Source organism: Nuphar pumila, chromosome 7 (assembly GCF_984573655.1).
Source record: "Nuphar pumila chromosome 7, dmNupPumi1.hap1.1, whole genome shotgun sequence".
Classification (NCBI taxonomy): Eukaryota; Viridiplantae; Streptophyta; class Magnoliopsida; order Nymphaeales; family Nymphaeaceae; genus Nuphar; species Nuphar pumila.
The window spans coordinates 125,405,525-125,675,826 of NC_143255.1; the positions used below are offsets into that span (position 1 = coordinate 125,405,525).

General features: G+C 37.6%; 8 protein-coding genes, 1 long non-coding RNA gene, 4 other non-coding genes and 1 pseudogene across 16 annotated transcripts; 4 read left to right on the forward strand and 10 right to left on the reverse strand.

Annotated features, from left to right (window-relative positions):
• Positions 1 to 415: 415 nt before the first annotated feature.
• On the reverse strand, positions 416 to 1,829 carry LOC149833368 (signal peptidase complex subunit 1-like). The gene is made up of 2 exons (XM_090012816.1): positions 1,760 to 1,829; positions 416 to 850 (listed from the first exon to the last, which is right to left on the reverse strand). Exon 2 carries the CDS (start codon positions 848 to 850, stop codon positions 563 to 565), a length of 288 nt encoding a protein of 95 aa, XP_089868942.1. The 5' UTR covers positions 1,760 to 1,829; the 3' UTR covers positions 416 to 562.
• A 4,573-nt stretch (positions 1,830 to 6,402) lies between these two features.
• LOC149833369 (UPF0235 protein At5g63440-like) lies at positions 6,403 to 31,486 on the forward strand. The gene is made up of 7 exons (XM_090012818.1): positions 6,403 to 6,517; positions 8,722 to 8,842; positions 26,763 to 26,916; positions 27,049 to 27,145; positions 30,962 to 31,050; positions 31,135 to 31,203; positions 31,288 to 31,486. The coding sequence occupies exons 1-7, from the start codon at positions 6,403 to 6,405 to the stop codon at positions 31,345 to 31,347; spliced, it is 705 nt and encodes a 234-aa protein (XP_089868944.1). The 3' UTR covers positions 31,348 to 31,486.
• Positions 31,487 to 35,919: 4,433 nt separating this feature from the next.
• Positions 35,920 to 38,365, forward strand: LOC149833370 (F-box/kelch-repeat protein At3g27150-like). The gene is made up of 2 exons (XM_090012819.1): positions 35,920 to 36,018; positions 36,648 to 38,365. The coding sequence occupies exons 1-2, from the start codon at positions 35,945 to 35,947 to the stop codon at positions 38,017 to 38,019; spliced, it is 1,446 nt and encodes a 481-aa protein (XP_089868945.1). The 5' UTR covers positions 35,920 to 35,944; the 3' UTR covers positions 38,020 to 38,365.
• A 7,119-nt stretch (positions 38,366 to 45,484) lies between these two features.
• LOC149833371 (large ribosomal subunit protein uL22-like) lies at positions 45,485 to 52,766 on the reverse strand. The gene is made up of 6 exons (XM_090015088.1): positions 52,721 to 52,766; positions 52,581 to 52,621; positions 47,762 to 47,992; positions 47,580 to 47,682; positions 47,409 to 47,476; positions 45,485 to 45,832 (listed from the first exon to the last, which is right to left on the reverse strand). The coding sequence occupies exons 1-6, from the start codon at positions 52,764 to 52,766 to the stop codon at positions 45,764 to 45,766; spliced, it is 558 nt and encodes a 185-aa protein (XP_089871214.1). The 3' UTR covers positions 45,485 to 45,763.
• LOC149833372 (small nucleolar RNA snoR86) lies at positions 46,580 to 46,699 on the reverse strand. Its single transcript, XR_016433504.1, has one exon. It is a non-coding gene; the product is annotated as a small nucleolar RNA snoR86 (small nucleolar RNA).
• On the reverse strand, positions 46,878 to 46,999 carry LOC149833373 (small nucleolar RNA snoR86). The gene has a single exon (XR_016433499.1). It is a non-coding gene; the product is annotated as a small nucleolar RNA snoR86 (small nucleolar RNA).
• On the reverse strand, positions 51,578 to 51,710 carry LOC149833374 (small nucleolar RNA snoR74). The gene has a single exon (XR_016433447.1). It is a non-coding gene; the product is annotated as a small nucleolar RNA snoR74 (small nucleolar RNA).
• A 9,640-nt stretch (positions 52,767 to 62,406) lies between the features above and the next one.
• LOC149833375 (F-box/LRR-repeat protein 12 pseudogene) lies at positions 62,407 to 81,772 on the reverse strand (annotated as a pseudogene). The gene is made up of 2 exons (XR_016433160.1): positions 81,643 to 81,772; positions 62,407 to 64,283 (listed from the first exon to the last, which is right to left on the reverse strand). The product of XR_016433160.1 is annotated as an F-box/LRR-repeat protein 12 pseudogene (transcript).
• A 20,584-nt stretch (positions 81,773 to 102,356) lies between these two features.
• On the forward strand, positions 102,357 to 102,430 carry TRNAI-AAU (transfer RNA isoleucine (anticodon AAU)). Its single transcript has one exon. It is a non-coding gene; the product is annotated as a tRNA-Ile (tRNA).
• A 2,323-nt stretch (positions 102,431 to 104,753) lies between these two features.
• On the reverse strand, positions 104,754 to 215,336 carry LOC149833377 (uncharacterized). The gene is made up of 21 exons (XM_090015092.1): positions 215,047 to 215,336; positions 214,838 to 214,923; positions 212,910 to 213,011; positions 209,732 to 209,838; positions 209,529 to 209,629; positions 209,124 to 209,211; positions 205,627 to 205,715; positions 205,339 to 205,478; positions 205,046 to 205,211; positions 197,838 to 197,973; positions 176,242 to 176,338; positions 136,705 to 136,834; positions 135,030 to 135,089; positions 111,993 to 112,111; positions 110,261 to 110,385; positions 109,756 to 109,980; positions 108,254 to 108,414; positions 105,700 to 105,863; positions 105,536 to 105,618; positions 105,366 to 105,451; positions 104,754 to 105,301 (listed from the first exon to the last, which is right to left on the reverse strand). The coding sequence occupies exons 1-21, from the start codon at positions 215,263 to 215,265 to the stop codon at positions 105,158 to 105,160; spliced, it is 2,628 nt and encodes an 875-aa protein (XP_089871218.1). The 5' UTR covers positions 215,266 to 215,336; the 3' UTR covers positions 104,754 to 105,157.
• Positions 215,337 to 217,379: 2,043 nt separating this feature from the next.
• Positions 217,380 to 222,392, reverse strand: LOC149833378 (uncharacterized). Of its 3 annotated transcripts, none has more exons than XR_016433163.1 (4): positions 222,124 to 222,392; positions 220,578 to 220,693; positions 217,650 to 217,684; positions 217,380 to 217,529 (listed from the first exon to the last, which is right to left on the reverse strand). It is a non-coding gene; the product is annotated as an uncharacterized LOC149833378 (long non-coding RNA). The 3 variants fall into 3 exon arrangements; XR_016433162.1 differs by having other exon boundaries at positions 217,627 to 217,684; XR_016433161.1 differs by lacking the exon at positions 220,578 to 220,693 and having other exon boundaries at positions 217,627 to 217,684.
• Positions 222,393 to 239,935: 17,543 nt separating this feature from the next.
• Positions 239,936 to 242,523, forward strand: LOC149833379 (SWI/SNF complex component SNF12 homolog). Its single transcript, XM_090012820.1, has 2 exons — positions 239,936 to 241,982; positions 242,065 to 242,523. Exons 1-2 carry the CDS (start codon positions 240,247 to 240,249, stop codon positions 242,135 to 242,137), a joined length of 1,809 nt encoding a protein of 602 aa, XP_089868946.1. The 5' UTR covers positions 239,936 to 240,246; the 3' UTR covers positions 242,138 to 242,523.
• A 2,124-nt stretch (positions 242,524 to 244,647) lies between these two features.
• On the reverse strand, positions 244,648 to 248,785 carry LOC149833380 (putative glutathione S-transferase). The gene is made up of 4 exons (XM_090013420.1): positions 248,530 to 248,785; positions 247,353 to 247,416; positions 245,907 to 246,000; positions 244,648 to 245,361 (listed from the first exon to the last, which is right to left on the reverse strand). Exons 1-4 carry the CDS (start codon positions 248,783 to 248,785, stop codon positions 245,005 to 245,007), a joined length of 771 nt encoding a protein of 256 aa, XP_089869546.1. The 3' UTR covers positions 244,648 to 245,004.
• Positions 248,786 to 263,028: 14,243 nt separating this feature from the next.
• LOC149833381 (glutathione transferase GST 23-like) lies at positions 263,029 to 264,277 on the reverse strand. The gene is made up of 2 exons (XM_090013421.1): positions 263,966 to 264,277; positions 263,029 to 263,385 (listed from the first exon to the last, which is right to left on the reverse strand). The coding sequence occupies exons 1-2, from the start codon at positions 264,275 to 264,277 to the stop codon at positions 263,029 to 263,031; spliced, it is 669 nt and encodes a 222-aa protein (XP_089869547.1).
• Between the last annotated feature and the right edge of the window lie 6,025 nt (positions 264,278 to 270,302).

Genomic DNA, 270,302 nt, shown 5'->3' on the forward strand with positions numbered 1-270,302 from the left:
ACCAGATACAACAGCCCAATAAAACTTATTACCATGGAGAATCACCAGATACAAATAATAGCACAATAAAACTTCCTAGTTCTTACTATGGAGAATCAAATTAATAGGAATAAAGCTATATGCATAGAACCAGAAGTTTAGCAATTCTATGGATGACTCTTTCTGAGGCCTTGTGATAGGTTTGTACCTCCCTGAAGGTCTTGCAACTCACCAAGTTATCAGTATTCATTACAACACTTGCAATAATTAATCAACAAAGAGCCACTGAACTAGGATTGTCAACATCACATCATGAATTCAAAAATCAGGATCATGGATCTCTTTATAGTTGGAAGCACTAATCTTCACCACAACATCAAAAAGCAGTTAACAAATCTGCAAAAAGATGCATCAAGAGATGAAACACAGAGAATAAGTGAATCATGTCTACTAGCATTTCCATTTCTAGAGTTTTGGCTTCAATTAAAAGAAAAGAAACAGAGAAACGAAATGGCAAACTGTCACCCTGTCCAAAACATGTAAAGTGAAGAAGCCCTACAAAAACTTTAGCCTTCTTAATTTTCTACTTTTGCTGACCCTTGGAAGGTTTCTTTTTGGGGTTTGGAGGTTGAACAGTTGGCCTTTGATTCAATTCAGCAACTGAAGGATCCAACCAATTCAGTGGATGGCGATTGAAGAAAGGCCAGTTGGGAACAGTAACCAGCATGGTCAGGAGAACACCAGCTGCATAGACGATGAGCATGTTCTGGAATGAACTCATCACGTAACCACTGATAAGCGCAACTGTGGCGAAGACCCCTAACATGATCTGCATAAGATATTCTGAAAGCTTCTGCCCTTGCCAATCCATCTAAAATGGTTAAAATAAAAACAACAACAACAATAGCATTACCATACAGCATGGAAGGTCTCGAAAATGAAAATCTACAAATAAAACTAGTCAGACAATGCAGGATAACATATCTAGGTTATGACAAGAAATATTCTGACAGTAATTTACCCCTAAAAGTTGTACCGATAATTACAACCCATGAAAGACGGGCCATGACGGACATAATACCATAGAAAAATCTAAAAACAACACCAAAACCCTAAATTCAGAGCTAGAATGGACGACATTATGAACATGATTTGTGCACCATCAGGATACCCATTCTAGTCTACGAACCCTAGAATCAGCTTGACACCCAAGGCAGATCAAGAACGATACAAACAAACTCTAGTTAAGGATTCAAAATGAAACCCAGACGCAAAACTGGGTGAGTAAATGCGATTATATCCCCGAAGTCAGTAATGCAGAGTAGCATGACGATGACAATGTCAACGATCACGATAAATAATGATCTACTATCAGCAACCACCGCAATAATCCCGTGCCGTGTAGAATGGGTGGTGATTGACGTCATAGTGAGGATTCCCATCGCATAAGCCCTGGAAACACTAAACGGAGAAGAAAAACGGTGCGGTAGAACGTAATAACATCATAAAACTGTGATTGTGCACTCTTAGGGCCAGGATCCAAATCCAGAAACCCTAAAATCATCTTAAACCCAAAATTAGACCAAGATCGGCACATAAACTATGGTTTTTGCCGTAAAAAAACCCTAAATCATGAGAAGAAAAAAAACCAAACGCACGCAGATCACGATATTGCAGAGCTCCTAAATCGAGATCCATCGCGTGCATTCAGCAGGGACACGATCAGAATCGGGATCGATAGTGTATCGCTTAAGGACTGTAAAGGCAGAGGAACTCATACCTTCCCTTCTTCGCCGGAAAATCGCCGGACAGAAACTCGGAATCCGGCGAACTTCGAGGAGTCGAGTGGGGGAGACGAAGATTTCTCCGTCGACCCGTCTTTTATCTCTCCAAAACGAGGGCAGTGCTAGTCAACGACCTTGACCTCGTGTGGACTGAGCCGACCTTGACCTCGTGTGGACTGAACCGAGCTTGGCTCTTCACGAGCGCCGAACTAAGCGAGCCGAGCCTGGCGTGCTTACCGAAAAAAATACATTATTCAATGCACTTAAAATTAGGGCTGGTAAACAAGCCAAGCCGGTCGTGGCTCGGCTGATGTTCAGCTTGTAAATATCTCGTTTAAGCTCGTAAAATAGGCTCGGCAAGATGAATATGAACAATATGTACTTGGCTTGGCTCGGCTCGGCTCGGCTCGGCTTGTATAAGCTGGTTATGTAGTAAGAAATATATTTTACATGTTTCTTTTATGTAATCTTATTTCTTTCAGCTCAAAAACAATGCATTTTTTTCTATAAATAAGCAAGAGCAAACTCTCTTTTTAACTAGGACTGACTATGAGAACAAAATCGGCTTGGCTCACCATACTATGTTTAAAGACTTTAAGTTCATCTGGTTCAGCTCGTTTATCAGCCCTACTTAAAGGGTTAATATTGGCTACTAATGAAGATAAAGAACTAATGAGTAGAAATTACTTTTTTCTTCAAAAAAAATGAAATTTTTTTATCAAATATTACGGATGTGCATGGTTTGTTTAATAAGAAACTTGTTTTGAATCAATGACAATTAGATTTTTAAAGGGGTCCAAAAATCAATGGCCATAATGTGTCAAAATTTCATAACTCAAAAGATTACATTTTTTACACCAAAAAGGCATGATCCAGGACTTGATACTTAGCAAACAAACAATGCTGAACACATTAGATTGTGTAGATATAACTTGCACCTACCACTAAAGTGGTATCCCATGTGGTAAGCGGGGTCACGTGCCAAGCTGATGGCCCAGGTTCCAATCCCACTGCCACATGGGACTTAAGAGATATCTGCTAAGGGTCCGCAGCTTGCCTATATATATATATATATATATATATATATATATATATATATATATATATATATATATATATATATATATATATATATAATTTGCAACTATGATTTCTAGGTCATTAGTTTTGTACCTTAATTAGCAGCCAATATTAACCCCTACTTAAAATAGAAAAAGTATTGAATACTTTGGAGTTATATATATATATATATATATATATATATATATATATATATATATATATATATATATATATATATATATATATATATATATATATATATATATATATATATATATATATATATATATATATAACTTGCAACTATGATTTCTAGGTCATTAGTTTTGTACCTTAATTAGCAGCCAATATTAAACCCTACTTAAAATAGAAAAAGTATTGAATACTTTGGAGTTATCATACCCTTTAATAAAAAACACTTATTACTTCACGTTCTCTCCACTTTTTTTTGTAAATCAAGCCTATGAATGTGATCTATATGACTGGCTTAATCAAAAACATGTTTTACATTATCCCTCGGTGGTGGTGGTATTGATTTTTTAAGGGCTGCAAATTTTAGCCGTTTTCAATTCTTAAGAACTTAAATATCAAAAGATCATATTTTTATATCAACCACAAACATCCTAAATTCACACTTTATTTTCTTGTAAGTGTACTATGCTAACTCGGACTGATTATGAGAACAAAACGGGTTTGGCTCACCATAAGAATGAGCTCAGCTTGAACACTTAAAGTTCATCTGATTCAGCTCATTTATCATCCATACTTAAAGGGTTAATATTGGCTACTAATGAAGGTACGGAACTAATGAGTAGAAATCACTTTTTTCTTCAAAAAATTTTGAACTTTTTTAAATCAAATGTAATCGACATGATTTGTTTTGGTAAGAAACTTGTTTATAATCATATGATTATGATAAAATAATTAGATTTTTAAAGGGGTCCAAAAATTACTTGCACGTACCAAAATTTGATCACATTTTTACATCAAAAAAGCATGATCTAAGGCTTCATCCTTAGCAAACAAACACATCTATGTGGTTAGATTGAGTCATACAACTTGCACATGTGATTTATGGTTCATTAGTAGCCAATATTAACCCCTACTTAAAATAGGAAAAATATTGAATACCTTGGAGTGTATCGTACCCTTTAATAAAAAAACACTCATTCCTTTACATTTTCTCGACTTTTTTGTAAATCAAGCCTATGAATGTGATCTATATGATTTGCTTAATCAAAAACATGTTCTAAATTAACCCTTGGTGGTGGTGTAGGATTTTTTAAGGGATGCAAAATTTAGCAGTTTCCAATTCTTAAGAACTTAAATATCAAAATATCATATTTTTATATCAACCCATTCTCCCCTCCCCACCCCCCCACAAATACTTTATTTTCTTGTAAGTGGTCTATGCAAAATACATTTGTGGGGTCGCATTAGCCAAAAATAAAAAATCACATCTATGAGATTCAACTAGATAGTATACATGAAAGTGTAGCCAATTTTTTTATCTTAAAACGTATAAAAAACATATTTGTTATTACTTAATGTGCCTATACAAAACCAACTTGAGTCTAACACCTATCACTTGTTTGTTCTGCCAAGTTCTTTTTTTTTTATATTTACATGGAGAAACCGCCTCCACCATCAGAGACCTACCCGTGTTAACTCTGCCTACTTAACTTACGATCACTATCCTGCCAGTGTAAAACTCTGTGGGCATACCCCTTACCCCTAGAGAGTCGTCATGCTTCAGCTTGCACAAGGGGCTTGACACCCATGAGATTTGAACCTAACCGCCTGCGTAGCGACCTAATTAAGCCCCATCCCACTGCATCAAACCCTTTTGGGGGGGTGTTCTGCCAAGGTTACTAAAAAGAAAAATGGAAACTAAAAATGTCTTGGAGAATGAAAACAGAAAATGAGGTTTTCCAAATGCAGGTAGAACAACGATAAATGAGAAATGAATCAAGAAACAAACTTAATGAAACCTGGCTTTGAAACGGTGTGTCACCCAAACACACCAAAATCTGGGGTTTGAGGTGAAAACCCTGTTAACAGCCAAAACCCACTTAGTTGAAACCTGGTTTTTGAGTGTCATCCAAGTGGTATCATAGCAGTTTTCAGTAACCCAATTTAGCTTATAAGTTCAAATAAGCACTTTACAAGCAAAGACATGGGCATTTTGACTTATTTCTTAACTTTAAATTAGAGAAAATTATAAAAGCATAGTCAGGTATTTACTGAGTTTTGAGGTTTGAGTTAAATAGAATGTTCGCAAATATGATTTTGCAAACTTCCTGATGCTCAAAAAAAAAAATGTGCTGACCTCCTTTTAAATGGGAGTTTGTGATACTCAACAAGCAGATTGATATATCCTCCAAACTTTGTAAGTTTCTCACATGCAAAGGTTAAAAAGGTCCTAACAAATTTGGTTATTTGAAATTTTAGAAATGAAGCAGATTTCCTAGGGCATTTTGAAAAATATGTCATTTTTGCCTATTATCATTTTTTTGAAAAATAATACTGCAACATTAGGTGTTGTACTGGAAATATAGGCTCCAAAGCTAGGCAAGTACCATGACATGAAAAAACAAATTCTCTAATGTTTTTTACCCTCGAATATGTAAAGCATGCAGAACTGTGTGATCAACTTGACTGGTTCTTTTGGTGCGTCACCTAACGGGTCAGGTTTGTATTGATACCGACCTGAATTTCTGATTATGGACATTAAAAGATCGACCTGAAACATTATTCAGATCAACTCAAACTCAACGTAAACAATATGTGAGTTGGGTTTTAGTTATTTTTTTACCGGATATCTTTTCTTACTCGACCTAATCCCAGTGTTTTATATGCATTTCTAGATGAAAGCATACTCCAGAAATCATACCAATTCTGGTTTGTGATTTCATTTTCTTGTCTCATCAAAGCTTCAATCCAAACCCGAATCCAACAACTTGTTATTTAGGCGGGTGCTGGCTGGTAAACGATCCGGGCAGTTCATGACTCAGCTAGTCATGAACTTGTTAGTGATTGGTTCGTATAGCTGGCCAGCCAACCACGAACAACTTAAACGAGTCAAGCTTGAACATAAGGTGTTCGGTTAGGCTTGGCTGGAAGAGCTCGTATAGATTTAAAAAAAAATTGTATGACATATATTTTAAGTGTAATATATAAAAAGAAAATTACATAAACTATATATAAAAAGAATTAATGAATGAAAAATATAAACATAGAACATGAACTATTAACTGTAATATATATATATATATAAATAACATAGAATGTTTTTATATGAGCCAGCTCGTGTTGAGCTCGTCTCACTTAGAGGACATCAGCTGAGCCACAAGCTCAATCCACTGGTAAGCGAGCCCAGCCCCAAGATGCCCTGTTCAGTTCGTTCGGCTCGTTTAGCAGCCCTTACCGGTCTTGATGGATCGGATACCCGATCAGTTGACAGCCCTAAAGTAAACAACCGAACTGGATCAGAGGGATATCCGATCCGTACAGTGCCGATTCTCACTTTTCTCAGTTAAGCAACGTTCGACAGTATCAGAGAGAGAGAGAGAGAGAGATGCCGAAGAGGACGACTCACACCTACTCGAGCGAGGACGCCAATCCTGACGGCCCCGATTCGGACCTCTTCGTCTACTGCTGCAAGTACTGTGGGTCCCACGTCCTCATCACAGGTTGCCCTTCCTTCCTCTTCGCTAGGGTTTCCCTCTCCACCTCCGTTTGTTTCCTCCCTTTCTTCCTTTCCCCAGGATTTTTGTGCTTAATTCGTGGGAATCGAAATCCCTTTTCCGCGAAAGAACACGATTCCGATCGTGTTTGTTTGTTCGCTTCTTCCGTTCTGAATCGCGTTATTAGAAGTTCGGTTTCCACGGAAAATGAGGACAGTGCTTTACTAGTTGTTGCGCACAAGAACGCTCTTCAAATTTCACGGAAACTGGACGCCAGGACGAGAAATCCTTTCGATTCCGTTAAACAAACACGGTATCTGTTTGTTATTCCAAATAGTGCCCGAGACTCTCGATTCTGTGGAATTCAGCTTGCAATTTCACTAACCAAACAGTTCTCTCTCTCTCTCTCTCTCTCTATATATATATATATATATATATATATATATATATATATATGTGTGTGTGTGTGTGTGTGTGTGTGAACGCTTGCACTTTCAGTGATATATATCGCCAATATTTTGAAAATATCATGATAATATTGAGATACAAAGGAAAATGTTCTAAAAGAGAAAATATCGTGATATGTTGAAAATATCGACAACTTTAATAGACTGTGACGGTATCGCGATATTTTAAAAATAATATTTAGTTGTATTAATTTTCCATAATTTAAACATGAGTTTTATCAATCTCAAAAAGTTTTTGTATCATTTCATTAGACTACTGCTGAAAATATTCTAAAAATCTCTTTTTCCTTTAGCATTATTTTAAATCTGCCTACCTGCTAGCATCTCAATGCCGGCGCGAGATCGATGCCTCTGGACACTCCAGTTCATCTAGTGTTCAATTTCTTTTTTTTTTTACTTCTGTAATTGTACTATTTGGGTTTAAGCATACTTTTTTACGATTAATTTTGTAAATGTTGTCTAAAATTGCAAGCATCTCAAATGCCTTTGAATTGTCCATGTCTTCGATGTTTTATTTGAATAACCAAAGATAGAAAGGCTTATGGGGAAGAAACAATCTATCAGTTTATTGATGTTTAGTATTGTAAATCGATATTCTAGAATTTGACGCTGCCTCTCTTTGTAGTTCAATGTTCAAACATTATTTACCTTCTCTCTTTTGTAGTTTGATGTTAGTGTATGTTTTGCCCCATTTTTTGGATTGAATTGCAAACATGCCGACGTTCATGTATGTGTTCCCACTTTTTTGGTTTCAAATTCAATGTCTTACTTTCTTGCATGCATGTGTGTGTATAACCTGTCCACATATTTTTAAAAACCTTGATGTGTTTGACATTTCTTGCCTCTTCTATCGCTGACATCTTTATTTGTGTGTTCATAAGATAGGGTATCGATGAATACGTCATATTTACTGCACCTGATAAACTATCATTACCGTAACTGCCAAGTTTGGGATGGATTGGTGTTGTTTTGCTTTAAACGCCTATTTAAGGATTAAATTTGCTTGATCTGGATACCATTAACTGTAACATGGTGGATATTTTATAAGATATTTATTAAATTCATATCAATTGATATACACTACAATAGAGTAATGTACTATTTGCAGTACCAAATGACGTCCAACTTACCAGCTGGCAATGTGGGATCTGAATTTGAGATCCCCAGTTACGGTGTCACAAATTTACCTGTTTGATAATTTTGTTGGAGTATTGGGGAAAGAATTACTTGGAAGATGGAACAGAGTGAGGGTTGTCATTAAGTGGAAAGGCTAAATTGGTAAAAAAATCCTGGTCAAGGCCTTCAGAGTAGCCTACCAAGGGCTTCTTTGCTCTTTGTTGAATTAGTGGTTGTAGTGGATTCTATTAGTTGGGGCGAACTTCCCTTTGCATTTGTATCATTGACATGCATTGGTACGTGTAGAAAAGGAAAGGACATTGAATTCTTAAGCTGTGAATCACCAGTACATTGGTTATACTTGTTGCCATGCTTACCTTATTCAATGCCCTTATTAAAAAAAGGGGGAAAAAAAGAGGCAGTTTTACAAGTATCGGAGTATGTAGGGGTTACCATGTATTTTTTCCCTTCCTTTTTGCTACTTGTTAAAACCAACATGCTTCTAATCCATGCAGGATTATCTTTTATGACCCATTTCTATAATGAAATTATTTACTGACTCAAAACTGTTGTTTACTGAAACTAATTTTCTGTTGTGAGTTCTGTCTTACTGAGTTTCTCTTGAAGATACACAGCTGCAGAAAATGCCAAAGCTAAAGACTGACAAATCATATGTTTTGGATAAGATGAATCATCTTGCAAGGCTTAATATTACTGAGGCTGGGAAAGTTCTTCTAAAACGTTGTGTGCGACATTTTTTTGAATCATTATTGAAAATTTTACTTTTCAGTGGTTAATATTTGTAGTTTATTGATTTTATGTCTTTACCATGTTCTCCTTTTTTTCCTGTTATTTATGTATAAAACCACTGTGTGCATTGAAGACTTCACTGTCGGGATTGTTGAAAGACTGATACTGTTCATGCATTCACATGCATTACATAAACTTAGAAATCTCCAATGGTGCCATTTCCATAAAAAAAATCACATGAATTGAGGACCATCACCTCTCCATTGTTTTTAACTTTTTGTTGGTTGGTTTCCATAATTAGCCACCAAGGTGGGGAACTTAAGCATGGCTAGGGGAAGACATTTGTCTCCCTTCGAAAAACCATGTAGATATGAGTTTGAGGGATGACCACGTATGCTTATCAACTTAAGAAATAAGAGTACAGATCAACTGTATATATACAAGCCACCAAATAATATAAATATACCCAAAATTGCAATCTCCTTATGAGACTTGCCTTCATGTTTCCCTATTCATGCCCTTCGTCTCCTGGTTCTTGTTTTATATGATTCAGAAAAACAGAAAAAGCTCATTTCACATTTCCAATTTCCATTTCTCAAGATGTTTCGTGTTTCTATTTATCTTCTTGGCAACCTTGTCCCAAAAAATAAGTTGATATCGGTTATGCACAATTTCATAGGCAATTCATGAAACATTTATTGTGCATAATATAAACTGCCCCATCCGGCAACAAAATTCTTTCAATTTAACCCAATATCACTTGGGGTCGAATGAGATAGCTGGATGAGTATGTTGCACTACCATAACAAGGGGTTGTGTTTGAATCATGCCAGGGTTATCCCCCCAGCTTGCCCATCAAAAAGGAAAAAAACAGAGCAACCCAACATCACTTCAATAATACTATATAAGTAACATATGCAAGTAGCATGGTGTTAAAATATAGTATGCTTATGGATTTGGATCCAGATTGGATCCAGATCCATACGCACGTTAAATGAAACACATTTGCAATATTGTTTCATTAATGGCATTCTTGTAATACTCCCGTAATTAAAAGACTCATTGTATATCTCCTCTTTTTTATAAAGCTTAGGGCTTGGAGGTCGAGTCATAGTGCGTCGCCCCAGCCATTCTGCATCTCCCTCTCTCTCTCTCTCTCTCTCTCTCTCTCTAGTTTCCTGTGCAAGCTGAACCACACACACACATACGGAATCTCATATGGTATCAGAGTTGTGGTTGTGGAATCCTATCAGAGGCGTGTTCAGCGAGATCTGAAGAAACATGTTTTGGTTCATCTTTCACCTTTTTTATTCTCCTCTCCACCCCTTCTATGCAACTCGTTCTTTTTTGCTAGTTCTTTTATCATCATCATTTTTTTTATTGAGACAATCCCATCTTCGTCTCGGTCCTAGAATTAAACAGGTTCGTAAACTTCTCCTACTCATTTTTTCTTTCTTGATTCTTTTAATCTCATCTTCGTCTCGGTCCCAGAACTAAACAGGTTCGTAAACTTCTGCTACTCATTTTTTTCTTTCTTGATTCTCGTTCATCATCTGTCTATCTTCTTTACCTTTAAAACTGCTTCATCATTAACGTCTGTCACTCTTTCCTCGACATCAACGACTGCAGCCACATTGCAGCCATCACTTCTAAGTGTTCTCCTCTCTGATTGCAGTCTGTTTGATTCATCTTTGATTGCAGTCTCCTCTTTGATTGCAAACAATCTCTTTGATTCCAGAAATTTTTCCTTTCCTTTATTGTTGTTTTAGTGTTCCCTGTGCAATGCCTTTAGGCAGATTATAACAGTTTACAATCTCGATTCTGAATCTGCAAAAAAAAAAGGAATTTCCTTTCAAGATATTGGTAGCACAGGTACATGCCTTGAAGTTCTACTGATTAATTAAGTGATCTCAAACCTGTTTGTTTCTTTCCATTCGTTTTGTTTGCTTATTCATTGTCCCATTGATATGGATTACTCCTCGTCATCCGGTCCCTCTGCAAATTTCTTGAGTCAGCTTGTTACAGAAAAACTTACTCATTCTAATTTTTTGACCTAGAAGAGGCAAATCCTTCCTTTTATACGGAGTCAGGATCTCGATGAACATCTAGATGGTTTAGTTTCTATACCACCACGACTTATTTTACAGGAAACCAAGGATGAGAAGGGTGACACAATTACCATTTCCATTAAGAATCCAGAGTATACAACTTGGAGGAAGCGAGATCAATCTTTGGTTGCTTATATTACGTCAACACTCTCTCAAGAAGTGTTGGTTACTCTTTCAGATGATTGCACTGCGGCGGATCTGTGGAGCAAGTTGTCTCAGACATACTCTCAGATATCAGAAGCCCGAGTTATGTACTTAAAAAATGAATTTTAAAGTTTGAAGAAAGGCTCCATGACAGTCATGGAATACATAGGCCGCTTGAAGAGTATTACTGACCAATTGGCGGTTATTGGAAGTGCTATTGCAGATAAAGATAAAGTTCAACAACTTCTCAATGGATTGGGTCCTGATTTTGACATGTTTACCACAACTTTATCATGCCTTCCTCACTTTCCCACCTTTGACGACCTTCAAGCGAAACTTCTTCAACATGAGATGATTATGAAACAAAGGGCAGAAGGAAATGAATCGGCTCGTTCTCATTCAGTTTTGGCCATGGACACTTCTGTAGGTTTGGGACGAGGGAATTGAGGGCATCAAGGAGGCAGAGGCCGCAGACGTTTTGGGCAGGGAGGACGTGGTATCTTGCCTACACCTAATATTTCAGGGGTTTTTAATACAGGAAATCAGAGGAGAGTGCCCACTTGTTTCTTATGTAACAAAAGAGGACATGTGAAAGTTGATTGTTGGTTTAATCTACAAAATAGAGGAAAAGTAAACAAAATTGTAAATAAATCAGCTACTACTATGGACACGAAAGCGCCATCCACAGCTGTGCAACAACTTTTGTTATCAACATTGTCACAGATGACGATCAAGCAAAATGAACAAGGCGAGTGGTATGTTGATTCCGGTGCTGCCACACATGTTACGGGTAATGCGGGTAAGTTATCTCACTTATTGCCTTATTTTGAAAAAGATAGTATAGTTAAGATGGAACTTATCACTCCATTAGTCATACTGGCAGTTCACATATCCCTATGTCAAAGTCCTTACTTCACTTGTCCAATGTCCTTCTTACTCATAATATTAAAAAGAACATTGTTTCTGTAGCTAAACTTGTTGACGATATGAATTCTTTCGTCGAATTTACTTCCTCTTCTGTTTATGTTAAGGATCTACGAATGAAGGAGACGTTCGCTAAGGGGGAGCGACAAGGAAACATGTACATCTTCAAGGAGATTCCTTCAGTGTCTTTGCCTTCAGTCCCAGTCCTCCAGTTGAAGTCGTCCAAGCATTCTTCAGTGTCTTCTCCTTCAGAGTCTTTGTTTTTCCCTTCATTGGAAGTTTTTAATTCATCTCATTATAATAAGCCAGATATTTGGCATAGTCGTTTGGGACATTGTAGTCGGGGTTTCGTTGAAAATCTTATATCTGATGGTCTTCTTCCAGAGTCTAGTTTATGTTCATTTTCTAATAATAATAATAATAAATGTTCTTCATGCGAACTCTGCAAAAGCCATGTTCTTCTGTTTCATATTATTAATAAAAGGGCTTCAAAGCCATTTGAGATTATTTGTTCCGATGTTTGGGGACCCGCACCTATTCCTTTCCTTTCTGACAATTGTTACTATGTTGTCTTTATTGATTCTTATTCCTGTTATACATGGATATATTTCTTGAAACACAAGCATGAAGTTTTTCAAATATTTCGGGAATTCCATTTGATGGTCAAAACAAAGTTTGCTTGTGATATTGTGCATTTACAATGTGATGGTGGAGGAGAGTATTCATTGAACGAGTTTATTGTCTTTCTTCGGGATAAAGGAATAAGTCGACAGGTTTTTTGCCCTCATACTCCTCAACAAAATGGGGTTGCGGAGAGGAAACACAGGCATATTGTCGAGAGTGCGATGAACATGTTATATGATAGTAATGTGCCCGTTAGTCTCTGGACAAAAGTTTTTCACAGATTTGTTCATATCATAAATCGTCTTCCTATGGCACTTCTGGATCGGAAATCTCCCTATTATATTTTATTTGGGCAACATCCCTCTTATGATGAACTACGTGTTTTTTTATTGTGTATGTTATGTACATATTGATTCATCTCTGCGAAATAAGTTTCAGGACAAGGCCGTCAAGTGCAGATTTGTTGGGTATGTGGATGAATACAAAGGTTATCGATGCTATGACCCTACTACAAAACGTATTAGGACCTCCAGAAATGTTGTTTTTGATGAACGAAATTTTCATGTCAATGACTCTGCAGCGTTGCCATCTCGAGAACTAGAGGTATATGATCCATGGATGAGCGCAGATCTTTTTGTTAATACAGGAGAAACATGTCAGACAAATTGTCTTTCCTTCGACTTGAGTAGGGAGTTGAATGACTCACGGATGCATGTTGAATTATCTCCAGTTGAGCCACCCCCAGTAGAACGCTTCTCTGGACAGATATACACTAGACGGGACAAAAATATAGAGCCGAGGAATGTGGAAAGCATCGCCAATGATCCAGCTCAAAGGTCGTCACGCATTAAGCATCTTATTCAACGATGGGTGAGTTATGAGACCTTTCCCCTTGATTTTCAGTTGTTTATGTCTCAGCTCACAAAACACGATGAACCCACTTGTTTTAATCAAGCTCTTCAATCTCGTCATTAGACTGAAGCTATGAATGAAGAAATGGAAGCACTTCATGAATGCCAAACTTGGGAAATAGTACATCGGCCAGAAGGAAAGAATATAGTTGGCTCAAAATGGGTTTATAAAACAAAGTATAAGCCTGAAGGAAGTATTTGTAATGAAAAGAGGCGGAAGCACCAATAGAGCAAAAGCACTCTTTAAGAGTGACCACAAGAGCCAAGAACACAAACACTAAAAGTGTATACACAAAACTCACAAAAGTAGAAAATGACTTAAAGTCATAAGTTGAATATTATTGAAAAAAGAAAGAGGAGGGTGAAAACCCCATTACAATGGAGCAAAAGCTCCTCAAAGAAGTATGAAATACAAGGGGGATACCCCTATTTATAACCCTTTTGAGGAGCCACATAGGGGGCTCCCAAAGGAGTCGTTGGGAGCCCCCAACGGTCACATTTGTGACCGTTGGGGCGGTCACATTTGTGACCGTTGGGGGCTCCCCAACAACTCTTTTGGGGAGCCTCCCTAGGTGGCGCAAACCACAAAAAAGAATAAGAAAAAAATAAAAAATAAAAAGAAATTACAATCATATTCCAAATAGAATATGCGTAAAAAATATAAAATGACTAAACTACCCCTATGGCTAATAATAGAGAAATATATTATATATATATAATTAGATAGATACATATACATATATACCACATATATATATAATATATGATTACACTTGTTAAGGAATATATTTTAACACCCCCCCTTAAACTTTGTGTGGGGAACGAAAAGATTGAAAAATACAAGAGGAAGAATCCCAAGGCTTCCAGAGTCTTCAGTATGAATGCCATGGAAATAGCAAATGTCTTCCTCCAAAAGTCTTTCTTGGTGAGCGCCTTCCATGATCTATCCAAGGTACTCCTTTCTATCTCATCTTCAAGATCCTGTGGAACAAACCAATAAAAGGTCCAAGTAAAAGATATCTTTGAACTTTAATCAGGTGAAATATTTCAAACAAGATGAATTAACCAAAAAACATATCATATGATTCATCCAAAAGTAATGGTGCAAAAAGATATTCTATGCATAGTAAAACACAATTATTTTATTTGAAGCACAGGATTTGATAGAACAAGATAATTACTTATGTATGCAAAATGATTTTAGAAAACCAATTTTCATAATCATATACCATGTTAAAGAGTGAGCGGAAACAAATTACAAGAATGCATACTGCATTCATAAGGTCCAACATTGGACAAACATAACCTCATAATGAGGAATAACATAATGGTCTACTAAGGGACACCACAAGAAGCCTACGAAGAGGCATAAGTTGCACATAATTTATTGAATGAGGGCCTAAAGGCCATAATGAGCATATGCATATAATATCAAGTAATATTACTTGAGCTTACAAGATAGAAAGACAAGTGTTATTGATTTTAGCAATTCTTTTGAAAGCGATTTCAAGAAGGAAATGCTCAAGAGCATAAAAGGAGTGTATAAAACACAAGAGTTCAAAAGGTTTTAAGTCCACTTAAGAGGCAAAATAATGAGTGTTATTTGAGTAGAGAACCTTACACATTTAAGAACATCTCACTCAAATGATTGCAATTACAAAAACTAATTTTGCATACCAAATATAAAAGGTGACCAAAAAATCAATTTGATTTTAAAATATGCATGTTAATGATATGATTCACTTGTATCTTTAAAAGACAAAATATGAATGAAATTTCATAAATTTCAACAATAATTCATCCCCTACAAGCAACTACCTCATTAGTCCTCCAAAAACCCATAAATCAAGTGTATAAGCTACTAGATCAAGAACATAAATATAATGTCATTAAAGGCCAAAGACACACACAAAGGTGTGCAAAAGAACCTTTTGTCTACATGTAATAATACTTGAAATGAGTGCATCAACGACAAGAACAAGAGAATACACGCCAACATGGATCAAAAACATCTCTTGTCTACGTAAAAATACACTCAAGATCAAGTATGTTCAGCTACTAGAACAAGTGTATCAAGCCAACCATGGGCTAAAACACAATACATCTCTTGTCTACATAAAATGGCACTTGAATTGAGTGAAAGAAGTCAACCATGGGCATACATCTCAGCGACTAGAACAAGGACACAAATGCCAACATGGACTAAAAACACACACCATGGTGTGAATCAACGTGCATTGTCTACATATAATAACACTCAAGACAAGTGTGTTCAGCTACTAGACCAAGAGAGCAAAAGCCAACAAAGGGCTACCAACACACAAAGGTGTAATAAAATTCTTGTCTACATATGATGACACTTAGATAAGAGTTATAAAAGGAGAAGACTTTTGAGGCAATAAGACTTGTAATGATAAACATATAAATAAAACCTTGAATAGAACCAATAGAACAATATTCTTGAGAATAAATGTGTGAACATACGCACACCAAGAACACTTGGAACACTTGTGCACAAAAAGCACAAAACACGAAATCACAAATGTGCAAATGCACTCATAAGATTCATAAACAATAAAAGGTTGGGCAATAATCCCAAAAACCTTGATTTTAATATACCTTAAAACATTTAAGGTTTCAAACACCATATATCCATCACAAAATAAGAGCATCCATAAGATCAATGGCCAAAAAAAGAGGAAACGAGTGACACACTCATAATTAGAGATTATATAATAAATCATTTTAGAGTCCCAAGGTGCCCATAACTGACCTCAACAACCATCTTTAATATGGTAAGTGGACAATCTAAAATGACATAACACAAGGTGCCCATAACTCACCTCAACAACCATCTCTAATATAACAATAAGGCTATACAAAAAAGGATTAATGCATCATATAACTTGTGATGGATAAAAATAAATGCCATAAAAAGGCAATGAACACTTAGGGAAATCATTTTCCAAATATGTGATTTTACAAAGAGGGCCGATTCAAAGGTCCAACATAATTAATCAAAACAATATGCCTTATAACAATAACTTTGCATAAACACGAAATTATGTTCAATCATGATTAATTCCTTAAAAGGAAGTCATTATCAAAAGACTTAATAAACACAACATGAAATATTTAAGCAATGTCATGTGTGAGAATGGATTTGGAATAATCCAAGGATCAAATCAAGCCTTTACAACTTGCAATTATATGCATACCAAGATGTAAAATGGCAATAATCTTAAATGAGCAAATTTAGGATGACATGTAACAAGATATTGCGGAAGCACTTACAATGATAAAAGAAACAATCTTACAAGTCCACTAAGGGACAAACACAAGCTCTAAAGAAGGCAATATAAACAACTCTTATTAAAAAGAGAGAGAGAACTCTCAATCATTCATAAAGATGGTGATATTTAAAAAGTCTCATAAAAACCAATATTGTTATTTTAAAAAGAAGCTTATAATAATCATGAAATCTTCTCAAAGAGCATATACTCATAAGAAGATTCACAAGGATAAAAAGGTCTCTCCAAGAGAGATCCAACAAAAACAAATCCCCAAAAGAGGGTACATATGAAAAGAAGAGGGAAAACTTCATTAAAGTGGAGAAAATTTCAAATAAAAAAAAGGAATAATAGGATTGCGTTATAGCAAAAATTCATAATATTATTAAAAACATATGACTTAATAGATTATAACCAACTTCTAATGTAATAAGTATGCAACAAACATTGATGAAGACCATAAATTTTATAATAAAACATATTTTTGAAATTGAATTGAAGAATGTAAAGAAAATAACCATATTTCATGAGATCATTTTAAAACTTAATTCAACCGGTATTATAAAATGCCTTCTTAATCAAATATTGCTTATATGAAAAGAACTCATATAGAACATTTTTAGAAGATAAACACATACCTTTAATATGAACCAACAATTATGATGAGAGTATGTGAACAATGTTACATATCTCACAAACATTTTTCTTTTAAAAGACTTATTTTTCATATAAACGGTATTCTTACAACCAAAATTAGGTATAAATTCAAAAAATCCAATGGTCAAAAATTCAAAAGATTATCGACCCATTAGACCATGTTTTGAGCAATCACACATTTAATTATTCGAAAAACAAGTTCACCGGTTTTAGAATTTATCAATAAAAGACTTTCAAGAAAAGACATACGAAAAAGAATAATTTACGAAAAAAGGTTCAATGAAATGTTAAGAACCCAAAATCATAATGACAAAGAGAACACATATGCAAAACATATCTTTAAGAAAGTTCAATGAAATGTTAAGAATCCAAAAAACATAATGCACAATATTTAAAGAAATATAATGCATACCGAATGATTTTAAGAAACAAAAGAGCGAAATGAGGACTTCACCATTTTTCTTTAAACTTTCTTGAATAGCACGCTTCTTGATGCAACAAAGAGCAACTCGATCCCAACCTTGCTCTGATACCATGTAATGAAAAGAGGCGGAAGCACCAATAGAGCAAAAGCACTCTTTAAGAGTGACCACAAGAGCCAAGAACACAAACACTGAAAGTGTATACACAAAACTCACAAAAGTAGAAAATGACTTAAAGTCATAAGTTGAATATTATTGAAGAAAGAAAGAGGAGGGTGAAAACCCCATTACAATGGAGCAAAAGCTCCTCAAAGAAGTATGAAATACAAGGGGGAGACCCCTATTTATAACCCTTTTGAGGAGCCACATAGGGGGCTCCCAAAGGAGTCGTTGGGAGCCCCCAACGGTCACATTTGTGACCGTTGGGGGCTCCCCAACGACTCTTTTGGGGAGCCTCCCTAGGTGGCGCAAACCACAAGAAAAAATAAGAAAAAAATAAAAAATAAAAAGAAATTACAATCATATTCCAAATGAAATATGCGTAAAAAACATGAAATGACTAAACTACCCCTACGGCTAATAATAGAGAAATATATTATATATATAATTAGGTAAATACATATACATATATACCATATATGTATATGTATCAACCTTTATATATATATAATATATATGATTACACTGGTTAAGGAATATATTTTGACAGTATTGACAGATATAAGGCGCGACTTGTTGCTCGGGGATTCACACAATAATATGGTGAAGACTACGATGAAACTTTTAGTCCGGTAGTCAAAATGGGTACTATTCGTGTCATCATATCCCTAGCAGTCGATCGAGGATGGAGCCTTAGCCAGATGGATGTTAAAAATGCATTCTTGCATGGAATTTTAAAGGAAGAAGTGTATATAAAGCAACCTCCTGGTTATGCCGAGAAGAATCCTACTGCCTGGGTGTGCAAACTAAGGAAATCTCTGTATGGGTTGAAACATGTGTCCCGTTCTTGGTTTGAAAGTTTCTCTATGCAAATTCAAAGTTATGGTTTTAGAAGATGCTCTCTGGATCACTCGCTCTTTATTTACCAAAAGACAGACATTGTTATACTTCTTCTTATATATGTTGATGACATTGTGATCACTGAGAGCTCAGATAATCATGTGCAAGACATGAAGCAGTTTTTAATGAAAACTTTCAAGATGAAAGATTTAGGGGAGTTAAGGTACTTTCTTGGTGTGGAAGTTGATAGACAACAAGACACATTGACACTCATGCAACAAAAATACACTCTTGACCTTCTGGAAAGAACCGAGATGACGAACTGCAAACCAGTCAGCACTCGTAGTGTATTACATCATAGGCTGAGCTCTGAAGATGGTCATCTTTGTGTTAACCCTACAACATATAGAAGCCTCGTGGGGATGTTACAGTACTTGACCTTTATCAGACCAGATATAGTTTATGCTGTCAATCAGGTATCCCAGTTTATGCATTCTCCAACGGAGGGTCATATGGAAGCTGTGAAGCACATTCTACGCTATTTAAAAGGAACTATAGGAGACAAACTTGTTTATCGCAAGAACGATTATTTGCATAGAGGACATGAACTCATCACTTATACAGACACAGATTGGGCAGGGGATCCAGATGAGAGACGATCTGTCTCTGGATATTGTGTATATATTGGACACAATTTAGTGTCTTGGAGCAGCAGAAAACAAAAGGCAGTGGCACGATCGAGTACAGAGGCTGAATACAGGTCGATGGCTACAGGCACGGCAGAAGCTACATGGATTAAACACTTATTGAGTGATCTTGGGGAGACAATTATTCAATCATTTCTTCTATGTGACAATCAAAGCGCAATAAACATTGCATGTAATCCTATCCAGCATAGCAGAACGAAGCACATTGAGATTGATCAACATTTTATACGGCAGAAAGTCGAGATAAAGGAGATAGAACTACTGTGAAAATGTCTACGAAGAGACAATACGCATACAAGCATAAATACTTTATAAAAGAAGTGTACAAAAGCACTCTCACAACACTTGAACAAAATACGCAAAAAACGTATAAATAATAAACATGCAATAATGCATGTATTTCATAAAATGGAAGCAAATGCTTGAGACTCTCAAGCTTATTTTACAACAAGAGGGAACACCCCTATTTATACAAGAGCAATGGGGTGCAAAGGGGGGCTCCCCAAAGGAGTCGTTGGGGAGCCCCCAACGACTCTATTGGGGGGACCCCCAATGCACCTTTTACAAAAAATAAAAATAAAAATTAAAAAGAAAGGATTACAAAAAAATAAGAAAAGAAATACAGCATATTCCAAATGGAATATGCACAAAATGTGAAATGACAGAAATACCCTTTTTGGGTAAAAGAGAAAAAGGGAAAATATATAAATATATATACTTATATAGAGAGATACGTATACATATAATATATGTATATGTATCTCTATGTATATAAGTATATATATTTATACTTACAATAATGTTTTTGAGTATACATTTTAACACCCCCCTCAAACTTACGGTGCGATAACCGCAAGTTTGTCAAGAAGGAAATGAAATCTGGGCGAACAAAGAGCTTTTGTGAAGAAGTCCGCAAGTTGATACTCAGACGTCACGTATGGTAAGTCAATGACCTTCTTCAAGTATTCTTCCCTGACATAATGGCAGTCCATCTCTATATGCTTTGTTCGCTCGTGAAAGGTGTGATTTTTGGCAATATAGATTGCACTTTTATTGTCACAGCATAGCTTTGTTGACTCTCTAATAAGCACACCCATATCTTTCAAAAGGCGTCGAATCCATACAATTTCCATGGTAGTGGATGCCATGGCTCTGTATTCGGCTTCAGTGGATGACAGGGAGACCTTCTGTTGTTTTTTATATCGCCATGAGATAAAGGACTCACCTAAGAAAACACAAAAGTCAGTGGTGGAGTGACAATTACTAGGGTCACCTCCCCAATCTGAGTCAGTATAAGCAAGTAATTTCAATTCAGAAAAAGATGATAGAAATACTCCCTTATTCACAGTTCCCTTCAAATATCTGATGATGCGAAGCACAACACTCATATGAACGGTTGTAGGAGCGTGCTGAAACTAACTGACGATGTGTATAGCATGTGACAAATCAGGTCGAGTAATGCTAAGATACATTAAAGAACCTACCAACTGCCTGTAAGGAGTAGGATCGGTTAAAGGAACACCATCGTCAATCTTCATTTTTGCTCCCATAACTTCAGGAGTTTCGCATACTTTGTCATCAGAAATCTCTGATCTGTCAATAATCTCACAAGCAAGTTTAGACTGGGATAGAAAATAACCACGTTGCGAATAGGCAACCTCAATTCCAAGAAAATATGTCAGAAAACCCAAGTCTGACATCTCAAATTTTGAAGTCAAGACGGATTTAATACCCTTGACTCCTTGGACATCATCACCTGTAATTAACATGTCATCAACATAGAGTAATAATATTACAATCCCTGCATTAGATTTTCTAGTAAATAAAGCAGTGTCAGTATAACATGAGGAGAAACCATTTTCCAGCATTACACTGGTAAATCTGTCATACCAGGCTTTGGGAGCCTGTTTCAAGCCATAGAGGGCCTTTCGAAGACGAAGAACTTTATCTTTAGAAATCTTCATGCCTGGTGGAGCATCCATATACACCTCTTCGTTAAGATCACCATTTAAAAAAGCATTTTTCACATCCATTTGAAAAATGTTCCAATTTTTAATAGATGCAATAGTAATAAGACATTTAACTGTAACCATACGGGCTACAGGAGCAAAAGTTTCTTCATAATCAATCCCATACTCCTGCCCATACCCTTTTGCAACTAAGCGAGCTTTATACCTTTCCAGGGATCCGTCGCTCTTAGTTTTAACCTTGAAAACCCATCGACAACCTATAGTTTTCTTTTCTATGGGTAGAGTTTGGAAATCCCAAGTTTCAGCCCTTTTAAGAGCATTAAGTTCATTTTGCATGGCTACTTGCCATTCTATACATTTTTTAGCTTCTTCAAAATTCCTTGGCTCAAAGTAAGAGTGAATGGCACTAAGACAAGCTCTATACCGGGGTGAAAATGAATCAAAAGAGACAAAACGAGTTGGAGGTCTCCTATTCCTCTCAGATCTTCGGTGATCGAGAGCAGGAACAAGCTCACTATATTGGTCAATGGCACTTCTAAAGGTGTCTTGGTTTCTACGTGAGTAGGTTATGGGGTCACTTGAAATCTGATTTTCTTGTTCATTGAAAGGGTTATGTTCTTCAACATCACCATCATTTTCCTCATCATGGTTTGATGATACATCATCATCACTAGGTATATCATCATTACTAGTCAATAAGTCAAAAAGGAATGAGTAGTCAAAATTTTCTTGTTAAGAAACATTTTTCTCAAATCCACTTTCATTTTCTAAAAACGTTACATTTCTAGAAACATATAACTTATCATCTCGAAGATCATAGCAACGAAACCCTTTTTGAGTTTCGGAATACCCAAGAAAGGCGCAGGGGATAGCTTTGGGAGAGAGCTTGTCATTTTTATCCGTAAGTAAAAAGCACTTGCACCCAAAAACTCGTAACCTATTATAATCCGGTTCAAGCTTATATAAGATCTCAAAGGGGGATATTTTCCCTAATATCCTAGATGGTAAACGATTTATCAGATAAACAGAAGCAAGAGCTGCTTCAGCCCAAAAATTTTTAGGAATGTTTTGGGAAATAAGAAGGGTCCTAGTGGTCTCAATGATGTGTCTGTGTTTTCTTTCGGCCAACCCATTCTGTTGAGGGGTTTTAGGACAAGACCTTTGGTGAATAATTCCGTGATCTTCAAGATATACTTTAAATTGGTTGGAGAGATATTCTCCTCCAGAATCACTTCTAAAAATCTTTATATTACTGTTGAATTGATTCTTGATCATTGAATGAAAGGTTTTAAAACACGTAAAAACTTCATGTTTGAACTTAAGAAAATAAATCCATGAATATCTGGAGAAATCATCCACAAAAATAACATAATAAGAAAAGTCTCCTTTTGAAACAACAGGTGCGGGTCCCCAAACATCGGAATGAACAATTTCGAAGGTTTTAGATGAGAACATAGTTCTTTGCTCAAAAGGTAAACTTTGCATTTTTCCGAGAATACAATCATTACAAGAAAAAGAACTTTTACATAGATCCTTCGCAAAAATGTAAATAAGATAACTTGGTGATATTAGGATGACCAAGTCTCTTGTGCCACATATTTATATCTTTGTTTCGGGCAACATTACAAAAAGATTTTGGAACTTGGAGAGATTCTATATAGTATAGGTCTCCTTTTCTAAAGCCTTCCCCAATCAATTTCCCGGACCGGCGATCCTGTATTAAACATTTATCACATGAAAATTTAATATCGCAACCATGATCCGAGAGTTGAGAAATAGAGAGAAGGTTTAAGTTTAGTTTAGGTATAAACCTAATTTTTGGAATGAAAAAATTTTGAGTTTCAAAATTACCTATTCCTTTAATTTCAAGAGAGGTTTCATCCGCAGTGGAAACAAAGGATGGAGAAACATTTGTTGAGTAATCGGAAAGTGAAAACATGTTTGGGGACATATGAAAAGATGCATCTGAGTCCAAAAGCCAAGAGACTTTACCTGGGATGAAAGAAGTAGACACGGCGGCACCGGATGTAGCTCCCTTGAGAAGAGGTTGAAGGGCTTCCACTATTTGATTTAAAGAGAGTGACCCACTTGATGATGCCTCTTCTTTTTGTGGTACACCGGTGGTAGCCATGGCGAGAAACTTCTTCAATTTGGGACATATGGGCTTGATATGCCCCTGTTCTTTATAAAAATGACAAATAATCTTGCTATAGTCCCTCTTTCCTCTTTGTCCACCATCTCCTCCTTGATTTTGTGATTTGAAATGAGGAGGACGATAGGTCTTTACATTATTTTCGGGTCTTGATACAACATTGACCTCATTGTTTTCTTCATAATTACAAGGAACCGCAAGAACATTTGGTCCTTGTTTACATAAACTCATACGAGTCTCCTCACTACTTAATTTGGTGAGAACATCTTCAAGAGAGGGAGGAGTAAATGATGATAGAAGTGACGACCTTATTTGCTCAAATTCCGGTCTTAACCCATTCAAAAAATTGAAGAACCGATCTTCTTCAAGTTGCTTGTGGCGGAGTTCAATTGCCTCTCCACTCCATTTTGGTTCAAGCATAGAAAGCTCATCCCAAATGGAGGAAAGGTCGGCAAAATATTCCCTAATAGACATTTCACCTTGAGTAAGGGAGAGGGCCTTCTTTTGAAGGTAATACTTATGGGATAGATCTTTTGATGTATACATTTTCTCGAGATAATGCCAAGCTTCCGATGCTTTTTTGAACTTGATAATGTTGGCATTAATCTTTGTTTCGACGGATGCGAAGAACCAAGAAAGAATCTTGAAGTTCTTCATTTTCCATTCGTCGTGCTTCTTGGAGTATTCTTCAAGAGCTTTGATCCTTTCCTCTCCCTCAAGAATCTTGATTTCACTTCCGTTCATCACGGTTATTTTGGGTTCCGGTTCCGGAATTGTACCTTGCACATAACCCCATAATCCTTTACCTTTTATGTGAGCCTCCATGTTCCTGGCCCAAATATGATAGTTGGACCCATTCAACTTGAAGCCAAGAGCGAAGTGAGACTCTTTTTCACCCATTAAGGAGTAAAGAAAAGGAGAAGAGGGCGTACCAACACAATGCTTCAACTTCTAGCTTGCACAAGATCCTTCTAAAATATTTGAGGAGCAAGATCCACCACTTCAACTTCTAAGGATCCGAAGGCACGGTTTTCGAGGCACTCGAAAAAAGGAGAATCCCACGATCCTTAATCACCAACCGTGCTCTGATACCATGTGAAAATGTCTACGAAGAGACAATACGCATACAAGCATAAATACTTTATAAAAGAAGTGTACGAAAGCACTCTCACAACACTTGAACAAAATACGCAAAAAGCGTATAAATAATAAACATGCAATAATGCATGTATTTCATAAAATGAAAGCAAATGCTTGAGACTCTCAAGCTTATTTTACAACAAGGGGGAACACCCCTATTTATACAAGAGCAATGGGGTGCAAAGGGGGGCTCCCCAAAGGAGTCGTTGGGGAGCCCCCAACGACTCTATTGGGGGGACCCCCAATGCACCTTTTACAAAAAAAAAAATTAAAAAGAAAGGATTACAAAAAAATAATAAAAGAAATACAGCATATTCCAAATGGAATATGCGCAAAATGTGAAATGACAAAAATACCCTTTTGTGTAAAAGAAAAAAAGGGAAAAATATATAAATATATATACTTATATATAGAGATACGTATACATATAATATATGTATATGTATCTCTATGTATATAAGTATATATATTTATACTTACAATAATGTTTTTGAGTATACATTTTAACAACTACGTCATGTTCGAGCAGAAGATCAAGTGGCAGACTTGTTTACCAAGGGGTTAACAGGACGTCAATTTTGGCTATTGAAGAGCAAGTTGTACATGCTCCAAAATCACGTACAACTTGAGGGAGGGTGTTAAAATATAGTATGTGTGTGGATCTGGATCCAGATCCATATGCACGTTAAATGAAACACATGTGCAATACTGTTTCATTAATGGAATTCTTGTAATACTCCTGTAATTAAAAGACTCATTGTATATCTGCTCTTTTTTATAAAGCTTAGGGCTTGGAGGTCGAGTCACAGTGCGCCGCCCCAGCCATTCTGCATCTCCCTCTCTCTCTCTCTAGTTTCCTGTGCAAGCTGAACCACACACACACACATACGGAATGTCATACATGGTGGCACCACTGATCAGTGCACTCCCAAGCCAGTGTCTTGTTGTAGGCCTTTCATCAAAAATTTAATATGTACACCATTTTCCTTAGTATTAAACCAATTCAATAGCTAACTGGAAGTTCACTCTATACAAGAATAGAAACTAGAACATGTATGGTGTCCCAATTACCCTAATTCTGTATCTAAATGTTGCAGTTAAGAATACTTGCCACATATAAGCAATTGTGCATTCATCCATATGTCACAGCACTTTCCTATCAATATACACCATCATAAACCACACTAACCCTAGGATTCCTCTCATTATAACTAGACTGGATCTGAACTTGTGATATACAAATCAGATTGCATGATCAACTGGCCCACAGCTGAGTTCTTTCATGCCACTGATAACCCACAAATCTCTCTATGAATTGAGACCCTAGCTCTGATACATATCAAAACTAAAATATGAGGTACAGCTCAAGATATATATGCAAGTCACTAAGTAAGGATATACCTAGACTTCCCCTACAAATAATTTTAAAATCAAGAAAAAAAAAAAAGGAAAACCTTAGCAAATACACATAAAATACATAGATAAGAGACTGCTTTCATAGTCATTTGACGTAGAAGAAGGAAGAAAAGCAAGATTTGGCTGTGAAAAACCTTGTTCAGATGTTAATGTGCACGCAAAAGAACTCATAGGTTTTAATTGAGGAGTTTTTCACTGTCAATTTGTGTTTGTTTATGGAATAACTGGCAACTGACGTTAGATCATGATTTGAGGCCTGAAATATTATGATTATCTTCAATATCAATTAGTTTACCTGATACTGAAAGTATTTTTATCTTCTTCTTTTTCTCTGGAGCATATAAAAATATTGAGTATATGGAAGGGTCCTAAACATTCTATCTGAAGTTTCACTTGCACTTGATAATCTAGATTTTGTTCTGTAGATAAATTGTTTACATTCTTTGTTATCCAGTGGTGAAGGAAAACTGGAAAAGCAATTTCACGTGTCTTGTATGGGATGTGAGCTTTTTGTTTGCTACCATTCAGAAGAAGATTTGGAACATGCCCCTTTCATATATGTTGTGGATGGTGCACTAAGCTCTGTTGCAGCAGAAACTAACCCTCAGGTAGTTTTGCTGCTTTTAGACTTTGCTTTCTTGTATCTTTTTTTCCTTTATGAGCATACTTGGTGTACTTCTCAAATTTATCGAAGATTATGTGTTAGACAATTGGTCTTTGTTTGATCATTGATGATGCAGGATGCTCCTGTACCACCTTGTATTTCACAACTAGAAGGCAGCCTTGTTCAAGTGGCTATAGAAGTAAATGATCGTGCACAGGGTTCAGAAATTACAAGTGCAATATCTATCATGTTCTTGTTCTTTCGAGTGATGGTAGCACACATATATCTTTTGGCACAATTTGGTGCATTTAATTGTTTCCTCTTGAAAACAAATTCATTTAGAGGAAATGTAGGACAAGACTAATGCGTGCATGGTTAATATTGCAAAAAGCGATTTCAGCGTTTGCCATTTAAACCAATTCTGGTGTTGTAATGTGCTTGCTGTCCTTGATAAGCTTATGCATGCATGAATAAGGATGTGTGTGCACATACACATGCATAAACTACAAATTATGAAACTTCTAGGTATCTAAAACATAATAACTCAATTATGTCTGTATCTCATGTTGGGGACCACGATACAAAAATCCTCATAAAGCAGTGATGGTTTTCTGCAGATGCTAGATTACCCAGGCATGTAACCCCCATATTTTAGTTATTAGTATGTACTGCACAAACGTGCATGCAATATGGTGTGGTCAATTTTTCCCTGTTTCTGCCAGGCAGATTTTGTAACATATTACTAGTTACACATGTTATAACCATCTCAATCTAATCCATACAAGTTGACTTTTATGTTGCATCTTATGATCCAATCAGGCTGGATCCAGGGTTTGTGTCTTGTTGATGGTCGTCAAGGCACAGTTTTTTAAACTTACTATAACCTCTCTTGTTCTTGTACTTTGTTGTATTTGAGGTTTGACATGCGACCTTTTGACTAATGGAGCTTCTCTTTTAGAATTTGTTTGAATTATTGCCTTGTTCTATACATGTTCCATTGTGAATATGTGATCAATTATTTCTGTCTTTGTGTATGTATGTGTCTCTGTCTTTGTGTGTGTATCATTGTCACAAATATAGGTGATATTTTGAAATATATGCATATTGTTACAAGAAAATAAAAATGATTAAAAGAAAAAAATACCATAATATTTTCCGATATATTGAAAGTTTTAAAATATTGTGATTTTAACACTATCTGATTTTTTGTAATTTATTTTATTATACTTTATCTTTGCATCTTTAAAACCTTTTAGTTTTTACATAAAAAAGACTAGAACCTATTAATTTTTGTTTTCATATTATTTCTTATTTTTTGAGTTTTTCTGCAAGATTTATCAAAAGACCTATAATATCTAAAGATTTTGCTTGCTGAGAGTCTGAGATATAACAAGACGGAATGTCATTTTTGACAGTTGGTATTAAATTCTTGAAGAAACTGGAAACATGATTTATTAATTGGATCCTCAGCTGTGTTTTCTGGGAGTTGGCATGGTATCTTCTTTAAACTTGCTTCATAAATGTTTTAGGGAAAGGTTTTGGATAAAGGCAAGTGTGACAACTCGGCATAAGTGGAAACTTAAAAGGTACGAGTATTGTATCTAATGAAAGAAAAAGGAAACTTAGTTAATGATAAGATGCTTAACAAAATAATGAGAATCCCACTTGTTGAGGCCCCTCAATAATCTTTTCAAGAGCAGCCCTAATTCAAAGTTGAAAAAAAATATTTCATGCCTTTAACATCTAATTGTGTAAAGTAAATAATCAAACTCTCCTTGAAATTAAAATAGGTATATGTTTTATTTCCAAAAGTGAATAGTTAAAGTCCTAAAACATTAAATCAGTGCAAAGGACAGATAATAAGTCAGCCATAAATGAAAGTTATCAATAACAGCACCATGATTAACCAGTCCAGTAATCTTTTGGGCCTGACCGCCCTACTCCAATATTATTCACTTCTATGACAGATTCATACAGAATTTTTGCTTTAACCAAAGCCTCAACCAAGCTGAAGGTAACTACCAACAGCAATCAAGTTGTTTATTCTAATGAAAGGGCATATGCAGTACAAGAGTTAGGGAACTGACTATAGATGTGAGCCCTACAAGAAATGCCTTTGCACCATAGAAAGTAGAGCCAACTGAACATAAGAAACAAGTACCCAAAAGATTCGAAAAAAGGATAAAGGTAAGATTGTTGATGTTACTAATCATCAAATGAACAGTCGACTTCCTCAGCTTGCCTCGATATAAATGCAAGTTGATACAAATATCAACAATAGTGGTTTTCTGTTCATTTACTAACTTCTTTGCATAATCTAATGGTTGTTATCTGTCTAAAATAAGTTCCATACTCTACCTTTTTTGCATTCAGTAAGTTCTACTAAGGTCATAGAGGTAATAACATCATTAGCAATATAGAGGTTGATGCTGCTGCTTTTGGGCTTTGATGCAATAGAACGGAATTGCCAAGAGCTACATAAATCATGTCATAATGGAAGTCTGAGACTGATCATATATTACCAAGTGGGTGTTCTTTATAAACTTTATTGCTTAGTTCTCTATCTATGAGACCAAAAGGCGCTATAACAGCTGGATATATAATCATCTTTAAAGTTTCATTGTAGCCTAGCCTGCATTGCTGACTGAATCCTTTACTACCTATGCCTCCCTATTGTCTATTGCTCAACTTTATAAATTTTATTTTCAATTAATATGTCCATTCTTTTGATTTTTCAATAACCAAGGGTTATTAACATCTGAGTTGATGAACTTGGTAGCAAGTACTTAGAACCATGGTCACCAATATCGTTCTTGGCAAGTTTTTCCAGAAGTTTTTTTCAAAAAGTTGTTTTTCTAGGAAAATCTCGGGAAAATATTGGAAGTTTTAAAATTTGAAAAATATAAAGAGCAATAAAAAAAGATAAGAAATAATAGGTTTTATAGTATTTTTCTTTCAAAAATATTAAAAACAATTACAAAATTTTATAAATATTGAAGAAACAAAAAAGTTACTTAAAATATACAAAAAATATGTTTTTGAAAATCTCAAGAAAATGTCTCAATGTTTTATGTTCTGGTGATATTTTGAAAATCTCAAAAAAATATCGGCAGACCTTGACATAGATAATATCATGGTTTTATCAAAATATCCACGATATCAGTGACTATGCCTAGAACATAATCAAGTCATTTAAAGAAACGTGAGCAAATATATGGTCATTGGCTTTATGGTTTTGTGTTTTAGTTTGTCAACTTTTGATTGTATTGTATATACAATTTTGGCTGGGAAGTTATTTGCATAGTTTACATGTGATCACAACATTGTAATTGCTAAATCTAACTTTTTTATGAAGGACAGAGAAACCATCCTCGGAATCGGAAACCTAGTCGCGCTGACTTAGCCTGCCGTACTTATGGTTGCTGTCCCGACCTTGTAAACCCGTGGTGAACCTCTTGCCCCCAGGGGGTCACCAAGCTTCGGCTGAGCATTGGCTTATCCCTTGCCCTCATTAATGCAAGCTGCTGATGCTCATGGGAATGGAACCCTGACCACCTATCTAGTGGCCAAGGCCCCTTCCACTGCACCAAACCCCTTTGGGGCTTGCTAAATCTAACTTATTTTTATGACCATGAACTTCTGATCAGTACCATTGTTTTCTGATGTGGATGTCTTTCTGATCCATCATATGATCTGCAATCTTGTGACAAGGTTGCTTTGCAAGCAGTCATTTGATCCAATGAGCAACGATTGTGATCAGCGGGCACCTGCAGGTTCTGACATGTGCTATTCTTTTTATTACAGTGAGGTGCTGACATGTGCTATTCATTTCAATACCGCGACAACTTAGGATTTAAAATTATGGAGAAGTTTATGGCATACATTTATAATTCAATGATGAATTCTTAGTATGCACCTTGAGCCTTTTAATGAAAAATGTTTATATTGAACAGGTCTTATTCACAAATTACTTTCTTCTCTCAAAGATGTCTTCTATTTGCTGAAAATGGAAAATTTATGCTCTTGTTTTTCTTTCCTTCTGGGTTCAGGAGTGAATGCAGATGATGTTCGTGTGACTGTGGCTGCACCTACAGTTCGTGGAGAAGCTAATAATGAGTTAGTGGAATTTATGGGAAAAGCATGGTTCTGTAGATAGTTCCTTTTTGCCCCATTTTCATTTTATTTCACGTCCCTGCATATGAATGGCATACTCCTAATACAGGTACTAGGTTTGAGATTGAGTCAGATGACATTGCAGAGAGGATGGAATAATAAATCGAAGTTGCTTGTGGTGAGTTAGCTTGTTATGGTATGAATATGTCATTGTATGTTGATTCATTGCACATGTGAACGGTATTATCACTTTGTGGATTAGGTGGAGGACTTGTCTGCAAGAAAGGTGTATGAGAAGCTGCTGGAAGTCGTTCAGCCTTGAATTGCATCATGATATTGTGATGTGGATATTTTCTTTTACAGGATAAAATCAACATCTGTTCATATAGTCACCCGAATTCCTGCAGTTAAATTGATCATGAGAAATTGCCAGTTTGCCTTGTGTGATTGTACAATTTTTCATCGCCACAGTGTTGCTGTCTATAATCGTCGATGAATATTTGTTTCCTCAGAATTAGTGACAATTTCCCATTACCTGAAACAGCTATATTTGCATTGAGCAACTAGAAGCCAATATATGCAGAATATTCCTAGGCAGTTTTAAAGTTTTCATATACGGGTAAAATCTTTTGCAAGTGTTGGACAGTGTTGATTAAGCATCAAATATTGCGGGATGACAATACATAGTTCATGGTCCACACTGGAAACCTGACTGTAATATGCATTTGGGAATCATGAAAATGACTACAGCCATCACAAGCAGGAAAATCTTTACATATTTACTCATGTTCTTGTGCGATCATCTGTCATGCTACTGGGAGATTATTTCCAGATAAGAAATTCTGTCCAAAACCTAAACTCATTAATTTTCAGCAAAGAGAATCAAGGATAATTTTTATCCTCAATCATTGTAAGGGGAAATGCCCATTTCACAGAAAGTGGAATTGGAATTAAAGATGGGGATGCCTTCATGTTTAGTAGTTACACCCAGGACTTATAAATGGCTTCAATTATCTCTCATCTGAACCAGAGCACCAAGACTGAATGACCAAGTTCCCCAGTAGCCTCATGGTCCCTAAGAAAACTTGTTATCACTTGGTCCACAACCGGACAAAAGTCTTATCCAAGTTCCAAGCAGTATCTAAGAGCACTTTAAAATTTGATTAGAATAAACTCAGGAATCTAAGAATCACAAAAGCCTGATTCGCTTGATTAATTTTTTCTGCGTGAGAATTAAGGCATCGATCGAGGAGTCCAGGCGCGTAGTGCCTGGCCAAGTGGTCGTGGCATGCACTGAGTGGCATGGTCCAACAGAGTGAAACAATGTGGACTGTGAGTCTTAACTTTTTGTTCTTCACAAGATAATCTTGTTTACTCTCTCAAAGCATTTTATTGGCCTGCTGTCTCTTGGAAGGATGATGAAAGAATTCACTGTAGTTGGAGGAAAAGCTCAGCGTCATACAGTGTACCAACAAGAACAAAAAGACAGTTAGCCACGTGTCAACGACCCATTTGCACCTCGGTAATCATGGTCACACTAATCCAAGTAGCCTTATTTATTAATCTGCATGTTGGAGAGGGAAGCAATTGATATACTCTTAAAAAGCATAAAAGCACAGTGAAAAAACCTTTATTATTCTAATCACATTGATTGGAGTGTATGCATAGAATAAGCATAAGCCCACAGATTAGGACGTGGAGCATATTATGGCACATCTCCTTTGTGGTGATATAGCTCCACTAATCTTTTGCTTAAGAGAATAGAGAAGTGAGTAATGGTGGTGTAAATACTATATTCTCAGCACATTCTTGTAGATATTCCTAGTGTTCTGAAAGAAGTTTATGGTTGATGATATGAAACCCTGTTTTTAATTGTGTGAAAAGGAAAGCCACCATAATCAAAAGTTGGTAGACAACTACCTGAATCTCAAAAAAGTAAAAAAGTATGATCACATGATGCAAAATGGTCACCAAAGTGTCCAACTCTTTAGGTTATCTGTACTTTTAGTGCATATAGCACTATTCTTACTGGTAAAGAAATCAAAATAAACCTCACCATTTTCACTTTACAGGGAAAAGAAAAAGCAATATTGGAATTATAAAAGTAACCTTTCCTTTTCAGGACATCAGCATGCCCCCTCATATGATTGTGAAATGACATGTATCATGTTTCATTAATGGATGTGGTTTACCTAATAAATTTTCTAAAACTAACTGATTTGCTGTATGATTTCTTAGGAGAGATGGGCACCCTTGTTTCAATTGAACAGTCACTGGAATTATGGGATATGGAAGTTGAAAAAATGATAAGGAAATGGGTAATATCATCGGGCTGAGGTATTGGGAATTGGATTGGACAAGAAACTTGAAGTTCTTGGCTGAAAAATAACATTGTAGGGTTGCACCATCTTCACTATCCAGTATAGGATCTGATACCCTACAAAAGCCACCCATCATCTTTGCTAATGATTTTTTATGCTAAATTAGTGATCCGGTGGCTACCAACATCATCTGAAGAACAAGCCATAAACGTGCGTTTGAGAGTTACAAAAGAATGCAAGGATAATTTGAGAAAAGGGTTCTCAAATTTGCACATGTTAATGCCTTATAAGTGGCATGATTTAAAGATTTTACCAAGGGCATATATCTTATGCAACCTTTATTAGAAGTGAATCTATGATTAAATCTAGATCCTAAAAATGCTTGTAAGCATGGACATTTTTGGTATTACAGAAAATATGAAGGAGATTTCAGGAAAATTTTGGTTTATTTTTCCACATTGCTACCAACCTCTTGCATCTTAAACTTTTTTTTATATTTACACCGAGAAACCACCCCAGGATCAAAGACGTAGTTATGTTGGCTTTGCCTGTCGTACTTACAATCACTGTCCTGACAGCATAAAACTTTGTGGGCTTACCCCTTGCGCCTTGTGATATAAATTTTTATTTCTTAGAGAGAGTGTGTGTGGCGAGCTAGCCCACCTGGGGCTTTGGGCTGCATGTAAGTCTGTCAACGGGTTCGGTATCCGACCTATCAGGACACTAGAACTCGAATAATTTGCAAGCAACCAGGTTCATGTCTGAGTTATTTAGAATATCAAATAAAAGTCCAATAGAGTAGATAACTGGTAGTTGGAGTGAGTTTATGCATTTGGAAAGGTGACAGCTGCTAATTCTTGGATTTGGCAGCTATCACCTACAGGAGGTAGTAACCAAATCTAAGATTTGATGCAAACACAAGTGGAATACATTTTCACTTTCTTTTTTAAGTGCATAAATTCTCATTCCATTTAACCAGTTTTCAAACATCCACTACCAAGGGGGTTGACCTGCCCTGAAGGGATTTGGCATAGTGGGATGGGACCTAAGCAGCTAAGCAGGTAGTCTAAGTTCAAATCTCATAAGTGTCACCCCTTGCACAAGCTGAAGCATGGTGACTCTCTAGGGGAAAAGGGTAAGCCCACTAAGTTTTACACTGTCAGGACTGAGTCCGTAAGTACTGCAGGCAAAAACAGCCCAGCTAGGTCTCTAATCTTAGGGTGGTTTCATGTAAATATTAAAAAAATGAGGTTTGACCTTCACCAAATACATAAATTCCCACCCCAGCCATCAGTTCCCATTATATAAAGCATATCTAGCATACATATATATATATATATATATATACTTAAAAATATACAAAATACTCAAATAAGTCGGGGTCAGGTTGGATATCTAGAAAAAATATAACTCAAGCCCGTCTCACATATTACGCAGACAAGATTCAAATGATTTCTAATAATGTTTGAACCAGTATTTTTATGCTCATATGAGTATTCAAATTCAAATCTAGTTAGGTAACGGACACTAACCTGACCCATTGACATCCCTAAGTGCATCATAGGTGTAGGCTCTAAGAGGCAAACTGAGCCACAAGATTCAGCAGATTAGTTTAGTCCTAGTGGGAGATATAGAATTCTAACCCCCTAAACTACTCAAACACCACCAACCGGCCCCTTATGTGAGCCAGCTATTAGGGTTAGACAAAACTGGGATGCAAATGAATCGGATCCAAGATGAAAGTTTTGCAAATTTTTAATGTTTCGCGTCTGATCGGATCTTACTCTCCCATGTATTTAGTTGTTCATGATCCGAACAGTTTAAATTTCTAGTGGTGAGTAGTAGCTCAACGGGTTGAGTACGTGCCCAAATAACAAGGTCTTGGGTTCGTTTTTTATTTTTGTCATGAAAACAAAATCCCAAAACCATATTCATATAATTTTAGAAGATTACTGGAGTGGATACTTTTTATGCTCATACCTAAGAATTCGGGTTTAGATCAAGTTGACTACCTGATACAAATCCAACCCATTGAAGTACTATCTCATGTGGGCAATGTACTTCGCCCAGAGCCTCGATAGGACCAATGTACTTGAAGCACACGCTTGTGTCATAATTGTCTAGATTCTTGACAGTGAGACTCTTGCAGAATTGCCGAGTCTATACGGCAAAACCTGACTCAGTCCCTGTCCAACCCTGTCATTTGATTCCACAAACATCATAGTAGGCTTGGGGGTATTTCTGGATTACACATGGAGGTAAACACCATCAAAACTAAATCCCAGGCTAACAGCTATCAAAATGTCTTTTTTTACTTCCAATTTGTCCACACTCCCACACACCATCATTTTCTTCGAATATTTAAAGGAGACCAACCTGTATATTTTCTCACATTTAATTGCTTATTTGCATGCACCACATTAGTATACGCATAACGGGCAGCCAGAAAAGGAAACCCATTTGGCCTTTTTTTATTATTTAAACACTGCTCTCTGTGTTTGATGGCAATCTCTCTCTCTCTCTCTCTCTCTCTCTCTCTCTCTCTCTCTCACACACACACACACACACACGCTCACACACAAAGATGTGCTTCTAGGCATGCTAGGGGATTTTGGGGTTTCTGTTCAAAATAGTATTGAGGGAGATATCTGGATCACTGTAATTTGCCTCTGGTATTGATCTACTTCCTTGTTTTTGCTCTTCTTGATCATTTTGATGGTGGTTGTTGTTTGTGGATGTGATGAACTTGATTGTTTGTTCTTTTCTCCAAATTTAAGTTGTGGGTTGTTGTTGGTTTTTTAGATGAGCATCTGGTTGGCAATGAAAAAATTGTTTTTTTTTTTTTTTGCGTGGGGTGGGATTTTGATCACTATGCCCTTGATGTGATGACGGCGCTTTTTGTGGTCCTGAGGTCTGTGTTGGTTGAAGCGTTTCATCAAATAGTTGGTGTGTGCATATGTGTAGATAATTTTGCTATTTTCTACCCCAACATCTGACTTTCTTTATTCGCATATCAATTCTGTTGCTTTTAAATCCTCAGCCTCATGAGGAGATTAAGAGAGAGCTTTTTTGCACTGCTTGTTTTTATTTGTATGTATGGACATCCAATAGTAGGTTTTTGATGGTTGCATGTTGTTGTTTGTATGTTTGTGATGTGTGTTTTTTTATTTTGAGTGCTGTTTTAGGTACTTCATAAGAGTTTCTGTAAAATCTTGCCTTCATATTGCGTGCATTTGTTTTTATTGGAATAATTTCTGATGTTTATGTATTCGTTTGTGCCTTGTAAATATGATGGTTTCAGTTTGAACATGGTCATGGTCTTTGTAATTTTTGACAATGTAAAGATGACTGGGAAACCAGAGGAGGAACAGAAGGGGAATCCTACGATGGAATCTGGAATTGATCTCCCTATGCACAGGTACAACATGAGGAGAGACGGTCATCAGGTGTTCATTAACATGGAGTCTGTGAATGGCCCTGAAGGCTCGTGTTCTTCAAGAACCAGACAGAGGCGCGGCATTGTAAACAATGCAGGATCCGATGAAACTGTAGGTCAGCACCTAGTTAGTTCTAACATGGAGGAAAACACTATAGACTCTAGTTTTGAACCTCAGGATGCAGATTACTCCTACTTTCCTTTGCTTAGCAATGAACTCGCGCTTTTGATCCTTGCCAGGGTTCCTAGATTTGAATATCGAAAACTTAGTTGTATAAACAAGCGATATTTAGCTTTGGTGAAAAGTGGGGAATTGTTCCAGATACGAAGAGAGGTCGGGGTTAGTGAAGCTTCAGTTATAATGTTAGCAAGTGGACAGCATCACTGGTGGGAACACTTTCCAAGTTCTGGGCTTTGGAGGCAGCTCCCAGATTTGCCTTGTGAACTATCCTTTAAACTTGGAGACAAGGAATCACTCTGTGTTGGTTATCATCTTCTTATTTCTGGTTGTGAGAATGATGTTATGTCCATATGGAGATATGAGTTGCTCACAAACAGTTGGCATAAGGGTCCATCCATGAGAACTCCACGATGCTTATTTGCGTCTGCAAACTGTGGAGATGTTGCATGTGTTGCTGGTGGGGTTGCAAATAAGATGACCTTGAATTCGGCTGAACAATATGATCCTATAAGCAAATCCTGGCAGCCTCTACCCAGCATGAAAAAGAAGAGGCAACGTTGTTCTGGGTGTTTCATGGACAATAAGTTTTACGTAATTGGTGGTATGAGTGAAGATGACTGTCTCACCTGCGGGGAATTCTATGACAGAGAGAAGAAAACATGGTATTTGATTCCTGAAATGGTCAATGGTATGTCCAATTCTGTTTCTCAGTCTCCCCCACTTGTCGCAGTCGTGGACAATCAGTTGTATGCACTTGAAACCACATCAAACCGGCTGAAAGTTTACTTGAAGGGGAGTAATTCATGGAAAGACCTGGGCATGGTCCCTGTGAGAGCAAATGACAATAGGGGATGGGGAGTCGCCTTCAAATCATGGGGTGATAGACTGCTCATCCTTGGCGCAGCTTGGGATGTTGGAGATAATCACGGTCAAGGCCTATCAATTTTTACTTGCCGGCCTGATCCAAATGCAAGAGTTTGTCAATGGAATTTTCTTGGGAGGACGAATAACTCCATGGGTCCATTTGTATTCAACTGTGCCATTATGGTAGTATAATTTTAGCCACAAGGTATTCAAGCTTCGATGAAGCTGTTTGAATAAAAGCTTAGTATACATGGAAATTGCCTCCAAAGAAGGAAAGAAAACCTATGGCATAAGGATCATATCATCAAGAAGCCTGAAGCATGTCTATCTTCTTGTCCACCCTGTAGTTGAAATTGGTCTTCTGTTCTATTCCCAAAATCTTAGAATCTGTCCTTATTTTATCAGTGTGTCTGTAAAAGCATTTGTTTGTAGCCACCCCTGGTTTGGCCATTGCAATTTATGGTACTAAAGATAAAAGAGAAACAAACGTGCCTGCTATGTTGCAATTTCTCCTGTATGTGAACTTTCTGATTATTTATTGAAATGTATACAATGGCAGGTTTCGCTTTCTTATTATATTCTAGCTATGAAGGACATCCCTTTTATCAACTGATGCCTCTCTCTGAATTCAACAAAGGCAACATGCCTACATAGCTGGAGCCTTTGTCACAAGGGTACTCCAATTTGCTATGGTATCATGCTCTCTTTTATACTATTCTTAGTTTAAATTCACACAGGAACGGTGTGTCTTGTCCATTTTATTGTGTCCTTGTAACATAGGTGGTGCTTACATTCATGCTTGATGTTGTGCATGCCTTATACAGGAAATGATGCAATTATAAAACTGTAAAGAGGAAACCAAGTTTGATTTTTTCTTTGACCAGAAATTGTTTCTCCTCCTGAATTGCATAAGCAGGGTAACTCCTGCTCCACTGTGGAGCGTTGTCAAGAACCCATCTTCTTTTATTCCAACAGTAAAGGATGTTTCTGTTCCTTCACCAAAATAGATGGCCTTAGCGTGGAACTGCCAACATAAACGTTTCAATTCTAATGGATCAAATACATATCCAGAAAAAAATAAAATCAAACAAATAAATTTCTGTCCACTAACTATTACCTTTTGTGTGACTGGGAGATACTAAGCAGCTCAAACTGAATTCATAATATCAATTATGTCGTGAGTTTTAAAGGGAGTAAGCAGGTACAAAGTTGAATTACTTGGAGCTAAATTTGCAGATGAAAACCACTCCTACTGAAGCCTTATTGTGCTAAAGTTCTACCTCTAACTCCGGTCTGACCTGGTCTGCTAATACTTAGATCTACCCCAGTGAGTCTGATTGGGCTTGTTCAGATCAGGTACTCAAGCCTTAGTCAAAGTTTAACCTGAGATCTAACACAATTCAACCTTTTATTACTGTTTTACATGGTTGGGGAAGCAAAATAAAGTCCAACTGACAAAAGCAGACTTGGGTCCACTCAGCCAGACCAAGATTTTCTAGACCCCTGGCCTATATTCCCCGTCTCTCTCAAGATGGGATCAGGGCCTTGACAAACTAGGGTCCAACCCTTATCAGCTAGCCCTAGCTGGGGTAAGGAGACCTTAAAAAGAGCAACCTTCACTCCATCTGCTGGTGTGTACGGTCCCTCAGTCCGCAAAAGGCCCTATACAAATTCCCTGTATGGGGTTGCATAGGATATGGTTAGATGCATGATATCTTCATTCCTAGTGGTGTCAGGACTCAGGATATGGTTAGATCCAAAACCAGTTTTCCCATGCAGAGATCTTGCAGAAGAGAATAGTCCACCAACTCATGATCCACAAGAATACACTTAGGTAGCTCCCCACACCTACCCCTACAATTGTCAAGCTCACACAAATTATTCAATAGTTTGTGAATTTATGATCTGAAAATAATTGATTTTGCCACTCACACACATCTTTTCTGGTACATAATCCATCATGTGTTTATTGTTGACATCTTTTGCAGGATATTTTTGGAGTTTGAGAAAGAAAGCAAACCCTAAAATTTCTACTGTTTTCCTTGCGTTTAATGAATCACAAATGGAGCTTGTAGCTACCAATATTTGCTATTGCATTGGAGTAAAATTTAAGAGTGCTCTGTGGCCAAGTTCATGAAAATTTTGAGGTTCTCTCTGTTGAATTCATACATACATCAGAGATGCCACCTTTTTTTTTTCGTTTATTACTCGAAGAGACCTTACCCTGGTGCGGAGACACAGTCACCGTCCTGGCGGCATAAAACTCCAAGATTAGGACCCTTGCGCCCAGAGCCTATGCTGCACATTGGCTTGCGCAAAGCACCCACAGGAATCGAACCCCAACTGCTAGTGAGACAGCCTTAGCCTGTTCCAACGATGCTAACCCATTTGGGGCCAGAGATGCTAACTTTTGACAAGCTTTTTTTTAAAGCGAAACCAAATCAAGGTCAGATTTGATTGAGTCCCATCTGAAGCCCAACCAGTTGTGGGCACTCTGGGTGAAACAAATTCAGTGAAGCGGAATAGGGACCCAATTCATTGTTGATTGGTCCAGGTCCAAGGTAGGTGTTCTTGAATGGTGGGGCCTAGATGCCTTTGGAAAAACGGTTTCTAACATTCTACCAATACTTTTATCTAGTCTACCAAAGAAAAACTTGCTTCTGCCTCAAAGGGGTTTGGCGTACTGGGATGAGACTTAGGCCACTAGGCAGGTGGTCTAGGTTCAAATCTCATGGGCATCACCCCTTGCGCAAGTCAAAGTGTGGCGACTCTATGAAGGGAATGGATAAGCTCATGGAGTTTTACGCTGCCAGGACGGCAACCGTAAGTATGGCAGGCAAAGTCAGTGCAGCTAGGTCTCTGATCCTGAGAGTTCTCTATGTAAATATTAAAAGAAAAAAAGAAAAACTCGCTCGTACCCAACACCCCCCCCCCCCCCCATTAATACCGTTATCCTTCATGAGTACTTAAAGCACCCTGACTTTGCAAGATAGCAGCCTTTGTTTTTTATATTTGTAGAGGGAAAACCATGGTTTTAGTGGTGGGGTTCAAGAGAAATTGGTGTTATATGACCCATTTCAAGCAGTTAAATACTTAAAAAGTACCGGTGCCCTCTTTGACCATCATAAAGGGCTCGCTGCTTTGACCTTAAACTTTTGGGTTTTCGCTGAAGAGCACGCAACCCCTGCATTTCCATTAGGGCTGTCAATGGTTGGGTTTGAGCCAAACCGGACCCGGACCAAACCCTATAGGGTCAGGGTTAGATGATAAATAAGAAGGTCCAATTAGAATATAGATGGGATCCAAAGGGTCCCATTAATATATGGAGCTGGGTATGGTTCGTGAAATTTCATATCGGACTTAGGCTCGACCAGAGTTCTGATCAAGATCCACAAATTTTCAATGTAAAAAACATTTAAAATATATATATTATTTTACCATGTATGATTCATGTAATGTATGGTTTCTCTTATGACGGGTCCTATTCATCCCAAGTTTGGACCCAGAACCCTCATCTCAAATTAGGTTTGGGTCGGGTTCCACCTGAATTTGAACCAAACTCGACCCGTTGACACCATTAATTTTCATGGGGGCCCACCATCGTGATGAAAACCCAAGAACTCATTTTTAACATCCTACCCGCCCTAAAGGGGTTTGGCATAGTGGGATTAAGGGTCTCAACGGGTTGGGTTTGGTTCGGACCCAGTTGAAACTAGACTTGGACCAAATTTTCAGGTATGGTATCGAATCCAGACCTGAGTCTGATCAGGTCCACTATAAGAAAAATCATACCTGGACCCGATAAGAACTACATGAACCAAACTATACTTGGGTCTTAAGCAAACTCGGGTCGGGTCCAGGTCTAGTATAAAAATTCACAAACTATACCCGGGTTCATGTATTAATCAGACCTTTAGATCAGGACCAGGGTCTTAATCGGGTCTTCTTATTTATCCCTATAGGGTTTGGTTTGGGTCAGGTACAGGTAAACCAGGACAGTTGACACCCTAAGTGGGATGGAACCTAGGCCGCTAGGCAGGTGTTCTTGGTTCAAATCTCATGGGCATCCCCTTGCACAAGCGGAAGGGTGGAGACTTCCTAGGGGTAAGGGTTAAGCCCACGGAGTTCAACACTGTCAAGACAGCCAGGGGCGTAGCTAGGGGGAGGCAGGACTGGGCCCAAACAGTTAATTTTTTTTTTTTTTAAAGCCCAGTCCTAGCCCTGCCCTGATTCCATATGAAATAGATTTTTATCCATTTTTTAGCCCAGCCCTGACTGCAGCAAATAGTTTGATTTGTCCATATGAAATAGATTTTTATTAATAATTGTATTTTTATTTTATCTCAAATTTTTTTTCCAGGGGCGCTGCACCCGAACCCCCGACTATCACACAAATAAATTTTTTTTGCTACACCCCTGTTTGCCCCCCCTCCCCCCTCACATGAATCCTAGCTACGCCCCTGAAGACAGCGATCATAAGTACGGCAGGCAAAGCCACGACAGCTAGGTCTCTGATCCCGAGGGAGGTTTCTCGGTGTAAATATCAAAAAACATCCTACCCCCCTTTTCTTCGGTACTACTTGGTGTGGGTGGGGTGGACTTGTGGTCCACGAAAGGGAGCTCTGGCTGCAAGGCACACAAACGTGCCCTAAAGCAAGGGATGAACACCTCAAGCATCGAATTCTTGATGTCCTTCAACTTGAACGAACTCACCTAGCCTTGTGTGCCAAACCATTGTAGGCAGACACCAGTCACCTTATCATCATCATCATCATCATACGTCCTAATCACAGTTAGCAACAAAGTGAAAGGCAAATGTTGTGAAAGAATGAACGCATGATTAAAAGATGGTTTTACCTTAGAAAGGCAGATGAAAGAAAATGCGTGTGATCAAAGCAAGTTAGGCACCGGCCACCTTACCATCATCATACCTCTAACCACAATAATCATACTGTTTGTTTATTTGCTTCTATCTTGACAGTCGAATTTTGAATTCAGGTGTGTGATCCAGGGCCTCAAGGAGGGTTCACGAAGTGGGGGTGGGCCTTAGCTGCTAGACGGGCAGTCAAGGTTCGATTTTCATAGGTGTTGCCCTTCTATGCAAGTCAACGCGTAGCATAGGCTTCATCGTCAGAAGTCATAGCATTGGAGTTTTATGCTGTCGGCATGATGACTGTAGGTATGGCAGGCTGAGCAAGTGTGAGCAGTGTGTGTGTGTGTGTGTGTGGGGGGGGGGGGGGGGGGCATTTCTCCAGTCCTTCAACCGTTGTCGCCTTCCGTCGTTAGAGGAATGAGAGGATAAAATGAGAGCTCACGCTGCTCGTTAGACTAAAGAGAGGAGAAAATGAGAACTCACACTGTCCGTTAGAAGGAGAGATTTGAGAAAGAGATTTACTTTAGGGTTATATATATATATAAGGGTATAATAATAATTTCTTTAACAAGGGTCAGGGACCCGGAGGGAGCAAGAGTAAGTTCATCCCTGCAATGGTTTTGATTTTAACCTCCATTCCCCGTTTCATGTCCTCCATCCCCAGTCCATTCTTCATTTCATGTCCTCCATCCCTCGTCCAAATAGAGTGAGGCGGGGCGGGGTCTCGTTTCTCCCTGGTCCACTGCCATCCCTCGGCCCAACCGGTCCCGAACATAACCCGTGGCCCATTCTATATGAAAAGCAAAAAATCAACTGCGACCAACCCCATCTAACCTTTTACTCAATATCTATCAAATAGTAGACAATCATAAATGCGCATCAAAGTGGGCATTGGACAGGGATGCAAACGGGTAGGATCCAGAACAGCTACATACATGGAGGAGCTGGATCCGAAATAGCCAAATACATGGAAGAGCTGGATCTCAAACAGCCAAAAATTTCAAAAACTCCATCCTGGATCCGAGCCATTTGCATCCCTTGGGTCAAAATAGTCGAGTCGATGTTATTTGGGACACCTACCCAGAACCTGGCCCAACAAGACAGGGGCCCAACCTGGTCCCCACAATGAACAGGGCAACCTCACGAACCGAGTGGGACCTTTTTGATCGGGTAAACCGTTTCATAAGCAATATTTTATCTTCCATTAATTACACGGGGAAAACACACCCAGGATTGAATGACCTGATTGCACTGGTCTTAATCTTCCATACCTACAATTAAGGTTGTAACAGGTTGGACCCTGCTTAAATGGGTGGATCCAAACCTGGATTCAACTAAATGATGTGGGTATCATATGCAGATTCAGGTCTAATCAGATCTTTCATATAAAAAACATACCTGAATCCGATAAGAATTACATAAACCAGATCTGGTCCAAACTCAGTAAAATAAAAAGAAATTAAAAGTTTTTTATATTGAAAAATTACGGATCTTAATTGAAACTCAAGTAGGACCCAGACTTGCTATAAATTTTCATAAACCATACCCAATCCATTTAATTATCAGACTCATGGGTCCAACCCGAATAGATAATCGGACCGCTTTCTTTATAACCAAACCCTAAGTTCATAGGATCCAGTACGGGTCGGGATTGGGTCATACTTGAAACCCCTAACTACAGTCATTGTCCTAGCGGCATAAAAGCTTGCCCCGCAGAAAAAAGATAAAGGTGCAACCTGATTGCACCCTCTTGGCATGCCGCAGAACTTGATCACCCTCCATCTTGAAGATAAAGTCTGTCAATTGTGGGGCTCAAGAAATGATAGAAGGCAATCGGATGCAGCCAAATGTTTGGTTGCATTTAAAATGTGATTTAAAATCTCATGCAAATGAGAGAATGAATCCCATTGGCAAAACCAACCAAACATGTGATTTGAAATCTTATATTCTCATATATATATATACACAACAAAACAAAATGACTTCAAATCACATTTATATCCAAATCAGATGAGGTAAATCTCATAATCTCATATATACACAGCCGAACATGTGATTTGAAGTCACAAAAATGACTTCAAATCACACTTATATACAAATCAGATGAGGTGCACATTGCACCTGATCCTCCCTCGGCACCACCTAACATAAGAGACTACCAACTCGAGTAAGGATGTACTTTTTATTAAAACAAACCATAATTTGATCCAAGGGGGATGGCGCCAGACTGTTTGACGAGCAGCGTAGGTAGGTTCCAATTCCATGTGCATCATAAGCCAAAGCTTGGCGACCCACTGAGATCAAAGGGTAAGCCCTTCAAATTTTACAGCGACAGGCCAGCGACCACTAGGTTTCTGAGCCTGAAGGAGTTTCTCCCACTGAAAAAAAACCCATAATTTTGAGTAGAAGCCGTTCTTTGTATAGCCTAAAAATCCATTTAATCATACAGATCCTTTTTTTATGACAAAATTTCCCCCAGACGCAGGCAATTTCCGGTGAAGTCACCCACGCCATAACAGAGCGAGAGCACCATCGAAAGTACCAGCATACCAGGTGAGGATAAAAACAGAGACGAATGGGTCGGATCCTCCCCCTAAGACCACTACCACTAGGGAGAAGCGACCCAGGCATGTAGATCTTGACCATCGAGTTGTTTCAACCATCCAAGCCTTTGATTGGACGGCCAAGATGGGATCACAATAGCACCCACCAATTTTCCGCAGAATAACTTGAACTCATTCACATGTTCTATTTCAACTTTTTATGATCGAATAAAACATGCAATTCAACATCAACCTAGAAAAGCATCTGATAAAAAAAAGATAATAAGAAAATTCAAACAAAACGTGAAATATATCAGTACCACCAAAAGAAAACTTGCAACAGGTGTTGTATGATCCCAGTGGTCTCCGGTACACAGAAATGATGTTCCGAGAAAACACAAAACACATCAAAAAGCAAGAAAGAAGGGCAATAACCCAAAAATAAGAACTCATATGGAGAGAATTTCCATAATCCATAATTGATAAAAACTACGGCTCCCCACTACCGCTCATAACCTCTTCAAGAGGAGGCTCCACTACGAATTACTTGGCTTTTCTTGGTCTTCCTAGGTGCAACCTGTGTTTCAGCCTGCAGATAAACCCCGCAAAAAAATGTGTTAGAATGAAAGAAAATTTATGGCTAGTGCTTAAATACAAAAAACAAAGGAAATTCTAGACTCAACATGGTTGAATTATATGGTCAGCGTAACGCATGTTTAACAAGACAAGAAGATGTTCCAAAATCTATACAGATACTTCCACAGTAACCCTATACACAAAAGAAGTTAAAAGCTACATTAGTTTTAGTTTTACATCATCTCGGAGTTCTCCTTAGCATCCGGTTCAATAGAATATAATACTTGTATCAAATTAGATTTCTCAATGAAACTCAGGAGGCACAACAACCGAAATTGCTTGGCAGTAAGAGAAGGTAGTTGCCAAAGAGAGCACGGATTCAGTAAAGAAAAACATTCACCCCTAAACCACAATCAACCAAAGATTTAAAGTAAAATACTGAAACACAACCATAAATTTGCGAAGCTTTCCTAAAAGAGAGAGGATACTAATATATTACAGTACAAACATCAAAACAAAAACAATCAAAGACCCATGAAAGCTAACAATCCCAGCAATTCATCACAGGTTGAACACGAAAAGTTCACATGGGTAGGAGAATTGCACAAAGAGATCCATACTATAGCTACATTCAAGATAAAACTTCATCATTCTTTCCAGATTTGACATGATAAAAGGCAACCTTGACCCAGAATTGCAAAATAAGGTTAATTGCACTCTTCCAAATTGAAATCAAACATAACACACTTTTTTCTAAAAGAATGAAGCAATTTGTTTGGGGCCGACTATGAGGCATCACAGAGGCACGGAGAAATTGCAGATGTATGGTATTGCTAAACTTCAAGACAATCCTCGCCGTTTGTATATGATGATTTTGCTCTGCTAGCTGGCTAGAAGGTTTTGTATGTTGACTACACAGAAAGAGAATCCAACTATTCCAAGCCTTCAAAACAAAACTGTCATTCTTTCCATTTTCAAATATGCTAACCCACAACCATAATTCAGCACTGCAAAAGACTTCAAATTGAAATCAATGCAACTAATTTTTATTCTAAAATAATGTAGCAAATTCTTCGAGGCCGACTATGAAGGATCACAAAGGCACGGAGAAATTGCAGTATGTATATGATTGTCAGCCTTCAAGACAAACCTCCGCCATTTGTCTACAACGGTTTTGCTCTGCTAACTGGCTAAAAGATTTTGTAAAACCAGGACTACAAGGTCAAACAGAAGATGTATAAAAGCTCCAGAAATTAAAAGATAATAACACTAAGTTAATATAATACAAATAAAAAAATAGTAACTTGAGTGGGGCCTAAAAAAGAAGCATCAAAGGAGTGAAGATTCATATAAGAAAAATTACTGCCAGCCTTTGAGACCAAACTTGACCATTTCAATAGCAAAATTCTGCTTATACAGTTGGACCAATTTACTCTGTCCATATGTGCATGTTTCTATAAAGCTCCAGCAAAACGGTTATTCATGTCATTCATGTCGCACGAAATACACATTTGATAAGCACACGCAAAGAACACATGATCCTTACAATGCATGATTTGAATAAGAAAGAAATGCAACTGGAAAATTACCTCTTTCTTAACTGGTGCCTCTTTCTCTGACAAAATCAACTCAATATGACAAGGTGAGGACATGTAAGCTGTGCGAAAATGATATTGTTAACACATCCATCTACACACAGTAATAGTGTAATACCAAATAGACAGGTAAATAATGCCTCGAACAATGAGATACGAACTTACGGTTTATTCGTCCATGCGCACGATACGTCCGTCTTCTCTGCTTTTGGGCCTGGTTAACTTGGATATGAGATATATATAGTGTATCGACATCCAAACCTTTCACCTGAATAAAAACATTCCAAACAATATTGAGGGACACAAATATAAACAAGGATGAAAAGAAATAATGACAGAAAACATACATCTGCATTGCTCTCAGCACTTTTCAGCAAGTTCAAGATAAACTTGGCAGATTTTAGGGGCCAACGTCCTTGCCCATTGGAATGGCGAACCTTTGCTTGAGCTGTTCGCCCAACACCACCGCAATAACGCCTGAATGGAATAGCTTGTTTATGGGCAATAACATCCTCAAGGTACCTCTTGGCCTTGGCCAATGGCAGCTTCCTTATCGCAAAGGCTGTTTCACGGGTATTCTGAGGGGACAAAAGGGTATGTGTGTAATTCAAACAACTTAATATGCTAGAAATAAAAATACAAGCACACAAGAACCACATACTCAAAAGGATAGAACTACAAATTGTGACCTAAACACCATAGAATCACTGATTGTATGTAAACATAAATTGCATAAAAAACTGTTAATATGATAAGATTGCCTCATTACAGGAAACAATCTTGCTGTAAGTATCAAGAAGTTCATAATTCACAATTCATGAGAAAATGCACTAAATGGAACCAGTACTTAAAAAATCCATATAAATATTAAAGACACACAATTTGAAAAATATGCAGTATTCATAACAAAAAACTTATAATGACAGCAGAAATTTTCAAAAATAAAATTTAACATTTCAATTTAGAATACATATAAGACATGAACACATTGCATAGGGTGTGTTTGAATCGAGTATGTGCATGGACAGGAAGCACTGGAATGTCCACGCACATCCACAAACAGGATAGGGACACACTCACTGTCCTGCCCTGTCCACATGCCCCAAAAAATGTTTTTTGTTTTTTTTCGAGTGTCCATTCTCGGCTGTTCCATGGGGGGCACGGAACAGAGGCAGATGTCAAATAACCATCCGCAGAATGCACCAATATTGTGTCCCGAGTTTGCATGAGCGTGCAGACACACATGGCCCCAGTGCATTGGTGCATCCCGCGGAAGGGTGCGGACAGCAATTCAAATGTGGCCATAAATCACAGAACAGAACTCACAGTAGGAAGAAAATAGATGGAATCAGAACAATCAATATCGTCAAGGCTTGAAGCCACATCTGCCCCAAAAGATGGTAAATTTAAAGCTAACCACATCATTGGCCAACTCAAGAAGCAGCAAGTTGTCTCACGCACGAGGCACATGCATGTCAACACAGACATGCACAAAGAAACACAACAAATATTGCTGTACCAAGTGTCAGTTATTCAATTGCTTAGAAGAGTATTAAGCATGAATGGGCAGAGACAGGAACAGCTTCTAGAGAACCAAATAAGATATGTATAGTATCGTAACAAATCGTAAATTTTGAAAAAAAAAATCTAAAAAATCAGAAAAAATAGCAAAAATTCTAAAAATTCATAACACATGAAACAATGATGAAATGCACAAAATGCAACCATAAAATCACATATTACATATCAAAACAATTATGTGCTATGAATGGCATGCATAAGACATAAAACATTAAATAATCAAGATAATATGCTATAAATAACAATCTCACAAGAAAAATGCAAACTATGAAATAATATGCATATTAAATAACAAATCTAAGATAATAAGTCACAAGATTTATAATAATGTGTTTAGATAAAAAAAACATATTTTTAAATGCTTAAAAATTTCACACAGCTAATTTTTTTAAAATTTCAAACAAAAATGAATTAGATAACATCAATCATTGAGTATCATTAACATCATCTTTTTTCTTGGAAAAAAATCTCTCTAGATCACTCACTCTTAAGCTCATTAGGGATGAATATGAACTAGCCCCAAGGGGCCTTATATGTTTTAAAAAAAATTGAAATAAAGTGCATTTAAACTGCATTTATAGTGTATCTTAAGATACGCCCAGTATCATATCCTATGTCACATGGGTGCGGGCGCGGGCGCGGGTGCAGGTGCGGGTGCGGGTGAAGGGATTCGGCACTTCCAAAAAACCCGGGTGCGGGGGTGTGGCAGGGGCAAAAATGTAATATATATATATATATATATATATATACACACACACACACACCGTAGATTCCCCCAGCGTGGGTTGGGGTCCAGGTGTTTGTTTGAAGACTTGTTACCCATGTTCTGCTTGTTGTGTACTTTGGCGCAACGGGACAAAATTGATGAACCGAAAGGATTGGCAATCTGATCGACCCAGCATGCTGCGTTCAGCTGACTGTCATGATTCAATCATGTCTGAAATTCCCTGGTCTTCACGAAAAAAAATATTAGCAAAGGTTTGAATTTTGGTTTTAATTTCCAACGCTGCGAATTAATTGTTTGGAGGCAGGAATAGCATGGGAATCTGGGATGCCAACAAAGCTCATCAGATGTTGTGGACACAAGTGCCCCTTTATAAAACAAGATCTGCAGCAGAAAGCAGCTGTCAGCAGATTTTTTTTTTTTCAAAATTCCGCAGCCCATTTCGTAGGGCAATTTTTTTTAAAAAAAATCCAAAAAAATGGACCGAAATGACCCCGGGTGCGGTCAACGCACCTGGTGCCGCACCCACGTCGAGTCGCGTCGACGCGGGTGCGGCACCCTGCTAGCCGAATCCCTGTGACATAGATCATATCGTAAGATACAGGGGCATGTCGTAAGATACAGGGGCGTATCGTAAGATACAGGGGCGTATCGTAAGATACAGGGGCGTATCGTAAGATACAGGGGCGTATCGTAAGATACAGGGGCGTATCGTAAGATACACACCCATATCTCATATCAGAATACCCCATAGTAATAATACATATTGTACCATATACCGTCCGATATGTACAACATTTGCAATGTTGATGATCAGTGTAGAGCAGCTTTTTAAAATCCTAGTAAGGCTTATGATAGACATTGAATAAATTAACTAAACAATATGGAACCCGTGAAATATCATGACTAATTTAACTGGATGGCATCTACGTTTCTCACGTTGGGTTAAGCATTATAAAATAAATCTTATATGTGAAATCTAACAACATGCACATAACAGTTTCATTAACAGAAGTTCAAAACTTGTAGAATGAGCCCATTCCACTGACAAAAGATGTGGCACTTCCAAGTGCACACCAAACATGTTACTGAGAAAAATCTTAAGAGAACAAATGCACCGTTATAAATGGAACTCAATGCAACTGACATATATACCAAAACTAAATTGCTAGAATCTCAAACAAGACGAAGAAGAAGATGATGATGGTGATAACAAATAACAACTAATGTTAATCCAAGTACTGAATTAACATTAATACATTTTTTCAAAAAACACGAACATATAAAACCCTAAATATGGAACTCAATGCAACTGACATATATACCAAAACTAAATTGCTAGAATCTCAAACAAGACGAGGAAGAATATGATGATGGTGATAACAAATAACAACTAATGTTAATCCAAGTACTGAATTAACATTAATACATTTTTTCAAAAACCACAAACATATAAAACCCTAAATATGGAGGTATGAGTAGCCAAGATCCTAATGTAGAGAACAAACCACATTAAAGATCTCTCAACGGTGCCCTTGTGTAAAGCAATTGAAATATTGATATTCAATTGATCCATAAATATCAACTAATAAAATTACACAAGTCCAATAACATCACAATACAAGGAATGTAATTTTTAATTATTCTTGCATCAAAACATAACACCTACATGTTTTCTCAACCTTGAAAGGACCAGAAACAAAACATGTCTCAGCAATCATACTACAAGTATGAGACATAATAGTACTCATAAGTATTCGATAGATTATAACAATCTAACATCATGAAACACATAAACCGCATGGAGCACTAAGAAACAATAGCACAAGGTTTCATGAGTAACATGAAAAAACATCATCTTTGTTGCATCATTTTTTGAACCTTTTGTCACAGGTAGTACCTACAATCGTTCACCCAATAACAACGCACTCTCTGTCCCTGAAGCTTACGAGAGACCAGTTAACTGAGACACAACAAGCCCCTGCTTTTCTCCTTCAGGTTTGGTACCAATTATCAACAAATTCAACGCAACCAATAAATTAAAAGAAATAGCCATCCAATCCTTACGTATATAGATTCAATAAAAATACTATTTAAATTTTAATTGTGTAAATATTTTCTAGGCATAACATACAATCCATAAATCCAAACAGTATCATTGTGATAATGGATTATACGCAGGCATGCCAAAAAAAAAACAATTAGCAGACGTGTGTGCATCAGGTCAGAGCAGGCTCTAACGGATTACCGTCAGAGCTCACCCTGATGCCGTTCATTTCATCAGCATTCAAAATGCCATGGATGGACACCGTATCTCTTTGATTGGTCCCACATTATTTAGAACTGTTGATGCCTTGGATGAACGGCATCTAGAGTTTGCAAAATGTACAGCTGGAAACATAGGTTCATCTGGATGTCATTGCATCATGGTAATCCATCAGAGCCACTCTGACCCAATACTCACTACCAAGAATAACATTCTCTTCATAAACATGCAATCTACAACTAGAACCAAGAAAACCATAATTCAGACTCGATGAATTTCCGATCATATCAAAAGAGTCGCTCAACCCACATTTAACACAAAAACGAGGCATAAACCAACCCGAGAAAACCCCTTTTTTTCTTCCTAACTCTCAAGCATTTAACCCTACAGTAAAGTCTAGAAATGCCACAACCAACATCAACATCAGAACCAAACCAACAAGACACAAGAACACCCAAAGTCAGGTAATCAACCCCACAAATGCATACATACACGATTTTCTAAATTAAAAAACCAAGTCCAAGACCCAAAAACATCCAGACCTCACATAAACAATGAATGATTCGTAGCCGCAACTATGCCAATTTGACTATACCTTGAAGTGAACCCGAAGATCCGAACCCCTTGCCTTGCATGCTGAAACAAACCCCAAAAAATCCACATCAACATCACGACAAACAAAACATTCAGAGAAAACCCTAGGGCTGTCGACAGAATGAAGGATCGGAAACTCACATTTGGTAGGGTTATCGGGTTCCCTCGAATACTTCACCTGGCACATAAAATCAGCAAAATAAGAGAGAGAGTGTGCGAATCGAGAGAGAGAGAGAGAGAGAGAGAGAGAGTCTCACCATTTTAGTTGCAGATCGAGCGACGCCGTCTCTTGCTCGGTAGAGGAAAAAACCCTAATAGGGTTTCCGCTTTTATAGGGAAAAATTTTCTGCTTATCCCCTCAGAAATTTGGGATATTTTCCCAACGCTCCTTCCTAACTTTTTCTTTTCTGCTTAAGCTGTCAATGGGTCGGGTTTGACCCAGTTGACCCAGACCATACCCGAGCCGTACCAAACCCTATAGGATCAGGATTGATAAACTAGGAGGTCCAATTGAAATCCAGGTATGATATGTTGAAATTTCATACCAGACTTGGGCAGGACCCAAGTTCCTATTAACATCTGCACTTTTTCAAAGTAAACGAGATAAAAAAAATTATTTTAAGGAGTATGGTCTGGTTCTGGTTCACGTGATCCTTATAGGATTCATGTATGGTTTCTCTTATGGTTGGACAGATTGAACCAGGTCTGGACCCATTATCAGCATCTCAAATCAGATCTGGGTTTAGTTTCACCTGGATCTGAACCAGACCTGACCCGTTGTAACATTAACATGTTATATAGAGAGAAGGCGAGAGTAGCAAACGGATCAGATGTGGCCCAGATCATGACTGATCCAAATTTGAACCAAAGTTTTTGTAAACGGGAACCCAATCTGAGCCTGAAATAGGCTCGTTGGAGTAAGTTCGGATTTGAATATGAATTTTATATGGTTCTTGAAAACATGTTGAAATCTTGCATTTTACATGTGAAACATGCAAATGGATTGGATCCGAAGGCCAACTTTAATATGGATTGACAGCTTTACTGATCTGAATCTGAGTTTCAATTCCAAAATAAGCCTAACCATGTAATCCAATCGGAAAAGACATATGAATTATATGTTAAGATCAGTATCCTAAAAAATGTATTGGATTTGAATCAGAGATCCAATCCATTTCCACCCATGGACCCCTGGTTGGACCTAGGTCATGTGAAATGCATCAAGCTTGAGCTGGGTCTGAAGTATCCAGATTGGGTCCCTGCATTGAGGGACTTTAGAAAATCCAGAACCGCTGATCCGGGTTCAAATTGCCCTCATCGCGGTCACTAGCCTAATTGAGTAACTGCTCACCATTTTTTTTGAATTTATAACCTGAAGAAACCTTGTCGCGCTGGCTTGCCATACCTATGGTCGTCGTGCTGGCAGCGTAAAACTCTGAGGCTAGAAACCCTGGTCTTGAGGCCTAGGTTACCCATTGGCTTGTGTAGAGGGGTGACACCCATCATAATGGAACATTGACTGCCCTTTTAGCAACCAAGGCCCCACCCCACTATGCCAACCCCCCCTTGGGGGCATCTGCTCACCATTTGCTCATGATTTGTTATGGTAACCTGGTGGGGACTGGTGCGATTACATTTGGATATCCAGGTTTGGACACCCAAATGGGTCTACATACAAGTGCTTGGTGGGTCCTGTTCAGTGTGATTAAATGAGCTTAATGGACCCGCTGGTCAGGTGACTGCTGGTTTTTAGTCAAGGTTCATTAAGGGTACGTTTGATGCACCGTCCTGCGTATTGTATGGAACAAAAATCACAAAAAGCTTACTTTTTTTTTTAACAAACGTGGGACGCGAGACAAAAGCGCGGAACGCCGTTCGCCCCGTCGATTATCTAGTGTTTTTTTTTGTTCCACATACCCCCTTGTTACAAAAATAACAAGACGGGCAGTGTCACGGGCCTATTTCCTTCAATGGGCCAGCGCGGCGCGACGGTCCTTCCTTACCGCCGCAAGCCTACTCGTCAGCTCGCTTGCCGGTCGCGGAAGCTTATGATCAGAGTGCAAGAGAGCAAGAGAGAATAGAGGGAGAGAAGTTGCAATCACAAGAAGCAATCACAACGAGGGTGAACAAAAGAAAGCTCAACGCATTTGATTCATTCACAATTTTGCCCGCAGGCTATTACAGTTCAAGTATACGGGCTGCCCCTTCGGGGTATTAATTCACCTGAACCGGGCAGCTTACATCAGACTCAACAAAAGCAAAACAGACTCTAAGCGCAACTATACACTGTAAGTCGCAAGGGAACATGCTCCCCCCTTCAAATCATGCGTCGTCCTCGGCGCCATCTGTTTCGTGGTAAGCCCTGACTTCAGCCGGGTAGCGGCTGTTCATTCGAAATGCAGGCTCCCACGTTGGTTCCGCTGTTTCCTCCCACTGCACCAAGTATTTCTTCGCTTGCCCCAAGTAGTTGACCTTGTGGCGAAGGATCTGACTGAGGTGCTTCTCGGCCCGTTGTGCTGCCGGGGCCCTCTGCATGATGGGAGCGCGTTGCGGCACATTGCGTTCCGGGTATCCATCATCTGGATGGAACTGCTTGAGGTTGCACACGTGAAACACGGGGTGCACCTTGAAGTCTGGGGGCAACTCCAGCTTATAGGCTAGCTTGCCCACCTTCTTTGTGATGGTGAAGGGTCCCTCATACTTTCTGAGTAGTCCGCGGTGCCGCCCGCGGAAGATGCCTGTGCAACCAGGATATAACTTCACCAACACTTGGTCCCCAACTTGGAACCCTGCGGGCCGACGGTGTTTGTCCGCCCACTTCTTCATTCTCTTTGCCGCTTTGTGTAGGAATGCCTTCGCCAACTCATTCTGCTCGTGCCAGTCGCGAACAAACTGATAGGCAAAGGATGGCCTTCCCTTTTCTTGTGCGGCAAGCGTGTGCGGGGTCAGTGGCTGCTGCCCCGTGGCTATCTCGAACGGGCTGTGGCCTGAAGACTCGCTCTTCTGCAGATTATAGCAAAACTGTGCCACATCAAGGAGCTTCACCCAATTTTTCTGATTGGCACTAACAAAGTGCCTGAGGTACTGCTCCAAGATCCCGTTGATACGCTCTGTCTGCCCATCAGTCTGCGGATGAAAGCTAGTTGAAAACAGCAACTCAGAGCCAAGTAGCCGAAATACTTCACGCCAGAACTTGCCCGTGAAGCGAGCATCGCGATCACTCACAATGCTCTTTGGTATGCCTCAGTGCTTCACCACATGCTTTACGAACAACTCTGCAGTCTTCTCTGCAGGCACTCCTTAGAAGCTGAAATGAAGGTGGCATACTTTGAGAAACGATCCACCACGACCAAAATAGAACTGAGGCCCTCTACCTTTGGCAGACTAACAATAAAGTCCATGGAGATGCTATCCCAAGGACGTTCTGGAATTGGTAGAGGCTCAAGGAGACCGGCAGCCTTCTGGTTTGTCCCCTTATCTTGCTGGCAGATGAGGCATGTCCGCACATACCCCTCAACATCGTCTCTCATCTGCGGCCAATAGTAGCCGCGCTCAAGGAGTGCTAAGGTCCCCTCCTGACCAGGATGGCCGGCCCATAGTGTATCATGGCACTCCTTGAGTAGCTCTCGGCGGAGGCTTCCCCACCGTGGTACAAAGATGCGCCCCCCTTTTGTTACGAGGAGGCCGTCTTGTAGCCAAAATCGCCGAGTCTTCCCTGCCTGCGCCAGAGAAACAAGGTGTTGTGCGGTCGGATCTTGCTGCGTACCCTCGCGGATGCGGCTCAACAATGCACCCTCCAAATGCACTTCAGAAGACTCCGCACGCACAGCAGCCAGTTCAGCCCTACGGCTCAGGGTATCCGCCACAACATTGGTCTTTCCAACCTTGTACTCCAAGGCAAAGTCGAACTCAGCCCAAAACATCTGCCATCGAGCTTGCTTGGGCGTCAGCTTCTTTTGCGTCTGAAAATAGCTCGTAGCCACATTGTCCGTCTTGACGACGAACTCGGCACCCAAAAGGTAGTGCCGCCAGGTCCTGAGGCAATACACAATGGCGGTCATCTCACGTTCGTGCACTGTGTACCACCTCTCTGCATCCTTCAGCTTACGACTCTCATATGCGATCGGATGCCCGTCTTGCATAATAACTCCGCCAATGGCAAAGTCTGAGGCATCAGTATGGACTTCGAAGGGTCTCGAATGATCAGGCAGTCGCAGCACTGGCTCTCTCACTAAGGCTTTCTTCAAGCCCTCGAAGGCATCTTGGCACGCTCCTGTCCAGAGCCATACCCGATTTTTCTTCAACAAGTCTGTGAGGGGCGCAGCAATGAGGGAATAACCTTCGATGAAACGCCGATAATAATTTGCCAAGCCGAGGAATGACCGCAATTCTAGCACTTTGCTTGGCGGAACCCATTCCTGGATGGCCCTTATCTTCTGCCCATCCATACGCAGCACACCACGCCCCACAACGTGGCCAAGGAAGCTGATCTCCTCCTGCCCGAAGAGACACTTCTCTCGTTTAACACAGAGGTCATTCTCCTTCAGCACCTGAAGCACTGTTCGCAAGTGCCCGACATGTTCCTCCATGTTACTGCTGTAGATCACGATATCATCCAGATAGACTACCACAAACTTGTCTAAGTAAGGGTAGAAAATCTGGTTCATTAGAGTCGTGAATGTGGCTGGAGCATTGGTCAACCCGAATGGCATTACTAGAAATTCGTAAGCACCATAGCGGGTGACACAAGTTGTTTTCGGCTCATCACCTTCGGCAATCCTCACATGCCAGTAACCCGATCGCAGATCTAGCTTGGAAAAGATACGGGCACTGCCTAGCTGATCGAACAAGTCTGCTATCAATGGCAATGGGTACTTGTTCTTCACCGTAACCTTGTTCAAGGCCCGGTAATCCACACATAACCGTTTAGAGCCATCATGTTTCATCTGAAAAAGGACCTGGGCACCAAATGGGGCTTTTGATGGACGAACAATGCCTGCGTCCAACATTTCGTCTAGCTGCCTGCGCAGCTCCTTCAACTCTGCTGGCCCCATACGGTATGGAACCATTGCGGGAGGCTTTGCTCCCGGGGTCAACTCAATCTTGTGGTCGACCTCGCGTCTTGGCGGAAGACGCTTTGGCAATTCCGGAGGCATCACCCCCCGAAACTCCTCCAATAGAGGGGCTAGGGTCGGCGGCACTGCTGCTTCTACCTTCCCTTCATCTGCACGCACTGCAACTAGGAATGTCTGCTCCCCATGCTTGACACCCTTCTTCAGTTGCATTGCTGATAACACTGAAGACTTGCCTTTCTGCGTGAGGCACTGCACTGTGTGGGACAGGTCTGATCCCATGATCGTCAACGTGTTAAACTTTGGCAGCATCATCACATTCTGGCTTCGCAGAAACTCCATACCCAGAATCACCTTGAAATCGTCCAGGGGCACCACAGAGAAGTTGGCTTTGCCGACCCAACTCCTCACTTGAGTAGCCACATCTCTTGCTTCACCAAGAATGGGCTTGGCCTCAGAGTTTACTGTTTTGATAGTCCTCTGCTTTGGCCCAGTTTTCAAGCCCAACCGCTCTGCCTCTTCCCGCGAGACAAAGTTGTGTGTGGCCCCGGAGTCTACCATTGCCGAAGTAGACTTTCCATTCATAATGACTTCTACGTACATAAGTTCCTTACTGACCTGCATGTTCTTAGCTGCGCAACTTCTAGCTGCGTTAATCGATCGCATGGCGCCCATCCTCGGTTGCATGGTCTCAGTGTCACTGCCTTCAGTGTCGCTGCATTCTTCCTATGCAGCATTGGCTTGCCCGTCGTCCTTTACAAGGCGCTTTGGGCATTGCCGGGCGATATGTCTATCACCACAGAACCAACATGTCACAACCGCACCCTTGTTGCTGTTGTTATGCTTTGTGTAGTTCTGTTTCTTTTCGGGTTGATGGCGTGTCGACGCCTCACCTTTATCGTTGCGCTGCTCATCCTTCTTGCCTCCGTGGTCAGGCTTCTTCCCAACTTTGGTTGATGGGGTGAAAGGTTTGCGCTGAGTATCAACTAAGCGCTCCGCCGCCACATATGCATCTTCCAAAATACGGGGGTTGCTCCTTTCCACTTCGGACTGTGCCCATGGTTGAAGTCCCACAATGAACCAGTTGAGCATGTCGTCCTCTGGCATGTTAGGTATCTCCAGCATAAGCTTCTGGAACGTTCGGACATAGTCTTGCAACGAACCAGTATGTTTGAGTTCACGAACCATCCGGTAAGCCTGTCTCTGCGCATTTCTTGGCATAAAGTAGTTGCGCAACTCTACTTTGAAGTCGTCAAAGGTGTCTATCACACATTGACCCCTCTCCATGTCATTGCGCTTCCGCCTCCACCAAGCGATAGCATCCCCATCAAGTAAGGCCGCTGCAGCCTTGATCCTCAGATCTTCAAGGGTCACATTTTGGATATCCAAGTAGTCTTCTACTTGGAACAAGAAGTTCTCAATAGCCTTGCTGTCGCGAGAACCATTGAATTTTGCGGGTCTAGGTACATCAATCCTTGATGGTCTCTCACCATTTCCGCCATTCAGGGTCACCGTCCGCTGCAACGTACGGTTCTTCAACTCAAGATCGGTCACTGTAGTCGTCAACGAAGTGACCTGCCCCATTAGTAAGTTCACCTGCTCTTGCAGGCTCGCCACCACATCATTCAATCCATTGAATGATTCACATGCGCGTGAAATCGCTTCATCATGCGAAGTCACATCTTCCACCAACTTATTAACAGTTGCAGCCAACTCTTCTTGGCCCCGAGGTGAATCCATCTCCTCAGCTTCGGCAACTGCCTTGCCTCTGGTGTTGCGCAAGTGTTGATAAGGCGCCACGATGTCTTGCTCACAAATCGCAGCCTGTCGGCGTGTCTGTCGACACCGACTCCGGAGTCCCTTCCCCAGCACGAGAACGGGCTCTGGTACCACTTGTCACGGGCCTATTTCCTTCAATGGGCCAGCGCGGCGCGACGGTCCTTCCTTACCGCCGCAAGCCTACTCGTCAGCTCGCTTGCCGGTCGCGGAAGCTTATGATCAGAGTGCAAGAGAGCAAGAGAGAATAGAGGGAGAGAAGTTGCAATCACAAGAAGCAATCACAACGAGGGTGAACAAAAGAAAGCTCAACGCATTTGATTCATTCACAATTTTGCCCGCAGGCTATTACAATTCAAGTATACGGGCTGCCCCTTCGGGGTATTAATTCACCTGAACCGGGCAGCTTACATCAGACTCAACAAAAGCAAAACAGACTCTAAGCGCAACTGTACACTGTAAGTCGCAAGGGAACAGGCAGAATGGTAAAAACAAAATGCATCAACGAGCGCGCGCCCGTCGATGCATCTCTCCCAAAAGGGCGACGACAGGTGGGGGTACCTCGAGGGCTTCTTGCCATTGCCCGTCGAAGGAGACAGGGTGGCGGAGGAAGAGCGTCTCTCAGTCTCTGTTGTCCTACCGTGCCCCTTCTCTCACTCTCTGTTCCTCTACTGGACCCTGCAATTCCCGGCGTCTCCCTCTCGTTCGACGGAACAATCTCTTTCTCTGATCCTGGATTCTGATGGAATCTCCGACGCCCAGAGACTTCTCCGATACGACACCTCACTCACGATCCCTCCCTCCTGTTTTCCTTTCCGTTGCTGCTTCGAAGAGGATCATCGAAAAACTTGCTTTCTCTTCTTTGTTTTAAGAACCAAAATCTGTGATCGTCGGGATTTTCTCTAAATTTTCTCATTTTTTTGAGAAACTCCAATGTTTTTGTGCTTTTTGAACTTGGCTTCATGTTCCTTCCGTTTGTGTTCCTTCAATACTTTATTTTAATTAATTTTTGCTATTTTTTTTCTTTTTTCCTCTGAATTGGATTAAATTTCCGTCCACCCCGCTCCAGTGATTCCACGATGTGAATGCGATGATTTTATATTTGGTGAAACCTTTCGTTCTATCCTGTCCAAAATTGGAACGTTACGAAGGACAGATCGATACAGATTATCTCCTTTTGTGTATTCATTTGCTTCATCCTTAATTAGGCTGAGATGATGATGTCAATGTTTTCACTGTTTCATGATTAGGGATTTTGAATAGAACGTAGAGATAGATTGTTTGCTCGCTAGGTGATTTCATTTTGAATAGAACGTAGAGGTAGATTGTCTGCTTTCCCTAGGTGTTTTTCATGATTGGGGATTTTGAATAGAAGTATAGATGTGCTTGTCCATAGCTAGATATCAAGCTTCTTCTGAAAGCATCAAAACAAAGAGTAAGCGTCTTCCATTTCCCTTCTCCAGCCACAAGCGGACGGCGTCCTGAACCTAGGGCACCTATCGTCAACCTCTAGCGGACTGGCAGGATTTCTCCTTGGTAATGGCCACGATGTTCGTCCTCTTCTCATCGAAAATGACGTTCGTCCTCTTTCATCGTCGGGATGTTCGCGTTGGTCGTCAAACTAATTCAACCCATTATCCATGACTGTTCAAGTTGTCCGCACATCGCCATCAAACACTATAGCATCTGAGTATGGTCCAAACAAATGTTGGACTTTGAAACAATTGTTACGGAAGGAATAAAATCAATGTTCTGCTCTGTCTTTTTGGTTCATTTCTTCCAACCCTAGACAAGCCATCAAGGATGCAAGCAATTCGGATCAGAAACAGCTAAATATATTGGGGATTGGGATTTGATTGGATATGAAACAACAAAAAATTACTAAACCTCCATTATGGATCCAACCCATTTGCATCCCTAAGATTCATAAGTAAGTTGGTGAGGAGAGGAGAGACGGGATCAGACATCAGTGTGAAAGCCCAAGAAAAAGGTCCAGCCCAACTGGAGTACACATGCTTTGAACTTTGAAGACTAACCACAACCTAACCAGGTGGACTTCACTTGGTTTGTCTGTGGCAAAAGTTTTTATGGGTTATTAGGAGCGCGGATCTAGTCCAATCCAAGGTACCTTAGTTTGAAAACCATCCGAGGAGCAGTGGGTCCTATCCATCATCAAGATCTACAGGACTGAACATCACCAATTCAAAAGCCCATACTCATTATTTTGGACATGCTGAATCTGTTTATAAGGTCTGATTGAATCAAAACAACCTGCACCATGGTGATCCAGTGGCATTTATACATACAAATGTTTGCACCAAACATATTTCCAAAAACCTTACAAGTGTCCTTCCCAATGTTGTCAGTATCAGAATCAGACCTGTATCGTTTTGGCCAACGATTCAGGTGAATCAGCTGATACTGATTCTCAAGTGAATTGTTCTGAGTTGGCCAAAACCTAATTAAAAAAATATTACATGTCAATCAGAATGTGACACATGTTAAAGCCATTAAAATAATATTTAGCTGAATTAGGTCAGTATCGTATCAATTTTCTGGCAAAACGATTAGTATCGACCGATTCAGTCCCATACACACCGATACTGACAACACTGGTCCTTCCTATGAGATGAATGGCAGCGATGCATAATCATCCCTCTCATGAGATTCTCTCATGCAAATGAGAAAATGCATCTCATTGCACAACTAACCAAATATCAGAAAATGAAAATGAGAAATGGAATGTGATTTGAAATCACATTTGGAGCTAATCTCATGTGATTTCAAATCACAGGTTTGAATATGTGAATTGAAATCGTGTCTTCAAATCACATGAGATGCAACCATGTGATAAGAGGGATTCACCGATTCAGTACTCTATTCTGTTTGCAGTTTGAAAAAAGAAAGAAGATTAGAATCTAGCCAATTGTTTAATGATTATTTAAGGACCTCTTTTCTTGTTCAGTAGAGAAAGTGTAACCGCTGCTTATTACATATCATGTCATCCCCTGTTTTAGATAAAAAACATGTAAAATACTAGTGATGTAAAATACTAGTCATTACACTGAAATTTGATGAAGCAACTTGCGAGTTCAGATCATAAGCAAGATCAGCCATCTTGAAAAGATCAACATCTTTAGCCTTTTGCTAAAGATTATACAACCTGTAATCTGAGCATGATCAGTGCAAGGTTTACTTTTATACTGCAATATAAAGGAATTTTCTTTTAGCCATAAAATTCCCTGCTATCATCAGTCATCCGAAGAAAAGGTCAAATTAATATCTCCATCAGAAGAAAAAGGCAGTGTGTACACATACAGCTCCCACATTCTAGTGCAAACTTCAGAGCTGCAACTTAAATTCCAGTTCAGTACGTATCCCCATTTTCACAAGGCAATGACCAGTAAAGGTTTACTGAACAAGGAACTGCCCCAAGCCTGGACCGACAAACATCAATTCCTCAGCCTTCACTTTTACATCTCCTCGCACACACTTGAATGATTCCAGTGCCACAATTGTGATTTGGCGACAACCATGCATGTATAACACTCTGAGACTGCTGCATCCATCCTGAAGTGCCTGTAGCCCTTGATCACATAGATTGCGGCATCTGCTTACATGAAGTACCTCCAAATTCTTGCAATTGATCCCGATTGCCTCCCAACCGAGAAACTTCACCTCATGGCACAAAGCTAAACTCCATTCCTTCAGCACTGGACACCCTTTTGCAATCGCTTTCACAGACTCATCACCAACAAACCGGCACATGCGCAGGTTCAGAAACCTCAAGCAGGACCCACCAGCACCAATGCAGCCTAGGCCATCACCTCCCATCCAGCATCTTAAACTCGAAATGTTCAAGTACTCGAGACACCCGCTGCTAACGGTTTGCAAGAGGCCATCTGCTGTGAGTAAACAAGAATCAGCTTCCAGATAAGCCAGACTTGAACAATCCTTGAACCCATGTCCTCTTATGCCCCTACAACATGAAACAGTTACGGCCCGAAGCTTGGGGCAACCGGTAGAAAGAGCTGAGATGCCATGATCAGAAACAAGCATGCAGTACGAAAGATTCACATTTTCTAATGCCAAGCAAGAATTACCCAAGAATTCTAATGCAGCATCACTGATATTGCACCGATACAAACTGATGGACAGGAGATTGGGGCACCCAGAGGACACCAAAGAAAACCCATTATCTGTGATGCTAAAACAACAATCAAGAGACAAGGTTTGCAGCTTGAAGCCAGAAACCTGCAAATGGTTCAGTGCTGAATCAACCAACAGGGTGCATCCGGCCAAACTGAGAGAGGAGAGAGAATGGAACCGAGACAGAAGTCTTGAGAGATATCTGGAATACTTTCCCGGAGCATTAAAATCATGACATGACTGAATTTTTAAGTGCACATGAGCTGCATTCTGGATCTGGAGCCAGCGATGGCAGGTCAAGCCAAATGCCTCACGGTCAGTGTAACACTTAAGATGCTGAAATATAGCCACTAGGCAATCATCAGGTAAGTCAGAGATTACAGAAGGTCGGTCCACAAGTAGAGTCATTTATACTGAAAATGCCACAGGCATAAGAGCTGCATAGCTACATATTGTCATGCATTTATAGTGAAATGGCATCATGGCACAAAGCATTGTTGGTCATGCTAAACACCGCAAATAAGGATATGGATTTGAGAAACAGAAGTTTTAGACCCATCAAGATGAAGAACCCAAAAATAATTGATTTTGCTGGTCTGAGATAAAGGAGTTGAAGCAGCTGAAAAGGGGATAATGGCACTTTGTCAGATTTCTGCTACTCAGCATACAATGGAGGCAATCCGTCTGAGGACCCACAATGTGCTGTGCTGCAAGAAGTGAGCAAAACTAGCTTAGGCAGGGAAAGAAGCAAAAATTATAATAAAGGAAATATCAAAAGAAATTTAACATTACATAGTGTCCAGACTATAAAATAATACTCTGTTTCGCAAACTTGAACATAGAAATTCTGCATCTTACCAATACATGTGGATTGTGAAGTAGAAAACACAACCCATATCACGAGGCCTAACCTTGAGTCTTTGATATTTGATGAAGAAAGTGAGAAACCAGCACTTCAGATTAAAACTTATGGGATTCTCAAGGTCAATTGGCTTGATCAATTTCCTACTGTTTGAATTCTGCATTACCTAATGACATGGTTGAGTGTTGTTATTTGTGCATCAACGTGTACTTTATGTTCTAATGCTCAAAATCTTGCATTACATATCACCAGTATGGTTGTGAGGTTGTGAGGCAACATATGCACAACTGTGGAGTTGGTCACCAGTGAATCAAATGGTCCATGATAACTGATCTCATGCAATATATATATATATATATATATATATATATAGAGAGAGAGAGAGAGAGAGAGAGAGAGAGAGAGAGAACAGGGATCCTCCTGCCCTTTTTTCATTAGGTCACTGTTGGATCCTCCCTGATTTTTCGCTCGATCTGAACTGTTAGATATGTTTATCATTGTTTACTCCATAGAAAACATGTATTTGATTAAGCATCTTTATGCTCAGATGTGTATTTTAAAGAGATAAAAAAATCAATGGTTGATATTGTACTAAAATTTGATGATAAAATATTCACATCTTTACATCAAATAAATTTGAAACAAAGCTTGTTTATTAATCAATAAAAAATGATAAACATATCTAATGGTTTATCAAGCATAAAACACTCAAAACTATGATTTTTGGAGGGTCCTAGTGGTGACCTAACAAAAAAGAGGGTAGGAACCTTATATTTAAAGGAGCACGAAAAATAGAATGTAGAACGAACGCAATCACACACTGCACACGATTTTTAATGGGGTTTGGATCTGAATGATCCTACGTCCACGACCCTTCACCTCAACGTTTTCTCTTCGGTGAGGGTTAATCTCTATTAAGTATTAATGTATATATAACATACAGGTGGCCAAGAATCATAGCCTACCAAGAATAACATCCTACAAAAGAACATGCTTTTGGAGTCCCGTTGGGACATTTCCTTATGTGAGAGTTCTTTCTTATGCGAGTCCCATAGTTTCTTCTTTGACACAATTTCGGCCTTGTATGCCATTCTTGGACTCTTTGATAACGAGGACTTCTTTTTGAGTGGTGATCTTCTTGAATCTTCTCAGTGCTGGATATGGACCTGGTTAGTAGATCCGGATATGGTATAGAGACGCCAAGTTCTCCAAAGAGGGCATGAACCCATGAAATTTTGGCATTTGCATTTGCTACTGCTTTGTATTCGGCCTCTGTGTTGGAACAGTTAAACACATGTTTCTTTGAGCTCCACAAGATAATAGTGTATCGAGACGTGGATTTTCTATCATCAAGGGAACCAACCCAATCAACGTCTATAAAGACAGACAGAGAGGCAGAGGTGGACTGTCTTATCAGAAGTCCATAATCAACATTCTCCTTGAAATGTCGCAGAATTCGCTTCATAGCAGTCTAATGTTCAATAGATGGTTGATACATGTATTGACATACTCAATTCACCCTAAAGGCAAGGTCCGGGCGAGTAAGAGTCACATATTGCAGTGCACCAACCACACTGCGGTAGAGAGTGGGTTCATGAAAAGACAGGTTGTTTGATGTTAACTGTGCAGAAAGAACCATGGAGGAGCTGACCGGTTTGGCCCGAAGCATGGACGTCTGGTGTAGGATGTACAAAATATATTTGTGTCGTGAGAGGAGATCATCTGCCGTGTGAACAACTTCAATGCCCAAAAAATAATGTAAAGGCCCAAGGTCCTTTAAGGCGTGTAATTAAGGATCGAACAAAGGTAGGAGAGCTGCTTGTAACGAGAATGTCATCAACATATACAAAGATATAAGCAATTAAATTAGGTTTCCGCAAAATAAAGAGAGAGGCATTTGCCCAAGATTCAACAAAATCGTTGTGCACAAGCGCATTACTCATATGTCAATACCATGCCTAAGGTGCCTGTTTGAAGCCATAGAGTGCTTGATGAAGCTTACACACATGGTGAGAGAAGCGGGAATGCCGAAATCCTGGTGGTTGCTCCATATAGACATCCTCATTAATAGAACCATGAAGAAACACATTGTAAACATTCATTTGGTGAACAAGCCAACGCTGACCGAGAGCCACGGAGAGGACAACACAAATAGTAGGAGGTTTGATGACAGGGCTAAAAGTTTTAAAATAGTTTATGCCCTCTTCTTGATGAAGGCCCTTGGCAATAAGATGAACTTTATATCACTCAACTATGTGCGGATACGGGTGCGGCACTTTAAAAAAACTTGGGTGCTGGGGTGTGAGGAGTGTATATATATATATATATAATTTTTAATAGTTTTAAGTTAACACTAATGAAATAAAAACAATTATCATATCATCAATTCATCATGCAATAGATCAAATTAACAATCTATAATTGCTATTTCACATCAATAAAAAATAACACAACATTGGTGTAGATATACATATGTATGTATACGTGTACGTGTGTGCATTTATGTATTTATAATTTTATACATATAATGTAGATAAAAGTGGACTTGGTTAGGGTTAACTGAATCTACTTTTGGATAAAAATGGACCTCGGTGTGGTTAACTTCACCTGACACAAAGAAAGTCGTGTCCAAGTGTTGCACTGGCATAGGTGCGGGAGCGAAACGGATGAGATGCCCTATTAGAAGAGTTTGTGTTACATAGCGTTCAAGAGAACCATCAGCTTTCCTTTTAATGTGATAGATCCACTTACATCCGATCAAGTTCTGGGATGGATCAGGAGGGACAACAGTCCAAGTCTCATTTTTTAGTATTGCAGAGAATTCGGTCTGCATAGCATCACGCCAATGAGACTGGGCTTGAACATGTTTAAAGGTAGTGAGTTCTATGTTGGTAAACTGTTTAGAGAGGAGGGCAATAGGTAGAAGGTGCTTGGTTACTTGGAAAAACTTAGGCTTAAGTGTGTCATCCTGTGCACAGGTAACCATGTAATGAGTACGAGGAGGAGGAGGAGGAGGGTCAGGTAGGTGTGGGCGAAAGTTAAAACCCAACATTGTTAGAGCTTCAGAGGAACTATCAGAGGTAGAAGATATGGGTGACGTAATAGAAGGATGGGTAGAGTTGGCAGTCTCTTAAAAGAGGTTGGACTGCCCAAGTATGGGTCTTGTGTAATGCATCTAATTGTATTTTCATAGCTTCTACCAATTCTTTTATGTTTTTAGCTTCTTTGTAGTTAGATGGTTCATGATATGAATGAATTGCTAGAAGACATGACCTATAGTTTGGAGAAAAAGATTCATAGGAGACAAACATATCTGGAGGCCTATGTATCCAATCATATCTTCTAACACTAGATTCTTCAACATTTATTGGTGGACTATACCTTTCAAAAGCAAATGGATGCTCTCTGAGTTGGTTCTTTTTCTTCACTTGCTCCATTAATAGACTCAAAATTATCAATATCATTATTATCAATAATTTCATTATTTGATTTAGATAACAAATCAAATAAGGCATACTCGAATTCTTCCTTGGGTTTCTTAAGATCAAATCCAGTTTCATTTTCAAGAAATGTTACATTTTTAGAGACATAAAGTTTATCATTTGTTAGATCATAGCATCGATAGCCTTTTTGATTTTTGGTATATCCAAGAAAAACATATTTTATAGCTTTAGGAGAGAGTTTGTTATATTTTTCAAGAAGCACAAAGTATTTACACCCAAAGACCTTTAGTCTTTTCAAATCGGGAGAGATTTTAAAAAGTTTTTCAATAGGGGATTTGTTTTCCAAAGTTTGAGAAGACATTCTATTTATTAGGTATACCGTAGTAAGTGCGACTTCGGCCCAATTTTTTTTTTGAATTTTTTTTTAAATGAGTAGGGTCCTAGTAGTTTCAATAATATGACGATGCTTTCTTTCAGAAATACCATTTTGTTGGGGTGTCCTAGGATAAGATCTTTGGTGTAAAATACCATGAGTTTTTAGATAGAATTGAAATTCATTTGAAAGAAACTCTCCCCCCTGAGTCAGAGCGAAAGATTTTAATATTTGTTTCAAATTGATTTTTAAACTCCGCCTGTGTATAACTGTTTAGTTATGCACTGTCGGTCCCAAGCCCGAATAAAGGAGGAGGGTTGCGGTAGGCCTGTGACAGCCAGCATAAAAACTTAGTCATACCCTATGAATATGAACCAATATGAGAATTTCGTTGGGGCGTTCCATACTGAGCGACGCGCTGTACTCTATAGGCCTGGAGGCAGTGATAAATGGGCAAGGGTTGCTAGGTCGTCGCCCGAAAGCGACGCGTCACACCGACGCCCGGGTGTGGTGTCAAATAGGCAAGGGTTCCCTCACTTTGTTGGACGGGTGGGGGCAAAGAAGTTAGTCCAAGACCATAAAATTAGATTAGCCACTTTGAACATAGGGTCTTTAACTGGTAAGTTGGTAGAGTTAGTAGATGTTATGTGTAGGAGAAAGATTGATATTTTATGTCTACAAGAGACCAAATGGGTAGGTGAGAAAGCAAAAGTGATAGAACCTTGGGGATATAAGATTTGGTATACAGGAATAAATAGGAATAGAAATGGAGTAGGGATTGTTATGAGTCGTGAGTTTATAGACAATATAGTTGAGGTCCGTAGGAAGGGTGATAGCATTTTACTTATTAAATTAGTATTATGTACGGATATTATTAATATTATTAGTGTTTATGCACCTCAAGTAGGTTTAGATGATTCCATTAAGCGTCAATTTTGGGAAGATTTAGATGGAGTAGTACAAGGGATATCTTATGGAGAAAGGTTTTTCATCGGCGATGACCTTAATGGGCATGTAGGCATTAGTAGGGATGGATTTGAGAGTATCCATGAAGGCTATGGTATAGGAGAAAGAAACGAAAGTGGAGAAAGAATTTTAGATTTTGGTTTGTCCTATGATATGATCTTAGCAAACACTTGGTTTAGAAAGAGGGAGTCTCACCTAATAACATTGAAAAGGGAGAAAGTGTAGCTACACAACATAGAGTCTTAATTTTAGATCTTAGAATTAGACAATGCCACAAAAGGGATAGACATAGGATAGATCCTAGAATTAAGTGGTGGGCACTGAAAGGAGCTAAACAAGGAATGTTTGTAGAGCGGGTAGTTAAGGAAGTTGATTGGTGTTTCGAGGAGGATTCAGAATCAATGTGGAATAAGATAGCGGGTGGCATGAGAAAAGTGACTAAGGAGGTTTTGGGTGAGTCTAAAGGCGGTGCACCGCTAGGTAAGGATACATCGTGGTGGAACAAGGATGTCAAATTAGCTATTAAGGTTAAAAGAGAGTGTTATAGAAATCTAAGTAAGAGTCGTGATAATGAGAATTTAGAGAAGTATATGATAGCAAAGAAGGAAGCAAAAAAAGTAGTTCGGAACGCGATGGATAAGGTATATAAGGAGGTTTATGACAAGTTGGATACCAAAGAGGGCGAGAAGGATATTTATAGGCTTGTAAAGATGAGAGATAGGAAATCGAGGGATCTGGGTATGGTTAGATGTATCAAATATGAAACGCAAAGTGTTTCAGTCAAAGATGAGGAGATTAAGGAGAGATGGAAAGATTATTTTTATAAGCTATTTAATGAAAGTCATGCTCAGGATCTTGGAGACTTCTCCATTCCTTTTCATGAGATGAATCGTGACTTCATGCGCAAGATTCAAAAGAAAGAAACTGTAGAGGCTTTGAAGAAAATGAAATCAAGAAGGGCAGTTGACCCAGTTGGTATTCCTATCGAGGCTTGAAAATGCTTGGGAGAGAAATGTTTAGAATGGTTGACAAATCTTTTTAACAAGATTTGGCGGACAAATAAGATGCCTAATGAGTGAAGGAATAGTACTTTGGTGCCTCTATATAAGAATAAGGGTGATATACAAGATTGCATAAACTATCGTGGTATAAAACTCATGAGTCATACTATGAAACTTTGGGAGAGGGTGATTGAGTCTAGGTTGAGGAAGGTTGTCATGATATCGGAGAATCAATTTGGTTTTATGCCTGGAAGATCAACTATGGAAGATATACATCTTCTTATACAACTTATTGAGAGAAATAGAGAGAGGAACAAAGATTTGCATATGGTTTTTATTGATTTGGAGAAGGCATACGATAGAGTACCTAGGAACGTTCTCTGGTGGACAATGATGAAGAAAGGTGTTTCTCTCAAGTACATTAGTATAATTAAAGATATGTATGAAGGAGTAGTAACCAATGTCCGCGCTTGTGGAGGGGTGACAACCAATTTTCCTATAACGGTTGGGTTACATCAAGGATCTGCTTTAAGCCCTTTCTTATTTGCTATAGTGATGGATGAGCTTACGAGATCAATTCAAGAAAATGTGCCATAGTGTATGTTGTTTGCTGATGATATTGTTTTGATTGATGAGTCTAGAGCTGGGGTTAATGCTAAGTTAGAATTATGGAAACAAACATTAGAAGCAAGAGGTTTTAAGTTGAGTAAGAGTAAGACAGAATACATGGAATGTCGATTTAGTAAGCAACGAAGTAGTGATGGGAGTGTAGTGAAGCTTAGTGAGCAAGAAATACCGGTGGATGATTGTGTCAAATATTTGGGATCTATCATTCAAAAGTATGGAGAAATTGATGGAGATGTAAATCATAGGATAAAGGTTAGGTGGATGAAATTGAAGAGTGCAACTGGAGTGTTGTGCGATCATAGAATGCCATTGCGGTTGAAGGGAAAGTTTTATAGGACGACTATTAGGCCCGCTTTACTATATGGTACGGAATGTTGGGCTGCCAAGAGACATCATATTCAAAAAATGAGTGTAGCTGAGATGCGTATGCTGAGATGGATATGTGGAAATACAATAAAAGATAAGATTAGAAACGAGGAGATACGTAAGAAGGTAGGCGTTGCACCCATTGAAAATAAGATAAGAGAGAATCGTTTACGGTGGTTTGGACATATTCGGAGAAGGCCTAATGATGCTCCAGTTAGAAGGATGGAGAAATGGGAAAATATATTAGTTAAAAGAGGTCGGGATAGGCCTAGGAAGACATGGATGGAGGTGATAGGGAAGGATATGAATGCTTTGAACCTCACCGAGGACATGGCATTGGATAAAAATGATTGGAGGAGAAGGATTCATGTGGAAGACCCAGAATGATTTTCTTTTTTGGTTCATATCGCCGACCCCAATTGTTTTGGGATGAAGGCGTAGTTGTTGTTATTTGTTGTTGTTTCAAATTGATTTTTAACAAGATTATGAAAATTTTTAAAGCATGAAAAAACTTTAGATTTGAGTTTAAGGAAGTAGATCCAAATATATCTACTAAAATCATCTATGAATATAACATAATATGAATAACCACCTTTTGACATAACGGGAACGACACCCCATACATCCGAATGTACTAATTCAAAGATTTTATTAGTTAAGGAAGTTCTAGATCCAAAAGGCATCATTTGCATTTTTTCAAGTATACAATCTTCACATACAAATTCTTTATCATTACAAAATTAAACAGTTGAAAGAGGACACATTAAACCTTAATGAACTATTCTATTCGACAAATTCATACAGAACAAGTAAAAGCAAAATCCTCATTGTGTTGCAAGCAATAGCTCAATGACACTTCATGAACTGCAGATCCTACCATTCTTGCACTTGATTTCATTTAAATCTAATGATTTCCAAGAAAAAAGCAAGAAAAGAAGAAAAATGAACTTATTCCAAAGCTGCATCATGCAGAAATTCTTGCATTGAATATCAAAAGAAGTTTGATCCTTATGTTATATTTGCCAAAACTCTAAGCCTACTTTTTGTTTGCAGCTTGTAACACTAATATTGGATAGGATATCTGTAATGAAATGATGGTCTTCAACAAATGCACAAATAACTCACAAACAAGTGTCTATTGGAGACACTACAAGCATGACCCTTAAAAGGGTATAAAAGGAAGAACACTTGAAAAATAAATAATACTTTATTCATGAACAAAATGCTTAAGAAGCATGGTAATTTACATTGAAGGGGTTCACCCCTATATATACAAAACAATGGGAGAGAGAGGAGAGCTCATTTTGAGCTCTCCAAAAAGAGACGTTGGATTCCAACGTCTCTTAATATAGCTGTTGGACTACAGTCCAACAACATTTATTATTATAGCTGTTGGACTATAGTCCAACAACATTAATTATAGCTGTTGGACTACAGTCCAACTGCTATTTGCACAGTCAAGTTCCTATCAAATATCTAGTTTCTATTGAACTAGATGCTAAAAAGAAAATAAAGAAAAATAGAAAAAGAAAATAATAAAAGAAAATATAATAATATTAAATTATATATATATATATATATATATATATATATTACAGTTTACATTTTAACACTCCCCCTCAAACTTACGGTACAATGAGCGAAAGTTTGTCTAAGAGGAAGTGAAATCTGGGAGCAACGAGAGGCTTGGTGAAGAAGTCTCCTAATTGATATTCTGATATAACATATGGCAGATCAATGGTTCCATGTAAGTATTCCTCTCTGACATAGTGACAGTCCATCTCAATGTGTTTAGTGCTCTCATGGAATGTCCGGTTGCTTGCAATGTAGATCGCACTTTTGTTGTCACAGCACATCTTTGAAGCTTGCGTTGCTTTAGCTCCCATATCCGCTAGCAATCGTCTGAGCCAAACAACCTCCATAGTGGTGGTTGTCATGGCTCTGTATTCAGCTTCGGTGGAGGAAAGAGAGACTTTCTGCTGCTTCTTGCACTCCAAGAAATTAAGGTTTCACCTAGGAACACACAAAAATCAGTAGTTGAGTGTCTATTATTGGGATCACTTCCCCAGTCAGCATCAGTATATGCAATTAAATTTAATGAAGATGAAGCAGACAAAAAGAGTCCTCGTGAAAGAGAGGATTTTAAGTATCTAATAATACGCAAAATCGCTCCCATGTGCACGGAGGTGGGAGCATGCTGAAACTGACTGACTGTATGAACCACATGAGTTATATCTGGCCTAGTAATGGAAAGATAAGAAAGAGCTCCAACAAGTTGTTTATAAGGAGTAGGATCATCAAGAAGTTCTCCATCATCAATTTTCATTTTAACACTGACAACTTCTGGAGTGTCTACTTTCTTATCATCTGTAATTCCAGACCTGAAAACGATATCAAGAGCAAATTTAGATTGAGATATCAAATACCCCCGAGGGGAATAAACAACTTCAATGCCTAAAAAATATCTTAATAAACCTAAGTCAGTCATTTCAAAGTGAGTTTTAAGAAGAGATTTGATATTTGCAACTCCCTGTTTGTCGCCTCCGGTGATAATCATATCGTCCACATAGAGAAGAAGAATAATGATGCCTGCATCAGATTTCTTAACAAACAAAGCAGTGTCAGTTAAACAAGATTGAAAACCAATATCAAGCATAACATGACTAAATCGGTCATACCAGGCTTTTGGAGTCTGTTTAAAACCATAAAGAGCTTTTTCTAAACGAAGAGCTTTACCCTTAGGGATACTAATACCAGGTGGGGCTTCCATGTATACTTCTTCAACGAGATTCCCATTCAGGAAAACATTTTTGACATCTAATTGAAAGATAGGTCATGTTCTAATGGAGGCCAAGGCTATTAAAGTTCTAACAATGGTCATACAGGCCACAGGAGCAAATGTTTCTTCATAATCGATGTCATACTCTTGGGCATATCCTTTTGCTACTAAACGGGCCTTATATCTTTCCAGGGTCCCATCACTTTTGCTTTTGACTTTGTATACCCACCTACAACCTATAGGTTTCTTACCCGGAGGAATATCTTGTATCGTCCAAGTATTGGCCTTTTCTAGTGCATCCAATTCTATTTTCATGGCTTCTATCCATTCTATATGATTTTTTGCTTGAGAATAGGATGATGGTTCAACATATGATTATATTAATGTAATGGCGGCCCTATATGTGGGTGAAAAAGATTCATAAGACACAAATTTTTCTGGAGGTTTAGAGATTCTAGACGTTCTTCTAGGTGAGACTTCAGAGTATTTTTGTAATGCACATGGAAGATTTTGCTCTCTATGTCTTGAATATTATAGACTAACATCCTTATGGATTTGCTCTTCATTATCATCATTTTCAACAACAATAGGACTTTGATCATTGTCAAGGTCACATCCAACATCACATTCATTGGATTTTGAAGTTGGATCAATTAAAAACGAGTATTCAGTGACATCCTTGGATTTTTCAAATTCAAAGAAGCTTTCTTTTTCCAAAAAAGATACATTTCTTGACACATATAATTTGTCATTTTGAAAATCGAAACACCTGTAGCCTTTTTTATTATCAGCATATCTTAAAAAGGCACATGGGATTGCACGAGGAGAGAGTTTGTCATTTCTGTTGGTGAAAACAAAACATTTGCATCCAAAGACTCTTAATCTAGAATAATCTGGAGTTAAATTAACAAGCTTTTCTATTGGAGTTGTATTCTTTAATGAGGAAGATGGCATCCTATTAATGAGGTAGGTGGCAGTTAGGACCGCTTCAGCCCAAAAACTTTTTGGAACTTGATTTGCAATTAGCAATGTCCTAGTAGTTTCCATAATGTGCCGATGTTTGCGTTCGGCTAGGCCATTCTGTTGTGGAGTGTGTGGACATGATCTTTGATGTGTAATACCATGTAAATTGAGATAGTCTTTGAATTCGTTGGACATAAATTCTCCCCCTGAATCAGTGTGAAAAACAAAAATATCATTTTGAAACTTATTTTTAACCATTTTATGAAATATTTGGAAGTTAGCAAAGACATCAGATTTATGTTTAAGAAAATAAATCCAAGTATGTCTAGAAAAGTCATCAACAAAAATGACATAATATGTATAACCACCGTTGGAAATAACTGGTGCGGGACCCCAAACATCTGAATGTATTAACTCAAGTGGTCGTGAGGAAACAAAAGTTCTACTAAGAAATGATAACCTTTTCATTTTGCCAAGAATGCAGTCTTTACAAGAAAAATTTTCAGAATTACAAAAATTTTCCAAACTTGGAAAATATTGAATTTTAGACATATGAGGATGGCCAAGCCTTTTGTGCCATAAATCCAATTTAATTTCTGAATATTATAACAAAATGCATTTTTGGGTAATTCCAAAAAGTCCATGTAATAAAGTCCTCCTTCTCTATGGACTTCCCCAATCAGCTTCCCTGACTGGGGATCCTGTGCCCAACAACCATAAGAAGAGAATGAGATATTACATCCATAATCAAATATTTGCGAGACAAATAAGAGATTCAAATTAAGTTTAGGGATATATCTAACTTCTGGGATAAAAAATCTTTTGGATTTTTGAAGATTTTCAAAACATCCTATTCCTTTTACTTCAAGAGATGTGTCATCGGCTGTAAAAACCTTTGACACACGTGAGTTGTTTTTAAGACATTCGGATAGACTATTAACATTTGGGGTCATATGAAAAGAAGCACCAGAATCTAAAAGCCAAGGAAAGTTACCTAGACCGGAGAAAGATGCAACTGCCGCTCCAGTTGAGGCTTCGGTTGAGGAGGATACCCCTTTGAGAAGAGGTTGAAGGATTTCCATCAGTTGAGCCATAGACACAGGTGCATCTTGATCTTTTGACTCAGATTCAACAAATGCAACTCTTTTTTCTTCTCTTCTTTTTAACTTTGAACATTGAGGCCTATAGTGCCCCGGTTCATGACAATGATGACAAATAACTTTTCTTTTATCAAAGTCGTCGTTTTGCCTTCCAAAATGAGGTGGCTTGTAAGTACGAGTATGATTCCCCGGTCTAGATACAGCTAAAACGGAGTCATCATCAACTTTTGAAGTACTTTTTCTAAGTCTATTTTCCTACATAGTGAGCTCTTCTATAGTATCAACAATAGAAGGAATTTTTCTACGATGTAAAAGGGCCGATTTGGTGGATTCAAACTCCGGCCTTAGACCATTCACAAATTGATAGAAATGTTCCATATCGAGTTGCTTTTGGCAAAGCTCGATGTCTTCGGCACAATGCCATTTGGGCTCAAGAAGAGCCAACTCTTCCCAAAGTTCGAACAACTCATTATAATATTCTCGAATAGTTTTATCTTTTTGAGTCATTGTCCGAACTTTATCTTGTAAATTGCATACATGTGCAATATCTTTAAAGGAATACATGTTTTTGAGGTATTCCCAAGTCTTATCGGCATGCTCAAACTTAGCTAGACTAGAGCATTTTTTAATGTCTATGCTATTGATGAGCCATGACATAATTTTTGCATGTCCTATCCTCCATTCTTTCCATTTCTTTTCATAAGTGGCTAACGCCTTACTCTTCTCTTCTTCCGTTAGAGGAACCTCTTTATCACCCTCTTTCTTGGTAAGAGATAGTTTAGGTTCCAAATCGGAACCATCCACTATACCCCATAAACCTTTTCCCCAAATGTGGTGCTTCATAATCGAAGCCCACATTACATAGTTAGTATCATTTAGCTTCATAGGAATGATGGTGATCTTATCATTGTCATCCATCTTTTACAAGGGTAAGAGAGGAATAAATAGGAGGAGAGAGAAAAAAAATAAAAAGAAAAGAAAAAGAGTAGACAAAGGAATAAGAGAGGATACAAAACCAAATTTTTTTGTAGCACAAGTTCGCCTTTCTTCAAACAAATCTTCTTGAGCCAAGAACAAGGTGATGAAACACCTTTTGTAAATGTGGCACGGAAATCGAAGCGGAAGCACTTCAAGATCTAAGGATTTCGTAGCTCTGATACCATGTAATGAAATGGTGGTCTTCAACAAATGCACAAATAACTCACAAACAAGTGTCTATTGGAGACACTACAAGCATGACCCTTGAAAGGGTATAAAAGGAAGAACACTTGAAAAATAAATAATACTTTATTCATGAACAAAATGCTTAAGAAGCATGGTAATTTACATTGAAGAGGTTCACCCCTATATATACAAAAAAGTGGAAGAGAGAGGAGAGCTCATTTTGAGCTCTCCAAAAGAGATGTTGGATTCCAACATCTCTTAATATAGCTATTGGACTACAATCCAACAACATTTATTATTATAGCTGTTGGACTATAGTCCAACAACATTTATTATAGCTGTTGGACTACAGTCCAACAACTATTTGCACAGTCAAGTTCCAACAGGAACTTGACTGGATCAAATATCTAGTTTCTATTGAACTAGATGCTAAAAAGAAAATAAAGAAAAATAGAAAAAGAAAATAATAAAAGAAAATATAATAATATTAAATAATATATATATATATATATTACAGTTTACATTTTAACAATATCTGCACTATATCACAACATATATGAAACTTTTATATCATAACTTTTGATGAGAGGTAACATATGTGGTTTTGATTGATATAATTGTTCAAGCAAGCATCCTGAATACTTCATACTAGTGTTGTAAGTATCGTAGTGTATCGTATGTTACACTACGATACATATTGTATCTATGGGGTTTTCCATACAATACACACCCGTATCTCGATACGAGTATGTATCTTACGATACACCTCTGCATCTTACGATGCACCCTTGTATCTTACAATATATTCAATATGGAGCACATCTTAAGATACACTATAAATGCAGTTTAAGTGTACTTATTTCAATTTTTTCGAAAATATATAAGGCCTCATATTCATCCTCAAAGAGCTTAAGAGTGATTTAGGGAGATTTTTTGAAAAAAAAAAGATAATAATGATTATAATACTTATGATTGACGTTATCTAATTCACTTTTGTTTGAATTTAAAAAAATTGGTTATGCAAAATTTTTAAGTAGTGAAAAAAACACTTTATGATATTTTTTTGTTTATGTAAATACACATTATTATGAATCTTGTGACTTATTAGCTTAGATTCTTCATTTAATATGCATATTTTTCATAGTTTGCATTTTTCTTATGAGATATGCATGTCATTTATAGCATATTATCTTGATTATTGAATGTTCAATGCCTTATGCATGACATTCATAGCACACAATTGTTCGATGTCTTATAGTTTCGTCTTATGCAATTCATCATTGTTTCTTGTGTTATAAATTTTTTAGATTTTTCCTGATTTTTTTATTTTTTACATTTTTATTTAAAACATACAATTTTTACGATATGTATGTTATTTTGGGCCCAGCTGATATGGGTTACAATACATTTTTTATAACCTTATTTCATACAAGAAGGGTGATATTTAGTTGGTGGAATCTTATAGACCTGCATATATGCTAAAATAAAGGGCACTCCTTTTTTATAATTTGAGAAATAAATATGCACTTGTGGAGGGGTGACAACCAATTTTCCTATAACGGTTGGGTTACATCAAGGATCTGCATTAAGCCCTTTCCTATTTGCTATAGTGATGGATGAGCTTACGAGATCAATTCAAGAAAATGTGCCGTGGTGTATGTTGTTTGCTGATGATATTGTTTTGATTGATAAGTCTAGATCTGGGGTTAATGCTAAGTTAGAATTATGGAGACAAACATTAGAAGCAAGAGGTTTTAAGTTGAGTAAGAGTAAGACAGAATATATGGAATGTCGGTTTAGTAAGCAACGAAGTAGTGATGGGAGTGTAGTGAAGCTTGGTGAGCAAGAAATACCGGTGGATGACTGTTTCAAATATTTGGGATCTATCATTCAAAAGTATGGAGAAATTGATGGAGATGTAAATCATAGGATAAAGGTTGGGTGGATGAAATGGAAAAGTGCAACTGGAGTGTTGTGCGATCGTAGAATGCCATTGCGGTTGAAGGGAAAGTTTTATAGGATGACTATTAGGCCTGCTTTACTATATGGTACGGAATGTTGGGCTGCCAAGAGACATCATATTCAAAAAATGAGTGTAGCTGAGATGCGTATGCTTTGATGGATATGTGGAAATATAATAAAAGATAAGATTCAAAACGAGGAGATACGTAAGAAGGTAGGTGTTGCATCCATTGAAAATAAGATGAGAGAGAATCGTTTACGGTGGTTTGGACATATTCGGCGAAGGCCTAATGATGCTCCAGTTAGAAGGATGGAGAAATGGGAAAATATATTAGTTAAAAGAGGTCGGGGTAGACCTAAGAAGACTTGGATGAAGATGATAGGAAAGAATATGATTGCTTTGAACCTCACCGAGGACATGGCATTTGATAGAAATGATTGGATGAGAAGGATTCATGTGGAAGACCCAAAATGATTTTCTTTTTTGGTTCATATCGCCGACCCCAATTGTTTTGGGATGAAGGCGTAGTTGTTGTTGTTGTTGTTGTTGTTGAGAAATAAATATGCACCATTCTAGAGGCATTTTCATCCATAACTAGAAAATCGAGCAAGCCGACCCTTCAATTAAACTGCTAAATGTGTAAACCACTTTTTTCCAACAACTTAATTAATTTAATTATTTTCTTACCATTTGAATTGTCTGACAGATAGTTTTCATGATATGTATGAGTCACTAATTGAACGCTATCTCGTGTTAGTCACACTATCCTAGTGAAGGGGTCTTGGTTTTGAATCTCTCATCAGGATCTATCCTACACCGTGACCAAAAAGAAAAAAACGAGAAGAAGAAGAAGAGAAAAAAGAAAAAAGGTAAATGCACATGCATCATTGATCACAAAACTCAACAATCCAGGTATACACATATAGTCCAATTTTATTTACAGCCTATCTCTCATCATAGAATAAATACTTGTCACTTGTTCCCAATTATGTACAAGAGACTAAAATTTCATCCTTCTAGGGGTGAGGGTCTGGGGCATCTCATTGATGAATCTAATGAAAATTTAGCATACATTATCTTGCCCGTTCATCATCTACTCTCTGTAGCTTGACTGTTAAATGGATTTGGTCACCAAATATGCCTGTAAAAGAAAATGCATGCCACACAGAACTGGAACTTTGAGTAGTCACACTGGATGGCATGTCCCCTAGTCACACGCCGAAACTTTCTCTTATTTTAGAATAGTCGACTATGATGAGTCAGTGCAACTACCAAATCTGTTTGTACAGTAGGTGGTTGCAGAGGTGAGATTATAAACTTGAAGTGACCAATAAAATGCAATTGGTTACATAGATACAAAGCACAGTTACAGTAAAAACACGCCATGTAGTTTGTGGAGCAAACCCAAGGGAGGGACCAAATGCATAGGAAGTGTCCAGATGGGACATAAAATAAGTCTACATGCAACCAGCACTGGTAGTTGAAAGCCTATCAACTGCCATATATAATTACTTTATTGGTCCAATTGGAGTTGACAACTCCATTACTTCTAATGTGCAATGAAAATATCCTGTCTTTAATTGTACGGTTTCTTTCTTGTTTTCTTCTGAACAATATTATTGATTTTGGTACAGGAAAAGAACAACTGTAGACCAATACATCCAAAAGCATTGACCATAAATAGAACTATCCATCAGTGCGCAGAGGTAAACCACATTTCACCCCACCAAAGAGCTGCCTGAAGAAGCTATAGTTGCAGTAATATAACTGAACTGGTTAGAGTCGTTCTATACTAACCGAGGGGCCTCAATTTGGGGGCTACACTCCATCTTGACTATCAATAAAAAATTAATCTGCTGAATACGTAGAATGTGTTTCTTCACAAAGGCATGAAATATCAATTAGTACTGTTCTTCCTTAGGCCTCCCTTTCTATGTAAGGGTCATCACATTCTACAAAATCAAGATGATGGGCACCCCCAGAATGATTTCAACTCAAAACAAATTGACCTGTATGCCCCAACTCGCAGCCTAGTGCCAATTTAAGCTTAAGAACTAAAAGAATTGCTGCTTCAATTACATACTACCGGTGACCAACCTAATTCATTTGATCAAATCAAATCCATGAAATACATGACAAATTACTCAAAAAATTGTCATCGGTCTGTTGCTTCATCCCTTATCCCATGCACCAATCTGAATCTTCACTCTAAGAAAAACAAAGACCCAACTCATCGTTGGAAGACAACCAAAAGATCGAGCCCATGCTCCTTGATTTCTATGACAATACAAACGGTGCAAAAAGCTAAGGCAGATTCTGTAGATTTCAGAAGAATGGTATCTATGCAAAGTTACCAATCAGAACATTGAGATGAATGTTCAAACTTCATCAATGGGAATCACACCAACAAAAAAACATATGCACTAAAATCTAAACGCAATCAGAGACGGGAATCGCACCTGTATGTGACATCCGCTGTGGACATTCTTGAGAGAGAGAGAGAGAGGTTGGAATTGATAATTGGTGGAGGGAGACCAAGAATTTATGGGAACCCTCTCTTTCTCACAAAAGTTTCAACAAAAAAAAAAACATTGCTTTTAAGATATTGATGACCATAGTGACTAGAAGTCCTCATGATGACGTTAACCACTAACCGTTAATGACGATAAACATGAGATGGTCTTACTATATAATAGCAACGTTTTTTCCCCAACCCTTTGAGTTATATGCTCTCGTACACGTCGCAAGTTTCAGTAATTACAAAACGCCTATTACATTTTTAACCCAACCTTTTGAGCTATTGTCTTAACACCTCTCAAGTTTTGAGTAACTACAAAAGTTGCTTTCTTTCTTTGGTTGTACGCCCCCACTTCAGTCTTTTAAAGACAGGTCCGTGACTAGGGCTGTCAATGGATCCGACCCATACCAAACCCTATAGGGTCAAGGTTTGGTGATAAATAAGAAGGTCAAATTACAATTCCGAAGGGTCCGATTAATATATAGAGCTAGGTATGGCTTGTAAAATTTCATACCGGACTCGAGTCCAACCCTAGTTCCGACTAAGATCTGCAAATTTTCATTGTAAAAAGGATTATTTTATCAGGTATGGTCGGGGTCTTGTTCATGTAATTTTTATAGGATTCAGGTGTGGGTTCTCTTATGATGGATAAGATTGGACCTGGGTCTGGACTTGATACCAGTATCTCAAACCAGGTCTGAGTCTGATTTCACCTGGGTCCGAACCAAACCCAACTCGTTCACACCGTACCCGTGAAGTTTTTTGAGACTCTATTTGGGAGCCATAGTTGAGAGAAGAGATGGACGATTCATTAAATCTCCGTCATCTCCATTGATTGGGAACACTGCTTTGAGAGGAGAGACATCGTTGATAGTGACGTTGGGAGGGGCGTCCACATTAAAAATCAGCAGGTTTCAAGTTCACAATGCCCTTGGAAAGGCGTTGCCAAATCCGCTGATTTGGTCACCCCTCTCATTGCCCCTTCCAACAACCGCTCCCAAACAAACAAAGCCTTAGTGAAATAATAAGTTATGCTCAATCAATTTGCTTTTCAATTAGGTTGTTTTAGTGGAAGATATATTAAGGGGTATTCAGAATTTGGCATGTCCTTAAACCTATGTGGGGTTTTAAAATTTTTGAAAACAAACAAGTGGCAAATGTGAATCTTCCTGGTCATTATGTTCTTCACCCAGGGCCTAGGGCCACTGTGAATCTTCCATATCCCTATCCAATCTTGTAAAGCTCTGAAGAACTTCTCATCTAGGAAAGAAAAAATGTCAAGGCTAGTTTTCACCAATAAGAAAAGACTCATGGGAAAGACATTCCACCATGGGAAGGTCATCCCGTTGTGAAAAAAATTTATACATAAATCCATTCACAGGGGGTAGTGCCAATAAATTTATATATTAAATGCGTGAACAACATGAAAAGAAGCCCTTGTTGACTGTGAGCCCCACAGAAAAACGGAGTTGGTATGTTTGTTTCACGTGCATATGAAAATGGGTGGTTTCAGACTTAAAGTAAAAATGGGTGAAACAAACAAAGTCTTAGTGAGAAAGCCATTCACAAGCTTTGCAAATGTATCCCTAGAACTCATTTGTTTCATAAGGATCCAGCTCATCATTCCCATGATAATTTCATGTGTATTTCACTTAGCTGAGAAAATGAATGCCAGCCTAGCAATTTCTCATGAAAATTGTAGGAAATAAATGGCCCTTTTACTAAATATAGGCAAATGGTAATCAATCAGGTGCTACACCCATATCCCATCTAGGGAGCAACTTAAATACCTGAACCAGTGATGAACCACCTTTTAACTAAAATTGGCCAAGGTTGGGGTCCATAACAGGATCACCTCTCCTAATAAGCAAATTCTTTATTCTTTTTGAACAGAGAAAGGTGGGGTTAGGCAGACCCCATGCCAGTTATACAACCATATACCCAGTGGCGTAGCTAGGATTCATGTGAGGGGGGGGGGGGGGGGGGCGGGGGGGCAAACAGGGTTGTAGCAAAAAGAAAAATTTGGTGTGATAGTTGGGGGTTCGGGGGCGGTTTCCCCGATTTTTTTTTTTAGATAAAATAAAAAATGGCTGCAATTATTAATAAAAATCTATTTCATATGGACAAATCAAACTATTTGCTGCAGTCAGGGCTGGGCTGGGCTAGGACTGGGCTACAAAAAATGGATAAAAATCTATTTCATATGTAATCAGGGCTGTGCTAGGACTGGGCTTTTAATATATATATATATATATATATATATATATATATATATATATATATATATTTTTAACTGTTTCCGGAGGCAGGACTGGGCTACAGCGGGCCAGGGGTGAAGGTGTTGAACCCTTCGTCCCAGGTTGGACTCCCCACTGGGTGTTTGAGTGCCTTAAACTGGTGACCTCCGTAAAGGCTTGGGTGTTGGTGACCCGACCCGAAGATTACCTGCTTCATCAGAAAACTTTGTGAGCAAACAAAAAAAAAGGCCAAATTTACTAAAATAACTCTCTACTTTGTTTTTTTGGAAGGCAAGCTTGGGTTAGGCAGATCCCTACCAGTTATACAACGATACCATTGAGATTTGAACTTGCAACGTCAAAACACAAGGTGACGTGCACTAGTTGCTCCTACCAGACAAGCGGAGCCCCCATTGGTAAATAACCCTCTACTTTTGCTTGAAACAAGCATGCTTATTTTTTTTTGACCAAGAAAGTTGGGGTTAGGTAGACCCCCATCTGTTTATTAACTGGAAACATAAAAGAAAATATTTACATAGGAGATTCATTCCTAGCTAGCTATTTTTTTTTTTTTTTGAAAGGCAAGCTTGGGGTTAGACGGATCCTTACTAGTTAAACAACTATACCATTGGGTTTTAAACCTGCAGCTTCCCAACACAAGGTGATGTGCACTAGCTGCTCCTACCAGACAAGTTAACAATATACAACAACAAACAACTACGCCTTCATCCCAAAACAATTGGGGTCAGTGATATGAACCAAAAAAGAAAATCATTCTGGGTCTTCCACATGAATCCTTCTCCTCCAATCATTTTTATCCAATGTCATGTCCTCGGTGAGATTTAAAGCATTCATAACCTTTCCTATCATCTCCATCCAAGTCTTCTTAGGCCTACCCCAACCTCTTTTAACTAATATATTTTCCCATTTCTCCATCCTTCTAACTGGAGCATCATTAGGCCTTTGCCGAATATGTCCAAACCACCGTAAACGATTCTCTCTCATCTTATTTTCAATAGGGTTATGTATCTCCTCGTTCTGAATCTTATCTTTTATTGTATTTTCACACATCCATCTATGCATACGCATCTCAGCTACACTCATTTTTTGAATATGATGTCTCTTGGCAGCCCAACATTCCGTACCATATAGTAAAGCGGGCCTAATAGTCCTCCTATAAAACTTTTCCTTCAACCGCAATGGCATTCTACGATCGCACAACACTCCAGTTGCACTTTTTCATTTCATTCACCCAACCTTTATCCTATGATTTACATCTCCATCAATTTCTCCATATTTTTGAATGATAGATCCCAAATATTTGAAACAATCATTCACCGGTATTTCTTGCTCACCAAGCTACACTACACTCACATCACTACTTCGTTGCTTACTAAACCGACATTCCATATATTCTGTCTTACTCTTACTCAACTTAAAATCTCTTGCTTCCAATGCATGTCTCCATAATTCTAACTTAGCATTAACCCCAGCTCTAGACTCATCAATCAAAACAATATCATCAGCAAACAACATACATCACAACACATTTTCTTGATTTGATCTCGTAAGCTCATCCATCACTATAGCAAATAAGAAAGGGCTTAAAGCAGATCCTTGATGTAACCCAACCGTTATAGGAAAATTGGTTGTCACCCCTCCACAAGTGCGGGCATTGGTTACTATTCCTTCATACATATCTTTAATTATACTAATGTACTTGAGAGAAACACCTTTTTTCATCATTGTCCATCAGAGAACGTCCCTAGGTACTCTATCGTATGCCTTTTCCAAATCAATAAAAACCATATGCAAATCTGTGTTCCTCTCTCTATATCTCTCAATAAGTTGTTTAAGAAGATGTATAGCTTCCATAGTTGATCTTCCAGTCATAAAACCAAATTGATTCTCCGATATCATGACAACCTTCCTCAACCTAAACTCAATCACCCTCTCCCAAAGTTTCATAGTATGACTAATGAGTTTTATACCACGATAGTTTGTGCAATCTTGTATATCACCCTTATTCTTATATAGAGGCACCAAAGTACTCTTCCTTCACTCATTAGGCATCTTATTTGTCCGCCAAATCTTGTTAAAAAGATTTGTCAACCATTTTAAACCTTTCTCTCCTAAGCATTTCCAAGCCTCGATAGGTATACCATCTGGGTCAACTGCCCTTTTTTATTTCATTTTCTTCAAAGCCTCTGCAATTTCTTTCTTTTGAATCTTGCGCATGAAGTCACGATTCATCTCATGAAAAGGAATGAAGAAGTCTACAAGATCCTGAGCATGACTTCCATTAAATAGCTTATCAAAATAATCTTTTCATCTCTCCTTAATCTCCACATCTTTGACTAAAACCCTTTGCGTTTCATCTTTGATACATCTAACCATACCCAGATCCCTCAATTTTCTATCTCTCATCTTTGCAAGCCTATAAATATCCTTCTTGCCCTCTTTGGTATCCAACTTGTCATAAACCTCCTTATATACCTTATCCCTCGCGTTTCGAACTACTTTTTTAGCTTCCTTCTTTGCTATCATATACTTCTCCAAATTCTCATTATCACGACTCTTACTTAGATTTCTATAACACTCTCTTTTAACCTTAATAGCTAATTTGACATCCTCGTTCTACCATGATCTGCTGACACAACATATATCAATGACGATAATCTGCTGACACAACATATATCGAATCAGCACCCCAATAGGAAAGATAATATCAAGGAATGGATGGATACAACAGAGCACCCCAACAGGAAAGATTGCGGGTTAGTTACAATCAAGGATTCAGCGGATACAACAGTGGCTAAAATCAAGGCATTGGTTCATATTGCAGTTATCAATTCAAACGGAAAAAGAAATGCTAAAGACGTTTCCAAGAACGAAGATAAAAAACAAATGATCACACCCACAACAAAAAATGTGAAGATAGACTTAACAAAAGTCTATATAAGTAACTCGTTTCCTATTGAATAAATGTGTGTGAGAGTAAGATTTCCCATGGATGTAGGATATGACACTACAACAAAGCAGTAGATTAGCGACGACCACATTACGTCGCTAATCCGTCGCTACCCATGTTAGCGACAATGAGGCGACGATATGCTTACGTCGCGAATATTTCGACGCTAACTGGCTACAAAATTATTTCGTCGCCAGGTCCGTCGCTAATTGCGACGGACTAACGAGCGCTATATTCCGTCGCCAATCCGCCGGTACTAAACGGCGACCACGGCTTGGCGACGGATTTACTTCCGTCGCTATGCCATCGCTAGATTAATATGAATAGCGACGGATGGTTCCGTCGCTAATCCGTCGCAAACACGAAAAAAAATTTAAAAAAATTTATTTGAAAATTAAATACCGAGAACTGTACAATTTATATTTTCTGTACAATTTATATTTCCTGTAAATAAAAAATAAACCACACAAAAAATTTCATATAAAAAGAATCTACAACAATTAATCGTTCCACCTTAAAATTAACAAGTTTAATTATTTACAATTCAACAATTACAATTAGGAAACATAAAAAAATAGAACTTCTTCAACACAGTTCTCTAATCATCGCCAAGATTTTGTGCGTCTTCTTGTTCATTGTCTTTATCTGTCCCTTCAGCTCCACTACGCTGATTATCGCTAGCAGCCTACACAAGAAAAGAACAGTCAGTATTGATAAACAAAATATAATGAAATAAATTACACACTATATGTGATTCTATCATGTGCTCATGTGTGATCTAAGGCAATAAAAAAACTCTATATGTGATTCTATCATGCTCATATGTGCTCTAAGGCAGACAAAAAGTTATATATATATGATTCTATCATGCTCATATGTGTGCTAAGGCAGCCAAAAAATTGAATATGTGATTATAGCATGTTCATATGTGTTCTAAGGCATCTAGAAAAACTCTATATGTGATTCTACCATGCTTAGATGTGCTTTAAGGTAGGCAAAAAACTATATATGTGATTCGATCATGCTCGTATGTATGCTAAGGCAGTAAAAAATTGAATATGTGATTATAGCATGCTCATATGTGCTCTAAGGCAGGCAAAGCAAAAAAAATTATATGTGATTCTATCATAAATGATATATGTTCTAAGGCAGTAAAAAAACTTTATATGTGATTTGTGCATGCTCATATGTGTTTTAAGGTAGTCAAAAAACTGAATATGTGATTATAATGCGATTATAACATGCTCATATGTGTTCTTAGGCAGTCAAAAAACTGAATATGTGATTATAGCATGCTTATATGTGCTCTAAGGCAGGCAAAAAAACTTTATATGTGATTATAGCATGCTCATATGTGCTCTAAGGCAATAAAAAAACTCTATATGTTATTATAGCATGCTCTTATAGCATGCCCATATAACTGTCCATCGTCAATCTTCACAGCTCGAGCAATGTTAGAGACATATCCATCTGGAAATCTCAGTTGTCTCAACCATTGACATACATGTTTTATTTGATCAGGTCCGAGCACGTACTTCGCCTTTGGTTTCAGTACTTTGCCATTATACTCTTTGAGTTCCAATTCTGGTCTTTTACATATTAATTTTAAATCCATACGGGCCTTCGGATTATCCTTCGTTTTTCCTTTAATATTCATTACTGTATTGAACATATTATCAAACACATTTTACTCTACATGCATCACATCCAAATTATGTCGTATCAATAGGGTCGGCCAATACAGTAGTTCCCAAAAAATAGATTTTTTCATCCAATTGTGATCCTTCCCAAATCCACGAAAGGGTGTAGGACTGCGGGCATCTGTTAATACATCTGGAAAGTATCACAATCTTCTTAGAATCTCTATGCCGGACAATCTTGAGGATGGACCTTCCGTTTCAGTTGTGCCTACTTTAAATGCATTCTTTTGACGTCGGAACGGATGATCGCTGGGTAGAAATCGACGATGTCACTCAAACCAGCAAGGCTTCCTTCCATGCCTCAATCTAAAAGCTTTGGAATCCTCCATGCAGTACAGACAAGCCAACCTCCCATGTGTGCTCCAACCAGATAACATACCATATGCAGGGAAGTCACTGATTGTCCATAGAACAGCGGCCTTCATGTTGAAATTTTGTTTTTTGTGGGCATCATACGTGGTAACACCGTCATCCCACAGTACTTTTAGTTCATCAATCAATGACCTTAGATATACATCAAGATTTTGGCCAGGTGAGGTCGGACCAGGATCAACATAGACAAGAAAAGATTTGGACGTTTCATACACAAGCTTGGTGGAAGGTTGTATGGAGTTACAAATACTGGCCAGCATGAGTATGGAGTTGATCTACCCCCAAATGGATTAAATTCATCTGTACATAGACCGAGTCTAACATTTCGCACTTCCATTGCGAAGTTCTGATGAGTATGATCAAAGTGCTTCCAAGCTTCAACGTCAACAGGATGCGTGATCTTGTTTTCATCGTGTCGAACTTTATTTGCATGTCATCTCATGTGTTTAGCTATCCTTGAAGACATATACAATCGCTGCAATCTAGGAGTGATAGGAAAGTAGCGGAGTGACTTGTATGAAACTTCCTTTGATCTCGTGCTACCATTGCCTCTTGTCTTTGGCTTGAACCGAGGATGCCCACATGACGAGCATGATATGTTGTTTTCCTGATCCTTGAAATACAACATGCAGTGATTTGGACAAGCATCAATCTTTTTGTAACCCATACCTAGAGCGTTGACCATAACTTTCGCACGATAGAAATTTTGTGGCAATTTCTCATCTTTGGGCAACATACTCTTCACAATCATGCACAAACGGTCAAAACATGATTGACTCAAATTATACTCGGACTTCAAATTCATTAGTTGAAGAACTGCAGACAAGATAGTGTGACTCTCACAACCGTTCCAAAGTGGCTCATCAGCATCTCTAAGTAAATCATAAAATCTACTAGCTGCATCATTTGTTGATTCTTCATCTACGACAGTTCTTACATCACTAGAACTCATAGCAGAACCCAGTTCTGTTCTTGCGGCATCAAATATCAAATCCGTATATGGATTATCGTGCACCACATTCACCCGTGCATCAAAATCGTTTCTAAATTCTTCTCCATGAAACATACAGTTCTGATAATCACTCACAAAACCCTTCCTGTATAGGTGATGTTTAACGCTATGAGGTTCTACAAATCGATTATTCTTACAAATCTTGCAGGGACACCTAATCTGACCTGTAGGATCCACTGTACTGACACTTGCCGTTGCAAATTCAGTAAAACTGTCAACACCGTCCATATATTCATGCGATAACTCATTGTCCACTATCCTACGGTACATTCATTCACGGTTTGCAGTCATTTTGTCGTATGATGTTACGAATAGTATCCTAACAAATTAAAAGAAAACAATCAGAATGCTACGATGAAGAAAATATCAAATTTATCATGCAATATACTATGTCAAACAATAACAAGAATTTTGATGCATGCATTGATAACTTAATATTTTCATGTGAAAACTATTAATGACACGATACAATCATTTGAAGCATGATTTTATTATAAAATTTCACATGGAAGTCAAAATCAAATTGAAAGTAACTACATGCAAGCATGGATACAATTACATCAAACATTGCAATACATCGTAATCATTCATATCAAACAAATAGCAAACATGTACCTGCAGCAAACACACATCAATATCTCACTAACTACTATCATACTTAGCATAGACTCCGTACTCCAAAAATAAGAATACTTCCATATTCATACATTAAAATCATGCTCAGCATGATCTCCGAACTCCAACAAAGCAATCCTAAATATCAACAACTAAGTGAGTGTGTGAACAATAAAGTGTTACATCTAATAAATTAAATAACATGTGATACGCTTGCATCACTTACTCACCATGGGTATTTACCCGATTTACATTGTTTTTGTCACTTACTTACCACAGGTGGCTGAGCACGAGCTAGTTCCGTTGAAAAATCTGCACAAAAAAATGTAGTTTTAAAAAAAAGTCGCCACAAAAAAAGGAAGCTGTTCCGGCAAGGGGTCGACTCCCCTGCTGTTCCGGTAGAGGGTCGACCCTCTTACGGAACATAGGGGGTTAACTGACCCCCAGTCTTTCCGCCAGTGAGTCGACCCCCTGCCGGGGTCGACCTGCCGGAAAGGCAGGGGGGGTCGACCCCCTGCCGGAAATGCAAGGGGTTAACCCCCTGCCTGTTCCTGGAAACGCAGGTGCTTCCGGCAGGGGGTCGACCCCCCTGCCGGAAACGCAAGGGGTCAACCCCTCCTGCCGTAAAGGCAGGGGGTTAAACCCCCTGCCGTAAAGGCAGGGGGTCAGGGGGGGTCGACCCCCTGCCTTTCTGGCAGGGGGTCGACCCCCCATGCCGGAAAGGCAGTGGGTTTAACCCCTGCTGGAAACGCGTAGGGAGGGCGGGCGAACCTGTCTCCGGCGGGGAATGCGTCGGTCGGCGGGGCGACGGCTCGGGCGAAACGCGGGGCGACAGGCGGCGGGGCGGCGGAGGAAGGCGTCAGGCTGCGTAGGGAGGGTGGGAGAGAGGAAACAGGAAAAGAGGGAAAAGAGTTCTGATCAGATTTACGCAAAAATTAGCAACAGATTGGGTGACGGAATAATTCCGTCGCTAAGCCAGCGTAAATATATACAACTCCTTAGCGACGGAATATGTCCGTCGCTAACGGCGTTGCTACGTAGCGACGGAAAAATGTCGTCGCCCAATCCGTCGCTAACCGCAGCGTGTTGTTGCGACAAAAATGGTCTGTCGCAAAGTAGCGACGGCTTAGCATCGAAATATTTTCCATCGCTACATCTGTGAATATCACGAAACTTCGCGACGGATTAGTGACGCTCGCTAAGCCGTTGCTAATTGGCGACGGAAAAATGTCGTCGCTAATTGACATTTTTCTTGTGGTATGAGTTATCTGAACCACGTAAATCATTGTTTTATTTTGTGGTTTGGTCATTTCTTCTCTCTCTACTGTATTTCTTTATGGTATCAGAGCAGTCTTAAAGTGAAGGTGTCAAAAGTTCGATTTTCAGCATTCTAAGGTATGGCCAAGAGACCTCCTTACCCATACCCACTTCAATTGAATGTCCAATTTTGTTTCACTCATATTGAGTCAAATAATTTTTTTGATATAGAAAACACAAATGATGCCATCATTGAGAACCAGGATATCCAAGGGTTTCTGAATGATGAAACACCCATGCCATCACCTACAATTGTAGACCCATCTGATGCTACGAAGGTTATTCAAAATCCAGTTTACGTTGCCTAGCATCAATCTGATCGTCTATTGAAGGGTTGGATCACTAGCACACTTTCTAAAAGTGTGCTAGGATTAGTAATTGGGATTGAGACTTCAAAAGCGATTTGGAAAACTCTTGTAAATGCATTCGCTCAAGAGTCCCAAGAGCGAGCCTTTCATCTTCTACATTTGATGATGCCTCTCAAGAAAATATCTAATCCTCTGGAAAAATATGTTAGAAAATTTAAAATTGTTTGTGATGATTTAGCAGCTATAGGAAAACCAACCTTAGATGAAGAAAAAGCTTTCTGGTTGCTTCGAGGACTCGGTTCTGAATATGAGTTCTTTGTGTCAGCGATGTTGAAACCGCCTATCCCTCCTTATGAAAAAGTGCTGTCTTTACTTCAAGATCATGAAGTTCGAAATAAGCTTTAGGAGCCTAGTGGTCAACATGTTGCTTATTATACTCAGTAAAGTCAATACAATAAAAAGAGACGGTAATCAATACTGTTACAATTCTAGAGGTCATGGTTTTGTCCAAGGTGGTCGAGATCAATGTGAGAACACTCGATCAGACAAGCAAGGTCACGAAGGTTCCGGTAAGAAAGATAAAAATGAGGTTGTGATTTGCCAAAATCTTGAAAAGAAAAATCATTCGGCCTTGAAACGTTTACAACCGTTTCAATCGTGCTTTCCAAGTTGATGATGCTCCTAAAGTTGTAGTTGCTATGATGATGAAAAAAAGTCAGGATGGGGAATTGTTCGCCGACATAGGTGCTTCAGTGCATATGTCAGGTAATGCTCACAAGCTCAAGGATCTTGTCTCATATCATAGAAATGATCGGGTCATGGTAGGAAATGGATAGAAAATAGCCATTACTCATATTGGGGAAGCAGAAATTAAATCAAAATTGTAAGATAATATTTTAAATAATATTTTGTTTGTTCCAAGGTTAAGAAAAGATTTGATTTCTATGAGTCAGTTAACAAATGATTTGCCTTATTCTTTTGAATTCACTTCGCCTGGTTGTATGTTAAAGGACAGGAGATAGGAATGATGATAGCTATAGGGACTAGATGAGGGGTACTCTACACCATTAATGAAGATCATGAAGCCCTCTTTTCAAATCGATTCAAGAAAGTTAGCTAAAATAAATGGCATGCTCGTCTCAGTCATCCTTGAGCTGAAGTAGTTTTTTTTCTTAGATATAAAAATTTTATTGATGATTTTAAGGATCATATTTGTGAAAGCTGTCAAATGGGAAAAGCATGTCATATTCCTTTTCTTATCTCTGATGGCATTGAATACCAACTTCTTGAGAAAATCCACTTGGACATGTGGGGGCTAGATCTTATTCGAGCTCATGAAAATTATAGGCTTTATGTTATTTTTATTGATGACAACACTTGGTTTTCTTGGCTTTACCCAATGAAAAATAAGTCAGATTTTATTTTGATTTTTGTGAGCTTTCAAAAATTCTTTGAAAGACAGTTTGATAGAAAAATAAAAATATTTCAAAGGGATGGTGGAGAAAAATATATGAATGCCAAAATGTTGGGTTATATGAACAACTAGGAATCAAACATAAGTCTCTTATCCTAAGACTCTTGAACAAAATGGAGTGGCAGAGAGAAAACATCATAATGTAACAAAGTTAGGCTTGACCATGATATGATTCAGAAAAGATTTTGGGTTGAAGTTTTTTCTATTAAGGTATTTTTGATCAATTGGTTGCCTTCTTCCAATCTAAACATACCATCCCCTTATTTTAAATTATTTGAAAGACATCCAGATTATTTCAGCTTGCGTGTGTTAGGTTGCCAGTGTTTTTTATATCTTAGGGAATATGCAAGGATAAATTTGATCCAAAGTTGCTGTCATGTATCTTTAATGGATACAGTCCTAAGTATAAGGGGTCCAAGTGTTACCATCATCAAACAAGGTGGATGTATATGCTGAGACATGTGTTTGATGAAGAATTTTTTTCCTTTAAAGATCCATCCTCTCTTTTTAAAATAAAAATATTGGAAATGATTTTTCCAGCTTTCTTAATGGAGAATTTGAGAATGGTGATCACGACATCAACCCAAAAATCGATTATGTCATTCAATGTGAGGGTGACGTCCAAGCTGTCAACCAATCTGATGCTCGAAATCAGTCTTATAAAGACAATAAAAAGTCATTTTTACTTAAATCTGTTGCTACATCACCCGAAAATGCTCCTCAAGAACACGTTCAAAATGATGTTTCTCGAGTTTGATCTCCTACCTAATGTAAATGTTGATGAACATTATGATGCAAATATTGATTAACATTCTGACACAAATGTCGATGAATTCCCTATTCATGAGCCTTTTAATAGGTCAATGACTACACGAGGGATGCTCATAATTTTTAAGCCAAAACCAAAGTATGCCAACCTTTATGTTTTTTATGCGTCAGTTCCAAAAGAACCAAAAAATGTAAAAAATTGCTCTCTCATAACCTGGGTGGAAGAATGTCATGGATGAAAAAATGACAACCTTAGTTGAAAACCGAACTTGGGAGTTAGTTCCATTTAAACCAGACATGAATATAATAAGATCAAAATGGGTCCTTAAGACAAAACTCAAATCTGATAGAACTTTAAATTGACTCAAGGTTAGACTTGTTGCTAGAGGATTTACACAAATTGAAGGAGTTGATTTACAAGAATGTTATCAGACCAGCTAGCATTAGAACTATTCTTATGGTTGCTATAGTAAGGCATTGGGAAATACATTAGCTTGATGTAAAAAATATATTTTTACATGGATCTCTCAATGAAATTGTTTATATGCAACAACCATTGGGGTATGGAGACCCACTTTTTCCAGATCATGTTTGTCGCCTTAAGAAAGCTTTATATGGATTAAAGCAAGCATCTTAATCGTGGTTCGAGAGACTAAATGATTTTTTTTCCAATATGATTTTTAAGGCAATATTTTTTATCCTTTTATGTTAAAATATCATGATGAATACAATTGTCTTATTCTTTTAGTATATGTTGATGACACGGTTCTCATTGAAAAAAAGTCATGTTTTTTTAATACTTTTTAAAGGATTTACAAAAGAAGTTTTTGGTGAAAGATTTGAGACTTTTGCAATTCTTCTTCGAAAGTGAGGTCGTTCACTCATCAGAAGAGCTATTTTTGTGTCAAACAAAATATGCTCATGATATTTTAGAATAAGCTAATATGATGGATTGTAAGCCAATCATCATGCCAATGGCGACCAAGGATAATTCCAAATTGTCGATTGATAAAGATTGTGAAAATCCCACTTTATATCGTTCTTGTCGGTGTCCTCCAGTACTTGACCATCACTCATCTTGAGCTTTCTTTTAGTGTGAATTTTGTCAATCAGTTTATGCATAACCCAATGGACAACCACTTTCAAGCAATTGAACGTATTCTTCGATACGTTAAAGGGACCATTGATTTCGGTCTTCACATTCTGGCACATAGCACACTAGATCTCTATGCTTTCGCATATACAGATTGGGCAAACTGTCTGATCACTAAAAGGTCTACCATCAGTTTCTATATATATCTTGGCACAAATTATATTTCTTGAAGTGCAAAGAAGCAAAGCACGGTAACTTGCTCCAGTGCAGAAGCTGGTATCGATCCATGGCATCAACTACTACTGAGATCACATGGAATTATGGTTGACTATGCTCATGTTCTTCATTGTGACAACATTAGTGCTTTTCATATGACCATTAATCCAAATTTTCACAATCACTTGAAGTATATATAAATCGATTTTCACTATGTTCGAGAAATGGTCGCCTATGGTAACCTCACCACCAAGTATGTAGTTTCAAACAAGCATATAGCAAATATATTCACTAAGTCCCTAGGAAAACAACAATTCTTGAGATTAAGATCCAAACTAAGCCTATGCAGACGGCTTAGTTTGAGGGGGCATGTTAACAATATATATTCTGCTGACACAACAGATATCAAATCAACACCTCAACAGGAAAGATAATATAAAGGAATCGATGGATAACACCTCAACAGAAAAGATTGTAGGTTAGTTACAATCAAGGATTCAACATATACAACAATGGCTAAAATCAAGGCATTGATAGATATCACAATTATCAATTCAAACAGTAAAGGAAATGATAAAGACGTTTCTACGAGAAAATAAAAAAAAAAACATCATACCCACAAGAGAAAATGTAAAGATAGACTTAACAAAAGTCTATATATGTAACTCGTCTCCTATTGAATAAATGTATGTGAGTGAGTGAGATTTCTCATGGATATAGGATCTGAGTTATCCGAACCACATAAATCATTGTTTTCTTCTGTGGTTTGGTCATTTTCTATCTCTACGATATTTCTTTAACAAGCGGAGCCCCCTTGGTCCCAACCCAACCCTCTACTTTTGCTTGAAACAAGTATGCTTAATTTTTTTTTGACGAAGAAATTAAGTTAAGTTTAAACAGACCCCTATCTGTTTATTAACATGGAAACATAAAAAAAAAATATTTACGTGGGGGAATCCAATCAGGATTCATGTCCAACCACTTGATCATTTTAGGTGGTAACCCGTTCATGTCTCTGGAAACAAATTTAACAACTCTTGAAAAACAGAAAAGATGAGACACTAAACAATCCAATTGAGGATTAGATGGACCTCTACTGAAATGTTGGGCAAAACTTTTTCTCCCAAACTGTCCAATCCCTGTCTTTGAGGTTTTAGTGATTTATTATCCATCATGTTTTAATGGTAGGAGCAGGTAGTGCACGTCACCTTGTGTTGGGACTTTGCATGTTCAAAACCCAATGGTATACTTGTATAACTGGTAGGGGTCCTAACCCCAGCTTGCCTATAAAAAAAATGCTTTAATGATCCTACCTTGAGAGTCTCAAATTGTGTATCCTATTTGCCATCGATTTCTATAGATGCTGAAAAGATAGACCTTATTCTAATGAATCAGGAGGGGGATACCAGTTACCTGTAGGGGTGGCAAAATCTGACCCGACCCGCCGACCCGTCAACCCGCTTCTTAGCCGGGTTAGGGTTTGGCTTAAACGGGTTCGTGTCGTAAATGGGTTGACCAGCCTAACCTGTTTATTAAATGGGTCGTGTTCGTGTTAAGGGTATGTCAACCCGCCAACCCGTTTACACGAACCCGTCAACCCGCAAGTTTATATATATATATATATATATATATATATATATATATATATATATATATATATATATATATATATATATATATATATATATATATATTAAGTCCAGCATCATTCCAAAAGAGGAAAAAACAAACAAAGGAAAATGATATTACACGTATTTCTTAGTACTTTTCTGGCGCACAGATAATTACCACCGTAAAAGAGAAAAGGATTAAATTCTCTGCCGCTTCTGGACAGATGGTGAAGATGGGTAAGGTAACACTTATTTAAAGAAAAGAAAGTGATGGTTCGCCAGTACCTCTACAGTGTATGGCTGTTAGGAATGGCTCGTACGTGTTCTTGTTAGTATAGAAGTCTAGATTCTCATTGCATCTTAGATTTTTGTCATTATTATATCGGCTTATGACTGTCACAAAGACACGGACACCTACCATGACTCGACGAGCATGTTTTTTGAAAATTAGGATATGAGGGCGTTTTTGTTAATTTTAATATAAAAATATATTTAGGGCCTAACATTGCATTAGCAACCATACATTCATACCCAACTGATAAATCAAAGCAATTTTTTCATAATTAAATGGTGGAAAAACAAGATAATAGCTAGGGTAACCAATCATAGTTATGAGAACTCTAACAAGATGTATTTATGAGGGAGAGCCTGTAATATTAACACTAGGAAATAGTCATTCAAATAACTTATTTATTTGGTAAGGTAATGCAATATTTAAAATAAGAACACCTACCTATCCTATGGTCCTATCCTTACGAGGCAGTGTTTTCTAATGATGATCGGGGCAATTCTATTATTGAACGTTCTAATTAGCGTGCCTATGCCAAGAGAACACGCCACACAACTAAACTTTAACATTAATTATGGACATAATAATTGCTATACACCAACATGATACATACTGCCTAACTTGCAAGATTTTGGGTAGGTAGGTAGGCACCAAACTACAAAGTAGGGGCAATGGGTCGGGCAGTCGGGCGGGCCAAGCCAACCCGTCTCACTATGGACCAGGTTTGGGTCAAGGTTTTAGGTCCTCACCCATTAGCTACTGGGCTGAACCCCGACCTGTTATACAGATGGGTCACGATCCATGGGCTACCGGGCCAACCCGATGGGCCTGAACTACCTATAGTTGTGTGTTGAAACTAATACAGAATTATACATTTTATGATATTTCATTAAAATATTGCTTTTGAAATTAATTTGTTAAAACTAATTTTCAAAATAACTTACAAATGAGTTTGGGCAGGTAGGAACGGCCTGCTAAGCATTGACCCATTGGGTCAATGGGTCGGGTCATGGATTGCCTTTCAAACCCGAGACCATTAAAAGCCGGGCCAAAACCTGGCCCATTAATAAATGGGACGTGTTATTTTGTCACACTCAAAACCCAATGGGCCAAGCTCCAAATGGGCTTGGGCTGGCCCGATGCCTGCCCCTACTACCAAGCGACGGGCAGAATATATTCTCCAACCAGAAATTTGTGAGAACTAAATTTTTGTTATTTTCACAAAAATGTAAATTGCAGCATTTTAACCAATCTCAAGTTTTCTGTGCCAATATGACCATTTACAGTGTCACAGATATCGGTATTGGATTTTATTGGTAAAGAAAAATCTCATGAAAATCTCAAGAATATTTATAAACTGGAAACCAAATAAATAAATAAAATTTAAAACCTACAAAAATGTGTCAATATTAAGATAGATAGATACACTAAAGATCCCCCAAAAAATTATAATCTTTTAAACAAAAAATGTTCGTTGCCATGTTTTCCGAAATGCTTTACAATTTTCAATATTCTTCTCATATCTAGAATCGTAAATATCTAGATCTAAAAAAACATTTTTACCATGCACACATGCAAACTTCCTTCCAAATATGTGACTATTTTTTGCAAAACTATAATTTTTTGTCAAATCTGCATCTCTCTCTCTCTGATCCAATGTCAAAAACTTTTATTTTTATAGTTATTAAAAAGTTGAGACACAAGACTATAACCTTCATATTTTGAATTAGAACCAAAAACCCCTTTGGGGTTTTCATTTTTGAGTTTAAAAACTGTAATAAAAACATACTCTGCAGACTGAAACAACTGAATAATATATCTTTAGAAGATGTTTTGACTCATAAAATGAAGGATTCTAGAAAAACACAAAAAAAAGGAAACTAAAGAGAAATACCTTCCAACGATAACTGATTTGCTAGAATTGGCATTAAGATACAACATCGACAACATTCCTAAAACAAGAAATGAACATGCATGAATGTGCCTTTTCTGTCTGTTCTATAATATTTTCTAGTCACCTGCATCGAAAATCTAAAAAAACAACCAAAGAAAAAAGATAGATCTAGACATCAGCTTTCCAATGCCACCAAGATCACCTTGATCTTATGAGCGATTGTGGATAAACATTCTCTGAAAGATAAATTATTTAAAATATGTAAAGATGAGGAAGTCAACATAAAATATATGCGATGATAAGTCTGCATAAAATATACATGAAGATGAGGAAGTCTTTATAAAATGAGAAAGTTTGCATGAACTATATGTGTAAAATGAGGAAGTCCGCATAAAATGGGAAAGTCTGCATAAAAATAACTGTGAATATCGTGTTAAACTCAAACCTTTAAACTTCGCAAATATCTAACTAAGTTCACATATAGGTCAAAAGTTTGCATAAAAATATATGCGAACATCTTGTTAAACTTAAAAAATTGCATGTATTTAAGAGAAAATCACATATTTAGGAGAAAAATTGCATATATAGGAGAAACTCCGTATATTTTTAGGAAAAAATTGCATGTATAGGGTGAACTCCACATATATTTAGGAGGAAATCACATATTTAAGAGAAAATCGGGTGTTTACGGGAAACTCTACATATATATAGGAGAAAAGTCATATATATATATAAGAAAAATCACATATATTTATGAGAAAAATTACATATATATTTTCTACAAAGCAATCGATGTTATAAGATCTATATCTCTATGATTCTACATCGAAAACCTATGTTTTTATAGTAGTTGAAAAGCTAAGTTACAAGCCTATAATTTTTCTGTTTTGAATCAGAGTTGAAAAACCTTTTGTTTTTGTTTTTTAGTTCCAAAATTATAATAGAAGCATGTTCTATAAACTAGAATAACCGAACAGTCTATCTTTCAGTAAATGTTTCTCTCTAACCGTTCATCAAATCAAGGTGATCTTAGTGGCATTGAAAAACTAACGTCTTGATCTGTTTCTTTTTTTATATATTTCTTGATTTTTAGCACAAGTGATCGAAAAAATTGCATAGAATAGATAAAAAAGGCATATTCGTGCTTGTTCCAATATATAGAGTATGCTTCTATTCCAGTTTTAGAACTCAGAAATGAGAACCCTAAATTGGTTTTTAGTTCTTACTAGAAACATAAAAGTTACTAGCCTATGTCTAAGCTTTTTGACGACTATAAAAATGTAAATAGATCTAAGAGCAGATATTGTTCTGCATAAAATAATCATATATTTGAGAGAAAATTTGCATATATTTAAGAACTTCACATTTACAAAGGGTAAAAAGAACTTTTAAAATCAAATATTTGAGATTTTGGACATAGCAAGAATAACAAAAATTGTAAGGCATTTCAAAAAACGTATCATTTTTGTCGTATAATACAATCATTTTCTATTTTTTTAAAATGGCTATGATATTTGTGCCCTATTAGTTCTTAACCGAGGATGCTCAAATCTAGATCCACTATTTGAGTTGGTTTTAGGTTGAACCCATGTAGGTTAGATTTTGGAAAATAATGATCCCATACCAAGTATGTCATGGTTGGTATGGTGAGTATGGGTAGTAGGTTAGATGTTCTTACTGATTTTGACAAATGCACATGCCATGTATTCTAGGGTCAGTTTGACTGTCTGGACTAAGTCATTCAATCTGGGACAAGTTTTAAGAGGTGAGTTTGTTGAAGAACCCTTAGGCTTGGTCTGGACCAACTTAGGCAGGGTCAAGTTTGGTTCCTATATAAAATAAAGAAACAAGTTTCTGACTTCCACAACTTGGGAAATTGAATTGGTCCTCGTCCTTGTGATGCATCCACACTATCTTTTGTTGCATAGTCAATGAAGTTGTGTTAGGATGTGGTTCCATGACCCGATCCAGTGATATGACCCAGCACCGGGGGCTGTTGATGGGTCAGGTCTTACCTGACCAAACGCCATACCAATCTGACAGTGTTAGGGTCTGGGCCTACTAAAAGAGGTTGATTAGTTAATCGGGTTGGACCACAAGATTTGTATAGTATATAGGGAGGCCTGACTGCAGTTCTTCCCGAGATAACAATTATATTCTTCCAATTTGACATGTAAAATTTTAAAAAATAGAGGTTTTAGCAGGTGTGTTGGTGTGGTTCTTAGTATTTGGACCTGGATCCAGACCAAATACGCATTGGATTCTACTCGTGATCTTAATCTGAGAAATGTGTTGGATTGGAGGTCTGACCATTTCTGGTCCATTTTCTCTACATCAAATGACGTAGTTGTAGAGGCATGCAAATGATGTCAGATCCGGGTCCACTCAGGATTCCATAAATTTTTTAAAACTTTCTATAATAAGAAAATCCTGAGATGGTTGTGCTTGTACTCGACTTTTTCTGAATAATTTATAGTCAAACTAGAGTATTTCTGCCAATGAGTCAGGTCTTGCGATTAGAACACACAATCTGATATTTGTAGGGGCATGGACCTATTAAGGCATGCCTGATTAGCTAATTGGGTTGGACCCACAATATCATAATAATAATGATAGACCTGGGTCCGACTTTCGAAATTTATAAACCATTCAGAGTCCAATCAGAGATTCGACAAAGATCCAGAATTGTACATATGAAATATTCAACAGTTGGTATTTTAATCGATCGCTCTTCTTTCACAAAAACCATAAATATTTATAATCTGCACTCAGCCATAACGGCCTATTGGCTCAGTTGGTTAAATCGTCGTGCTAATAACGCGAAGGTCGCAGGTTTGAGACCTGCATGGGCCACTATTAGTCCTATTCTACATGATTTTTTAGTTTTTTTTATGACGATGGAACCCTCACCGAGGACCGGGTCACTTAATGGGCCCACCTCCCTGCAAGGTAAAACCCCGAGTCGAGGACACAACCTTACGTGCCCCAACCGTGTTAAAGTAACAGCAGCCATCATGTACTAGTGGGAATCGATCCTGGGTCTTCAGCTTGACACAGGAACCTGCTGACCACATGGGTAACCACCGCGGGATAGGCCATCCTTGAGTAGAATACCCATACATTATGTGTGTTAATGGACACCTTTTTCTCGGATGGGATTCTTAAAATAAGATTCAAATGAACACTTGAGTTGGATACGGGCTTATACATTTCATTTTATCATGTTGGGATGTGTTTGGATGGTTACAAGTCAGGCAGGATTTGAAATGAGTTTTTTTTTTAACCAAAAGCAAATATGGGGAGATGGACCATTGGGGTCTCATATAGGGGTGTCAACGGGTTGGGTTTACCCGGACCCAACCCTATAGGGTCCGGGTATGGTGATAAATTAGAAGACCCGATTAAGACCCAGGTTCGGACCTGAAGGTTTGATTAATACATGGATCTGGATATAGTTTATGAAATTGTATACCAGACCCGGACCCGACCCAAGTTTCAATTAAGACCCGCAAATTTTCAATGTAAAAATGATAATTTTTTTTATTTTACCGGGTCTGGTTCATGTAGTTCTTATCGGGTCCGGGTATGGTGTATCTTATAGTGAACCCGATTATACCCGAGTCTAAACCCGATACCATACCCAAAAGCCTTTTTAGCAGCAGGTTCAACCACTGCTAAAGGTCCCAGCAAAAATGGAACCTTTAGTGGCAGTCCAGAACTGCCGCTAAAGCATTTTGGGTGATTTATTTTACGCTTTTAAGCATATTTTGCAGGAAAATTGCTGAGTCCATCACACGCGATGGACGTTCAGCAAAATCCTGTTCGACTTACACACCTATGGATTGTGCATCTAACCATTATATATATATATATATATATATATATATATATATATATATATATATATCATTTGCACATATGATAGCACCAAAATGCTCGGAGGATGCAAACAGATCAAATAGGTGCCCAGTCCATGGTTGGTTGTTATCTGAATCTGAATTTTAAATAAGTTCATATCCAAACAAGATCCAATAAAAAAAGTTGAATTCAAATTCACATTTTACGTATTGATACTTGGTTAAGGATAAAAAAAGAGAGAGTTGAAAACAAGCACTTTAACCATTTAAAAAAAATATTGGATTGTATCAAAATCTGAACATAACTTGACAAATGACTGTCGCTCAAAATGGTCCGAACAGATGAACCAGAATCTGATCCAAATACAGATGCAGATAGTATTTCAGTAAGCATATCCGAGAAAATTACGTAGGATCTGAATTGCACACCAGATTGAATCCATCTATTTACACCCCTAATATCATGCACATGAACACACACAACAGCATCGCTTGGATATTCCCTATGATGAGCTCACTAGCATTTACCTATGTTGAGCACCCTCCATCCCTCAAAGGTGCACTATAAAACTAGCATTTACTTAACAATTTATGAATCACTTTTCGGCCTATACACCCTTTATCTCAAATTTTGGATCGAACTAATCCATTGTCACAAACAGTTCATTGGCAAAAAAGTTATTTGGGTCTTGTGGGATTGACAGGACTAGTTTTTGCAAAAGAGATATCCATCCTAATCACCATGGAGGTGTTGGACCAATTGACACGCTCAACTGCAAAGAACAACTCATTCATAGTCGGGTCAAATGAGACGTTAGGTTGCAATATAATAATTGAAGGATCTCGAGTTGATCCCCTAGGTTGTCTATCGAAAAAATAAAACACACACCTAAACTTAAGAGCATTAATAAAAAAACGCAAGCTATGTTTTCAATTTTGTTAAAAACACACCAAAAATTTTTCAGGGTTAATTAGACAAACCCAGGGTTTCCTTCTCTCAAAGTTGTCATGTGGTCAGCAGGGACCTGTGTCAAGCTGAAGATACAGAATAAAATTCAGAAGGTGTATGGGGGGCTGCCGTATTGGTGCACTTAAAGCTGGGTGGTCATGTCCTCATCCTGGAGTTTTACCTTGCAGGGAGGGGAGCCCATTAAGTGACGGGGTTCACGGTGAGGGTTTTCCTTCCTCATAAAAAAAAAACTATCCTGTAATTACCAAAACTTATGTGCGTTTTTTCTTTTTATTATCACCTAAACTTCAAGTGTGATTTTGAAAACTTTTTCCATAAAAAAATTATTGTTTTGAGGGTAAATCAGTAACTTTATTCTATTAACTCAACTAGGGTTAACAAGGAAATAGTCTTTTTAGTCAATGGTGCATAAATTTAGGTGTGTTTTCCAACAATATCAAAAACTTGTGTGTTTTTGAAATTTTTCCAAAAAGAGATCATTCATAATCTGCACCAATATCAAAAGTCATCAGCTTTGTGTACCTTCGTAACTCAAACTGTTTACTTGCATATGCACCATAAAGGCAGGTACCAATGATATGAGCAGAGAAGTTAATCATTTGCAGTCTGCAGAGGCCCAACGATATGAGCAGAGAATCATTTGCTCTACAGAGGCCCATCTTTCATAGACAAAATTATTTTCACTATAACAATGGCATGAGTTTACTATGACCAACTCATTTATTATCAAGCAACCAACACGGGAAAAAAATATTAGAAGAAATAGCTTGACAAGTAGCTCGAATAGGTAACCAGATCTACCCAATTCGGGAAGGCACCCTTCAGTTTCCTTGTATCATCAACCAAGTACTGGTCTATTACGGCAAGATCTACCCTCAGATTTTCTGAAATGTTAGCCTGCAAGACACCATCGAATCAACAAAGTAACTCAGAGAGAGAGAGAGAGAGACTATAGGGTCACCTCCAGCCAGAAGGTCCAGTTTTCTTGACCTCTACCACTCAGTCTACAGATATAAGATGGAGGCCCACCATTTATCCTCTCTGGATCTGCATAGATTTCTAGTGGTCATTTCATGAAGAATCTCATTTTAATTACCAGGTAGGAGAGTAAACAAGAAAATATAAACTCACCAGGTACTCCATTGTCAGCAAACGACCACCTTGATAATGGACCTGTGATATTGAGGACAGCAACCCAAACCTCCTCTAGGGACCTGGAACATAAACAGAAAGACATAAAACACTGTCACTCTGAATGACTGGCACAGTGCCGAAGAAGATAACATTGCACTTACCCCAAATAGAGTTCAAGGTAGATTCTGCGCGATACAGGACCAGATTTTTCTGTCGGCTTGTTGCTGAATAAATAGGGTAAATGTGTGTAGCGCTTAAAGATATCCTCTCCGTTTGCATGAAATTTTAGATTTCCATAAAGCAAATAGGAGACAGGAAAAAGTGCCTGCAAAAGAATAAAAGGGGAAGAAAAAACTCTTAATCCAGTCTTGTATAAATTTATAGGTGAACATTTTCTTCAGTGTCTTACACATTGGCCGTAGATATGTGCACATAAAACATAAAGTCAATTATAAAAATTTGTTAAAAGAATAAGCCAGTGAGAGCATATTCCACAGTTTCAGACAAGCTTCAACTCATGTTCGACCAAAGCTCTGAAAAGTAAAACAAGAGTGATTCATGTAAGCCTACTTTACTATTTAGTTAATAAAACTGAAATTTGTTTTGTTACTGGGGGGCAAACCAACACCAATAAAGCATAATATGGACATGAATTAGAAAAATATGAAACTCCAATATCTCAAAACATTTTGGTCTACATAGATTTACACAGAAAGAAGCAACTTAATTAAATCCTTTTGTTTGATATGTGCATATCTTTTCTCTAGTAAGCTATGTCACATGGGTGCGGGTACAGGTGCAGAGCAATTTCAAAAATTTTGGACACGGGGACACAGCTATATATATATATATATATATATATATATATATATATATATATATATACACACAACAACAACAACTACGCCTTCATCCCAAAACAATTGGGTTCGGCGATATGAAGCAAAAAAGAAAATCATTCTGGGTCTTCCACATGAATCCTTCTCCTCCAATCATTTCTATCCAATGCCATGTCCTCGGTGAAGTTCAAAGCATTCAGATCCTTTCCTATCATCTCCATCCAAGTCTTCCTAGGCCTACCCCGACCTCTTTTAACTAATATATTTTCCCATTTCTCCATCCTTCTAACTGGAGCATCATTAGGCCTTCGCCGAATATGTCCAAACCACCGTAAACGATTCTCTCTCATCTTATTTTCAATGGCTGCAACGCCTACCTTCTTACGTATCTCCTCGTTCCGAATCTTATCTTTTATTGTATTTTCACACATCCATCTAAGCATACGCATCTCAGCTACACTCATTTTTTGAATATGATGTCTCTTGGCAGCCCAACATTCCGTACCATATAGTAAAGCGGCGACATATATATATAATAATAATAATAATAATAATAATAATAAGACTCGGCTATGTATATATATAAAGATCAATTTTTGTTAGTTTTTGTACGTATTTTGCCCTAAAAAATGGACAAAATAGACTTGGTCAAAGTTGACCGAGTCCAAAATATGGGCTTCTCTCTACAAGTCGTAGAAACAATTAATATTGGCCTATGTCACATGGGTGTGGGTGCAGGGGTGCGGCACTTTCAAAAAACTTGGGTGCGGGGTGTGCGGCAAATATATATATATATATATATATATATATATATATATATATATAGTGGCAAATGTTTTTATCAGCAATTTCTCGTTTTTCAAAAACTCGCAAGAAATTGAAAAAATTTCATAAATCTCACATTTTTAGGCAAAATCTCAGCAATAAAAAATAATTTTAAAAATAAAAAAATATTTTTTATAAGAAAATATTAATAAAAATTATTTAAAAATAAAAATACATGATTTTTTTGCGATAAATAGCCGTTTAAAACATAAATATCGTGTTTAAATCATGGCATTTATGTTTTTTTCAAAAATCTCTCGATGTTTTGAAAATCTCGCGAGAAATTGCCATTTTAAACTTTCAGGCAATTTATCGCGATATTTTCGTAAATCACTATATATATATATATATATATATATATATATATATATATATATATATATATATATATATATATATATATATATATATATATATATATATATATATATATATATATATATGACCCTGGGTGCGGTCAACACAACCAGAGTCAGGTTGACCGCACACGCATCCGCGTCGCATCGATGCGGGTGCGGCACCCAGTTGGCCGAGTCCCTGTGACATAGATATTGGCAAATACGTTGTTTCCAGGGAGCACCAAGAATTAGAAGCTATATACTGTTGTAGGTTTGGGCTGTGCTGGTCTCTGTATAATGAATATAGCATATACTAATCTAATCCACGCTATTTGTTGCACTTTGTTTCTCGATGTCTGTTTCCTTCACCTGTCCCAGAGATAAAACACATTGCAGATTATGTGTCATTATTTGTTCCATGATATGAAGAAAAAGAAGCAAACCAACCATCAATAAAAGGTACAAATAAATGAACATTATTTGTGACGGAACAATTTATTGATGAAGAGAAAGCCAACATCAGCCACACATCTTTTAAAAAGGGGAAAAAAAGAGTGAACGTCAGCACAAAACTATTTGAAAATTTAGCCATTATTAACAAATAACAGTTAGACTCGTGGCTTTATATCTCTCTGCATCCCTCAATTTATGCATTTCTATGAATGGATTCATAATATTGGCTTCTCAATTATCCAGTCAATGAAGTAGCATACCACGAATTCACTTTGATCAGACGGAGGGGAATTTTCAGCAGAAAGTGTTGATCCGATCTTTAATACATCTGCTGCTTCAGGTGAATATTTGAAGAGGAAAATCAATGAATTGGAATCTACCACAGCGAAGTCATAGCTGGAGTCCACTATTTTATGTGCATCTGCCATTTCCAATCAACAACTTAATAAACAGCTAAGATGACTGCAAAGTTGTAAGAAGTCTAAAATACCAACTCATACAATGAATACTGGTGAGTAAAAAGTTGATCTACGGATTTAGACGATGCATTCTTGAAATAAGACTTAAGCATTCAATAGTAAACGCCAAGCATTTATGATGCATCCTCATTATCGTTATTATTATGTTAATGAAAAAGCAAGATAACTGAGACTTGGCATCACATATATTGCTTTGCTGGTTACCCTCAATTCATAACTTTTTAACTATGCCAGTATTCAAAAAAGAAACAATTAATTCCAGAAGATTAATACAGTCAACTGACATCTGAGTAGCATGGTGAATGATCTGATTATGACACTATTTTCCTTTTTTGCCAGGTTTTGGTTTCTACACATCATTTAGGATTCAAGAGAATGGGTGGTTTTCTTTGCAAAAAGAGTTTTCGTAAGCAAAAAACCTTTCATGTCGAGAATATATGTGAGAACTTCAAGAATAACCAAAGAAGCATCACAATTCTTCTCATCTTTCCTTCCCACAATAATCTGAAGCAGAGATGAAACAACTAGAAAGCAAATTTTCAAGGAGGCCACAATTTCCACTAACGTGAAATTGCGTTACCACTTCTATGGGAAACATGACCACATTGCCAACTGGAAGAAAACATGGCACCCAGAATTTCAAGAAAAAATTAATTCTTGAATATAGAATGTTTTGACAAACTGAGAAGCTTGATCAGATGCATGAACACCAAAAGACCACATAACCGTTTCAGACTATAACAGATTCATCTTGCACCGTTAACTACATAACATCACAGACTCACATTAAGCAGCTTTTTTTTTTAATTTTAAGTTGGAGAGAAAAGAAAAAAATGGGATTGGCACCATCAAATTATCTTTTATACATTAAAACAAAACCTGAACTCAGTCAAATTGTTTTATCAAATTATAAGAAGCATGTCGACAGGGAATATAAGCATGCATATTTTTATGGATTCAACAGGTATTCCAAGACAATATTTCTGAAGTTGGATAAATTTCTCAAGGATATGCATATAGTGGAAGCCACAATGTAAAAAATTAAGAATATCGATGAAGCACCTTAAAACTAATCTTTTGACAATTGAATCAACAGACTTGCAAAAAATTCATTAGAAAGTCTGAAAAAAATAAGACCAGAAAACATATGGTAATAGAGAAAGAAAAAGAGACGGGCATAATTAGCAATAACTTATTTTCATAAGTTATGATTATATTGTAAGTTGAAAACACCAAGACAAACAGGAATGACTAATACAATATTATTACGTAGCAGCAAATACCTGCAGTTCTATATGTATGCTGAAGCACGACTCTTTTTGGTGCATTGGTACTATAAGGAAAGAACTGAGATGACAATGCCATGGCAGCAACACTAAAGTGCAAGAAGCACTGGATGATGAATGATCTGGTTAACCAATGGCCAATAACAGGGATTAATTGACCCATGCACCACCCAGTAACAAGTCCAACTGTAGCCGCAACTACAATATCTGGAATGAAATACCCTGCAAGCAAATATTCCACAACTATCATATACAAGTGAGCACTCCTCAAATATATTGGAAACAACAAAGATTGCATGCATATACTATGTAGTGACAAAGTTCAGCAGCAATGCCATTTTTTTCATTACATAAATAAACGATCACATGATGCAGAAAAGCTATCACCAGGGAATGGATTCCATCAACCAAAAGCTATTTATTGAAACATAATTGATAAGTTCTCAATGCACCTGTGAGCATACAAATTATCACCATTAATTTAAGGAATGCCACAACTAACCGTATGGAGGAGGAAGAGAACCCATCATGCCCATCTTCTCAACCAAGAATTGAACAAGAAATCCACCAAAATATACACTATATAAGAGCGATGGAATCAAGGGAATAACATACCCTGCCACTGACCTGACAAACAGCAAAGAAGAGTTTATGATAAGTTCTAGTAAATGTGATTTTAATTGATTAAAAGATTAAAAATAATGTACCTTCAATTTGCAACTCAAATAAAAGAATCATCAAGCATAAGAAAAACAATCTTCTTGGGCCACATTAAAAAAACAATGATACACAACAGACAAATGGATAAAAAACAAGCCAAAGAAAAGATGCAACTATAAGGACCGCAAAACATGCAGTCATTAAATGACAGCACATTTTTCATTATCTACGATCAGAGTGACGACAAAAAACTGTGCAATTTTAAGAAGGTAACAAACTGAAGATTCAAGAAAAAAATTCACAGAAGGGCAAAAATAAAAGGAACTTGAAAAAGCATCGATGCTGGTTACCCTGTCATTTCAGCTCTATGCTTTCAAATATGCAGAATAAAGAGTAGCTTTCTACAGAAGAACCCCATGAAGAAGAATAACAACCAGATCAACATGAACGACTAATAAGGTTCTCCTCTAGAACCAATACTAATAAGGCATGAAATGACTGGTAGTTAAAAATTAGAAAATGCATTCTTTAAGTGAACAAATAACTCAGACTATTTTGCAGATAGCTGGCACGCAAATAAAATCAATTTTAACCAAATACTCCTCTAACAACCGCTACCAGTAAAAACCACTTGAATGTTAGCCCTGTACCAAATATTCTATCACGACAGTACGCGACAACTTCAATGGCAGTCATAGTGACCTTTTTATTTTTTTAAATAGGCAAGCTAGAAGATAACCCACGTGGGATTTGAACCCAAGAACCCTTGGTTATGATAGTGCAACCTTACATCCAGCTATCTCATTCGACCCTAGTCATCATGATATTTTCTTTGATCTCATCTATATTTTCTTCCTTAGTCAGAAATCACGAAAAGCATTATTTTTCTCTAAGTCAGTTTAGTCATTATTAGTCATAATTGAGTCATCACTCCCATGTATAATAGGGATGGTGCTCAGCCTACACCCTTAAGCAACCATGGAACTTCGGAAAAAAAGCAACCCCTGAAGCGTTCTTGCTTGAGTGGCCTCCAATCATTTTCTATTTAAAGGTGGTGCAATCCTTTCTTTAAATAGAATTCTTTGCAATCAGAATGTCTTAGGTGAAGTTAGTGCCTTTGCTAAAAGCCAGACAATCCTTAAAACCAAACTTGACCAAAGAGCAAGAAGTTCACATAATCACATCCATCCATTAGAAACTTGATCAAGAGAGAAGGAGAATGTGTGCATGCCAAGAACAATTCCATAAATTATCAGAAGCGAAAGTAGGATTGACAACACAAAGAATAAGATCCACAGCCTCATCATTGAGCAAAAATTTTTGTTCTCATATTAGTTCAACAATGCCCCTAACAAGTAAACTGTGAAGCAATGTAATGCATAAAATATAGATATAAATTAGCTTTTTAGTACATTAATATATAGAAATTATTGAACAGGATCTATAAGAAGGGTTAAATAGAAAAGGGAAAAAACTCTGGCATTTCCATTTATCAAAATAACTATCAACACCCACATTCTAATAGCCTCTTAGAAGTTAGAATCAATGCCTTGAAGAGAAACCTGGGAAAGTACCTCAATGAACCTTGCCCAAAATTTCTGATAGACATGTGATGTGAAATCCAAGCCAGGAACATAAACATAGATACTATGAATGTCAAAAATCCACCACGAAGTCCAAAAGCTTGATAAGCCTGCAAATGAAGCTCACAATGTAACAAGTATAACTGAAGGATTTATTCTAGAAATGCTATGGAAGGGTGTAGGAGGGTAAGAAAATTGCTTCAGAAAATTCTTGAAAGAATCATAGCCATAAAATATATGTTGCATATATCAGGAAACAGAACTGGTTAAAATAACCAACCAACAAAAGATAACTTGAGATTTTAAGTCAAGATTTACTGCTAGACTGCAAAACTATCTATATTTTTGGTAAGACTATTAAATGCATTCACTAATCAGTTAGAGAGAACAAAGCATATCACCACAAAAACTGACAAACTAGTCAACGCAGAGAAATAGCTCCAGTAACACTGGTGCCAATGATACTGTGATTTGAAAAGATAATAAGGCAGGAAAACACCGGATCCTCCCTGAATCTCCTGACGAGTGTATGTTACTGCTGGTAATGCTCCTCTTGGTCTAATGTCTGCAACTTGTGCAAGAGATGCATACAGAGTCTCTCTCTCTCTCTCAGGTGCACTAGTGGAGGCAAGGAAAATCTGGAGATGGACTCAGCCAATTCATGGAAAGTCGAAGTACAATTCAGTTGCAAGACCCCACTCATAGGATAATGAATTGTTGGCGATAATCAGGATATGATTCTGCTCAATCAGTGGATGTGGCAATAAACAAACCAAAGATTTGAATCCAATGGGAACACCTATTATTGTAGTAGTTGTGGTAAAGTAGGCGTGCATATCGATATCAAAGCCCACAGCAAAAATATGATGAACCCAAAAAGAGATCCAGGAAAGCCTATACTGATTATGGCATAAACAATGCATGGATATCCAAAGGTATTAACATCATTAAATACTATTTATTTGGGTAGTGTTGGGACGTCTTTATAAATAAGTACTTCCTGTTTATATTTATCTCAAATAACTTATTGTCCACTTGGCTGACTTATTTTTACTTTTCCATTATACATCTCACTTCAAAATAAATAAAAACCACCCACTTTGAAAAAACATGGGGGAGGCATTTATTTTTTTTCATTTCAATTTATTTTCTTTTGGGCCCTAGCTCTTTCCCTTCCCCACACCTCCCTCCCCCATCCACACCACTTGTCTCCAGCAACCATCACTTTCTTCTTCCTCCAGCACCACTTGCTGACCCTCTCCTACCTTCTATTGCCACTGTCCTCCTCCCTCCACCCACCACTGCCACCATATCCACCACCTGCCATCTTCATTTTCCCTTTGCCTTACCTCTTCACCCTCTCTCCACGCAACATTGCCATTGTATCCTCTACCATCAGCTTCTTCTTATCTCACCTTGACCCTCTCCACACTCCTCCCTTCTCCCAATGCCATTGTCCCCTTCTCTCTTCACCAACCAGCCACCACTTTTTCTTGCCCTACAGCCTAACTCCTCCCCACCCACCACTGTCATCTTCTTTCTGTTTTTAAACAGATCATACATTCAAACAATGGCCTTTTCACTATAGACTTTGTTTAGAAAATTTACAAACTGCTTTTGTTTGCTATTTAAAAACAATAAACAAAAACACATTGGATAGGGCCTTAGAAGTGTTTCTTAAAAAAAATGACAAACATCAAAGGGCCTAAACAATATCTGACATCCCATATAAAATAGATGTAACACACCCTAGGCAAATCCATTTTGACATATTTTATTTGGAATTAGCACAAAGAACCTCAGTGGTTAAACAGACCCTAAGTACATGTTTGATTACCTGAGAAAAAAACTTTTTTTGCCACTGTATTTTGGGTGGCCCACTCAAGATCCTAGGTGCCAAATACAAGATTTTTCTCTTCCCAAAACCAAGGATAATGGATCCAAAATATATGGAACAAAGAAAGAAAAATGGCCCAAAATCCTGACACTACAAGATCTCGTTCATTTAATTTTGCTTTGATATAATCAGATTCATCAATCAGTTCTTTTGTAACTGATATAAACCACTCAAAACAATGAACCACTCGAGAAGGATTGACATAAAGCACATTTTAGGAATGAGTCATTCACTGATTAGCAAGATCAATGCACAATACTCTTGTATGAATTAACCACGAAAATATCTGAATTGCACCAGTAGAGATAATGTATTTTTTATTTAGCATTTATTTGATAAACTTGATTGTTGAACAATGTTTGTCCAAGCTAGTTTATTCAATTGATGTTCTTGCTATTTGAGAAATCTATTTATGGAGCTCTGCGTGCATATTAAGAGAGAGAGAGAGAGAGGGGTGTCTGCACAATTATTTGCAAATGAATATTGTATTTTCAATAATGTGTTGGGATAAATAGATAGAATACATTCATATGCAAATCATCAAATATTTAGATTTTAGTTTAATTATTTGTGATTATTCATTTGAAACACACACACATGCGCACACTGACACACACATACACATATATGGGGAAATCTTGGCTACACTCTAGGGTAGGGTACTCACTAGCTGAATATGAGCTTTATTTGTCGAATTTAGCCCCATGAATGTGTTCAGCATGGTCTATCAACTAGGAAATGCACTTTAGATTGGGTGGGTTTGATGTAAAATTATGATTTTCTTAATATTGAAAATTTGAGGTATTGTAGACCATTGAATTTTGTAGCCCTTGATTCCCAAACAAACCAAGAAAATGTGAACAGGGTGGTTTCAATTGTTAAAATATATATTGTTTGTCACACACACACACACACACACACACATATATATATATATATATATATATATTATTGTAATACCCATGAATTTTATCGGATAAATAAACTTAAAATTTATGTCCTTAAGCTGGTACAAAGATATTTTATTATTTTAATTGTCTATTCGTACTTGGATCTTGGATATCCCATTTGGATCCAGGTCGAATTGAGTGGATCCATGAAGTTTAAATCAGATTCTTAATAAGAAAATTTCTATATCGGACTTATAACACCTTACGAGGATTCGTAATACCCTATGCGATGTTTGGATCCACATTACTTCATTTGGATCCTGGACGCCGAAAATTTAAATATAGTATGGATCCAATTAAAATTTTAATGTTGAATCTATAATAATTTGCAGGAATCCCTTGCATGCTTGTTACTTAGTATATTTTTCAAATTATCAGTATTTATCTACTTAGAGAGTTGTAGTCTACTTCCTATAAATTTACCATTTTTCATGTGATGAGTAGAGTATTATGAGCGATTGCGGGATGGTATGTTGATCGAGATGCTTGATTTATTGTGTTCCCGAAAAGTCTCAGATTAAATTTCAATTTATTAGTATTCATGTTATTTGGAACTCTGATGTCATTATTTATTTGGAATAAAACAAATATTGTTGCTTGATCACTCCTATAATACGCCTGAATGCTTAACCCAATGAAATGGTTGTTTTCACTATTACAAAAAAAAAACTCTAAAAATTTGAGTTAAAATTTTGGGGCGTTACAGTTATGGTATCAGAGCTTGGGAACAATAAATCAAAGATCATGGTCGTGTCACACCCTGTAAGCACTCTGTGAGTATATTTTATTGTTATTGTTTACGTTACTTGCATATTTTTAAAGTGCCTATAAGTATAGATATATACAAGTAATAATCGTAAGAATACTACAAAGCATAGATTGTAAATATATGTGTAAACAATATACCAGACACGTAAATATTATTGGACATGAAAGAATTACGCTGACCTGACCCTACTCGATATGACTAAATATGAGGACATATTGGATATGGATGGGTTATTTGAACATCACGCCAACGTTATATACCAACAAGGTTAGATGCTAATATTATGGTACCAACGAAATCACATAGAAACCGGAGGCCAGTATGCGAGAAAAGTACCCTAGTCTTTTCGAGTAGTCCTTGTACGAAAATTTCGATGTCGAAATTCCTTTTAGGGAAAAAGGATATAATACCCGTGAATTTTATCAGATAAATAAACTTAAAATTTATGTCCTTAAGTTGGTACAATGATATTTTATTGTTTAAATTGTTTATCCGTACTTGGATCTCTGATATCCCATTTGGATCCAGGTCGAATTCAGTGGATCCATGAAGTTTAAATCAGATTCTTAATAAGAAAATTTCTATATCGGACTTATAACACCTTATGAGGATTCGTAATACCCTATGCGATGTTTGGATCCGCATTACTTCATTTGGATCCTAGATGCCGAAGATTTAAATATAGTATGGATCTAATTAAAATTTTAATGTTGGATCTATAATAATTTGCTGGAATCCATGATTCGGATCTAGGACCCATATCAATTAGGGTCCATATATATAATATTGTATACATATATTAGAAAAAAGAAATAATAATAATAAATAGTGATATAATAATAATGTATTAATTACATATTTAAATAAGTTTAATGAATGGATCCACAGTTGGATCCATATGGATCCAACCTGCAGATTCATATCCCAGGAAAGTCGCGGATCCAACTCACGGTTGGATCCCGGGTCTCGGACCCGGACTCGGGCTGCACCCCGTGTAAGGAGTTAAGTAAAAAAAAAACATAACAGTGCTGCCCAATAAAATGGGCGTTAGGGTTCTGAGTGAACCCTAACGCGAGCCGATAGAGTAAGGGGGGGGGGGGAGTGCGCAGCCGTCGGGGAGGGGCCACCCTCCTACAAATCCCCACCCGAACCCTTCTCCTACCACTCTCCTCTCTACCTCTCGTCCTCTTCCGATTTGCCGTTGGCGACCGAAGCCGCCAGCGACCTTCCGCCATCGTCACTCTCTTTCCTCTTGTCTGCCTCCCACTCTGCTAGCCTCGACCGACGTCCCCAACGCAGCCCCGGTCGGCTCTGTCGTTCCCTCAGCTCGCCCTGCGTCCGGCCACCTACCGCCAGCAACCCAGCATCAGTTCCCCTTTCCCGAACACCTCCTCTGGTCTTTCCCTCTCTGATTCCCCAACTCCCACACTCTCTTTCTCTCATTCCCTCTCCTGTTTCTTTTTCAGCCACCCACCGCCGCCAGCAACGCCGCTGTTGTTCCCCCTTCCCTCGCATGCTCCCTCGACCTCCTCAGCTCGTCGGAGGAGCCCTGACGCCGATAAGCCTCCCCTTTTTGTGATCTCCTCCCTCCGTCGCCCTTTCCTATTGCCGAAACTGGCACAGGAGACCCCACGCCGACAAGCTTTCCATCCCTCTCCCTCGTTCATGATTCAAGGAAGGGATTCCGCAGAGTCACGGCTGATCGAGAGCACAACGTTAGGAAACTCAGCAAAAAGGGAGAAAAGCTTCGAAAAGGGTAGGTTTTTACTGTGCTTTTCGCATATGTATTAATTTACGAGTATGTATTAGATTTGTCGTGAATCCCAAATCAAAAATTTGGGATTTAGGTTTGCCGAAAATCCCAAATCTTCGATTTGGGGATTTCGGATTTCCGATAGTAGGTTTTCCTATGGTTTCTGCTGATTGTTTGTATCAAGCATGCTCAACCCATTTGAGTGGGTTTAACCGATACAAGGGCAGAATCTGGGTTCTGCATGCGTGCTTAGCACATTTTGTTTTTAAGAAAATCGGTATTGGAGCTTCTATTTTTGTCTAAATCGGGGTTTGTAGAGGTTACTATGTTTCGTAGAATGTTAATTTCAAGCATGAAACACAGTCTTGCACAATCTTTGTATTTGATGAACCACGAAATACCTTTTTGCCTCTGTACACCTGTATGCTACGAAGTATGTATGCACAATCTCTATATGAGACAAATTATGGAATCTGTTGTTACTTCTGTGTATTCGTATGCAATCTCACCTGCTGTATGTCTGCGCAACATCTGCATTTGTTGAATCACAAAATATGTTCAAAAAAGAAAAGAAGTTGGGCTTAGTTCGCTAAATGGCGATACAAATTTCTTTATAAGTGAACCTGTTATTTTATAAGATGGCCTCCTAACATTGTTTTCTTCATCATTCAATTAAGTAGAGGTTCTTGGTTCTCATAGATTTTTTTTTTTGGAATCTCTGGGGTTGCATTCCTCGGTTATGAGTAAGTCGTCTGTTTACAGCCTCATATGAGAATCACAGTAACTTCTGACCCTTGAAGACAACCAGATACAAATTGCACTGACGTACACATATAGAGTCAGTTCAACAGTAATTGGTTGAACTACTTTCCAAACTTTAAAACAAAATTAGGGATTTCAGTTAATCATAAAATAACTTATGGGAATACCTTACCCTTTCTTTGTAATTGTTTTATTAGAAAGCCCTCTGTATCCTAATGGTAAGGATGAGTTAGAAATCATGAAAAACCTCTAATAAGCTAACCAATACTAGTGAGACATTGCACAGGAACACAAATCAATAACAATGATACACTCTCCAACACTGCAAATTTTGATGATGAATTAATGACTATAACACTGCTGGAAAATGTAACTGATGTGGCGATTTCTTTCCCTTAAGCCGTAAGTTGTCTTGTATTCACATATCTATGCGGATTTGGTATTCTTGTTGTTATTGATTCAATTGAAGTATTAGCTGCTGCCAAAAGCAATCTTATTAAACCCAACAGAAAACCAATACTTCAATGATTTCCCTGTTAACTACCTAACATAGATAAATTTATGTTTTATTTTGCAGGCTATCAATAATGTTAAATGTATTGAATATGAATTTGGTGGTTGTCGATTTTTATAATATGAAAGTCTGGATTTTAATTGAGCTGCCATGTCAGAACTGATATAAGATATTTGCTCATTAGTTATCGACTTTTACCATGTGGTAATTTGTGACTTCCAGTTCAGGATATTATGTTGCATGTAAAGTTGTTGTTCGACTGCATATTAAGTTGAAGGTTAAAATGCATTTTCAAACTGCATATGAAGTTGATGCTCAAAATGCATACTAAGCCGCATATTCAGTTGTGATTTAGCTACATATTTGTTGGGGATCAAATGCCTATTAAGCTGCTTATTCTCTATTGTTCAAATGCATGTTAAGTTGTATACCACATATTTTCTGAAATTATCAAATGCCAACTAAGCTGTATACCTTGTGGAATGCTCAAGTGTGAATGTGTTTGAAGAAAAGCATATACTTGTATTACAAAATCTTTGAGATTACACTGCATACTCTCTAAAGGAAACAAACGGGTCTTTGTTTATTTGGCAAGAGTTGTCAGTGCACGTCACCCTGTGTTCGGACGCTGCAAGTTTAAAACCTAATGGTAGGTTGTGGCAGTTTGCTATTGAAAAAAAATATAATGATGATGAATGATGATCTTGGTAATCGAGCCTGACTGGTTTAAAGGTACCGGAGCACTCGTGCTTGACGGTTTAAAGGTACCAGAGCACTGTGAGTGGGTCTGCACAATTAAATGAACCAAGTTTGGTTAACATACATATTTGATGTATGAATGATTGGAAGTCTACTCCTAATGTGGTATGATTCAAAAATTTTGGGGAACTCCAATGTCTTTGGGTATTGGGTTCAAATCAGGGAAAAACCCTGACACATCAGGAAATACAAATTAAAAAGAGAGCAACCTACTCAGATTTGGGCTTACCTTGGAGAGGGTAAGTGGTACAAAACTCCGAGGACGTGTTTCTGGCTTCGAGCGACAATGGCTTATTGGTCCCCAGTTCTCGAAGTTAGGGAATCCGAACTACCAAATTTGTCTTAGGCGGTAGCTTCATGTTCTTCTGCAGAAGTTAGTAATGCATCATGTTTAGTTGGGCTTTTGAGAGATTCTCTCGGTTACTGACCGCTCCCTTAGGATTTACAGTTTCAGTTAGAATGTTCGGGTTAATAAAACACTAATGAATAATGAACCCCCGAATGTTCTCTTCTAAAATGGTTGCCTTGACCCGCGTGTACCCGCGGGATAATTAAAAAAAAACACTAATTAAAAGTATCTTGTGTACATCAGTTGAGCAGAGAGTTGGCAAGTTTGCACTTTAACATGTTAATAGTTATTTTTAGCATGTGATTGTTTAAATTAGCATAAAATAAATTCGGTATATCTGTGAGTTTGAGTTGAGCCTGCTATTGTTGACATATGTTGGTTAAATTCTTAGAATTTATTGATGTAGTACTTCAGTTCATGTTATTTACCTTGCGTTTTCACCTGTCATTAGTTAACTTAGCATGAAATAAATTCTTTATTCCTATGATTGTTGATTGATCATGTTAGGGTTCATATATTCTAGTTAGAAACTTAAATTGGCAATATGCAATAGTTTAGTCACGTTCATTTTCTCATGTTATCCTTAGTGTCATGCCTTATTGTCTGTAATTAAACAAATCCCTTGCATACTTGTTACTTAGTATATTTGCTAAATTCTCAGCATTTACCTACTTAGACAGTTGTAGTCTAATTCCTATAAATTTACCATTTTTCAGGTGATGAGTAGAGTATCATGAGCGACTACGGGATGGGGTGTTGATCGAGATGCTTGATTTATTGTGTTCTCGGAAAGTCTCAGATTAAATTTCAATTTATTAGTATTCATGTTATTTGGAACTCTCATGTCATTATTTATTTGGAATAAAATAGATGTTGCTTGATCACGCTTGTAATGCGCCTGAATGCTTAACCTAATGAAATGGTTGTTTCCGCTGGTATAAAAAAAAACCTCTAAAAATTTGGGTTAAAATTTCAGGGTGTTACACTTATAGATTGTAATATAGATGCTTATATGTAGTTTTTATTTTCTTTTATTTGTAATAGGTACTGCCCATTATAGGCAGTTTCGTCCTTTTATTTTTATTTTTGTATTAGGCACTGCCTATTAGGGGCAGTTTTGTAGCCATTGGGACTAGCCCAACTAGCCGTTGGACGAGCCCAACTTGGATTATCACAACGGCTAGTTGGGATAGCCTCTCTCTCTTCCCTTGTGTATATATATGTGGGTTATTTCCCACATTCTCTCTATGCTTGTCTTAAGCATTTTAAGCATGAATAAAATATTATTTTAAATTTTGTGCTCTCTTGTGTGCTATTGTGAGTCTGTCCTTGTGCCTTGGGACTTACCCATTAGTGACTATTGAATTGCTATAGTGGGTTTGTGCATGTGCACTTTCTTGTATGCTCTTAGTAGCGATGTGAGTATTTTTGTTTTTGTTTTCATTACATGGTATTAGAGCCTTGTGCTCTTGAGATCCTATTGTATTTATTCTTCTCTTCTACTCTTGGTCGTGGTTCGAGGTTCACGGTTCATAGTTGCTGAAAGAGACCATTTTGGAGTGAAGGCCATCTTGATTAGTGGTGTTTCTTGCCTATTATGGCCAAGATAGTGATCTTCTGCAAGCTCAATGATTTCAACAACCTTATGTGAACCGCAGCCATGAAAAACCATCTCAAATGAAAAAAACTTTGGAGGCATGTGAGTGAGATGTCCAAAGAACCACAACTCATACTCACAAAGAAATATAGTGACCAAATCAAGGCTCTTGACGACAATGAACGTGAAAAGGCTCTTAAAGAATACCAAGACAAGATAGAAGATTGGGAAGCAAAAAATGCCTAAATCTTGTTTTGTTTCATGAATAGCATGGAGCTCAAGATTGCCTCCTACAATTAAATTTAACAAGGCGTGTGATGATATTTGGGTATTTCTTAAAGGAATGTTCGTGAAAAAGGATTTGGCTCACCAATACTTCCTCTAAGACAAAATATGTACCACAAGACAAGGAGATAAGAGTGTTAGAGACTACTATAGGATACTCTCTCCCTTATGGGATGAGTTGGCCTGCTCGAACCAAAGTAGGAAGGCTCGGTCACTGAGTTAAGACAAAAGCAACTTGAAAAAGAGTATCTATTCATTTTCCTCTTTGAGCTAAGACCCGAATTTAAGCAAGTTAGGTCCCAAACTCTCCATAGGACCATTGCTCCTACTCTTGATAAATCCCTTGCCAAAGTATATCAAGAAGAAACATGGCTTAAGATGTCTAAGGAGAAGTTCTTGCTGTGTCTAGGCCCGACAACATGAGAACATATAGACCCCTTGACTTTGGAAAAAATAACCATGGTGGATGAAGAAAAACATATCATTTTGCAATGAACAAGAGTGTCCAAAACTCAAAAAGAAGGTGGCTACCATTAAAGAATCTTCCAAGGAGGACAAGACAGGCAAGAAAGGTAGAGACCTTAAAAACTTATCTATCTCTCAACCTGTGGAAGCTCTTCAACAATTTCTTAAGTCATCTTCAACATCCACCTCCGACACCAAGGTGTCTACCTCTTCTCCACCCGGTATGCATTCTTGGATTCTTGATTTCGGTGCCGCTTTTCATATGGCTTCTAGCGAGTCTCTCTTATCCAAATATACTAACAGTTCTTGCAAACCTTTTGTTTCTACCACAGATGGCACTTCTTTGGAAATAAAAAGTATTGGAAACTTTTAAAAACATTTTAAATAAATTTCATGTTCCAAAAGTTAGAGTTATTCCTAAACCTAACTTAAACTTGTTTTCCGTTCCTCAAATATTTGATCATGGGTATGAGGTATCTTTCTCGTCTAAAAAATGTTGGGTGTAGGATCGCCAATTAAGATTCTTAAGAAAGTTGATTGGAAAAAGCCATAAGAGCGGAGATCTCTATTACATAGATTTTCTTAACCTTGCTAAAGAATCTTTTTGTAATTTTGTAAAGAAAAAATATATTGTATTGTGGCATAAAAGATTAGGCCATCCAAATATTTCAAAATTATCTTTCTATTTTTGAAAGAATCTTGTAATAAAAAATAAATTATTTGTAAGGATTGCATACTTGGCATAATGAAATCTATTCCTTTTGGATCTAGGTCTTTTGTTTCTACAAAGCCCTTTGAATTTGTGGACTCAAATGTATGAGGACTCACTCTGGTTATATCGAAAGAAGGCATTTCACATTATGTTGTGTTTATTGATGATTATATTTGATATACTTGGATCTACTTCCTTAAGCTTAAATCCAAAGTTTTTTCATGTTTTAAAGAATTTCATAAATTTGTAGAAAAACAATTTGACACCAACATTATCATGTTACGTTCCGATTCAGGAGGATAATATTTATCAAATGAATTTAGAGATTATTTAAAAAATCATAGAATTACTCATCAAAGGTCTTGTCCAAAAAATTCACAAAAAAACGGTTTGGTCAAAAGAAAACACTGACATATTATTGAAACAACTAGGACTTTACTTATTTCAAAAAATGTTCTTAAAAATTTTTGGGTTGAAGGTGCTCTGGCCACCATGTATCTCATAAATAAAATGCCATCAAATTCTTTGCAAAATATATCTCCTATTGAAAAACTTTTTAAAATAACTACGGATTTAAATAGATCGAGGGTTTTTTGTTGTAAATGTTTTGTTCTCATTGATAAGAATGACAAACTTTCTCTCAAAGCCATTGAATGTATTTTCTTGGGATATGACAAAAGCAAAAAGGGGTATAAATGTTATGACTTAAAAACATGACAAACTCTATGTTTCAAGGAATGTTACTTTTCTTGAAGATAAAAATGGTTTTGACTCAAGTGAGCCTAAGGAAGAAGCCGAATATTCTTTTTTATTTGATTTATTGTCTAGAAATGAAATAGTTAATGATGAATGTGAAATTGAGCATGATATTAATGAAATTGAACATGTTGATGATGATGTTGAGCATGTTGATGACGATGCTCCTATTAAGGATAATGCCAATGACCCTACTCATGATACTCAATATTACTCTCGGAGAATGGGAGAGAACATTCCATGTGCACTTGATAGGTATATGCAATCACAAATCATAGAGGAACCTAGTGCCAGGAGATCCGATCACATTTCTAAACCTCCTAGTAGATTTGTTTCATACAAATCTTTTTCTCCAAAGTATAGAGCTTGCCTTACATCTATTTATTCATTTTATGAACGATCATCATACAAAAAGGCTATGAATATTCCCGAATGGATTGATGCCATGAAGTTCTCTAGAAAAGGCCAAAGCTTGGGAGATATAACCTTTACCCATAGGAAAAAAGACTATAGAATGTAAATGGGTGTATAAGGTTAAAACCAAAGTGGATGGATTTTTAAAAAGAGACACGGCTGGCCAAGAGTTATTCCCAAGAATACGGGATAGATTATGAGAAAACATTTGCATCGGTAGCCCACATTACTAGTGTTAGGACCCTAATTGCTTTAACATTCATTAAAAAGCAGTTAATCTACCAGCTAGATGTTAAGAATGTCTTTTTAAAATGGGACCTTAATAAGGAACTGTACATGGATCTTCCACCTGGTCTTGTGATTGATAATGAGAATGTTCTTCGGTTAAGGAAGGCTTTGTATGGGATTCAACAAGCTCCTAAATGATGGTATGATAGGTTTAATAAGTTAATATTAAGTTTACATTATAGATCATGATATACTAGCACTGCTCTTTTTGTGAAGAATACAGGTTTCGATATTATCATCCGCTTATCATATGTAGATGACATGACTACTACCGAAAGTGATAAAAAGGGAGTAGAAGAAATTAAAATTATTCATAAAAATAATTTTGATATGTCTGAACTTGGCTATTTAAGGTATTTTTTAGGTATCGAGGTGACATAATCACCCATGGGATATATATTGTCTCAAATGAAACTGGTTGCAGATATCATAACTTGATCAACGATTTTAGATGACAAGAAAGTGGATATGTCGAAGATTAACACAAAGATGAGGCTCGAAAATGGAACACTTCTTGAAGATCCAACTCTATATCGACAACTGATCGGGTCCCTAACCTATTTGTCAATTACAAAGCCAGATATAGCTCATGTCGAGCATACAACAAACTAGTTTCAACATGCACCCACCATTGTGAATATGAGTGCAATGTTAAGAATTATCAGATATATTAAGAATTTCATCACAAAAGGGCTTTTCTTCTCCTCATCTTCTTTAAAATTAATTGCTTATACTAATGATAATTGGGGAGGAAATCATAATGACAGTCTCAACTATTGATTTTTGTGTTTTTAGCAGTGTTGTCAGTATCATATAGTACAATATGATAGGATATATCATAGTGTCAGTGGGGAAACCAATATAATTTAAGTAGCAAATCGTATTTGATATGATTATCGTACTGATACGATATGTATCGTACGATACAGGGGTGTATCATACTATACATCCTTGTATCGTTCGAGTCTAGCTTCTTTTTTTTAGTTTTTCGGTGTTGATAAACTGACAACCGACCACAATGGGGCCATTTTGACCCCGTTTTTTCATGATCTTCCTCTCCAGCCACTTTTCTAATTCTTTCCACCTTATTTTGAGATCAAATCCACCCTAAAAATTGGGCTTTGGCTAGATTTAAGCCCTAGAAATATGGTTAGCCTCAAATCTCACTAATTTCCATCCTACACAAACTTTTTTTGGATTTTAACCCTCAAAACCAAACCTCAAAGCCCTTCTTTTATCCTAAAACCCCTCATTTCCATCATACACATGTTTTTTGACTTCTAACCCTCAAAATCGAGTCATAGAAGCTTGATTTACCTTAAATCCATTCATTTACATCCTACGTACGTTTTTTCACTTCTAACCCTCAATATCAAGCTTAGGAGTTTTATTTGTGTGACATTGAAGTTGGAAGAGGGTTTCAAGCATCAAAACCAAGGGTAAGCTCATTTCTTTTGATGTTTATTTTTATTTTTTTTGCATTTAGCCTTTTTTTAGTCCTAATGTGCTGTTGATCTTAGTTTTTTTCCTTTTCTCATCTTAAATCACCTATTTTTGTATTCTTAAATATCAAAATCATACTCTAAAGGTTGATGGACGGTGGAGGTTGCAATTCAAATGATTCAACATGAAAATATTATAAACCGATGGATTTAGGGACACCTTTAAAAGGGATATTAAAGTGTAACTTTTATGGTTTTGTAATGCATGATGGAATGTATAGATTTAAGTGTCACATCATATGGCATCACAACTCTATTGTACAATTATGTACTCATTGTATTCCCTCTGATGTTCGTGTCAAACTTCTTAAGAGTCTCATAGAAGATAAACAAAAGGCACAAGTGCATGCAACATTTACTAGAGAAAATTTGCCAAAAGTTGTTCCAGATTCAGAAAATGAAAATGAGCCATCAACATCTCAAGTCTAGGGAACATTTACGTTGCAACAAAATAAAATCATTGAGCTGATATATATATATATATATATATATATATATATATATATATATATATATATATATATTCATTGGGTCTTTAGTTTGAAACCTTGTATGACATTTCTTAGTCTTATCTGTTATGTAAGGTTGTAAACCTTTTGACTTTGGTACGCAGTGATATTTTATTTTAAGTTTTAATTATTTGTATTTGTGATAAATCGATAATTAGATTTAGCAATGGTTGGACATGATGATCTGATATGGTGATTTTGTGAGATTACCAACGATTTTGGGTGGCGTAATATATTGAGATGTATATTCTGTCGTGCATTGATTAATGGAGGTGCATATCGTATAAAACAATACATTGTTCAAGAATGTGGTGCTCTAGTGCAACCATGCATGCGAGCTCCAGATGATGCACATGCTATAATATCCGTCAATTTTGGTGAGATATATAAAAGTCAAAAAGCAAGATTACCACAATTGGCACGTGCGCAAGACCTTCATGCACTGGCAGAATCTAATCAAGATGAAGAAAAACAGTAGGCACAGGCCCCACGAGCGCCAATTGCTCCACAACAAGATACCATTTTTTATTATGAACGAGGAATGTTTAACAATGAAGATGATTGATGAGTCTTATTGTAGTGAATTATGCAGTTGCAGTATACTTTTGAGTCTTTTCACCTTTTTAGTCATGTAGTCAACGATGTAGTTGTAGTGAACTTTTATGTTATTGACTTTCTGAGTTTATGTAGTGAACTTTTGAACATTTTGACTTTTGTAGTCATGTATCTATGTTTCTATGTTCAATCAAGTATCAATATCATCAATTCACTTTATCTAAATCAGAATTATTGAATGTCAATAGTCAACTATGTTTATTTTTATATAATTACTTGTTTTTAATTGTTGCACTCATTCTTGTTTATTTATTTTTTCTTGTGTTCTATACAACAACAACAACAACAACAACTACGCCTTCATCCCAAAACAATTGGGGTCAGCGATATGAATCAAAAAAGAAATTCATTTTGGGTCTTCCACATGAATCCTTTTCCTCCAATCATTTCTATCCAACGCCATGTCCTCGGTGAGGTTCAAAGCATTCATATCCTTTCCTATCATCTCCATCCAAGTCTTCCTAGGCCTACCCCGACCTCTTTTAACTAATATATTTTCCCATTTCTCCAACCTTCTAACTGGAGCATCATTAGGCCTTCGCCGAATATGTCCAAACCACCGTAAACGATTCTCTCGCATCTTATTTTCAATGGGTGCAACACCTACCTTCTTACGTATCTCTTCGTTCTGAATCTTATCTTTTATTGTATTTCCACACATCCATCTAAGCATCCGCATCTCAGCTACACTCATTTTTTGAATATGATGTCTCTTGGCAGCCCAACATTCCATACCATATAGTAAAGCGGGTCTAATAGTCGTCCTATAAAACTTTCCCTTCAACCGCAATGGCATTCTACGATCGCACAGCACTCCAGTAGCACTTTTCCATTTCATCCACCCAACCTTTATCCTATGATTTACATCTCCATCAATTTCTCCATACTTTTGAATGATGGATCCCAAATATTTGAAATAATCATTCACCGGTATATCTTGCTCACCAAGCTTCACTACACTCTCATCACTACTTCGTTGCTTACTAAACCGACATTCCATATATTCAGTCTTACTCTTACTCAACTTAAAACCTCTAGCTTCCAATGTCTGTCTCCATAATTCTAACTTAGCATTAACCCTAGCTCTAGACTCATCAATCAAAACAATATCATCAGCAAACAACATACACCACGGTACATTTTCTTGAATTGATCTCGTAAGCTCATCCATCACTATCGCAAATAGGAAAGGGCTTAAAGCAGATCCTTGATGTAACCCAACCGTTATCGGAAAATTGGTTGTCACCCCTCCACAAGTGCGGACATTGGTTACTACTCCTTCATACATATCTTTAATTATACTAATGTACTTGAGAGAAACACCTTTCTTCATCATTGTCCACCAGAGAACGTCCCTAGGTACTCTATCGTATGCCTTCTCTAAATCAATAAAAACCATATGCAAATCTTTGTTCCTCTCTCTATATCTTTCAATAAGTTGTCTAAGAAGATGTATAGCTTCCATAGTTGATCTTCCAGGCATAAAACCAAATTGATTCTCCGATATCATGACAACCTTCCTCAACCTAGACTCAATCACCCTCTCCCAAAGTTTCATAGTATGACTCATGAGTTTTATACCACGATAGTTTGTGCAATCTTGTATATCACCCTTATTCTTATATAAAGGCACCAAAGTACTCTTCCTCCACTCATTAGGCATCTTATTTGTTCGCCAAATCAAGTTAAAAAGATTTGTCAATCATTCTAAACCTTTCTCTCCCAAGCATTTCCAAGCCTCGATAGGTATACCATCTGGGCCAACTGCCCTTCTTGATTTCATTTTCTTCAAAGCCTCTGCAATTTCTTTCTTTTGAATCTTGCGCATGAAGTCACGATTTATCTCATGAAAAGGAATGGAGAAGTCTCCAAGATCTTGAGCATGACTATCATTAAAAAGCTTATCAAAATAATCTTTCCATCTCTCCTTAATCTCCTCATCTTTGACTAAAACCCTTTGCGTTTCATCTTTGATACATCTAACCATACCCAAATCCTTCGATTTCCTATCTCTCATCTTTGCAAGCCTATAAATATCCTTCTCGCCTTCTTTGGTATCCAACTTGTCATAAACCTCCTTATATACCTTAGCCCTCGCGTTTCGAACAACTTTTTTAGCTTCCTTCTTTGCTATCATATACTTCTCCAAATTCTCATTATCACGACTCTTACTTAGATTTCTATAACACTCTCTTTTAACCTTAATAGCTAATTTGACATCCTCGTTCCACCATGATGTATCCTTACCTAGTGGTGCACCGCCTTTAGACTCACCCAATACCTCCTTAGCTACTTTTCTCATACCACCCGCTATCTTATTCTACATTGATTCTGAATCCTCCTCGAGACACCAATCAACTTCCTTAACTACCTGCTCTACAAACATTCCTTGTTTAGCTCCTTTCAGTGCCCACCACTTAATTCTAGGATCTATCCTATGTCTATCCCTTTTGCGGCATTGTCTAATTCTAAGATCTAAAATTAAGACTCTATGTTGTGTAGCTACACTTTCTCCTGGTATAACCTTACAATCGATGCAACAACCCCTATCTCTCTTTCTAAGTAGGAAAAAATCTATCTGACTCGTATTAACCCCACTTTTAAATGTTACTAGGTGAGACTCCCTCTTCCTAAACCAAGTGTTTGCTAAGATCATATCATAGGACAAACAAAAATCTAAAATCCTTTCTCCACTTTCATTTCTTTCTCCTATACCATAGCCTCCATGGATATTCTCAAATCCATCCCTACTAATGCCTACATGTCCATTAAGGTCACCGCCGATGAAAAGCTTTTCTCCATAAGATGTCTCTTGTACTACTCCATCTAAATCTTCCCAAAATTGATGCTTAATGGAATCATCTAAACCTACTTGAGGTGCATAAACACTAATAATATTAATAATATCCGTACCTAATACTAATTTAATAAGTAAAATTCTATCACCCTTCCTACGGACCTCAACTACATTATCTATAAACTGACGACTCATAACAATCCCTACTCCATTCCTATTCCTATTTATTCCTGTATACCAAATCTTATATCCCCAAGGTTCTATCACTTTAGCTTTCTCACCTACCCATTTGGTCTCTTGAAGACATAAAATATCAATCTTTCTCCTACACATAACATCTACTAACTCTACCAACTTACCAGTTAAAGACCCTATGTTCCAAGTGGCTAACCTAATTTTATGGTCTTGGACTAACTTCTTTACCCCCACCCGTCCAACAAAGTGAGGGAACCCTTGCCTATTTGACACCACACCCGGGCGCCGGTGTGACGCGTCGCTTTTGGGCGACGACCTAGCAACCCTTGCACATTTATCACTGCCTCCGGGCCTAGAGAGTACAGCGCGTCGCTCAGTAGGGAACGCCCCAACGAAATTCTCATATTGGTTCATTTTCATAGGATATGACAAAGTTTTTATGTTGGCTGTCACAGGCCTACCGCAACCCTCCTCCTTTATCCGGGCTTGGGACCGGCAGTGTATAACTACACAGGCGGAGTTTCTTTTGTTTTGCATTTTTTTGTTTTTAAATTTTTAGATTTCTTTATCCGGGCTTGTGTTCTATGTTTTGCATTTTTTGTTTTTAAATTTTTAGATTTCTTTTTTGTCATTTAAAAAAAATGGCATAATTTATCCTTTTTTCTTGCTTTTTCCCCCATATCTTACAATACTCCTATATCGCAGGCTCATGCGATACGGGTTTCAATACACTAATTAAAACATTGGTTTTTAGGGAACTCTCTCATTTCATGGAGGTGCTGTTAAAATGTAATCGTAATTCCTTTTGTATATATATATATAAAATACCCTAAAAGGATATTTTTGTCATTTCCATTTTACGCATATTCCATTAGGAATATGATTGTACTTTTTTCTTTTCTTTTCTTTTTTATTTTTTCCTTTCTTATTTTCTTTTTTGATATTCGTACCACCTTGGGGGGCCCAATGTAGACGTTGGACCCCTCCAACGATCACATTTGTGACCGTTGGAGGGGCTCCAACGACTACATTGGAGCCCCTCCAAGGCCCTCAATGTAACCCCTATAAAAGGGGGTCCTCTCCTGTGTATTTGTATTCTTGAGGGAGCTTGAGCTTCATTGTAAAAGGGTTTTTACCCTATTTCTCATAATAAAGATATATTCTTTTAGCCTTTTGGCTTAACCCCTTTGTGGGTTTATGGGTTTAGCACTTTACCTGCTTTTGGTTGCCCCTTAGTGGGTTTGTGTATTTGCACCTTAAGTGTGCATTTATGGGTTCATTATCGAACCCTCTGTTTTCTAACATGGTATCAAAGCAAGGTTGTGATCGGATTGTCTTTTGGTGCATTGGAAAGTGTGTCGCTCAAGAATCTTCAAAGAATGGTGAAGTATTAATTGTTTTTCTTCCTTTTCGTGAAGTATTCGGTATGTATCCCTTTTCTTAAAGTATTATGCATTATGAAACTATTTCTTGCATGTGCTTTCTTTATCATTATGTTGTGCACATTTCGTGTTTGTGGTACTTGAGAACCCTTACTTTTCACATATCACATTTCACTTGTTCACATGTTCTAAAATATTTTCTTTTAAAAATTGGCAAACTTATTTTTTTGTTCTAGGTATATGATTGCTCAATAAATGGGTCATATATCATATTTATTTATTTTTAAATTTGATGTCAATTCTATTTGAACTTGTGTATGGCTTTAGGAGTTTTTTTATTATTATTATGTTGACTCCAAGTATTAAAAGCTTGAAGTTCATATTTTCCATGTCTTTGTGCATGTGTATCCGTGCCTTTGTGCACTTGTGAGAGTTCTCCATGTGCCTTTGTGCACACTTCTTGTTTGTTAGCATTGTGTTTATACACAAACATTTTTTATATAGAGAGATTTTTGCATGAATGAACATACATGGTTGTGATAAAATTTGTTTATATGTGTAGAAAGCTCTTAAAGAAAGTTGGGTTGAGATTGAAATACCAAACTTAGTACAAATATTAGCAACAAATTTGATTTGAGAAAGAATGCACCCTCTAGGAGAGTACACAACTTCAATGCCTAAGAAATATCTTAAAAAACCTAAGATATCAAAATTTTCTTTTAAAATTTTCATAGTATCACTAACTCCTTGCTTGTCACTTCCGGTGATTATCATATCTGCATAAAGTAGAACAATAACAACTTTAGAACTTGTACTTTTGACAAAAAAAAAACAGTGCCAGTATAGAAAGAATGAAAACCCAGATGAGTCATTACATTACTAAATTTATAAGCTTTTTTAAGTTTAAGAATTTTACCCTTTTCAATACAAAACTCCGATGGAGGATCCATATAAACCTACTCATTTAATTCACCATTAGAAAAACATTTTTAACATCTAGTTGGTATATAGGTCATTTTTGAATAGATGCAATGACTATGAGTTCCTAGCACTAGTCATTCTAGCTCCTGAGTAAAGTTTTTTCATAGTCAATTTCATATTTTTTAGAGTACCTTTTGGCCACTAACTAAGCTTTGTATCTTTTTAAAGTCTTACAACTCTTGATTTTAACTTTAAAAACCCATCTACATTTTATAAATTTCTTCCCTATGAGTAATAAAGTTAGTTCTCATGTTTTAGCCTTTTCAAGGGCTTTAAGTTCTATATTCATTGCTTCAACCCATTGTGGAAGATTTTTGGCTTCATTATAATGTGATGGTTCAAGATAGGAATGTAAAGCTACTAGACATGCTCTATAATTTAGTGTCAATGTGTCATAAGATACAAACCTACTTGGTGGGTTGGAGACATGATTGGATCTTCTAAGTAAGGTTGCTTCTAAAGAATTTTGTGAATATTTTTCAAAAACATTTGGAGGATTCTTTTGCTCACGCCAGGTATATATTTGCATGGGTTTATCAACAATATCATCATTTCATATAGGTGATTCCGCATTCTCATCATTTGAATGCACATTATTATCACTATTTTCATTATCATTTAAGGTATTATCGTTGTTATCATTCAAAGAATCATCACAAGAAGTCAACTCTTCTTGTGACAAGAGGTCAAAATAGAAAAGCATAATCTACCTGTTTTCCTTGATTCTCTCAAAACCATTTTCATTTTCCAAAAAGGTTACATCTTTAGAGATATATAGTTTGTTACTCTTAAGGTCAAAACATCTATATCCTTTTTTGTTTTCTCCATAACCCTCAACATCCTCACTAGCAACTCATTTGGGTTCAAAAAGGGATAACTCGTCCCATAGAAAACCAAGAGTAGTAAAGTAGTCACGGACATTCATGCCCCTTTGTTTGATGGTACATATTTTTTTTTGAAGAAAAAATTACCTTGCAAGGTCTTTTCGGATATACATACCCTTCATAAAAAACCATGCCTCATTAGCTTTGCGGAACTTTGTTAAAATGTATCATTCAATCTTTGTAATCTTATATATATTTTATATATATAAAGGATGATACATATATGGTATATATGCATATGTATCTTCCTAATTATATATATAAAATATATATTTCTCTATTATTAGGCATAAAGGTAGTTTAGTCTTTTCTCATTTTTACGCATATTCCATTTGGAATATGTTTGTAATTTTATTTTTATTTTTTTATTTTATTCATTCTTGTGGTTTGCGCCACCTAGGGAGGCTCCCCAAAGAGTCGTTGGGGAGCCCCCAACGGTCACAAATGTGACCGTTGGGGGCTCCCAACGACTCCTTTGGGAGCCCCCTATGTGGCTCCTCTCTTGTTATAAATAGGGGTCTCCCCTTGTAATTTATTCACTCCTTTGGAGGAGCCTTTGCTCCATGTAATGGGTGCTACACCCTTCCTCTTTTCAATAATATCAACTTATGCCTTATAGGCATTTTTGCCCATTTGTGGGTTTATGTGTTAGCACATTATGTGCTTGTGTTTTCCCCTTTAGTGGGTATATTCGCACTTCATGTGCATGTGTATTGGTTCATTATTGAACCTAATATATTCAAAGTCGTTTCCTAACAAACTTAACAATGTTGGCACATATTTTGAGCTCAACATTGTTCATGAACCATGCAAGAAATTTTACATGTTTACTTTCTCAATCATCTACCTTGGATTGATGATCTTCAATGGTTTTAATTCGAGCATCACCTTCCAATGCTTTTTCTTGATTTGCTTCCAACTCAGTGAGTTTGAGTTGAGGCTTCAGAATAAAGCCCATCATGTATCCCCAAAGCTTCTTGCCTTTGAGGTTATTTTTCATACCGGATACCCACATCATATAATTGAAACCATTTAATTTGAAGGAGGGATCTATCTTTTGTTCATTCTCCATTTTGGCTTGATAAAAGAAGGAAGAGAAAATATGGAAGACCACGAAAGAGCTCCTCTACCTTGAGTTCCGCAAGCACCACCAACCCACGAACACTTTGAATGCTATCTCACAATTACGATATGACCACTTTCCCAAGGGACCAAGAGCATTATGTCTCTGATACCATGTAACGAAGTATGCCCAATTGTTAGAACAAAGTGCAAAAGCAGATACAAGTCCAATAGTGGACAAGGGCACAAAAGCACAACAAGCACAAAAGAACACAAGTCCAGTGGATAATACAAAGAGTCAACAAAGGGAAACAACTAAAAAAGATATTCTTTATTGAGTATATGCTTGGAAAGCATGAGACCCCTATTTATACACCACAACAACAAACAAGGAGGGAGACCCTTGGGAGCTCCCAGAACGACCATAGAGCCCCCATTGATCTCCCTTAATTACATGAAATAAAAATAAAAAGAAAAAAATATTGTTTTAATAAACAGTATTTATATACATGTGAAAAGACATAAATGCCCCTATAGGGCATTTAACTATTACAAGACAAAAATAAATATATATGAATATTAATAAAAAGATTTTAAATTAAAATTGTCAGAAAATACCACAATGTTTTTGCAAGATATTGCCTAGTTTTTCCAATGTTTCAAAGATAGACAACTGATGCTACACATAAAAAACTTCAACAGACAAATAGCAAAATTTATCTTACCCATCAAGAACAGCCCAAGCAACACCTTCAGTAGTTTAACAAAGAGGACACCATTAAATGAATGAGCATGAATATGGCAGTAAATGAGAATGGAAAATTTTCATACCAAAGTTAGGGAAGAATAATAGCCAAATGCTCCCCAAAAACGCATCTCATTTGATAGGTCCTGTAATGTCCAAAAACATATCAGCCACCAGAATGTCACTTGGAACAGCAGCCTCTCTCTCTCTCTCTCTCTCTCTCTCTCTCTCTCTCTATATATATATATATATATATATATATATATATAAAAGCTACTGACAAAGAAAAACAAAACAATAAAGTACTAATTCTTTGGAAGATGATGCCAACAAGCAAAAGAAAAAAATAAAGCATCATGAAATACAGATGCATGCTGGTGTTGTTCACTAGTGGTGATGCTATTCTTTATCCTACCTTATCAAATTTATTTATCTGCAGGAACAATAGAGATTCTACCTCCTTGTAAATATGAAGAAATACTGGCCTTTGATAATTAATCAAACTGTTGCTTCATTCGAATGTTCAGGTTATCACTGTACAGGACCTAGTTTCTATAGTCAATATTGGATTCAGGCTACCGTCATGCAACTTCTAACTGGCCCAACTTTGGCATTAGTCATTATCCTAAAAGAATGCTATTATCAGCTAAGAAATGTGACTTCCCAAAAAATGGTAAAATAAATGATACACAAAAATAAGGCTTCCAGAAAATTGTTTTTAATATTTCAGATTTAACATTTTGATCAATTAGATTTCTTTAGATCAGAAGTATTCATCTAAAGACTTGTATGATTGACCTAAATTCAACAAACAAGTTCAAAGATGACCGATCACTTTAGATAGCATCTCCTTCATGTCTGAATGAAGGTAAATACGAACTCCGGGCGTTTACTGTACTTTTTCATTTCCTTGTTCAGGTGAAGAATTGTGGCCTTTGGCTACGTTTATTCATACTTCAACAACGGATTTGGAGGTTAGATATTTTCCTGTATTTAACCACTACAAAGATTTTAAGTAGTTGAAAAATCAATTTTGGATTATTAATCATTTTTATAGTAACAAAAATTCATTCGAATGGTGAGATGAGGAATATTCAAAGTCCAGGTACAGTAACTAAGAGGCCGTTTGAATGCCCAAGACCTTTTCTCCTCAAAGGAGATTTACCCATGGACCATTTCCCATTACAAAAAAAATCTAATAAGAGTGTCACATCTCTAGAATTGAGACAATTTTACTGAGTAAAATGAAATGGGCCACATGCTTTTTGGGACATTTTTACCAGGGAGGATTTCTTCATTCTTGATGTGCATGAGAGCTAAGCATGGGGCTACACTTTTCCTGGTAAAGTTTCACTTTTTCTTTCTTTTTTTTTGGAGCAATGAAAACCCCCCCACGGGAGTCTATGAATTCATAATCAGGATGAGTTGATCCTCATCAACCATTATTTCCTGAATGATGGAACTTGTCTAAATATGTCAAATTCATCGTTTCATCTATTAAATAACAATTTGCACAATGCGGTGCCAATTGGTTTGAGCCACAAATATTTACACTAATCCATCATGCACGATGGAACTTGTCTACAGATGTCAAATTCATTGTTTCATCTATTTAAAAACATTATCACAATGTGGTGCCAATTGGTTTGGGCCACAAATATTTACATTAATCCATCATGCTTATGAAGAGAATCAGACACATATATTGTTATACAAATATCCAGTAACACTCGAAAATCTTGCTGGAAGTGAAGTAGATACCCTTTCTGATGACTTTGACGTTGTTACAGCTTGTGGAAAAGAGTGATCATTTGAGATAATCCTTGGTATCAGCAAACCAATAAGTGAACTAGGAATGAACATCAAGAATGCCAACCAAGGATGAGCAAACCTACATGACATGATACTATTTGTAATTAGACAAGCATGGATTATTCTTTGCATTAGTAGATTTCAATGTACGAGGCACCTTCAATTTACCTAGACAAAGACATGAATTGCACACTCAAATGCATCACATGTACAGAGAGAGAGAGAGAGAGCAAATATAAACAAACTAAAATTGAAACTAATCGCTTTATACTTTTACACATTGATGTCATCATTTCACACTTAAGTACCTATTCAATTAGCAACTCAACATGAACAAAAGACGTAAAAATTAATAGAGTGAAAGTATAGGGATGTCACTTTCCTGCAGTAGACACTGACTTGAGGTGTGTTACACTATTACTTCTTTAAGGTAGTGAAAGTCCCCCAATTATGGTGCAAGGGTTGCACCCTGCCTTGGGGATTCAAAGTGCCAGCCTTCTAATGCTGCACTTCTTTGGGTTGCATGAAAGAGCTAGCCTTCTAATGCTGCACTTCTTTGGGCTTGCACGGCCCTTGGAAGGGTAAATGTATTACGCCAAGAAACACTTGATATGTCTTGTGAATGATGGCAAGTTAGAGGGCAAAAGTTAAACCTCTAAACCATAATGAAATATGTGGAAATGTTAAACAAGAGCCTTTAAGGGCTTACAAGATCACAAACACAAAGTGCACATGCACAAGTCTACTATGAGACAATCCAAAAAGCACTAAGGCTTACACAAGCACGAGAGTGCATACAATATCAAAAGAGAGACACCACACTTAAACTTAATGAATTTATTCATAAAAGAGCTTCTTAGAAGCTTAACAATACAAGGGGCTTTAAGCCCTTATTTATAGACAAGAAGATGCCAAAGGGAGTCCCCAAAATAGACATAGTCGTTGGGAGTATTCCCAACAACTATATGAAAGCATTTACAATAATGCCCTTATAAAAAGTGGCAAATACAAAAATAATAAAGAGAAATAAATACAAAAAAAGAAAAACCTATTTTCTAAATGGCAGAACTACCCTTGTTCAAAATAACCAAAATGCCCCTGGTAGGCAATCTAAATTACATTATTAAATACAGTTATATATACATATATATACAAGATATATATAACTATGTGGAATCATACATATAACTTAACACCCCCCCCTCAAAATTAAGAGAAGTTTGTAATTACAAAAAGAAAGAACCCAAAATGTCTTCATTATCTTCACCAAAAGCCTTCATTAGCTGCTTCCATGTATATATGTACATACTTGAGTATGTGTTTCTTTTTGGACTAGTCAATAGAGTTGTTGGAATAGTCCAACAGCTCAATTTCTAGTTGTTGGATTGTTCAAACAACTCTATTGAGACTACCTCTTGTGTATAAATAGGGGTAAAACCGCTCATTTGTTTCTAATGTTTTTTACTAAACATTCTACTCAATAAAGATGATATTTTTATGTTGTGTTATTGTTTAGACTCTTTGAAGTCTTGTAATAAGCACCTTGCACTTGTGTAATGCTTTAATGCCTTTGTTTTGTTCTTTATTGGGCTTGTAATAGTGTGTGTGCACTTTGTATTTGTTTTTCCGCATATTTCATTATATCTAGTTCCAAATCTATTGAATTGTCTAATGTCCTTTGCTTTCCTAATATTAAGAAGAATATTGTGTTTGTATCCAAGCTTGTGGATGACACAAATTCTTACATCGAATTTACTCCCTCTTCTATGTATGTCAAGGACATCCAAACGAGGAAGACATTAGCTAAAAAGGAGAAATGTAAAAATATGTACATCTTCAAGAAGGATCCTTCAGTTGCTCATGCTCGGTTGAACCAGAATTCGAAGCTCAAGTATGTTTCTCCTATATGTGTCTTCAGTTTGTCTAAGTCCAATAAGCTAGATATATGACACAGTCGTTTGGGTCATTGTAAGTGTGTTTTCATTAAGAGATTGGTTTCTAGTGGTCTTTTAGACAAGTCCAATTTGAGTCAAGAGTAAGATGGTCATGTTTGTTCAAGTTGTCAAGTATGTAAGAGGCATGTTCTTCCTTTTAATTCCCATAATAAAAGAGGTTCGAAACCTTTTGAGATTGTTCATTCTGATATTAGGGACCAGCCCCTATTTTATCCCTTTCTAGTAGTTGATATTATGTCATTTTTTTTATGATTATTATTGCTTCACATGAATTTTCTTTATAAAGCATATCTTTGAGTTTTTTATTTGTTTCGTAAGTTTCAGTTTTTGTTTTGAATCAATTTTCTTCTAGCATCCTCAATTTTCAATGTGATGGTAGGGACAAATATTCATCGATTACCTCCAGAGTAATGGAATTAATTACAGAATTTTATGTCTGTGAATACCTCAACAAAATGAGAATTTTGTTGGGGCGTTCCCTACTGAGCGACAAGCGACGCGTTGTACTCTATAGGCCCGGAGGCAGTGATAAATGGGCAAGGGTTGCTAGGTCGTCGCCCAGAAGTGACGCGTCACACAGGCGCCCGGGTGTGGTGTCAAATAAGCAAGGGTTCACTCACTTTGTTGGAGGGGTGGGGGTAAAGAAGATAGTTTAAGACCATAAAATTAAGTTAGCCACTTGGAGCATAGGGTCTTTAACTGACAAGTTGGTAGATCTAGTAGATGTTATGTGTAAGTGAAAGATGGATATTTTATGTCTACAAGAGACCAAATGGGTGTTAAAATATGTTGATCCTTAAATGTACATATATATATTTATATATATATATAAAGATACGTATACATATATATATATATGTATACATATCTCTATTTATATATATATATATATAAATATATATATTTTATCTTCCTAAAATACCCTCAAGGGTATTCTTGTAAATTAGCATTTTACGCATATTCCAATTGGAATATGCATTGTAATTTTTGTTTTGTTTTTATTTTTTGTTTTTTATATTTTTGGATTTCGTACCACATTGGGGGCCTCCCAAAAGTGACGTTGGGAGCCCCCAACGGTCACAAATGTGACCGTTGGGGGCTCTCCAACGTCCCCTTTGGGAGCCCCCAAGGTGGTCCCTTTTCATGCTTATAAATAGGGGATTTCCCCTTTGTATTTGATATACTTGAGTGAGCTTATGCTCCATTGTAATGGGGTTTTTACCCCTTCTCCATTATTCTTCAATGATATGCAACTTATGACTTTATGTCATATTTTTTCCTTTTTATGGGTTTTATGTGTTAGCACATTATGTGCTTATGTTGTTTCCCTTTAATGGGTATATTTGCACTCCACGTGCATAAGTATGGGTTCATTATTGAACCCAACGTATTCCAAGTCACTTTCTAACATGGTATCAGAGCGAGGTTGAGATCGAGTTGCTCTTTGGTGCATCGGGAAGCGTGGTATTCAAGAATTTGTTTAAGAAAAATGGTGAAGTATTCATTTCTCTCTATTGTCTTTCTTATAGTTATTCGGTATGCATTCTATTTCTTTGAGTATTGTATGAAGAATGGAATATGTTCTTTTCTTTATGTGTGATTTTTGTCATTATGTCTTTTTTGAGTTTCTTGCTACTCCATTGAATCGTTTTCGTATGTTTTTCTTTGAAAAACTTTAAATGATAACTTGTTTGGCGAAAAATTAGATATATGATTGCTCAAAACTTGCTTTAATGGGTCGGTAAAAAATTTATGACCGTTGGAACTTTGAATTTACATTTTAAACCTAACCTTGTTTATGAAAATACCTTTATATGAATGTTTAGTCTTTAAAGAAAGGTATGTTAAGATTAAAATGCTTGTGAAATAGTTTTTTGAAAAATGTTTGGCATATATGAAAAATTTCATATTATGTGTCCGTTTTATATGAGCAACATTTAATTAAGAAAGTTTTTTTTTTAATGCCGGTTGAATTAAGTTTTAAAATGGTCTTATGGAATATGGTGATTTTCTTTCCATCTTTACACTCTTAAGGATGTTTTCAACATTTAGAGAGTTCTCTCTCTTTTCAATAAGAGACATTTATATTTTTATGTTGTGATTGTCTCTTGTGGGTTTTGGTGTTTGCCCTTTTGTTTGTTCATTAGTGAATGTTGTAAGTGCTTAATGCACTCTTTTGCTTTTCTGCATATTTCATTACAAAAGTTATGGTCTTCACTAATGTTTATTGTGTACTTATTTCATTAGGAGTAGGTAATAATCTATTAAGTCATGTTTTTCGGTAAAACTTAAGAGTGTTAAATTTTTCCTCAATAAATGTTTATTTTTTATTTAAGCCATAGTACAATCTTATTTATCATAAGGTTTTGTTAATGAATCTATTTTGTTGGGATTTCTTCCACTTTAATGGAGTTTTCTCCTTCCTTGGGAGTTGTATATGTTTGTTTGTTCAAACTCTCCTTAAGGAGCCTTTCGGTCCTTATAATCTTCTTGTGAGTATATACTCTTTTATGAAGATTTCATGATTGTTTATCATTTTTAAGTTGAAATAGTAGATTTCATAAGTTTTTCGAAATTCACCATCTTTATGAATGCCTATATTGGCCTAAGTTTGTTATTTTTGAACTTCACCAACTTCACTGTTTAATTGCACCTTATGTCTTTCATAGTTAAGGCTTGTTTGTTCCAAATTGGTTCATACACATGATGTTGCTTAATATTTCATGTTATGTTGCATAGTAAGCCTTTTTTGGTGTACAAGACTTCTTTTGAAGATTAAGCATAATTCGTGGTTATGCAAAATTGTTTTGATGGATTATATTGGACCTTTGATTCAATTTGTTAATCGGTCCTCTTTGTAAAATTTTTTTATTTGGAAAAATGATTCCTTATGTGTTTATTGCCCTTTTGTGGCATTTATGTTTGTCCATCACATGTTATTTAATGCATCATTGTTTTGGCCTTATTATTTTATTAGAGATGTTTGTTGAGGTGAGTTATGGGCACCTCGTGTTATATCATTTTAGATTGTCCAAATTGCCATATTATAGATGGTAGTTGAGGTGAGTTATGGGCACCTTGGGACTCTAGAATGATTTGGTATATGATCTCTAATTATGAGTGTGACACTCGTTGTTATGTCTTTTTAGATTGTCCACTTACCATATTATAGATGGTGATTGAGGTGAGTTATGGGCACCTTGGGACTCTAGAATGATTTGATATATGAGTGTGTCACTAGTTTGTTCTTGTGCCATTGATATTATGGATGCTTCTAAGTAAATGTGATGGACATATGGTATTTGAAACCTTAAATGTTTTAAGGTACATTTAAAATCAAGATGTTTTGGGATTATAGCCCAACCTTTTATTTGTTTATGAATCTTATGAGTACATTTGCACATTTGTGATTCCATATGTTGTGCTCGTTGTGCACATGTGTTCTTGTGATTTTGCACAAGTATTCTATGTGTTCTTGGTGTGTGTATGTTCACACATTTGTTCTCAAGAATTTTATTTTATCGATTATAGTATCTTGTTGAAGATATTTTTTACATACATGTTATTGTTATGAGAATTTGTTTTAAAAGGAATATTGTTTCATTCGAGGTTTATTTTCATTACAAGTTTATTGCCTCAAAAGTCTTTTCCTTTTATGCCCATTATCTAAGTGTCATCATATGTAGACAAGAATTTTATTACACCTTCGTGTGTTTTTAGCCCTTTGTTGGCTTTTTGCTCTCTTGGTCTAGTAGCTAAACACACTTGTCTTGAGTGATCTTATATATAGACAAGGCACGTTGATTCACACCATGGTGTGTGATTTTTAGCCTATGTTGGCGTTTGTGTCCTTGTTCTAGTCGCTTAAGATGTATGCCCATGGTTGGCTTATTTCACTCATTTCAAGTGCTATCATATGTAGACAAGAGATGTATTATGTTTTAGCCCATGGTTGGCTTATTACTCTTGTTCTAGTAGCTGAACATACTTGGTTTTAAGTGTATTTTTTACGTAGACAAGAGATACTTTTTAGTCCATGTTGGCATGTATTCTCTTGTTCTTGTCGTAGATGCACTTATTTCAAGTATTATTATATGTAGACAAGAGGTTCTTTTACACACCTTTGTGTGTGTCTTTGGCCTTTAATGGCTTTATATTCTTGATCTAGTAGCTTATACACTTGATTTATGGGTTTTGGAGGACTAATGAGGAAGATGTTTGTAATGGATAAACTATTGTTCAAATTTGCAAAATTTCATTCATGACTTGTGTTTTTCAAGCAAATCATATTTTTGATATGCATATCAAGTTGATTTCTTAGCATTTAATCTATATATTAAGTGCTTATGGTTTTTTGCCACCCTTATATGCAAAATGTGTATTAAGTCTGTCTTTCATAAATGATTTTAAAACCTTGTGAACTCTTGGGTTTATTTTGCCTAAAGTATGCTTGGAGACTTTGTTTCTCTTGTTTGACACTTCATTACATGTTTGAAGCATGTTCATTAATGAGTTCTTTGAGTATTAATTCATTTCATGATAAATATATGCATATGCTCTTTATGGCCTTTTTGGGCCCTCATTCAATAAATGTTTATGTATATCATGCCTCTTCGTAGGCTTATTGTGGTGTCCCTTAGTGGACCATTTTGATATTCCCCATTATGGGGTTATATTTGTCCAACGTTGGACCTTATGAATGCATTATGCATTCTTGCAATTTATTTCTGCATAATTTGCTTCCGCTCATTTTGTTTTAAACATGATATATGATTTTGAAACTTTGGTGTCATTTTTGCATAATTTACATCTCTTCTAACCTGTGCTAGTTAGAAATGTTTCATTTGAATAAAAGTACAAATATTTGTTTTACTTGTTTCTTTGTTGTTATTTCACAGGATCTTGGAGATAGGACAAAGAGAAGTACCCTGGATAGTTCGGGAAATTTGAAGACAATAGGAGGAAGGCCTTTTCAAGTTTCATGACATCCTTGCCGGAGCCTCTTGGAGTCTTGCCCATTGTTCAATCTTTTCGTTTCCCCGCAAAGATTGAGGGGGGGTGTTAAAAAATATGTTGATCCTTAAATGTACATATATATATTTATATATATATATATAAAGATACGTATACATATATATATATATGTATACATATCTCTATTTATATATATATATAAATATATATTTTATCTTCCTAAAATACCCTCAAGGGTATTCTTGTAAATTAGCATTTTACGCATATTCCAATTGGAATATGCATTGTAATTTTGTTTTATTTTTATTTTTTGTTTTTTATATTTTTGGATTTCGTACCACAATGGGGGCCTCCCAAAAGTGACGTTGGGAGCCCCCAACGGTCACAAATGTGACCGTTGGGGGCTCTCCAACGTCCCCTTTGGGAGCCCCCAAGGTGGTCCCTTTTCATGCTTATAAATAGGGGATTTCCCCTTTGTATTTGATATACTTGAGTGAGCTTATGCTCCATTGTAATGGGGTTTTTACCCCTTCTCCATTATTCTTCAATGATATGCAACTTATGACTTTATGTCATATTTTTCCCTTTTTATGGGTTTTATGTGTTAGCACATTATGTGCTTATGTTGTTTCCCTTTAATGGGTATATTTGCACTCCACGTGGATAAGTATGGGTTCATTATTGAACCCAACGTATTCCAAGTCAATTTCTAACAATGGGTAGGTGAGAAAGCTAAAGTGATAGAACCTTTGGGATATAAGATTTGGTATACAGGAATAAATAAGAATAGGAATGGAGTAGGGATTGTTATTACTCGTGAGTTTATAGATAATGTAGTTGAGGTCCGTAGGAAGGGTGATAGGATTTTACTTATTAAATTAGTATTAGGTACGGATATTAATAATATTATTAGTGTTTATGCACCTCAAGTAGGTTTAGATGATTCCATTAAGCATCAATTTTGGCAAGATTTAGATGAAATAGTACAAAGGATATCTTATGGAGAAAAGCTTTTCATCGGCGGTGACCTTAATGGACATGTAGGCATCAGTAGGGATGGATTTTAGAGTATCCATGGAGGCTATGGTATAGGAGAAAGAAACAAAAGTGGAGAAAGGATTTTAGATTTTGGTTTGTCCTATGATATGATCTTAGCAAACACTTGGTTTAGGAAGAGGGAGTCTCACCTAGTAACATTTAAAAGTGGGGTTAATACGAGTCAGATAGATTTTTTCCTACTTAGAAAGAGAGATAGGGGTTGTTGCATCGATTGTAAGGTTATACCGAGAGAAAGTGTATCTACACAACATAGAGTCTTAATTTTAGATCTTAAAATTAGAAAATGCCGCAAAAGGGATAGACATAGGATAGATCCTAGAATTAAGTGGTGGGCACTAAAAGGAGCTAAACAAGAAATGTTTGTAGAGTAGGTAGTTAAGGAAGTTGATTGGTGTCTCGAGGAGGATTCAGAATCAATGTGGAATAAGATAGCGGGTGACAAAAGAAAGGTGGCTAAGGAGGTATTGGGTGAGTTTAAAGGCGGTGCACCGCTAGGTAAGGATACATCATGGTGGAACGAGGATGTCAAATTAGCTATTAAGGTTAAAAGAGAGTGTTATAGAAATCTAAGTAAGAGTCGTGATAATGAGAATTTGGAGAAGTATATGATAACAAAGAAGGAAGCTAAAAAAGTAGTTTGAAATGCGAGGGATAAGGTATATAAGGAGGTTTATGACAAGTTGGATATCAAAGAGGGCGAGAAGGATATTTATAGGCTTGCAAAGATGAGAGATAGGAAATCGAGGGATCTGGGTATGGTTAGATGTATCAAAGATGAAACACAAAGGGTTTCAGTCAAAGATGAGGAGATTAAGGAAAGATGGAAAGATTATTTTGATAAGCTATTTAATAAAAGTCAAGCTCAGGATCTTGGAGACTTCTCCATTCCTTTTTATGAGATGAATCGTGACTTGATGCACAAGATTCAAAAGAAAGAAATTGCAGAAGCTTTGAAGAAAATGAAATCAAGAAGGACAGTTGGCCCAGATGGTATACCTATCGAGGCTTGAAAATGCTTGGGTGAGAAAGGTTTAGAATGGTTGACAAATCTTTTTAACAAGAATTGGCGGACAAATAAGATGCCTAATGAGTGGAGGAAGAGTACTTTGGTGCCTCTATATAAGAATAAAGGTGATATACAAGATTGCACAAACTATCGTGGTATAAAACTCATGAGTCATACTATGAAACTTTGGGAGAGGGTGATTGAGTATAGGTTGAGGAAGGTTGTCATGATATCGAAGAATCAATTTGGTTTTATACCTGAAAGATCAACTATGTAAGCTATACATCTTCTTAGACAACTTATTGAGAGATATAGAGAGAGGAACAAAGATTTGCATATGGTTTTTATTGAATTGGAGAAGGCATACAATAGAGTACCTAGGGATGTTCTCTGATGGACAATAATGAAGAAAGGTGTTTCTCTCAAGTACATTAGTATAATTAAAGATATGTACGAAGGAGTAGTAACCAATGTTCGCACTTGTGGAGGGGTGACAACCAATTTTCCTATAACGGTTGGGTTACATCAAGGATCTGCTTTAAGCCCTTTCCTATTTGCTATAGTGATGGATGAGCTTACGAGATCAATTCAAGAAAATGTGTCGTGGTGTATGTTGTTTGCTGACGATATTGTTTTGATTGATGAGTCTAGAGTTGAGGTTAATGATAAGTTAGAATTATGGAGACAGACATTGGAAGCAAGAGGTTTTAAGTTGAGTAAGAGTAAGACAAAATATATGGAATGACGGTTTAGTAAGCAACGAAGTAGTGATGGGAGTGTAGTGAAGCTTGGTGAGCAAGAAATATCGGTGGATGACTGTTTCAAATATTTGGGATCTATCATTTAAAAGTATGGAGAAATTGATGAAGATGTAAATCATAGGATAAAGGTTGGGTGGATGAAATGGAAAAGTGCAACTGGAGTGTTGTGCGATCGTACAATGTCATTGCGGTTGAAGGAAAAGTTTTATAGAACGACAATTAGGCCCGCTTTACTATATGGTACGGAACGTTGGGCTGCCAAGAGACATCATATTCAAAAAATGAGTGTAGTTGAGATGCGTATGCTTAGATGGATGTGTAGAAATACAATAAAAGATAAGATTCGAAACGAGGAGATACGTAAGAAGGTAGGCGTTGCATCCATTGAAAATAAGATGAGAGAGGATCGTTTACAGTGGTTTGGACATATTCAGCGAAGGCTTAATGAGGCTCCAGTTAAAAGGATGGAGAAATGGGAAAATATATTAGTTAAAAGAGGTCGGGGTAGGCCTAAGAAGACTTGGATGGAGATGATAGGAAAGGATATGAATGCTTTGAACCTCACCGAGGACATGGCATTGGATAGAAATGATTGGAGGAGAAGGATTCTTAAAGTGGAAGACCCAGAATGATTTTCTTTTTTGGTTCATATCGCCGACCCCAATTGTTTTGGGATGAAGGCGTAGTTGTTGTTGTTGTTTGTTGAACACCTCAACAAAATGGTGTGGCTGAAAGGAAGCACCATCATATTGTTGAAAGAGGCTTGTCTATGATTCATGCCAGCAATATTTCTCTTACATATCATTGTTCATGTTATGATGAAGCCCATGAGAATTCTTGAGAATGAATCACCTTGTTTTTCATTGTTTGGAGAGCATCCATATTATGCTGACTTATGGTCCCTTCGATTGTGTTTGTTATGTTCATGTTGACAACTACTTGAGAAACAAGTTTGATAAGAAAGCGGTTTGTAGATTTGTTGGATATGCTGAAAATTACAAAGGTTTCTGATGTTATGATCCTACGACAGGAAAAATCAAAGTCTCTAGAAACGTTGTATTTGATGAAAGTAATTTTGCATATGTACCTAGAGACTCACTATTGCAGGGCAATGAAGGTGCTGAAACTTGCCAACCATGGGTGTGTACATATCTATTTACATCCATTGATCATGAAAGTGCACGTTTAGGAGTTCCTTTCCCTTCAACAGAAACAAGTCATCAACATCTGCAGCATGAAGAACACAGTGGGCATAATGAGATGGGCCATCAAGAAAACATTTTTGGTAGATTTAAAGGGTGTGTATACACTAGAAGAAGCAGGGAGATGCACGATACGGGTGAACAACCACAAAAATGAAGGAAATAATTAGCTTAATCAGTCACAGTTACAACAACACCAACTGAGAAGGTCTACCAAGATATGGCACCTTATTGAAAGATGGGTGAGTTATGAGAATTTCAATGTTGACTTTCAAATGTTCCTCACTCAAATCGAAAGGCAAGAAGAGCCCAAAACCTTTTAGTAAGCAATGAGATCAAATGGATGGATTGAGGCTATGAATGAAGACATGGAAGTCGTACATGAATGTCAAACATGAAACATAGTCAAGAAGCCACCTGATAAAAATGTTGTAGGGTCAAAATGGGTTTATAAGATAAAATATAAATTGGATGAAAGCATTGAAAGGTATAAGGCCAAGTTGGTTGCTAAAGGCTTTACACTGAAGTATTGACAAGATTATGAATTTATGAGAAACATTTATCTTGATTGTTAAGATAGGCACAATACGGATTATCTTGTCCATAGCAGTGGATCATGATTGAAAATTCAGCCAGTTGATGTCAAGAATGAATTCCTACACAGGGAGTTAAAGGAAGAGGTATATATGGAGCAACCACTAGGATATAGTGACAGTGATCCAAAGCAGCATGTATGCAGGTTAAAGAGATCCATAGAGTGGTTGAAACAAGCAACTTGGCCTTGGTTTGAGAGCTCCCTGAAAATTCAAAGGTATAGGTCCTACCATTATCCTCTAGAATATTCGTTGTTTATTTATAAGGGAGAGAACTTTATTACACGACTCCTTATTTATGTGGATGATATAACCATCACCGGTGGTTCTGACCAACACATTGATGATGTGAAAGAATTCTGAAATAAAAGATTCAATATGAAGTACCTTGGCATTTTAAGATATTTTCTTGGGGTCAAAATAGATAGAAGAGATAGGGATCTTGTATTAACTCAACACAAGTATATTATTCATCTTCTTGTCAAGTCAAGAATAAAGGATTGCATATTAAGACTGAAAGGATCGTTGTATCATTGTACCTATTATGGATTTGGATCTGGACCCGAAATCCATGTATTTATTCTATTGTTTGTATTGGGTCTGGATCTAATGTAACATAATGTAATATCCAGACCCAATCTAATTTTAATATAAGTATAACATATAGGGCACGATCCTGCTGTTGAGGATTGTACCACTCATTGCTGCAGCCTCCCTCTCTCTCACAGGCATCTTCTCTTTTCTTTGCACCAAACCAACGACGCTGGGCACATTCTTACTTGGTATCAGAGCGGGATCGCATCTGATTTCGGTTCAAGGGCGTGAATCCGATTCCAGAAAATAACTCGAGAGATTCATCTTCTGTTCTAGGTTAGTAAAACCACACAATTTTTTTTCTTCGATTCTTTATTCAATCTTTGGGTTTTCAGATCTATGTTTGTTCCAGATCTGATTTCGTTCTAGATCTGTTCTCGTCCCAAATCTGAGTTCGTCTCTTCCTATTAAAACAATTTTTTTTTTCGATTCTTACATTTTTTTTTAGATCTGCCTCTCTTCTCATCAATTCTTTATTTCTATTCCATCTTATATTATTCCAGACCTGATTTCGTTCCAGCTCTGATTTTGTTCCAGATCTGAGTTCGTGTATTTCTATTGCAAACAAAAAAAAATATTCTTTTACCCCTTCAACGCTGCTTCTGGATCTGATTGGTGCATCTACCTTGCATTAACATCAGTTCTGACTCTTCACGTTAGAACTCTCATCTTACAACATCTATTGGGTTTCAAACTCGTATACCCAATTTTGTCAAACCTGACGTTGTATTTTGGAGTCTGCGATAATCTGTGGAGCTTCTGACCAGTACTAATTGTGCAGTCCACTAAAGGTATTCGAGAAGCAGTGACCCGTTCCTAAAAAAAAAGGGTCGTGAACACTGATTGTTTCTCTAACTTGTGGGACTGTCTTGTTGATATACTTCCCGTCCTTCAGTTCCATTTATTCTTATTCCCTTCATGGATTTTCCTTCTCTTCCATCTAACTTCCTTGGTCAACTTATTTTCAAGAAACTCACCCACTCGAATTACTTAACTTGGAAGAGGCAAATATTGCCTTTTATTAGGAGTTTGGATCTCTCTGGATATCTTGATGGATCTGTCCCTACACCACCAAAGTTTGTTTTGCAAGAGGAGAGAGATGATAAAGAAGAGGTTTCCAACAAATCAGTTCGTAATTCAGAATTCACAGTATGGAGGAGAAAGGATCAAGTGGTTGTGGCATATATTACTTCTACTCTTTCCCAAGAGGTATTAGTGGGCATTCCCGATGAATGCTCCGCTATGGAGCTATGGCAGAGGTTGGCACAAACCTATTCACAGATTTTAGAGGCCAAAATCCTACATTTGAAGAAAGAATTTCAGCGCTTAAAGAAGGAAAACTTGTCAGTCACAGAGTACATAAATAAAGTCAAGACCATCACTGATCAACTCGCCATGGTGGGCTGTGAAATTCCTGATAAAGAGAAAGTTCAACAGACACTAAATGGTCTTGGATCTGATTATCACATATTGGTCACATCCCTCCTATGCCTTCCTTCTTTACCAAGTTTTGAGGATCTTCACGCGAAGCTATTACAATATGAAGTTACTATTCGAGGAGAAGAGATGCACTCCAGCCACCATGATGTATTGATTACAGGGATGATGTCAGGACGAGGACGTGGAGGCTTTCGAGGTGGACATGGACAGGGAAGGAATAGTAAAGGAGGACGAGGATTTTTGCCCACGCCCAACGTGTCACCTAATTCTTTCCCAGGGAATCAGAGCTCTAAAAACATACTGACATGTTTTCAATGCAACAAAAAGGGGGCACATCAAAGCTAATTGTTGGTTCAATCCACAGAACAAGGGAAAATTCAATGGTGCAGGATCCTCTCACAGAGGAAGAATAGGAGAAGACTCGAAGGATGATGAAAAGGATAATGTGAAGAATCTTCTGATATTTGCCCTTTCAAGTTTAAGCTTCAAGCAAAATGAGCAAGGAACCTGGTACATTGATTCTGGGGCTGCAGCGCATGTGACAGGTGATGTCGGTAAGATTTTAAAACTTGTTCCTTATCGCGGAAAATTTCATATTAAAACTGGAGATGGTACTCTTCACTCTATATCTCACACTGGAAATGTTAACCTTCCCCTCCCTAATTCTTCTCTAAATTTGTCCAATGTCTATCATTCTCCAAGTATTGTCAAGAATATTGTCTTTGTCTTTAAACTTGTTGATGATACTAATTCTTCTATTGAATTCACTTCTTCTTCTGTATGTGTCAAGGATCTTCTCACGAAGAAGACGCTCGTTGAAGGAGAACGACAAGGAAACATGTATATCCTCAAGGAACTTTCTTCTTCTTCTGTTCGTGGTGCTTCATCAAATTCATTTGTCGTTCAGCCAGTCCAGCCAGTGTCGTCTAAAGATTGTTTTAGTTTATCTCAGTGTAATAAGCCAGAGATTTGGCATCGTCGTTTGGGTCATTGTAATGTTTCCTTCATTAAGAAACTAGTGTCGAGTGGACTTGTTCCAGAGTCTAGTCTGAGTGTTGAGTCTGATACTTCACTTTGTTCCAGTTGCCAAATATGCAAGAGTCATGTTCTTCCTTTTGATTCAATAAATCAAAGAGCTTCAGTACCTTTTGAAGTTGTGTATTCTGATGTTTGGGGTCCTGCCCCACAATCTTCTTTATCCGGAAGTCGCTATTACGTAACCTTTATTGATAGCTACTCCAGATATACTTGGATTTATTTTATGTTGTATAAATCTGAAGTGTTCAAACTCTTTCGTTCATTTTTCGCTTCAATCTATAATCAATTCTCGTCTAAAATTCAGCATTTTCAATGTGATGGAGGAGGTGAGTATCTATCAAAGGAATTTACTGATTTTCTTCAAGATAATGAAATAAATCATCGTATATCTTGCCCACATACACCACAACAAAATGGTGTGGCGGAAAGAAAACATCGGCACATTGTAGAAAGTGCCTTGAGTATGTTGCATGACACTCACGTTCCCGTGAGTTTGTGGACTGAGGCCTTCCACTCAGCTGTGTATATCATAAATCGTCTACCCATGACATCGCTAAAGAACCAATCCCCTTATTTTGCTCTTTTTGGGACTCAACCTGATTATAATGAATTGCGAGTGTTTGGCTGTATATGTTACGTTCATATTGATAGCTCTCAACGAAATAAGTTTCAGGACAAGGCATGTGCGTGCAAGTTTGTGGGATATGATGACCAATACAAAGGGTATCGATGCTATGACCCCATCACTCATCGCATCAGAGTCTCACGAAATGTTGTGTTTGATGAAACCATTGTTCAGCACCCAGGAAGTGTAGATGGACACAACGAGGCCGTTGAGTGGTACCAGCCGTGGCTTGCCACTGAGTTGCTTAACCAGATAGAGACATATGATGCTTCCTCATGTCACATGCCACCTGTTGAACCGAGTGAGACCGGTATTGAACCTCAGACCACGCCACCTGTTGAACCGAGTGAGACCGCCGGTATTGAGCCTCATATGGAAGAATTAAGAAATGTGCAGGTTCCTAGCATATCTACTTCAGATGCCGCAAAATTTCAAGGAATCATCTATGTACGACGAAACAAGAATAATGATCAGCCAATTGATGTGCAACCCAGATGAACTGGAAGAATTCGCCATCCAATTGAGATGGGTCAGTTATAACAACTTCTCTACAGATCTGCAATTATTTGTTTCTCAGATTGAAAAGCAAGATGAACCTGTCAGCTTCTCGGATGCATACATGTCAACCAAGTGGATTGAAGCCATGAATGAGGAGATGGAAGCCTTACATGAATGTGGAACTTGGGAGATTGTCCGTAGACCCTCAAACAAAAATGTTGTAGGCTCTAAATGGGTCTATAAGATCAAGTATAAACCTGATGGATCCATTGAACGCTACAAGGCGAGACTTGTAGCCAAAGGCTTTACTCAAGAATATGGGCAAGACTACGATGAGACCTTTAGCCCAGTGGTCAAGATGGGAACAATTCGATTAATTTTATCTTTGTCGGTTCAGTATGGTTGGACTCTCAGTCAGCTCGATGTCAAAAATGCATTTTTGCATAGCAGTCTGAAAGAAGAAGTGTATATGGAGCAGCCCCCTGGTTATGCAGAATGCAGTCCCAACACTTATGTTTGTAAATTACAAAGAGCCATCTATGGGCTAAAGCAGGCCTCTCGTTCTTGGTTCGATAGCTTCTCTGTCGAAGTTCAACGACATGGATTCATTCGATCTTATCTCGATCATTCCTTATTCATTTTTCGAGATCGTCAGGTCAATACTTTACTTCTCATATATGTAGATGATATTATTATCACTGGGAATTCTGATGAACATATAGAAGTTACAAAGACTCTTAAGTCGAAAGTTCAAGATGAAAGATTTGGGGGTTCTACGTTATTTCATGGGGGTTGAAGTAGACCGCCGGGATAGATATCTTTCGCTACCTCAACACAAATATACCTTGGATTTACTGGATAAGGCAGGTATGAAGGATTGTAAACCTTTGTCCACTCCTAGTGTATTGAATCATAAACTCAGTGCTCTAGATGGGGAGGCATGTGGAGATCCCAGACAATATTGCAGCCTCGTGGGTATGCTTCAATATCTCACTTTCACTAGACCTGATATTGTGTATACAGTGAATCAAGTTTCGCAATTCATGCATGATCCACGCACAGAACATATGAATGTTGTCAAGAGAATTCTTCGGTACTTAAAGAGAACACTTGGGGATGGCTTAGTTTATCATCAATCTAAGACCAAAGGAGAGCAACATAGACTAATTGTGTATGCAGATGCTGACTGGGCTGGAGATCCAGATGACAGAAGGTCAGTGTCTGGTTATTGTGTTTTTATTGATGGAAACTTAATAGCATGGAGTAGCAAGAAACAGCGTGCAGTTGCACGATCCAGTACAGAGGCTGAGTATAGGTCTATGGCAGCAGCTACAACAGAGGTTACATGGCTGAGACATCTTTTGAAAGAATTAGGAGAAACCATTCTACCCACTACTCTTTTGTGTGATAATCAGAGTGCCATCCAGATTTCCTTCAATCCCACTCATCACAGTCGTACAAAGCATATAGAGATTGATCAACATTTTATTCGGCAAAAAGTAGAAGACAGGGAAGTTGAACCTGCTTATATTCGGACGGCTGATCAGGTGGCAGATTTGTTCACTAAAGGTCTTACCAATATACATTTTTGGTTCTTGAAGAGCAAGTTGTCCATGGTGCATGACCATGCACAACTTGAGGGAGGATATTAAGACTGAAAGGATCGTTGTATCATTGTACCTATTATGGGTTTGGATTTGGACCCAAAATCCATGTATTTATTCTATTGTTTGTATTGGGTCTGGATCTAATGTAACATAATGTAATATCCAAACCCAATCTAATTTTAATATAAGTATAACATATAGGGCACGATCCTGCTGTTGAGGATTGTACCACTCATTGTCGCAGCCTCCCTCTCTACACAGGCATCTTCTCCCTTCTTTGCACCAAACCAACGACGTTGGGCACATTCTTACATTGCAGGCCGGTGTTTACTCCTAGCACCTATAAATCAGAAACTCAGTATGAATGATGGGGAACCTTATGAAGATCCCACCAAATATTGAAGTTTGGTTGGTATGTTGCAGTATCTTACCTTTATATGACCAAACATTATTTTTGTTGTTAATCAGGTTTCGCAGTTCATGAATGAGCCGATAACAGTGCACATGGAAGCAGTGAACATGATCTTGAGATTCTTGAAAGGAGCAGTAGGGGATGGCTTGTGTGGAAAAAAAAGGACCAAAGAAGAAGACGTTTTAACCATCGTGGCTTATTCTGATGCAGATTGGGTAAGGGACCGGAATGAACAAAGATCGATATTTAGTTATTGTGTTTTCATTTAAAGAAATTTGGTCTCATAGAGCTAGATCTAGCACTGAGTTTGAGTATCGTTCATGGCTGTTGTGACAACTGAAATTACATGGATATCTTCTCAATGATTTGGGTGGGGTAATTCCCTGATCTATTCTCCTGTGTGACAATCAAAGTGTGATAAAGATATCTTTAAATCAAATTCATCATGGGAAGACTAAGAACATTGAAATAGATCAACACTTTATTAGAAGAAAGATTAAAGATCATGAGTTAGAAGCGAAATTTGTTAGAACATAACATCATCTCTTCACAAAAGGAACAACCAAGCAAAGGTTCTAGTTTTTAAAGAACAAGCTACTCATGATAAAGAACCATGCACAACTTGAGGGAGGCTATTGGGATGTGACATAATTTGGGTTGGATCTGAGTCCATACCGACCCGATTCTTGTTTGTAATTTTATGTTTTCATTATTTGCCCCTTTATGTTAAAGAATCTCTTGTATATTAGCAAGGGCATTATTGTCATGTAAATTTTGTTGTTTCTAATATATAAAGAAAATAATAGGGCATGACCTCCCTTATTGGGAATCGTGTAGTTTCACAGTCCCCAACATCTCTATCATCTTTCTCTTCGCTGCATAACTTTTCAGGTACAACACAATTTCACACTTGTTACCCATCATTTTAGTTGCAAATATTTTGTATCCTTCATTGATGACTATTCAAGATTGACCACAGTTTATATGATGAAATCCAAAGATGAAGTTTGTTCCTTGTTCCCTATATATCATAAAATGATTACAAACCAATTTCATGCTTCCATCAAAGTTCTTCGTTCCGATAATGGTGAAGAATATATATATCTCATAGGCTTCAAGATCACCTTTGTGAGCATGGCATAGAATCCCAAACTACCCATGCTTACTCACCCCAACTGAATAGAATTGCCAAACGAAAGAATAGACATCTGCTAGAAGTTACTCATTACCTTATGTTTGAAATAAATGTCCCAAAAAGGTAATGGTCAGATGGAGTCCTTAGACTCCTTACAACTACATATTTAATCAATAGGATGCCTACTGAAGTTTTGAATGGCAAGTCACCTATCAGTATGCTTAAACCTGATGATCCCTTGTTTCATGTTGCACCTAAGGTTTTTTAGTGTGTCTGCTATGTCCACCTCCTAAGCATTCATAGAGACAAACTTGATCCTAGAGTTGTAAGGTATACCTTTATTGGGCATCCTTCCTCCCCAAAGGGATACAAATGTTATGATCCCACAACTAAGAGGAGATTCATCTCCATGGATGTATCTTTCTTTGAAGAGAGTCAACTTTATACCCAACTAGAGGAAGGTGAAGGATTTCTGCAATGGGAGTCAGAGAGAATTGAAGTACTATGTCTTCCCAGGATACCTATTGATAGTCCTACTAGTGATTTTCCTATTAAAAAACCAGATATCACCCAAACTTATACTCGAGGTGAAAGGAATGCAGTCCTACCTTCATTGCCCCTAGTTGAAGAGACTCTGACTTCAAAAGCCTAAGGAAGTTTTGAAAGGGAAACACCAAACACATCTGACCCCATTGTAAGTGAACTTCATATTCCAATTGCTCATCATAAAGGGAAAAGACATTGTGTAAAATATCCTTTATGCAACTTCTTATCCTATCACCATGTTTCTACTTCATAAAAAACTTTTATAGCCAATCCTATTCCAAGAACTGTTGAAGCTATGGATATTCCTCAATGGAAGGAGGCTATGAACTGTGAAATGCAGGCACTTCAAAAGAAATAGACACGGGACCTTGTGACACTTCCACCGAAAAAGAAAGTGAGCCGATGAAATGGGTGTATACCCTCAAGTTCAAAGCAGATGAGACCATAGACAGGTATAAAGCCCAATTGGTGGCTAAGGGATACACTCAGACTTATGGAATTGATTGCCCAAAAACATTTGCTCCAATAGCCAAGATGAACTCAGTACGGGTGGTCATAGCCTTGGCAATTCATAAGTCATGGCCACTATATGAACGTGATGTGAAAAATGCATTCCTCCATGGTAACCTACAGGAAGAAGTATACATAGCACTACCTCCAGGATTCACCCCAAGTGCAGAAAAAAATTTATTTTGCAAGCTAAAGAAAGCTATTCATGGGTTGAAGCAATCACCTTGGACTTGAAAAGAAGTAGTGTTTTATCTTTTGGGTCTAAACCTGGGATCTAGATCCAATCTGTGTTTACTGTTCATGCTATTTCATTAATGACTAGTCTGTAAATTAGTCACGTTGTAAAAGGGTATTTTAGTACCCCAATTATTGTATTCACAACCTGGTGCGCCTATTCCAGTGTGAGGAATTAGGCTTTCTACAGCAGCCGACTCTTCCTCTCCCATTCTTTCTCTCTCTTCGTGTGATTGAATATTATGTAATGAAAAGAGGCGGAAGCACCAATAGAGCAAGTGTCACTCTTAAAGAGTGATCACTAGAGCCAAGAACACAAACACCAAATGTGCACACACAAAAACTCTCAAATATGGAAATGACTTAAAGTCATAAGTTGGATATTATTGAAGGAAGAGAGGGGTATATAACCCATACATTTAAGAGAGGAACACCTCCTCTATTTATAGAGGAGGAGAGCACTAGAAGGGACCACAAGGGGGCTCCCTTGTAGTCGTTGGGAGCCCCCAACGGTCAGAAATCTGACTGTTGGGGCCCCAACGACTACAAGAGTGGGGCCCCTTGTGGTTCAAACAAAAAAGAAAAAAGAAAAAGAAAAAAAGGAAAAAGAAAAAGAAAAAACAAAAAATAAAAAAGGTACATTTGCAGTTTTACAATAATACCCCTATCGGGTATTTTACTAAAAGCAATATGTATATATATACATATATGTATATATATACTTATATATATACGAATGTATATATATATATATATTTTAACACGCCCCCTCAAACTTTACGGGGAGAAGACTGAAAGTTTGCTAAGGAGGAACATAAATCGTGGAGTTGGAAGTGCTTTGGTGAAGAAGTCAGCTAGCTGATATTCTGAAGTAACATATGGCAATGAGATAGTTCATCTGAGATATTCGTCTCGAACATAATGGCAATCCATCTCGATATGCTTTGTCCGCTCATGAAAGGTGTGATTGCTGGCAATGTATATCGCACTTTTGTTATCACAGCAGAGCTTGGTAGGAGTGGAAATGAGGACGCCCATGTCAGCAAAGAGACTTCTGAGCCATACGATTTTCATAGTTGTCATCGCCATAGCCTGATACTCAGCTTCAGTAGATGATAAGGAGACCTTCTGCTGCTTCTTGCATCTCCACGAGATGAGAGATTCACCTAAAAAAATACAAAGACCTGTAATTGAGATACGATCATTGGGATTTCCTCCCCAGTCAACATCAGTAAAAGCAGTCAATTCAAGAGATGAGGAAGAGGATAAGAAGAGTCCCTTGGAGATGGTATTTTTGATATATCGCACAATTCTCATTACGGCCGCCATATGAGCCGTGGTAGGTGCGTGCTGGAACTGGCTCACTGCATGAACCGCATGAGCTATGTCAGGACGGCTGATGGATAGATAGGTGAGGGATCCAATTAATTGACGGTAGGGAGTTGGATCTTCAAGCAGAACACCATCTTCAAGTCTTAGTTTCGCATTGATAACTTCGGGAGTCTCAACTTTCTTTTCATCAGATATTCCTGATTTGGTACAAATTTCAGCAGCTAACTTCATTTGAGATAAGATGTATCCACGTTCGGAATAAGCCACTTCAATTCCTAAAAAATATCGCAAATAACCAAGGTCAGACATATCAAAGGTATCTTTTAGCATAGACTTAACATCATTTACTCCCTTTTTGTCATTCCCAGTGATGATCATATCATCAACATACAACAGAAGCATGATAATGGAGTCACCTGTCCTTTTAACAAAAAGAGCAGTGTCAGTATAGCAAGAAGAAAATCCTAAATTGATTAATACATTACTAAACCTGTCATACCAAGCTTTAGGAGCTTGCTTAAGTCCATATAAAGCCTTTTTTAATTTTAAAACTTTTCCATTTAAATTCATATCTGGAAATGGTTCTATATAAACTTCTTCATTTAAATTACCATTCAAGAAAGCATTTTTAACATCAAGTTGAAAGATGGGCCATTTTTTAACAGAAGCTATAGCAATAAGGGCTCGAACACTAGTCATTCGAGCAACTGGTGCAAAAGTTTCATCATAGTCTACCCCATACTCTTGGGCATAACCTTTGGCTACCAACCTAGCCTTATATCTTTCTAATGAACCATCACTCTTAGTTTTTACTTTAAACACCCATCTACATCCAATGGGTTTCTTGCCATTGGGAGGATCAATAATTTTCCAAGTTTGTGCCTTTTTAAGGGCATTGAGTTCAAGCTCCATAGCTTCATTCCAATGATCATATTGTTTAGCATCATTGTAATGAGATGGTTCATGAAAGGAGTGAATAGCAAGAAGACATGCTTGATAATTAGGGGAAAAGGAGTCATAAGAAACAAATCTATTTGGAATCTTAGGAATGCGATTTGATCTTCTTTGAGAGGTTTCTTCTATCGACTCATTTTGAGAAAATCTTTCAAGGGCACATGGAGGATTTCTTTCATTCCTTCTAGAGTAGACTTGTATTTGTCTTGAAGCATTTTCTTCTAAGTTTTGATCATTATTTGGATGTTCAACAAGATCTTCATTAAGAGGTTCATTAAGATCAATATGATCATCTATGATGTTTTCTTGAGGTAACAAGTCAAATAAAAAGGAATAGTCGATATTTTCATTTGGTTGATGCGAAAAACCATTTTCTTCTTCGAGGAATGTGACATCTTTTGAGATATAAAGTTTATTATTAAGTATGTCAAAACATCTATATCCTTTTTGTTTTTCGCCATATCCCAAAAAAATACATTCAATAGCCCTAGGAGAAAGTTTATCATTTTTGCGAGTTAAAACAAAGCATTTACATTCAAAAATTCTTAATCTTTTATAATCGGGAGACATATTTTAAAGTTTTTCAAATGGAGAAAGATTTTTCAAAGAGGATGAAGGTATTCTATTGATGAGATATGTTGAAGTTAGAACCGCTTCGGTCCAAAAGGATTTTGGGATATTTTTTAAAATCAATAATGTTCTTGTAGTTTCTATTATGTGCCTATGCTTTCTTTCCGCAAGACCATTTTGTTGCGGAGTGTAGGGACAAGAACGTTGATGACAAATTTCATTTTCTTTTAAGTAATTTTGAAAATCATTAGACATATATTCACCTCCCGAATCGGACCTAAGAATAGATAAATTTCCCAAAAATTGATTTTTAACCATTGCATGAAATTCTTTAAAGAACGAAAAAACTTCAGATTTGCGACTTAAGAAGTATATCCACGTAAATCTAGTGAAGTCATCAATAAAGACCACATAATACGAAAAACCTCCTTTAGATAAAATTGGGGAAGGTCCCCATACATCGGAATGAACAAGTTCAAAAGGCCGAGTGGCAAAATAACTTCTTTGAGGAAACGGAGTAGCTTTAGATTTCCCAAAAATGCAATCTTTACAAGTCATGTAATCGTCTTTACATGTATTATTCAAAAAAGGGAGAAGAGACATTTTTACAAAATTTGGATGACCAAGTCTCTCATGCCAAATTCCAATACTTTTGTCTTTAACAAGATTGCAAGATGACTTAGATGGAAGCGTCAAAAAGTCCATAAAATAGAGATCACCCCTTCTATGGCCTTGCCCAATCAGCTTCCCTGACTGGAGATCCTGCACGATGCAATCTTTAGGTGAGAAAGAGACTTGGCATCCATGGTCGGTGATTTGGGAAACGGAAAAAAGATTTAAATTAATTTTTGGAACAACTCTTACTTTAGGAACAAAAAAAATTTGAGAATTTTTGAAGTCAAGTGTTCCAATACTTTCTATTTTTAATGACGTTCCATCGGCCGTTGAAACATAGGAGGACATGGGTTCGGAAAAAACATTGGAAAGGGAGGTTTTATGAGATGTCATATGGAAAGAAGCACCAGAGTCTAGTATCCACATACCTGGAGGTGATGAAGAGTAGGCGATGGCGGCTCCGGATGTTGAAGGAGAAGACTTGAGAAGGTGTTGGAGAACTTCAGAGATATGATTAAGAGTTTCTTTGATATCTCCTTCTTTGGTACTCTCTTCCTTCTTTGGAGAATTTTCTCCAACCGCGGCAACCTTTCCTTTAAGCTTTGGACAAACCGGTCTAATGTGCCCCGGTTCATTACAATAGTGGCATATGATCCCCTTTCTAGGCCCATTGATATTTTTGTTAAAGTGGGGAGGTCTATATGCTTTAACATTTGATCCGGGCCTAATAACGGCCAAAACTTCATCATTCCTAATGCTCAAACCAAGTCGAGTTTCTTCTTGACATACCTCGGCAAGAGCATCTTCAATAGGTAGGGCTTTGCTTCTATGGAGAAGAGATGCCCTCACTTGTTCAAATTCCGGGCGAAGCCCATGAAGAAATTGAAAAAAGTGCTCCTTTTCAATTTGTTCCCTTCTTAGTTCAATGTCTTGTGGAGCAACCCATTTGGGCTCAAAAAGGGCAAGCTCATCCCAAAGAGGGGTTAGAGAGCTAAAATAATCCCGGACACTCATATCCATTTGTTTGGTGGAACGAATTTTTTCTTGACAAAAGAATTGCCGAGCAAGATCCTTTTGGGTATACATACCCTTAAGGAAAAACCAAGCCTCATTGGCTCTTCTAAACTTGGCAATATTGGCACAATTTTTAAGATCTACATTGTTTATAAACCATGCCAAAATTTTGGCGTGGTTACTTTCCCAATCCTCGATTTTGGATTGATGTTCATTAATGGCTTTGATGCGCTCATCGCCATCTAAAGCCTTTTCAACTTCATTTTCAATTTTGGTAAGAACAAGAGAGGGTTCGGGAGTAGTCCCCATAACAAAACCCCAAAGTTTCTTACCTCTTAGATGATTTTCCATAGCGCAGGCCCACATGAGATAGTTGGACCCATTTAGCTTGAAAGAGAGCTCCACTTTAGAGTCACGTTCCATCGGCACCAAATACTCTTCCTTTCTTCAAAACTTTGAGAGGCACGCTTTCCAAGATGACAAAAAAAAACCCAATCACCAACCGAGCTCTGATACCATGTAATGAAAAGAGGCGGAAGCACCAATAGAGAAAGTGTCACTCTTAAAGAGTGATCACTAGAGCCAAGAACACAAACACCAAATGTGCACACACAAAAACTCTCAAATATGGAAATGACTTAAAGTCATAAGTTGGATATTATTGAAGAAAGGAAGAGACGGGTATAAAACCCATACATTTAAGAGAGGAACACCTCCTCTATTTATAGAGGAGGAGAGCACTAGAAGGGACCACAAGGGGGCTCCCTTGTAGTCGTTGGGAGCCCCCAACGGTCAGAAATCTGACCGTTGGGGCCCCAACGACTACAAGAGTGGGGCCCCTTGTGGTTCAAACAAAAAACAAAAAAGAAAAAGAAAAAAAGGAAAAAGGAAAAAGAAAAAGAAAAAATAAAAAATAAAAAAGGTACATTTGCAGTTTTACAATAATACCCCTATCGGGTATTTTACTAAAAGCAATATGTATATATATACATATATGTATATATATACTTATATATATACGAATGTATATATATATAAGTATATATATATATATATATATATTTTAACATATTAGACTATGATTTTTAACATGGTATCAGAGCCGCAGATCCAGTCTTTGAGATCGTGACTTCCTCATGGATATTCAACTCGAAATTTCTGTCTCTTCTTAAGATATTTCTATTTTCTTTCTTTTCCCCTCTACTTCTTTTCAATCTTTACTTCTTCCTTTTATTCCTATACTGTTTGCCAAGATCAAATCTCCCTTTTCATTCTTCTTTTGATTCTAAATCAGACCTTGATAAGGCTATCTCCAAATCTTGGGTTTGTTCACGTTTTTTTTTGTAAAAAAAAACGTGATTACTTTTGTTCACGTTTTCCCTCTTTTCGTTATTTCCTCTGGGTTTTGGTCATGTTATTTGCTTAAAAGCGTAATTTCATCTAACCCTAATTTCCTTTCTTGACAAAATCTTTCTTCAGCACATTTCTCCTTTTTCTTCTATTTTCCTGATCCAGACGTGATTCCAAAAAAAAAAAAAAAGGGGAACACGTTAGATCTCTGTTTATCTCATCCTAATTCATAAATCGCAACGTCCCTTTTAAAGTAACATGATCAATATTTGTTGAATAGCGTTCAGATCAGATTTTACAGCAAATTCAGGTTTTACTGCATCTGATTTACAGATCGTAAAAAAAAGGCAGCAGATTTTATTCATGTTCTGAATTTGTTTTGATCTAAATTTGTTTTGAATCCAACAGGTTTGTCTACAACTAAGATTTTCATTTCTTTCTTTGTTTTCATCCATTCTTGATTTTTTGATTCCTTATTCTCCTTGGAATATAGATTCATTCCCTTCTCAATCTGGCCTTTCGTCAAGTTTTCTTAGTCAACTTGTGTCCAAAAAGCTGAACAACTCTAACTTCTTAACCTGGAAGAGACAAATCATTCCGTTCATAAGAAGTCAGGATCTTTCTAAACATCAAGATGGCTCTATTCCAGTTCCTCCAGAATTTATATCAGAGGAAAACAAGAATGGTAAGGGAGAATCTTCAGAAATCCGGAATATGCAACCTAGATGAAGCGGGATCAGGCATTAGTTCCCTACATTACTTCTACGTTATCACAAGAGGTGCTCGTGGCTATTCCAGATGACTGTTCGGCTATGCAGTTATGGGACATACTAGTTTAGACATATTCGCAGGTTTCTCAGGCCAAGATAATGTTTTTTAAAGAAGGAATTTCAAATGTTGAAAAAGGATTCCATGACTATCATGAAATACCTGAATAAAATGAAAACTATTACAGATCAACTAGCCATCGTGGGTTGTGCAGTCAGTGACAAAGATATGGTGCAACAAACCCTAAGTGGGTTGGGGCTCGATTATCACATGATTGTTACTTCCTTATTGTGTTTACGAGAGTTACCTACATTTAAAGATCTGTGTGCCAAGCTTTTTTAATATGAGATGACATTGAAAGGGTTTTCTGAAGAGACTCATGTTCATGTTGAAGCACAAGATGTGATAGCCACATTTGTTGCTTACGGGCAAGGACAAAGTTATGATTTTCGAGAAAAAGGAGGTCAAGGAAGGAATGGACAAGGAAGTCATGGTATATTACCTACTCCTAATTTACAGAGGCAAAGAAGCATTCCCACATGTTTTCTATGCAACAAAAGGAAACATATCAAGGCAAACTGTTGGTTTAATCCTCAAAACAGAGGAAAACCACTATCGATAGAGGCAAGGAAAGGGACAGATAATTCAAAGACCAGTGGAGAAGTAAAGGAGTTGTTATCTGCCTTACCTGAATTGAACCTAAAACAGAATAATCAGGGTACTTGGTATCTTGATTCCGGGGCAACTCATGTTACTGGTGATGTTGGTAAGCTCCTAACTCTTGTTACTTATGTTGGTAGAAATAATATTGTCATTGGGGATAGATCTCATCACTCTATTTCTCATATTGAAAACTTTGTTATTCCTATGTCAAAATCTTCTCTCAACCTCTCGAATGCCATTCATGCTCCAAATATCAAGAAAAACATTGTTTATGTTTCTAAGCTTGTTGATAATATTAATGCTTCAATTGAGTTTACGCTTTTTTCTGTTCGTGTCAAGGACCTTCGTACGTGAAAAACGTTCGCTGAAGGAAAACGACAGGACAATATGTATGTCTTCCAAGAGGATCCTTTTGCTCATGTTCACCCTGTTGATCCCATCTTGAAACTCAACTCATCGTCCTCCTCAGTGTCCTCTAAGAGTGTTTTAGTATTTCTGAATGTATTGAGCCAAATTTTTGGCATGATCGTTTAGGTCATTGGAGCAGTCGTTTCATTGAAAAGCTTGTCTCAAATAATCTCATTCCTAAGTCAAGTTTAAGATTAAGTGTCGATGATAAAAAAATGTTCTAGTTGTTTTTTGTGTAAGAGTCATGTTCTACTTTTTCATTCTATTAATAAAAGAGTTTCAAGACCTTTTGAAATTATTTGTTCTGATGTCTAGGGTCCAGCTCCAATTTCTTCTATGTCTGGGGTCATGTTCTACCTTTTCATTCTATTAATAAAAGAGTTTCAAGACCTTTTGAAATTATTTGTTCTGATGTCTAGGGTCTAGCTCCAGTTTCTTCTATGTCTGGGATTAAATATTATCTTTATTAGACAGTGTAGTATACGTGTTTTGTATTTACAATTTGGATCCGGATCCGGTCCAAACTATTTGTATGTAATGGCATACTTGTAAATAACCCCAGCTTATCAGGGTTATTGTAAATGCTATGTATTGTAATGAAAAGAGGCGGAAGCACCAATAGGGCAAAAAGTCACTCTTTAAGAGTGACTACAAGAGCCAAGAACACAAACACCAAATGTGCACACACAAAAACTCACAAATATAGAAAATGACTTAAAGTCATAAGTTGGATTTATTGAAGAAAGGAAGAGAAGGGTGTAAAAACTCATACATGCAAGAGGGGAACACCTCCTCTATTTATAGAGGAGGAGAGCACAAGAAGGGACCACAAGGGGGCTCCCTTGTAGTCGTTGGGAGCCCCCAACGGTCAGAAATCTGACCGTTGGGGCCCCAACGACTACAAGAGTGGGGCCCCTTGTGGTTCAAACAAAAGGAAAAATAAAAAAAGAAAAAGGTAAAAAAGGAAAAGGAAAAAAGAAAAAGTGAAAAAATAAAAAGTACATTTGCAATTTTACAAGAATACCCCTATCGGGTATTTCACTAAAAAGAATATGTATATATATACATATACGTATATATATACTTATATATATATGAATGTATATATATAAATAAGTATATGTATATATATATATATGTATATATATATATATATATATGTATATATATATATATTAACATGTATTAGGGCTTTTGCCTATATATTAATGAAATAGGTCACGATTTCTGATAATAAGAAATCGTGACTCATTGCAGCCTCTCTCTCTTTCTTCTCTTAGTTTCTCGTTCGCAGGCTCTGGAGAAAACTTACATGGTATCAAAGCACGTCTGATCCAAGGGCTGAAATTCTTCTACACAGGTACGTCCATACAAGATCTTCCTTCCTCACTTTCCTTATTCGGTGTGGTTGTTGCAACACGATCACGAGCCCAGATCTTCCTTCAATCTGTTCATCTACTGGAATACGAGCCCCAAGTACTTCTTCCTTCAATCTGTTCCTCCATCTTCACATCTCTTTACATCAAATTTGATTGTTGAAACTGATTTGGGTTTGGGCCAAATCAATTTTCACGATATTTTTTTAGCCCCACCCACTTCTTCCTTCAATCTGTTCTAACCCAAATCAGTTTCACGATATTTTTTTAGCCCCACCCACTTCTTCCTTCATTCTGTTCTAACCCAAATCAGTTTCACGATATTTTTTTTAGCCCCACCCACTTCTTCCTTCAATCTGTTCTTCCATCTTCCACAGTAGATCTCTTGAACTAATTTGGATTTGCTTATTTGGATTTGTACCAAATCAGCCTTTTCGATTTCTTTGCTTTCACGATATCTTTTGGGGTTTTATCGGTTGCTCCAGATCTGTACATCAGATTTGTCTCTTCCATTTCCATTCAATTTCACATATTTGGGTTTTATCGGCTGCTCACAGATCTGTACATCAGCGATATTCCTTTTATTTCTGCTTTATTATTGTTGTGTGCAATTTTTATATATTTTTCAAAAAAAAAGGAAGGAAAAGTCTTAGCTTCTTTTATCAAATCAGATTAGACCTGATAATCCGGGTATCAGTTCTGATAATCGGATTCACGCTGAATTCTCAGCTATCTACTGTTTAAAAAAAAATTTGTTGCATTTATATACTGATTGCACACGCCAATAATATTCTTTTTCTTATTCTAAGTCATGGATTCTTCTTCTTCTCAAACTTTTCTCTCATCCAACTTTCTTGGCCAACTCATTTCTGAAAAACTTACCAATTCCAATTTCTTGATCTGGAAGAGACAAATTCTTCCATTCATTAAAAGTCAAGGTCTTTCTGGACATTTAAATGGATCAATTTCAGCCCCTCCAGAATTTATCATACAAGAAATTAAGGATGGAAACGAGGCTGATTCTATACAACGAATACCAAATCCCCAATATGAAAATTGGATGAATCGTGATCAAGCTGCAGTTGCTTTCCTTATCTCCACTATCTCTTAAGAAGTATTGGTGGGAATTCCAGATGAGTGCTCAACAAAAAAATTATGGGACCGGCTAGTGAAGACATATTCTCAGATTTCAGAGGCTAGAATTTCAACTCCTCACTAAGGGTTCCATGTCTGTCATGGAATACTTGAACAAGGTCAAGAACATAAGCGATCAACTAGCTGTTGTCGGGTATGAAGTGACAGACAAAGATAAAGTCAGGCAAGCCTTGAATGGATTGGGATCAGAATTCCATGTTCTTTCGACCTCATTATTATGTCTACCCAGCTTACCATCGTTTGAAGACTTGCAAGCGAAACTCCTTCAATATGAGATGACCTTAAAGGGGATGTCACATGACATTGGTGGACAGGTTCTTGCTACTAGTGTTTCCTTTGGCCAGGGACGCGGTGATAGTCATTTTGGTGCAGGCAGAGGACGAGGACGAAGTACTCAAGGGGGCGTGAGTTACTACCCACCTCAAATGTCTCCCCTTATAATCTGAAAAACGTGTCCACCTGTTATCTCTGTAACAAGCGAGGTCACGTCAAAGCCAACTGTTGGCACAATCCACAGAACAAAGGAAAGTTCCAAAATGGTGAGAGCTCGTCAGGACGAAAGGAGAACCCTTCAAAGTTTGGTGGCGATGTGAATGAGCTTCTTTTGGCTGCATTGTCTGAACTTGATCTGAAACGCGATGATAAAGGAGTCTGGTACATTGATTCAGGGGCAGCTACTCATGTCACAGGTAATGCGGGTAAATTCTCTACTTTAATTCTTTATTTTGAAAAAAGTAACATCGTCACTGGAGATGGGTCACACCACCCCATCACCCACATTGGAAATGTTTTTATCCCCTTGCCTAAATCCCCACTTCATCTTTCAAATGTTCTTCATGCCCTAAATATTACAAAAAATATTGTTTCTGTTTCTAAGCTTGTTGATCATACCAATTCTTCTGTTGAATTTACTCTGTCTTTTGTTTATGTCAAGGATCTACAAACGAAGAAGACGTTCGCTAGAGGGGAACGCCGGGGAAATATGTATGTCTTCCAGGAGGACCCTTCTACTTGTGTTCGACCTACCTTGAAGTCATCTCCTCAGTCTATGTCGTCAAAGCATATTCATGTGTTCAATTTGCAATCTTCAAATAAATGTAATAAGCCTGGTTTTTGGCATTTGCGTCTTGGTCATTGTGGTCGAGTCTTCGTTGAGCGACTCGTATCTAATGGTCTTATTCCTGAGTCTGGCCTGATTCTTAGACCAGATAATAAAATGTGTTCAAGTTGTCAAATGTGTAAGAGTCATGTTCTTCCTTTTCATTCAATAAATGAGAGAGCTTCAAGGCCTTTTGAAATCGTCTGTTCTGATGTATGGGGACCGGCTCCTAATCCTTCTAATTCTGACAACAAATATTATGTTATTTTTATTGATAATTTCTCTCGCTTCACTTGGATATATTTCATGAAGAATAAATCAAAAGTTTTCTCTATTTTTCGTTGTTTTCATACATTTGTCAAAACTCAATTTTCTTGTAATATTCTACATTTTCAATGTGATGGTGGGGGGGAATACTCCTCCAGGGATTTTATCAATTATCTTCAAGATAATGGGATAAATCGTAGAGTATCTTGCCCGCATACACCCCAACAGAATGGAGTTGCAGAACGGAAACACCGTCACATTATGGAAAGCGCTATAAGCATGATGCACGGAAGTCATACTCCCATAGGACTCTAGACAGAGGCTTTTCACTCTGCTGTTTACATTATTAATCGTCTGCCCATGAAGCTTTTAGAAAATAAATCACCTTTTTTCATCCTATTTGGGAAACATCCTGATTATGATGAACTACAAATTTTTGGCTGCACGTGTTATGTTCATATTGACTCTTCTCTGCGAAACAAGTTTCAGGTTAAGGCATCCAAGTGTAGATTTGTCGGATATGCAGATCACCACAAAGGGTACAGGTGTTATGATCCTGACAACAGACGAATTAAGATATCTAAGAATGTAGTTTTTGATGAGAATGATTTTGGAAATGGAAAATATGTTTCTACCCAAACCAATATGAATACTCTATTTTATGATCCATGGCTCAGTGCAAAACTCTTTCCTGCAACCAATGATGAGTGTTCTTCCTCCTGTGCTCAAGGAACATCCTGTCAAGATGGATACAGTGGCATACAGGAACTTGAAATAGAACATCCTCCAGAGATTAACAAGTTTGCTAGGCAAGTTTATAGGAGAAGAGAAAGGGACTCACTCTTGAATTCGGATGATATTGAACAAGAAGATCCTATGTTTAATCCATCCAACGACATTACTTCTTCAATTTCTAATACAGTAGTTATTCCAATCAGACGACCTGAAAGAGCTCGGCATCCTATTGAAAAGTGGGTCAGTTATGAGAATTTCACCATGGATTTTCAGTTATTTTTGTCACAGATTGAAAAAGAGACCGAGCCTAGACATTTTCATCAAGCCATTAATTCCAAAAAATGGATTCAAGCCATGAATGAAAAGATGGAAGCTTTGTACCAGTGTCAAACATGGACAGTTGTCCCTCGACCTCCAGATAGAAATGTTGTTGGCTCACGATGGGTCTACAAGATCAAATACAAACCGAATGGAAGTGTTGAACGATACAAAGCTCGTCTCGTAGCCAAGGGATTCACTCAAGAGTTTGGACAGGACTATGATGAAACCTTTAGTGCAGTTGTGAAAATGAGCACAATTCGCATTGTTCTTTCATTAGCTGTCGATTATGGTTGGAGAATAAGTAAGCTAGATGTGAAGAATGTCTTTCTTCATGGGGATTTGAAGAAATAAGTATACATGGAACAACCGCCAGGATATACAGAAGTAGATTCAAAGGAATATGTATGCAAATTAAATCGGGCTTTCTATGGACTGAAACAAGCATCTCGATCTTGGTTTGAGAGTTTCTCTCTAGAAATTCAAAGACAGGGTTTCTATCGATCGCAATTGGATCACTCCCTCTTTATTCTTCGAGGTAAGGAGTTTACTACCTTCTTGTTAATATATGTTGATGATATAATTATTACAGGAAGTAGTGAGAATCATGTTCAAGAAACTAAAGATCTTCTGAGTCAAAGGTTCAAAATGAAGGACCTTGGAAACCTTCGGTACTTTCTTGGAGTAGAAGTGGATAGTCAAGGAAATAAACTTACTTTGACCCAACATAAATACACTCTGGATCTGTTAGAAAATGGTGGAATGAAAGATTGCAAGCCTCTTGCTACTCCTAGTGTGCTTAACCAGAAACTAAGTGTGCAAGACGGAGACTTGTATCATGATCCCACCAAATATCAGAGTCTAGTGGGAATGCTTCAATATCTTACTTTTACCAGGCCTGATATTACATATTCAGTCAATCAAGATTCTCAATTCATGCATGAGCCAAGGACGGGACACATGGATGCAGTAAAGAGGATACTGAGGTACATAAAGAGTACTGTTGGAGATGGACTTTTGTACACCAAAAGCAGATCCATGAATACTGCTCATGACATAATTGCTTATTCAGATGCAGACTGGATTGGAGATCCTGATGATCGAAAGTCAGTTTCAGGGTATGGCGTTTTCATTGGTGTCAATCTTGTTTCCTGGAGTAATAGAAAACAAAAGGCAATGGCTAGATCTAGCACAGAAGCAGAATACAGGGCGATGGTTGCTGCTACGGCAGAAGTAACATGGACTAGACATTTGTTAACAGAGCTCAAAGAGCCGATTGCTAGTTGTTCTCTCTTTTGTGATAACCAAAGTGTTATTCAAATATCTCTTAATCCCATTCATCACAGCAAGACCAAGCACATTGAGATTGATCAGCATTTTATCAGGCAGAAGATTGAAGAAAAAGAGATTGAGCCCCATTATATTACAACAGAAGAGCAAGTGGCTGATTTGTTCACTAAAGGACTCACAAAGTGCCGTTTTTGGTTTCTAAAGAGCAAGTTGTCCATGATCCAAAATCATGCACAACTTGAGGGAGACTATTAGACAGTGTAGTATACATGTTTTGTATTTACAGTTTGGATCTGGATCCGGATCCAAACTATTTGTATGTAATGGCATACTTGTAAATAACCCCAACTTATCAGGGTTATTGTAAATGCTATGTATTAGGGCTTTTGCCTATATATTAATGAAATAGGTCACGATTTCTGATAATAAGAAATCGTGACTCATTGCAGCCTCTCTCTCTTTCTTCTCTTAGTTTCTCGTTCGCAGGCTATGAAGAAAACTTACAATCTTATATTTGTTAACAGTTATTCTCGTTACACATGGATCTTTTTTATGAAATGCAAATCTGAGACTTTCAAGTTGTTTCAGAACTTCCATTCTCTTGTTAAGAATCATTTTTCTGAAAATATCCTCTATTTCCAATGTGATGGAGGAGGTGAGTTCTCTTCAAATGACTTTATTAATTTTCTTCGAACTAATAGAATAAGTAGGCGAGTGTCATGCCCAAAATATGTCCCCAGACCACATGATAGAAATGTAGTTGGATCCAAGTGGGTGTATAAAATAGTGTACATGGAGTAGCCCATTGGGTATGCAGAAGGAGACTCTAAGGAATACATGTGCAGGTTAAAAAAGGCTATATATGGTTTGAAATAGGCGTCACGCTCTTGGTTTGACAGTTTCTCCCTTGAAGTACAAAAATATAGTTTTAGTCGGTCTCTTCTCGACCACTCTCTGTTTATTTTTCAATGCCAAGATGTAGTTACTCTGTTATTGATATATGTAGATGACATTATCATTACAGGTAACTTTAATGATCACATTGAGCAGGTCAAAGGATTCCTGAATCATACATTTAAGATGAAGGATTTTGGTAAATTGTGATATTTTCTTAGACTTGAAGTTGACAGAACCACTGAAGGGATGACTCTCACCCAACATAAGTATACTATTGATGTTCTCAGCAAGGCAAGTATGAAAGATTGCAAACCTCTAAGCACACCAAGTGTTCTTCATTAGAAATTCAGTTCCCAAGATAGAGAGTTGTACGAGCATCCTACTGGATATCGTAGCATAGTTGGGATGCTGCAATATCTCACTTTTACTCGGCCTGGCATTGTTTACTCAGTTAATCAGGTGTCTCAATTTATGCATGAGCCGCGTGTTGGGCATATGGAGGTTGTTAAACATATTCTTCGGTATTTGAAGGGAATTATTGGAGATGGTCTTCTGTATAGAAAGAGGATGAGTGGACAACATGCACATGAACTCGTTATTTATACGAATGCAAACTGAGGAGGAGATCCAGATGAACGGAGGTCAGTCGCAGGCTATTGTGTTTTTATTGGCATAAACTTAGTTTCCTGAAGCAATAGGAAACAAAAGGCCATTGTCAGGTCGAGCACAGAAGCCAAATATAGATCAATCGCAGTTGTCACAGCCGAGGCAACATGGATTAGACACTTGTTGACAGAAGTAGGAGAACCAATCTCCCGATCTCTCCTCCTATGTGACAATCAAAGCGCCATCAACATGTTCTTTGATCCCATTCATCACAGTCGTGCCAAGCATATTGAAATAGATCAACATTTTGTGAGACAGAAGGTCGAAGAGAAGGAGATTGAACCTGAGTTCGTTCGAACTACTGATCAAGTTGCTGACTTATTTACAAAGGGACTGACCAAGGACAAATTTTGGATGCTAAAAGGCAAGTTGTTCATGGTTCAAAACCATGTACAACTTGAGGGAGGGTGAATAGAAGTCATGTTTTATCTTTTGAGTCTAAACCCGGGATCCAAATCCAATCTGTGTTTACTGTTCACGCTATTTCATTAATGGTAGTATGTAAATTAGTCATGTTGTAAAAGGGTATTTTAGTACCCTAATTATTGTATTCAGAAAATATAATGAAACAGCATGGTGCGCCTATTCCAGTGTGAGGAATTAGGCTTTCTACAACAGCCGACTCTCTTCCTCTCCCATTCTTTCTCTCTCTTCGTGTGATTGAATATTGGACTCTATGATTTCTAACAAGGCTTGGTTCGCTAAGTTCAGCAAATTCATCAAGGAGTCTGGCTACAAGAAGAGTGCCCATGATCATACCCTTTTCATAAAAAGGGGGAACATGTAAGCATTCTTATAGTCTATGTGGATGACATAGCTGTGTCAGGCAATGATAAGGAAAAAATCTATAATTTGAAGCAATACTTGAGATAAGTCTTTGACATAAAACACTTGGGAAAGTTGATATATTTTTTGGGAATTGAAGTACTACAATCCTCTAAAGGGTTGGTTATCTCCCAAAGGAAATATGTGATAGACCTAAAGGAGATAGGTACGTTGGGAAGCAAGCCCACTAACACTCAAATTGAAGTGAATTAAAATTGTGCAAGAGTGATGGTAACTCATATAAAGACAAAATCCGGTACCAGAGATTGGTGGGATAATTTATCTCACCATCTCTAGACCGGTAATCACTTTTGCTGTGAGCATATTAAGTATGTATATGCACGCTCCAAGTCAAGTACATGTGCAGGGGGTGACTCAGGTGTTGAAATATCTCAAAGGGAATCAAGGAAAAAGGATCCCTATGCATAATCATAATCATTACCGAGTAGAGATATTTACTCATGCCGATTGGACAGGATGTCTGGAAGATAGAAGATCTACCACTGGTTATTGTACATTTGTAAGAGGAAATCTAGTATCATGGAAGAGCTTGTTTCCCATTCAAGTGCCGAATCAGAGTATAGGGCAATGGCATTGGGAGCATGCAAAGGAATATGAATTAATTTTGTCTTACAAGAGTTTGGTATTGGTGTGGATCATCTTATGCCATTATATTGTGACAATAAGTCAGCTATTCATATAGCTACCAATCCAATGCATCATGAAAGAACAAAACACATAGGAGTGGATTGTCACTTCATCAGAGAAAAAGTTGAAGATAAGACCTTTGAAGTGATTCATGTAGGAACACATAATCAACTTGCAGATGTTCTCACAAAGGCTGTGCGCAAGACAATGGGTTGTGCGCAAAACAAGGCATGCTAAGTTGATCAACAAGTTGAAGATGACCGACATCTTCACCCCCCAACTTGAAGGGAAGTGTTGAAGAGGAGACTACTTTTGTCCATAGTCATTGATTGTTTTATGTTATGTTGGTGTTTTGGAAATTGTAAGGGTACTATTGTCCATTCATTTTAAAGGCTGTCATCTTTTAATAAAAGAAGATAGAGGGGTCAAGTAAGACAAAACTCTCTCTTTCTTTTATCTCTTTCCTCCCCTGCCTCCTCCTTGAAGGGATCAAGGGTCCCACCCAATGACCAACTCAACCTTTATGAAAAACAAAAGAAATAGGTTTTATACTGAAGTCTGATCCGAACCGTAACCATGTTCACACAAGTATCCCAGGCACACCCATGCTACACAGACCTACATAAATAGGTGGGCATATCAAAATGAAAATTTAACCAGGACGTGTTTCACTTAATATATCAGTAGAAGAACGATGTGCTTTGAACATTACTGCACCATTGTGTTAAACAACTTGATGAGTCAAGATACCTTTCCTCATCTTGTACCATGCACATGCATTAATAACTTCCTTCACATTCGCTTCATGGATCGGACCATTATGAAGGGCTCAATACAAGAGAAGACATAAAGAAAGATAAACATGTCAGTAAGAGAAGAAAGCTGCTCACAACAATTGTCACGAAATGGCATGGAATCAAAGATACAAAAGAAAATAAAAACAATAGTAATTTAACTAAAACAATTGAAATCCAAATGCATTATCACAATGCGTTTAGCTAAAGACAAACACAACAAACAATACATGACCAAGAACAAGAAGTATATATATATATATATATATTATTAAGAAAAAATAATCACATTATTTGCAAGAAATCATCACTACAATGACTCATGCATTCCACAGCCATTACCCTCTCTTCGCTCATGCACACACCCACATTTTATATTGGGGGGACTAGCCTCATGCCAGCTTCTCACAATTTACTTGTTAAATATTATTAAATCCAGCAACCTCTCATAACCATGAAAATGTATTCCTGCTTAGATATTCAATTCACTTTCTGACTAGGAACAAGTACATGAACATTATAATGTCAATTTTGTAACTGTTGATTATGGGCTATTGCTCAAGAAACCCTGCATAATCAACTTCATAGTATTGTAAACCACAAACGAGGAGAAAGATGCACTTGGCTTGTCATAGTCATGGGCCTAACTATCCCATTATGAGCAGAGATATACTTAATAGTTTCAATTATCATCAATTGTGATCTATGAAATAAGCATGACATAGGTCTAATAAAAAGTCACTATGCCAATCACTCCTCAAAACATTACACTTCCATTTGATTTCAGAAGATCATCAATAAACTTAAACCTTATCCAAAGATTTTGCTTAATGATTAAACCAAGCATGTAGATCGATAAATCTATAATAAGGACAAGCTAGGAAAGCTACTGGTTTTCATCTGATTCAAAAGTTCATGGGATGACTATCAGTTTAAACCACGATTGTTAGATATTCTTTTTTAATCATAAGCTTTATGGCTCAAATCATCCTGACCAAGCATATCAAGGTCTTCAAGCCACTGTAGGCTAAAAGTTAAATTTTCATGTATCTTGTCTCACTGGGCAACAGATAATCACTCACAAAACCTTTTCTTCCATATAATCAACCCAGCAAATAACATCCAAAGGTATCTTTGCCCTCAATGACACACACATGATGTATAAATTGCACATGCCAGCTGCAGTTGAATAAATGAGTTTATCCTGGATCTTCACTGTGTTCCTGAAGTGAAGATTTCATCATTTATCAAAATTCACTGTTTGACAAAGGCAGGATTAATAACTACATGCAGTTTACATGAAGGCAGTTATGTTACTGCACAAATTGGCCTGCAGTAAGGTCCACTTTCACTTTGAAACAGTAACTTTCAACTTCCTAGTGCTCAAATACAGGACATACCAAGCTCGTGAGAGGCATCTCCATAAGACAAACTATTGCAAACCAAAATGGCCAAAATAAACTAGTCAAATATAGTAGTTAACTATCAGGAGAAAAAGCTGACAGAAACCAAAGCATTTTATACCAAAACATGCAGGAAGGAGAGAGATATACCAGCTCATTGCATAACCAGAGAAAAGCAACCTGCATATCGCAAAGATCACAGGGACAATAACTGCCAGAAGAACCCCACAAGCATGAAATAACACCCCTACAAGCAGGAGAAAAAAAGTGAAATCAAAGTTAACTGCACATTAAATGATAAAAGATGTGTATAAAGCAGAAAAACACATAAAGCATGCAAACCAGAAGATCTCCATTGTCCTGGACTGGACAAGTATACAGAGATCTTCATGGAACCGGCTTGCAAGTAGGCTGCAAGCTACAACCGCAGAATCTGCCTACAAGAGCAAAGCGAAGCGAGATTGACTGCAAACAAAGCTTCTATCAAATACCTACGAGGGGAATAAGCAACTTCAATTCCTAAAAAATATTTAATAAACCTAAATCAATCATTTCAAAATGAGTTTTAAGAAGTTTTTGATGTTTTTAACTCCTTGTTTGTCGCCTCCGGTGATGATCATGTCATTCACATAAAGAAGGAAAACAATAATCCCTGCATCAGAATTCTTAATAAACAAAGCAGTGTCAGTCAAACAAGATTAAAAATCAATATCAAGCATTACATGATTAAACCTATCATATCAAGCTTTTGGTGCTTGTTTAAAACCATAAAGAGCTTTTTCTAAATGAAGAGTTTTACCCTTAGGGATACTAATAGCAGGTGGGGCTTTCATGTACACTTATTCAACTAGATTTTCATTGAGAAAAGCATTTTTGACATCCATTTAAAATATCGATTATTTTCTAATGGAAGCCAATGCAATTAATGTTCTGACAGTGGTCATACGAGCAACTAGAATAAAAAATTCTTCATAATCGATGTCATACTCTTGGACAAACCCTTTGGCCACTAATCGGGCTTTATATCTTTAAAGAGTTTCACCACTCTTAGTTTTGACTTTGTAAACCCATCGACAGCCTATAGGTTTCTTACCTAGAGGAATATCTTGAATAGTCCAAGTGTTGGCCTTTTCTAATGCGTTCAATTCTGCCTCATGGCTTCTACCCATTCTATACGATTTTTGGCTTGAGAATAGGATGATGGTTCTACGTATGATTGTATTAATGCAATAAATGCCCTGTATATAAGTGAAAAATATTTGTATGACACAATTTTTAGGAGGTCTAGAAATTATGAATGACCTTCTGGTTGACACTTCGGAATATCTTTCTAATGCATATGGAAGATTTGACTTTCTACGTCTTGAATATTATAGACTAACGTCCCTATCGGTTTGCTCTTCATTATCAACATTATGTTCAAAATCAATAGTAGTTTAATCATTGTCAAAATCACATTCATCAAATTTTGAAGTCAAATCTATTAAAAAGGAATATTCAAAGACTTCCTGGGGTTTTTCAAATTCAAAAAAACTTTCTTTCTCTAAGAAAGATATGTTTCTTGATACATATATTTTTTCATTTTGCAAATCAAAACACCTATAGCCTTTTTTATTATCAGCATATCCTAAGAAGGCACAAGGAATCGCTTGGGGAAAGAGTTTGTCATTCATATTGGTGAAAACAAAACACTTGCATTCAAAGACTCTTAATCTAAAATAATCAGGAGATAAGTTAGCAAGTTTTTCAACTGGAGTTATACTTTTCAAAGAAGAAGATGGCATTCGATTAATAAGATAGATAGGGCAGCTTCTGCCCAAAAATCTTTTGAAACTTATTTTGCTATTAATAAAGTCCTAATGGTTTCCATGATATGTTGATGTTTATGTTCGGCCAGACCATTTTGTTGTGATGCGTGTGGACAAGATCTTTGATGTGTGATGCTATGTAAGTTAAGATAGTCTTTGAATTCTTTTGACATAAATTTTCCCCCTCAATCAGTGTGAAAGATAAAAAATATCATTTTGAAAATTATTTTTAACCATTTTATGAAATGTTTGAAAGTGTAAAAAAACCTCAGATTTATGCTTAAGGAAGTAAATCCAAGTATGCCTAGAAAAGTCATCGACAAAAATTACATAATATACATATCCACCTTTTGAAATAACTGGTACAGAACCCCAAACATCTGAATGTATTAATTCAAGTGGTCTAGAGGAAACAAAAGTTCTATTATGAAATAGTAATCTTTTCATTTTGTCAATGATACAATCTTTACAAGAAAAACTTTCAAAATTACAAAATTTTTCTAAACTTGGAAAATATTAAATTTTAGACATATGAGGATGACCAAGTCTTTTATGCCACAAATCCAAGTCTAGTTTCTGAACATTATAACAAAAAGCATTTTTAAGCAATTCCAAAAAATCCATGTAATAGAGTCATTCTCTATGGCCTTCCCCAATTAGCTTCCCTGACTGGTGATCTTGTACCCAACAACCATAAGAAGAGAAGGAGATATTACACCCATAATTAGATATTTGAGAAACAAATAAAAGGTTTAAATTTAGTTTAGGAATATATCTAACTTCTGAGATAAAAAAATTTCTTTGTTTTATGAAGTTTTTCAAAATTTTCTATTCTTTCTATTTAAAGAGAGGTACCCTCAGCTGTGAAAACTTTTGATACACTTTAGTTATTTTTAAGACATTCGGATAATCCATCAACATTTAGGGTCATATGAAAAGAAGCACCAGAGTCAAAGAGCCAAGAAAAGTTATCGGGATCGAAGAATGATGAAACAGCTGCTTCAGTCGAGCCTTCAGTTGAGGAGGATGCTCCTTTGAAAAGAGGTTGAAGAATCTCCATTAATTGGGCAATAGATACTGGTGCATCTTGATCTTTTGATTTTGATATGATAGATGCAACTTTCTTTTCTTCTCTTTTTTTAGCTTAGGACATTAAGGCTTATTGTGCCCCAGCTCATGACAATGGTGGCAAATGACTTTTTTTTTGTCAAATCATCATTTTTTCTACCAAAATGAAGTGGCCTATAAGTGCGCACAAAGTTACCCGATCTAGACACAGTTAGAACGGAATCATCTTCAGGTTTTTGAGTATTCTTCCTAAGTTTGTTTTCCTTCATAGTCAGTTCCTCTATAGTATCAATGATAGAGGAAACCTTTTCTCGATATAAAAGAGTCGATTTGGTCGACTCAAATTTCGGCCTTAAACCGTTTATAAATTGATAAAAATGTTCCATATCGAGCTGCTTTTGGTGATGCTCGATATCTTCATAACAATGTCATTTTGGCTCAAGAAGAGTCAATTTCTCCCAAAGCTCGGATAACTCATTGTAATATTCCTTAATAGTTTTGTCCTTTCGAGTCACCGTCCGGACTTTGTCTTGAAAATTACATACATATGCAATATCTTTAAGAGAATAAATATTTCTAAGATATTCCCAAGCTTTATCGGCATACTCAAATTTAGCAAGGCTAGAGCATTTCTTAATGTCAACGCTATTAATTAGCCATGACGTAATTTTGACGTGCCCTATCCTCCACTCTTTCAATTTTTTCTCATAGGTTGCCAATGTCTTATTCTTCTCTCCTTCCATGAGAGGTACTTCATTGTCATTCTCAATTTTTATGAGAATTAGTTTCGGTTCCAAATCGAAACCATCCACTGTACCCCCACAACCATTTTCCCCAAATGTGGTGCTTCATGATTGAAGCCCACATCACATAGTTGGTGTCATTTAATTTCATGGGTATGATGGTGATCTTATCATTGTCATCAATCTTTTACAAGGGTGAGAAAAAAAGAGAATAGATGACAGAAGAAAAAAGAGAGAAAGATAAGAGAAGAATGAGCACAAATGCAACATTCTGTAGCCAAGCTTACTCCAAATGCTTTCCTTCTTCAAAAAAAGTCTCTTGAGTCATGAACAAAAGGATAAAACACCCTTTGCAAAGGAGGCATTCAAAATGAGGCAGGAATTCTTTAAGATCTAAGGTATTCAAGGCTCTGATACCATGTAATGAAATGGTGGTCTTCCACAAAAGCACGAGAAACTCTCAAAGAGTGTCTATTGGAGACGCCTCATACACAACCCATAAAAGGGTATAAATGAAAGAACACAATAAAAATAATAAATCTTTATTTCTCCCAAGATATGCTTAAAAAGCAATGAATACAATGGAGGGGGAACACCCCTATTTATACAAGTGGAAGAGTGGTGAAGGAGAGCTCTTTTGGAGCTCTCCTTAAGAATCGTTGGACCTAGTCCAACGGCTCTAAATATAGCCATTGGATTAGGTCCAACGACTATATCCTTAGTCAAGTCCTAGTTGATATGGTATCTAGTTCTAAACGAACTAGATAAAAATAAAATGAAAAAGAAAATAAAAATAAAACTATATATAATAATATAATATTATATTATTATTATATATGTTACATTTTATATTTTAACAATAACAACAACTGGATCTATATATTGGATCCAGATCCAATATCTAGGTCCAGCATTCAGGAATTGACGTCTCTTGCAGTCCAGTTTATGTATGCCTTCTATTTGTGTAGGTTTCCTATTTGTATAAGGTTTCTTGCTTACCTAGGTTTCCTATTTGTGTGAGAAAGGAGTCCTTGATCTCTACAATGACCTGTCATTGTGTGTGTGTGAGAGAGAGAGATTCCAGAGAAAGGGCGTCAGTCCCTCGTGGCTGCGCCTTTCATTCTATTAATAAGTTGAGTATAAAAAATCTAGGGTACAGAAATACCCCTTAATAACATGCTAATTTACATTATACATTGATTGGGTCTGGACCCGATCCAGTATATAAATCGGGTCGGATCCTGCATATACATAATGACGACTTCTTTTCAGCCTCCCTCAAGTTGTGCATGGTGTTGAACCATGAACAACTTGCCTTTCAGAAACCAAAATTTGTCCTTTGTCAACCCTTTAGTGAGGATGTCAGCAACTTGTTCTTCAGTTGGTACATACATAGGCTCAATCTCTTTATCTACAACCTTTTTCCTAATAAAATGTTGATCTATTTCAATATGCTTTGCTCGACTATGGTGGATGGGATTGAAGGACATGTTGATGGCACTTTGATTGTCACACAGTAGCAGTGACCGAGCAATCGGTTCTCCCATTTCTGTCAGGAGATGTCTTATCCATGTAGCCTCAGCCGTGACAGCAGCCATCGATCTGTATTCAGCCTCAGTGCTTGACCTAGCAACCGCCTTTTGTTTTCTATTGCTCCAAGATACCAAGTTTGGTCCAATGAAGCTGCAATAACCGGATACTGATCGTCGTTCATCTGGATCACCCGCCCAATCAGCATCAGCATAAATGACGATCTCATGGCCCCCGCCTGGATCTAATTCTTTTTTCTTGTATACCAACCCATCACCAACGGTACCCTTCAGGTAACGAAGTATACGTTTGACTGCCTCTATATGTGATGTTGAGAATAGGTGGTTTTAAGTAGAGTTATTTTTCATTAAGGTGCTTTTTGTAATTTAGTTCTTTATAATAGGTTTGTATTGTAATTAGGTCTTTAAGCCTCTCTCTATTTAACATAGAGAGAGGCCCTAATCTCAATTACGAGTTCTGAGGTTTTCTTTGCAGCCGTCTCTCTCTCTTCTCTCTCTCTCTCTTCTCTATCTCTAGGGTCCAGGTCATCTTCTACATGGTATCAAAGCTGTACCGACCGTGGGAGCGTGATCGTGGGAGCGTGATCGACCGTGACGAGGGAGTGTGATCGAGTCTGATCAAGGCTCGATCGATCGTGGAGGCCATCGTGATCGTGATTCAATACCTAATCAGATCGTGATCAAGGCCACCAGATCCGTCAACAGATCTAATGAGTAAAAGAAAAAATACCTAATCAGGTCAGCGATGAAAAATTTTTTTTGGATCTGTTGACAGATCTGATCACGCTGTTGGTCGTGGATGCTTGTTGTGAGTTCGCAGCTTCTTGTTTTATCGTTTCATGACTACCTACTGTCTCGGTGGTATTTCCTGCCGTCAGTTTCGTGGCTACCTGTTGGGAGTTGATTGTTGTTGGTATAGTATACACTGAACATGTGAGATATTGCTATAGTTGCTGTTGGGAGTCTGATTACTGTTGGTGATTCTACATATGGTTGGGGCCCTGTTTTGTGTATCTTGATATCGTGGCTGTGTGGAGTTTGATTGGTGTTGGTACTATTTGCACTGAAAATGTCGTGATTTCAGGTCGTGACTTCCTGCTTCTTTTTTTTTCCAGCAATCCAACTCTTAGTGGTGTTGCTCGAAAAAATTAATGACGTACTGTCAAACTGTATATGTCTGGGGAGCTGCCCCTGTTATGGAAAAATTTTTCTGCATATGCAGAAGTCGTGTTAGCTGTGAATCACTGAAGTGCTGAATTATCTGTCTGCTTGTGGGCTGCTGCTCACTACTGTAGTGGGGGTTTTTTATTGTTGTTCGTAAGTGAACAACTGTTGGTTGGAATATCAGTTGGCGTGTGGGTGTAACACGCGGGGGTTTTTTTTTTTGTGGTGAGTGTGGAGACTGTCCAGTTTTTTTTACCTGCAGTATGGCTGAAACTTCGAAAGGTGATTCAAAATTGGAACATATGGGAGAATATAAGGCATTTGCCAATCCCTTTTCGTACGGCTCGTCTGTAAGGTTAAATGAAACTAACTATGCCAGGTAGTCCAGAACATTTATGATGTCGGTATCTGGACATCGTAGAAAACATATCTTGTTGGAAGATGGACCCACTGAAAAGGTGGGAAAATATGTTACCTGGGATGAAGATAATGACATAGTCATGTCATGGATTATGAATAAAGTCGAACCCCATATTGCAGATGGTTTAATTTATTATAATACAGTCAAACAGATGTGTGACAATCTTCGAGATACATACTCACAAGAAACTAATGTGAGTCGTATCCTACAAGTCGAACAGGAAATATACAATTTACAACAGGGAGATCAAACCTTGGCCCAGTATTATGCCTCCGTAAAAGCTGCTTTTGAAAGACTTAATGCTCACAGACCTCTCTGTTGTTCGAAACAAAAGGATCATCAAGAACAAACTATGGTTGCTAGGTTTCTTACAGGTTTATCTTCAGAATTTTCTGTTGCAAAAGTCCAAATGTTGACTGGGTCGGATGTGCCTACTCTTGCTGAGGCATATAACCGTCTAAGCAGACTTGCTATATCTCTTCCACATTCTCAGCCTGTGACTCAGTCTTCTGCCTTAGTTGTCTCATCTGGTTATGGACGTGAAAATCTTCAGAACATCAGAGGACGAGGTCGCGGCCGAGGTGTGGGAGGCAGAGGAAAGCTTCAATGTACATTCTGTGGAAAATCTGGACATTTAGAAGATCGTTGCTGGGATAAGCATGGCCGACCAACCTCATCTTCATCAAAGTCATATGCTCCTAGAGCTAATACTACTTCTCTCGAGGCAACAAAGGCACAAGACAATATTTCTGCAAGTGACAGTAGTATAACCCTCAGTCGTGCTGAATATGATGAGCTGATAGCTCTTCGTCCTTTGAGCTCTACCTCTCCTGTTGCTGGTGTTGCCGATTCAACCGGAAATCTTCTTCATCCGACTGACAGTAAGTGGATTATTGATTCTGGTGCATCCAGACATTTGTGTGGAAATTCACTTGTTTTTTCAGATCTAAAGGATATTAAGGCTCAGCTTGGAGTCTCATTAGCCGATGGGAGTACCTCCCCGGTTGTTGGTCAGGGAAATATTTCTATATCCTCCTCATTACAGTTGAAAAATGCTCTTTATGCCCCAAAATTTCCTCAAAGTTTACTTTCTGTGAGTTGTCTTGTAAAAGAACAAAACTGTAGAGTAATATTTGATCCAATGGGTTGTCATTTTCAGGATTTGCTGACGGGGAAGAAGATTGGTGGAGGCTATGAAGAAAATGGAATCTATTACTTACATCATCCAATGGGTACTGTGCATGCTGCAGTGGACCATTCATTTAGTCCTGTTCAGTGGCATCGTCGTCTTGGTCATCCTTCATTGTCAAAGCTTCGTTCGGTCTTTCCTCAGATTCCCTCCACCACATCATTTCAGTGTGAAGCATGTCAGCTGGGCAAGCATCATCGAAGTTCGTTCCCTTCGAGTCAGAGTCAATCTAGTAATAAAGTCTTTGAACTTCTTCATGCAGATGTATGGGGTCCTAGTAAGATTCATACTAGGACTCAGTGTCGATACTATCTCGTTATTGTTGATGATTTCTCTAAGTTATCATGGGTGTTTTTAATAAAGGAACGATCTGATGTTCCAAATATTATCAAATCTTTAATTCTTGAAATAAAGACTCAGTTTGAATCAAGTGTCAAGATTGTTCGCACTGATAATGCTCTCGAGTTTAAATCAAAAAGTCTGTTACAATTTTACCATGATAGTGGCATCCAACCCCAAACTTCCTGTGCCTATTCATCTCAACAAAATGGGGTGGCTGAGCGAAAACATCGTCACCTACTTGATATTGCCAGGACCATTATGATCCAATCAAATGTTCCTGCGTTATACTGGGGAGATGCAATTACAACTGCTTGCTATCTGATCAACTGCATGCCTTCCTCTTCTGTGGGTGATCAAATTCCAATTCATATCCTAAAACCAAATACCCCTCTCTTCTCCCTCTCTCCCAAAGTGTTTGGATGTGTTTGCTTTGTACACAAACTTGGCCCTGACCGTGATAAATTAGCTGTTCAAGCTACAAAGTGCATATTTATAGGTTATCCAAAAAATCAAAAGGGATATCGATGTTATGATCCTACTTCTCGCCGAGAGTATGTCAGTGCGGATGTGTCTTTCTTGGAATCCACTCCATATTACTCTAATATTGGTTCCCCGCTGCAGGTTGATCCAGCTGAGTCTTGCCCATTACCTATACCTCCTTTTCCCTTGGAATCCGTGCCCTCATTCCCGAACCACACTTCATCCTCTTCCAGATTTCATAATCCTCCATTGGTATATGTGTGTAGAGATCCACCTCCGCAAGTGCCTCCATCTTCTTCCCCTGAGGTAAGTTCTACTGACAATAATGATCTTCATGATGATGATAACAGGCCGATTGCTCTACGAAAGGGGACACGACAATGTACTTTATATCCCATGTCTCGTTTTGTCTCTGAAGCCAGAATTGGAAATCAGATGAAATCTTTTATTTCAGCTTTATCTGCTGAAGTTATTCCTCGGAACTATCAGCAGGCCGAGATTCATACTCACTGGAAGAGGGCTATGCAAGAAGAAATGGATGCCTTAATATCTCAGCATACTTGGGATCTAGTTGATTCCCCTGCAGATGCTGACATTGTTGGATGCAAATGGGTATATACGATAAAGTACAAATCTGATGGTTCAATTGAATGGTACAAGGCCAGATTAGTAGCCAAAGGGTATACTCAGACATATGGTATTGATTTCTTTGAAACTTTTTCTCCTGTTGCACGAATGGGTACCATTCGTCTTGTTCTCTCAGTAGCTGTGCAGCATGGTTGGAGCCTGTCTCAATTAGATGTGAAAAATGCATTTCTATATGGGGACCTATCTGAAACTGTTTACATGCAACAACCTCCAGGATTCGAGGTTGAGGGGGAGTGTCAGAAGGTATGTAGATTGAAAAAGGCAATTTATGGCTTGAAACAAAGTCCTCGTGCATGGTTTCAGAAGTTGTTTGAAGTAATGTCAGGTTTTGGCTTTGATAGGTCAGCAGCAGATCATACACTATTCATAAAGAAAACTAGCTCTGGCATAGTTGTTATGGTGGTATATGTGGATGACATCATTCTTACAGGTGATGATGTGAAAGCTATTGAAGCCACAAAGGCTCATCTTCACAAACACTTTGTTACAAAAGACCTTGGTTCACTCAGGTATTTTCTGGGTATAGAAGTTGCCATGAGCCGTGAAGGGATGGTGTTGTCTCAACGAAAGTATGTTCTTGACTTATTAAAGGAAACATGAATGTTGGAAGCTAAACCAGCAAATATTCCCATGGACCATAAAGTTCAGTTGTTTGAAGAAGGGTCAAAACTAGTTGATAGCAAAAGCTATCGCTCCCTAGTTGGGAAACTACTGTATGTAACTGTGACCAGGCCAGATATTGCTTTAGCAGTGCGTAAAGTCAGTCAGTTTATGGACAAACCTACTGAGGTACACTGGAATGCAGCTATTATGATTCTCAGATATCTAAAATCTTCTCCTGGAAAGGGGTTATTGTTCAAGAAAGGTGGACCTATGGATATAGTGGCCTATTCTGATGCTGACTATGCAGGATCTGTAGTAGATAGAAAATCTACCACAGGATTTTGTGTGTTCCTGGGAGACAACTTAATCTCTTGGAGAAGTAAGAAGCAAAATGTGGTTTCTAGGTCTAGTGCAGAATCAGAATATCGGGCTATGGCCCAAACAGCTGCTGAATTGATGTGGGTTCGTACTGTTCTTCTTGATCTCCAGGTGAAGGTTTCTTCTCCCATGACCATGATGTGCGATAACAAAGCTGCAACATACATAGCGAACAATCCTGTATTTCATGAGAGAACAAAGCACATTGAGGTTGATTGCCACTATGTAAGAGATATGGTTCAAGTGGGTCATATCACTACCCAATATCTAAAGTCGGAAGACCAAGTTGCAGATATGTTCACAAAACCTCTTGCCAGACCAATTTTTTCAAAATGTTGTGACAAGCTGAGCATGATCGATATCTATGCTCCAGCTTGAGGGGGAGTGTTGAGAATAGGTGGTTTTAAGTAGAGTTATTTTTCATTAAGGTGTTTTTTGTAATTTAGTTCTTTATAATAGGGTAGTATTGTAATTAGGTCTTTAAGCCTCTCTCTATTTAACATAGAGAGAGGCCCTAATCTCAATTACGAGTTCTGAGGTTTTCTTTGCAGCCGTCTCTCTCCCTTCTCTCTCTCTCTCTTCTCTCTCTCTCTTCTCTATCTCTAGGGTCCAGGTCATCTTCTAGATGTGACATACGAGGTTCATGCATAAACTGAGATACCTGATTAACCGAGTATACTATATCAGGTCTAGTAAAAGTCAGGTATTGCAACATGCCAACTAAGCTGCGATACTTAGTGGGATCTTCACATATATCCCCTTCCTTTGAACTCAGTTTCTGATGAATGACACTTGGAGTTGATAACGGCTTACAATCTGTCATGCCTGCTCTGCTGAGAATGTCCAACGTGTATTTGTGTTCAGTAAGGGTGAGTGTATCACTTCTTTTATCAACTTCTACCCCAAGGAAATATCGCAGCTCTCCCAGATCTTTCATCTTAAATCTCTGATTTAATAACTTCTTCACCCGCTCAATGTGACTTTTACAGTTCCCTGTGATGATGATGTCATCTGCATATATCAATAAAAGAGTAGTGACGCCTTGTTCATTGTGAATAAAAAATAAGTGATCCAGAAGGGACCGAGAGAAGTCATGCCTTTGTATCTCTAGAGAAAAATTGTCGAACTAGGAACGAGAAGCTTGTTTCAAACCATAGAGTGCTCTCTTTAACTTGCATACATATTTTTTGGCGTCTCGTTCTGCATATCCAGTGGTTTGTTTCATGTAGACCTCTTATTTTAAATCCCTGTGTAGAAATGCATTTTTTACATCCAGTTGGCTCAATGTCCATCCATGTTTAATGGCTAGACTCAACACAATGCGAATGGTCCCCATTTTAACTACAGGACTAAAAGTTTCATCAAAGTCTTGGCCTTCCTCTTGTGTGAATCCCTTGGCTACAAGTCTAGCCTTGTACCTTTCGATGCTCCCATCTGGTTTATACTTTATCTTGTACACCCATTTTGACCCAACAACATTTCTGTTTAGTTGTCTAGGTACAATCTCCCATGTCCCACATTCATGTAAGGCCTTCATTTCTTCATTCATTGCTTCTACCCATCTTCTAGAGCTCTCAGCTTGATAGAACATGAGGGGCTCATCCTCTTTACTTATGGATGTCAAGAACAACTGAAAATCCAATGAAAAATTTGTATAACTTACCCACCTGTCAAGCGGATGTCGAATATGTGAGGATCTTCTAATATCCATAATCTGTGAAGCGGGATCAGATGGATCCGTACTTGTACAAGAAATGAATGAGGGCACTTTCTCTCGCCGGGTGTACACAACACCCTTATACCTTGTTGACTCCAAGTCATGTGTAATCGTCTCTTCCGTTTGAGTTTCATTGGCTGATTCCTCATGTGTCTCCTTCTGACTGCAATTTGTTGAACAGACTACTTTACCATTGGAAAAGAGTTCAGAATTTAACCATGGGTAGTATACCTCAACGTTGGGGCTTGAGTTATCAGCATGAAGGGTTGAATTAGCATTCTGATCATCAAAGTTCATTTCATCGAAAATTACATTCCTTGATATTTTGACACGCTTGCTCAGGGGATCATAGCACCTGTACCCTTTGTAGTCTTCTGCATATCCTATAAATCTGCATTTTAAGGCTTTATCTTGGAACTTGTGCCTTAGTGAGCTATCAATGTGAACATAGCAAACAGACCCAAACACACGTAATTCATGATAATCAGGTTGTATGCCAAATAGAGAGAAATATGGTGACTTATTTTCTAAGATACTCATGGGCATTCGATTTATCACATGAACTGTGGAGTGAAAAGCCTCAGTCCATAATGATACAGGGAGATTGCTCTCATGCATCATGCTCATTGCAGTCTCAACAATATGTCGATGCTTCCTCTCAGCAATCCCATTTTGTTGAGGTGTATGCGGGCAAGACACTCTTCTCTTTATCCCATTATATTGAAGGAAACTAACAAAGTCACTCGAGGAGAATTCACCTCCTCCATCACACTGGAAATTGAGAATGTTGGTAGAGAAATGATTTTGAACAAAAGAATGAAATCTCTGGAACAAGCCAAAGACTTCTGATTTGTGCTTCAAATAAAATATCCAAGTATAACGTGAGTAACTATCAATGAAAATAAGATAGTATTTACTGCCAGAAAGAAAAATAATTGGGGCAGGACCCCAGACATCTGAACAAATGACCTCAAATAGCCTTGAAGCTCTTATTAATGGAAGCAAATGGTAAAATATGACTCTTACATAAATGACAACTAGAACACTTTGTATCAACGACCTCTGAACTCAGACTGGACTTAGGAATGAGATTATTCAAGACAAGTTTTTCAATAAAATGGTGACCACAATGGCCAAGACGACTATGCCAAAGTCTTGGCTTATTACATTCAGAAATAGTAAATATAAAATCAGGATCAAAAAATTGGCGTTGGTGAGGCTTCAAGGATGAATAGTCGGAATGAATGGAGGAAGGATCTTCTTAAAAGATGTACATGTTGCCTCATTGTTTTCCTTCAGCGAATGTCTTCCTCGTGCGAAGATCCTTGACATAAACAGAAAAGGGAGTAAATTCAACTAAAGCATTAGCATCATCAACGAGTTTTGAGACAGAAACAATGTTCTTTTGAATATTAGGTGCATGGATGACACTTGGAAGTTTAAGAGAGGACTTTGACATGGGTATAATGGCATTTCCAATATGTGAGATTGAGTGATGAGATCCATCTCCTGTAACTATGCTATTCTTACCAACATAAGGAGTAAGAGTCAAGAGTTTACCTACATCACCCGTGACATGAGTAACTGCTCCGGAGTCGACGTACCAAATGCCTTTGTCATTTTGCTTCATATTCAATCCTGCCAAGGCTGCCAACAGCAACTCCTTTAATTCTCCATCCTTCCTAGCCTCTGCTTGTGGAGCTTTCCCTTTGTTTTGAGGATTAAACCAACAATTTGCTTTAATGTGCCCTTTCTTGTTGCATAGGAAACAGGTGGAAATGGGTCTTTGTCCTTGTATATTGGGTGTTGGAAGTATGCCATGACCTCCATAGGTATTTCTCCCTTGGCCTCCCTTTCCTCGAAAAGAACTTCCTCGTCCTCGATCATAACTCATTCTCGTAGTTAGCACATCTTGGGTTCCTGAATGTCCATGAGAATCTTCAGAAGATCCTTTCAGAGTCATTTCATATTGCAATAATTTCGCACGAAGATCTTCAAACTTTGGAAGTTCTGGTAAACATAGTAAGGTTGTCGTCATAACATGATAGTTTGGCCCCAATCCACTCAAGGTTTGTTGCACTTTATTTTTTTCACTGACAAGACACCCAACAATAGTCAGCTAGTCTGTGATGCCTTTCATTTTGTTCAGGTATTCCATAATAGACATGGAATCTTTCTTCAGCATTTGAAACTCTCGCTTAAGAAACATAATTTTTGCCTCAGAAATTTGTGAATGTGTTTGAACTAACTTATCCCACAGTTCCTTAGCCAAACAATCATCAGGAAGGGCAACAAGGACCTCCTGTGAGAGAGTTGAAGTGATGTATGCCACTAGCGATTGATCTCTCTTAATCCAAGCAACATATTCTGGATTCTTGTGAAGAACAACAGATTGTTTTCCTTTATCGTCCGCTTTTTCCTGCGAAATGAATTCTGGAGGCGGTGAAACTGATCCATCCAGATGACCAGAGAGGTCCTGACTCTTTATAAATGGGATAATATGTCTTTTCCAGGTTAAGAAATTGGAGTTATTCAGTTTTTCAGAGACTAGTTGACCGAGAAAGCTTGAGGACAGTCATGACTGCGCATGAGTAAAATCCATTTGAGAGAAAACCTGAACTGACACTTAGGTATGAGAAACAAAACAGAGGGCTCGGCTAATCAGCTTCACTCGGCTAACAGATGGTAGAAGCATGTCTCGGCTAACAGAGCACTTGACTAACAGAGCACTCGGCTAACAAATGATAGAAAACAAGTTCACGTGTTGAATCAATTTCATGTGGTTGTACTCGGCAGACAGAAAGAGAAAAACAAAAAGGAATAATGCGTTTTTCAGAAAATGCGATCAAAAGTAATTTCAGAACCCACGAAACAGCAGAGATTAACAGAGATTTCAGAAGCACAGATTGTAGAAAATCAGAAGAATCATAGTGATCTGAAATAAAAACAGAGGTATGATTTCAGATTAAAGGTGAATAAGTTGACAAAGAGAGAGAAACATGTGACCGAGAAACACAGGAGGTCGAGTTTTTCACAGATTCATGTGATTGTCATCGTGAAACCAAAATGAGGTCTGTCACCGTGAAACCGAGATCAAGCTTTTGACACCTAGACTTGGTTTAGATCCACGCGTCTGTCGACTTTCACGTTGATAGGATGAAAACGAGGCAGCTCTTAAAGGAGTCCTTGATCTCTACACAGACCTACCTGTCACTGTGAGAGAGAGAGAGAGAGAGATTCCAGAGAAAGGGCGTGAGTCCCTCGTGCCTGCGCCTTTCATTCTATTAATAAGTTGAGTATAAAAAATCTAGGGTACAAAAATACCCCTTAATAACATGCTAATTTACATTATACATTGATTGGGTCTGGACCCGATCCAGTATATAAATCGGGTCGGATCCTGCATATACATAATGACGACTTATTTTCAATTTGTACAAGGTTTCCTTTTTTAGTATGTCTCTCTTACCTAGAGAGTTGTATGTGGGAAGGTCTATATTTCATATTCTACAGATAAAGGAGCATATCACACGATTTCCCCATTAGGAATCATAGCAACAGAGAAACAACAGCCCCAAGCTATACTGTCTCCCCTTCTTCTTCTTCGTAGCAGTTCTGGACACACAGGTACAATATTTATTGTGGTAACAGAGCAGGAGCACATCTGAATCTTGGGTTTTCATCTATCTATTTGCACTTTTTAGGTTTTACCCAATTTCTGTCTGTTGTTTATATTCTTTTCTTCCTTAAAATCCCCATTTCAGCATCTAATCATTTTTCTGTAACTGTTCCCAATCATAATGGTTGATGCTATCGTTGTTTTCTCAAAAGAAAAAATCCAGCAAAACCATATTTGTTGTTTTCCCCTTCTCTCTGATTGACGTCAACCACTAAAAATTCTTTTATTCTTTTTTTCCTAATCTTGACATCATAAACACTTCTTTGATTTGTTAGTATTGAAAATCTGAATCCTGCATATTCAGCCCTGTTTATCTGCAATGAATCCTGCATATTCAGCTCTGCTTATCTGAATATTCATTTTTGCATATATCACCTAACATAACCTAGTACCATATCAAGTTTCTTTATGTCATAAACTGGTGATTTCTGGTCAGTTTGTTTTTCTTGCTCCACTGCTGTGAAATACCGACCCAAAAAAAAGGTCGGCTCAGCTTTTAAGTTTTGTTCTTGATATGATGTGATAGGCTAAAATTTCTTGTTCCCATTGTTCTTGTTATCCTTCTCATTCATGGATCCAAATTTTTAGTTGACCCTATCTTCTACCTTCTTACCCCAACTAGTTTCTAAAAAATCGAATAACTATAATTTTCTAACTTGGAAGAGGCAAATAACTTCTTTCATTAGGAGTCAAGATCTCTCCGGACACCTTGATGGGTCTATCGTCCCTCCACTAGAATATGTCATCAAAGAAGAAAAGGATAACAAAGGGGTTTTGATTTCTTTTGTTCATGTCAGAAATTCAAATTTTATTTCGTGGATGAAGAGAGATTAGGCATTGGTTGCCTATATTATCTCCACTTTGTCACAAGAGGTACTCATTGGGTTCCTGATGATTGCATAGCTCTTCAACTCTGAAACATACTCTTAGATCTCAGAATCCAAGGTTAATGGTTTTTAAGGAATTTCATAATTTAAAGAAAGGTTTCATGTCAATCATGGAATATCTTAATAAGATGAAGAACATCGCTCATCAACTTGAGATGGTGGGGTATGAAGTATCGGATAAGAATTTGGTTCAACAGGTTCTCAGTGATCCCTGACTATCATGTTCTCTCTACTACCTTGCAGTACTCGAATTTACTTCCCAATGTCTCATAAGGTCGTAGAAGAGATGACTATTTTAAAGGTAGCAGTCGTGGTCGTGGAGGCAATCTGAAAAGCCAAGGCATTCTGCCCACACCAAATATTCCCCTTAATACTGCTGCCCAAGGGCAACACCCTATTCCTACTTGCTTCATATGCAAGAAACCATATTATATCAAAATGAATTGTTGGTTCAAAGATGACCCTAGATATAATCAAGGGGCAACACAAAACAAAAATCAAAGGCCCAATTTGAAGGTCAGAGTAGCGGACAAAATAGTGGAGAGAGTCAACTTCCAATGGACAAGCAATTACTACTTATTGCTCTTGCAAGACTAAATTTAAAGCAAAATGATATAGGGGTGTGGTATCTTGATTTTAGAGTTGCCAACCATATTACAGGAAATGAGGGTAAGCTCTTAATATTGATTCCTTATCATGGTAAAGATAGTATCATTACTGGAGATAAGACGCGTCACCCCATCACACACTCGAAATGTGTCTTATCCCATTGTCTAAGTCCAGTCCTCTAAATTTCTCTACTATTTTTTTTATTCCCAATATTAAGAAGAATCTCATTTCAGTTTCTAAACTTGATAGATAATATCAATTCATGTGGTATTTACTTTGTCCTTTGTTTGTATCAAGGATCTTCACACGAAAAGGACATTCGCTAAAGAAAAAAGACCAAAAAACATGCACATCTTCAAAGAAGATCCTACGTCCAAATCATTTGATCTAGTTTCGAAGCTTAGTATAGAGCCATCTAGTCCATCTGTCTTGTTTAACTCTTCTGTTTCAAATAAAGCTAATGTTTGGCACAATCATCTTGCTCATTGTAGTCGTGGTTTTATTAAAAGATTGGTCTCTAGTAAGCTTATTCTAGAATCTAGTTTAGAGTGTGAGTCTGTTACGTTATATGTCCAAGTCAAATTGTAAAGTCATGTTTTTTTCTTTTAATTCTTTGAATGGAAGAGCTTTAAAACCTTTTCAAATTGTGCACTGATGTATGAGGGTCAGTACTCCATGCTTATTCTTCTGGTAGTCATTATTATGCTTCCTTTATTGACAAATTTTTTCGTTATACGTGAATATATTTTATGAAGCATAAACATGAAGTGTTCAATATATTCACGAAATTCTATATGTTAATCAAAAATTAATTCTTTGTCTATCCTTAATTTTCAGTGTGATGATGGAGGTGAGTACTCTTCGAAGGAATTCATTACTTATCTTGGAAATAATGGAATCAACAGAAAAGTATCTTGCCCTTACACATACCAATAAAATGGACTTGCAGAAAAAAAAAACATTGCCATATTGTTGAAAGTGCCCTAGCAATGTTGCATGCCGGAAAGACTCCTTTGTGTCTTTGGACAAAGGTTTTTCACAAAGTTGTTCATATTATAAATATGTTGCCCATAAAAGTTTTGAATTACAAGTCTCCTTATTATGCCTTTCTTTATGAGCTTATGAGCGCATTTGTTATGTTCAAATAGATAAGTCCCAGAGAAATAAATTTGAACCTAGAACTCACATTTGCAAAATTTGTTGGTTATGCTGATAAATATAAGGGATTCAGGTGTTGTGATATCAAGACTAAATGTATTTGTATTTCCCTTGAGTCTTATTCCAATATAGAACAGGTTCAGAAAATAAAGGAGGGCAACATTGAATATTATTAGTCATGGTTAGATGAAGAGCTATTTTCAGGGCCTAATGATGTTTTCACACCACAAGGAGTTCCAGCAAACTACAATCAGGATAAAGAAGCTTCTGAAAAAAAATGCAGTTATGGATGCGAGATATAAAGAAGGCCATGTTTATACCATAAGAAATAAAGGGGCAACTGGTTTTGAAGTTGGGGAACAAAGTGCAACTAGTAATGAAGTCAGACAGGAGTCAAGAAACGTGGAAAATACTATCACCCAATTTGATGAAGTGGTAACACAACCAAAGTTCAGGAGACCAAACAAGGCCAGACATCCTATTGAAAGGTGGGTAAGTTATGAAAAATTTAACACAGATCATCAGGCTTTCCTTATGCAGATAGAAAAACAAGAACCAATTATTTATTCCAAAGGCATCTGGAATAAGAAATGGATTAAAGCCATGAATGATGAAATGAAGGTATTACATGAGTGCCAAACATGGGAAGTAGTCACTAGGTCAAAATGGGTTTATAAGAATTAAAAGGTATAAGGTCTGACTAGCTGCAAAGGGCTTTACTCAAGAGTATGGCATGAACTATAAGGAAACGTACAACCTTGTAGTGAAAATGGGGACAGTACGTATCAACTTGTCCCTAGCAATGAGGTTGGGCTCTAAATCAACCTGATATTAAGAATGCATTCTTTTATGGAGACTTGAAAGAAAAGGTCTACATGAAACAACCACAAAGATACAATGAAAATGATCCAGTTGAATATGTGTGCAATCTTAAGAGGGCAACATATGGGCTTAAACAAGCCTATCGCTCATGGTTCAAGAGTTTTTATCTGAAAATACAAAGACATGGCTTCTACAAATCTTCACTTGATCATTTGTGGTTCATTCACAAAGGTAAAGGATATATGATTGTTTTACTTATATACATAGATGACATCATTATTATAGGAAGCCCATATGACCATATTCAGAAAATAAAGGAAGTTCTGAATAACAGTTTTAAGATAAAGGATCTTGATCAGTTGAGATACTTCTTGGGAGTTGAGGTTGATAAAAGAAAATATGGTTTAGTCCTTAACATAAATACACAATAGATCTCTTATGCAAAACAAGTATGTCTGATTGTAAGCCTTTACTAACACATGTTCCAATACATCAGCAGTTAAGTGTTAATGATGGTGAGTTATATAATGACCCTACTGAGTATCGGAGTATTGTGAGAATGCTGCAATATGTCAGTAAACCAAGTATCGCAATTCATGCATCAACCAAGAGCAGGAGATCCAGATGAAAGGAGATCAATTTCAGGTTATTGTCTATTTGTTCGGGGTAATTTAATCTCTTGGTTAAGTCATAAACAGAGTCGTAGCTCAGTCAAGTATTGAAGCCGAATACCGAGCAATTGCAACAAATGCCTCAAAGTTGATGTGGATAAGGAGTTTATTACATGAACTAGATGAAATAGTCCCTAGATCAGTTTTATTCCATAATAATCAGAGTATCATCAAGATCTTCTAGAATTATGTTAATCATGAAAAGACCAAGCTCATAGAGATTGATCAATACTTCATCAAAAGCAAAATTGAAGATGGGGAACTTGAAGCAAGATTCATTGGCACAAAAAATCAAATAACAGATCTCTTCACAAAAGGTTTGATAAAGCAAAGATTTTGGTACTTGAAGTCCAAGTTGTCCATGGTGATTACCATGTACAACTTGAGGGAGGCTATTAAGAGATAACAATGGGATCTGGATATTAGATCCAAATCCAAGATCCAGGTTCAGCATTCAGAAATTGACATCTCTTTTTGTCTTGTTTGTGTATGCCTTCTATTTGTGTAGGTTTCCTATTTATGTAGGTTCCCTATTTGTACAAGGTTTCCTTTTTTAGTATGTATCTCTTATCTAGAGAGTTATTGTATTTGGGAAGGTTTGTATTTCATATTCTATAAATAAAGGAGCATATCACATGATTTCACCATTGGGAATAGTAGGAACAGAGAAACAGCAGCCCCAAGCTATATCGTCCCCCCTTCTTCGTAGTTGTTCTGGACACACAGAGGTACCAGATTTATTAGAAGCAAGGCATTTTAAATTTTCTAGGAAACAAGAAGTGAATTTCGATTCTGAACTTGGAAGAAATGAGAATTGAACCAAAAGTAACAACAGAATCAAATTGGAAGTAGAATAAGAACTGACTTGGAAACAAAATAAAAAACGAATGAGAAACAAAACAAGAATCAAATTGAAAGTAAAAATGAAATCAAATGGTAATAAATATATTAACCAATTAGAACATATGATCTACTTTGTTCTTGAGATATAAATTACACACTATAATCTTAAAAGTCAAAAACTTAAAACTAAATGGTATATACAACCATAATATCATAGAATACTAGCTTTTGGCTTTTGAATAACAAAAGAGTCCTTTAGGTGAAACATTAGCATTGATGAAGTTGGTAGGGTTTTACATAAAAGAATGAATCCAAAAATCATTGGACGCCTAAAGGAGGAGGAAAGAAGGAAAATAATATAAAACCACAAAAAGTGATTTTATTCTCTAATAGTTAACTCTTTTTAATTAAAATTGCTATTTAGTGTTTCCTTAACATGTTTTAACAATTTTTTTAACAAACTAAAAATAAAAAGGTCAATTCTTGAAAATCATGGTTTCCAATTTGGGAGAAGTGCATAGGAAACACAGGTTCGTCACAAAAGGAAGCATGATACCAGATTTCAGAAGAGAGGAGTCCAACACCAATGCACCATGCTTTTGAGGAAATGCACTTCCCACCTTTATATGATGCTTTTGGTAACTATAGGACAAAACTTATTACAAAACTTTGAACCTACAATAACTACCACCTATGCCACATAGGTGCGGGAGTGAAGAGTGTGACGCGGCAATTTCAAAAAGCTTGGGTGCAGGTGTGTGTGTATCGTAATGCAATCCCCAATGCCGAACCTATTCCAACAGCTCAAATTTTTTTAAGTCATTTTTTTTTTAAAGCTTGGACCATTTAGGACCTATGTCATATAGGTGCCAGAGCAAGTGCAACACAGGTGCTCGGGGCGCAGAAGCACCCATGTTGTATACATTTACCAAGGGGTGATAGATTCGATCATTTGGCTTCGCATACCTTTAAACAAACTGCAAAAAGCAGAAAAGAAACCTTCCACGCTTGTATCTCGAACAAAAAGGGAAAATGGCACCAAAAGGAAGACAATCATTGGAAGACTATGCAGTACCAGAGCTGACTTTGCCGAATAAAATACCTGTACAAAAAGCAAGTTATCTACCATATTAGAATTGAATAAAAAAACCTGAGAACAAAGAAGCACATAATTTTAGACTTGTGAATTTAAGCCTTACAAAGGAAAAATTAGCTTGTTTAGAAATACATGACAAATAATCATGTACCATAAATAAGGACACAACAACCTTACAATATCATTACGCCACTGAAGAAAGAACATTTATACATGCAATTGAACACACAAGTTTAACCTTTCACGCCAAGTAACACTTAGAATCCAAGATGTTTTGCTTGACATCAGTAGGTGATTTTCCCTATTATGTAGCCTTATCTCTATTATGTACAAAGAATGGAAACTAACTGAAAAACATGTCATCAACCACATCAACAAGCACTCATTGATTGACTGACATGACAAACTGCATATATGCAATATCTATTTGAAACACAGTATATTAGATCTAACTCCTAATAAATTGTTGGTAAATATACGGTCACAAATATAGACTTTTCAATCCAGTGTCACATAAAGACTAAGAACAATATCCGTGACATATTCATCATGATGAGAAAGGCATCTCAAACAGAATATGCATTTCCAGACATAGTGTAGAAATCACAATTCCTTCACCATAAAACAGCATAAGCTCTAGTTAAACATCTATTAAGCATGAGGAGAATTTTCAGCAATAAACATATTATCAATGAATAATAAAAGCATAACTTGACCATGTGAAAGGAAATACATAAATATTGTTTGGATCATGGTCACTTTCTCAGAAATCAGCTGAAGGAACAAAATGATTACAATTATTAAGAAACCAAATTTGAGATACTTATCCAAGCCATAGAGTGCCCACCAAAGTTGACATACACAAAACTCAGTAGCTGACCTAGGAGGGAACTACATGCAAACACTGCTGAAAATGTGTTGGAAACATATTGTTTTGGTGTCAGCACATCCAAAATCCATCTAAGATGAAAAGGTTACAGATATGGTTGGCTTACAGGGACATATATGAAGGTCACCCATACCCAGTTCCATATCTATGTATATATGTACCTATCATGCAAATGCACACACACGCAAACATAGACGCACATGTACACACATGCACACACAAACGAATCCAGATAGTATTTGCAAGAATCATATTCCTATCCATATGCAGGTGAATGCTAACATGTCACATTCAAACCAAATCCATTTTTTATATGAACACTAGTATGAGACCTTTACTTTATCCTATCTGTTTCTCAACATGCACATAAATGTTTCCTCAAGATCCTTCTTTGTTCAATGAGTGAGCTTGAGGATAACCCTTGTGAGATTCAAACTGAGACCTCTTTGTAATGAAGTATGCGAAAATACAAATACAAAATGCACAAGCACAATTACAAGTCCACCAAGAGACAATACAAACGCACTAAAGCACTACACAAGCACAAAGTGCATACAAAAGACTTCAAAGAGTCAAAAGATAAACACAAGAATATAAAAAATATTAACTTTATTGAGAAACAATGCTTAAGAAAAGCATAAAAGAATGGGGACAAGAAGTCCCTTTAAATAGGCTACAAAAGAGAGAAGGGAGCTCCCAATAGAGTCGTTGGGAGATCCCAAGTCCCAACGGTCATATTTATGACCGTTGGGGCTCCCGACGACTCTATGGTCCAAAAGACAACTGTTTTGTTATACACTGTCAGTCCCAAGCCCAGATAAAGGAGGAGGGTTGCGGTAGGCTTGTGACAGCCAGCATAAAAACTTTGTCATATCTTATGAAAATGAACCAATATGAGAATTTCGTTGGGGCGTTCCCTACTGAGCGACGCGTTGTACTCTCTAGGCCCGGAGGCAGTGATAAATGGGCAAGGGTTGCTAGGTCGTCGCCCAGAAGCGACGCGTCACACCGGCGCCCGGGTGTGGTGTCAAATAGGCAAGGGTTCCCTCACTTTGTTAGACGGGTGGGGGTAAAGAAGTTAGTCCAAGACCATAAAATTAGGTTAGCCACTTGGAACATAGGGTCTTTAACTGGTAAGTTGGTAGAGTTAGTAGATGTTATGTGTAGGAGAAAGATTGATATTTTATGTCTTCAAGAGACCAAATGGGTAGGTGAGAAAGCTAAAGTGATAGAACCTTGGGGATATAAGATTTGGTATACAGGAATAAATAGAAAAAGGAATGGAGTAGGGATTGTTATGAGTCGTAAGTTTATAGATAATGTAGTTGAGGTCCGTAGGAAGGGTGATAGAATTTTACTTATTAAATTAGTATTAGGTACGGATATTATTAATATTATTAGTGTTTATGCACCTCAAGTAGGTTTAGATGATTCCATTAAGCATCAATTTTGGGAAGATTTAGATGGAGTAGTACAAGGGATATCTTATGGAGAAAAGTTTTTCATCGGCGGTGACCTTAATGGACATGTAGGCATTAGTAGGGATGGATTTGAGAGTATCCATGGAGGCTATGGTATAGGAGAAAGAAATGAAAGTGGAGAAAGGATTTTAGATTTTTGTTTGTCCTATGATATGATCTTAGCAAACACTTGGTTTAGGAAGAGGGAGTCTCACCTAGTAACATTTAAAAGTGGGGTTAATACGAGTCAGATAGATTTTTTCCTACTTAGAAAGAGAGATAGGGGTTGTTGCATCGATTGTAAGGTTATACCGGGAGAAAGTGTAGCTACACAACATAGAGTCTTAATTTTAGATCTTAGAATTAGACAATGCCGCAAAAGAGATAGACATAGGATAGATCCTAGAATTAAGTGGTGGTCACTGAAAGGAGCTAAACAAGAAATGTTTGTAGAGCAGGTAGTTAAGGAAGTTGATTGGTGTCTCGAGGAGGATTCAGAATCAATGTGGAATAAGATAGCGGGTGGCATGAGAAAAGTGGCTAAGGAGGTATTGGGTGAGTCTAAAGGCGGTGCACCACTAGGTAAGGATACATCATGGTGGAACGAGGATGTCAAATTAGCTATTAAGGTTAAAAGAGAGTGTTATAGAAATCTAAGTAAGAGTCGTGATAATGAGAATTTGGAGAAGTATATGATAGCAAAGAAGGAAACTAAAAAAGTTGTTCGAAACGCGAGGGCTAAGGTATATAAGGAGGTTTATGACAAGTTGGATACCAAAGAAGGCGAGAAGGATATTTATAGGCTTGCAAAGATGAGAGATAGGAAATTGAAGGATTTGGGTATGGTTAGATGTATCAAAGATGAAACGCAAAGGGTTTTAGTCAAAGATGAGGAGATTAAGGAGAGATGGAAAGATTATTTTGATAAGCTTTTTAATGATAGTCATGCTCAAGATCTTGGAGACTTCTCCATTCCTTTTCATGAGATAAATCGTGACTTCATGCGCAAGATTCAAAAGAAAGAAATTGCAGAGGCTTTGAAGAAAATGAAATCAAGAAGGGCAGTTGGCCCAGATGGTATACCTATCGAGGTTTGGAAATGCTTGGGAGAGAAAGGTTTAGAATGGTTGACAAATCTTTTTAACTTGATTTGGCGAACAAATAAGATGCCTAATGAGTGGAGGAAGAGTACTTTGGTGCCTTTATATAAGAATAAGGGTGATATACAAGATTGCACAAACTATCGTGGTATAAAACTCATGAGTCATACTATGAAACTTTGGGAGAGGGTGATTGAGTCTAGGTTGAGGAAGGTTGTCATGATATCGGAGAATCAGTTTGGTTTTATGCCTGGAAGATCAACTATGGAAGCTATACATCTTCTTAGACAACTTATTGAAAGATATAGAGAGAGGAACAAAGATTTGCATATGGTTTTTATTGATTTAGAGAAGGCTTACGATAGAGTACCTAGGGATGTTCTCTGGTGGACAATGATGAAGAAAGGTGTTTCTCTCAAGTACATTAGTATAATTAAAGATATGTATGAAGGAGTAGTAACCAATGTACGCACTTGTGGAGGGGTGACAACCAATTTTCCGATAACGGTTGGGTTACATCAAGGATCTGCTTTAAGCCCTTTCCTATTTGCGATAGTGATGGATGAGCTTACGAGATCAATTCAAGAAAATGTACTGTGGTGTATGTTGTTTGCTGATGATATTGTTTTGATTGATGAGTCTAGAGCTGGGGTTAATGCGAAGTTAGAATTATGGAGACAGACATTGGAAGCTAGAGGTTTTAAGTTGAGTAAGAGTAAGACTGAATATATGGAATGTCGGTTTAGTAAGCAACAAAGTAGTGATGGGAGTGTAGTGAAGCTTGGTGAGCAAGAAATACCGGTGAATGATTATTTCAAATATTTGGGATCCATCATTCAAAAGTATGGAGAAATTGATGGAGATGTAAATCATAGGATAAAGGTTGGGTGGATGAAATGGAAAAGTGCTACTGGAGTGTTGTGCGATCGTAGAATGCCATTGCGGTTGAAGGGAAAGTTTTATAGGATGACTATTAGACCCGCTTTACTATATGGTACGGAATGTTGGGCTGCCAAGAGACATCATATTCAAAAAATGAGTGTAGCTGAGATGCGGATACTTAGATGGATGTGTGGAAATACAATAAAAGATAAGATTCGGAACGAGGAGATACGTAAGAAGGTAGGTGTTGTACCCATTGAAAATAAGATGCGAGAGAATCGTTTACGGTGGTTTGGACATATTCGGCGAAGGCCTAATGATGCTCCAGTTAGAAGGTTGGAGAAATGGGAAAATATATTAGTTAAAAGAGGTCGGGGTAGGCCTAGGAAGACTTGGATGGAGATGATAGGAAAGGATATGAATGCTTTGAACCTCACCGAGGACATGGCATTGGATAGAAATGATTGGAGGAAAATGATTCATGTGGAAGACCCAAAATGATTTTCTTTTTTGGTTCATATCGCTGACCCCAATTGTTTTGGGATGAAGGCGTAGTTGTTGTTGTTTGTTGTAATACATAACATTATATATATATAGAGAGAGAGAGAGAGAGAGATTTTTTAACACTCTTATCACGGATGGTGCAACCTATTACCAATCCAATTATCACATGTGACCCCTTTCAGAATACCAAAGTTAATGAATTTGAAACAAAATGTTCCACAAATTACTGCATAAGCATAGGTGCATATCTACACATCTGCTGCTTATTACCATTTACCAAATATAGGTGCATTATTATTAATATTATTATTCTTAATGAATTTTTTTTCTTGTTTAGGTGGGCATTCATGAATATACAAGACAATGATATCTTATAAGCCTCATAAAATACTTTATGTGTTTCTACATAAAACTCTTTCCTATAACAAGTCTAACCTCAAAAATCAGGTTTATAGATTACTAATTTTGAAGTTATAGATTCTACCTAGTTGAGAGCAGGAATAAATTTCAACACTCAAATGTAAGAATCCATCTACTGTAATTCACGATGAACACTGCCAAATACCATATTGATATCAAATTCCAAAATGGAAGACATGAAAATATTGCTTGTCTGCAGCAGACCTACAAAAGGGAGCTAGCAATCTGGACTGCATGGAAGAGGCTCCTATGACATAGCATGGAAGAAGAACAATATTAAGTAACATCCTTTCATACTCTTAGATTAGTCTTCACTTTTTTTATTGTGATTTCCAAAATGCATTAGGTGCTTGCACAAACTGAAGAAAGAAAAGGAACCCAATTGGATCTTCATGCAGTGCTCATCACACTTGACATATACATGTAGTTTTCAGGTGATTATTCTGAATTTGTTACTCTGAATACCTGTTATGTGGCTTTCGTGTGTCCATGCCATTGTTGGGATGAAAAGAATGATGATGGGATCACCACTGGGTGAGGTACCCATTCAATGAAACCGTGACAGGAGGTTTCCATTAGCAGGATCAATGTTGGAAGGAACTCAGACTATGTCACATGGGTGCGGGTGCGGGCGCGGGTGCGGGTGCGGGTGCGGGTGCGGGTGCGGGGATTTGGCACTTCCAAAAAACCCGGGTGCGGGGGTGCGGCAGGGGCAAAAATGTAATATATATATATAAATATAAAGGGGAGAGAGAAAATCCTTTACGCAAAAAAGGATTTGAAAAGCTCCTGCCAGGAGCTGTCAGCTGCTGACAGCTCCTGCCAGGACTGACAGCAGCTGACAGGAGCTGTCAGCTGCTGACAGCTCCTGGCAGCAGCTGACAGGAGCTGTCAGCTGCTGACAGCTCCTGCCAGGACTGACAGGAGCTGCCTTTTCAAATCCGATTTTCTCTGCTGACAGCTCCTGTCAGCAGCTGACAGGAGCTGTCAGCAGATTTTTTTTTTTTTTAAATTCGCAGGAGCTGTCAGGAGCTGCCTTTTCAAATCCGATTTTCTCTGCTGACAGCTCCTGTCAGCAGCTGACAGGAGCTGTCAGCAGATTTTTTTTTTTTTAAATTCGCAGCCCATCAACAGCTGTCAGCTGATTTTTTTTAAAAAAAAATTCGCAGCCCATTTTAGAGGGCAAATTTTTAAAAAAAAAAAATCCAAAAAAAAGGACCTAAATGATCCTGGGTGCGGTCAACGCACCCAGGATCGGGTTGACCGCACCCGGTGCCGCACCCACACCCGCACCCGCGTCGAGTCGCGTCGACGCGGGTGCGGCACCCTGCTAGCCGAATCCCTGTGACATAGAACTCAGAGATAGAAATGAAGGCTGCTGTGAGATGATGAGAAAAAGAGAGTAGGAAAGGATCAAAAGCTCCACTGATTGCAGGATGAAGGGATGGAAGGGGATAGGGAAGGAAAAAGGGGGTTAGAGAAAATTGAAGGGCATAATCATAAAAAAAATAAATGGATCCAAAAGTTGTATTATTTGCAGATACTAAACGTATGCAGCCAGTAAACTAATGAAATATATGGATTTGAAGGTTAGGATATCTATACATCACAGCAGTGGAAGGGGAGATTTTGTGGAAAGGAAAACCAGAACAGGCATAAAACATGTAATATCCACCATTGCAAAAATGCCACCAAGTCCACATAATACCAAAACGGAACAAATACCTCCTACTCAAGAAAAAGGAAAAAGAAGCAGATAACCTCGTTCAAACAAATGAATGTGCACCCACACAAACAATTGAAAAAAAAAGAAAGAAATATACCATGAACCACGATAAATAGTCAAAAAAAACAGCTCTCTCATCCATAGTTTCATTTGCAACAACTTTAAGAAGTCCCCTCTGCATGGCATTTTGCAAAGATGAAGAACTTGCAAATGCCTTTACTAAACTGAACAAATTTTCTCCACGTACTTGGATGCTTCCAGGACTGTTACAAGAATATTCAAAAGATAGATATCTTATTCAGACTTCAAGAGAGAAGAAGAAAACCAACATCAAATGATTTCAATTATTTAAAACGATATCTACCAAAAAGTAGTACTTATGATGCATACAATAGTCTTTCAATTGTATCATAAGAAGTATGATAGAAATAACCACCAAGGACAAATATGATATCCAGCCCTGGAATGTCCCCATAATCCTCAGCAAATATTCTGTAATCTGTATCTCCAGGAATTACGGGAAAGACATCCTGCACAAAAATTTAAAAAACCATCTACAAGATGTTTATCTACCGGCAAATGACAAATAATCTAACACAATAAAATTTCAAACCATTGTAGAATTTCTGAACATCAATGTTTCATTACAAGATCAGACAGAAGAGTTGAATGTGAAACCTGTGCAGAACTATGTGCCATAGGATATATTGCAGACTGAGCGTAAACCGAAGATGCCCATGATCCAGGTCCGGATTGGCAAACCAAATCTGCATGCAAAACAACCATTTAGTGCACCAAGCAACAACACAACATAAGAGCTATTGGTTCACAAAAATTTGCATGGCTTATCTCGATTACGTGTTGGGCAGAGAAAGAAAAAACACTTAAAAAGCTTTTTTCATTCCATCAAAATGATCTTGCTTCTTTAAGCACCATAAAGGGAAAACAAGCTCTAAAAGGCATGATGAAAAGAAATGCTAGCACCTAATAAGAATTGTCTTCGTATTAAGAGAACCAGTTCAAAAGACCTACACGACTCGACGACTCTGTGATGAATCGGTACACGCAGTCTCAGTCCTGAATTGGACGATTCAGGACTAACTCGCTAGGTCGCCGAGTCAGATGATTCCAGACTGATTCACACCCGATCCTAGGTAAACCAGGATTGGGTTGAATCGATGACCCAGTAGACTAACGATCTGATCCAACTCGGGCAATTCTCGAGTCGGATTGCCAGGTTTGCCAATTATGGTTTTCATGTTTCCATGAATTGGTGTTAGCTCCTAAATAGAGGGTGTATTTTGGAATCAAAGAGAGAGAGGAAGAAGAAGAGACTTGAGGAAGAAAACATCATTCATAAGCAAAATGAGAGAAAGAATACATTTTAAGGGGATGTTCCCTCTTGGTTACACTACATGACAAAAATTGTTCTCATAGCCACTAACTACTTGCTTAAGTACAGAAATGTCCCTCATAAAATAATCTATATACATAATAAGAGAGGGAAGCACAAAAACAATAATACATATGTTACAAAGCATATTACGCTTTTCAACACTCTCCCTCAAACTTGAGATGATGCTAAGGGAATCATCCCAAGTTTGGAAAGAAAGGGTTGAAAGTGTGAAGGAGTTAAACTCTTGGTAATCACATCAGCCACTTGTTCCCTTAAGCTCATATGTTCTAACGCCATGATTCCATTTTCATATGTCTTCCTTGTAAAGTGAATCAATTTCAATGTGATTTGACTTTTCATGAAATTCAAGATTTTTAGCAATATGAATGTCACTCATATTGTCACAATAGAAGGAAGTTATTCCACAAACTTTCACACCAAGATCCTTAAGATGCCAAAGAAGCCATCTTATCCAAATGATTTCCGCATAAACTTGTGCCATGGCTCTGTACTCCGCCTCAGCTATGGACAAAGCAACACGTTTCTTGCTCTTCCAAGATGTCAAAGAACTGCCAAGAAAAACACAAAAACCCGTAGTGAAAAGACGAACTCTAGTCGATCCTCCAAAGTCCGAATCACAAAATGCTCTAATGTCTGTGGAGGACGAGGCCGAAAAAAACATGCCAAAGAGCATAGTGTCTCTCACATACCTAATTATTCTGAGCACTGATGATCCAAAGTAATACTCATAAATTTTCTGACTGCGTGAACTGCAAATATAATGTCAGGTCTAGTAATAGCCAAATATATCAAACTACCCAGTACCTGTCCATAAAGCACAGGATCATCAAGTTTCTCTCCACCTGACGCTCTCAATTTGACATTTGCCCTCATAGGGGTTGCAACTCTCTTGCAGTCATCTGTTAACCTTGCCTTCATTTCTAGATTTGTTGCATACTTATGTTGAGACGGATAGTCCTCTTTGAATATGCAAATTCCAAACCCAGAACATACTTCAAATTTCCTAGATCCTTCGTCTCAAATATTGCAGCTAAACTTTTCTTGGTACCCACAATTTTTTGCACAAGGACATGATAACTCTGCTTAGAAGAGAATACATTTCTCATTCTTAGAAGAGGATACAAACAAGGCAAGGTCATGATAACTCTAGTCAAAACCAAGGGACTTTTCTGCATTACTAAACTTCTCAAACCATGCACGTGGTTCTTGCTTGAGCCCATACAGAGCTCTCATCAACATTTCTCATTCTTAGAAGAGGATACAAACAAAGCAGGGTCATGATAACTCTATTCAAAACCAAGGGGCTTTACTGCATTACTAAACTTCTCAGTGGTGCTTGCTTGAGCCCATACTGAGCTCTCCTCAATCTACATACTCATACTTGAGGATATGAAAACCCTTGAAGCAACAACATATAAACCTCCTCCTCCAAGTCTCCATTCAGAAAAATATTTTTCACGTCAAGTTGTCAAAGATTCCATTGACGAATTGCGGCAACCACAAATAAAGTCCTTATAGTCGTCATGTGGGCCACTGGTCAAAAGGTTTCAGCAAAATCAATGTCAAACTGTTGGCTATAGCTTTTAGCCACAAGTCTCACCTTATACTTCTCAATTGATTCATTTGCCTTAATCTGGATTTTGTACACCCACTTGCTGTAAGATCGAGTTTTAAAAAAAATGTTTTGGATCTAGGTTGGATCCAACCCGGATCCGGGTCTTTACTTAGGTTCAACCTTGCTGAAATAAGGTGTATCCTCATGAAATACCGTATGCCTTGAAATCCATACACGCTTCTCCACTGGATCATAACACTTGTTTCCCTTTTGTCCATGAGAACCCCAAAAAGCAACACTTTACAGAGCATGGAGAAAGTTTTTTTATATCTACTAGGCAATAAAACAAAGCAAGTGCACTCAAAGACTTTCAACATGCCTATATATATATATATATATGAAAGTTGATATATACTTTTCTTTCTTTGGCCATACATAGACTTAAGAGGCAATTCTTTTTCATTTATCTTACTCCAAAGGAGTCACGGTATCCCTAAAAGCAGTTTAGGTATATATTATTTTTCTCTATATATGGTCCAAGATAATGATAATATGGAATTTTCTCAGCTAAATAGTTATCGTTCTTACTTTTCTTTTGCAACAATGGCATGGCATATTTGATACAAAGCCCACATTTCAAATACCTCACTCTTAGCATAACCACATGAATATATGTGAGCATATTCTCATGTAATAACCATAAACCCCGTCCAATAAGAAAATATGTGGATCAAATTTGTACCTCCAACATGGGACCCACCACCTACACCAAGTCGCTACCAAAGGCATAATTGCACCTTGTTTGATCATTACATGGTTCACAAAAAGACAAACCATCACATCCTATAATATCTTAACTTAAAAGTCATAATCCAATGATATTATTAGAAGCATAAACACTCAATGTGTTGAAAAAAGATGTCTAAGCCATCCTAACTTCCTAAGTAGAGATGAGTTTGTTAATTCTTTTTTGGTTAGTTGAAATTCAATGCAAACACTGGTTTGATAGACAACTACCATTATCCAGCCAGGGTAATGCCAAGTCATGAACTAGTTTCATATATTCAAACTACCAAAAAACTTGCAGCTCCCACATGATATAAAGAAAGAAGCATTCTGAACATTTACAATGTTAAAGGGAGAAAATTTACAGCAAAATATATCTTACACAACAAAAATTTACATAAAAAAACATGAACATACCAAACCCGCCAGTACCAGATGCTTCAATATTAACAAAAGCTCCAACTGAATCACGCCATTTATGGGTCTTTGTGAAACCATGAGAACCCTATATTTGAATTAAATAATGTGTAAGAAAAGAGTAAGAATTTGTCGAAACAACAAACCAACAAAACAATTTGACTAAGAAACCTTGTGTGCTGAATAAAGCATACATGGAACCAATTGTTTCTCTTCCAAGATAAGTGATTGCTGCCATAAAATTTTCTAATACGTATTCATTTGTCCATCAGAGAGAGAGAGAGAGAGAGTCTCACTCCACTACATAAAGTTTGCATCTTAAAATTGAATTTGTAATTCCATTATCATTGAAAAAACAAAAAAAAACATCAGTTGCTTATGGGGACTCTGATATGCATCTCTTACCAAAAGAAAAAGTTCCTCAGCACCATTAAAAAGAAAAATAATAGGTTGAGGTGGAACCCAACTTGAATCAACAATTAGACGTGCTAGTTCCAGCAATGAAGCTACAAAAAGAGGTCATTTCCACCACCATTCAGCAAGAACATGACTGAAGCAAGCAAAATCAAGAACCAAGATCTAGAAAACTTATTTATCCCTCAACCTACCAACACAAGATGCACAATCACCAGCACCAGGGGAACCAAGTGGGCCATCAAAGTGAGCATTAACTAAAACTGATGGATCAGTATCTTTAAAGTATGTTGATGCAACTCTGTGAATGTCAAACAAGAAAATGAGATACTAGATGAAGCAACAGGAAACCTTATTTAAATGCTGCAAATAAGTACCAAAGACACATGCACATTTACCCCAAACAAAAGGGTATAGTGGAAAGAAGGGAGGAGGAGAATGAACAAGGAAAGCATCAATGAATAAAAATATATGAACAACAATTACACTAAGCACAAACATATCTGTTACATGCATTCCAAAATCCAAACTCAATGGATATCATGTCACCAGGACCTCCAACCCAAAATATGATCAATAGGAATGTGCAATTAGATTTCCAACAACATTCAACACCAATAATGGATGATGGAATTGTAATGAAATACAAAGAAGTTCAAAATGTCACTTATGGACATACACAATCACAATGACCACTTATGGGTCAATTACATAAACACATAAACCACACAAATCAGCCACTTATGGGCATACAACACACATAAAAATATTGAATGTTATTGAGAAAAATCTCTAAGCAAAAGCCTTACAAGATGTGGGGTTTGAACCCCTTTATATACACAAAGGAACCAAGAGGTAGCCGTTGGGGCCTCCCCAATGGCTAGAAATGTAGCCGTTGGGGGGATCCCAAAGGCTCTATGGTCAAATGACCATTAAGCCCAATCCTAATCTAGGATTTACAGAAATAAAAATAAGAAAAGTGCACAATGACCACAATACCCTTATATTTACAAAATGACTAAAATACCCCTATGTATATAAATTAACAGGAATAATATGATATTCAAGAAATTACACTATTAATACAGTGACATGAAATGAGCAGGTGTTTTCCATTTATCCTTGCCAACAAAAGCAAATCAGTTCTAACTGACCACCACATCATTCAACCATCTCGATGCCAACCATTAACCTCCATCACCATGTTGTCCATCATTGAGCATCAAACAAAGAACATAGTGTATGAGAAGTCAACATTGGAGAAATGTACCTTTAAGCATCCTTGTCATTGTGGAAACATATGTAGCAGGCTTATACAAACAAAACATGGCTCTATCTAACTAATGTAACTTGACAACCTACAAAAGAACTAGGTTTATTGACTTATTCACAATATATATGGGGTAATAGAGAACACTACAGACCACAGTAAAAATACCAACATATGGTACAGAAATTAAAATGCAAGAACTACAAATGGATCCACACAAGTTCCTATGATAAGACTATCAATCAATAACATCAAAACTTAAATGCATCAGTTTTCAGGTCGAATTGACTATCCATGCCTAATGAACTCCACAATCCACAATTGCTGTTCAGTTCAATAATCTTCTAATGAACACCACAGACTCCAAATTCCTTTATCAAGGTGGGACAATAAAAAAATAAAAAAGGTTTCAGAAGAAAAAGAGGGGAAATAATGGATAAAGGATGCAATGTAGATATTGGAAGGTGTCTCATATGCTACAGAATAAATAAGTCAAGAGAACATGTAGTTTCAAAGCTTCTCTGTTGCACAGTAGTCAAGGTTGGAGTGGAGGTTTTGGAATAGGATCGAGTCAAACTCCTCTCAAAGCAGTTCAGAAAAAAGATGTTGAGGGAACATTTGGGGAAGTTGAGCGGGTAGTTTAGGCTTGTACTGCTTTGTATATGCACCTAAAGACAAAAGTTGGCAAATACCTTCTCTTGCAGGAGGCATTCGCCAATTCCAGGAGGCCCCCATTTTTCCAACTCCCAAACTCCCTCCAGTGCCAAGCTCCCAAACAAAGCCTTACTGACACATATCTTGCCATATTGGCAATAGAAAGCATTTTATGTTACCTGGGTACGGGTGCGAGTACCGGTACAGAGGGTACAACATGGCAATTCCAAAAAAATGTGGGAACAGGGACACGGCTATATATATATATATATGCTATATCACATAAATACAAAATAAATTCAAAATAAACTGAATATAATCTAAATATATATGCTATATCTAAAATATATATTATATACTGAAAATATAGTTATAAATTGAATACAAACTTGTATGTACGGAGGGCAAAATGGTGCGCACTGGTGTTGACATGTGTCAACATGGGTATGGAGCATGGTTGCCAGTTGAGGAAGCGGGAGCGGGAAGCGATACGGGAAGCGGGAGCGGGAAGTGAGGCACTTTCAAAATTTTAGGAAGCGGGGAAGCGTGGGACCACTTAGGACCGATTCGGGAAGTGTCTCGGAAGCGACCTAGGAAGCGTCTCGGAAGCGACCTAGGAAGCGTCTCGGAAGCGAGGGGGAAGCGAAAAAATAAAAATAAAAAATAAAAAATACAAAAAAAAAAAATTGAAAAAAAAAACAGGGGAAGCGAGGGGGAAGCGTGATGGGAAGCGTGCTTCCCATTAAAGGGAAGTGTGTCCCCCATTAAAGGGAAACGTGTCCCCCATTAAAGGGAGGCGCGCTTCCCAAAAAAGGGGGACGCTTCCCCCACGCTTCGGAAGCACGACGTTTCGCGCTTCCGGTAACCCTGGTATGGAGGGTAAAATGGCATGTCTGGGTACCATAGAAAGCATTCTTACTGCATATACCATCATATGCAACAACTTAGTTTATGTCGAAGAGGGTGAATATTCTCTACTTTATATCTTTCTATATTGCCTATAGAAAGCATGACTACTGCATATACAGACCATTTAGTAACTTAGTTTCAGTTCCCGCAACATAAAACTGACACAAAAAACAGACAGATTTTGTAGCTGAAATAACTATTTGGTGATGCTAACTACAGAAACAGCAATTTCTCACAAAAACCAAGTTCATGCACAATAATATCATGATAAGAAAACTTGTTACATCAAGCTGAATGAATGGGCATGGAAAGACAGTCTCAGAATACAGGGGTTCTATCAACTATTATTCAGACGAAAGAAAACTAAAACATCCCATTCCAATTACAAAGCTCACTGAATTTGAAACTCAATCTTAACAGTTAGCCTATTTTAATTTAAAGCATGATTTGTGAAACTAAATGGCAAGAATAAAAACATGCAAAATACATATAAAAATGACAACAGATTGTGCAAAGATTAACTCAACAAAGATACTTGCCTCATAACAATGTTCGTGTGGTTTCTATATCCAAAAGTTATGCTATGACCCAAAAAAACCATACTGAAAGAGCCACCAACAACCGTTTCATCGATCTCGATGCTGCAAAACATGAAGAGACAATGCAAGTCATATACATGTGACACCAGTTTTCAAAAAATCTCAGCCACCATCCAAAAGTTTGCACTTTATATTGGACACTACAATTGCATATTAAGTTAATTAAGCAAATCCCCATACTAAAAGTGCTTAAAGAAAACACCCCTTCTCTAACAATGATCTAGAAGCATACCTTGTTGCGAAAGGATATCATATAGTATACATACATACATATACACATATATACGGCCATTTTCCAATTGGCATCTAAGTCTTCAGCATAATTCAAATATGCACAGATTTATAGAATATTTCAAAAAATGCACCTAGACTTTGTTATGGTTAATAAAAATCCATGGACTTCTTTGCATTAAATTTGTAACATAAAACTCCTCCAAAGTTCGGTCTCTCTTTTCTATAAGTCGAACCAACTTGTTGCAACAAGGAGACAACTATTATCAAAAAACAGATACATTTTAGATACAAAGCAAAAACAACAATAACAAGACACACACATATGTATATATATAGAGAGAGAGAGAGACAGGGAGTTCGACGTTACATCTTTTTTTTTTATGTGTGGCCTACAACAGCGCATCAGACCCTCGTTCGACGCCCAGCCCGTCCGACATTACTCTGCTCCACACACACACACACATGTATATATATAGAGAGAGAGTCACTAGAATATGATAACTACCATGTGAACCGCGATTTTCATGGATTTTTTGCTCTTTTCTCTTAAATCTAATCATACAGATGTGGCCTACATGCTTGGTTTTATAAGGACCAGATCTTGAATCATCCGATTATGATGCATAAACAAGATTTTTTAAGGCTTTAAAATCAAAGGCAACCAAAAATTGTATTTTTTCATTGAAAATACACGATTCAACAGTTGATTCCTAGCAAATTCACCATGCCAAACACATCTACATGGTTGGATTTGAAAAAAAAGTGTTGGAAATTCCCAGATCACACGGTAGTTCTCATATTTCTAGTGACTATATATATATATATATATATATATATATATATATGATTATGGTTCTGAAACATGATACCACACAATGGGACACAGTACACACTCTTGTTTGCATAGATCTAGCCACTAAATGTTGGGCCCAACCATATAGATGTGTTCAGCATGATCTATTTTCTCAGTAGTGTTAATCATCTCCAGCATGCCATAACATTCATCTTTCAAGATAGTGAAAAATCAATGGCTCACAATTCAATAAGATGAGGATGGTTCAAATATACTATGCATACACACATGCACGCACATTTCTCCCCAGGAATATGTTACAGAAGAGGGATATTTATGACTATTCTTTATGCCGTTTCATTAAATGTATGGCAGGTCTTGCTAACAATGACACAAATGCCATAAAATTTCAATTCATGAGCACAACTACCAATAGATTTCAAAACCTGATTCCACCAGGATCAATAACACATAATTCAACAATAAAACGATGGAACTGTATTTAACACTATAGTCTGATGTTTAGTGCCATTTTAGATCAGCCGTTTCTACAAGGAAAAATGCATTCAAGCAATCAATGATAATGTTCCCACTAAGATGGATTCAATGCATGACTTTGTGTCAATATCCCCATCAGAGGTCACTAAGATCCTTCAATGTGCTTAATCCTTATATACAAAACTTAAAATCAGTAATTACAAGAAAATCAACAACTACCCTATAGAGGTTCTTCCACAAGAAGGGTCAAAATAAAGTTTCCGTACTCATTGAATAGCTATGCAATATCCATCGTCAATCTCAAAACACGAATTCACAAAATGCATCATAATAACCAATTGACCTGTAATTTGGTCCCGCCCGACTGGCAATCACCTCCAACTGTGTCTTTATGTAGCGTGCAGCCTCTTGCAATCCCGGGCTACCCTCCTGATCGCCACAATAAGGTTAAGAACTTGACCGAAACCAATATGCACAGACACACGCGCGCGCGCGCGCACACACACACACACACTTCCAATTCTAGGACTAGAATTACATGCAACTATCCACCTGACGACTCCAAATTTCCTCCGAGAGATACCGAACGTGCTCCACGGCCCTCGCCTCGGAGAACCTATCGAGCGGCGCATCGAGCGGCAACGGCTTGACGTGCTTCATGTTGAGAATGGAATACGCCAGTGCGGCCATCGCGCTGAACATGAAACCTAGGGAAAGCAGTAGCTTCACCGCCGAGGCGTCCTGCGGGCTCATCCTGATGCCGATCGCCATCAAAGAACTTGAAATCTAGGGTTTCGGAAGATCAAGAAGGGAATGTATTCCGACTGGATAACGTGAAAGACGAAGAAACGAACTCTGGAAATAATCATATAAGGCGGTTCCCGTCGAGCCTATTTATAGCCTCCCTTTTCCAAGTCACGTGCTAATAGAACCGGTTTGTTATAGAGTTTTTTTGCGAATTAGTCCCTTCCTCATATAATTTTGCAAAGTGGTCCTTCCGTCAAAAAGTTGTCGGTTTAACCATGGTTAGCTTTTCAAGCAAATGACCAAAGTACAGCCTTTCTTACCATGTCATCGACTCTCTCCCCAGGGGTGGCAAAATCTGACACGACCCGCCAACTGGCGTCTTAGCTGGGTTCGGGTTTGGCTTAAATGAGTTCATGTTGTAAACAGGTCAACCCGCCTAACCTGTTTATTAAACGAGTCGGGTTCGTGTTAGGGGTATGCCAACCCGACTGACCCGTTGGGCAGGCGGGTTAACTCGTTTACCCGAACCCGACCCGCCAACTCGCCCACCAACCCGTTTACTTGACTCCGACCCATCCGCCAACCCGTTTACCTGTTTACCCGAACCTGAACCACCAACCCGTTTACCCTTCTCTTTTTCTCCTCGAATTTGCTTCTCCATTCCACCGCTCAAATCTCTTTCGTTTCCCTAAAGCGCATCCAAGATCCCGTCATTTGCTTTTCCTCCTCTACGGCGTTTCACATTTTGAGGACCTCTCTATTCAACCCAAGCCGTGAAATTCTTTTGATTGGAAGGAAAAAGTGAGAGTATGAGGCGTTCTTGATCTCCGAGAAGCTCGTCCCAAGGTGTTTGGATTGATTTCTAGGATTTTCATGTTTCTGAGGAGCTAGACGAAGGCAGTGGCAATGGACTACGGCCCTTTGGATAGTAGCGGTGAGTCTTCGTTGTCAATTCACGATTTTTTCCCTCTTTATTCTTCATGATTCTTTGGTGTTTCTGAGGTATTGGCCTTTCACAACAGCTGAGAATGACGAATTCTATTTGTTGTTGTTTTGTATTTTTTCTTCTTGTGAGGGCGCTTTGGTGGTGGAGTGTTGGGATTTATGTGTTGTTACTTGTTGGCGTTCAATTCAAGTGCAGGAAAATTAGGGTTCTTGGGAGATCTTTGGTTCATGTGAAAAAGGGTTTTTTGGGTTTTGATTTTAGTTGGTTGTGTTGTTTGCCTCATCACGAACAGGATTCATGGAGAAATATGAGAGACTGCCCGCCCGCTAACTTGCCAACCCGTTTACCCGACCCAACCCGTTTATTAAACGGGTTAACCGTGTCATGTCGGGTTACCCGTTTAATAAATGGGTCGGGTTCGTGTTTGCCACAGCCGACCCGTTTAATAAACGGGTCGGGTTCGTGTTGAGGATACGCTGACCGGCCAACCCACCAACCCGACCCGATTGCCACCCCTACCCCCAGGGGTGCACACCAGTTGAGCTAAGGCTCAAGAAGCTCAGTTCGGCTGAAAAGTGTATTGATCAAACTCGACTCGAGCTCAGCTGAAGCCTAAGCAGTCTTGTTCAAACCCGGCTTGTAGCCGAGCTCGGGTCAGCTTGTGATAGTGAAGCTTGAGTCAAGCTGCATGATAAAGGAGCTCGAGCCGAGTCAAATCAGATCTTGATAGCTGAGCTTGAGTCAGCTTGTGATAGCCAGGCTTGAGTCAGTTCATGATAGCCAAACTCGAGCTAAAATTGAATAAATCAGCTCGTAATGGCTCGGCTGGAGTTTCAAATGCGTGATGACCGAGCCTGAGCCGAAATGAAGTAAATCAACTCATCGTAGCTCGCTATGTTTGTAACAGGTCGAGATCGAGTAACTTGGCTTGTTATGGCTCGGCTTTGTAAAGTATAAATTGCCCATGCAATCAATGCAAAAGTCCAATTGTGTTCCCTGCATAAACAGCAATAGTTTAACTATAGAACCTTGCTGCAAGTTACGAGGACTAAATGATCATTCTTAAATCTTAACACATTTCACCAACAGACTCTTTATCACATATACAATATGAATTCAACGCCTACAAACCTATTATATTCCTGTTTGGTTGTTTCATCACATTTCACAAAATAAAAAATGGATGTAATCATATAGTCAATTCTATGCACTTCATAAAAAAGTTGTACAATCCACACTGAAACAATAATAAATGTTGTACTACTAATAATTTCTACATATTTATCAAAATTGATGTGGGGGTGTTCTCTTGATCCTCCCAAAAATAGATAAAATTGTAGACCTGCCGAAAGAAACAAAAAAAAACTGAAGAATAAAACATCATTCCCACAAACAGAACAAGTTATTCAAGTAACATTTAACCCAAAAAATGAACTTACAGGCTCACGTAACTGTCACACACCTTGCATGAAATTAATTCAGCACTATGTATAAATGCTGAAACAACATAAAAATAGCATTTTTTAGCATAATCTCAACATCGGACAAGCTAAAACTGCTTAAAAAGTTTGAAGAAGCACACTGTAACATTTTGTTTTAGTAGAAGTTTACCTTCATAACATATAAAACAATAAATAAGTAAACCAACGTTAGATCCATTGGAATGTTAATATTCACTGTTTACAAACCCAAGATCAAACATTTATTACCCAAGCAGTTTTCAAATTTCACATCATTCTCATGTCCAAGTCATAAAACATTAAAATTTGTAAATAGGAACCGGCTAAAGACATAACTTAGATCATTACTCGTCCATCATAATCATAATATAGAAAAATCAATATTTCTAGTCATTCCTAGCCATTTGTATAGTTTCATTCAAAAAATCATTACCCTTTTGCAAGATTTTGAAATAAACAATTGAATAAGTTTAATGAGAATAAACCAACATAAAAAAAATTAAAATAACTAAATCAAATACATAATGAATTGTATACCAAATGTGAAGTAATAAATTTGCTTCTAATGCTCAAGAAAATGTGATTCAGGTTCTTATTCAATACCAATATGTGAAACAAAATAAAGTTTATTAAATCAATCATAAGAAAAATAAAACTATCAAAATTATCATGAAGATATTTAGCTTGTGGATTTATTCTTACATTTATAACAACTTGATGTGTCTTTATCTAGCTTGAAGTACAAACTAAAGCTTCTACTATCATTGGTAATAAAGAACTGTGAGTGTCATCAAGCACTCAACCTCTTGTACTAAAAGTCGACTATGAAGCAACTATGTTGATAGCTATACTCAATATGTCACGGGCTGATTGTGAAAGAATGCGATATTTTGATTCTTTATCCCTCCAGTATGCCAAAATGTTAAAATATCCATCTATGTTGTATTTGATTAATTCATCTTCCAAGTAAGTGGCATGATATGATTTTATATATTGGAAAAGATTATTATCACCATTACTTAAAAAAAGCAAAGAAATCAACACTCTCACTACCTGCTTTAGAATCCCCACCATTATTGTCAAACATATTCATGTCATTTGTGTTTGAAGCACCAATATTAAAATCAGTTGTTGCCCTATATTGACTCTCATGTTGAGCAAAACATAATCATTATAAAGCTTTTGCAATGTCTGAACATGTTATTTTGCTTCTTTCTTGTCAGAATAGATTGTAGGAAATACAAAATTTATCAAGTTGTCTTATATTATATGATCTAAATTTAAAGTAATGGTCATCAACAAATTGCAACTTTCTCAATATTTCTCAAACTTTTCCCTTAATTTTGTCACCATTTTTTGGATAAAGCCCAAACTGTCATTTTTTTTTATCCAATACCTCCTTCACCTTCCAAATCTCAAAGAAAAACAAGTTTGAAGTCAAATATTGGATCCTTAAAAAAAGTTGAGAAACATTGTACAACATTTTGAGAAAAATGCATATATATTGAATTTGATCACAATCTTCATCTTCAAGCAACCAATCAAAATATGCATCATCAACCTTATATCGTGGAAAGACATCATTGTATATCAAGGCAATCTTCAACATTAAGTATGCCAAATTTCATCTAGCAGGGGCATCCAAAACCATATTTCTTAAAGTTAAAACATCTAGTTCATTGGTTGCAGCTATGAAATTATGAAGCCTTGATGATGAAACTTTAATATATTGGATGCTTTATCTAACCTTATGAAGTGCCCCTATAATCTCTTCAAGTTAGTAGCATTAAATTTAAAATATGCGCACATGAAAAATGTTGTTACCATAATACAAGTTTAAACCACTTTTCTTCAAGCTATCCTTTAATGTCCTAACAAGAACATTGTTGCTAGAATCATTATCAACTTTAATCGTCAAAACCTTATTCTTAATCCCCCATTTTATAAAGCATTTTGCAATGGTATTAGACAATGCTTTCTCAGTATGATGGGACCCTAACTCATAAAAATTGATAATATGCTTTTATAACATCTATTATTTATCAATATATATGGTAAAACAAAAATAGAAAAAAAAATTATTAGAGGTTCAAATGTCATTGGTGAAACCAATTTTGTCAACATTATTAAACAATTATTTCATATTTTCCTTTTTCATATAACTTCATGCAATCCCTCTTGATGGTCATACGTGATATTGGTCAAAATTTTGGATTTAAAGTTTTACAATACATAATGAACCGTTCATGTTCTACTATTTTAAATTGACACTCTTGAGCAATAATCATTATTGTCATTACCTTCCTCTCTCCATATCAAACTTCTCACTTGAAAGAACCATGTTATTTGGATAATCAAATCCTTAAGCACCATTAAAGCTCAAAATTTGTTATTTGGATTTAGTAGATTTTTTGTATCTTTTCAAATGTCTAATCATTGCAATAGTGCAACCATCCTTAAAACACTCTAAAGTATACAATGTTTACATCTAACCTTCTTTACACTTTTGACTATAATTTCATCAAAGTCATCCCATACAATAGATGTTTTTTACATCTTTGGCCTAACTTCTTCCTATTTTTGTTCTTCAATTTTAATATTTTATTTATAACCATATTTATTGTGAACATTTATAGAAGACTCGGGTTTTGATGAGCTTAAATAAATCATAGTTTGTTGCACTGAGGCATCATAACTTGGTTGTTCTATTGGTCACTTCTCTTTTCTATTGTATCTTTTCCTAGTATTATTTTTAAATTCTCTATAAAATAATAAATATAAATTTTTCATATTTAAGAAAACAACAAGAAAAGAAAAAGCGAAAGCAACATGCCTATAAAAGCAAAAAGAAAAGAACATGTCATATTTAATAAATGATCATCATGAGCTAATTTACCATAAGAATCATATAAGACAAATCACATGCATACCTTATAGCAAAATCTTATATAAGCATCCATTAGTATATGCTTGAACCCACAAAACCAAGTACATGATAAGCATTGAACTCAATCATGTATATGGAAGTTTAGCATCATCCATTTGACTGCAGGAAAAAAAATATGCACAAATAACCAACTTAAACATAGGCAAATTTGACCAAATGATTGGTTTACTAACAAAATCAAACACAATAACATGGAAAAAATTGAGAATTTCCTATTGCAATTCATGTTGGTCCTACACAACCTACTATATTCGAGGTCAACTACTTATTTATACTTACTAGATTCTATCTAAGGAGAAAAGATAAAATCCCGGGTTGTATGAAAATTCAAACTATATTTTAGATTTTTTTGTCAGACCAGGATTTCTATTGGGTAAGAATCAAATTCAATTATATAATTTATTCCCAACGAACATGAAAAATAAATTGAATTTCAACCCATATTTGAATCAAGTTGGCTCATGTAGTTTGAATTTTAAGTTAGTCAATGAGGAGTTTATAGCTTCAAGTGGCATCAATTTTTGCTTGGAGTTAGATCTCACATTGGACTTCACTCTCAAATCAAACCTTGAGAGAAATGAGTTTTGGAATTTTGAGTACTTTGTGTTTGGAGTTAGACAAAAATCATGCCATGAAAAATACAGCAAATTCTGCACCAGCTTAGTTGCAAAAATTAAATCCATTTAACAAACAAATTTTGAGTAATTTACTAAAAACAAATTCACTAACATTATCTAGAAAACAATAATTGAAATTTCAATGATATATAATGTTATCAATATATAGAAATATCTAAATTGTGACTTGTCTAACATTAACAAAAAACTACACAATCATTGGTTGTATTCAATCACCAGCATACATCTCTACTTGGAAATTGTGTTTTTGATCTAAATCTAAAATAGGATTTGCAGAAAAAATTGTTAAGTTGTGATTTATCTAAAGAAAAATAAAAATATCTAACATTATCTAGAAAACAATATTTGAGAATTCAACAATATCTAACATTAACAATATCTAGAATTTTTCTAAAATATGATTTATCTAACAATATCTATCTTCAACAAAAAAATCAAAAAATAAATGAAAACTATCTCTATCAATTGAGATGTCCTGTGGTAATTGAATCATTATATGGTTAACCCATATATAATGATTATTTCTTATTTTTCTATTGACAATGGCAGATCAAGTGAAATCACATTGAACACAAAATGTGTGTTGCAACACCTGATTGCCCTCCATCTCTGGGTACAACCTATCAGTTGTGGGGCTCAATAGTGAGATGGAGGAAGATCAATACAATGACACCGGAAAAAATAGAACCCAAAAAAAATTGAGAGAGAGAGACCTAATGGTTGATGCACTTCTTTCCCGAATCCAAAACCCTCTGTAACATTCTGTGACTGATTTAGTGATACTAAAACACTTAATCGAAAACAAAAGCCTAAAAAGTCAACATAAACTCACACAGACTAAAACAAAAATGAAAAAGTTAAGAATGAGCACAATGAAACCCTTCCACTTGCCCTATGTGACTCTGTGACAGAGAGAGAGAGATTGAGCACACTGAAACCCTTTATTTGTTCTTTTGCTCAACGTAGGCTCGATGTCATCCTCCATCGCCTGTCAAACACACAGAGTGACTGAGAGAGAAATTTGGGAAGGAGAGGATGAAGAACATATATGGGAAGGAGAGATAGAGAGGACGAGGAGGGAACAAATGGGAAGAGGGCACACAAAGTGGTAGAGGGAAGAGGAACAACGAAAGCCAAATGCCAAAAGGGCAAGGGGGGAGTCGAGAAGATGATAAGTCTAACCGAGTTCTTTTTTTTAACCCTAATCATGGTATACTCTAAATTATTGATCATTATCAGATCAACGGTTCAACAGCACACTACCTTACCATATTCGGGTCCAGTCAGTTCGAGCGAGCTTGAGCTTACACGAGCTTAAATGAGTCAGTACTCCACTTGTTTGTACGTTGTGTACAATCTCAATTCATTTAAAGATTTAGGTGCACACAAGTCGGGCTTAGACTGAGGCGAGCTCGGTCTAACTTGACTCCTTATCCACCCCTACTCTCCCCTCATCCCAAGCACAAACACTTTGTCCATGGAGTGGCCAACGACCTAGGCTCCTCACAAGTTATCAAGAACCCAATGTGACTGTGATCATGCTTGACCCTCAAAATGAAGATCCTGCTCGAAAAAAGTTAGACCGAGCTTGACCCAATATCTTACCTGGTCAGTCTCGTTCATGAGTCCTAACTCAAATTAAGCCCTTACTATAAGTAACAAAAAACTTTCAAACCTCTTTGTGTCTCTTCTTCTCTAACACAACAATCGCATAGGCAAGTGGATCTAGTTTGTTAGATGTCGATGGGTTCAAAGACGAATGGGGAGATGAGTGGAGGCTGATGTTGAGGGCGTGCGACTTGTGCATGACCTCACTGACACTACTCTTCTACTAGGTAGCATCAACCATCCTTTGCCTCAGGTGCAGGGGGAGAACCTCCTTGCTGCATGCTACAACCTCATTTGGCTGTGCAAGTTCAGCGAGCATGTCATCCCATAGCGTCAAATGCATGGTCGATGCATTGCGAGTGGTTCCTGAAAGCGTTGCTAACCCAAACCCAAATGTTATCAGACATTTACCGATCTCTTCGAAGAGTATTTACTTAAAGTAGTTTTATTGGTTTATATGTGCGAAGTTTGTATTGTATATATGAAGGTCATATTGTATTTGCGAATGTTTACAAAACTTCTTTTTTATTGAAGAGTTATGAACTTCCTACATCATATTAATCACGCAATACCTCAGAAGGTTCGCATGTGCAAAGGTAAAAAATGTCCTACAAAGTCAAGGATCAACGATTTTGGATATATGAAGATTTGGTTAAATTGCTAGGTAATTTGAGAAATGTGCCATTTTGCATGGACAGTATACTTATTTTTTGTTTAAAAATCTCTCTTTATTATCATATGGTAACAACTAACAAGTGAGCTACAAGTAGGGGTGTGAAAGACCATAATGGGATCCGACATGATTGGAATTTACACAAGTTATTTTCAAGTTCAGATCAGATTAATTTCAAGGGAGTCCTGGATTCCCTCTATTGTTTGGAAGCATAATAAACTATTTCAAGGATTCATGCTTTCAATTCCTTTTGGCTCCTCACCATGCTTGGTTGTAGTTGAGTATAGTTGTAAGCCGCTTGACTGCATCGTTATTGTAGTCAATAATAGGGTAAAACATGTGAATATAGGATTTACTGTGAAGCAAGTTATATGTTCTTCCCTGAAACACGCAGGTGCGTGTTCTCGGGTTTGAATGAGTGCCACATATGTAAGCACGTGGGGCTCATTTTCTCGTGTGTGTCGGTATCACTTAGCATCAGAGTCCAGTGTGTTTGCAAAGACTTAAGTACCCTTTCCCGCCATTAGCGCCATAAAATGATGTTTCGAGTAAAGGACAAAAATGTCCTCCCACCAAAAAGGGTTAAAATCATCATCATTTTCGCCTTAAGGAGTAAACTCCTCTACTTTAACAGGAGCTCATCGCAATATGTCACCCTAAACATTCTGGATCACCCTTTGACGACGCACCATCTACTGTAACAAGAGCTCCCTTTGACGACACAACCTTTGACGTCATCTGCTGCCTCGGGAGCACCCTTTGTTGTCGTCTGCTACTGCTGGAGCACCCATTTGCCATCATTTGTTGCTGCCAGAGCACCCCTTTACAATGAAGATGAAAAGCAAACGAAGAAGGATGAGGAAGAACTAAAGATGGTGAAGAAGAAGGATGACAAAAAGAAGGAAAAACAAATGAAGAATGAGGAGGAGATTGAAAATTACACGCACTTATGAGGCAAACGGATTTCTTCATGCCGACCATGCAAAATTAAATCTACATGCACATCATTCTTCATGATATCTGTCATGATCGTCAGTTGCATCACACTATACTATGCATCAAGTTGTTATTTACCGTGCCAATAAAATAAACAACTTATCGTATATGTGTGTTGATGATAGTGATTCACGTGACAATGATTTAATGACAGCTACGACGCTGTGAAGCGATTTCAATTTTAATCGATAAATGAACAACGATTTGAATACGCAAATCGTCACCGCAATCACGCAACAATGTAAATACCACACACACATGTTTCAATATCATAATATAAATATCTTACAAATCGACACTAGCAAACACATAATATGTTACAAATCGATATATATCGCATAATATATTACAAATCGATACATAAATTCAACATAATGGCTTACAAATCGATATTAACAATCAAAACAATATCTCACAAATCGATAGTATGTTACTACAACCACAATTTGCATTACATTATTCCAATATTTTCTATACAAAGGCAAATTGTTGTGGCCAACATAGACGTCATTGCATAAATCGCATAAATCATCAACTGAAATCTAGGTCTCACAAGGCATATCGATTTTTTACAATGAGCGGGATGTGAAACAATGTTTCTTTTATAAATGAATGACACATATTTTCGTAACAAAGGCAAATCATTGTGGCAATTTATGATTTATGATTGATATATTTAAAGTAGCAACGATTTATGCATTTAATGCAGTAGCGATTTATGATTTATAAATTTACTAAGATTTATACTCAAGTTTGTTAAATCGTACAACGATGTTTACTGTTGAAGCTTAAATGTTACAACGATATGTACTTATGAAGGGTGTGATTTCTACATCGATTTGTATGTTTGAAGTATCAATTTGCACGTTTAAAGCAAGAATGTTTTATATGTTTGATGCAATAGCGATTTATACTTGTTGACGATATTGATTCACGTGACAACTATTTAATTACAGATACGATGCTTTGAAGCAATTTTCATAGAAATCGCTAAATGGGCAATGATTTGAACACGCAAATGGCCACCTCCTGACGCTACAATATAAATTCATCACGCACAACTTTCAATTACATACTATAAATATCTAACAAATCGACACTAGAAAACACTTAATATTTTACAAATCGGTACACATATCGCATAATATATTACTATACTTAACCCTATACCCTAAACCCTTAATATCTTACTAAACCCTAACCCTAAACCTATAATATATTACTAAACCCTGAACCCTTAATATCTTACTAAACCCTAACGCTAAACCCTAAACCCTTGATATATTACTAAACCTTAACCCTAAACCTAAAGCAAAATCCTAAACCCTAAACTCTAAACCCTAAACCCTAAACCCTAAACTCTAAACCTAAACCCTAACCCTAACCCTAAACCTCAAACTCTAAAACCCTTAGCCCTAAACTCTAAAACCCTAAACCTCAACTGTAAACCCTAAAACCTAACCCTAAACCCTAAACCCTAAACCCTAAACCCTAAACCCTAAACCCTAAACCCTAAAACCTAAACCTAAACCCTAAAACCATAAACCCTAAATAGGAATTTCTATATCGATTTGTATGTTGATTCTGTATATCGATTTATAAGCTATCAACAAGAATTTCCATATCGATTTGTATGATATTTGATCATCAATTTGCGTTATACTATGACAATATTTTTGCAACAAAGGCAAATCGTTGTAGCCGACAAAGACGTCATTGCGTAAATCGCATAAAGGTATATATTTTTTTATTATAAAATCTTTGGCAGGTCCCATAAGCATTAAACTCCTCTGCTATAAAAGGAGCTCCTCATAATATTTCCCCCTAAATGTTCCACAAAAAAATCTTTGTCGTCGTCTGCTTTCGTCGGAGCACCCTCTGTCGTCTCAGTGAGTTTCGTGTAACCATGTGTTTTTATGATTTATGAAGTTATCATGATTTGTACTTAGGTTTGCTAAATCATACAATGATATTTTTGTATTGTGCAAGTTACCAATGACTTACATTCGTGAGAGAAGAAGCACTTCGTCGTTAGAGGGGATGACTCTTAACAAAATCGTCGAACAATATGCTTTGTATGAGCAATTAGAAATATACTATAGAATAATGATGATTGAGAATGATAAAGAAAGGGAGCAGTGCTGGCAAAGTATAGAGTGGCGCCTAATCCATCAGATATTGAAGCTGATAATCCAACGAAGAATGATGAAGAAAAAGTAAAGAAGAAAAATAAGAAAAAGGATGACAAAGAGAAGCAAAAGCAAAGGAAGGATGTTGATAATGAAAAAAAGCAAAGAAAATCAAGACAAAAGAAGGAGGAGGAGGAAGATAGGGAAAATTAAAGGAACAATAAGGAGAAGGAGAAAGATAAGCGAAGGCAAAAGAAGGAGGAGGAGGAGAGGGAAAAGCAAAGGAAGAACAAGGAAAAGGAGGAAGAAAAGCGAATGCAATTGAAGAAGAAGGAGGAGGAGGAGGAAGAGAAGCAAAGACAGTTGAAAAATAAGAAGGATGAAGAAGAGAAGCAAAGACAATTGAAGAAGAAGGAAGAGGAAAGGCAAAAGAAGCAAATTCAAGATGAGAAAGAGAAGAAAAGGCAAAGGAAGGAGGACGAGGAAGAGAAGGAAAGACAAAGGAAGGAGGAGGAGAAGGAGAGGAAAAAGCAAATGAAGAATAAGGAGAAGGAGGAAGAGAAGCGAAGGCAAAAGAAGGAGGAGAAGGAGGAAGAGAAGCGAAGGCAAAAGAAGGAGGAGGAGGAGGAAGAGAAGCAAAGGCAATTGAAGAAGGAGGAGGAAGAGCAACAAAGACAGTTGAAAAAGAATGATGATGAAGAAGAGAGGCAAAGACAATTGAAGAAGAAGGAAGAGGAAAGGCAAATGAAGTAGATTCAGGATGAGGAAGAGAAAGAAAGGCAAAGGAAGGAGGACGAGGAAGAAAAGGAAAGACAAAGAAAAGAGAAGGAGGAGGAGAGGGAAAAACAAAAGAAGAATAAGGAGAAGGAGGAAGAGAAGCGAAGGCAAAAGAAGGAGGAGGAGTAGGAGAAGGAGAGGAAAAAGCAAAGGAAGAATAAGGAGAATGAGGAAGAGAAGCAAAAGCAATTGAAGAAGAAGAAAAAGGAGGAAGAGAAACAAAGACAATTGAAAAAGAAAGAGGAGGAGGAAGAGAAGCAAAGACAATTGAAGAAGAAGGAAGCAAAAAGGCAAATGAAGCAGATTTAGGATGAGAAAGAGAAGGAAAGGCAAATGAAGGAGAAGGAGGATGGGGAAAAGAAAGGAAGAAGCAAGAGGAGGAAGAGAAGGAAAGAGAAAAGAAAAAGCAGAAAATGGACGCGAAGCATCGAAGGAAGAAAGAAGTACAAAAACAGATAAAGGAAGGGGACGAAGAGGAGAAAAGTATGACCAAGGTACGTAAATCACTACTATCTATCGCGATGTACTGTTGTATGTATTATTATGTATAGCGATTACTATGAATAGCGATTACTGTGATAGTGATTACTATGTATAACAATTACTACAATAGCGATTACTTTGTATAGTGATTACTATGTATAACGATTACTCTGTATAGCAATTACTATGATAGTGATTACTATAACAACGATTACTACAATAACGATTATTATGTATAGTGATTATGAGGTTACAACGATTTATACTTAAGTTTGCTAAATCGTATAGCGATTATATAAGCAAATGAAATGTCGTTTGTTAAAAGTGATTTGATATGCAAATCGCTTCAGTTAGCCATGATTTACTGTGATAGGTATTATTATGTATATTAATTACTATGTATAATGGGACTGATTGTGATATGATATTTTGTGTTATAGGCAGGTCAGAAGAGAAGTAGAGCAACAAGTAAAAAGCTGAAAGGGTGGTGTCAGTGGCTTGTAATTCTATCGTGATACAGAAAACTGAGTGAATATTAGAAGGACCGATTACGAAAGATGCACTTCGATGACCTTCTGGACCAACATTATTTTGAAAATTGCTGGAATACCATGACCCACTTGGTCAATAAGTGAAACCATAAGACGAACACATTCCAGTTTGGGGGTTTTGAGATCACCATGACCCTAGAAGATGTGGCACGGATTACGGGTCTTAAGTGTCATGGAAGTGTTGTCCTAACACAGGATTCAAACTATAACCCAAAGGACAAGTGCACTCCCTTTCTAGGAATGTCGATGGAGGAATGACATGAGTGTATTTCTGGTAGAAGCAATTCCACATCGATGAAAGTTTTATTTTTTTGTAATAAATGGGAAGAAGGTTGGTCTGCTGCATGTGCATCTGAAGCAGCTGATGAAGAGTTGCGCAACTTCCTTCTTTCTTTTTTGGGACTTACTTTATTTTTCGATTGTTCGGGTTCGAGAATAAGTTACTTGTGGTTGCAGTTCTTGAAAGACTTAGATAAAGTCGACAACTGGGCATAGGGTGCTGCTATGCTTGCACACTTGTACAGTCAACTTTACCGTGTGAGTAAGGGTACGAAAATCATTGGGGGGTTTTGGCATTTGTTTAGGTATTTATTTATTACATATTTAGTACCTGTAGACTAAGCTCGTTGAAGGTTGCAGTTTTACTAATATATTATTTTTGTAGGCCTGGACTTGGGAGCATATTGTCGCCTTGTGTCCTCAGTGTGACCCTGCGATTTGTGGTTTTTTCAAGATCGGCTAGTAGGCTACAATAAATGTCAAGGAGGATAATGCTCAGTTTATTTTAGATGGTCTGCAATTAAATAAGATAAATGGTTTAAAATGGTTGTAATGTTTAGCATTCTTAAGTAATCATCGTTTTAGGATTTTGTCTTCCTTAGTACAAATCGTTATCTTCTTAGCATCTAACTTTTATTAGCATAAATTATTGTAATGTTTAGTATTCTTAAGTAATCAACGCTTTAGGATTTTGTCTTTCTTAGTACAAATTATTATCTCCTTAGCATCTAACTTTCATTAGCGTAAATCATTGTAATATTTAGCATTCTTAAGTAATCATCGCATTCAACATTTTGTCTTCCTTAGTATAAATCGTTATCGCATTCAACATTTTTGCATGAATAATTATGTTTATATCTAAACCACAATCTCGATTGTACAGGTTGTGTGGAGACCGTATGGAGATGGGGAAGACGAGGACGAAGAGGTTGTTGCTGAGGTTGCGAGTCTATTTGTCTGCGATATTTGGCTCTTTAGCAAATGTGAAGCAGTGTTGCAGCATGGTAGTCGAGTACTCCTACAAGCTGGCTTGGGACAGTTGATTCCAAAAGTGCCTGTTGTATTGAGAAGGAAGATGAATAGTGGTGGGGGCAGGAACATGAATTGGCACGAACACTTCAAGAAACAATTGGATAGCTGGAACAAAGGGGGTGTTCGTGTCATACCGTATGATTATAAAGAATGTCAAATATGACCCCAACTATTTCAAACAATATTGGCAACCCATGCATCAAAATCGACAGATTGAGGAGAAGCAACCTGAAAGTAAGGTCACTCTTGTCCTCGAGCATGTCGTCTTCTAGCATAGATGTAAGATCCATCGTGTCTCTTGGGCGGATACTATGATTCCCTCTGTTGTAGTACACGATAAGGAGCAAACACAATTCACAAAGGAGAATGTAGTGTCTGCCAAAAGGTTAGCGATGCTGGAGAGGGAGAATAAGGAGTTACAGAAGCACATGCAAAATTTGGGGAGACAAATGCGTTCAGTGATAGAGATGATTATCAGTGGGTTTAATAAGATCAAGGGAACGAAGAGGCCACCGAATAAAAAGACTCCACCAAGGCAAAGAAAGAGACGAATGTATGTCCATCTGAGTCATCAAGTGCTAGTGAATAAACATATTATGTGATTTGTGTATCCCGATAATTCCATGTTGTAATTCTATCATTCTTTGTTGTAATTATATAATTCTTTCATTAATAAGTGTAACACAAAAGTGCCACTGGAAAATTGACAAGACTACATAAACTTAAGTTTGAAAATTCGTACAAGTTTTCTTTACTTATGTATTCCAAACGTTACAACGATATGTACTATGTAGGGTGCAATTTCTACTATGATTTGAATGTTTGAAGCAACGATTTGTACGTTTGAAGTAACAACGATTTATGAAGTTACCATGATTTTTACTTACGTTTGCTAAATCGTATAGCAATTACTGGCTTAGGCTTTATTATGTATCGCAATTGTTGTAGTAGTGATTACTCTGTATAGCGATTACTATGTATAGTGATTATGAACTTACCATGATTTGTACTTACATTTGCTAAACTGTATAGCGATTACTAGTTTAGGGTTTATTATTTATAGTGATTCTTTTGATAGTGATTACTTAGTATAGCGATTAATAGGTATAATGATTATGAAGTTACCATGATTTATACTTACATTTGCTAAATCGTATAGCGATTACTAATTTTGAGTTTATTATATATAGTGATTCATGTAATAGAGATTACTAGGTATAGCGATTATAAAGTTACCATTATTTGTACTTAGGTTTGCTCAATCGTTAAGCGATTACTGGTTTAGGGTTTATTATTTATTGTGTTTCGTTTAAGTGCAAAGAACGTCACATAACATTAGTTTAGTGTTTAGGGTCTAGAGTTTAGGGAAACGTCATCTCATACACTAATGATGTTATGCGATTATTCATTTACACGTACTAACGTCGTTTAGATGATACTAGCAAATGAAACAACATCTTTTAATTAATGTGCAATGTAATTCATTTATTTATTATATTCTTTGGGCATGATTTTTTAAAATGGGCAGGACGTAAAACGGCGTGAAGACAAGACGTTTCCTTTAAGAGCAAGGAACAAGCGGCGTTTCATTTAAAGAACTGGTGCCTTTTTTATAACCTGCTTCATGAGCAACGAACAGAAAAATCAACGTTTCCTTTAACCTCCTTCATCACAAAAGCTGTATCGATGTTGAAGGACGTTGTGATTCAGTCGAACGTCCATAAAAAAGTACATTCAATTCCTTTAACCTGCTTTGTCTTTTTTATGTCGTATATTCAATTTATTTTGTGTATTGTAGAAAGGAATTGCAATATAATGCTACAGTTTGTTTACTGAATATTCAGTTAATTTCAGTGCAACATCCACAAAACAAGGTGCTAGAAAACTCAACAAAGTGCTCGAAGAGAACATCGATCAGATGCAAGATGAATTTGCAGAAGAAAACACTATCAGTAATTTTGTATGTATGAAACCACTATCAGTTATACATTTACGTATGCCATGGGTATGTATATTAACAAGTGCATATTTGTTATAAACAGACTATACACGATTTTGTCATGTATATTCAAAGCAAGGGAGCAACCATACCGATCTGTATTGTCATCCCTTATTTTATGGTATATCAATTATCTTATATGTTTATTTTCTTTTTTGATTTACTAATGTACCTTCATATTTTAAACTTACTATTATTACTGTTTCGTTTAACAAAGTATCGTTCGCCGAATGCCATACGTGGCTGGATTTCTAGATGTATTACAATACTGGGGTAACGATGACCAAATGGCAGACTTTTGGTCAAATGAAAAGGTTTGCGATCATATCGATTTTCATATTGATTTAAGGTGTTGTTTTGATTCTTAATATCGATTTAAGATATTGTTTTGATTCTAAATATCGATTTTTAAGATATCAATACGAATTTTTAAATCAATTTGAGATATTGTTCTGAATCTTAATATCGATTTTATGTTGATTCTTAATATCAATTTAAGATATTATTTTGATTCTTAATATTGATTTCTATACTGATTCTTAATATCTATTTTTAAGCTATCAATAAGAATTTCCATATCGATTTAAGATACTATTCCGATTCTTAATATTGATTTCTATGTTGATTCCTAATATCGATTTAAGATATTGTTCTGAATCTTAATATCGATTTCTATGCTGATTCTTAATATCAATTTAAGATATTGTTTTGATTCTTAATATCAATTTAAGATATTATTTTGATTCTAAATATTGATTTTTAAGATATCAATAGAAATTTCTATATAGATTAAGGATGTTGTTTTGATTCTTAATATCAATTTAAGATATTGTTTTGATTCTAAATATCGATTTTTAAGATATCAATACAAATTTTTGAATCGATTTGAGATATTATTCTGAATCTTAATATCGATTTCTATGCTGATTTTTAATATTGATTTAAGATATTGTTTTGATTCTTAATATTGATTTATATGTTGATTCTTAATATTTATTTTTAAGCTATCAATATGAATTTTCATATCGATTTAAGATATTGTTCTGATTCTTAATATCGATTTCTATGCTGATTCCAAATATCGATTTAAGATGTTGTTATGAATCTTAATATCGATTTCTATATTGATTCTTAATATCAATTTAAGATATTGTTTTGATTCTAAATATCAATTTAAGATATTGTTTTGATTCTAAATATTGATTTTTAAGATATCAATAGAATTTTTCATATCGATTTAAGATGTTGTTTTGATTCTTAATATCGATTTAAGATATTGTTTTGATTCTAAATATCGATTTTTAAGATATCAATACAAATTTTCAAATCGATTTGAGATATTTTTCTGAATCTTAATATCGATTTCTATGCTAATTCTTAATATTGATTTCTATGATGATTCTTAATATCTATTTTTGAGCTATCAATAGAAATTTCCATATCGATTTAAGATATTGTTTTGATTCTTAATATCAATTTAAGATATTATTTTGATTCATAATATCGATTTATATGTTGATTCTTAACATCAATTTTTATGCCATTAATACGCATTTTCATATCAATTTTGTAAGATATTTTATAATTGATTTGCATATATTGATTCCTACATTGTGGCAATAAAAAATCATTGAGTCTTGTATATGTTGGATGTACGAAAACAATAAATATGGTTCCACAACTCCTTGGACTTTAACAGTGATGTAAACCGTGACATTGTGCATTTGGTAAGTTTTTATCTATAAGATGACCATATTTTGTACCGTCGCCTAGAATTTACTTGCTTTTGCATAAACCACAGGTTGAATTTTTCAGAGACACGTTGGGTGTCGTCATTGGCCCATGGAGGCTTCACGTCGTAGATAATGCTTCTTTATAAAATAATGGCATCGATTGTGGCATCTTTGTAATGAAGTATATTGAAGCAATATACTATAGACAAGAACCGGAATTAATCGTTGTATGTTGTACACTTAAACATGTTTTATTATTCTATATTATTGGTGACTACATTTCTATATTGGTCTGACTTTCATTTTTTTTTCTAGGATGATATACCTGGATTTCGCACAAAACTATGCAAAAAATTGATGAATTTTCTAATTGCGGAAGATACAAAAACCCAGACTACAAGGTTACCTAGAAAGCAACGAAGGACGCAATGCCCCCAAGAGTAAGAGGAAGTCATTTTAAATGTCTACATGTTCTCAAGGATAACATGAAGATGGTTGCGTTCTACTGTTGAGAGATATATATATCAATTTTTGGTTCAACATTCAATTTGTCGAACATGACAAATTTTTTGTGTACAAACATTTGTAACAGATTTTGTAGACTGTGAATACAAATTTTGTAAGGTTGTGTACAAAATTCACATTGATCCAAAAACCAAAATTATGCACCTAGCACACATGTGTTGAATACGCAAATCGCAATAATATAAATTATGCAGACACATGTTTTAAAATCATAATACAAATATCTTGCAAATCGACACTAGTAAACACATAACATCTTACAAAATGATATAATATTGCATAATATATTACAAATTGATTCTTAATATCGATTTGTATGCTTATTCTTAATATCGTTTTCTAAGCTATTAATAGGAATTTCCCTCTCATATTTTATGATATTTTATCATCGATTTGCAGATATTGCTTCCTAACACGATGTCTACTATAAATTTATAGGATATTATATCGATTTAAGATATTGCTTTGAATCTTAATATCGATTTGTATGTTGATTCTTAATATCAATTTCTAAGCTATCAATAGAAATTTTTATATCGATTTGTAAGATAAGTTATCGATTTGCAAATTTATAGGATATTATACAGACTTAAGATATTGCTATCAACAAGCATGATGTCGATTTGTTGTTTCTTTCTCTTTTTCGCCTTTTATCAGTCATTGTGTAAATCGCGATAGGATAAATCGTTTCTACCAATTTTTGTAAAATATTGTTTTGTTTGTTAATATAGATTTGTTAGCTATTATGTTGAATTGTTGTATCAATTTGTAATATATTATGCTCAATTACTGTATATCGATTTGTAAGATACTATGCATTTTTTAGTGTCGATTTTTATGATACTTGTAGTATGATTTCTATTATAGAATTACAATAAAGAATTATCGATTTACAATAAAGAATTATAGAATTACAACAAAGAATTATCGATTTACAACAAAGAATTATAGAATTACAACAAAGAATTATAGAATGCTAAACATTACAATGATTTACACTAATAAAAGTTAAATGCTACAACTATTTTGTAGCTGAAGAATCCACACACGATTCTTGTGTTCCATCCAAATTTTTTGAATTGAACTAAGCATGTCATGAAATAAATCAATATCAGACACTACATTAAGTTCAACAAGAAATACAAACATCTTTCCAAAATTGTTATATATTAAAAGACTTATAAAACTCATGCCATCGTTCCACTCAAACAGGTCAAAAGGATTGCAGGTTTCAACATTATAGTGCATGTTTGTAGGGTATTGTTGCATGTTGAAAATTACACAAGTTAGATGTTGATAAGTTGCACGTAATATAATTTACATGGGAAGCAATATACTGTATTACATATCTGTTAATGCGAAGGGCTTGGTTGCTTAGGGGTTAGTTGTTTCTTAGACATTTTATTGCCAACCAATTTTAGTGCACCCTTTGTCGCTAACGACTGTGATCAGATGCATGTTTTCTTTTGATACCCTTCGCTAGGTGAATATTTCCATCATAATCTACAATGTTTACTCCTGACTTATCAAAGATGATGTTTACGCTTCAACACAACTTCTCATAAGGGTTAAGGAAAGCATGATTTTTACCTATGTTGTTCGATCTCGTTTTCTTAGATTGGTCTTTATAAGCTGCAACAGGCTGATGGTGAATTAACTGCATTTTTTCAAGTAATTACCTTAAAACTTTTCTCATACATATATAGGCTTCTTCGCTTTTCGATGCCAAATCTGCAACATGCAAAAGTGACCTACATAGTTGTTGGTAACGGGAGGCTACGTGACACTTCTCATCGACAACAGATAGACTGACATTGTTTGTATCTAGCAGTTCAATCTTTGCTTGGCTTGTCCATCTTCGCATTAAATACGACTCAGGTATTTCTTGTATCTTCTCTTGATTAAGTATTTTTAATGCATGACGACACCAAATACCTTTGAATTTAAACATTTTGCACGTGCATTCAACTGTTTTGTTGTCAACATTATACGTAACATGTGCTTCTTTTCTTTTTGGATGCTCTTCGCCCTCCTATACAACATGATATTTATGCATATCTCTAGTTTGCATACATCCTTCTATGTTGCAATTCATGACCTGTATAACCTTCTTCTTAGTTCATTCAAATAAAGTTAGTGTATATAGATCTACAAGTCACGTCAATATTTTTATGCCCAAAGTTACAGGGCGAGTGTTGAAGCATTTCACATCTTGTTCAAGCTCATTCTGTCTAAGACCGTCTACAAATAATTTACACTGTTCCATGAAGCGAAACATTATTAAACATGAATACAAGGTTTTTTTCAGTGTAGTATGCATAGATTCAGTTTTTTGTGTGCTTATCATACCTGCACAAAAGTATTGTCTTCTATATGCCAATGCACACTTCTCTTTGTCTGCATATAAATGTTGTAACCACACACAATCTTCAAGGTCATATATCTGAATCATTTGCTCCCAATCAGAAATAAAGGTGACCTCGTCTATGCTCTCAAGTACACTTTATAAACTTTTTTATTAAACCTTGTCTTCTGATTAAAAATATGTCCCTGTTTTTTGCTGCATTTTGAAAGATATACCACAAACATAGGTGATGATGTGCATATGACCATACATGAGACACTGCAATTACAATTGTATGATCACCATTTGTAAGTACAACTCTATGGTGCTTCTCATTCATTGCCTGTGTAAATACTCTGAACAACCACTCAAAGGTTTTCTTGGTATGGTCATACAAAAAAACGTCGCCTAATATGCAACTCTGTGAGTGATGGTTCACTTCGACAAATTACGCAAATGACCACTGTTCTACATTAATATTCATTGTTGTATAAAAAACAAGCACATCATTAAAGCATTCATAATCTACTATTAACTTTGAATCTGCTCAAAACATATTCACAACATACCCATCTTCATCAAGTTGCATTGCACTAACAAAATCAGGGTCATTGCTTGAATTTCTTTGTAGGTAATCAACAAAAGAATATATTCTTACATTCTTCATGTTGTCACCATATCTCACAAAACGATACTAGAAAACACATAATATCTTACAAATCGATATACGATAATTCAACATAATATATTACAAATTAGTATACAACAATTCAGCATAATATCTTATAAATCGATATACGACAATTCAACATAATATATTACAAATCGATATTAACAACAAAAACAATATCTCACAAATCGACACTAGAAAACATATAATATCTTACAAATCGATATATGACAATTCAACATAGTATATTACAAATCGATATTAATAAACAAAACAATATCTCACAAATTGACACTAGAAAACATATAATATCTTACAAATCAATATATGATAATTCAACATAATATATTACAAATCGATATTAATAAACAAAACAATATCTCACAAATTGACACTAGAAAACATATAATATCTTACAAATCAATAAATGACAATTTAACATAATATATTATAAATCGATATTAACAAACAAAACAACATCTCACAAATCGACACTAAAAAACACATAATATCTTACAAATCGATATATGACAATTCAACATAATATATTACAAATTTATATTAGCGACCAAAACAATATCTCACAAATCGATACTAGAAAACACATAATAGCTTACAAATCGATATACGATAATTCAATATAATATATTACAAATTGATATTTAACAACCAAAACAATATCTCACAAATCAACATTAGAAAACACATATCTTACAAATCGATATACGACAATTCAACATAATACATTATAAATCGATATTAACAAACAAAACAATATCTCACAAATCGATATACATGTTACTACAACCAGGATTTGTGTTATATTGCATATACTGAGTGAATGGACGATACCGGATGGGGTAGAGGCCCTTGCTCGCATCTATAACTAAGCATTCTTGTCAACAAATCCCACCGCCTTACAAATATCTTTAAGTTTTCAACTGTCGAAACGATAAAATCTACCTGCAATAACAAAACAACGCCTTAATGACACTCACAACGACATACGTTCTTCAATAATAGCATGCTGACATGGAAATATACCCATGACACTTTAATGACACTTGTTGGAATATTTGTGCGTCATTATTTTTTTTTCATACTGCCTAACGAAGAAGAAAAGAAGACTGTAAAAAGAGATGGCCGACAAATCCCCCTATGATGCCCACCAATGATCGAACCAGTCGTTCAATTTATAGTTATCTCCACGAGGTAGGAACAAACCCGAGAATGTTTTCTATCTAACACAAGGCAGGAACAAGAAGACAACCATGCGTTGTAACACAAGCTAAAAATAAAGGCGGAACGTGCAAATCTATTTACGGAGAGTGGGAGGACATTTTTGTCCAACACATATCTATCTTACGAGAGGACATTTTCGTCAAAAGCATATCTACCTTTTTTATATGTTATTTTATTATAAAGTCATCATGGGCAACATTGACGTATGAATTATTGCGGGTCCCAAGATATTCCTTAGTACACACCAAAACACGCAAATTTGTGTTCCGAGGAGAACACACAACACCCTCTTGATTTACTGAGGTAAGTGGGGTAGAAAATTTGAACCGTCAAAAAATTGACTGATTCAATGAGTTGTAAATACCTCTTCCTTATTAGAGGAATTGATATTTGAATTTTTAGTATTGGAAGTTGGCTGATTCCCTGTCGACATTGACGCTTCCCTCCACTTCCATCTTTCAAACACAATCCAAATATGTTTTGACCTTGCCCATGTCATGTAACCATCTCTAGCACCTTCCCAGCCAGTACCCTTCTCCCAAAAAGAGCCTAAAATATATCGGTGTGAATTTTGGATTTGCTTGATTAGATTGTTTTTAAAATCAACTAGGATTTGATTCAATATTTCAGGCCTCATCCAGTTCGGATTCAAATCAAAATCCAATGTCATTGTATTTTTTTTCACATGTAAAGTGCTTGTTTTTTTAATCTTTTCCTACCTTATCCAGTACTGCACTGCTACCACATACACTTTGGTTCTGAATTCAACCCTGCTTCATGAGATGCGTTTCGGATCAGACTCAGATTCATACTCATTGTCGTATATCCGGATCAAGAATTGGATCTGAACTGATCTGGCCAATTTCCCATCTGTTCTCACCCCTGGCCTGGAACAATGGTATTTGCCAGTCACAACTCACAAATCTCGAAATTCTCACTATTTTTGAAAAATGATTTTTTAGGTAAAATCTTGAGAAAATATCGATGTAAATATATAAATACTAAAAAGTAATAATGAAAAGTAAATAATTAATTGCCAAGAAAAAGATGTTTTTATCACGATATTTTCAGGTTAAAATGTGATATTTTCAAAACAGACGATATTTTAAAATATCAGTTTTTGGGTATAATACCGTTCTCTTGAAATATCAAGATAAAATCGCGACATTCTCAAAATACCGGTTTGAATGTCACAAGGGGGTGTCAACCGGTTGGATTCCCGCTAAAATGGGTGAGTCCAAACCCAGATCCGATTAAGTGATGCATGTATCGGATCTGGATACGGTCTGACTGGATTTTTTATAAAAAAATATACCCGAATTCAATAAGAATTACATGAACCAGACTGGATTCATACATGATAAAATAATATTTTTAAGTTTTTTACATTGAAACATTGAGTCGGAACTCAGGTCGGACCCGTATAAAATTTCAAGAATCATATCCGATCCAGACCTCATGGATCCGACTCGGATAGTTAATCGGACCCCTTGTAACCAAACCCTGACCCACTACGGACTCCGATTGATACAATCCGATACGGATCGAAATCGGGATATACCCGATCCATTGACACTAAGACTACAGACTCCACCATCCGGATCCGATCCAGGTCAGGATCCGAGCGATCAGAAAGACCCAAAGAGGGCAAGCCTGCAAACCATCCCCACCTTATTCTTCTTCTTCTTCCCCGTCGCAAAGGAGAACGAGAATCGCAACCAAGCTAGGGTTATCCTCCAAAGAGGCAAACCCAAAGAACTAGGATTTCTCATATCTCTTTCTGCCAAACGCGATCTCTAGGGTTTCGATTTCCTCTCTCACCTCTGCATCAGGAAGGATAGTTTCTAGGATTTTTTTTCTCTTGTTTGGTGGGAAGATGGCTCTAGGGTTTTGCAAGAAGAGGGTTTTGGGTAGATCACTTTTGGAGGTTCCCTTCTAGGGTTAGGGTTTATTTAAGGGTTTTACTCGGAACCATGGCGACGAATACGAGCAACAGCAGCGCCACCACCACCAACCAGATGCGCCCGGTCGGGGCGTCGGCTTTGCTGGGAAATCCGGTCATGGCGCCGCCTCAATCGATGATCCCAACGCCGTCGGCGACGGTGAACCCGCCGACGATCCTTAATTCGCAGCCGGCCGGCCCCCCACCCCACTTCCAAAGCCCCTTCCAGGCCTCGTTGCAGTCCCAGTCCTTCGCCCACGCCCATGCCCAGGCGCATGCCCAGGCGCAGGCGCAGGCGCAGGCGCAGGCGCAGGCGCAGGCGCAGGCGCAGGCGCAGGCGCAGGCGCAGGCGCAGGCGCAGGCGCAGGCGCAGGCGCAGGCGCAGGCGCAGGCGCAGGCGCAGGCGCAGGCGCAGTTCCAAGCCCAGCTGCAGGCTCAAGCTCAACCCCAATCCCACCTGCAGATGCAGACCCAGTCCATCGTCCACGCCCAACAGCAGACGCAGAACCTTCCCTCGTCCTCCCCTTCCCTGTCCACTCCTGGCACGGCGAACGCGAAGAGGGGCCAGCAGAAACCGCCCACCCGCCCCACCGGCACGCCTACGAGTTCCGGCGTCGCGGCCGCCCTCAGGACAGCAGAACTCACCCCCGCCGCCCGCCGCAAGAAGAGGAAGCTCCCTGAGAAGCAGTTGCCCGACCGGGTGGCCGCCCTCCTGCCAGAGTCCGCCCTCTACACGCAGCTCCTCGAGTTCGAGAGCCGTGTGGACGCGGCGTTGTCGAGGAAGAAGATCGACATCCAGGAGTCGCTCAAGAACCCACCCTCGATGCAGCGGACGTTTCGCATATACATCTTCAATACGTTCGCGAACCAGAATCGGCCGCTCCACGAGCGCGGGCAAGCGGAGCTGCCCTCTTGGTCGCTGAAGATAATTGGGAGGATACTCGAGGAAGGAGCCGAACCAGAGTCTGCAGGCAGCATCCCGAAGCCGAATCCTTCTTACCCGAAGTTTTCTTCCTTCTTCAAGAGGATCACAGTCACCTTGGACCCCACCCTGTACCCTGAGAACCCAACAATTGTTTGGGAAAACGCTCGTTCGCCGGTCCAGCACGAAGGTTTCGAGATAAAGCGAATTGGGGATAAGGAATTCACAGTCGGGATACGGCTCGAGATGAATTACATCCCAGAGAAGTTCAAATTGTCGCCGGCATTGATGGAGCTTCTGGGCATCGAAGTCGATACTCGCCCGAGAATTCTAGCTGCTATATGGCACTATGTCAAAGCTAGGAAACTTCAGAACCCATCCGATCCCGCATTCTTCATCTGTGACATGCCTCTCCGAAAGGTCTTCAACGAAGAGAAATTGAAGTTCACGATGGTATCGCAAAAGATATCTCCGCATTTGTCGCCTCCGCAAGCTATACAATTGGAGCACAGGATCAAGCTGTCTGGAGAAATGCCTGTGGGTAGTGCAGCATATGACGTTCTGGTGGACGTCCCCTTCCCTTTGCAGAAGGAGATGTCTGCTTTCTTGGCGAACACTGAGAAGCATAAAGAAATCGAAGCGTGTGATGAGGCCATTGCTTCTGCGATCAAGAGGATCCACGAGCACCGCAAGAGGCGGGCGTTCTTTTTAGGATTTAGCCAGTCGCCTGTCGAGTTTATCAATGCGCTCATTGCATCGCAGAGTAAGGACTTGAAGCTCGTCGCTGGGGAAGCTAATCGGAATGCTGAAAAGGAGCGTCGTGCAGACTTCTACAATCAACCATGGTGAGTTTCTTCTTGTGTCTCTTTGCATTGCGCTGTTATGTTTTCGTTTGGTAATTTGTTCTGACGGTTGTGTGACAAACAGGGTTGAAGATGCTGTTATTCGCTATTTGAACCGTAAGCCTGCTGGTGGAAGCGATGCTCCAGGAACCACATGATAAATGGCTTACTGAATTACTCGTTTCTTGGATGTGAGACTCTTAGCGTTGTTGTTTTCTGGCTTCATGGGAGTAGTGCTCGTTTCACCTGTTATCTGTCTCAAATGTTTTCACTTTTTTTGTTAACCTGTTTTGTTGTTCATTAACAAATGGCAAAATCCTCTTGAGAGAATTGATTAACTAGTCCGAAAAAAAATTCCATGGAAAGGGGTTGTGTTATGTCTGATGTTAGGGCCTTAGCGGTTGTGGCATTTTCATGTTGGGATCATATTATAACTTTAACTGGATTAGTGGAAAAGTCAAGCACCAGCTCCTTGTAACTTGTATGGAGTAAATTTAGATGGTTCATTTCTTATTATGCATTAACATTTGATGTGGAGTAGATACATGATTTGTTTGATCATGAAATTCTGATTTATGGTGCAGCAGTAATGATTTTCAACTAAAATAAGGAGTTGGGTTTAGTGTTTCATCTGCAATTTTACTTTTTTGATCTTCAGTGGTTCTTAGGGTGAGTTTTATTGAGCTTGTGGGGTTACTAGATCTGTCAGATTCCTTATCACCTTGTTTTTAAGTTCCTGGTGGTCCTTCCCTTTAAAAGAAGCATCTGCCTTGGCAAGGAGGGAACTCTGTGAACTGCACCATGAAAATGTAATCCGGTACTTGAGGATCTTTTTTTTTTTTGGTTAGAAGAAATGACCAACCAGATTAGTCTTTGCATTTTCAGGAGCCATGGGTTTTAAAATTGATAAACTACAACCTAGAGCTTGTTCCATGATGAAAATAAACTCTTCTGATGGAACACCTAAGTAACCCTTTTACTAGGGCACTAGGAAACATAATCTGTAGTTATCAATCTATCATTAAGGAATTTGATTTTAGTCCTGCCATCCAGCAAGGGAAGCAACTTTTTTTTGCTGGATATACATGGTGATGCAGTTTTCGCCATCCATCTTCAGGATTGTAAGTTGGTTGAGGAAAAGCTTGATGCACAGCTAAACAGCTCGGTGATTCACTTTGAAATATGGTGGCAATGATAAATGTTTCAGTTTATTGGTCAAAATGATCACAGTGCCATAAGAATGCAAAAAAAAGGGTGCTATCATAGAATTAAACACTGACAAACTGTTAAAGCCATGCTGGACAGCATCAATAAGGCTATTTAGATTGATATTGGTGGTTACAACAATTGGTACTTTGCACATTCATGAATTAGACTCAAGACTTAGATATTTAAATGCACCAACATACTCTAGGTTGAGATAGAAACTGAACTGAATCTTTGATGGGGATAAAACGTCAGATCTGTCAATTGATTCATAGTATCTATACATATAAACAGAGTGCTGAATCCTACTTTGCCTCTTGTTACTGGGCAACAGCTCTAAATGGACGCATCCTGGTTTTGAGTTGTATGAAGATTGAGGCTTGTTGGTTTGGTGCCTGAATCCTGGAAGATGGTTATTGGGAGGAAAATGGTTCTAATGAGTTTTTCCTTAGTGTGATTCAGAAGTCCGCAAATGCCCATATTTGCAGGGTGGAAATCAAATGTGAGAAGTGGTACTGCAACTGGCATTAGGAAGTGTGCCTTTCTACGGAAGGGATAAACAAGGGTAAATTAGGAGTACTTTTATGAAGCAAAACAGGAATAAATTTGAAGTACCATCATGAAGCAAATTATAAGTATTATCATGAAGCGAAACAGGAAACTTGAGGAAGTACAGTGCATGGATTTCTGGAATTGAGCTTTTGAGGAGGCGAGTTTGGAAGCTTCTGGTACCATGCTGCAGGCCTAACATAGTTGTCTGCATTTTAGAAAGAAATGAACTACATGATACTTTTTCTTCCTGTGATGGCATAAATAAATCATGGTAACGAGTGATTCAGTCTTGTCTGCATTTTAGAAAGAAATGAACTGCATGATACTTTTTGTTCCTGTGATGGCATAGATATTCCATGGTAGCGAATGATTCAGCCATGAAGCCTATGCTTTTTATAATGTCGTTTTATGTACTTATTCATGTAGACTTTGTGGACTAAACAATAAATCATGTGTCCACGCTTTGGTGGAAATGGTTCTGAGAGAAACTGAGGGAAGTGATTTTGGTGGGAACTTGGGATTTTCTTCCTGTTTAGGAGCACCTAGTGATTCCTTAAAGGTTCCAGGCTACAAATTCTTTTGATTTCTAAACCTCATTGGGGTAAAAATTTCAACAAATACCTCATTGGAAGTTCCCAAGAGTCAAAATCCTTCACAAAGATAAAAATTGACAAAGTATCCTCCTGCATGAAGGAAAATGAAGGAACCGTTGCACGCCAATTGCTTGCCCATTTCCACCGATTTCTTTTCTGCCACAATGTGGATGGAAGCTAATGGAAAACAAAGGTTCATGGAAGCAAAAGCTGATTATTATTGTTTTGGTTCAGGTATCCTTATCATCGAAAATCGAGGACAGGGCAATGTTAGCCAATTCCAAGAATGTCCCTCAAGGAATACGGGACCATGTAAATTTACCAAACGAAATTCCATACCAAATGGGATGGCTTTTCAGTTTCTGCAAGCATGCTCTTCCCTTGTATGGCTTGTAGAAATGTACAGGTATCTTCAAATTTATGCAACCCATAACATGGTCCACGAATGAAAAATTTTCATGCCAGGGATGCGCCTTCAATCTCTTCAGTCAGATCATAAAAGAAATACAGATAAATGAGAAGCTCAAGAATCTTGTTCACTATCAAATATTTATTCATTGGTGACATTATGTGCACGTCTTCATATAGGCACCATTTCCTTTAATTATTTGCATTATTCTTATCAACATAACTAGGAATCCTATAGATTAAGCAATAAGTATCGACATAACTGGTTATGTTGATTTTGCGAATAAGTTGTTGCGGTGGTCCCTGAGAATCTCATACACTTTGTCAGGGGAAGGCAGCTTCTCACTCACAAAGGGGAGGCCGAGGAAGTCATCGAACCATGCATCAAGTCGTGGGAGATTGTCTTCTTCAACCACTTTGTCAGCAAGGATTTCCTCCATTCTTCCGATCCAGAAGGGGAGCCAACCAGCTACTATATCAACCAATCCGATCGTCTCTCCACCAAAGAATTTCTTGCCTTTCAATGCACCTTCCAGAGTCTTCAGATCCTCAATGAATCCTGCCTTGGCCTTCTCTTGCTCCTCACCTTGAGTGGAGAAATATCGGAAACTTGATGGCAAACACTAGAAAGAGGAAGAAGGAAAATCATGAAAAACTGATTCTTTTTTTCTCCTGAAGAAAAGAATGTATGAAAAGAGAAGACAAAACAGCGTGTAGTGGTGACACACCAGTCACCTACAGTAGAAAACATCACTAAAAAATAAAGAGCGATTGTGAAACCCAATTTGACATGGTAGTGAGGCAGTTTGTTTATCCTAATGGGAATCTAATCTTTTAGAAGACCTGTATGCATCACATAATTCTGTCCATGCCATGTTTGATGAGAAGCATAATGTCAAGATTTCTGTGTGTGTGTGTGGTATCAAGTTAAGAAAATTGCTCGGCCTGCACAGCACAGTTCAGACTGTTCAGTTTTTCCACATACGTGGAAACATCACTCTCTCTCTCTCACACACACACACACACACACAAACGGCTTCTCTCTGTGAACAGGCACCGGGACTTTCTTATGAACTGGGTTGTACTTCAGCAAGAGCTCGCTCTTGTTCTTCAAGTCTTCTTCTATGTATTCATACTCAATTCCTTTGAAGTTCAGTGCAATTTCTACCTTTACACCGAATGGGCTAGCCCAGAAGCTAAAAAGCCTCACCTCTCTGACCGTCTTTGATCTCTCACTCTCTCTCTCTTCTAATTGTTGAACTCTGCAACTCTGGCTAGGATGATGCTTATGGTTTTATAGAGATATTTTTAGATTGTTTGGGGCTTTAGTTTCTGCATGTAGTCATTGGTCTGAGATGATGAAACAGTTGTCAGTTTGTCTTTACATGGAAGTCAATAAAATGATGTGAGCAAGGACGTTTTCTGGATGCTTGAAAGTTTTGGCCCTTTTTTCAATCATTTGGCCAAACAGATACAAGACAAGTATGGAGTAAAATGAAACACAGAAGAATTGGTTTAATTCCCTGTTGTGAGGCGTTTGCTTCAACAAAAGTAATTTCACAAAGACCCAAAACAAATTTCTTTCATGGAGCAGTTAGGTGGTGGGCTAGTGTCACAGATCTCGCCATCATGAACTTTTAGGCAAGTCAAAATCTCACAGTAAATCAAAAATAGTTTTTTTCTCAGAACATTGCAGGAGAATTTTACCATGTGAATTTCAGAATAAGAATATGAAAGATTTAAAATTTGAAAATGTTAGTATTGGTGTCATGATGCTTTTAAATAAATGTAATATTTTGAAAATATTATACTTTTCATCTTATCAGCTTTTGAAGATACCGCAAAAAAATCATGATATTATCAAAATATCGTGGATGTTTACGAGTTTGTTGTGACTATAATTTACCAGATAATTGCAAAAGATGTTGAAAACTTGGTATCTCATCCAAATGAACTCCAAGAAATACGTTTACAAGTCGTTTTCTAGGTCCATGTTTGCAATGGACAGCAGTATTCAGCATAAAGAAAAACAGTTGGAGGGTTTTTTTGAAAAAAACTTTACACGTTGCAGCAGCATCCATGATACCTTGTTCTCAATATGACCATGCAATGTACCAATATGAACATGCAATGTACCTGTCACGGGCTAAAAGCGCAGGCCCCAATGACATGTCTCGATGTACCCCGACACCGGAACGACCTTTTAAGCATACAAAAAAAATTAAGCTTAATGTTGCTCATCAAGCGCACAAGCACAATAGCATAAGCATGCCCGCACATAATCACATAAAGAGAGCAGGGAGGCAAAAAATCATAGGAGGCAAGAAAGCATAGACTTTTATTAACAAGTTAACGAGTACAGAGGGACCTCTAAATCACCTTGTATCCGGGGGTTCTTAGGCCAAAGACCATTAAATGTACTTAAAGAAAGCAAAAGAGGCAACTACATCAAGCAACAAAAGTAAACAATCTTGGCGGTTCAGAACACTCTCCCCTATCTAAGTTGGCGTCATCCTCGGTGACAATCGTAAGTGGTACTCTTTCACAAGTTTATGGTGTTTTTTCCAAGTAGCTTCACTCTCCGATAGACCTTTCCATTGCATTGGGTACTTACATCTCACTAAGATAATTATTGAAGTTGTTGATGATGACTTCTGGTTCTCTGCCTGGGATACTGGCTGTTGAAGGTGTGCATTGCGAGATCAAAGCACACTGAGATATACTATGATGTGGGTCACTTTCATCTTCATTGAACAACTTAAGGTTGGACACATGGAAGACTTGATGCACTTGAAAGTCTATTGGCATGGGACGTCAACAATGCTCATCTCTTCATCAATCTTGCGGATCGTCAAGAGGAATATGTCTCATCCCCTCTCTTGAGACCCTTCTTTAATTGGAGTGCTGACACTAAGCGCTTATAAGGCTTCACTACAGGCGGTGCATCCATCATACAATGCTGCTTCTCATCCTCAAAACTGACAATATTTAAATAAGGCATCGACAAAACTTTATTGATTCGAAGGAACTCCATCCCTAAAATGACCCTGAAATCATTCATTGGCGCTAAAGGAAATGTGATCATTCCAGACCAGCTCAGGATTCCCACTGGTGCATCGTTGATTACTCCATAAATAGGCCTAACTTTTTAGTTGACTACCTTCATCTAACTCTCTTTATTTTTCCATTGTAGCCTTAATCGCTTCACCTCTTCAAGAGAAACAAAGTTGTGCGTGGCGTCCGTGTCAACCAATTGGTGAGTCGCCCATTCATAAGAACTTTTAAGTACATCAGCTCTTTGCTCATGGGTGGTTCGGCATCAGGTGTCACCTTCATTGTGTTCATCTACATTGCTCCAACAATCGACTATTTGCGGTGACACACCCAACTTCAACTTGGACTTCGTTCACAACTCTAGGCTCATAGTTATCTCAGTTTCCTAGACCACGATTTCTGTTGGGACAACTATTTGCCCAGTGATCATTGTGGCAATGTAACAATCCCGACGATGATAATTTCATCCTCAATGGTTGTTATTTCTCTGTTGGATATTGTGTTGTCCCTCCTATTGGTCATAATTCTGTTGATTATCACCTTGATGGTTCCCATTACCAACATTGTTCCCTCGATCATTCCTTCAATTATCCTTCCTATTGTTGCTATGATAATTCTTGAACTGTCTTCCCTGGGATGTTGTATTCAGCCTATCAATATCAACGAGCTTCTCAGCAACAACAAGTGCCGCAATAAGAATTTAAGGGTCTTGTTGATTGAGCTTCGTAGTTGGTCACCATGCAGTCCATGTATAAAGTAGAACAACTGGTCTGTGTCACCCTTGTTCACGATGTCTAAAATGAGAGAGGTGAATGCTTTAACATACTCATGAATTGACCTAGTCTGCTTCAGGGCCAACATCTTGTTGTATGCAATTCTATTCTCATTCTTGGCTAAAAAGAAGTTGTGCAGTTCCTTCTTGAGATCCACCCATGAATTTACAACAGCACACCCATGCTCAACATCACATTTGTGACGTCTCCACCAAAGCATAGGTACATTATTGCGGTGCACAAGGAATCTACACCTTTCATAATACCCCTAGCCTTGAGGTACTGGTGCATCAATTAAATAAAGTTCTCAAGATCTCTTGAGTTATGAGTGCCTTTGTACTTTGCATGCTCAGACAACTTAATATGCGACCTATCTATAAGTTCTGTTGCTCCACTAGCTGAGGTATTCCTCAACTGTTGCTCCAACTGGTCATTTTTTTGTCAGACAACATCCAATTCAGTAACCATGATGTTGAACCTTTCTAGCAGATCATCAAAATTGGTGTTAAGACTCTTCATAGAGTTTTTGTATCTAGTGGCAAGATCTTTCACAAAATCTTCCACTTTCTCTAGTGCAATCTTAATCTCTTGATCAAGCATCCTAAAAGCAATATTAATATCATTAACTAACCTTTTCATGTTGGTCACGGTCTTTGTCAACTCGACAACATCACGCACGAGAGCTGTCACACACAATATTGTTAAGTACCTATGCTTTGAGACATGAAGCACATGCCTCAGGTGCGAGACGAGCCTTCATGCCTTGAGACACAACATTGAGGTATTACTGTTTATGAGGTATGCACCTTAGTGTTTGAGGCTCACGCCTCACTCGAGGTATGTGCATTGAGGAGGAGCACATGCCTCATATACTAAAAAGGTATTCACATAAAATGGTAATGTTTCACATATTCACATAATGTGAATTATGTTAGAAAGTGTGTGCATTAAGATCAACATGCCTTTTCATTTTTCTAAAAGTCGTTTAGTCTTCCTTTTCTTACCTCTTGGTACAAGTCTCTCTCTCTCTCTCTATATATATATATATATATATATATATATTCTTAGAATTTTATGAGTTTTTGAGGTTCTCTTTTCAAGCAAACGAACCCTAATTCCAAGTTGTTTGGTTCAAACGTCCCTTGTTCATTAAATGGAGGTCTGATTTGGGGTTTTTCTTCTCGTGTTACATATTTTGCTCTTTCAATTTAAAGTTCTAATGGATGCCATTTCTATTATTTCTTATGAAAGTTGTAGATGGTTATCATGATAGTTTTTTTTTTTTTGCATTGTTTGGCCTACAAGGCATTGCATTCCAAATGATTATTGCAAATCTATTATGTTTGTAAGTTTCTCTAATATTAGAATAACTTGACCAAATATATATGCACAAGTGAAATACAAAACACTATAACCTAAACTATGACATTTTCATCTACTTCATGTGTGATTTTTTTTCTCTCAACCAGATCTTTGAAAGCTCAACATGAGGCATGCATATTTTCAATTTACTTATGAATTGAGATTTGAATAAAAACTCATGATACTATATTAATTGGGTGAGATATGTTATCCTAGTTTTGTTCTTAATCTTACTTTAAAACCAAGTTGGATCTTTTAGTTCTTAATCTTTCATATGCCTATGTGTTTGAATGTACTTTTTGTGTGTATGAATGTGATCATTTTTTACGTAAAAAAATTATATGTTCTTACAGGTTATTGTTAGTAAAATACACAATTATTTACTTATTTTTTATTTTATTATATAATTGCATGTTTTCTTATTTTGCGCTACTTGTTGTTGTGATAATTGCGCTTCAATGCTTTGATACTTAGACCTCACTTCATCGAGGCTGTAACGCATCACCTAGCTTTGATGTTTTTAACAACCTTGGTTACACAATCATCAACCATGAAATCATGTTCGGGAGGAACCTCGCTACCCGAAGAAAATTTCTGATGTTTTTTCAGAGGCATACTCAACGAAGAATGTTGAATGCTTGTCAAAAGTTTCAACAAGGCTTTTATACCAATTTGTCATGGGCTAAAAACAAAGGCTCCCGTAACGTGCCCCCGTGTACCCAACACCGAAACAACCTTTTAAACATACAATAAAAATCATGCTAAATGTTGCTCATCAAGTGCACAGGCGCAATAGCATAACCACACGTGCACACAATGACATAAAGAGAGCGGGAAGGCAAGAAAGCATAGAAGAAAGTAAAAAGTTAGAAACTTTTATTAGCAAGTTAACGAGTATAAACAAACCTTGAAATCAGGTCAGAGCTGCTTCTGATGCCTTTCATCACAATGAATGAGCTTCAAAACACAGTTTTTTTTTAAATCTTAGATGGGTCCTACAAAATTTGTCAGAATGATTGATACTCTAGATGAAGGGCATCTAGATCATACAAAATGGACGGCTAAAAACAATGCCAAAACCTTATGTTTGGGAGGCCATTCATCCTCTAGATGGTATCAAAGGTAGCTCTCATAGGTTACCACACTGCCTCTGACCTGATGCACTTTCTTTTCTTCTTGACAAGTTTTCATCGGCGAACATCTTCAATCTTGTTGACGTGTACTAGTAAATTTTTTGCGGTATTTTAAATTCTTAATATCTTGCAATTATTTAGATATTTCCAACACCTAGATTTGAATTTATCCTGAGATATTTGTGACATAAGCTTTATCATAACTACAAAAATTGAATCTAGATGATGATCATGTGAATTATCAAGTCTTGATGATGATGGCGATGATGATCATGCTTCTTAGCAGGGCTATCCGGTAGGTTACTTGATCCCTATGGAGTGTGATAAATGGAGAAAGAGAGAGACTCTAGGTCCTTCACATCTTATCAGTCCAGATGCAAACCTTCAATAGGTCCCACCCAGGACTTGGTACCACATTTAAGACCATACTTCTATGGGTGTCAATGGCTCGGGTTTGACCCAGACTCGACCCGTATCAAACCCTATAGAGTTAATGTTTGGTGATGAAGAAGGAGGTGCAATTAAAATCCAGATTGGATCCAAATGATTCGATTAGTATATGAAGTTGTGTATAGTTTGGGAAATTTCATACTAGTCCTAGGTCTGCCCTAAGTTTCACTTGAGATATATAATCTTTTAATATAAAAAAGATAAAAAAGTATTACTTTAACAGGACCAGTTTTGGTTTATGTAATCTTTATAGGATCCAAGTATGTTTTTTTTTATGGTAAACCTGAGCAGACCTAGGTCCAAACCTGGTACCAGCACCGCAAACTCAGATCCGAGTTTGGACCTACCTGGCCTGAACCAGATCTGACCCGATGACACCCCTACATACCTCTGTCAAACCTTTTTATTTTCTCAAATCAACTTGAATGTGCCACATGGGTGGGTATGTGTACCTGTGTGGTCTATGTAAACCTATGTTTGTGTTGTTAGGCCATTAAAATACCTCTGTCATCAAAAGTGAGCTGCCTTAACCCACTAGGATAAGGATGAAGAAACTTGATGATCACTATCTTGGTTGATGCTTCATGATGAAAGAACATGGCGGTCGTTAGTGTAAGACTTGCAATTTTTCAACAAACTTCTGAATAAATTCATGAGGCATTTCCAAGTGAAAATAACATCTTAACTCGAAATACGAATCAAATCGATTTCTACAAACTAGTTATACTTAAGATATTCGTATCTTGACGAATATATGCTCAAACAATCAGGGATCCATAGCTTCCTCCCTGAGTAAAATCAAGAGATTTGTACGAGCCAACTTTCTTAGTTACGTCAATACAAAGAGAATGACGTACTCACAATTTTTCAAAAAAAATTGTCGAAAACTCATAATTTTTGCAGGACCCACAAAAATATTGGTAGGACCCACAAAAATATTCTTCAGAAAATATCTTATGGGACCTACAAAATATTCTATAAAATATTTTATGTTGGCTTCACACAAAAGAACCTCTTGAAATTAAATTAAATCCAAAGGCAAGAAGGGAAAAAAACTCTTTGGATTTTTCTGAAAAAATCCAAAGAGGAGGTGGGCTTGGGCTATAAATAGCCCTCCTCACTCTCTCTCTTCTCATAAAAATTGACCCCCCTCTCTTCAATTCTCTCTCTCTCTTAAACCTCTCCTACCTAGCCTAACATGCATGACCTGGTCTGAGCCTGCCTGAACTAGTCTGAACCTACCTAACCTGGTTCAAACCTAATTGACTTGACTTGAACCTACTTGGGTTTACTCAAAGTTAAAGTTTCTTTTGGTCCCAAACCCAGGTTTGATTCACTTGACTTAGATCTAGCTTAGTTGGACTAAGTCTGAACCTGTTTCACCTAATTGACTTAGATCGAACTCAGTTTGGTTCAAACCACTTGGGTTCAGTAGCTTGACCTGCTCTTCCTTTTTCTCAACTAGGTCGAACTCATTTGACCTAGTCTTACCTCTCGAAGGAAGGTTTGAACCTAGTTCGAAGCAGTCAGAGCGTTTTAGAGGCATTTTTCACCGATCCATTTCTCTTAAGTATTTGTTGATATATGCTCTGATATATATCATATATGTTCTGAAGTAGTATCTGACCTTAGTTCTTGGTTTATGCCCTCTAGGACACTTTAGTGTTCACGCACATGCCTTGTGACTATCGTCAGATATGTATGTTGAATACGTAGTATATGCATTCTAAAAAATGGTATCTAGCCCTAGTTCTTGGTTTATGCTTTCTAGGATACTTCGATGTTCACGTGCATACCTTGCGACTATCGTGAGATATTGGGTCCTGTGTATATATGTATTTGAGATTGCCATTGTATCAAACGATGTCAAGGCTCTTGCTTTCTGCAATTTACATTATGCTTTTAAGATTGTCATCACATCGAACGATGCTAAAGCTCCTGCTTTCTGTAATTTAAGTTATGCTTTTAAGATTGTTGTCACGTCGAACGATGCCAAGTCTCTTACTTTCTGCAAATATATATATAAGATATTTAGTTCAGTTTCTCCCACAAAACAATAAATATGCATTCATTTATGCCGCCACATTATAAAGGACAATCTTCAGCTTATATTACATATAGTGCGCATACATGGGCGTTCAAATGGAGATCAACTCCAAATCGTCAATGTGATTTCATTGCCGCTCCTCGATCAAGATTATGCTTGACGAATGAAGCCCCTATTAGAAATGTTTCGCCTTTGTATAAAACTATTTTTTTGTGAAAACCTGTCACTTGTGCATGACCTAGATATGGCCCAAGGTTTCAATTAACCTCGATGAATGCAAAGTACGCACAATAGTGCACATCCATCCTCGAGTTAAGCATAACAATTTTTCTGTTAAAAGAGGAAAAATGCTGCCAAATTTTTGAAAATATGCTCACTGAGCTTAAAAGAAACGCATACTTTCTCCATCAAAGAGAGAAAATGCTGCAATTTTTTTTGAAGAAGCTCAACAAGCTCAAAAAGAACGTAGCATGTTACTCCGTCATACAGAGGAGATGCTACCCAAGTTTTGTCAAGTACTTTCTACAACGTAGAAATGGTCGACACACTTCTGCCATCAAAGCAGGGGAAGCGTTGTCGAAATGGATGGCAAAAGAGTTGCCTAAACAAGTTGAATGACACGATGATGCTCTGTTATCAGAACGTTGTCAGAATGACTCATTCTCATGTTTGCCTGTAAGGGCACTTTACTCGTAAGGGTCAAAGAGCCAGAGTAGTCGTTGCGCCTTGACTAAGCCAAATGCTCATTGCGATGATATACGTTGAGCAACCGATCCGTTGAGATTGTGTCATATGCATGCTCATTGAGATACTATTATACAACTAGGCTCGTAATGGCCGAAGAGCCATAGTACGTTATCCACCCCAAAGAAGTGAGGTGCTTGTGATGGTCGTTGACGTCGAGAGCAGAGTCAAGCGTGCATATAAATAAGACTTAAGGTCTCAGAACCCCGCGGTTGATGATCGTGTTAGGAGAATACTGAATGGGGTCAGATACATATTTATGTAGTGCAGGATGTACTAGCTTTCTTGAGTGACATGCGAATATCCGACAAGTAATCGTAAGACCGACAGACCCCTTCAGAACTATTGTTCATCGTGGAAGACGATGATGGTACAACCACGAGTGACATGTATTTGATTATGAACCTGATGGAGTTTATGAGACCTCCCATCACTCAGGAGATATGGAGGTTGTGGTTATCCCGTGTACCAAGGGGTGAATCGCTAATATTGAAACAATGCATTAGCTCTAGGTTCAGCGATGTATGAATGCATGAGTGAATGAATGTTGTTCTGTCAAGTCCTGCATAACCTTGATAAAGATGTCATGATCGTTATACTACTGAACTGATAGGGCAAAGACCCATGATGTATATGCAAGACTAAGCGAAGCTTGAGGAGCTCGCGTTTAGATTCGCAGGATACATATGCGCCAAGTATGAAGACTTGAGTTTGACATCCCAAATGAGGCCTTGAAGAGGTCTACGCTAAGTCGTGAAGACTTGAGCGAGATATTCAAATCACAACCCTGAAGAGGCTTATGCTAAGTCATGAAGACTTGAGCAAAGTGTTCAACTCATAGCCCTGAGGAGGCTCTCGCGATATACGCCAAGTCTTGGAGACTTGAGCATCGTTGTTGCGAACTGTGACCATGAGTGGTCCTTGCATGAGCTGATGCTTGAATGAATGTATTGATGGATGCTTGCTTATCAGACCAGTAGTGGTTCTGACCTTGTTTAATGAAGATTTCAGGTGTTGAACCTGCGTTGCGATATACGCAACAAGATGACATCGAGTTCTAGGGTTTCTCTAGACAGTGTTGTACTGCTTCCTTTATTGAAACTAACTGCTGCTTTTTCAAGCAGTGATATTTGTAATAAATAAGTTGTTTTGATAAATGAAACACTTTGGTGGTCAATGAGAGCTTGGCCACATACTTGTGACTTACCTACAGTTTTCTAAAATCGATGACTCATTATAGTTTATTTTCGCTGTTAAAATCTTTTCTAAGTTTCACTGTAAAGAAAAAAAAAGAAATTCATAAAATTTTCAACTTAGCTTTGTTTTGAAAATTTGGGGCGTTATAGTTAGTCACTTTTTCTTTTTAATTTAGATTACACAAACATTTAAGGTCTAATGCATAGACACCCCAATTTTTAAAACAAAATAAATTTTTTATAAAGTTCTTAGCTTTTAGGACAAACATTTAAGGTCTAATGCATCACTTTTAGGACAAGTCTTGGTTCAATTATATTTTTGGCTCATAAAATGATTTTTTTAAGATTGTTAATAAGATGCATTAAACTCCAAAGTCTTAGCTTTCAAATGAGACAAAAATTAGATTGATTCAACATTAAAGTAAAGAGTTATGATAAAAATAAGGTGAAATGTCTGACATGTTTTCTTATAGAACTCACTTTAAATGCATTTTTATTATAAAATTATATATTTTATTTTGCATTTAAAAGATGAATTAAAGTAGACGATGTTAGTTTTTCAATGCACTAAAGTGTGTTTTAATCTGACACTCAGAAAGAGAGTTATGTTGAGAATAATTTAGCCTATCATAATGAATCTGAAGTACAACTCTATTTGAAATGTTAAAATCTAAAATTCTTGTATACAATGTATAAGAAGCCTCTAAAAGCTCCATCTATGCACTTAGATTATTATCTTCTTAAAAAACTGTAAAATCTACCTAGAAGTTTCTTCCTTTCTCTTAGATATAAGTCTTTCTACTCTTTTAGAGATGGATCTCACCTTAAATTTATTGGACTTGTTATTTTGAGGTTGCTTAACCCTTAAACTAAGTAAATCCAAACAATGAGATTCAAAATAGTAGAAAGAGCCAATAAAGGAGGAAAATATTATTTTCAAGTTGTTTCTCTCTCTCTCTCTCTCTCTCTCTCTCTGAGTTTGACATTCTTGATTGTATGTATCACCAAGGAAGCGATTCAACGATTTTGATACAAAATCATGTTTTGTTGCCTCGTTGAGATGGTTACTAGCTGTTCAAAATTATGGCACCTACACCGTTGTCTCCAAATAGAGCTGCATGACTAGTCGAGCTAGTTTGAGCTTGGCTTTGTTAGGGAGCTATTCAACAACCTATCGATATATCATACTATTGATAGATCAAAGAAACAAAAAAATGAAAAAAAAAAATCAACTACACAAGGATTTTAGGTGGTTTGATAAGAGTTGCCTGTGTCCATGACAACACAGTCATCTTCTACATCATAAAAAGACAGATTGCCCTCTTTAATACAATGGATATAGGGCAACATATTTGATAAAATTATAGAACTACCTTCTAAATATTTTTGCTTGATGGACTCAAAGATAAGGATCAGGCTCCAAACTCTTCCAACAGGATTGGGCTCAACCAATTTAAATTCAGTTCAAGCTCGTCTAAGGAACAAATCAAGCTGAGATTGAGCTCAGTATGAGTAAACAAGCCGAGATTGATCAAGCAGTCAAGCTTAGTTAGCCCGATCAAGCTAGGCTCATATAGTTGTACAAGAATCTGGTTTAAGGATATGCATAACTTTGTTAAATAACAAACAGAAAAAGAAGTCTTGCCCATAGGGATGTAAACGATTCAGACTCAGATCAGATGCAGCCAATACCATATTCGATTAATCGGGTGTTGGTTAAGCCAACTCAAATTTGGATTTAGATGCATGGTGAAATGCTCATACCAGATTAACCTTTTTAGATGTAAATAGCAAAAATCAAAACGATATCCATATGCGATTATAATCTGATGTTATTTTGGCTTTCCAAATGCAACTAGATGGAATCTAATTCGGCCGGATATCGAATAAAATCCAATTAATTGACATCCCTATTTACCCAGATGGGTAAGACGTCATCTGATCCTACCGGAGGTGTTGGGTTTGCATCCCACACATCCCACTAATCCTTTCAAATGTTTGGTGTCATTCAATGAGATGGGGCAGCACATTTTTCTGTAACATCGATTGCACCCTATGTCACCTGGGTACGGTGTAGGTCCCAACACAGGTATGGGTACGGTTCTAAAAAATACAGGTACGGCATACAATTATATATATATACATCACATAAATACAAAATAAACAAAATTTAATTTAAATATATATTATATACTGAAAATATAATTATAAATTGAATACAAAATTGTATATATGGATCGAGGGTAAAATGGCCTGTTCAGGTGGTGTGAAAGTGTGTCGTCGTGTCAACATGGATACGGGTACGAAGGGCAAAATGAAGTGTTCGGGTACCATATATTGCACTCGATCTCTTGGCAAGAAGGATAGAGTCATAGTGACAAATATCGCGAGATTTATGAAAATCTTGCGATAATATTGCGAGAAATTGCTTGAAAGTTTAAAACGGCAATTTCTTGCAAGATTTTCAAAATATCGCAAGATTTATGAAAAAACATAAATACCGCAATTTAAACACGATATTTGTGTTTTAAACGACTATTTATTGAAAAAAAAACGTATATTTATTTTTAAATAATTTTTATTAATCTTTTCTTATAAAAAATAAATTTTATATTTATTTATTTTTTATCGCCAATATTTTGCCAAAAAATGCAAGAATTATGAAAATTTTCTAATTTCTCGTGAGTTTTTGAAAAACGAGAAATAGCCATTTAAAATGAGAGGGTGGTGTATGTTCTCTCCCGATGATTCACTGAATCCCACGTCTGTGTTCGGGGGTCTGAATGAGCTCCATATATACAAGCACATGGGGCTCGTATTTCCGTGTATGTTGACATCACTTAGCATTGGAGTCTGGTGTGGTTGCAAAGACTTAAGTACCCTTTCTTGCTATTCTTCTCATAAAACGACGGTTTGAGAAAATAACAAAAATGCCCTTCATTCAAAAAAGAAAAAACAAACGGTTCAAAAAAAGGACAAACATGTCCTCCATCCAGAAAGTCGAGGATGATGTTGACTCTTCAAAGTCTACACAACGAAACGAACCTTAATCGTTCCGTCGATGGTGATCCAGCGAAACGATGGTGAGCCGACGATCCGATGGTCATCCGGCGAAACGAACCTGAGCCATCAAAAATGTTTCTTTGAACTTTTCATCATCATCTTCTTCTTCTTCCTTCTCCGTAAAACACTGTAAAACCCTCTCTCTCTCTCTCTAGAGAAGAAATCAAGGAAGACAAAGAGTTCCCCCTGGAGAAGGCCATGAACATCAACCCTCTCACTCTTTTTCCCTTCTCTTTCTACTTCTGTGCACATTCAGCAGACGATCCTACATTGCTCCATCAAACACCGACTGACCTGCACACTAACTGTAGCATTGTTCAAACTTGAAGAGTTGTGGAGCCTGATTCAGAGTTTTTACCCTTACAGAAGAGGGGTTTGAGGGCTCCTCTCAGCGTGGGTAGCATCATTCAACTTGATAAGTTGTGGAGCCTGATTTAGAGTTTTTGTCCTTACAAGAGCGGGGTACGGGGGCTCCCCCCTCTGGCAATTTATAATGTTATTTGGTCTTCCAACAGCGATTTGTAGTGTCTTCCGTAAATCACTATAGTGATTTGTAGTGTTATTCAGTAAGCAAATTGTTGTAAATCGCTACCCGAATTAGGACAAACTTGTCAGGTTCATATCTCCTTAACCGGAGGTCATATTCCAAATCCATAAAAAATGGTGTCTTTGTTATTGATTCTAGTTTATTCTTGTAAATTTTTAGTGATTTCTATGGTAATTCCATTCTCCATTTTACCTAAAAGCCAGACCTCTATTATTCTGTGTTGTGCAACCCTACAAATCGTTGTATGAAGGCCTGACAATACTACAAATCACTGTTGGAAGGTCGGATAACACTATAAATCATTGTGAAGCTTGTTGGAGACCCGAAAGCACTACAAATCATTGTAGAAAGGCTCAATAATACTACAAATCATTGTTGGAAGACCGAACAACACTATAAATCGTTGTGGGGCTCATTGGAGACTCGACAACACTAAAAATCGCTGTAAGGGAGTCATTGAAAAAATCATGGAAAAAAACAGAAAAAGAAAAATAGAAAAATTGTGGGAAGGGGTGTTACGAAAACCTCGAGCAAGAAACAACCGAAGGAAACATGAGCCCCATGATTAAACAAAACGCTTTATTTCTCTTTTTCGATAGCTAAAAGAGGGAAAGAAAATAAAAAAATTATACAAGGCCCCAAAAAGAGGGAAGACCAAATAACATTATAAATTGCCGGAGGGGGGAGCCCCCGAACCCCCCTCATGTAAGGGCAAAAACTCTAAATCAGGCTCCATAACTCATAAAGTTGAATAATGCTACCCACGCTTAAAGGAGCCCTCAAACCCCTCTTCTGTAAGGGTAAAAACTCTGAATCAGGCTCCACAACTCTTCAAGTTGAACAATGCTACCCACGCTGGGAGGAGCCCCAAAACACCCCTTTTGTAAGGGCAAAAACTCTGAATCAGGCTCCACAACTCATCAAGTTGTCTATCCACGCTGAGAGGATCCCGCAAACCCTTCTTCTGTAAGGGCAAAAACTCTAAATCAAGCTCCACAACTCATCAAGTTGAATGATGCTACCCACGCTGGGAGGAGCCCTCAGACCCCTCTTCTGTAATGGTAAAAACTCTGAATCAGGCTCCACAACTCTTCAAGTTGAATGATGCTACCCACGCTGAGAGGAGCCCCCAGACCCCTCTCCTGTAAGGGTAAAAACTTTGAATCAAGATACACAACTCATTTAGTTGAATGATGTTACCCACGCTGGGAGGAACCCCCAAACCCTCCTCCTGTAAGGGTAAAAACTCTGAATCAAGCTCCACAACAATCAATGTGCAGGTCAGTCAGTGCTTGATGCAGCAATGTAGGATCTTCTGCTGGATGTGCACAGAAGCAGAAAGAGAAGAGAGAGAGTAAGAGGGTTGATGTAAATGACCTCCTCCAGGGAAGATTTCTTTCTCGGATAATTCTGCAGTGCAGAGACTGGGTCTTAAATAATCATCTTCGGGGCACTTAAGTCTTTATAACCACTCCTTTTCTAGAATCGTCATTTTTTTTTGCACCAATGGAAGAGAGGGTACTTAAGTCTTTGCAATCGAGAGGGTGGTGTATGTTCGCCCCCGATGATTCACTGAATCCCACGTCTGTGTTCGGGGCTTTGAATGAGCACCACGTATACAAGCACATGGGGCTCGTATTCCTGTGTGTGTTGACATAACTTTGCATCGGACTCTGGTGTTGTTACAAAGACTTAAGTACCCTTTCTTGATATTCTTCTCATAAAGTGATGGTTTGAGAAAATGACAAAAATGCCCTTCATTCAAAAAAGAAAAAACAAACAGTTCAAAAAAAGGAGAAACATGTCCTCCATCCAGAAAGTCGAGGATGATGTTGACTCTTCAAAGTCTTCTTCTTCTTTCTCTGTTTAAAAAAAGGACAAACATGTCCTCCATCCAGAAAGTCGAGGATGATGTTGACTCTTCAAAGTCTTCTTCTTCTTTCTCTGTTCAAAAAAAGGACAAACATGTCCTTCATCCAGAAAGTCGAGGATGATGTTGACTCTTCAAAGTCTTCTTTTTTCTTTGTTCAAAAAAAGGACAAACATGTCCTTTATCCAGAAAGTCGAGGATGATGTTGACCAAATTTTTTTTGGGCCTTCCAACAATGATTTGTAGTATTATCGAGCTTTCCTACAGCAATTTATAGTATTTTCGGGTCTCCAACGAAACACTATAGTGATTTGCGGAAGACACTACAAATCGCTATAGCGATTTGTAGTGTCTTCCGCAAATCGCTATAGCGATTTGTAGTGTTATTCAGTAAGCAAATCGCTATAAATCGATACCCGAATTAGGATCAACTTGTCAGGGCCATATCTCTCTAACCAAAGGTCATATTCCAAATCCGTAAAAAGTGGTGTCTTCGTTATTGAGTCTAGTTTATTTCTGTAAATTTTCAGTGATTTCTATTGTCATTTCATTCTCCATTTTAACTTCAATGATACATTACAACCACAATCATCAAAAGAAAGATTGCCCCAGCTAAGAGTCTTGAGAGAGTAGAGCAGGGCCTCACCACCCACCGAACAACAAAAAATACAACGACTCAACTTCAAGTGCAGTAAGGACCCAGAGTCGAATAAATTTAGAGGCAGCTCATCAGTGAGCACCCATAACAGTCAATGTGCAGGTCAGTCGGTGCTTGATGGAGCAATGTAGGATCTTCTGATGGCTGTGCACAGAAGCAAAAATAGAAGGGAGAGAGAGAGAGTGAGAGGGTTGATGAGCCCCCGGACCCCCCTCCTGTAAGGGCAAAAGGCCATGAACACGCTGGGAGGAGCCCTCAGACCCCCCTTCTGTAAGGGTAAAAACTCTGAATCAGACTCCATAACTCTTCAAGTTGAATGATGCTACCCACAGTGGGAGGAGCTCTCAGACCCCCCTTTCTGTAAGGGTAAAAACTCTAAATCAGACTCCACAACTCTTCAAGTTGAATGATGCTACCCACGCTGTGAGGAGCCCCCAGACCCCTCTCCTGTAAGGGTAAAAACTCTGAATCAAGATCTACAACTCATTTAGTTGAATGATGCTACCCACGCTGGGATGAGCCCCCAAACCCTCCTCCTGTAAGGGTAAAAACTCTGAATCAGGCTCCACAACAGTCAATGTGCAGGTCAGTCGGTGCTTGATGGAGCAATGTATGATCTTCTAATGGATGTGCACAGAAGCAAAAATAGAAGGGAGAGAGAGAGTGAGAGGGTTGATGTTCATGGCCTCCTTCAGGGGAGATTTCTTTCTCGGATAATCCTGCAGTGCAGAGACTGAGTCTTAAATAAACATCTTTGGGGCACTTAAGTCTTTACAACCACTCTTTTTCAAGAATCGTCATTTTTTTTTGCACCAATAGAGGAGAGGGTACTTAAGTCTTTGCAATCGCATCAAACTCCAACGCTAATTAATGCTGACAAACATGGGGATACGAGACGCACATGCTTACATACGTGGTGCTCTTTGAGACCCCCGAACATGAGATGTAGCTAACTGCCCTGTTGGGGGGGGGGGGAACATATAACCTGCTTTGTTTGCAATCGCATCAAACTCCAATGCTAATTAATGCAGACAAACATAGGGATACGAGACACACATGCTTAAATAAGTAGTGCTCATTGGGACCCCTCTAACACAAGATGTAGCTGACTGCCCTCTTGGGAGGGAGAACATATAACCTGCTTCAATTTAAAACGTTTGTCACTATGGATAGAGTTCCACCGTCATATTGAGAATTGTGGGAACCACGGAGACCTCATTAACATGTCCCGAACAAAACTAGAAATCCAAGAAATTAACAAGCAACCGTAAGCCCACGGAGTTTTACGCTGCCAAGACAGTGACCATAAGAGTCTGGATTTCTGATGATGGGGTGGTTTCTCCGTGTAAATATAAAAAAAAAAAAGAGCAACCAGGAAGTATAACATAGCTGGTTAAGTTGATGATGCGAGTAAGTTGCTGCGGAGGGCCCTGAGATACTCACACACACTCTCAGGGGAAGGCAGCTTCTCACTCACAAAAGGGAGGCTGAGGAAGTCATGGAACCACGCATTCAGATGTGGGAGATTCTCTTCCTCAACCACCTTGTCACCAAAGAGCTCTTCCATTCTTCGGATCCAGAAGGGAAGCCAACCGGCTACAATATCAACGAATCCGATCGTGTCTCCACCGAAGAATTTGTTGCCTCTTAATGCACCTTCCAGAGTCTTCAGAGCCTCGATGAGCTCTGCCTTGGCCTTCTCTTGCTCCTCACCTTGAGTGGAGAAATACCGAGCTCCTAATGGCACACACTAGAAAGAGAAAAAATGGAAAATCATGAGATACTGTTATTTTTGTTTTTTTATTTTTTGGGTTTTGGAAAGAGAGAATAATGGTCATGCATAAGAAGAGAGAAGATAGGTTCATAAGCTTTTTAGCTCGTTAGTTCCTTACCTTGGTTAGTATATATATATATATATATATATATATATATATATATATATATATATATATATATATATATATTACACTTGTCCCCCATGTTATTCCCATCTTTAAACACCACTCAAATCTTATTATGCAAGTTTTGATAAAATTTGAGCTTATATATGTGTTCAGCAGAGTCGATTTAATAAGAATCAATCCTTGGAACATATTTTTTCAAGTAAGATTTTTTAAATCACTAAATTTTGTGTTTTGTCTGCACAAAAGTTGGATTTCAGCGATTTAAATGTTGGTCTTCTCTAAGATGATGTAGATAGCATCTAAGGAGTCTGATTCTCTCAATACAACTTGCATCAATGAAATCCTAATTAAGGAGCTGTATGAAGATAGGGTTGACATAGGAGATGAGTGAATCCGATTTCCTCTCTCTCTTATAGTTTTTAGTACCTTTTCTTCGGCAAAATTGGCCCAGAAGCGTGCCATAGCTCGGTCATAAGGGTCTTTGGGCAAGATGGGTTTCTCCGGCCAGATTTCATCGATGTATTCGATAATCACCATTGATTCTGCTACCGGCTTTTCCCCATGAACAAGCACCGGGACCTTCTTGTGAACTGGGTTGCACTTCAACAAGAACTCTCCCTTGTTCTTCAAGTCTTCTTCTATGTATTCATACTCGATCCCTTTGAAGTTCAGTGCAATTTCCACTCTCACAACGAATGCGCTGGCCCAGAATCCTAAAAGCTTTACCTCTTTTGCCATCTTTGTTCTCCCACAACTCTCTCTCTCTCTCTCTTGTTTTACTCTGAATAGGAAGAAGCCTGAGTTACAAACACAAGAATTGGTTTGATTCCCTGTGGTGAGAAGGAATCTGTTTCAACAAAAACAACCGCTCTCTCTCTCTCTATTTTGTTTAACTCTGACCAGGAAGAAGCCTGAGTTATAAACACAAGAATTGGTTTGATTCCCTTGTGGTGAGAAAGGAATCTGTATAACAAAAACTTCTCTCTTTTATTTCTCTGACCATGAAGAAGCCTGAGTTATAAATACAAGAATTGGTTTGATTCCCTTGTGGTGAGAAGGAATCTGTTTCAACAAAAACAAGTTCACAAACATCCGAAACACAGATTGCTTTCATAGAGCGGTTGGGTGGTGGGTCAGTGTCACGGAGCTCATCAATTTTTTTTCTTTGTCAAGACAAAATCTCGGGATAAATTTAAAAAATATGCATTTGCCGAACATATGTCAATAGAATATTGAAAGCTGCATGTGAAATTTAAACATAAAAACATAAGAAATTATAAAAATTTAAAGGTAGTGTTGATGACATCGTGATATTTTATATATAGGCGGTATTTTGAAAATATCATTATCATAAGTTTTATCTTTTTTTTTTAAATATTTACAAGGAGACCACTCTCAGGATCAAAGACCTAGCCGTGTTGGCTTTGCGTGCTGTATGGCAGCGTAAAACCCAGTGGGCGCAAAAAAAAAAAGCTATTGTGAAAATATCGGGGATATTTTTTGTTAATAAACATGATTGAATCACTTTCTAATTTGTTTGAGATTCAGAATCACATCGGGTCTCATGTGATTTTGACTCCCAAGCAAATTAGATTCACTTTCTCACAGCTTTAACTTTTTATGTTGGACTATTATACAAATCAGATTCACTTTCTCATTCGAATGAGACAGGAAATTGGAATGATCCAACTGAACGTGATGCATTAAAGTCCATCTTTGCAATGGGAGTGGTGTTCACTGTTCAGCCGAGCAGGTTGTATGTTACCCCCTGAACACGGGGCCGCGTGTTAAGGGGTCCGAATGAGTGCCACGTGGCACTCGCAGATCAAAGGCAACAAGGGCGGGGCAAGCCCGTGATGACGTCATAAGCATTCATGGTGGGCCCCATCCTTTACACAATGAACGGCAGAGATGTACACAAGGGGTCGTGTTGGCAGGAAACGGGTGAAACGTGACATCGCAGATAACCAGTTCCACTCAAGAATGGTCAGAGTCATACAGGGCGCACTATGATCAGGCCCGTTTGGAGCTCGGTTCATTGGGTTTTAAGTACAGCCCAGCACCAAGATGGCCTGACCCCTTTATTGATGGTCAGGTTTTGGCCCGGTTCTTAATGAGCTCGGGTTTGAAGAGCAGCCCAAAGACCTGGCTCATTGACCCAATGGGGCAATGTCCAACTGGACTGTTCAGCCCGGCCCAAACTCATTTTAGGTTATTTTTTAATGAAGTTCATAAATTAATTCCTATATACCAAAAGTAAGATCAATGCACCCATCAAATTATCTTTATATTTTCATATAATCAATGCAATTAATTAGGTAAATAGTAATAGTTACTAAGTTATTATGCAACCAGTTACTAAAAAATTAATTAGGAAGCTTAGGCCCATCCGGCCCGGTAGCCCATGGGCTGACTCGGGCCCGGCCCATGCATATAACGGGCTGGGTTTCGGATGATAACTAATGGGTAAAGGCCTAAAATTTTGACCCAAACCCGGTGCATTGTGATCTGGGTCGGCTTGGCCCACTGGGCCGCTCGGCCTATAATCAAACTTCTTATAAATATAAGATTTAAGCTCAGCAATATACCTTGCCACGTTTTATCTATAAGACTCAATCACCTAACTTTTATAGATGAGGTAGTGGACCTCCTCGGTATACTTATTCACGGATTTGGATCCTTGAAGATGTATGATATACTACTAAACTTATTGCACGCATTTTAGGACAAACTTTTCTTGCATAGATCTGCACGTCTCTTTCCATGCTTAAATCGGAGGCAAGCCTTGATCGGCCCCGATTTTGCTCCATATGGGTCTTGCCATGTTTGCGCCAATCATTGTAGTTTCGTAGACACAAATATGACATTGTGTTGCTCAAGGATATGGTGTCACATGAAAATGTGTTATGTAAGAAAAGAACTCGTCTAGATCTAAGTAACCCCAAAACTCCGAAAACTTCACCTTCACTCCATAGTGGTGCTCTCACTCCTATGGACCCGTAGGATTTGAACCCGTATGTGAAGGATCCATATCCTGACCAGGTTGTTCACCTCTAGCCTCTAAACGACACTTAATATACCATGTAGGATGCACAAACCAGAGATCATTCTCATTGTCAAGCTCTCCAAATTGATCTGCTACTCTTTCCTGTGTTGCATGCTCAAATAGATCCCTTTCTAGATATGGGTATGGAAGAACTATGTCATCCCTCTTATCATGCTGGCCAACTGCCTTGGCTGAACTCTCCATGTTGTATTGATCGCCTAATCTAGGCGATCAAGGGGGCCTTGGGTACTTAAAGGTTCAAAATCTTGGTTTGGTTCATGACGGGGTGGTCTAGGTATTGAATTTAATCTAGGATTTAGCTATATTGGATTGGACTGGGGACAGTTTGGGTATTGGTTTTGGGTCTGGTTTAGGTTCAGGTTCGGATTTGGGTTCTAATTTATGTGTTTCGGACTGCCGGCTTGGTTAAAATTTATTTGGAACAAACCGGATCAAGCTTCACTTGATTTGTTGTATACCTAAATTTGATTGGGATGAGTTTTGGATCAAGTTTGGAGGATGAGTAATCTGGTTTAAACCTGATTCATAACCAAAATTATACTAGCTTTGACCCAATCCAAATGCAAACTTTGTCTTTGTCTATGTCCAATAAGGTGTAGTCTAAGACAAGTTAAATAAATTAGGACTAAAATAAGGGTTGAGGAACCAACCTTAGAGATTAGGAACCAAATTGGGGTCAAACTGAGCTACATTCGACCCATCTGGAGGCGTAAACGGCTCCAAACCCATATGATATTGGTTCAGTCCACCTAAGGCAGTTACTGGCTGAACTGATACAGCCTCTCGAACTGGTTCTGATAGGAACCAGTTCCACCAAGTGCGTGGGTGTCTTTAATTGGTGGGCTCTGTAAGGGCTTGGGAGTTGTTGACCCCACCCTAGGTTTACCTCGCAAGGAAATGGGGCCCATTAAATGAGCCGGTTCTCAGCCAGCGCTCATCATCATCCAAAAAAAAAAGTGCTTAGTCATATGTTTTTTTCAGCCTTTGATGTAGTTCATTTTGAAATTGGATGGCGGTTGAAAATCTTGTGGCACCCATCTAGTTGGAGCTCAGCTCAGTCCTTTCGATGGGTTTGGAGTTGCTTATCTTGACGATGAACGGATCCAAAGATGTGGTTCCTTGGACCTAGGGGTGGGCAATATAACCAGCAACGGTCATCTCGCTCTATCTCCAGTTCCTCTGTTTTTTCCCTTTTATGAAAGGTAAAAGAATCAGATGAACAGAAAAGGGGGCGTCGATGCTGTCGATGAGCAGCAAGGCTCCGTCCAATTACAACATTCAAAAGGAGTCCACACTCTATCTGGTGCTCCGTCTGCGTGGTGGTGTGCAGATCTTTGTCAAGACCCTAACAGGAAAGACAATCACCCTCGTGGTGAAATGCTACGACACTATTGACGAGGTCAAGGGCCTGGATCCTGATGTCGGAGCCGACGTCGGCTCAAAGGAGAAGCGGTGGCAGAGGGAGCAACGAAGATGATTGATGATGGGCCCGGGGTATGTACGATAGAGGAGCTTCCCTCCTCTGTCTACAGAGAGCAGGAACAAAGATAAAAGAAAATAAATCAACGATGAAAGCACGCAGCTTACCGCACAATTTTACAATTTTTCTACTCCGAATCCAAGCGCCCACCACCAGAAGAACATAGGCCACCTAAAGAACCCATCGAGTCTAAACCCTGGTGTGAGTTGTGGGTGAGGTGTAGAGGAAGGCAACGGTGAAAATCCTCTCATCTCTTCTTTCCTTCCTTGGGTGATGAGGTTTTGGGCCCGGGCGTTTCTGTTGACATCTTCGATCGGGCCCAAAAGGAGGCCGAGATAACGATTGCATCCATCCTGCCGAAAAGGATGATAAAACCATGATCTTTCGCGTGATGGGGTTGCATATGATAAGCGAGCGACAAGAATCCAAGGTGTTGATCGTGTTTTCGGAATAAAAATGTCAAGTTGCAAACGTCAGAGAGAAGGATGTAGCAGAGGCAGGGGATCGACGTCCGGTCGGTGATCTGTCTGCTAGCTAAACAGAAGGCAGCGGCAGATCGTGTGATGGAGGTTCTTATACCAGGACAGGTCAGAAGGTGGTGGAGAAACCCCTTTTCTAGGGTGGGGGGTGCGCAGGCTGGGCGGTTGTCGAACTTCACAGCGATGGCAGTGGCAATGGTTACGACCATCACCTCCATTTTTCTAGCGTCGATGACACTTTCGTGGGAGGCGACATCAGCCGACTTGACGGTGCAAAAAAGCAGACGCTGATAGCTGGAGACGACGCCATTATTGTTGACGAGTAGCAGGACTCCGGCATGATGAAGTTCCTTCGCTGGTCGACGACAGGAGGAGGGCGGTGACACTGTCGTACGGTAGAGGAGATCCCCCAGGAGGTAGCGGTTGTCGGATCTTTCAATGAAGGCGACGACGATGAGGACGAGATCCACCAGGAGGCTGGTCATTGCCGGATCTGCCAGCGAAGGCAGCGGTGTCACCCTCATCCATTTTTTTTAATGTGTCTCTCGGGTTTCTCCTTTCGAAAAAGGGGGAAACCCTAAGAGTTTTCCCTTTTATGAAAAGGGTAACCCAATAATAAAAAAAGGGAGAATCTCGAGCAGCGGCGCTGCAACTCATCGATGGCACAGATGGCGGAGGGGCGGTGGTGCGAGCCGGGGGGTGGTGGTGTTGTCACCCTCTCCGATGAGGCAGAGGATCTCCACGAAGATGAGCTCATTGCAGGAGGTGGTCGACGAAGCAGCCAGTGCTGCTGCTGAGAGGCAATCGTTGGGCTACCATCATTGACGGAAGGAAGCTGATGGGCTTGGTGCACCTGAAGCGCATAACCGTGGTTGCCCTCAAACGATGGATGTAGAGGCCATGGCGGAGGCGTTGTCCCTCCTCTCAGTAGGCAGAGGTGGTGAAGACCTCTGTGTCGTTGTGGCGGATTCACCATTGGTGTTTTCTTTTCTTTTTCTTTTTTCTTCAGGTGAGGCGGTAGAGTAGGTTTCACTGGAAGGGCATCGTTGCCCTGCCGGATGGGTGGGTGTCAGGAACCGCAGCACATGGCGACCGTCGAAGAGGAGGAAGAAAGCATTGTTGTCGGCTGAATTGGTGGTGGTGGCCTCGAAGATCCCCACTAGATGCTCGCTAGAAACCTCTGGTCCGAAGACGGTGAAGAAACCCCATTTTTGTGGGGTGGTTGCACCGGTCGAGCGGTTGCCGGATCTTCAGGCAAGGAGGCGGCGCATTGCCGCATCTCCCGGCGAGGTTTTATCTCCACTGGACTCTCGCCGAAAATCTCGGCTGCGGCACCGACCGCAACCTGCGAAAGAAAAAAATATATAAAATAAAAACAAGGGTTAGGGTTTCTCGAAAAGTCGAGAACCCTTAATCTCGTTATTTGTTTTTCATTTTTTTCATATTCAATCCATATTTCTATATGATATTACATTTCGGTACCTCTATTATTTTAGAATAGAGGCTCCAATTTTTGGAAATTTCAAAACAAGCTTGTCTCCCGGTTAATATCCGAGATAAGGACATGTTTTATGAAATTACAGAAGACCACTTGGAGTTTTCTATTTAACTCGAAGAGATATTGTATTTTTTAATGTTCTAGTTTATTTTATTTTACCCAGGACTATTTCTAACTTTTCTGATTTTGCAGAAAAGTGCTTCTGGTTAGCGGAATACCTCTCAGAGCATCATCGTGAC

Excerpts from the sequence above, each read along its gene's own strand:
- LOC149833369 (XM_090012818.1), top strand. The coding sequence starts at position 6,403 with ATGCCGAAGAGGACGACTCACACCTACTCGAGCGAGGACGCCAATCCT. Across the intron at positions 31,051-31,134 it reads TAGTGGAATTTATGGGAAAA|GTACTAGGTTTGAGATTGAG; the intron begins GCATGGTTCTGT and ends CTCCTAATACAG. Across the intron at positions 31,204-31,287 it reads ATAAATCGAAGTTGCTTGTG|GTGGAGGACTTGTCTGCAAG; the intron begins GTGAGTTAGCTT and ends TTTGTGGATTAG.
- LOC149833368 (XM_090012816.1), bottom strand. The coding sequence starts at position 850 with ATGGATTGGCAAGGGCAGAAGCTTTCAGAATATCTTATGCAGATCATG.
- LOC149833379 (XM_090012820.1), top strand. The coding sequence starts at position 240,247 with ATGGCGACGAATACGAGCAACAGCAGCGCCACCACCACCAACCAGATG. Across the intron at positions 241,983-242,064 it reads GACTTCTACAATCAACCATG|GGTTGAAGATGCTGTTATTC; the intron begins GTGAGTTTCTTC and ends TGTGACAAACAG.
- LOC149833371 (XM_090015088.1), bottom strand. The coding sequence starts at position 52,766 with ATGTGCCAGGTGAAGTATTCGAGGGAACCCGATAACCCTACCAAAT. Across the intron at positions 52,622-52,720 it reads ACCCGATAACCCTACCAAAT|CATGCAAGGCAAGGGGTTCG; the intron begins GTGAGTTTCCGA and ends GGTTTGTTTCAG. Across the intron at positions 47,993-52,580 it reads ATCTTCGGGTTCACTTCAAG|AATACCCGTGAAACAGCCTT; the intron begins GTATAGTCAAAT and ends TTGTCCCCTCAG.
- LOC149833380 (XM_090013420.1), bottom strand. The coding sequence starts at position 248,785 with ATGCTTTGGTGGAGACGTCACAAATGTGATGTTGAGCATGGGTGTGCT. Across the intron at positions 246,001-247,352 it reads AATAATTATCTTAGTGAGAT|AGTTCAACAATTAGAAGAGA; the intron begins GTAAGTACCCAA and ends CCAGAGTTGCAG. Across the intron at positions 245,362-245,906 it reads CTAGCCCATTCGGTGTAAAG|TGTTTGCCATCAAGTTTCCG; the intron begins GTAGAAATTGCA and ends TCCTCTTTCTAG.
- LOC149833381 (XM_090013421.1), bottom strand. The coding sequence starts at position 264,277 with ATGGCAAAAGAGGTAAAGCTTTTAGGATTCTGGGCCAGCGCATTCGTT. Across the intron at positions 263,386-263,965 it reads CCAATTTTGCCGAAGAAAAG|TGTGTGCCATTAGGAGCTCG; the intron begins GTACTAAAAACT and ends TTCTCTTTCTAG.
- LOC149833377 (XM_090015092.1), bottom strand. The coding sequence starts at position 215,265 with ATGGCGATCGGCATCAGGATGAGCCCGCAGGACGCCTCGGCGGTGAAG. Across the intron at positions 214,924-215,046 it reads AGGAAATTTGGAGTCGTCAG|GAGGGTAGCCCGGGATTGCA; the intron begins GTGGATAGTTGC and ends TGTGGCGATCAG. Across the intron at positions 176,339-197,837 it reads TTTTTGCAGTTTGTTTAAAG|GGGTGTTATTTCATGCTTGT; the intron begins GTATGCGAAGCC and ends TCCTGCTTGTAG.
- LOC149833370 (XM_090012819.1), top strand. The coding sequence starts at position 35,945 with ATGCTAGGGGATTTTGGGGTTTCTGTTCAAAATAGTATTGAGGGAGAT. Across the intron at positions 36,019-36,647 it reads ATCACTGTAATTTGCCTCTG|TTTGAACATGGTCATGGTCT; the intron begins GTATTGATCTAC and ends TGATGGTTTCAG.